The sequence below is a fragment of the Eleutherodactylus coqui genome, chromosome 11 (assembly GCF_035609145.1).
Source record: "Eleutherodactylus coqui strain aEleCoq1 chromosome 11, aEleCoq1.hap1, whole genome shotgun sequence".
In the NCBI taxonomy this organism is placed as follows: domain Eukaryota; kingdom Metazoa; phylum Chordata; class Amphibia; order Anura; family Eleutherodactylidae; genus Eleutherodactylus; species Eleutherodactylus coqui.
Window position 1 is genome coordinate 151,156 of NC_089847.1, and position 288,358 is coordinate 439,513.

At 45.7% G+C, this 288,358-nt stretch overlaps 1 protein-coding gene across 1 annotated transcript; it reads left to right on the forward strand.

Moving 5' to 3' along the window:
• Positions 1-6,618: 6,618 nt before the first annotated feature.
• On the forward strand, positions 6,619-215,418 carry CDH16 (cadherin 16). Its single transcript, XM_066583811.1, has 16 exons — positions 6,619-7,161; positions 21,617-21,757; positions 35,153-35,270; positions 42,544-42,687; positions 45,696-45,892; positions 48,311-48,436; positions 48,787-48,937; positions 51,363-51,593; positions 78,716-78,792; positions 98,927-99,115; positions 140,231-140,481; positions 153,849-153,982; positions 189,543-189,791; positions 192,015-192,131; positions 214,603-214,719; positions 214,861-215,418. Exons 1-16 carry the CDS (start codon positions 6,619-6,621, stop codon positions 214,956-214,958), a joined length of 2,883 nt encoding a protein of 960 aa, XP_066439908.1. The 3' UTR covers positions 214,959-215,418.
• Positions 215,419-288,358: the final 72,940 nt, after the last annotated feature.

Genomic DNA, 288,358 nt, shown 5'->3' on the forward strand with positions numbered 1-288,358 from the left:
CAAGCTGCATGGGTACCCTCTGCAGTGTGGCCAGCTGTCTCTTCCCCCTCCTCCTCCTCCTACTCCCCCTCCTCCTCCAAAACGCACTGAGATATAGACATGAGGGTGGTCTGGCTATCAAGCAACATACTGTCATCCCCCATCTCCAGTTCCAACCGCAAAGCGTCGACCTTCATGCTTAGCAACGAATTTCTCAGCAGGCAAAGCAGCTGCTCATACAGCCTGGCCAACATGTGCAGCGTAGAATTCCAGCGTGTGGGCATGTCGCACAGCAGTCGGTGCTCTGGCAGCTGAAACCAAATTTGCAGGGTCCTCAGGCTAGCAGCGTCTGTGGTGGACTCGCGGAAATGTGCACAGACGCGGTGCACCTTGCCGAGCAGGTCAGACAAGTGGGGGTTGTTTTTCAGAAACCGCTGAACCACCAGATTGAAGACGTGGGCCAGGCATGACATGTGTATAAGGCGGCAGCGCCGCCACTAGGTTATGGACGTTGTCACACACGACCATGCCCGGTTGGAGGCTCAGCGGCAAAAGCCAGAGGTCGGTCTGCTCTGTCCGACCCTGCAACAGCTCTGGGGCCATGTGCCTGTTGTCACCTAAGCTGATTAGTTTCAGCACGGCTTGCTGACGCTTGCCCACCGCTGTGCTGCCACGCCACGCGCTACCGACTGCTGGCGATGTGCTCACACTTCTTAATTGAGAGGTAGATGTGGCGGAGGAAGAGGAGAGGGAGGGTTTGGAGGAGGTGGCATAAAAGGCTGCAGATACCAGCACCGAGGTTGGACCCACTATTCTGGGTGTGGGTAGAACGTGAGCGGTCCCAGGCACTGATTCGATCCCAGCCTCCACCAAGTTCACCCAATGTGCCGTCAGAGAGATATAGTGGCCCTGCCCGCCAGTACTTGTCCACATGTCCATGGTTAAGTGGACCTTCCCAGTAATCGCATTGGTGAGGGCACGATTTATGTTGCGGGAGACGTGCTGGTGTAGGGCAGGGACGGCACACCCAGAAAATAGTGGTGACTGGGGACCGAGTAGCGCGGGACCCCTGCCGTTATCATGTTTTTGAAAGCCTCCGTTTCCACAAGCCTGTACGGCAGCATCTCCAGGCTGATTAATTTGGCAATGTGCACGTTTAAAGCCTGTGCATGCGGGTGGGTGACTGCGTATTTCTGCTTTCGCTCCAACGCTTGTGTTAGCAACAGCTGAACGCTGCGCTGAGAGACATTGTTGGATGCAGTGGAGGACGGTGGAGGTGAGGGTGTGGGTGCAGGCCGGGAGGCGCTCGTGCCTGCGTCCTGGGAGGCGGATTGGATCTGTGTGCCAGGTTGTGGCACAGGGGAAGAGGCAGTGGTGTGACCCGGAGGCAGTGAATGTCCTTCGTCCCACTTGTGGGGTGCTTGGTCATCATATGCCTGCACATGCTGGTGGTGGTGAGGCTGGTAGTGGTGGCTCCCCGGCTGCTCTTGCTGTGACACAGGTTGCACACAACTGTTCGTCGGTCGTCCGCCCTCTCACTAAAAAACATCCACACCTTTGAACACCTAGCCCTCTGCACGGAGGCTTGCCGCGAGAGGGTGCTTCGGGAAACAGTTGGGGGATTCTTTGCTCTGGCCCTGCCTCTACCCCTGGCCACTTCACTGCCTCTTCCAACCTGTCCTGCTGCTGCTGCACTTGCCTCCCCCTCTGAAGCCCTGTCCTCAGTAGGCTTAGCAAACCAGGTGGGGTCAGTCACCTCATCATCCAGCTGCTCTTCCTACGAATCCTCTGTGCGCTCCTCCATCAGACTTACTGCCCTTACTACTACCTCACTGATAAAGAACTGTGTCTCATCATCCTCACCCACTGAAAGCTCTTGAGACAGTTGCCGGAAGTTACCAGCCTCATCACCCGGACTCTGGGAACTTTCCAATGGTTGGGCATCGGTCACGACAAACTCATCAGGTGAGAGAGGAACCGTTTTTTCCCACTCAGGGCAGGGACCCGAGAACAGTTTGTGGGAGTCTGCCTGCTCAGTATATGTCATTTTCATGGAGTGAGGAGGCTGGGAGGAAGGAGGAGCAGCCAGAGGATTCAGAGTTGCAGTCCCTAGGCTGGGAGTAGTGGACTGCGTAGAAGACTGGGTGGTTGATACATTGCTGGATGCGTTTTCTGCCATCCACGACAGGACCTGCTCGTACTTCTCTGTTTGTAATAGAGGTCTACCACGCGGACCCATAAATTGTGATATGAAGCTGGGGAGGCCAGAAACTTGCCTTTCTCCTAATCCCTCAGCAGCCGGCTGTGATTCACCACGCCCAGGAACTCGACCTGTGCCCACACCCTCACTTGGACCTCCGCATCTTCGTCCGCGTCCGCGTCCTTGCCCCCTACCCCTACTCCTCATCATGGCAGATTAAGAATAGAACAGGGCCCAAATAAATTACCCCACTGTACAGCGCTGACAACTGTGGCTAATTCACCGCACACAGAGACTTGTAGATAGCGGAGGCTCTATGCTGTGACTTGAAAAAATTAACCCGCTGTCTTGCGCTGATACCTAGGGGTAATTTACTGCTCGCAGAGACTTGTAGATAATAGAGGCTGTGTGGAGTGGGAGAAGACTCTAAAGCCAGTGGATAGTGCTGGTAACTGCGGCGATCTCAACCCCACCAAGGAAAGGGCATTGTGAGACGCTCTGCACAGCGGCAGAGCTGAAATACTTTGCAGTGGCCCCGGTGATATTACGGTACTGCTTTGTGGTGAGAGCTTGTTGTAAGGCACTGCAGGCTGAAAACGCTATAACTCAAATGCTGGGAACAGGCCTAGATGCGTAATACAAAAGTTGGTGCACTACTGCTCCCAGCCAGCCACAACTGTAATGCACACGGTGAGCTGTAGCCCTAAGAAGGACCGTTGGGATTCTTGCACAGAGGATCAGGAGTCCTGTAAAACCTTCCCTATATAGGCAGCTCTGTCTCTAAACTCTGCATAATGCACTGCAGACTGAGAATGCTATAGCTGAAATGACCTGCATAGCCCGAGATTGGTGCACTACTGCTCCCAGCCAGCCACAACTATAATGCACATGATGAGGAGTAGCCCTAAGAAGGACCGTTGGGGTTCTTGAAGACAGGATCCTACACTAACACTGTCCCAGTATAAGCAGCAGCACTTTCCCTGACCTCTGCCAGCATGCGTCTGAGGCGAGCTGCGGACGGGACCAGTTTAAGTACTCGGCAGTCACCTGATCGGCCCAGCCACTCACTGCTGTTGGCTGGCAGAGGGCTGGCATGTCACAGCAGGAAGTGGTAATGCCTTCCCCGCATGTTTATTGGCTAGAAAATGGCGCTAAACATGCGGGCAAGGAAATGCAATTGACTCGAGTACCGCGTGGTGTTCGTTTCGAGTAACGAGCACCTCGAGTACCCTTATACTCGACCGAGCATCAAGCTCGGACGAGTGTGCTCACTCATCTCTAATGCTTACCTGTCCATGTGTGGTCTGACCAGTGACTTGCAGAGAGGAAGAACAATGTTCTCGTCATGCACCCCTAGACCTCTTCTGATGCCTTCCATTATCCTATTTGCCTTGGCAGCAGCTGCCTGACACTGGTTGCTCCTGTTGAGCTTACGGTTATATTTAGTCCTTTGCCATGTCAGTGTTCCCCAGTGGTTTCCTTTTTAATGTGTAATGGTGACATGTATTTCTCTGCCCGTGTGCAGAACCTTATATTTATCAGTGTTACCCCTCATTTGCCACTTTTCTGCTCCCAGCTTATCCAGAACCTCTTGCAACCATATACACATCTATATATAATCATATATACTGACCTCTCTTGTATAATATCTTTACGTAGTTTTGTATCATCTGCAAATATTGATATGTTACTGTACAACCCTTCTAGCAGGTCATTAATAATATTGCCCCCTGTGGTACCCCAATAGTAACTGTGACCACTCCAATACTGCCATCTGTGGTACCCTGCTAGTAACAGTGATCCCTCCAATACTGCCCACATTAGTACCACACTAGTGACACCTTCAAAGCTGCCCCTGTGGCACTCCACTAGTAGTGGCGACTGCTCCACTAGTGACCCTTGTGGTATCCCACTAGTAATGGTGACCCTTCCAATACTGCCCCCTGTGATACCCCACTACAAATGCTGACCACTTCCTATACTTCTACCTCTGCTACCCCTCCAGTACTGCCCCCTGTTTTACCCTAATAGTAATGGTGACCCCTCCAATACTGCCGCCTGTGATACCCTACTAGTAGACTCTCTAATACTGACTCCTGTGGTTACCCACTAGTAACTCCTCCAATACTAATCCCCATGGTACTCCACTAGTAACTCTCCTATACTAATCCCTGTGGTACCCCACTTGTAACTGTCTCTTGTAACTTTCCCCCTAAACCCCCCCCCCCCAATACTGACTACTGTGGTTCCCCACTAGTAACCGCTTCAATACCGACCCTCATGGTACCTTCCTTGTGTTATGTCCGTGCGCACTAAAGCACCATGCCTCAGCTCGGGTATGTCCTGGTTAAACCACAATAACACTCAATGTATTTGCAAGGATCAATAACACCACTCCAGGCAAAGATGGCAGGAAACCTATCCCTTACTAATCAGGGGAAGTGGGGAATCCCTGTCTAAAGGCAAGCTAGGTGCCCTAATAAAACAATAAAGGTCAGAAGCGGCGCTCCAGTGGAGTATATAGAAAAGAAGAAAGGACTGGTGTGTAGGGGGACTCACCGCAACTGAACCGGTCCTAAGGTTTTAGGCACCGGTGAGTTCGTTAATCCACGTAAGCCTCTTATACCAGAATCTGGTTGCTGACAGGTCAACGGTTTTAAGACATCCCAGAGGGAGAGCAGCAGAATATAACTCCAAACTAGAGATGAGCGAACACGTTCGGCTCCGCCCCTTTTTCGCCCGAACACCGAACTTTGCGAACACTTCAGTGTTCGGGCGAAAAAGTTCGGGGGCCGCCGTGGCAGCGCGGGGGGGTGCGGCGGGGAGTGGGGGGGAGAGGGAGAGAGAGAGGGCTCCCCCCTGTTCCCCGCTACTGCCGCCCGCGCCGCCGCGCATCTCCCCGCCCCCCGGCGGCACCCGGACACTTACGCGCGAACACTGCAGTGTTCGGCAAAGACGGTGTCCGGGTGCGGATGTGTCCGTAACGGACACGTTCGCTCATCCCTACTCCAAACATATACGTTTAAGGAGGAAAGAAATATGCAATCAGGATAGAAGAAAAATACTTCAGCAATTCCATCATTCCCCTAACAAACAAGGGAAAGATCCCATCCAAACAACAAACAAACCCCAAAAACAACAACAGCAAAATCACACATTTCTACAAATCGCCCAACAGGGTTTTAACCCAAAAACTAGAAGAAAAACCTGTAGAAGGGGGAAACGTGCGGGGAGAAAAACCCACACCAACAAGAATCCTATCACTAAACAAGCCAACTCAGAAAGTCCAATCCCCATTACAGAAGCGGTAAAAATGGGTATTTTTAATATTTTTTCCTACTCCTTATCCTATAAAGAAGCTAACATTTTGTCTAGAGGCTTATCCTTTAGTCCCTCTGTAGACCCCAATTTGTTTGATTTATTTATAGATCTCAATTGTTTTGTCCGGAAATTAACGCTCAAACGACACTTTCATATCAAGGAACATAGAACTGTTATACAAAATAAAGATGAATCAGTTGATCCTCAGGTTGAACATTCTCCTGATCTTCAAGAAAATTTTCCAAATATTGAAAACTTTATACCGGCGATAACCCAACCTATATTGTCCAATTTAAAATTACCCAGCATGTTCTACCCTGTTGATTCTAAAGGCCCTTTTATTTCCACCTTTTATAATAAAGTCCTGGAGGACTTTAAAATTTTGACGGCCACTAAGACCACTAACAAGAAGGGAAATTTGAGACCTTTCCAAAGGAAAACCATTCAAAAATTGAAAGAGAATACGAATATTGTAATCAAACGGCCATATAAAGGGGGGGGGGGGGGTTGTCATAATGGACAGAGACTTTTATGACACTGAAGCCTGAAGAATATTGGGGGACACAGACTATTATGAGAAACTACCAGGGGATCCAACATGTAAATTAAAAAATGAACTTTTTGTCTTGATCAATGAGGCATATAACAATAAATGTATCTCTAAAGATGAAGAATTCTTTCTTTTCCCACACCACCCTGAAACAGCATGCTTTTATTTTCTTCCTAAAATACATAAATCACTAAATAATCCACCTGGTAGACCAATAATTTCTGGTATCGATTCTCTCACTAGCCATCTGTCTCAATATATTGACCATCAATTGCAAAGAATAGTCCAAAATTTACCAGCGTATTTAAAGGACACGACCCACCTATTGACCCTACTAGACTCTATACAATGGCAACACACATATATTTGGGTAACCCTGGACGTTTGTGCCTTGTATTCCAACATCCCACACCAGGAGGGTACACAAGCAGTGGCCCATTTCCTTAAAACAGACCACCTTATACCCATAAATCAAAAACAGTTTATATTGGATGGTTTATTGTTCATTTTGCGCAACAATTATTTTAGACATGGCAAACAATACTACATACAGACCCGCGGAACAGCAATGGGCACCAAGTGTGCCCCTTTCTTCGCAAATTTATACACGGGGGCATTCGAAGAAACTATTAAAGATCCACGTATCCGTTTTTATAAACGATTCATTGACGATGTGATATTAATATGGGATGGTACTATGGATGAAGTTGAAAACTTCATCCAACAACTCAATCAAAACGAATGGAATCTTAAATTTACAGGATCATTTAGTCCCACTAACATTACATTTTTAGACCTCGACATAAGCATTATAAAGGGTGCGATCCAGACACAGACCCACTTTAAAGAGCTCGATGCCAATAGTCTATTGGATTTCCAAAGCAACCATGCCAAAACATGGAAAACCAACGTCCCATACGGACAGCTGAAAAGAATCAAACGTAATTGCTCTACCATCGAGACCTTTGAGAAACAAGCCAAACTATTATGTGATAGATTAAGGGACAAAAAATATCCAGCTACATTAATTCACAACTCCTATATAAAAGCTAAGGATGAGAAACGGGTCCTAACAAAGAACAAAATACAAACAGAACCAGAAAATAAAGGAGTAATACGCTTTATTACAAAATATAACAATAAACATAAAGAACTAAAACAGATTATAAGTAAACATTGGGATATACTTAAAGCTGATCCCCACCTATTGCCCGATCTTCCATCAAAACCGAATTTGACGTACCGTAAAAACAAAAATTTTAGTAATATTTTAGCACCTTCTCGCCCCCGAATAACCAATCCCCAATCGATTATAAATACGTTATTTCAAATCCCAGGTTCCTACAGGTGTGGAAAAACCGGCTGTAAATGCTGCAAAAACATCTGCAATAAGAGAAAGTTGGTTGATCTAGGACCAGCCAACCCTCCCCATCAAATAAAACAATTTTTAACATGCAGTACAGAGAACCTCATATATTTAATCGAATGCCCCTGCCTTTTACGGTACATAGGGCGTACTTCACTATGCTGTAGGCTAAATCAACATCGATATAATATCAAAAGGCAATATCTATTACACAGTGTTTCTAAACATTTTTCACTACATCATAAAGCGGACCCTACAGGACTATCTATCACTCCGCTTGAAAAAATCACATTAGGCGAACATTCCAGATTAAAAAGAAAAGAGATGTTCTACATATATAAATTTAATACATTATATCCCACAGGTTTAAATGAAACTCTAGAAAAAATGTATTGAGACCTTTTAATTTAGCTAATTTATATGTGTATAATTTAATGATGTTTATAATATAAGGATAATTTATAAGGATATATATCTGATATTTTATACATTTTCTTTTAGTGTAAAGTTTTATGTTTCCCCGATGAGATTGGCTACTCTGAATAGAACAATCTGGCAAATATCACCCAATAATTGGTGATCCATTACAAATATATTACTTACTATATGAACTTTGTTCTATTCCACAATTTAAACAGTAAGTGTTATATCTCTGTCACAAAAGTCAAGTCTCTTTTAATATTGGACACACCACACATTGTGGTTCTACTATGTTATATACAGGCGATATTCAAGGTCCCTTCTAGATACCCCCTCCTTTTGCGCTTGGGATATTTAAAACATTCTTGTCCCTTTTGAGCAACCATCGCGCGGTCACGTGACCTAGCGCCGCTACTCTATACAGCATCTAATACGGCAGAGATCTAATATCCGCCCTCTCTTCCCCATGTGATCTCGGCCGCACTGTCACGTGATGCCACGCTCCCATCTTGGACGTCATTGCGTCCTCTGCGACATCACGTGACGACGCTGACCTCACTGGGAGTCACTCCCACCAATGACGCCGCGCTATCACGCCTCTAACTTGGACGCTAGCACTCCCCTGGCGGCATGATGTGACTATATCGACGTCACTGGGAACAACCCCCACTGCGACGTCACGTGACGACGCTGACGTCGCTGGGAGTTACTCCCACCAATGGCGCCGCGCTACCATGCCTCCAACTTGGACGCTATTACGTCCCTGGCGGCACCACGTGACTATATCGACGTCACTGGGAACAACCCCCACTAATGGCGCCGCGCTATCACGCGGACGCCATACGGAGCGATTCTATCCACCATCATAACATCCCCGGAGGCCTGTCGGCGCATTACTATGTGACGTATGGCCAGCGTCAGCCCCACATGAGAGGATGCTAAGATTCTAGGGGTAAGATATCATCAGAACTGCACATGTGCTTTATTATATTAATGATTGGAAGTTAACGCCCACTAGGGGTGGGACAGAAGGTTATTGCTTGCTTTCATCCATATGCCTACTATAAATAGAGGTAGATTGTGGTATGTTGCATATGCTTGAGGAAGGCTTAGCACAAGCCGAAACGCGTCGCATGCATTGTAAACTTGTTTTAAATATTAAATTTTGATCTACAAAAGAGCACTCTTTTCTCTACTGGATTTCTGCCTTTCTGCATGCGAGGGGTGCCAGGAGGTCGGGCACCCCCAAACAAGTAAGATCCTGATATTTTATTGACACAGCTTAACGGAGCGCTGAAGTATTTTTCTTCTATCCTGATTGCATAGGCGCCCTAATAAGGATGGCCCCACTGTCTTCATCTGGGATCTGGCTATCCCTGATTAGGACCTGGAGAGATGCACAAAACACAAGACCTGACACTGTTCACACATACAGAACACGACCGTTCATACCTCATGTCTGGCCACCTGCAAAGTCACTCAGAACGCTTTGCTGTTCACACCAACACACCAGGTAATGCATACCACACAGAACAGAAACCCCACTCAGAACTTCAGTACTGCTCCTTGTGGTACCCCTCCAATATTGCCCCCTGTGGTACCTTTCTACTTATGGTGACCGTCTCCAATACTGCTCTCCGTGGTACCCCACTAGTAATGGTGAATCCTCCAATATTGCCCCCTTATGGTATCCCCACTAGTATTGGTCACCCCTCCTATACTGCCCCCTGTGGTACTCCACTATAGACCCCTCCAGTACTGCCCCCTATGGTACCTTACTAGTAACAGTGACCCCCTACAACACTGCCCCCTGTAGTAACCCCATTAGTAATAGTGAATCCTCCAATACTGTTCCTGTGATACCCTCACTAGTATTGGTCACCTCTTGTATACTGCCCCCTGTGGTACTCCACTATTACCCCTCTAGTACTGCCCCCTGTGGTACCTTACTAGTAACAGTGACCCCTTCCAACATTGCCCCCTGTGGTAACCCACTAGTCACTATGACCCCCTTCAATACTACCCCCTGTTGTATTGCACAAGAAACAGTGACCCCCTCCATTACTGCCCCATCTGATACCACACTAGTGACCACTCCAATAGTTCACCTATGGCACCCCACTATTAAACCGTGACCCCTTCAATTCTTTCCCCTGTGATACCACACGACTTACAGTGACCCCCTCCAATACTGCCCTCCATGGTACCCCACTAGCAACAGTGACACCTTCAATACTGACCCCTATGGCACCCCATTAGTAATGGTAACCCCTCCTATTCGGCTCCCTGTGATACTCCATTAGTGGCCCCTCCAAATTTGTCTCCTGCGGTAACCCCCCCAAGTAACCCATCCAATACTACTCCCTGTGGTACCCCACTAGTAGCTGTGACCCCCTCCAGTACTGCCCCCTGTGCTACCCCACTAGCAAGAGTGACCCCTCAGGCACTGCCCTCTGTAGTGCCCCACTAGTGACACCTCCAATACTGCCCTCTGTGGTACACCACTAATGACCCCTCCAATACTACCCTCACTGGTACCCGACTAGTAACAGTGACTCCCTCTAATATTAACCACTTTAGTACCGAACTAGTAATGCTGACCCCTCCAATACTGCCCCTTTTAGTACCATACTATTACCCCTTTCCACTATTGACCCGCGTGGCACCCCACTAGTATTGGTGACCCCTCCAATACTGCCCCTTGTGGTACTCCACTAGTAATGGTGACCCCCTCCAATACTGCCCCCTGCGGTACCCGACTAGTGACCTCTGCAATACTGCCCCCTGTGGTAACCCACTAGTGACCTCTGCAATACTGCCCCCTGTGGTACTCAACTAGTGACCTCTGCAATACTGCCCCTTTTGTACCCTCACTAGCAACAGTGACCCCCTCCAATACTGACCCCTGTGTACCCCACTATTAATGTTGAGTCCGCCAATGCTGCCCATGTGCTACCTTACTAGTAACCCCTCCAATATTAATCTCCGTAGAACCCCACTAGTAACCTCTTCTATTCTGCTCCCTATTGTACCCCACAAGTAACGATGATCCCTCCAATACTGCCCCCTGTGGAGAGATATCATGGAAACCTTTATATATGTTACAGGTATAAATAAGGTTTATGAGGGAAGCCTTTTTATCAAGAAGTTAAACTCGACAACAAGGGACAACAATCTAAGATTATTTGAAGGGTAAGATCAGAAGCAATGTCAGGAAATATAATACTGAAAGAGTAGTAGATGTTTGGAACAAACCTCCAGCCGTTGTCTTGGAAAGTCAACAAAGCATGAATTCAAGTTTCTGGGCTAAGCACAGATCTATCCTAAGAGAGAAATAACCTAAGGGCCGAGTAGATGGATCATGTGATCTTCTGCCATCCGCTTTCTTAGTTTCTACGAGTGCTTTTATAGGGTAGGCCTCTGTTCTAGCTCATAGAGGGGGTCTTGGGCAGATGAATGACCTGTGTATGCCCCAATAGGCTTTACAAGAGAACCCTTTTAGGACCCCTGCACACTTGCGTTTTTTTTAATGCTGCGATATTGCTGCGTTTTTTTAACGCGATTGTCAATGGGACAAGTTTGTGCTTTGCGATTGACAATCACGTTAAAAAAACGCAGCAGTATCGTAGTGTTAAAAAAAACCAAGGGTGCAGGGGCCGTTAAAGGAATTGCATTTCTGTCCCGACTGTGGTATTACTGTCTGGTTATTTTATACCCCCAGGTCACCATTTCCTCCACCTATGTGAAAAGAATTAAAGTTCCAGAAAATTACAGAGGTACCTTTCCCTGGTACTTAACTAAGGTAAGAAAGCAGTGCAGCACATAGGTCTAATAGTCCTGTTCAAAGTTATGCGCCTTTTGATGGATTTGTTAGACTAGATTTAGCCTGGATTTCATGCTCCCTATGCTTCATTCCAATTCATGACAATATGTATGGCACTATTTATGCACATAGTGCTAATGCTTGATTATTCCAGTGTTATAAGGCGTATTCAGAGAAAACCTTTTTGAACCATAATAATCCTGTTCTACACCAAAAACAACTGTGTTAAGGCTGTTTTATTATGGATCTCAATAGTCAACATGAGTTAACCATAACAGTTAGTAGAGGAAGCATTGTGTCCTATCCACCTGCAAATAGCTGAGATGGAATCTGGCTTCTAGACAGTGGCACCCAGTAGCCCAAGGGGTACAAATGAAGACCATAAGCAGGCGGCAGTACTGCAGAACTACATCTGTATCATTGCTGCTAGGAGAAAGACATCACTGTGAGGCGCTATCCTAAATGTAAGTGGTACTCTATCAAGTTCCAGTCTGCGCTGTTGTCTGAAGACAAACACTTTCCAGTGCTAAAATGTAAGAGTTTATTCACACCAAAGTATTTAAAGGGGTTGTCTCGCGAAAGCAAGTGGGGTTCAGCACTTCTGTATGGCCATATTAATGCACTTTATAATATACATCGCGTAGCTCCGCCCCATCATGTGTGCCGATTCCAGCCTCCTGATTGGCTGGAATCGGCACACGTGACGGGGCGGAGCTACGCGATGACGCTTAGAAGGGGGCGGAGCCAGAACACCGTTGCTGCCAAACCGAGCCGAAGGCAGAATACCCTTCTGCGCAAGCGCGTCTAATCGGGCGATTAGACGCTGAAGTTAGACGGAGCCATGGAGACGGGGACGCCAGTGCAGGAAAGGTAAGTGAATAACTTCTGTATGGCTCATATTTAATGCACGATGTATATTACAAAGTGCATTAATATGGCCATACAGAAGTGCTGAACCCCACTTGCTTTGGCGAGACAATCCCTTTAAGCAGCTTATAGCACACGCAAAATTTGCGTAAGCAATATGCAGTGAATAGAATCCATTGATTTAATTGCCATCAATGGGAGCATGGTTGTATGGTTGCATACTCAAATACCCAGTAAAATAGGCAGTGGCATGCACAAAAACGCAAAGCTCATAGCGTAAGTACACGGCCCTTGTGAAGTCAGCCTAAAACTAGAATTAGTTAACCTGATTCTCACCCCCTGATTAGAAAAGTTGTACTTTGCAAGTTTTTGCCATTTATATTTTTATCAAGCGCAGTTCCACGTGAGTTACCAGCACCCAGCAGCACTGCTGATTTACAGCTCTCTTGTAAGAGGTCAGGCGTAGGAAATTCACAAGTTCTTTGTAGCAGACAATTAGCATTGAAGGAAGGTAATGATAACAGAGGACATGTGTGATCAGAGAACTTGACCTTCTTGAGAGCAAAAAAGTTGTGAGAGCAAAAAGTAGTGACACGTGCAAAAGGACAAAAAATTTACAAAATCTTGCTGATCTTATTATGGTGATTAAATTGCAGGAAGTAGCAGCCCGAGAGTTTCACCCTGGAGTCAAGGCTGCCCACCATGTGCCAGGGAGAATAGCACAGATAGCTTTCATAAGCAAAGCTGTAATTTTCCATTTTCTCAACTCTCTTGGTGTAAAGTATTTGTTTATGCAACAAAGCACATGGCAGAGATTTAGGGCTCAGTCACACGGGCGCCGATCCGCCCGTGTTTCAGGAAGGGAAGACGGCCGCACCACGTGCGGACGAATCTTCGCATGACCAGCTCCATTGCCAGCCATATGTTCTTTTTCCGGCAGGTGCCGAGATTCGTTTCACGCTGCCGTCTTCCCGTCCTGAAACACGGGCGGATCGGCGCCCTGTGACTTAGCCCTTAAAGGGGTTCTGTCATTAAAAACAAAAAATTTTATACTTACCTATTGCTCCCCAGGCAGCCTGCTTACCTCTTCTTCTTATCCCAAATCTTCTCCTGGAGCCGCTTGTCAATTCGGTCACGTGACCTCCAGCACCCGATTTTCTTCCATCCGGTCAAAAAGCGTACACTGCCTACCTTCCGCTTCCTTCAGGTCAATGTACGCATACGTCACTAGTGACGTGTGCGTACATTGTCTTGTGAGGAAGCGCGGAATGAAGGTAGCCGCGCGAGACAACGGCACGACTGCGCACGCGCGAGACAGCGGCACACGACTGCGCATGCGCGAGTCTGCGGCGCGCTCGCGCACGCCTGGGAGCACGTTACACGTGCACACTCTCTGCCAATAGAAATGTATCCCTGACACTGTTGTCAGGCAGAATACATTTCTATTAGCCAATGGAAATGCAAGCTTCTGCTGCCTCTCGGCCAATAGAAATGTATCCCTGACACTGTTGTCAGGCAGAATATATTTCTATTAGCCAATGGAAATGCAAGCTTCTGCATATAAGCATATATATATTTTATTTATATAAATATAAATATAAATATATATATATATATATATATAAAAGTATATATATATAAAAAAGCATATATGTGTGTGCATATATAAATATATGCATATATATATATATGTGTGCATATATAAATATATGCATATATATATATATATATATGTGTGCATATATAAATATATGCATATATATATATGTGTGTGTGCATATATAAATATATGCATATATATATGTGTGTGTGCATATATATATATATATATATATATATGCATATATATATATATATGCATGCATATATGTATATATGCATATATGTGTGTGTATATATATATATATATGCATATATATATATATATGTATATATGCATATATATATATATATATATATATGCATATATATATATATATGCATATATATATATGCACACACATATATGCTTTATATATATATATATATATATATATATATATATATATATATATAAAAGTATATAAAAAGCATATATGCATATATATATATATATATATATATATATATTTATATGCATATATATGCTATCTGTATCAGTCTACCCGTCTGTGTCTATCCGTCTGTATTTATCCGTCTATCCGTCTGTATTTATCCGTCTATCCGTCTGTATTTATCCGTCTATCCGTCTGTATTTATCCGTCTATCCGTCTGTATTTATCCGTCTATCCGTCTGTATTTATCCGTCTACATTTATCTCTCTATGCATCTGTATTTATCCATCTATCCATCTGTAACTATCCGTCTGCCCGTCTATCCATCCGCGTCTATTCATCTATATGTTTACGTGTATATACACACATATATCTATCTAGCTTTATTTGTCTGTGTGTGTGTATATGGCGGTTTCAGGCGAATGTAATTTTCTTCCCTTATGCGGCCATGATTGTCACGGCCGTATATTGGGACAAAACTAAGCCTATGATTACTGTGGTTTCTCTCTCGTTAATACTTGACCGAGAAAATATAGGACCTCCCCTATGAATACTATGTGCGTGAAAGATCAGGCGGCCGCCGTATTCCCACCATTTATTTTGTTTCTTACAGTTGCTCCTACAGCAGTGTGTGTGTGTGTTTTTGTTTGTATGTATGTATGTATGTGTATATATATGACACACACATACGCACATCACAAGGCATTGTTCTTACAAGGCGCACTGCACTGGCAGACACACTCGCATATTTGCCATGCGAGATATTGGTTTGAGTTTCTCGTGCTGATATAGTGCTCACTTGTGTAAGATCAGCCACAGAGAATGAATTTAACATCACCAAAGACATAAAGCTATACATTGCCCTCTATTGTCAGCATGCTGTTATCCTGACCCCCAAGTGTCAATGCATAATGCATCCCAAGTGGCAGCTTGCCCACCCATATCACGTCTTGTATCCAAGCTAAAGGCAATACAACAGGGTCCTAGAACGTCCATGCCCGTCCGTTTCGCATTTTGAATCCAAGCTAGAGGTGGTACAACAGGGTACTAGAGCCTCCATGTCCACCCGTATCACATCTTGTATCCAAGCTAGAGGTGGTACAACAGGGTACTAGAGCCTCCATGTCCACCCGTATCACATCTTGTATCCAAGCTAGAGGTGGTACAATGGGATACTAGAGCCTTCATGCCTGCCTGTATCACATCTTGTATCTAAGCTACAGGTGGTACAACGGGATACTAGAGACTTCATGCCCCCCGTATCACATCTTGTATCCAAGCTAGAGGCAGTAGAACAGGGTACTAGAGCTTCCATGCCCCCGTACCACATCTTGTATCCAAGCTAGAGGCGGTACAACAGGACATACATATATACATACAATAGGACAAGCTTTACACAGATGTAAGTGCAGTTGCGCACACTTTTGTGCACTTTTTTGTCTCTCTGAGGGCAGCCGCACATGGGTGTAAGCGTGGAACGTACATGTCCTATGCAGTGTGTAGATATATTACTATACATATTATGTGTGTGTGTGTATGTATGTGTATATATATATATATATATATATATATATATATACACACACACACACACATACATACATATATCTATACACACACATCTTGATACATATACGCATAGATAAATGTATATATACATACGCTCATACAATACATTGCATGGGGAATATTCCTGTTTTTACCATGTGGAGTGACTACTGTGAGTGATTTTTATGAGTGACTGCTTTGAGTGACTGCTTTGAGTGACTGCTTTGAGATTGCAGGGAAGATCTGGAGGCCCTTGGGAAACTCTGGGTGTTCAGAGACCCAGGGAGAAACACTAGCAGATTTTGGTAGACTGCAGGCAGGACTATTCACTGCACTGGATGGGCGGAAGTAGCTTTGTGAGGGCAGAAGTGGTCAGCACAGCAAGGGGTGCTGGGAGATGACCTCCTAGCAGGAGGGGCTGAAGATGTAAACAGAGCATGGAGGTGAAAAATGAAGCCTAGGTAAGTACTACTTCTGAAAAAAACTATTTATATGTGTTATTTACCACAGGTTGTGCCAGCGGGCCAGATTTACTGGAGAAAAAAAATACAGATTGTAATGACAGAACCCCTTTAAGGAGGTAATTCAGCCATAAGTCATCTTTACCCATCCACTGAATAGATAAGTGCTAGTGTAAGGAAAAGGGTCCAGATCTGAGTCCTCAGGTTGTGACTAACTAAGCAGGAACAGTGTCAGGTACGTAGTCAGAGGAAGCTGGGGGTCACAGGAAGCAGTATCAGAAATAAACAGTAGGAAAGCACACACTGTAGTTTTTTTTAAATGCTCTTAAGGTTTATTTGGTAACTCAAGATGTTCACATTAGGCACACAATTTTCGCAACGTTTCGGACTTAACTCCCTTTTATCACGCATATGAAGAAACTTGAAGTATTAAAGGTTATTGACTAAAAAAAAATCGGCTTGGATATGACTGACATCCAAAAGTAGGTCAGACAGTCAAAAAATTCCACTAGAATGGTATGCAGAGGAGATCTCAGTCGCCAGATACCAAACGCAGTTTATTCACGGTGCAGGCATCACAGGAAAGCAGCAGGTACGAACGGGAGCCTGAGTAAAGGCTCGACAATCACGCAAGGGAGGCGTGCCAGGACCAGGTTTAAATAGCCAGACTAATTATTGAAAACTAGGTGGAGCCTCCTCAGGACCAGAAGCCGCAGCAAAGAACCGGGAACAAAGTTCAGCAGAAAGCTGTTAACAGGAGGAATAGCTCACTGGGAAGAGTCCCTGCCTGGGACACAGGAATTTGAGGATTCAAGTCCTTACAGCTAGATTGATGGGTGTCTGAATGCTCAGACTACAATCGCAATGATGAGTGACGCTGGTCCCTCTTCCAGTGCAGGACTGTAGCTAGGAGTAGTTTGAACAGAGCGGTAGTCAAGTATGCATATTATTGCTCTATTCAAAGCCTATGGCAAAGAGCCAAGCGCTCATCTGTTTCTGCCAGTGCTTCAGATTTTGAATGTAATCTACCACTCAAACTCCTCCAAGACATGGCTTTGGGACAGAGTTGCCCCGTTCTGGTGATTGGTGGGGCTCTCAGAAGTCCGACCCCTACAGATCTACTGTAGCATTTATCACCTTTCCAGTGACACAGGTCACAAATTGGAGCTAGATACTCCCTTTAAATTCAATCAATGAAGAATTGTTTCCCTTTGGATTACCACAAGCTGAAGTGTGTAGCATGATGGGATGTGCATGAAGGAAACACTGGCATCAAAAGTAGGAGTTAACAAGTTTTACTTTATATACTACTAGCTGATATACCCGGCTTCGCCCGAGTTAATTTGGTACTGGTGTTTATCTGGTGTTCACACGGAAAATCTTATGAAGTCGTGGTTACTTTAGAGATACTGAGGAAAAACATATGTTCACCATTTTGCATAGTTCTCTGCGTTACCCAGGAAACACCACGGGGAGGTAACCATGCGACGTTTCCTTTATATAAAATGACATCAGGAAGTGAGAGAATTTGATTACGTACATTAAATTTGGACACTAATTCTTTTGCGCTTAGAATTGAATAATCGAGTCGGGAACCATTAACTTTTCATATTTATGACATAATCAATGCCCGTGCCAAATTTCATGTTTCTATGACATTGGGAAGTGAGAGATTTGGATTATGTACGTAAAATTTGGACGCTAATTCTTTTGCGCATAGAATTGAATAATGGAGTTGGGACCCATTAGCTTTTCCTATTTATGACATAATCAATGCTCGTGCCAAATTTCACGTTTCTATGACACCGGAAAGTGAGTAAATTAGATTCCGTACGAAAAATTTGGATGCTAATTCTTTTGCACATAGAATTGAATAATCGAGTTGGGACCTATGAACTTTTCCTATTTATGACATAATCAATGCTCGTGCCAAATTTCACGTTTCTATGACACCGGAAAGTGAGAAAATTAGATTCCGTACGTAAAATTTGGACGCTAATTCTTTTGCGCATAGAATTGAATAATCAAGTTGGGACCCATTAGCTTTTACTATTTATGACATAATCAATGCTCGTGCCAAATTTCCTGTTTCTATGACACCGGAAAGTGAAGAAATTACATTCCGCACGTAAAATTTGGACGCTAATTCTTTTGCGCATAGAATTGAATAATGGAGTTGGGACCCATTAGCTTTACCTATTTATGACATAATCAATGCTCGTGCCAAATTTCATGTTTCTATCACATTGGGAAGTGAGAGATTTAGATTATGTACGTAAAATTTGGATGCTAATTCTTTTGCGCATAGAATTGAATAATGCAGTTGGGACCCATTAGCTTTGGCTATTTATGACATAATCAATGCTCGTGCCAAATTTCCCGTTTCTATGACACCGGAAAGTGAAAAAACTACATTCCGCACGTAAAATTTTGACGCCAATTCTTTTGCGCTAGAATTGAATAATCGAGTTGGGACCTATGAACTTTTCCTATTTATGACATAATCAATGCTCGTGCCAAATTTCACGTTTCTATGACACCGGAAAGTGAGAAAATTAGATTCCGTACGTAAAATTTGGACGCTAATTTTTTTGCGCATAGAATTGAATAATCGAGTTGGGACCCATTAGCTTTTCCTATTTATGACATAATCAATGCTCCTGCCAAATTTCGAGTTTCTATAACACCGGGAAGTGAGAGAATTAGATTCCGTACGTAAAATTTGGACGCTAATTCTTTTGCGCATAGTATTGAATAATCATGTTGGGACCCATTAACTTTTCCTATTTATGACATAATCAATGCTCGTGCCAAATTTTAAGTTTCTATGGCATTGGGAAGTCACAGATTTAGATTACGTACGTAAAATTTCGACGCCAATTCTTTTGCGCTAGAATTGAATAATCGAGTTTGGACCCAATTGCTTTTCCTATTATGAAGATAATCTATGCTTGTGCCAAATTACATATTTCTACGACATCGGGAAGTTGGAGAACTTTTGGCGAGTCAGTCAGTCAGTGAGTCAGTCAGTCAGTCAGTGAGTCAGTCAGTCAGTGATGGCTTTCGTCTTTATATATATAGATTTTAGCAACAGACCTTATTTTTATAGTGCAGCAACCACCTGGCAGAACTTGTGAAGGGTAAAGCACATTGATGATTGGACCATTGAGTTTCGATACCTTGTTGCACAAGTATTTGTATGTACAATTGCAAGAAAAAGTAACTGCTTCCCTTATAATTCTCAGAATTTTTGCATTTATTTCTAATTAAATGTGATTTTATTGTATTCATGTCACAATTATAGAAAAAAACAACAATATGACTAATAATACACAAAGAGTTGTTAGTGTTCATCAACCACAGTGCACAAAGAAAAATTAAGTCATCCCTAGAATTTAATGACCTTTAGATGCCCCTTTAGCAACAATCAGCTCCACAAAATGTTTCCTGAAGCTATAAAAAAACATTGGATGAATTTCGGAACATTCCTCCCTGCAAATTTTCAGTTTATCACTATTTGTTTTATAAATCATCCTTTAGTTGGTTATTTGTGCGCTTTGGGTTTCTGTCTTTTTCCATCACCCAACGTCTCCTCAGCTTGAGGTTCTGGACAATCGCCATTACATTTTTCGGTAAGATTTTCTGATCTACCTTAAAATTTGTTGTTCCCTTAATAATCACAAGGTGTCCAGGCCCCGAGGAGTAAATCAGCCTCAAACCATGATACCCTCTCTACCATAGCCCCAAACTATTGATAATGCCAAAGAGATCTTTACTATTTTCTTGCAATTGTAATAAGGTGTGTATATATATATATATATGATAATCACCAATTGAGGCGCACTATAGCTGAACACTGACACTCTGTTTTAACAATGGAGCAACATGTCTTATTTTGGTATGTATTCTGTTCCAAAATAGAGGATTGATGCTAATGGTAAACCTGCATATTCGCACATCTAAACGATGGGCCTTTTTGCATTTTTTTGCGTGTATAAATACGCTGCGCTCAAAAAAGCCCGTAGAAGGGCCTTAGCACAATGTATCTGCGCTATGAAAAAGTCTTTTTTTGTGCGCGTATTGATGTATTTTACTGTACTTTTTGCGCATGCAGGACATGCTCATTTGTGCGCCGCAGACTAGCACCCCCGATTTAAATGGCTAATTAGTCTAATCCAAATGTGTTCTTTTTCCCATAAAATTGCGCAGTGTGTCACGCATCGCCTTGCATATTGTGTGTGCATTTACTCACCACCATACACCTCTATGGGGACCTTTGGTTTGCAAATATGCAGAAAAATAAAAGGCGTTCTATTTTCTTTCTGTGCAGAATGCACATGTAAAACTGGAGAATGTGGACTAACTCATTGACATCAGTGGGTTCGATTCTTTATGTATTGCGTGTGTAAATTTTAATCCGTGAAAAAACACACCCTTTTCACTGTTTTTGTCTATGCGGTTTTGGTGCATATGTGTATTTTGTATTTCTATGTTTCATCTGTTTCTCATATTCACAAGAAGGTCCAAGTGATCACAAGCCAAAGCAAACCCCCTTCCCCCACAATAAACATGGATGCCAATGTATGTACACTGTGTTATTTTTACGCACATTGTTTTTGGACATGATATGATTTATATTTTAGTCACAAAATTGGTCCACGTAAATAAAACACACCTAAACACACCAATGTAATTCAGTCAATAAAAATTACGGACTGAATACAGACAGCAAATAAGCCTGTAGGAATGAGCCCTTAGAGCGGCATTGCTGGCCAGAAATCCTTTCCAATCAGCCACAGTCAAGATTTACATTGTAAACTTTCCAAGTGTTTATTAATAATCCTGATTTTGCAACATTTGATCGGTTCCCCTGAGTTGGGCCCAGAATTCCTCTCTGTTAAATATATTTGTAGCTACTGTAAATGTATTATCATGCGTTAATGCCACACACTCGCGGACATGTTGTCTTCTCACTAGATGCCTGCCAGTGATCTTGCTCCTTGCCAAACATATTCTTTCAATTAACCTTGCAGTGAATTACCTTTTAGATAGAGCTGGGAGCAGATGTTCCATATACCGCGGAGCTGGCTGGAGACGATGAAGGAATATATCAGTTGGATCGAGACTCAGGATTTTTATGTGCACTCAAACCCTTTGATCGGGAAAACAAGGACTCCTACACTGTGACGGTGAGACAGCGGCCAAAATATAGTCATCAAACAAGTGCAGCCATTTACAGACCCACACAGAAATAAAATACTCTCTACAGACAAAATGGGAAATAAGTGAATGAACAACGGGTCGTCAGTAGAGATGAGCGAGCATACTCAATAAGGCAAACTTCCAGTAGTGCCTTATTCGAGTACCTGCCCGCTCGTCTCTAAAGATTCGGGTGCTGTCAGGGGGCGGGGAGGAACGGAGGGGAGATCTCTCTCTCCCTCTCTTCCCCCCGCTCCCCCTGCTCACTGCCGCAACTCACCTGCCACCCGCACCGGCAACCGAATCTTTAGAGACGAGCGGGCAGCTACTCAAATAAGGCACTATTCACTCAAGCAGTTTGCCTTACCGAGTATGCTCACTCATCTCTAGTCGTCAGATATACAATATTGTATTCAGAAGCCATAATCTCAGCAAGATTTAGAGGCAATATTATAGTAGTTATATTCTTGTACATAGGAGCAGTATTATAGTAGTTATATTCTTGTACATAGAGGGCAGTATTATAGTAGTTATATTCTTGTACATAGGAGCAGTATTATAGTAGTTATATTCTTGTACATAGGGGGCAGTATTATAGTAGTTATATTCTTGTACATAGTAGCAGTATTATAGTAGTTATATTCTTGTACATAGGAGCAGTATTATAGTAGTTATATTCTTGTACATAGGATGCAGTATTATAGTAGTTATATTCTTGTACATAGAGGGCAGTATTATAGTAGTTATATTCTTGTACATAGGGGGCAGTATTATAGTAGTTATATTCTTGTACATAGTAGCAGTATTATAGTAGTTATATTCTTGTACATAGGAGCAGTATTATAGTAGTTATATTCTTGTACATAGCGGGCAGTATTATAGTAGTTATATTCTTGTACATAGTAGCAGTATTATAGTAGTTATATTCTTGTACATAGGAGCAGTATTATAGTAGTTATATTCTTGTACATAGGGGGCAGTATTATAGTAGTTATATTCTTGTACATAGTAGCAGTATTATAGTAGTTATATTCTTGTACATAGGAGCAGTATTATAGTAGTTATATTCTTGTACATAGGGGGCAGTATTATAGTAGTTATATTCTTGTACATAGGGGGCAGTATTATAGTAGTTATATTATTGTACATAGGGGGCAGTATTATAGTAGTTATATTCATGTTCATAGGAGGCAGTATTATAGTAGTTATATTCTTGTACATAGGAGCAGTATTATAGTAAATATATTCTTGTACATAGGGGGCAGTATTATTGTAGTTATATTTTTGTACATAGGGGGCAGTATTATAGTAGTTATATTCTTGTATATAGGAGGCAGTATTATAGTAGTTATATTCTTGTACATAGGAGGCAGTATTATAGTAGTTATATTCTTGTACATAGGGGGCAGTATTATAGTAGTTATATTCTTGTACATAGGAGCAGTATTATAGTAGATATATTCTTGTTTATAGGGGGCAGTATTATAGTAGTTATATTTTTGTACATAGGGGGCAGTATTATAGTAGTTATATTCTTGTACATAGGAGGCAGGATTATAGTAGTTATATTATTGTACATAGGGGGCAGTATTATAGTAGATATATTCTTGTACATACGGGGCAGTATTATAGTAGTTATATTCTTGTACATAGGAGGCAGTATTATAGTAGTTATATTCTTGTACATAGGGGGCAGTATTATAGTAGATATATTCTTGTACATATGGGGCAGTATTATAGTAGTTATATTCTTGTACATAGGAGGCAGTATTATAGTAGTTATATTCTTGTACATAGGAGGCAGTATTATAGTAGTTATATTCTTGTACATAGGGGGCAGTATTATAGTAGATATATTCTTGTACATACGGGGCAGTATAATAGTAGTTATATTCTTGTACATAGGAGGCAGTATTATAGTAGTTATATTCTTGTACATAGGAGGCAGTATTATAGTAGTTATATTCTTGTATATAGGAGGCAGTATAATAGTAGTTATATTCTTGTACATAGGGGGCAGTATTCTAGTAGTTATATTCTTGTACATAGGGGGCAGTATTATAGTAGTTATATTCTTGTACATAGGGGGCAGTATTATAGTAGTTATATTCTTGTATATAGGAGGCATTATTATAGTAGTTATATTCTTATACATAGGGGGCAGTATTATAGTAGTTATATTCTTGTACATAGGGAGCAGTATTATAGTAGTTATATTCTTGTACATAGGAGGCAGTATTATAGTAGTTATATTCTTGTACATAGGGGGCAGTATTATAGTAGTTATATTCTTGTACATAGGGGGCAGTATTATAGTAGTTATATTCTTGTACATAGGGGGCAGTATTATAGTAGTTATATTCTTGTACATAGGGGGCAGTATTATAGTAGTTATATTCTTGTACATATGAGCAGTATTATAGTAGTTATATTCTTGTACATAGGGGGCAGTATTATAGTAGTTATATTCTTGTACATAGGGGGTAGTATTATAGTAGTTATATTCTTGTACATAGGGGGCAGTATTATAGTAGTTATATTCTTGTACATAGGGGGCAGTATTATAGTAGTTATATTCTTGTACATAGGGGGCAGTATTATAATAGTTATATTCTTGTACATAGGGGGCAGTATTATAGTAGTTATATTCTTGTACATAGGAGCAGTATTATAGTAGTTATATTCTTGTACATAGGGGCAGTATTATAGTAGATATATTCTTGTACATAGGAGCAGTATTATAGTAGTTATATTCTTGTACATAGGGGGCAGTATTAAAGTATTTATATTCTTGTACATAGAGGGCAGTATTATAGTAGTTATATTCTTGTACATAGGGGGCAGTATTATAGTAGTTAAATTCTTGTACACGAGGAACAGTATTATAGTAGTTATATTCTTGTACATAGGGGGCAGTATTATAGTAGTTATATTCTTGTATATAGGAGGTAGTATTATAGTAGTTATATTCTTGTACATAGGGGGCATTATTATAGTAGTTAAATTCTTGTACATAGGGGGCAGTATTATAGTAGTTATATTCTTGTACATAAGGGGCAGTATTATAGTAGTTATATTCTTGTACATAGGGGGCAGTATTATAGTAGTTATATTCTTGTACATAGGGGGCAGTATTATAGTAGTTATATTCTTGTATATAGGAGGCAGTATTATAGTAGTTATATTCTTGTACATAGGGGGCAGTATTATAGTAGTTATATTCTTGTACAAAGGAGGCAGTATTATAGTAGTTATATTCTTGTACATAGGGGGCAGTATTATAGTAGATATATTCTTGTACATAGGAGGCAGTATTATAGTAGTTATATTCTTGTACATAGGGGGCAGTATTATAGTAGATATATTCTTGTACATAGGAGCAGTATTATAGTAGTTATATTCTTGTATATACGGGGCAGTATTATAGTAGTTATATTCTTGTATATAGGAGGCAGTAGTATAGTAGTTATATTCTTGTACATAGGGGGCAGTATTACAGTAGTTATATTCTTGTACATAGGGGGCAGTATTATAGTAGTTATATTCTTGTACATAGGGGGCAGTATTATAGTAGTTATATTCTTGTACATAGGGGGCAGTATTATAGTAGTTATATTCTTGTACATATGAGCAGTATTATAGTAGTTATATTCTTGTACATAGGGGGCAGTATTATAGTAGTTATATTCTTGTACATACGGGGCAGTATTATAGTAGTTATATTCTTGTACATAGGAGGCAGTATTATAGTAGTTATATTCTTGTACATAGGGGGCAGTATTATAGTAGATATATTCTTGTACATATGGGGCAGTATTATAGTAGTTATATTCTTGTACATAGGAGGCAGTATTATAGTAGTTATATTCTTGTACATAGGAGGCAGTATTATAGTAGTTATATTCTTGTACATAGGGGGCAGTATTATAGTAGATATATTCTTGTACATACGGGGCAGTATAATAGTAGTTATATTCTTGTACATAGGAGGCAGTATTATAGTAGTTATATTCTTGTACATAGGAGGCAGTATTATAGTAGTTATATTCTTGTATATAGGAGGCAGTATAATAGTAGTTATATTCTTGTACATAGGGGGCAGTATTCTAGTAGTTATATTCTTGTACATAGGGGGCAGTATTATAGTAGTTATATTCTTGTACATAGGGGGCAGTATTATAGTAGTTATATTCTTGTATATAGGAGGCATTATTATAGTAGTTATATTCTTATACATAGGGGGCAGTATTATAGTAGTTATATTCTTGTACATAGGGAGCAGTATTATAGTAGTTATATTCTTGTACATAGGAGGCAGTATTATAGTAGTTATATTCTTGTACATAGGGGGCAGTATTATAGTAGTTATATTCTTGTACATAGGGGGCAGTATTATAGTAGTTATATTCTTGTACATAGGGGGCAGTATTATAGTAGTTATATTCTTGTACATAGGGGGCAGTATTATAGTAGTTATATTCTTGTACATATGAGCAGTATTATAGTAGTTATATTCTTGTACATAGGGGGCAGTATTATAGTAGTTATATTCTTGTACATAGGGGGTAGTATTATAGTAGTTATATTCTTGTACATAGGGGGCAGTATTATAGTAGTTATATTCTTGTACATAGGGGGCAGTATTATAGTAGTTATATTCTTGCACATAGGGGGCAGTATTATAATAGTTATATTCTTGTACATAGGGGGCAGTATTATAGTAGTTATATTCTTGTACATAGGAGCAGTATTATAGTAGTTATATTCTTGTACATAGGGGCAGTATTATAGTAGATATATTCTTGTACATAGGAGCAGTATTATAGTAGTTATATTCTTGTACATAGGGGGCTGTATTAAAGTATTTATATTCTTGTACATAGAGGGCAGTATTATAGTAGTTATATTCTTGTACATAGGGGGCAGTATTATAGTAGTTAAATTCTTGTACATGAGGAACAGTATTATAGTAGTTATATTCTTGTACATAGGGGGCAGTATTATAGTAGTTATATTCTTGTATATAGGAGGTAGTATTATAGTAGTTATATTCTTGTACATAGGGGGCATTATTATAGTAGTTAAATTCTTGTACATAGGGGGCAGTATTATAGTAGTTATATTCTTGTACATAAGGGGCAGTATTATAGTAGTTATATTCTTGTACATAGGGGGCAGTATTATAGTAGTTATATTCTTGTACATAGGGGGCAGTATTATAGTAGTTATATTCTTGTATATAGGAGGCAGTATTATAGTAGTTATATTCTTGTACATAGGGGGCAGTATTATAGTAGTTATATTCTTGTACAAAGGAGGCAGTATTATAGTAGTTATATTCTTGTACATAGGGGGCAGTATTATAGTAGATATATTCTTGTACATAGGAGGCAGTATTATAGTAGTTATATTCTTGTACTTAGGGGGCAGTATTATAGTAGATATATTCTTGTACATAGGAGCAGTATTATAGTAGTTATATTCTTGTATATAGGGGGCAGTATTATAGTAGTTATATTCTTGTATATAGGAGGCAGTAGTATAGTAGTTATATTCTTGTACATAGGGGGCAGTATTACAGTAGTTATATTCTTGTACATAGGGGGCAGTATTATAGTAGTTATATTCTTGTACATAGGGGGCTGTATTATAGTAGTTATATTCTTGTATATAGGAGGCATTAATATAGTAGTTATATTCTTGTATAAAGGAGGCAGTATTATAGAAGTTATATTCTTGTACATAGGTGCAGTATTATAGTAGGTTTATTCTTGTACATAAGAGCAGCATTATAGTAGTTATATTCTTATACATATGCGGCAGTACTATAGTGGTTATATTCTTGAACATAGGAGCAGTATTATAGTAGTTATATTCTTGTACATAGGGGGGCAGTATTATAGTAGTTATATTCTTGTACATAGTGGGCAGTATTATAGTAGTTATATTCTTGTACATAGGGGGCAGTATTATAGTAGTTATATTCTTGTATATAGGAGGCAGTATTATAGTAGTTATATTCTAGTACATAGGGGGCAGTATTATAGTAGTTATATTCTTGTACATAGGGGAAGTATTATAGCAGTTATATTCTTGTACATAGGAGGCAGTATTATAGTAGTTATATTCTTGTACATAGGGAGCAGTATTATAGTAGTTATATTCTTGTACATAGGGGGCAGTATTATAGTAGTTATATTCTTGTACATAGGAGCAGTATTATAGTAGTTATATTCTTGTACATAGGGGGCAGCATTATAGTAGTTATATTCTTGTACATAGGGGGCAGTATTATAGTAGTTATATTCTTGTACATAGGGGGCAGTATTATAATAGTTATATTCTTGTACATAGGGGGCAGTATTATAGTAGTTATATTCTTGTACATAGGAGCAGTATTATAGTAGTTATATTCTTGTACATAGGGGCAGTATTATAGTAGATATATTCTTGTACATAGGAGCAGTATTATAGTAGTTATATTCTTGTACATAGGGGGCAGTATTAAAGTATTTATATTCTTGTACATAGAGGGCAGTATTATAGTAGTTATATTCTTGTACATAGGGGGCAGTATTATAGTAGTTAAATTCTTGTACATGAGGAACAGTATTATAGTAGTTATATTCTTGTACATAGGGGGCAGTATTATAGTAGTTATATTCTTGTATATAGGAGGTAGTATTATAGTAGTTATATTCTTGTACATAGGGGGCATTATTATAGTAGTTAAATTCTTGTACATAGGGGGCAGTATTATAGTAGTTATATTCTTGTACATAAGGGGCAGTATTATAGTAGTTATATTCATGTACATAGGGGGCAGTATTATAGTAGTTATATTCTTGTACATAGGGGGCAGTATTATAGTAGTTATATTCTTGTATATAGGAGGCAGTATTATAGTAGTTATATTCTTGTACATAGGGGGCAGTATTATAGTAGTTATATTCTTGTACAAAGGAGGCAGTATTATAGTAGTTATATTCTTGTACATAGGGGGCAGTATTATAGTAGATATATTCTTGTACATAGGAGGCAGTATTATAGTAGTTATATTCTTGTACATAGGGGGCAGTATTATAGTAGATATATTCTTGTACATAGGAGCAGTATTATAGTAGTTATATTCTTGTATATACGGGGCAGTATTATAGTAGTTATATTCTTGTATATAGGAGGCAGTAGTATAGTAGTTATATTCTTGTACATAGGGGGCAGTATTACAGTAGTTATATTCTTGTACATAGGGGGCAGTATTATAGTAGTTATATTCTTGTACATAGGGGGCAGTATTATAGTAGTTATATTCTTGTACATAGGGGGCAGTATTATAGTAGTTATATTCTTGTACATATGAGCAGTATTATAGTAGTTATATTCTTGTACATAGGGGGCAGTATTATAGTAGTTATATTCTTGTACATACGGGGCAGTATTATAGTAGTTATATTCTTGTACATAGGAGGCAGTATTATAGTAGTTATATTCTTGTACATAGGGGGCAGTATTATAGTAGATATATTCTTGTACATATGGGGCAGTATTATAGTAGTTATATTCTTGTACATAGGAGGCAGTATTATAGTAGTTATATTCTTGTACATAGGAGGCAGTATTATAGTAGTTATATTCTTGTACATAGGGGGCAGTATTATAGTAGATATATTCTTGTACATACGGGGCAGTATAATAGTAGTTATATTCTTGTACATAGGAGGCAGTATTATAGTAGTTATATTCTTGTACATAGGAGGCAGTATTATAGTAGTTATATTCTTGTATATAGGAGGCAGTATAATAGTAGTTATATTCTTGTACATAGGGGGCAGTATTCTAGTAGTTATATTCTTGTACATAGGGGGCAGTATTATAGTAGTTATATTCTTGTACATAGGGGGCAGTATTATAGTAGTTATATTCTTGTATATAGGAGGCATTATTATACTAGTTATATTCTTATACATAGGGGGCAGTATTATAGTAGTTATATTCTTGTACATAGGGAGCAGTATTATAGTAGTTATATTCTTGTACATAGGAGGCAGTATTATAGTAGTTATATTCTTGTACATAGGGGGCAGTATTATAGTAGTTATATTCTTGTACATAGGGGGCAGTATTATAGTAGTTATATTCTTGTACATAGGGGGCAGTATTATAGTAGTTATATTCTTGTACATAGGGGGCAGTATTATAGTAGTTATATTCTTGTACATATGAGCAGTATTATAGTAGTTATATTCTTGTACATAGGGGGCAGTATTATAGTAGTTATATTCTTGTACATAGGGGGTAGTATTATAGTAGTTATATTCTTGTACATAGGGGGCAGTATTATAGTAGTTATATTCTTGTACATAGGGGGCAGTATTATAGTAGTTATATTCTTGTACATAGGGGGCAGTATTATAATAGTTATATTCTTGTACATAGGGGGCAGTATTATAGTAGTTATATTCTTGTACATAGGAGCAGTATTATAGTAGTTATATTCTTGTACATAGGGGCAGTATTATAGTAGATATATTCTTGTACATAGGAGCAGTATTATAGTAGTTATATTCTTGTACATAGGGGGCTGTATTAAAGTATTTATATTCTTGTACATAGAGGGCAGTATTATAGTAGTTATATTCTTGTACATAGGGGGCAGTATTATAGTAGTTAAATTCTTGTACATGAGGAACAGTATTATAGTAGTTATATTCTTGTACATAGGGGGCAGTATTATAGTAGTTATATTCTTGTATATAGGAGGTAGTATTATAGTAGTTATATTCTTGTACATAGGGGGCATTATTATAGTAGTTAAATTCTTGTACATAGGGGGCAGTATTATAGTAGTTATATTCTTGTACATAAGGGGCAGTATTATAGTAGTTATATTCTTGTACATAGGGGGCAGTATTATAGTAGTTATATTCTTGTACATAGGGGGCAGTATTATAGTAGTTATATTCTTGTATATAGGAGGCAGTATTATAGTAGTTATATTCTTGTACATAGGGGGCAGTATTATAGTAGTTATATTCTTGTACAAAGGAGGCAGTATTATAGTAGTTATATTCTTGTACATAGGGGGCAGTATTATAGTAGATATATTCTTGTACATAGGAGGCAGTATTATAGTAGTTATATTCTTGTACTTAGGGGGCAGTATTATAGTAGATATATTCTTGTACATAGGAGCAGTATTATAGTAGTTATATTCTTGTATATAGGGGGCAGTATTATAGTAGTTATATTCTTGTATATAGGAGGCAGTAGTATAGTAGTTATATTCTTGTACATAGGGGGCAGTATTACAGTAGTTATATTCTTGTACATAGGGGGCAGTATTATAGTAGTTATATTCTTGTACATAGGGGGCTGTATTATAGTAGTTATATTCTTGTATATAGGAGGCATTAATATAGTAGTTATATTCTTGTATAAAGGAGGCAGTATTATAGAAGTTATATTCTTGTACATAGGTGCAGTATTATAGTAGGTTTATTCTTGTACATAAGAGCAGCATTATAGTAGTTATATTCTTATACATATGCGGCAGTACTATAGTGGTTATATTCTTGAACATAGGAGCAGTATTATAGTAGTTATATTCTTGTACATAGGGGGGCAGTATTATAGTAGTTATATTCTTGTACATAGTGGGCAGTATTATAGTAGTTATATTCTTGTACATAGGGGGCAGTATTATAGTAGTTATATTCTTGTATATAGGAGGCAGTATTATAGTAGTTATATTCTAGTACATAGGGGGCAGTATTATAGTAGTTATATTCTTGTACATAGGGGAAGTATTATAGCAGTTATATTCTTGTACATAGGAGGCAGTATTATAGTAGTTATATTCTTGTACATAGGGAGCAGTATTATAGTAGTTATATTCTTGTACATAGGGGGCAGTATTATAGTAGTTATATTCTTGTACATAGGAGCAGTATTATAGTAGTTATATTCTTGTACATAGGGGGCAGCATTATAGTAGTTATATTCTTGTACATAGGGGGCAGTATTATAGTAGTTATATTCTTGTATATAGGAGGCAGTATTATAGTAGTTATATTCTAGTACATAGGGGGCAGTATTATAGTAGTTATATTCTTGTATATAGGAGGCAGTATTATAGTAGTTATATTCTTGTACATAGGGGGCAGTATTGTAGTAGTTATATTCTTGTACATAGGAGCAGTATTATAGTAGTTATATTCTTGTACATAGGGAGCAGTATTATAGTAGTTATATTCTTTTACATAGAGGGGAAGTATTACAGTAGTTATATTCTTGTATATAGGAGGCAGTATTATAGTAGTTATATTCTTGTACATAGGGAGCAGTATTATAGTAGTTATATTCTTGTACATAGGAGGCAGTATTATAGTAGTTATATTCTTGTACATAGGGAGCAGTATTATAGTAGTTATATTCTTGTACATAGGGGGCAGTATTATAATAGTTATATTCTTGTACATAGGGGGCAGTATTATAGTAGTTATATTCTTGTACATAGGGGGCAGTATTATAGTAGTTATATTCTTGTACATAGGGAGCAGTATTATAGTAGTTATATTCTTGTACATAGGAGGCAGTATTATAGTAGTTATATTCTTGTATATAGGAGGCAGTATTATAGTAGTTATATTCTTGTACATAGGGAGCAGTATTATAGTAGTTATATTCTTGTACATAGGGGGCAGTATTATAGTAGTTATATTCTTGTATATAGGAGGCAGTATTATAGTAGTTATATTCTTGTACATAGGAGCAGTATTATAGTAGTTATATTCTTGTACATAGGGAGCAGTATTATAGTAGTTATATTCTTGTACAGAGGGGACAGTATTATAGTAGTTATATTTTTGTATATAGGAGGCAGTATTATAGTGGATATATTTTTGTACATAGGGGGCAGTATTATAGTAGTTATATTCTTGTACATAGGGGGCAATATTATAGTAGTTATATTCTTGTACATAGGAGCAGTATTATAGTAGTTATATTCTTGTACATAGGGGGCAGTATTATAGTAGTTATATTCTTGTACAGAGGGGACAGTATTACATTAGTTATATTCTTGTACATAGGGGGCAGTATTATAGTAGCTATATTATTGTACATAGGAGCAGTACTATAGTAGTTATATTCTTGTACATAGAGGGCAGTATTATAGTAGTTATTTTCTTGTATATAGGAGGCAGTATTATAGTGGATATATTTTTGTAGATAGGGGGCAGTATTATAGTAGTTATATTCTTGTACATAGGAGTAGTATTATAGTAGTTATATTCTTTTACATAGGGGCGGTATTATAGTAGTTATATTCTTGTATATAGGAGGCAGTATTGTAGTAGTTACATTCTTGTACATAGGAGGCAGTATTATAGTAGTTATATTCTTGTACATAGGGGGCAGTATTATAGTAGTTATATTCTTGTATATAGGAGGCAGTATTATAGTAGTTATATTCTTGTACATAGGGGGCAATATTATAGTAGTTATATTCTTGTACATAGGAGCAGTATTATAGTAGTTATATTCTTGTACATAGGGGGCAGTATTATAGTAGTTATATTCTTGTACATAGTGGACAGTATTACATTAGTTATATTCTTGTACATAGGGGGCAGTATTATAGTAGCTACATTATTGTACATAGGAGCAGTACTATAGTAGTTATATTCTTGTACATAGAGGGCAGTATTATAGTAGTTATATTCTTGTACATAGGGGACAGTATTATGGTGTTTATATTCTTGTACATAGGAGGCAGTATTACAGTAGTTATATTCTTGTACATAGGAGGCAGTATTGTAGTTGTTGTATACTTGTACATAGTGGGCAGTGTAATAGTAGTTCTATACTTGTACAGAGGAGGCAGTATTATAGTAGTTATATTCTTGTACATAGGGGCAGTATTATAGCAGTTATATTCTTGTGCATAGCGGATAGTATTACATTAGTTATATTCTTGTATATAGGGGGCAGTATTATAGTAGTTATATTCTTGTACATAGGGGGCAGTATTATGGTAGTTATATTCTTGTACATAGGGGGCAGTATTATAGTAGTTATATTGTTGTACATAGTGGATAGTATTACATTAGTTATATTCTTGTATATAGGAGGCAGTATTGTAGCAGTTATATTGTTGTATATAGGGGCAGTATTATAGTAGTTATATACTTGTACAGAGTAGGCAGTATTATAATAGTTATATTCTTGTACATAGGGGGCAATATTATAGTAGTTATATACTTGTACAGAGGAGGCAGTATTATAGTAGTTATATTCTTGTACATAGGGGGCAGTATTCTAGTAGTCATTTTCTTCTACATAGAAGCAGTATTACGCTAGATATAGTCTTGTACATAGGGAGCAGTATTATAATAGTTATATTCTTGTACATAGGAGGCAGTATTATAGTAGTTATATTCTTGTATATAGGGAGCAGTATTATAGTAGTTATATTCTTGTACATAGGAGCAGTATTATAGTACTTAGGGGGCAGTATTATAGTAGTTATATTCTTGTACATAGGAGCAGTATTAGAGTAGATATATTCGTGTACATAGGGGGCAGTATTATTGTAGATATATTCTTGTACATAGGGGGCAGTGTTATAGTAGTTATATTCTTGTACATAGGAGCAGTATTAGAGTAGATATATTCTTGTACATAGGGGGCAATATTATAGTAGATATATTCTTGTACATAGGGGGCAGTATTATAGTAGTTATATTCTTGTATATATGAGGCAGTGTTGTAGTAGTTATATTCTTGTACATAGGGAGCAGTATTATAGTAGTTATATTCTTGTACATAGGGAGCAGTATTATAGTAGTTATATTCTTGTACATAGGGGGCAGTATTATAGTAGTTATATTCTTGTACATAGGAGTAGTATTTTAGTAGTTATATTCTTGTACATAGAGGGCAGTATTATAGTAGTTATATTCTTGTACATAGGGGGGCAGTATTATAGTAGGTTTATTCTTGTACCTAGGAGGCAGTATTATAGTAGTTATATTCTTGTACATATGGGGCAGTATAATAGTAGTTATATTCTTGTACATAGAGGGCAGTATTATAGTAGTTATATTCTTGGACATAGGGGCAGTATTATAGTAGTTATATTCTGGTACATAGGGGGCAGTATTATAGTAGTTATATTCTTGTACCTAGGAGGTAGTATTATAGTAGTTATATTCTTGTACATAGGGGCAGTATTATAGTAGTTATATTCTTGTACATAGGGGGCAGTATTATAGTAGTTATATTCTTGTACATAGAGGGCAGTATTATAGTAGGTCTATTCTTGTACATAGGGGGCAGTATTAATATAATTTTATATTTCTATTATATACCTTCTGCTTTTGTAGATTACTGGAGAACGCAGGGCGGTGATTGTCTACATTGAGGTGACAGACGATAATGACAACATGCCAATTCTGAATCCTAGTACACTGCATGGGATTGTCAACCGGGCAAGCAGAGCTGGTAATTTGGAAACTGTAAAATTGCAGATTTTTCTGTATGAAATAACTTTTAATTTTTTCGTTACATAGTTAGCCACTGGGGTTCCATCAGTTAAACTAGAGAACCATATTTTAGATACAAGGTTCTTGAGTTTGAATATTTGTTTCAAAGTTTTTTTAAATGATTAGGGTATAGTCTGCGTTTGTGGAGATCTTGCTGCGAGTCTCGCCCTTCGCAATGTAAATCTTTTGTACTTGTTGACTAAGGTAGCTGGATCTGCTGCCAGGACACAATGGCTTCTCTGCTGTCAGGAGCTCTCAGGCTGGTATTGTGTGGATGTGTGAGGTTGGATTTACTGACCCTTCAGAGATGACATTCTAGGGATGGGAACAAAAAACGAAACTACAGTAAGCGTGTGACTGATTGTTCCACGTTCTTCTCTTTTGCTGCGGCTCTCATTTTAGATGTCAGTACAAAACTTCCCACACACTAAGGCTTGCTGCTAAAATGTCAGCCCAGATATAGGACCATTATAGCTGCTAATCTCAAAGGCCGGCATGTTTTATCTCTGGGTGACAAAGTGCATTGTGCGTGCTGAGAGGTCCGCAGACCCCACAGGACAAAATGCAACTAAACCGCAGATCCTCATATATTTATTACTAATTTTCTGTTTTAATGAAGGCTTAGCGGTCCGGTATTTTCTTACCTTCGAAATTGTCCATCACTTGCTCTGTAGCAACAGGCCGCAAACTGAAACTTGGTGTCCTTTTACACAGGATGATTGTCAGGGGCTTTTTTCACACCCGCCTCCATTCACAGTAAATGGCCAATCATCATTATCTGATTTTTATGTCTACAGAAACTGAACGACGAACAAATTATCAATTAGAATCTGAATGATTATTGTTCAGTTTCAAAGGGCCCTTAAACAGTGAATGATGACAAAAAAAACCCAGTTTGAAGTCTGTTGTTAAGGAGAAATTGTCAGAACCAGCAATTCTCGCGGCCGCCGTGCCCGCACCACCGGTCATGCCACCCAGCTTACAGGAGTGCGGCGTAGGGGAGCCCCAGTTCTAGTAATCTCCCCGGGCCGCTGTAAGACTGGTCACCACCGGGTTGCTAGGGAGGCAGCAGGTGCTTCTCTAGTCACTTGACTACCTAGCTGGCTTCCCTGGTAACGGTCTGTTCTGCAAGGCTGGGGTCGTGTCCCCAGCACCTCCTTGATGGGCCCTGCTGCTGTTAGGCTCCCCGCCCCAATCAGCTGCTGTCAGGCTCCCCGTCCCAATCAGCTGCTGTCAGGCTCCCCGCCCCAATCAGCTGCTGTCAGGCTCCCCGTCCCAATCAGCTGCTGGGGCGGGAGCTCTGACAGCATTTAAAAGTGTGTGTTTTCCTCCCAGCCCTTGCCAGTGTTAGTTTGGTTCTGCAGCTGCACCCGCGTTTATTCTGACAGCTCTTGTGACCCCGGCTTTCCTGACCTCTGCTTTTGGACCTTGACTACGTTTTTGCCTGACTCCTCTGTACTGCGTACCCTCCTGTTGCCGACCCGGATTGTCTGACCACTCTACCGTTTGTTTGTCTTCAGTGTCTGTTTGTCTTCCCGTGTCCCGCTTCCCTAGTGAGGGTAGGGACCGCCGCCCAGTTGTCGCCCTGGGGGTTAGCCCAGGGGGGCAAGTAGGCAGGGACAGGGGTTGCGGGATATCTCAGGGACCCCCATATCCCGGACACTGTCCTGACAGAAATATGTCTGACGTGACAAGTCTCATAGTGGGTGTCATTCGGCTTTGGTAGACTCCTAGATGACAAATGTCCACCAATTAGTTCTGTTGGACAACGAGGCAGAAGTACCAGTTAGATGTCTTAGAAAGTCATCACCCCGGGTGGGAGCTGCAATATTCGCCATATTGTTTCCAAAATAGGTGTAACTAAAGAACTTGAACACCTTGAAGGAAGAGAATCATTTTCACTGAATGGCCCCTTTATTAGACCCCCGTTTCTCATGATTGGCTCTTCCCTGTACGGTAATTCCCCCCGTGAACCCGAAGTGCGGCATAAAGTCACATGACAAGTTTTCGTGGATCAGTTTTAGTGTGAATCAACATTAGATGGAACTTCCAGTGATTGAAGCGACTTCCAACTAGGCCGGTCATCAGTGCTAGACTAGCCAGGGTCTCACTGCCAACCGCAGGGGGTTGCTCATGTAACGGTGTGGAGAGTATACCGAGAATGGCGCAATTGAGGAAAACATCCAGCGAAAGGGGATCCTGTGGACGGAAACAACTCATCACTGAAAGGGGTCAGAGGAGAATGTCAGGAATCATTTTGACCAACAGGCTACACAGTCAGCTGAATACAACGCTGGAGCTCCAACTAACGTGTCCGAACACACAACTCGCTGTTCCTTAGCAAAGCTATAGCAGCAGACGACCAGTTCCAGCGCCATTGTGTCTAAGCGAAACAGAAAGACCAGACTCTAGCGGGCAAAAGAGCGCAAAACTTGTATCCTCTCTTGCTGACAACTTTATCTTCCAGAAGGCACAAGAGAAAACAAGGGGATCTGCTATCTTGGACCTAAATCTTACCAACAGGGAGGGGATGGTTGAAGAAGTAAGGGTGGCTGGGTCCGTAGGAGGCAATGATCATGATATCCTTGGATGTTGGATAACAAGGGGAGGAAGACCTGAGAAGACTCAGACCTCAAGGTTGGATTTCAGAAAGGCAGATTTCAATGAACTCACAAAGAGGAGAGGAAGAATCCAATGGCTGGATGTTCTTTAGGATAGAAATGTCCAAGAAGGTTGGAAAATATTGTGGAATGAGATTCTCAAAGCACAATCGTGAGGAGGAATATCTAAAGAAGAATATAATGGGGTCTGCAGAAACTGTAGGGCAAGTGGCAGAAAAGCTAAAGCCGATAATGAATTGAGGCTTGCAACAAAGGCCAAAAGCAATAAAAAAGGATTTGGGGGTCAAAAGCAAAAGAAAAGTCAAATATGCTATTGGATGCTTACAGGATGAAAATGGTGAATTGGTTAAGAATGATGTTGGGAAGGTTGAACTTTTGAATTCCTATTTTGTATCTGTTTTCTTTCAGAAAGTAGATGTAACATCAGCTGATCTTCCCTGTGCTATTGGGGGAATACAAGAATGCAAGCTATCTGTAAGCAGAGAGACGGTGAGGGAACACTTAGCTAACTTACATGAATTTAAGTTTCAAGGCCCAGATGAATTACTTCCTAGGATACTAAAGGAAGCAGCGGAGGTAATTGCTGAACCAATTGCCGAAATCTGTGAGAATTCCTGGAGAACAGGAGAAGTCCCAGAAGATTGGAGAAGGGAAATGTTGTCCTTATCTTTAAAAAAGGGAGAAGGTGGATCCATGAAACTACAGGATATTGAGCCTGACTGACTTCTATACTGGGAAAGATCTTTGAACAAATTATTAAACAGCATGTATGCAAGTACTTGGATGAGAATGGAGTAATTAACCAGAGCCAGCATGGGCTTGTAACAAACAAGTCATGCCAGATGAATCATATTTCCTTCTATGACAGAATCACCAACTGGGTTGATCAGGGAAAGGTGGTGGATATATGTTAAGGATTTAATGTGCATCCACTGTGTCGCCCAACCAGTAGATGGATCAGGCCAGCAGGGCAGACAGCCGACTCTGGAAACCCGGATGCTCACCACTGGAGGCATGGCTCCGAATGTAAAGGTGACCAGGAGATCTAACCCTATGCTGGAAGCAGAAAATGGAAAGTCCCTGCCTATCAACAGCAGAGAATTCACTCTGACAAGGGTGGCCCTGCATGGGAACCTAGGCACTGATTAACCCTGTCAGGACTAGTCACCAGGAAGTTAGGTAACACCACGCCATCTGCAGAACCAAGGAGTGAGTCAAGTTCTGGACCAAGCTGGAAGTACTAAGCACACTGAAGACCAAGCACCAACTGCAAACACAGGAGAAGCTGCAACACGTGCATACATGAGAGGACTCCTACACCAACAGTGCAGCAGAGGCTGTCAGGTCTGAGTCCTCTATATAGTGGTGAAGAGATGACAAACAATATGCAGCTGGGTGGAAGAGAGAGAACCAATTTAACCATGGATGTGCTGGAAAAAAGGCAATCACAGATTCAGAGAACGACGCCCACATCTACCAGACCTAACAATATAGTAGATCTTTACTTTAGTAAAGCATTTGACAAAGTATCTCATACCATACTTATTGAAAAAATGACCGAATCTGCGATTGACAAGGCAACTGTTAGGTGGATTCACAACTGGCTGAGTAGTCCTAAATGGCTGCACATCCAAGTGGAAGAATGTATCAAGTGGGGACCACAAGGCTCTGTCCTGGGCTCAGTGATGTATAGGATGGAATTGAGGGGAAACTGATCAGATTTGCTGACAACACAAAGGTATGGGGGAGAGAGAGAGAGTATTCAAAAAGATCTGGACAAACTTGCACAGTGGTCAGCGACTAACAGAATGGTATTTAACAAGGAGAAATGTAAGATCCTACATCTGGGCAAGAAAAATTTAAAAAGCACATACAGAATAGGAGCAGTACATGTGAAAAAGACTTGGGTATATTAATTGATCATAGACTGAACATGAGTCAACAATGTGATGCAGCAGCCAAAAAGGGCAAACACAATTCTGAAATGTATTAAGAAAAGCATAGAGTCTAGATCACGTGAGGTCATTACCCCCTCTACTCTTCCTTAGTCAGACCTCATCTGGAATACTATGTCCAGTTCAGCGCCCCCCACTTTAAAAAAGATTTACAAACTGGAGCAAGTTCAGAGAAGAGTTACCAAGATCGTGAGAGGTCTGCAAATCATGTCCTATGAGGAACGGTTACAAGATCTGGGAATGTTTAGCTTGCAAAGAAAAAGGCTGAGAGGAGACTTAGGCCTCATGTCCACTGCTAAATTGTAATTTAAAATCCGCAGCGTGATCCACGCCCCATAGGGATGCATTGGACACCCGCAGGTAGTTAAATACCTGCGGATGTCATTTTCCCCTGAGGCGCGGATTGCATCTACGGGAAAACACCCGTACCATGCTCCACTTTTAGTGCGGGTCTCCCGCGGGGACGGCTCCCGTAGGCTTCTATTGAAGCCTATGGAAGCCGTCCGGATCCGCGGCACACCCGTACCTGAATTTCTGCTCTCCGGCGCGGTAGTGTGGGAGAGCAGGAGTTAAAAAAAACACTGGAGTGCCCGGCGCATGCGCGCGGCACGCTGCCTGCGTGCCGAGCACATCCGCCGGGCCAAAGAAAGAAGATCCGGCCGCGACAGAATAAAGATCTGCAGCATCCGGACAGGTAAGTTAATCTTCTTTTTAGCCTTATGTTCCCAGGAAAGGAGGGACCTTCTGCATGAAGAATCCGCTGCGGGCCTGATTTTCCCCGTGGACATGAGGCCTTAATAGCTGCCTACAAATATCTGAAGGTCTGTCACAGTGCAGAGGGATCAGCCCTATTCTCATCTGCACAAGGAAAGACTAAAAGCAATGGGATGAAATTGAAAGGGAGGAGACACAGATTAGATATTAGACAGTGAGGGGGATCAATGAGTGGAACAGGTTACCACGGGAAGTGGGGAGTTCTCCTTCAATGGAAATGTTCAAACAGAGGCCGGACAAATATCTGTCGGGGATGATTTAGTTAATTCTGCACTGAGCAGTGGATTGGACCAGATAACCCCTGGAGGACCCTTCCAACTGTACCATTCTAGGATTCTATCACTGAGCAGCAGAAAAACATCATCTGGTCAGATGGGTCCAGATTTTTGCTGCTGATGGAAGGTCAGATTTAGCTCAAGCAGGATGAATCGCTCACCCCTTACTGTCAGCTGCTCAGAACATATCAGTACCCCCATCTATGCAATACAAGAGAGATCCAGCAGCACTCACTTAATATGCAAACGTCAGCAGAGGTATCCAGGCATGCCAAGCCACAATGAGGACCATGGACCTCCAGTCCCTCTAATTGTCAAGAGCATCAATGGTGCATTTAGTAAAAATAAACTTTTATTGCTCCGTGTTTTTTAAAATGTTACAGGCAATGTTTCGACTATTGTAGTCTTTCTCAATCCTGACCGCTCATCATCTTAACACTGTTTAAATAACAGATAACACACAAGACAACACCAATCATAGACGTGTGACCACCCCCACATTGATAAAACATAATGTCCTTCACCTGTAACATACTCCACGGGAAGAGGTGCAGTCCATTGCCCATTAGCCAGTATCCAGTACCCCCATCTAATCTGCAGCAACTACATAAAGTTTCCTGTCCGCAGGTGCCGATATTCCTGCAGAATCATTTCATCACCTTGCGGGATCTACAACACAGTGTATTGCTGCAGATCTGAAGGCCAGAGGAGTCCAACTCTACTAGAAAGGGGTCTCTAATAAAGTGGCCATTCAGTTTACAGTTACTGGGGATTGTTTATTCCAGGGGGTAATACTAATTATACTAAAGATAATATGATCTTGTGTAAGGCTAAGGCCCATGTATGTTCCTCCATGATATAATCATCTGTATATTTCTGCACTAACCCTACCATGAGGCAGGGCGATAACAAGCAAGGAGGGGCTCTACTGAAGCTTGAGGGGTAGATCAGTCATGTGATCTGAATCCTGTCTTATGTACCACAAATACAGCCTAAAATCATTGAATGTAATTGTCAGCACAGTTTATGACAAAAATGTCCCAATTCTGTGCATCTTCATCACTTGCTAACGAAATCAGACTTAGTGCCCATTTAATTCAAATCTCTCATTCCCGCCTCCAAGACTTCTCTAGAGCAGCAACTGTCCTCTGGAACGCGCTACTCAAACTAGCCGGGCAATCTGCGACACACAAAATTTCAGGTGTTCTCTAAAAACAGCCCTCTTCAGGGAGGCATACCACATCCCCTAAACCAAACCCCTCTGTAGCCCCCTGATAACATGTTCCCTGTCCTACTGACTGCAATCCCTGCCAGCCGCCATCAACTGCCCCCTGCAGCCACACCGATTCAGCCACTATACGGCCTGACCACTGTCTGTGTATAGCATCCCTCACTCTCCAGCCCGCCATACTGTGCACATCTCCAGCCCTTTACCTTCTGTATCCCCCCATTATCTGTAGTATGTAAGCTGGTTGGAGCCCCTCACCCCCAGTGTCTCCATCAGCTGATTACTACATGGAACCAGGGTTTTGTATCTGTTCTCTGTCTTGTAAGCGCTGCGGAATATGTTGGCGCTGTATAAAGATTATTATTATTATTACTTGCAGGTATTGCTTTCTTGCATGTTCAAGCAACAGATGCTGATGATCTGGCCTCTGAGAATGCAGATTTACGTTACATAATCCTGGACCACGACCAGAATCTATTCCACATAGACCCAAGGACTGGAGCAGTGTCCCTAACGGCAGAAGGTAACACTTAGAATGGGCTAAACTACAAGGGAATGATGTGGCCCGGTAACATCAATGCAACATCTACCCACTGGGGTAAAATATAAAAAGAATGTAAATATACCCTGGGGTGAGGTACAAATGTTAACTTCATAAGATAAGAAAGTGTTGTCCGATGACGTTTACGGTGTATTATGGGACATTCTGCGACTTTCAAATATACTTTGCATTTCAGTTCCTCAGATTAAGATCTCTAATTGCAGTCAGTGAATGAGGAAATACCACTTTATAATCAGAGTGAAAGCTAATCTCAATACTAAAGGTGAATTCATGCATAATTGAATTGTACAATGAAATTCATCAACAAGGTGCAGATGAATGTAAGTGAATTGGGTTTTAAAGGGCACCGGTCATCAGGATTTTGGACCTTAAACTGGCACCAAAGTGCTTTCAATCACATTTAATCCACTCCAGACCTATTTTTGTATGATACAGAAGACTGCTCGTCAGCCTAAAAACGTACATTTATAATGTGGCGCCTATTAGGCAAATGTCTTTGTTTCGAGTCATAGGAGAGGTCTATCGGAGTCCTGAGTCAGCGTTATTAATTATGTACATCCTCTCCATTGGATGACCACCAAGTCGCAGCGGAAACACAGCAAACCCACAGGTTAGAGTTAGGGCTCATTCTCGCAGGCGGATGCGTGCAATACTGCAGGTCTCCTGCAGCGTTGTAGGCTTTTCAGCCCATACGCTTGGCCAGCAGAGATCGCGTATGGGCTGACATTAGCACTGCGCATGCCCGGGAATCTGACGTCAGGGACATGTGCAGTGGGATTTCATTATTTTTGATTCATATGTAGCCCATTCAAGGTCTCTGTATGTTACGCGGAGAAATAGAGCGTGCTGTGATTTATTTCTGCGTATCGATGCGCAGCGCCCGCACGCCGGTGTGCATGGAGGGGTGAAGGTTCATAAACTTTCATTGCCTCCATTCACCGTGTGTTATGCAGGGCAATACGCAGCCATAATACGTGGTGACAATACACCTGCATGAATGAGCCCTAACAGGTACAGTAAAAAATCCACAGCGTGTTTTTCTCTACATGTGAACAAGATTTAGTAATACACTTTTCTGCAACGCGTCGAGCATCCTTATCGAGCTTTTATTGATTTGTTTGTTATTTTGTGGCCAAATGTTAAAGTACATTTAAAATCTAAATCACATTATATTCAATACACTTTAGTTTGTGCTCTTTGAAGGCCAGTGGAATTTTTCTGGTGTTTTCCAGTTGGCTTTCTTATAGGAGTTGAAAAATGCCAGGAAAAACCACATGTACAATATGAAACAAAATGAAGACTGCTGCCGAAACCATGAAAAATGCATATTATATCTAAAGAGGGTTTCCTGAACTAAAAAAGAGCCAAATGGGCAGGGAATGGTGTAGGATAAAAAAATAGCCGTCTCCCCTCCTTAAATGTCCTCCCCCAGCCCAACAAAGGAGCCTCGACTGCCGCTGCAGCGGCCAAGTGCTGTCTATTGTACATGTGACCGCTCAGCCGATCGCTGGCTTCATGCCGAGACTACTGCTCCTTCCTCCAGGATTGCACTGGATGAGGGGCCATTTAGGAGAGGAGTATGGCTTATTACTTTACACCATTCTCTGCTCATTACAGGTTTTTTTTAAATCTGGAGCCTTATGGCTTTTATAAGAAGATAAATCGGCGTGCTGAATGTGTTCCCATACGATAAACCGCTCGCAACGAGACTTCTCCCCCTAGCAACCTGCAGCCAAAAATAATTTCCAGGTTTTAGGTAAAGGCTGAAGCAAGTAGAAAACCTTATGTTTGGTAATTGTATACAGAAGGCCGCACAGAGCTGCATGTGAACTGATATATTAACGGGCGCAGATTTTTTTTCTGCGTTCTCATTTTGACATGAATAATCGACTGCTGTTGAAAATAGAAGCCACTTCAGCATCCTGATCCACTCAGAACGCAAAGGGCCATTAATTGCCTTCTATGGTGCTTATGACATGTGAAATGTACAATACATTGATTTACTGTAAAGCCTGCGTGTTCCGAATGCCAAGGACACGCATTTCACAGCAGAGGAGCTTTCGCTAATAGTCTGCTCTTTGTGAGGCTTGCCAACGAGTTACGTCTGATGATTTTATGTTCTACTCTTTTCAGTCACAAGGCAATGGCTTTAATGGGTGACGTCAATGCACCGAAAATGAGGTGACTTTTATGGGAAAATGATCTGATTTGCTGTGCTTGGAGCTTCTTGTGTCATCCATTCTGTACATAAAGGCGAGGGGGCTACATGAAGCCCCTCCTGGGACTGGATCAGACACGTACATCAGCTCTGCTACTGCCAGGAAGAAGGGTTTGGCACTTGGGGTCACTCTTAAGAGGACGGTGACTTTCTTACTAACACTGTAAGGTTTGGAGATGTGGAAAGAATCTGCAAAAAAAATAGAAATATAGCAAACCCAAATTCCTTCTCCATCTTAAAGGGTCCAACTGTATAGTCTGCAATACAGCCAGCTATAAACTACTACTATGTCATTGACATGAGTGGCTTCCCTGTCAGGATCTGATTATTGTAACCCTTTATAATGGATTAAGGGCCTTTTACTTGGTCGGATGATCGGACAAACATTGGTAGGAATATTTGCACAATTATCAGGCCATGCAAAGTCGATGAAGCAGAAAACTGTGAGGAAAAACCAATCTATGTACAGAGAGAGTGACAGCATTCCAGGCGCACAAAAATCCAAGTATAAATTTATTCCTCCGTAGACGCGACGTTTCGACCCACTCGGGGTCTTTGTCAAGCAGAATTCTGTGGCTCAGATCCCCATTTGTGACGTGCATTAGGAGACCTGAAAGGCTAAACGTTTGGTTGACAAATCCTGAAAGTATGCTGCGCATTAATTACATTGTATCCAGGAAAAACAAATCTAAAGGAACAATGTGTGTATTTGTCAACATGGCCTTCTCACATGTTTAATGTCATTCCACAGGAGTCGCTGACCTATCACAAGCTGACAAGAGCCGCTTTAAACTTGTCGTTCAGGTGAAAGACATGGGAGATGATCCGAAGGGTTATGTAGCAGCAGGAAGCCTGGAAATTGTCATTGCAGAAAACACTTGGCTTCATCCAAGTCCAGTGTCTATTCCCGAGAACCAGAAAGGAAATTATCCCCTTACAATTTCTAAAGTAAGTGGAAACTAAATTCCTCCAAAAGCATCTAAGTGTTTCCAAAGTTACTCAAAGTCTATAGATGTGAACTGTGAGCTGTTTACGTCAAGTGGCCCTTTAACAACAAACCTAATGCAGTCAAGAAGCAAAACGACTCCTCTATCTTCAGCCCAAATCATTTGGGAGATGCTGTTATATGACACTGAGCACCTCTTTATTACCCCATCTAGTAGCGCATGGGACCTCCTTTATCCTTCAGATCTGCAGAGATTCACTGTGTTGTAGATTCCACTCAGTGATGAAACTGTTCTACAGGAATACCGGCCCCTGTGGACAGGAAGCTTCTTGTAGTTGCTTCAGATTAGATGGCGGTGCTGACATGTTCTGACAGGAATGGGGCAGCAATTCATGCTGCTTGCGCCAAATTCTGACCTCCCATCAGCACATAAACCTGTCTCCATCTGACCAGGAAATGTTATTCCGCTGCTCAGTGATACAAGTTTTGCGTTCTTTTGCCCGCTGGAGTCTTTCTGTTTCTCTTAGGCACAATGGCGGTAGAACTGCCCGTCTGCAGTTATAGCCCATTTGTGCGAAGGAACGGCAAGTTGTGCGTTCGGACACGTTAGTTGGAGCTCCAGCGTTGTATCCGGCTGACCAAGCAGCCTGTTGGTCAGAACGATTCCTGACATCCCCCTCTGACCCCTTTCAGTGATTAGTTCTTTCCGTCCACAGGATCCCCTGTTGCCGGATGCTTTCCTCCATCGCACCATTCTCAGTATACTTTCCACACCGTTGCATGAGAAATCCTTCCGCGGTTGGCAGTGAGACCCCGGCTAGTCTAGCACTGATGACCGGCCTCGTTGGAAGTCACTCCGATCACTAGATTTTCCCATCTAAAGTGGATTCACACTGAAACTGATCCGCAGAAAACTTGTCATGTGATTTTATGCCGCACTCCGGGGTCACGGGGCGAATTACCGTACAGGGGGCGCCAATCGTGAGAGGGCTGGGGGCTGTGATAAAGGGGCCGTTCACATGCTGGAAATATTTAGTTTGTACAGAACAGTTCATGGTACCGTTGGGGAATCCTTCAGCGGCCACGCTGGCAAATAACCTGTCTTTGAGGTTGTAACACAGTAGTATATTAACAGTCGCATCAGTCTGCTGCTACATCTCTACTTAGTGAGATCATTCATATACATGAAGGAGAGCAGGAGTGATCTGGAAAGCCATAAGCCCAAACATAAACCTCGGAGGGGCTCCACAGACAGCAGTATACAGTAGATATCGGATGTCTTCTCATGTTAGGAGCTGCCGCACGGTCTGGGAGGGGGACGCTTCATCCACAAGGTGAGATGGATGAAGACCACCTTTTACATGTGGTTTGTCTGCCATTACTATAGTATCAGTGGAATCACCTTCAGTTGAATACAACATGAGGAAACGATCGTGTAGACGTCAGATATAATGAAAACAAAGGTTTGGTACCGTGTTAGCCAGTAGAGCAAAATGTGATTGTTCCTAGCAGGAGAAACCACGTAATCTTGTAGATATGATACCGTCAGGCCTGACGAAGAGCCCGAGAGTTTTGCAAGCTCGCTATTACATCATGTATTTTTGTTAGCCATTAAAAGTTATCATATCTACAAGATTACATGACTTCAGATATTTAATGTACATCTCAACCCATTGGCTAAATATTCAGACTCTCTGCGGGGTGAGGAGGGGGCCACCAATAACAGAGTAGAAGTGGGCGCACCCTCTTGTGTACATCCCAAAGATATCCTACTACCATTTTATAGTACTTTCCTGGCGTTTAGCTTTAGTAACTGGTTAGTGTCAGACAGACGCCCCCTCCCATCTTGAAGTGGTGGTGTAGCATATTACACAGTCTGGAATGAAGGGCCCAAACCGTATGAGACCTGATAGGAACTGGATTATCAAATGGTCATGGGAAAGTCCGTAGGAACCACTTGTAGCCATTCTTTTCCATGGAAAGTGAGTATCTCGCGCTCGTGTGAACTGGTATTGCAAGAGATGACATTACTATGCACTGGCGCGCGCATCGGCCTGGGTATTGCCGTCTCCAAATCTTCTTCATTCACAAATACATTCTGGTGAGGCAAGCTTAAATGTTCATCTGTCGAAGCCCTCATTCTGTGAATTTTTCTGCAGCGTTGCATGGGATTTCTTGAAGCCGCCAACTCACAATGCCTTTGCTGCAGCCAATTCTATGGTGGAAGACCCGCAGCATTTCCAAAGGGGGTGAACACATTAAGAGGAATTTACTCATTTGTTTACTTCGTCTGGGAGATTTGTGGCTTTAATAGTCGTGAATTAATTGTACATATCCATCTGATGATCCGGTGTTGTCAGGTCCTTCTGATGCTGGATTAAAGTCTGTCTATGAGAAGTCATGTAATGTGGCTCTTGCAGGTGCTGTGGAACAGTACGGAGGTTCAATATCGCCTCTCAGGGAACTTTGCGGGGGATTTGTTCACAGTTGATGAGTCTGGAAATATTTACGTGACAGAAGAGCTGGACCGGGAGCGACAATCACAGGTGATCCCCAGAATATCATATACAACCAATGACGCCATGGCTACTAGGCTTACATGTCCCTCTTTTTGTGTTCATACATCAGGCCGGATGTTTCTGCTGGTTATTTCCTGCGTCTTCTCATTAAGTGACTTCTTTACATGTTTGATAAGGTGTAAATATTTACACTATTCCCTCCAAATGTATATAGTAAGTGATATCTAACATATGGTGTGTTATGTGGGACAGACGCAACTATGGATATCCTGGATCTGTAGACTTCAGTTTGCAGGAATAACCCTCTTAAGGATTTACTATGATGTAAATTGTTTTCTCCTAATTTGTTACTCATTTGTTGTTCACTTGCACCACAGTATCGGATCCAAATATTGGCTCTAAACGTAGATGATGTCTTGTATAGTGACCCCTTGGAGTTAACGGTTACGGTGATGGATGAGAATGACAATGGACCTGTATTCCCTCAAGAGACCTATCATGTGGAAATTACCGAGGAAACCACAAAAGGTCGGTACCGCTAGGAGATCAGCTTCAGTGAGCTCCCACGTAAAATGTAGAGCTGCACTCACATCTAGACATGTAAGGTATGGTCCCCATAATGGCAGCAAAAATGAGCCACCCACCAGGTGCTGGTTCATACCATCATGCCACCGCACACGCACCCATCTGGGCAGAGAAGGGCCCAGCACTTGTTTGCCCCTCTTCCCTTTTGTAATGATGCTGGCTGGACACAAATGGCAGAACTTGAATTCACCTACAGCATTCTCCTTTTACTAACATTGTCTCCCAATACTCAGATACCCCAAGGACTTGCGGTAGAGGTAGGGCTACAGTAGGGAAGAAAAGTATTACAACCGAATCATCACAAAAAGAAATTTATGAAGCGTGTATAAACACAAATGGGTAACACAAAATGCAAGATTAGGAACTTGTCAATAGATGACGGGAAGAGAATGGCGATGGTAATGGAATGTAGATGATGAGGATAATGATGCAGATCATTGATGAAAATAAAAATAACAGGACAATAGTTAACTCTAATACTAGCTCTCCCTGACACTGACCCTAACACCATACGGTGCTACCCCAAATGACCCTCAGTTATCTGTAATGGCAAACTATTTTTGTGGCACTATTGCTAGAAAACCAATGAGAGGACACCTACGGTAGGACCCTGAGAAAAGAAAACCAAAGTTACAAGAAGTAGACAGGACAAATACAAACTACGAAGAGGCAAAGACTTGGCTAGAAATAACCACAAGGACTAGACTACACTGGTGAAGACAAGACTAGATTAAGAACAAGAAACTAGAAACTACAATTAATACTGGATTCAAACACACAGCTCACACTACAACCAGCAACACACTGCAGAAACCAGAAAGATAGGCTAACGGGACACACTTCTCCATACAAGGCTGAGCTGAAGCAGTGTTGTCAGCTGACCCACTCTAATTCATGAGATGTGTGCAGTTGCATAGCAACTGCCCCAACAACTAGTAGATCAGAGATGACAGAGCAGCAGGAAAAATCCATGTTATTCATAAGACTGTCCAGCAATTGTAGGATAAAGAGCAGCATGACCCTCTGGCTGACTCTTCCGCTAGTCTAATAATATTGCAATACCTTGTAGAGACATGCAAACCCACTGAGGCTCTTACCGTTCAACAAAAGGGGCAACAATGGGTAAACTGAACTGAGGCCCCATAGAAACAGCATGTTGCTTTTACAGTAGAATGTTACAAAACCGCCTTTATCCTTATTGCAAAATGTTAATGTTTTCCCCAAACAAATACTGCTGAAACTCCTCTTACCGCGGGGATTACTTCATGGCATAATTCTCACCTTGGAAGAATCTGTGAGTTGGAACACCCCGGATTTCTCTAGCGCACCCAAAGCCCTTGTGTGCTGCTCTGAGATTGCTTCTCTGACATGTCATGCAGCGTGACTCCATGACATGCCAAAACGTAAATGAAAGGGAAGCTCAGTATGTCCGATTGTAAATGCCGTTGGGAAGGGGTCTTTCAGACTCCACAATGAATGTCTGGCTTTTTTCTCAGCAGTGCTTGAATACATTTAGTTTCAGCTATTTTTATTAATGATTTCTATACATAAAATCCTGGTGGACAACATTTGTAAGTCCTCGCGCAGGGGGCCATTTGTATCTGACTTGAAGTACTTTGCTTGAATACATTTAACATCTAACTAGCCAGCAGTAAAGGTTGTGTAGATTCACTTTCATTCAGCAACGGTGCTGGTGGCATTGGCTGAAGTACCCATATATAAGGATTCTCATAGGAAAGGATGGGATGTTCTCCTTCCTCTGTCCTCCTTAAAGGGGTTGTCCCGCGCCAAAATGGGGTTTTTTTTTTCAATAGCCCCCCCGTTCGGCGCGAGACAAACCCGATGCAGGGTTTTAAAAAAAAAAAACGGATAGTACTTACCCGAATCCCCGCGCTCCGGTGACTTCTTACTTACCTTGAGAAGATGGCCGCCGGGATCTTCACCCTCGGTGGACCGCAGGTCTTCTGTGCAGTCCATTGCCGATTCCAGCCTCCTGATTGGCTGGAATCGGCACATGTGACGGGGCGGAGCTACGAGGAGCAGCTCTCTGACACGAGCGGCCCCATTCAGAAGGGAGAAGACCGGACTGCGCAAGCGCGTCTAATCGGGCGATTAGACGCTGAAAATTAGACGGCACCATGGAGACGGGGACGCTAGCAACGGAACAGGTAAGTGAATAACTTCTGTATGGCTCATAATTAATGCACAATGTACATTACAAAGTGCATTAATATGGCCATACAGAAGTGTATACCCCAACTTTGTTTCGCGGGACAACCCCTTTAATGCTTATTCACTTACAGTCTGCAGCCTCCTGGATATTGTAATTTCTTTGCAGTATTTGTAATTAATATCATTTATTTTACAGGTACCCTTTTTATTGCACTTAAGGCTGAAGATGCAGATGACCCAACATCCAGGAATGCACAGATCAGGTATAGGATTGTGAGTCAGGAGCCTCCACTACCAAGGGATAATGTATTCGACATTGGGAACAGCACAGGGCACATAATATTACGGGATGACAGTCTGAAGGCTGAGGCTACAAAGAGATACACCCTTGAAGTGTTGGCCACTGATCTTAATGGAGCAGATGGAGGTAAGCGGCACATAAGATTTACAACATGCGCTTGAGTCTATAACTCTTCCTTTGATGATCATTCTCTAGGGTCGATATTAGCCCACATTTATTGAATGGCCACTTAATTAGAAACACCCATCTAGTAGCACACTGGATTTTCTTTGGCCTTCAAAACCGCAACAATTCATCACGGTATCAGGGAACCCGGTGCACCAAGAAAACACTCCTCACACCATTACTGCACCTCCACCAGCTGACAGGAAGGGGTCAGCGATTCATGCTGCTTGCGCCAAATTCTGACCTCCCACCAGCAACATAAATCTGGCTCCTTCTGACCAGGAGATGTTTTTTTGCTGTTCTGTGATACAAGTTTTGCGCTCTTTTGCCCGCTGGAGTCTTTCCGTTTCTCCTAGCCGCAATGGCGCTGGAACTGGTCATCTGCTGTTATACCATCTGTGCGGAGGAACGGCGAGTTGTACGTTCGGAGCTTAAGCGTTCATGTAGCTGTAGTTTCACCTTTTTGTCACAGAGATTCCGTTTAACCCATTTAGGACCAGAGATTTTTTTTTTGCCTTCTTGTCTCTGCCTTTCAAGAGTCATAACCGTTTTATTTCTCCATGGCTGTATTTAACGTACCATACAATGTATGGATAAACTGTAGAGATGAGCGAGCACCAAAATGCTCGGGTGCTCGTTACTCGAGTCGAACTTTTCGCGATGCTCGAGGGTTCGTTTCGAGTAACGAACCCCATTGAAGTCAATGTGCGACCCGAGCATTTTTGTATATCGCCGATGCTCGCTAAGGTTTTCATTTGTGAAAATCTGCAAAACCCAAGAAAGTGCTGGAAACGACACAGAAACGGATAGGGCAGGCGAGGGGCTACATGTTGGGCTGCATCTCAGGTTCCCAAGTCCCACTATTAAGCCACAATAGCGGCAAGAGTCTGCCCCCCCCCCTACCAATTTTTACTTCGGACAAACCCTCATTAGCAAGGCATACCTTAGCTAAGCACCACACTACCTCCAACAAAGCACAATCACTGCCTGCATGACACTCTGCTGCCACATCTCCTGGGTTACATGCTGCCCAACGCCCCCACATGACCCAGTGTCCACAGCGCACACCAAAGTGTCCCTGCGCAGCCTTCAGCTGCCCTCATGCCACACGCTGGCCTCACAGCCACACCACCCTCATGTCTATTTATAAGTGCGTCTGCCATGAGGAGGAACCGCAGGCACACACTGCAGAGGGTTGGCAGGGCCAGGCAGCGACCCTCTTTAAAAGGGGCGGGGCGATAGCCCACAATGCTGTACAGAAGCAATGAGAACTCCAATCCTGTGCCACCTCCATCAGGAGCTGCAAATGTGGGCATAGCAATGGGGAATCCATGTGCCACACAGTATTCATTCTGTCAAGGTGTCGCATAGCTCAATCCACACTGCAAGGGGAAAGCCGTCAGCGCTCTGCCCTCTACCCAAGTCAGTCAGTGTCTTTGTGCCAGACAGGTCAAACACCGCGATGGGAACTAAGTTTGCACCAACAGCATAGGGGGGTCCTATGAAGCCCAAGACATGAACAAAAAATAGATCTGAGCGGCCAAACATGGCAGACTTGCACCGCGCCCACGACATAGGCCTCGGCCCACAGCTTCAGCAATCCTAGGCAGGAAGCGGACTTTCACTGCACCCAGGACATAGGCCTCTGCACAAAACCTCAGCAATCGCGGGCCTACAGCGGACTCCTATGCTAGCGTAGCTGTGCACGTCTCATTAGCGCTGTATTGCTCCTGTAGTTTGTCCCAATGCAGTGCCCCGGATAGTAGAGCTAACGTCAGATTAAATACAGGTGGTCTTCGGCCCACACTGCATGCCCAAGTCAGACTAGGGTTTTTTATAAGTAGACACAGGCAGGTACAACTCCGTGTGGACCGACAGCATGGGTGGGTCCCAGGAAGCCACCGGCGGTACAAAAATAAACCCCATTGCAGTGCCCAGCACAGCTGAGGTAACGTGAGGTTTAATGCAGGTGGGCTTCGGCCCACACTGCATGCCCCAGTCAGACTGGGGTTCCTTATAAGTAGACACATGCAGTTACAACTCCGTGTGGACCGACAGCATAGGTGGGTCCCAGGAAGCCACCTGCGTTACATAAATATATCCCATTGCATTGCCCAGCACAGCTGAGGTTACGTCCGATGAAATACAGGTGGGCTTCGGCCCACACTGCATGCCCCAGTCAGACTGGAGTTTTTAAATACATAGACACAGGCAGGTACAACTCACTAATGTGAAGTCCGTGTGGACCCACAGCATGGGTGGCTCCCTGAAACCCACTGGAGGTACAAAAATAATAATAATAATAATAATAATAATCTTTATTTGTATAGCGCCAACATATTCCGCAGCGCTTACATAGACAGGGGAAATACAGAAAGACAAAAGTACAAAAAATTACAGAACCACGGTTACAATCGTAATCAGCTGATGGAAACAATAGGGGTGAGGGTCCTGCTCCAACGAGCTTACATACTACAGGTAATGGGGTGATACAGAAGGTAAAATGGCTGGAGGTGTGCACAGTATCGCGTGCTGGAGAGTGAGGGATGCTATATACAGACAACAGTCAGACATTTAGCTATGCGACGGCAGGATCAATATGACTACAGGAGCAGTTTATGACGGCTAGCAGGGATTGCAGTCAGTAGGTCAGGGAGCATGTTATCAGGCGGTGTACAGAAGGGTTTGTTTAGGGAATGCGGTATGCATCCCTGAAGAGGTGCGTCTTTAGAGCACGCCTGAAGTTTTTCGAGTCCTGGATTGCCCGGATGTTCTTTGGTAGTGCGTTCCAGAGGACCGGTGCTGCTCTGGAGAAGTCTTGGAGGCGGGAGTGAGAAGTTCGAATTAGAGGGGTGTGCAGTCTAGTTTCGTTTGCCGAGCGGAGAGCCCGGGCTGGGTGATGGATTGAGATGAGGGAGGCGATATAGGGGGGCGCTACACTGTGGAGGGCTTTGTGGATGAAGGTAATAAGTTTAAATTGAATTCTGTAGTTAACAGGCAGCCAGTGCAGTGACTGGCACAGGGCAGAGGCGTCCGAGTAGCGGCTGGACAGTAATATGAGCCTGGCTGCCGCATTCAGGATGGATTGGAGAGGGTAGAGTCTGGTGCAGGGGAGGCCGACCAGCAAGGAGTTGCAATAGTCGAGCCGTGAGTGGATGAGGGCAACAACAAGCGTTTTCAGCGTGTCTATGGTGAGAAAGGAGCGGATTCTTGAGATGTTCTTTAGGTGCAGCCGACATGTTCGGGCCACTGACTGGATGTAGGGAGTAAATGAGAGATCTGAGTCGAATATGAAATATATCCCATTGCACTGCCCAGCACAGCTGAGGTAACGTCAGGTTTAATGTAGGTGGGCTTCGGCCCACAGTGCATGCCCCAGTCAGACTGGGGTTCTTTATAAGTAGACACATGCAGTTACAACTCCGTGTGGACCGACAGCATAGGTGGGTCCCAGGAAGCCACCGGCGGTACATAAATATATCCCATTGCATTGCCCAGCACAGCTGAGGTTACGTCCGATTAAATGCTGGTGGTCTTTGGCCCACACTGCATGCCCCAGTCTGACTGGGGTTTTTAATACATAGACACTGGAAGATACAAATCCCTAATGTGAAGTCCCTGTGGACCCACAGCATGGGTGGCTCCCTGGAACCCACCAGCGGTACATAAATGTATCCCATTGCAGTGCCCTGCTCAGCAGAGCTAACGTCACATACAATACAGGTGGGCTTCGACCCACAGTGCATGCCCCAGTCAGACTGGTAATATGTACCTTAACAGTAACCGCGTTGGTGGGAATGTGGTGGCGACTGCGGACCTAGTAGCATGGTTTTATTTAGTTGGTTTTCGGAATGTGGCCATGATTAAGTGGGCCGTGGCGGGGGGATGGTGGGGGGGGGGGGCGCTCTCTTGTTGTGTCGGTAAAGGTGAAATTCTTGGACTGCCACCAGACGGAGCAATGGAAAGGTATTTGCCAAGAATGTTTTCATTGTTGGAGGAGGAGGGGGATTTTTTTGAGGCACTACGTGTCCTCTCCACGTGTCCGTGGTTATATGCACCTTAACAGTAACCGCATTGGTGGGAAATGGCCTCGCCACCATCATGTCTTTGGGAAGCCTCCGTTTCCACACCCCAATGACATAGCAGTAGCAGCGGTATAGGCAGAGCCCAGAATTAGTAACATTTCAGCGGTAGCATTAGGGACAGGCCCCAGTAACATATCACTAGCAGCATTATAGGAGGAGCACGGTATTAGTTCCATTTCAGTAGTAGTAGCAGTCCAGACAGGCTCCAGTAACAATTCCGAAGCAGCAGTATAGGGGGAGCACAGTCTTAGTTCCATTTCAGTAATAGTAGAGGTCAAGACAGGCCACAGTAACATTCCCGTTGCAGCAGTTTAGGGAGATAACAGTCTCTTTCACATTTCAGTAGTTGCAGTATAGACAAGGCCCCAGTTACATTTATGTAGCAAAAGTGTAGGCCAACCCCACACACCTTGCTGTACCATGAGTGCAAGCGAAGCCCATAAAAATTACTAGGATTACACTGTAGGCGAGGGCCCAAAAAAATTGGTGTACCAAGAGTACTAATGTACCTCAGGAAAATTGCCCATGCCCAACCAAGAGGGCAGGTGAAACCCATTAATCGCTTTGGTTAATGTGACTTAATTTGTACCTAGGCCTGGAGGCAGCCCAGTTAAAATAAAAATTGGTTCAGGTGCAAGTTTCAACACTTTAATGAGAATTGAAACGTATAAACATTGTTTACAAAAGTCATATGACTGAGCCTTGTGGGCCTAAGAAAAATTGCCCGTTCGGCGTGATTACGTGAGGTTTCAGGAGGAGGAGCAGGAGGAGGAGGATGAATATAATACACAGATTGATGAAGCTAAAAGGTCCCCATTTTTGATGGTGATAGAGAACGATGCTTCCATCCGCAGGTGCAGCCTACGTATTGTTTAGGTACCGCTGCTGTCCGCTGGTGGAGAAGAGAAGTCTGGGGAAATCCAGGCTTTGTTCATCTTGATGAGTGTAAGCCTGTCGGCACTGTCGGTTGACAGGCGGGTACGCTTATCCGTGATGATTCCCCCAGCCTCACTAAACACCCTCTCTGACAAGACGCTAGCCGCAGGACAAGCAAGCACCTCCAGGGCATACAGCGCGAGTTCAGGCCACGTGTCCAGCTTCGACACCCAGTAGTTGTAGGGGGCAGAGGCGTCACGGAGGACGGTCGTGCGATCGGCTATGTACTCCCTCACCATCCTTTTACAGTGCTCCCGCCGACTCAGCCTTGACTCGGGAGCGGTGACACAGTCTTGCTGGGGAGCCAGAAAGCTGGCAAAGGCCTTGGAGAGTTTTCCCCTGCCTGCGCTGTACATGCTGCCTGATCTCCGCGCCTCCCCTGCTACCTGGCCCTCGGAACTGCGCCTTCTGCCACTAGCGCTGTCGGATGGGAATTTTACCATCAGTTTGTCCGCCAGGGTCCTGTGGTATAGCATCACTCTCGAATCCCTTTCCTCTTCGGGTATGAGAGTGGAAAGGTTCTCCTTATACCGTGGGTCGAGCAGTGTGTACACCCAGTAATCCGTAGTGGCCAGAATGCGTGTAACGTGAGGGTCACGAGAAAGGCATCCTAACATGAAGTCCGCCATGTGTGCCAGGGTACCTGTACGCAACACATGACTGTCCTCACTAGGAAGATCACTTTCAGGATCCTCCTCCTCCTCAGGCCATACACGCTGAAAGGATGACAGGCAAGCAGCATGGGTACCCTCAGCAGTGGGCCAAGCTGTCTGTCCCCCCTCCTCCTCATGCTCCTCCCCCTCCTCCTCCTCCTCCTCAACGCGCTGAGATATAGACATGAGGGTGCTCTGACTATCCAGCGACATACTGTCTTCCCCCGCCTCCGTTTCTGAGCGCAAAGCGTCTGCCTTTATGCTTTGCAGGGAACTTCTCAAGAGGCATAGCAGAGGAATGGTGACACTAATGATTGCAGCATCGCCGCTCACCATCTGGGTAGACTCCTCAAAGTTTCTAAGGACCTGGCAGATGTCTGCCAACCAGGCCCACTCTTCTGTAAAGAATTGAGGAGGCTGACTCCCACTACGCCGCCCATGTTGGAGTTGGTATTCCACTATAGCTCTACGCTGCTCATAGAGCCTGGCCAACATGTGGAGCATAGAGTTCCACCATGTGGGCACGTCGCACAGCAGTCAGTGCACTGGCAGATTAAACCGATGTTGCAGGGTCCGCAGGGTGGCAGCGTCCGTGTTGGACTTGCGGAAATGTGCGCTGAGCCGGCGCACCATTCCGAGCAGGTCTGACAAGCGTGGGTAGCTTTTCAGAAACCGCTGAACCACCAAATTAAAGACGTGGTCCAGGCATGGCACGTGCGTGAGGCTGCCGAGCTGCAGAGCCGCCACCAGGTTACGGCCGATGTCACACACGACCATGCCCGGTTGGAGGCTCAGCGGCGAAAGCCAGCGGTCGGTCTGCTCTGTCAGACCCTGCAGCAGTTCGGGGGCCATGTGCCTCTTCTCTCCTAAGCTGAGTAGTTTCAGCACGGCCTGCTGGCGCTTGCCTACCGCTGTGCTGCCACCCCGCGCGACACCGACTGGTGGCGACGTGCTGCTGCTGACACATCTTCATTGCGAGACAGAGGTTGCGTAGGAGGAGGAGGAGGGTGGTTTAGTGGAGGAAGCATACACCGCCGCAGATACCAGCACCGAGCTGGGGCCCGCAATTCGGGGGGTGGGTAGGACGTGAGCGGTCCCCGGCTCTGACTCGGTCCCAGCCTCCACTAAATTCACCCAATGTGCCGTCAGGGAGATATAGTGGCCCTGCCCGCCTGTGCTTGTCCACGTGTCCGTTGTTAAGTGGACCTTGGCAGTAACCGCGTTGGTGAGGGAGCGTACAATGTTGCGGGAGACGTGGTCGTGCAGGGCTGGGACGGCACATCTGGAAAAGTAGTGGTGACTGGGAACCGAGTAGCGCGGGGCCGCCGCCGCCATCATGTTTTTGAAAGCCTCTGTTTTCACAAGCCTATACGGCAGCATCTCTAGGCTGATCAATTTGGCTATGTGCACGTTTAACGCTTGAGCGTGCGGGTGTGTGGCGGCGAACTTGCGCTTGCGCTCAAACAGTTGCGCTAGCAATGGCTGGACGCTGCGCTGAGAGACATTGCTGGATGGGGCCGAGGACAGCGGAGGCTGGGTATTAATTCACCAACTACTACCCCCAGCAGAGACGCAGTAAACTGAAGGCAGTGACAGGCAGGCCAAATACAATATTTTTTTGAAGTTTTTGGGAACAACCACACTGCCTGTGATATACACTGTATTTTGATTTCCCTGTGGGAGGCTGACTTCGCGTACGTAACGCACTGCAGAGGCAGGCAACAATTATGCGCAAGGCTGGGTATTAATTCACCAACTACTACCCCCAGCAGAGACGCAGTAAACTGAAAGCAGTGACAGGCAGGCCAAATACAGTATTTTTTTGAACTTTTTGGGAAAAAGCCCACTGCCTATATAGCCAGTATATCTCTTTCACCTTTCCCACTGTCCCTGCCTCACCAGTACTGCCCCTATACTCTGTAAAATGACTGCAGACTGAGGACGCTATGGTCTGCACGTCCGATATACAAAAAAAACAAATTGTGCAACACTGCTCCCAGCAGCCTCAACAGTACTGCACACGGTCAGATGTGGCCCTAAGAAGGACCTTGGGGTTCTTGAAGACTAAAATAACACCTAACGCTCTCCCTATAGCAGCAGCAGCATCAGCAGCACTTTCCCTGATCTATGTCAGCATGCATCTGTGGCGAGCCGCGGGCGGGGCAGATTTAAGTACTCGGGTGTCATCTGATCTCCCCAGCCACTCACTGAAGGGGGGTGGTATAGGGCTGGAACGTCACAGGAGGAAGTTGTAATGCCTTCCCTGTCTTTCTATTGGCCAGAAAAGCGCGCTAACGTCTCAGAGATGAAAGTGAAAGTAACTCGAACATCGCGTGGTACTCGTTACGAGTAACGAGCATCTCGAACACCCTAATACTCGAACGAGCATCAAGCTCGGACGAGTATGCTCGCTCATCCCTAATAAACTGTAAAAAATATATATATTAAAAGGGGAGAAATTTAAAAAAATGCGATTGCACCATTTTTGGAGGTTTATTTTTTACAGAGTTCATGATGCAGTAAAAATGACTTTTGATCTTTGTTGTATGCATCAATATGATTACAGTGATACCAAATAATAAGGTCTTTTATAACATTTTTCTATTTTTTAAAAAGCAAATATATATTTTTTTCTGAAACAAAATTTTTTCTATTGCCATATTCTGAGACTCGTAACATTTTCATCAATTGGGCTGTCTGAGGGCTAATTTTTTCCTGTAATTTTTATTCGTATCCTTTTGGGAAGCATGTGTCTTTTTGTTTACTTATTATTCAAATTTTTGGGGGAGCTGAGATCAGATAGCAAATCCACAATTCTGGTATTTTTGCACTTTTTTTTTACAGACTTCACCATGCATTATAAATATTATGATATTTTAATAGTTCAGACTTTTATGCATAAAGTAATTCTAAATATATGTGTTTTGTTTTGTTTTTTTTTACTCAGTTTTTTTTAATGGTAAAGCTGGGTAAAGAGTTTTATTTCTTAATATTTTTTAACAGCAGCCCCAGAAGCCTTCAGTGGACTCTGAGCTGCCATGCTAACCCACCAGCAACCCCCAATCACATTGCTGACACCCCCTTCCCCACCACCACCACCCCTCCACTGACTGTATAGACGTATGGTTAGATTTGACTGCAGGATCTAAACAGTTAACTGCTAGTTTTGCTCCTCTTGGCCAGGCGATTAAAATTGCTCTTTTTTAGCTAAATAAAATTTCATAATTCCAAACCGAGTTTTGGCAAAAATCAAGGGAAATTTGAATTTCCTGTAGTGCATGCTGCAGAGGTCAGTGTTCAGCCAATCAGCAGCTAGGGCGCCTTGATGATGTTATGAAAAGTATCATCCATCTCCCATATGGGTAACAGTTTCATTGGATGCTTGCATCACGTGACCTAGCCATGTATAACATAGGTACAGTGTAACCAGTGGCCATTTTACATTTGAGCACAGGACATAGAAGATGCATTACCACTTGTATGCCTACATGATATGTGGTCAATACATTGCCACAGATGGCATTATTACTATTTTGCGTACTATAGAGGGGCAGTTTGTGTAAAGGTGTAGATAATCTAGGTGATGGAAAAGTAAGGAGCTAAAAATGTCTGTGTGTGAAACTGAGCAGAGGCAAGTTGTGGACAGGAGAAGTTGTCATGCGGGTCTGGGCCAGATCCAGAAGAAAAGGGGAACAGAAAAATTTCAGTTAGAAAGTGCGTCACCTGTGATCACTATATATAATCACATCACATTCATAGTCTGCAAAACACTAGAGCCGGTATCTACAGTTATATGGCCACTGTATGTGCTGCGAGAGATTTACTGCCGCATGTGCGTTACACATGTCAAAGGGGCCCGCTGAGACTAAGGCTGGAGCCAGCACTAGTCAGCGGTCTCAGATGTCATTCAAAGTCACCAGTGTGGCTACTACGAATTATTTGCAGTTATTATGCATCTAGCAGTGGGATTTGGGGAATTCAATTATGCTATGCCAAAGAGGGACAGTTCACAAAGATACAAGGTATACTCTGTGGACTTCTGTTCTCACTTATCCTGCCTCCCAGGAATGCAGTTGGCGGTGTTTTTTTTTTTTTTTGTTAATCTAAAGTGAAAAGTAACTCAAACAAGAAAACATAGTCCATGTTAAGGCCCATTTACACAAAGTGATGATCACTCAAAGATCGCTCAAACGACAGTGATGGCTTTGAGCCATCATTTTGCATAAAATTTTAAGTAGCTACTCAGCTACTTAAGAGCAATTAAGTGTGCAAATGAAGCCTTTAGCTGAAAGCAGTTAACAGTCCAAGGGCTCTTATCTGCTTTCAGTTCTTTTGTTCTCCAGCGGGAAACAATGCTATCAGCACTCCTCCCCGTGTAGAACTGCTGATAAGACTGAATGATGATTTTTAGGTTGGACTGAATTTAACGATCAGCTGGCAGTGCACAAAAAGTACAGGATGGCCGTGCATTTAGACGCAATGATTATCGCTCAAACGATCGATTTTTAGCAATTTTTGAGCGATCATCACTCCGTGTAAATGGGCCTTTAGTGGTTTCAGATGTTATTCAAAGTTGCGAGTCTGGCCACTATGAATTATTTGCAGGCTTTACGCCGCTAGCAGTAGTTTTTTGTAAACTACAAAGTTAGCTGATAAGTTATATAAAACTACTCTAAAATGTAACCAACAAAACTAAATAAAAATAAATAAAAATGAATCCTGAAGAAAGCAAGGGGTACGGGACATATCAGTGGTGGTAGAGGACGGGCCAAGTAGGCACTTTAAGCGGCTCCCACGGAAGCAACAGCTCCCTGCTTTGCAGGAGGCAAGGTAAGCCCACTGCCATTCTTTGGAAGGGGTTCTACCTGAGCGTTATATCCACAGTACACAGAACAGGTCGTAGAGTGGATGACACAGCATGCCTCAAGTACCACCACCTCCTCTTCCTCCCAGTTGCAGGCACACAGCAGTCAGTCTGCACCAGTTGGGCATGACCATTCCCCCTGTACTTTACCCCATGTCAAATCCCTGCACCCTCCGAAGCAGTCCACTTGGATCAGTCTAAGGAGCTGTTTGATCATTCAGTGTCATGGATGTCAACAGGGCACTTCAACGTCAAGCAACTAGAGAGAGAAGACCAAGAGATTGAATGCACTGATACCCAACCCTTTTTATCCTCCACAGGCAATGTGTACTCAGGGAAATGTGGAAACAGAGGTGCAAGCTCCTGGTGCTCACTGTAATATAGAGTCCAGGAGGAGAAGCACATCAAACAAAGAGAGGAAGAGGAGGTGGAAGATAAGGTGCTTGACCCATCATGGACAAACCGGGAGAGTCATGATAGCAGCTTGCAGGGGAAGGTTTCAGAGGTGGACGTTGCGGAATAGCACTATGCTAAGACAAAAAGAAGGATATTGCAGACAAACACAAGGGCTGTACCGTTACTATTAGCTACTACTAGTCGCAGCTGCACTGTCATCAGCCCTACAGCTAGGTCGCTGACAGGACTTGTGCAGCCTGGACATTCTTTGAAACCACAGATGATGACTGAAGAGTGGTCGTCTGAAAGATCTGCCGGAAGGCTTTCAAAGGCAGCAAGAATGTAGACCGCTATTAAGTTTCCTCTCATTCTTCTCTTCTGCAAGCTAAAGATTCCCAGATCCTTTAACCGTTCCTCATAGGACATGGTTTGCAGACAGCTCAACGTCCTGGTTGCCTTGTCAATCTCATATTTGGTCATTTTTTTTCAACAAGGATGGTATGAGATACTTTGTCAAATGCTTTAATAAAGTCAAGATATACTATGTCCACCACATTTCCCTGATCAGCCCAGTCAGTCATTCTGTCATAGAAGGAATTTAGATTTGTCTGGCATGACTTGTTTGTTACAAACCCATGCTGGCTCTGGTTAATTACTCCATCCTTAACCAAGTACTTGCATACCTGCTGTTTAAGAAGATCTTTCCCATTATAGAAGTCAGGATTACAGGCCTGTAGTTTCCTGGATCCAACTTCTTCCCTTTTTCGAAGCTAGGGACAACATTCTGCTTTCTCCAATCATCTGGGACTTCTGATCTCCAGGAAATTTTACAGATTCCAGCAAGTGGTTCAGCAATTACCTCTGCTGCTTAATAGCATCCTAGGATGTAATTCATCTGGACCTTAAGACTTTGATTCATGTAAGTTAGCTAAGTGTTCCTTCACCATCGCTCTGCTTATAGATAGCCTATATTTTTGTTTTACCCAATAGCACAGGGAAGATCAGCTGATGTTACATCTGCTTTCTCAGAGAAAACAGATACAAAATAGGAATTTAAAAGTTCGTCCTTCTCAACATCATTTTTAACCAATTCACCATTTTCATCCTGTAAACATTCTATAGCATCTTTGGCTCTTCTTTTGACCCTCAAAATCCCTTTTTATTGCTTTTGCTCACTCATGCAAGCCTCAATTCATTATCAGCTTTAGCTTTTCTGACACTTGCCCTAGAGTTTCTGCAGACGCATTATATTCTTCTTTAGATATTCCCCCTCTTTCCATTTGATAAACATATTTTTCTTCCTTTTTAACACATGTGCAAGTTCTGTGTTCATCCATCCGGGTTTTTTTAAATGCTTCCCATTCTTCCTTCTTTTAGGGATTGGTAACGATTGTGCTTTGAGAATCTCATTTCACAATATTTCCCAACCTTCTTGGACATTTCTGTCCTTAAGAATATCCAGCCATTGGATTCCTCCTATCCTTTCTCTGAGTTCATTAAAATCTGCCTTTCTGAAATCCAGCCTTGAGGTCTGGGTCTCCTCAGCTCTTGCTCCCCTTATCCAAAATTCAATGATCGCATGATCGCTGCCTCCTAAAGTCCCAGTCTTCCCTGTTGGTAAGAATTAGGTCCAAGATTGCAGATCCCCTTGTTTCCTCTTCTACTTTTTGGAAGATAAATCAGCAAGAGCGAATAAGAATTTGTTGGATCCATTACTTTTACCTGAGACATTCCCAACAAATGTCTGGATAGGTAAATGTCCCAGAATCACTGTCGTACTTTTTATGAGAACTTGGCCATCTGATGTAGAAAGAGTTTATCCATATCTTCTGCTTATCCAGGTGACTCATTCATCCTTGTCTCTCCTCTTCCTCCTCTTCCTTCTTTTCCTCTACCTCTTTGTACCACCTCCACATTGGCATAGATATCTATATGTGACAAAATCCAGTGCACATGGTAAGCACCAAAATGTTGTCCTAAAACTCATATGTCTAGGGGAGGGCAGAGACATGGGAGTAGAACTGTTGATGCCTCTGCAGGCCCAGGCTGACACATGGTTGAACCCGCACAATCTAAAGGCAAGGCTAACTTGTTGGTTGCGATATGCCATGGCAGTCTCATGCACGTACCTTACCTGGTGCATGTGACAAACATGGTAGTGCAGCACTTCCTAAACAATTGCTCAGGTTTACATCTAGTGCTGGAAAAAGCCAGGAAACTGTTTTTGCACTTCCGGCGTTAACACCCAGCTGCCTCGTCTGGCGGAGGTGGAGTGACAGTTCGGGCAACCACCTAACCATTTCATCTGTGACGTGCCTACATGGTGGGATTCCGTGTTGCATATGTTGCAAAGGCTAAGCCAGTGGCAGAGAGTGATTATGGAATACCAGATGTATGCTATTAGCAGGCGCAACAGGGAGATCGATTACTTGATGCCTATGGTGTGGCTGCACATCAAAGACGTGCCTTTCAGGAAGGGACCAAAATGGTCAGTCATGATGACACAATGATCTATATGAAAATATGCCCCTGTTTTCTGCCTGCAGGGACAATGACTGGCTGTTGTCACAGGAGGAGGAAGGTATACCAGCCTTCCAACTATCTGGCCAGTCTGCCATTAATCAACACCATAGGGAGGGTGGCTTTTCCAACACATTTCTCCACCTATGGGAAAACTTTAGTTAAGGAAGAAGAGGAGGAGGATAATATTGAACCAGAGGCAGGGGAGGGGGCCATGTAAGTTTCCTTCCACCTATCACTATTCCCATCTATTCTATGTGGATGGCAAAACCAGCCAAAGGACAAGTGTACGCTATATACCCGTGTGTGGGTGCTGTCAATCTGGGCTATCTAAGAACAGTATACACTGTTTTAAATTTGTATTTTTGGGGTTCAAAGCATACATTATATACCCGTGTGTGGGTGCTGTCAATCCACGCTATCCAACAGTATACACTGTTTAAATTTGTAGTTTTGGGGTTCAAAGCATACGCTGTATGTGTGTGGGTGCTGTCAATCTGCGGTATCTAAGAACAGTATACACTGTTTAAATTTGTTTTTTGAGGGCTCAAAGCATACGCTATATACCTGTGTGTGGGTGTGGTCAATCCACGCTATCTAACAATAGTATACAGTGTTTATTGTGTCTATTTTGGCCTATAAGCGTATGCAAAATAACTCGCATTTTCCGTAGCATTTTGTCCAAGTGCATTATCCAACCTGATATAGACTAGGGGTAAGGGTCGAGGTCGTGGACATGGGCGTCTGAATGAGGGTGTGGGCAGAGGCCAAGGTCCTGGGTGGGGTGAAACAGTGCCTGCTGCTGAGGGATTAGTAGAGCGCCGTGTATCTATGCTCCCTAGCTTCATCTCACATTTTGCAGGTCCACGTGGTAGACCGTTATTAAAAGCACAACAGTGCGATCAGGTGGTGATGTGGATAGCGGATAACGCATCCAGTAATTTATCCAACACGCAGTCCACTCACGCTAGCCAAGGCACTGGACCTCTGAATCCTCAGGCTGCTCCTCCTTCCTCCCAGCCTGGTCACTCCAGGAGAAGGAGAGATGCAGAACAGGCATACTCCCAGGAACCGATCCAGAAGGAACGACCTACGGTGACGCGGAGCTCCCGTTGGTGAAGTAGGCGAAGGGGGTGTGCCTTACCCCATCTGGGATGGGGACAGCTGGATGCTGTGCTGGGAACAATTTTCAGTACGTTGTGGACGCAGGCTTGTGCGGGAGATTGTACTGCAATGCCAGCATGTAACACAGGAGAAGAGGCAGCGGTGTCACCCGCAGGCGGTGATTGGCCTTTGTTGCACGTAGTGTGGTGCTTAGCTAAGATGTGCCAGAGCGTGTGCTTTGCTGATTATGGTCTGTTCCAACTAAATTGTTAGGGGGCTGACTGTCAGGCTCTTGCCCACAATTTGGCTTAATAGTGTGACCTGGGAGCCTCAGATACATCCATGCAAGCTGCGCCTGCTGTTCCCTATCAGTTTCTGTGGTGTTTTCATCACTTTCTGATATTTTAACACAACCTCCCCTATGCAGAGCATGGGTCACCTTGAAAAATGCTCGAGTCTCCCATTGACTTCAATGGGGTTCGATACTTGAAACAAGCTCTCGAGTATTACAAAAAGTGTGACTCGAGTAACGAGCACCTGAGCATTTTGGTGCTCGGTCATCTCTAATCACTTCCCTATAGCTGCGGGGATGCATCCACAATGGATCATGGCTCTGCAGCTCATGGCGGATAATTGTCAGGAAAATATGAACGATAGTTAGCGCTCGTGTAATAGCGCCCTTACAGTAACTTTGCTCATAGCCTGTACTACGCAGTTATTCTGGTCTTGATGTAAATCACATCCTGCTGAACCCCCAAACTGCTCTTTGCTGTAAAGAATTAGGGAAGATTTACTGTTTACACCTGGAATTGTACAGTCCATTATTCTGTGACTACAGACGGCACTGAAACATTGTAGCAAACTTTCAGCATAGAAAAGAGATTTGTGCTGCTTACCTCATAGATCAGGGGTAGTTGTAAGACTGTATAGTGATAGTGACCCCCATAGTGGCTCCAGTAGTAATATTGCCCCTACAGTGGCCCCAATAATAATGGGGTCCCCATAGTGGCCTGGTAGTAATAGGAGAGATAATTTTAAGGTGCTGTCCTTTTTCACTTAACAAAACAAAACGATATATAAAAACAATAAAAGTAAAGGAAGACTCACCTGGCGTCAAAAGCGGTCTAAAAACAGGCCAGCTGTCACACCTGTAGTCCCCGTTAGCTGACAATGGATGTAATCCTGAGACCTTAAACATCCACAGGTCGGGAGAGCCTCAGGGAGAGTCCAAAACTCTCAAGGAAATTTCAGAGCGAAAGAAACAAAAAAAGGAATAGTAAAAATATCACCCCACTCAGGAAGGTCCATAGGAGAGCGATCACATTAATAAGTAAGAGAAAGAATAAATAAAGTACAATAGACCGCCCTCATAGGATTCCCAGAGATGGACAAATAACCAGTTGAATAGGCGAATTCCAATAGAAATGATGTAATGATGCCAAATAAGGTGAGACAACCAAATAAAACCATATGCAAAGCGTTTCGGGCTCCGCACCCTTTCTCAGGCATAAATAAAACATACCTGATCAGTGGGGAAATACTTAAGAAAAAAGACAGGAATAAGTCCTCCTGCTTGAAAAGCGTGTAAGCCTCTCAGAATGGAAGAATGCCACGCCTCACAAACAAGCAGCACCCAGAGTGAAGGAAGTCATGATGACGGACGACAAGGTCGCATACTGGCACAAAGCGGCACGTGCACACCACCTAGGGAGCAGGCGTGGGACTAGGAAAGGAAAACTTTATTAACAAACGACAAAGAAACAAAAGTTATAGTAATCAAGGGGGCATCAAAACAAGACTAATGCAACAATTAAGGAAATTAAATATAATTAACATATTAATGATAAAAGTACTTAAAGGAAATCCTAAATGAACAGTGTGGTTATTGACCTAGATCAGATTGCAAGGAGTAACTAACTCGCACATAAAATAATATAATAAAATAATACCTTAAAAAAATATATAAGATACGTAAATAGCCACGAAAGGACTAGGAAGCAATATAAAATGAGTAAAATAAATGAAATATAAAAATGGGGGAATTTTAATATGAATGTAAATATTAAAGGGGACATTACAAATCTTTGCCAAATGGGAAGGCAATTAAAAGGAAAAAAACAAAAAAACAAAGTAGGTTATAAAAGAAAGAAATAGTACATAAGAATAAAATCAAACTTTCTCTAGAATCTCATTCAAACCATTGGGTGGAAGTGCCTTTAGGCAAAATATCCAATACATTTTTTTTTGCTTTCAGACGTAAAGAAGGCCTGGTCTTCCTTTTTCTGGAGGTTTAATTTTCATTTCAGAAGCATCTTTATTATGAAACTGTAAAAAATGCCTAGATACGCTATGTTTCACCTAACAGTCAGGTATATCTGAGCGATGCTTACACATAGAGATGAGTGAACGTACTCGTTCGAGTATTAGGGTGTTCGAGATGCTCGTTACTCGTGACGAGTACCACGCGATGTTCGAGTTACTTTCACTTTCATCTCTGAGACGTTAGCACGCTTTTCTGGCCAATAGAAAGACAGGGAAGGCATTACAACTTCCCCCTGCGACGTTCAAGCCCTATACCACCCCCCTGCAGTGAGTGGCTGGCGAGATCAGGTGTCACCCGAGTATATAAATCGGCCCCTCCCGCGGCTCGCCACAGATGCATTCTGACAGAGATCAGGGAAAGTGCTGCTGGTGCCGGAGCTGATATAGGGAGAGCGTTAGGAGTCATTTTAGGCTTCAAGAACCCCAACGGTCCTTCTTAGGGCCACATCTAACCGTGTGCAGTAGTCTGGAGGCTGCTTTTTGCAGTGTTGCACTTTTTTTTTTTTTTGTATATCGGCCGTGCAGAGCATTGCGTCCTGCAGTAATTTTACATTGTCCAGGGCCAGTAGTGGTGAGGCAGGGACAGAAGACATATTTAGTGTATATGGGCAGTGGGCCTTTCCAAAAACATTTGGGAAAAAAAATCTATTTGGGCTGCCTGTGACCATCCTCAGTGTACTGGGTCTCTGCTGGGGGTAGTTGTCCTAATTAATACGCAGCCAGCTAAGTGTTACAGCAGGCTTGCGCAAAATTCTTTTCTGCCTCTGTGTTGCCTCTTACATCACCGCTGTATTCCTGTCCACAAGTGTACTGGGTCTCTGCTGGGGGTAGTTGTCCTAATTCATACGCAGCCAGCTAAGTGTTACAGCAGGCTTGCGCAAAATTCTTTTCTGCCTCTGTGTTGCCTCTTACATCACCGCTGTATTCCTGTCCACAAGTGTACTGGGTCTCTGCTAGGGGTAGTTGTCCTAATTCATACGCAGCCAGCTAAGTGTTACAGCAGGCTTGCGCAAAATTCTTTTCTGCCTCTGTGTTGCCTCTTACATCACCGCTGTATTCCTGTCCACAAGTGTACTGGGTCTCTGCTGGGGGTAGTTGTCCTAATTCATACGCAGCCAGCTAAGTGTTACAGCAGGTTTGCGCAAAATTCTTTTCTGCCTCTGTGTTGCCTCTTACATCACCCCTGTATTCCTGTCCACAAGTGTACTGGGTCTCTGCTGGGGGTAGTTGTCCTAATTCATATGCAGCCAGCTAAGTGTTACAGCAGGCTTGCGCAAAATTCTTTTCTGCCTCTGTGTTGCCTCTTACATCACCGCTGTATTCCTGTCCACAAGTGTACTGGGTCTCTGCTGGGGGTAGTTGTCCTAATTCATACGCAGCCAGCTAAGTGTTACAGCAGGCTTGCGCAAAATTCTTTCCTGCCTCTGCTGTGCGTTCCGTAAGCGAAGTCAGCCTCCAACCACAGGCCAATAAGCGGCACATTTAATTACAGCGTTCTGTTTCTGCACTACTGGTAATACACCATGCTGAGGGGTAGGGGTAGGCCTAGAGGACGTGGACGCGGCCGAGGACGCGGAGGCCCAAGTCAGGGTGTGGGCACAGGCCGAGCTCCTGATCCAGGTGTATCGCAGCCGACTGCTGCGGGATTAGGAGAGAGGCACGTTTCTGGCGTCCCCACATTCATCTCACAATTAATGGGTCCACGCGGTAGACCTTTATTAGAAAATGAGCAGTGTGAGCAGGTCCTGTCGTGGATGGCAGAAAGTGCATCCAGCAATCTATCGACCACCCAGTCTTCTACGCCGTCCACAGCTGCAACTCTGAATCCTCTGGCTGCTGCTCCTCCTTCCTCCCAGCCTCCTCACTCCATGAAAATGACACATTCTGAGGAGCAGGCAGACTCCCAGGAACTGTTCTCGGGCCCCTGCCCAGAATGGCCAGCAATGGTTCCTCTCCCACCGGAGGAGTTTGTCGTGACCGATGCCCAACCTTTGGAAAGTTCCCGGGGTCCGGGGGAGGAGGCTGGGGACTTCCGGCAACTGTCACAAGAGCTTTCAGTGGGTGAGGAGGACGATGACGGTGAGACACAGTTGTCTATCAGTGAGGTAGTAGTAAGGGCAGTAAGTCCGAGAGGGGAGCGCACAGAGGATTCAGAGGAAGAGCAGCAGGACGATGAGGTGACTGACCCCACCTGGTTTGCTACGCCTACTGAGGACTGGTCTTCAGAGGGGGAGGCAAGGGCAGCAGCAGGGCAGGTTGGAAGAGGTAGTGCGGTGGCCAGGGGTAGAGGCAGGGCCAGACCGAATAATCCACCAACTGTTTCCCAAAGCGCCCCCTCGCGCCATGCCACCCTGCAGAGGCCGAGGTGCTCAAAGGTCTGGCAGTTTTTCACTGAGAGTGCAGACGACCGACGAACAGTGGTGTGCAACCTGTGTCGCGCCAAGATCAGCCGGGGAGCCACCACCCCCAGCCTCACCACCACCAGCATGCGCAGACATATGATGGCCAAGCACCCCACAAGGTGGGACGAAGGCCGTTCACCGCCTCCGGTTTGCACCGCTGCCTCTCCCCCTGTGCCCCAACCTGCCACTGAGATCCAACCCCCCTCTCAGGACACAGGCACTACCGTCTCCTGGCCTGCACCCACACCCTCACCTCCGCTGTGCTCGGCCCCATCCACCAATGTCTCTCAGCGCACCGTCCAGCCGTCGCTAGCGCAAGTGTTGGAGCGCAAGTACGCCGCCACGCGCCCGCACGCTCAAGCATTAAACGTGCACATAGCCAAATTTATCAGCCTGGAGATGCTGCCGTATAGGGTTGTGGAAACAGAGGCTTTCAAAGGTATGATGGCGGCGGCGGCCCCGCGCTACCCAGTTCCCAGTCGCCACTACTTTTCCCGATGTGCCGTCCCAGCCCTGCATGACCACGTCTCCCGCAACATTGTACGCGCCCTCACCAACGCGGTTACTGCCAAGGTCCACTTAACAACGGACACATGGACAAGCACAGGCGGGCAGGGCCACTATATCTCCCTGACGGCACATTGGGTGAATTTAGTGGAGGCTGGGACCGAGTCAGAGCCTGGGACCGCTCACGTCCTACCCACCCCCAGAATTGCGGGCCCCAGCTCGGTGGTGGTATCTGCGGCGGTGTATGCTTCCTCCACTCAACCACCCTCCTCCTCCTCCTCCTACGCAACCTCTGTCTCGCAATCAAGATATGTCAGCAGCAGCACGTCGTCACCAGTCGGTGTCGCGCGGCGTGGCAGCACAGCGGTGGGCAAGCGCCAGCAGGCCGTGCTGAAACTATTCAGCTTAGGAGAGAAGAGGCACATGGCCCACGAACTGCTGCAGGGTCTGACAGAGCAGACCGACGGCTGGCTTGCGCCGCTGAGCCTCCAACCGGGCATGGTCGTGTGTGACAACGGCCGTAACCTGGTGGCGGCTCTGCAGCTCGGCAGCCTCACGCACGTGCCATGCCTGGCCCACGTCTTTAATTTGGTGGTTCAGCGCTTTCTGAAAAGCTACCCACGCTTGTCAGACCTGCTCGGAAAGGTGCGCCGGCTCTGCGCACATTTCTGCAAGTCCCACACGGACGCTGCCACCCTGCGCACCCTGCAACATCGGTTTCATCTGCCAGTGCACCGACTGCTGTGTGACGTGCCCACACGGTGGAACTCTACGCTCCACATGTTGGCCAGGCTCTATGAGCAGCGTAGAGCTATAGTGGAATACCAACTCCAACATGGGCGGCGCAGTGGGAGTCAGCCTCCTCAATTCTTTACAGAAGAGTGGGTCTGGTTGGCAGACATCTGCCAGGTCCTTGGAAACTTTGAGGAGTCTACCCAGATGGTGAGCGGCGATGCTGCAATCATTAGCGTCACCATTCCTCTGCTATGCCTCTTGAGAAGTTCCCTGCAAAGCATAAAGGCAGACGCTTTGCGCTCGGAAACAGAGGCGGGGGAAGACAGTATGTCGCTGGATAGTCAGAGCACCCTCCTGTCTATATCTCAGCGCGTTGAGGAGGAGGAGGAGCATGAGGAGGAGGAGGGGGAAGAGACAGCTTGGCCCACTGCTGAGGGTACCCATGCTGCTTGCCTGTCATCCTTTCAGCGTGTATGGCCTGAGGAGGAGGAGGAGGAGGATCCTGAAAGTGATCCTCCTAGTGAGGACAGCCATGTGTTGCGTACAGGTACCCTGGCACACATGGCTGACTTCATGTTAGGATGCCTTTCTCGTGACCCTCGCGTTACACGCATTCTGGTCACTACGGATTACTGGGTGTACACACTGCTCGACCCACGGTATAAGGAGAACCTTTCCACTCTCATACCCAAAGAGGAAAGGGGTTCGAGAGTGATGCTATACCACAGGACCCTGGCGGACAAACTGATGGTAAAATTCCCATCCGACAGCGCTAGTGACCGAAGGTGCAGTTCCGAGGGCCAGGTAGCAGGGGAGGCGCGGAGATCAGGCAGCATGTACAGCGCAGGCAGGGGAACACTCTCTAAGGCCTTTGACAGCTTTCTGGCTCCCCAGCAAGACTGTGTCACCGCTCCCCAGTCAAGGCTGAGTCGGCGGGAGCACTGTAAAAGGATGGTGAGGGAGTACGTAGCCGATCGCACGACCGTCCTCGGTGACGCCTCTGCCCCCTACAACTACTGGGTGTCGAAGCTGGACACGTGGCCTGAACTCGCGCTGTATGCCCTGGAGGTGCTTGCTTGTCCTGCGGCTAGCGTCTTGTCAGAGAGGGTGTTTAGTGTGGCTGGGGGAATCATCACGGATAAGCGTACCCGCCTGTCAACCGACAGTTCCGACAGGCTTACACTCATAAAGATGAACAAAGCCTGGATGTCCCCAGACTTCTCTTCTCCACCAGCGGACAGCAGCGATACATAAACAATACATAGGCTGCACCCGCGGATGGAAGCATTGTTCTCTATCACCATCAAAAACGTGGACCTTTTAGCTTCATCAATCTGTGTATAATATTTATCCTCCTCCTCCTGCTCCTCCTCCTGAAACCTGACGTAATCACGCCGAACAGGCATTTTTTCTTAGGCCCACAAGGCTCAGTCATATAATTTTTGTAAACAATGTTTATACGTTTCAATTCTCATTAAAGCGTTGAAACTTTCACCTCAACCAATTTTTATTTTAACTGGGCTGCCTCCAGGCCTAGTTACAAATTAAGCCACATTAACCAAAGCGATTAATGGGTTTCACCTGCCCTCTTGGTTGGGCATGGGCAATGTTTCTGATGTACATTAGTACTGTTGGTACACCAATTTTTTGGGGCCCTCGCCTACAGTGTAATCCAATTAATTTTTTGCCCACCTGCATTAAAGCTGACGTTACATCAGCTGTGTTGGGCACTGCAATGGGATATATTTATGTACCGCCGGTGGGTTCCAGGGAGCCACCCATGCTGTCGGTCCACACGGAGTTGTAACTGCATGTGTCCACTTCTAAAGAACCCCAGTCTGACTGGGGCATGCAGTGTGGGCCGAAGCCCACCTGCATTAAACATGACATTACCTCAGCTGTGCTGGGCACTGCAATGGGATATATTTATGTACCGCCGGTGGCTTCCTGGCACCCACCCATGCTGTGGGTCCACAGGGACTTCACAATAGGGAGTTGTACCTGCCTGTGTCTATGAATTAAAAACCCCGGTCAGGTTGGGGCATGCAGTGTGGGCCGAAGCCCACCTGCATTTAATCTGACGTTAGCTCTGCTGTCCAGGGCACTGCAATGGGATACATTTATGTACAGCCGGTGGGTTCCAGGGAGCCACCCATGCTGTGGGTGCACACCGAATTCCCATTGCGGAGTTGTACCTGCCTGTGACTATTTATAAAAAACCGCGGTCTGACTGGGGCATGCAGACACCTTGACAGAATGAATAGTGTGTGGCACATAGGTTCCCCATTGCTATGCCCACGTGTGCAGCTCCTGATGGAGGTGGCACAGGATTATATTTCTCATTGCTTCTGTACAGCATTGTGGGCTATCACCCGGCCCCTTTTAAAGAGGGTCGCTGCCTAGCCGTGCCAACCCTCTGCAGTGTGTGCCTGCGGTTCCTCCTTATGGCAGACGCACTTATAAATAGACATGAGGGTGGTGTGGCATGAGGGCAGCTGAAGGCTGCGCAGGGACACTTTGGTGTGCGCTGTGGACACTGGGTCGTGCGGGGGGGTTGGGCAGCATGTAACCCAGGAGAAGTGGCAGCGGAGTGTCATGCAGGCAGTGATTGTGCTTTGTTGGAGGTAGTGTGGTGCTTAGCTAAGGTATGCATTGCTAATGAGGGCTTTTCAGAAGTAAAAGTTGTTGGGGGGAGGCCCCCTCTTGCCGCTATTGTGGCTTAATAGTGGGACCTGGGAACTTGAGATGCAGCCCAACATGTAGCCCCTCGCCTGCCCTATCCGTTGCTGTGTCGTTCCCATCACTTTCTTGAATTGCCCAGATTTTCACAAATGGAAACCTTAGCGAGCATCGGCGAAAAATGCTCGGGTCGCCCATTGACTTCAATGGGGTTCGTTACTCGAAACGAACCCTCGAGCATCGCAATAATTTCGTCCCGAGTAACGAGCACCCGAGCATTTTGGTGCTCGCTCATCTCTACTTACACACTCTGGTCCTCAAGGTATTATTCATTCTTCCAATGTATTGGAGGCCACAAGGGCACTCTATTAAATAAATAACATTAAATTACAGTTTCATTTGATTGGATATATTTCCTCATCAATGGCGATTTCTTTCCCCTCATGTTCAATATTGGAACATTTACAATTCTTTAGGCCGCATTTAAAAACTCCCTTTATTTTGTCTAGACATAGTATTTTTTTTTTTTAGAGGGGTAAATGTTGTAAAACGGGACATGAAGGGACAGCAAATGGCCCTAAATCCTTCTGGGATTGCACTACCTAACGAAGGATCACCTTGCCAAAATTGCCATCCAGTGTACAGGTTGTAAGTGAAAAGGGTCTTAAAAGTAGAGTCATTTTTTCCATTTTCTTTTTTTTTATGGAATCCATTTGACGATCCTCATTTAAAACTTTCCCATGGGATGACTCAATCAATTCAACAGGGTAGCCCTTTGCTCTAAAGCATTTTTTTTATTTTGATTGTTCATTGTAAGCTTGAATCGAGGAACAATTTCTTCTTATCCATTTAATTTGCCCATATGGGATGTTTGTTTTCTAGTAACAACTGGAGCGGTCTAGGTAACTATTGGAATCCACTGGTGTGAAGTATGTCCTGGTTTGTATGGTACCTCCAGGATATACAATTCTAAATCTAAAAACACAATATTCTTTGTATCACAAGTAGCAGTGAATTGCAAAAAAGATTTCCAAATCCGCCAAATCACTGTCCCAAATGAATAGAATATGATCAATAAATCTTCTATAGAAAATTATTCAAGGGTCAATAATTCTTTTTTCAAATGCCTGAATAAAAAAGGTTTGCATGTAGATGGGTGCAAACTTGGTCCCCAAGCAGTTCCTCTAGTTTGTAAATAAAACTGATTACTTAAAACAAAATAATCGTCATGTAGGATAAAATTAATGGAGTCTAAAATAAACAGCCTTTGTTAAGTCATTAAAGGGTCCTGATCAATAAAATGTTTAATGGCTGGAGATCTATAAGATGAGGAATATGTGAGTACGGAGCCTTAACATTAAGTTGTCACCAAATATAGGATTCTGTCGCGTCCACACAGGACATGCTGGCTCTGTAACTCGCAGATCTCACACAAATGCCCACCAACTGTGTCAAAACAATAATAAACCAAAACATGGGAACTCTATCCCTATCTAAATAAACTCAGAGATGGGGACCTGTCTAAACACAGCAATTCACCCTGACAAGAACATACCTGGCCTCATACCTCGGCCATTAGTTAACCCTACACGGGAACGGGGAATAACATAAGAAGCACTATAGAAAAGAAACACAAACTCTACATACTCAGGCCACAGGTAGTAGAACCGACACCAGATATTACAGGCCAACCTGGGTGATTTGAGGCAATTTTCTGCATCTTGAGAAGAAAATAGAATTCAGGGAGCTCTGGGTTACATATACAAATAAAATTCCTTTCCTTTTTGGATAAACAATTATGGGACAAAGCACAATCAAGCAAAATGTGGAGGAATTTAGTAATATCACTTGCAGCATTACAATTCAACCCCAATTCATACAATATCAAAATTGTATGAAATGATCAGGTATGTTTTATGCTATATTTATGCTTAAGGAAGGTTGCGAACCCTGAAACATGTTGCATTTGGTTCAAAAAAATGTATTTGGTTGTCCCACTGTATGGTATTTGGCATTATTTCTATTGGAATTCACCTGTTCAACTGGTTGTTTGTGAATCTCTGGGAATCCTATTAATGGGGTCTATTGTACCATTAGATTTCCCCTCAAGTAAGTGAAAATTTCCCTTACTTATTCTTGTGATCGCTCTCCTATGGACCTTCCTGAGTGTGGTGATATTTTTACTATTTGTTGTTTGTTTCTGGCCCCAGTAGTAATAGGGTCCCCATAGTGAGTGGGTAGTAAAAGAGTCCTCCATAGTCACCCCAGTAATAATAATGACAAGCATAGCAAACCCAGGAGTAATAGTGTGTTCCTCCCATTGAGACCACAGTAGTAATAGTGACCCTCATAGTGGCCGCAGAAGTAATAGTGCTTCCACAGTAGCACTGATTTGTAATAGAGTCCTTCATAGGGACCCCAGTAATAATAGTGACACGCATAATGGCCCCAGGAGTAATAGTGTCCCCCATGGAGCTCCCAGTAGCTGTAGGGTCACCATAGTGCCTGCAGTAGTTATAGGGCCCCATAGTGGCTCCAGTAGTAATAGGGTCCTCCTTAGGGACCCCAGTAATAGTGACCCTCATAGTGGCCCCCAGTAGTAGCAGTGTCCCCCATAGTAGCCTCAGTAGTAATAGTGTCCTGCACATTGGCTCCAGTAGTAATAGTGTCCTCCACATTAGCCCCAGTAGTAATATTGCCCCCCACATTGGCCCCAGTAGTAATACTGCCCCCCACATTGGCCCCAGTAGTAATAGTGTCCCCCATATTGACCCCACTAGTACTAGTGTCCCCCATAGTGGCCACAGTAGTAATAGTGTCCCCTATAGTGGCTGCAGTAATATTAGGGTCCCCCATAGTGGCCCCAGTAGTAAGTGTGCCTTTTGTTCATCGTTCAGTTTCAGCCGGTATAAAAACTAACCCCTTGTTCACTTGTTGGGCAGTTTATACACAAATTGTTCAGTGTTTCACATTTGAATGAGAAATGCTTAACAACAAGTGAGCGAGAGCTGCATGATCCTCAACGATAATAGTGTTGTCTAAACACGCTGCCCGAACATCACCAGCTTGCTTGCTTGGGCAAACAAGACTTGTCACGTGTAAAACAGGTAAAAGTGCCTCCCCTGTATTGACCACAGTAGTAATAGGTGGGCCCCATATTAGTCCCAGTCGCAATAGCAACATCTATTGGCCCCGGGCTGTGCGACATCCCTACAGGCATTCCGCTCAACAAGCCAGCACTATCAGTCTGGTGGCAGCAGCCGCTGCTGAGTCTTGGACCGCTGACCACTCCCATCGGCATTTGTGGTGCGTACAGGACAGTGCATGCAGAAACAGGGGAGGGGGCGATCAGCTGTCACAGAACCGCTGCTGCAGGCTGGGTGAATGCTAGGTGTTAGGATGTTGTACGGCCTGTGAGCTACAGCTAATAAGCGGGCTGAAATTGGCCTGCGGGCCTTGTGTTTCACATGTTTGTCATAGATGATTGTCTACACTGGACACAACTGGAACAAACCCTCAGCTATGAGACGTATTAAGCACAGCAGCACTGTATGTGGGTGGCATAAAAGCACAAGGAGTACAGGATTGCATTGTCCATAGATGCTGAGGCGTAACTATAGTGGGTGCAATCACACCCAGCCAGTACTATGAAAAAAGCTTTATCGTTGGGAAGCCCTGTTACAGATTTTCCACTGTAGCTCAGAAGCTTCAAGTTACACCTCCACATAGGTGTAGTCCCATATGGCAGAAAGAAAAGTCATCACCTGAGTGAGTTCAGGTATTACTTTTATGCTGGAACCCCAAAGCTGCTCGAGCCACACCTGCGACATTATTTTATGTGACTGTATTGCTTCTAACGCTTTATATATTCCCTTCCCAGGATTAAGCAGCAGCTGTACGGTGATAATTGATGTGCAGGATATAAACAACAACCCTCCAGTGTTTGTGAAGAATCAGGTAAGGGAGAATTCCTTCCTAGTGTTTCTACTGATAAAACCCTGTTGAAAATGTGTTTTTCAATGTATTTTGTTAGAAAAATGATAAATGAAGTATTATGAATTTTGTCTCAAGTTGCATTATTATTATTTATGCCTTAAAGATATATACATACATACACACACATACACACACACATACATACACACTCATATGAGAAACAGTTGGAACGCTATACTAAAAATATCTACATCAGACACAAGACCTGTTAATAAGAATGCAGATTTTTCTTAAAGATAAAAGAAAGAAGTTAACATAAAATAAGAAATACTGGATCTTGAAAAGAGGGTTTTCTCTATAGAACATGACTTCTCTTCAGCATGTGTTCTTACTGCAGCTTACATAGTGATTATAAAAAAATCAAACATTCTATGCTCATCGGGAACCATACAAAGTTCAGTCTAGCATGTAAAACATACAGAAAGAATTAGCCGGAAAAGAAACTTACTTTGGAGAAGGGGGAATGTGATAACAGAAGCCCCTCCTAGTGATGGTACACCGTGCGTGAAATATCCATTCAGTGAAAAGAGTCCCACAGGCAATATCCAGGGTTGGAGGTAACGTTATTAATTTTCAATATTCAGTAGTAACAGGTAGCAGCTAGAGATGAGCGAGCACCAAAATGCTCGGGTGTTCATTGCTCGAGTCGAACTTTCCACGATGCTCGAGGGTTCGTTTCGAGTAACGAACCCCATTGAAGTCAATAGGCGACCCGAGCATTTTTGTATATGACCGATGCTCGCTAAGGTTTTCATTTGTGAAAATCTGCAAAACCCAAGAAAGTGCTGGAAACGACACAGAAACGGATAGGGCAGGCGAGGGGCTACATGTTGGGCTGCATCTCAGGTTCCCAGGTCCCACTATTAAGCCACAATAGCGGCAAGAGTCTGCCCCCCCTACCAATTTTTACTTTGGACAAACCCTCATTAGCAAGGCATACCTTAGCTAAGCACCACACTACCTCCAACAAAGCACAATCACTGCCTGCATGACACTCTGCTGCCACTTCTCCTGAGTTACATGCTGCCCAACGCCCCCACATGACCCAGTGTCCACAGCGCACACCAAAGTGTCCCTGCGCAGCCTTCAGCTGCCCTCATGCCACACGCTGGCCTCACAGCCACACCACCCTCATGTCTATTTATAAGTGCATCTGCCATGAGGAGGAACCGCAGGCACACACTGCAGAGGGTTGGCAGGGCCAGGCAGCGACCCTCTTTAAAAGGGGCGGGGCGATAGCCCACCATGCTGTACAGAAGCAATGAGAACTCCAATCCTGTGCCACCTCCATCAGGAGCTGCAAACGTGGGCATAGCAATGGGGAATCCATGTGCCACACAGTATTCATTCTGTCAAGGTGTCGCATAGCTCAATCCACACTGCAAGGGGAAAGCCGTCTGCGCTCTGCCCTCTACCCAAGTCAGTCAGTGCCTTTGTGCCAGACAGGTCAAACACCGCGATGGGAACTAAGTTTGCACCAACAGCATAGGTGGGTCCTAGGAAGCCCAAGACATGAACAAAAAATAGATCTGAGCGGCCAAACATGGCAGACTTGCACCGCGCCCACGACATAGGCCTCGGCCCACAGCTTCAGCAATCCTAGGCAGGAAGCGGACTTTCACTGCACCCAGGACATAGGCCTCTGCACAAACCCTCAGCAATCGCGTGTCTACAGCGGACTCCAATGCTAGCGTAGCTGTGCACGTCTCATTAGCGCTGTATTGCTCCTGTAGTTTGTCCCAATGCAGTGCCCCGGATAGTAGAGCTAACATCAGATTAAATACAGGTGGGCTTCGGCCCACACTGCATGCCCCAGTCAGACTGGGGTTCTTTATAAGTAGACACAGGCAGGTACAACTCCGTGTGGACCGACAACATGGGTGGGTCCCAGGAAGCCACCTGCGTTACATAAATAAATCCCATTGCATTGCCCAGCACAGCTGAGGTTACGTCCGATTAAATGCAGGTGGGCTTCGGCCCACACTGCATACCCCAGTCTGACCGGGGTTTTTAATACATAGACACAGGCAGGTACAAATCCCTAATGTGAAGTCCGTGTGGACCCAAAGCATGGGTGGCTCCCTGGAACCCATCGGCGTTACATAAATAAATCCCATTGCATTGCCCAGCACAGCTGAGGTAACGTCCGATTAAATGCAGGTGGGCTTCGGCCCACAGTGCATGCCCCAGTCAGACTGGTAATATGTACCTTAACAGTAACCGCGTTGGTGGGAATGTGGTGGCAACTGCGGACCTAGTAGCGTTGGTTTTCGGAATGTGGCCAGGATTAAGTGGGCCGTGGCGGGGGGATGGTGGGGGGGCTATCTTGTTGTGTCGGTAAAGGTGAAATTCTTGGACTGCCACCAGACGGAGCAATGCAAAGGTATTTGCCAAGAATGTTTTCATTGTTGGAGGAGGAGGGGGATTTTTTTGAGGCACTACGTGTCCTCTCCACGTGTCCGTGGTTATATGCACCTTAACAGTAACCGCATTGGTGGGAAATGGCCTCGCCACCATCATGTCTTTGGGAAGCCTCCGTTTCCACACCCCAATGACATAGCAGTAGCAGCGGTATAGGCAGAGCCCAGAATTAGTAACATTTCAGCGGTAGCATTAGGGACAGGCCCCAGTAACATATCACTAGCAGCAATATAGGGGGAGCACAGTATTAGTTCCATTTCAGTAGTAGTAGCAGTCAAGACAGGCCCCAGTAACAATTCCGAAGCAGCAGTATAGGGGGAGCACAGTCTTAGTTCCATTTCAGTAGTAGCAGTCAAGACAGGCCACAGTAACATTCCCGTTGCAGCAGTTTAGGGAGATAACAGTCTCTTGCACATTTCAGTAGTTGCAGTATAGACAAGGCCCCAGTTACATTTATGTAGCAAAAGTGAAGGCCAACCCCACACACCTTGCTGTACCATGATTGCAGGCGAAGCCCATAAAAATTACTAGGATTACACTGTAGGCGAGGGCCCAAAAAAATTGGTGTACCAACAGTACTAATGTACCTCAGAAAAATTGCCCATGCCCAACCAAGAGGGCAGGTGAAACCCATTAATCGCTTTGGTTACTGTGGCATAATTTGTAACTAGGCCTGGAGGCAGCCCAGTTAAAATAAAAAAAGGTTCAGGTGCAAGTTTCAACGCTTTAATGAGAATTGAAACGTATAAACATTGTTTACAAAAGTCATATGACTGAGCCTTGTGGGCCTAAGAAAAATTGCCCGTTCGGCGTGATTACATGAGGGTTCAGGAGCAGGAGCAGGAGGAGGAGGATGAATAGAATACACAGATTGATGAAGCTAAAAGGTCCCCGTTTTTGATGGTGATAGAGAATAGAGATGAGCGAACACCAAAATGTTCGGGTGTTCGTTATTCGGAACGAACTTCCCGTGATGCTCGAGGGTTCGTTTCGAACAACGAACCCCATTGAAGTCAATGGGCGACCAGAACATTTTTGTATTTCGCCGATGCTCGCTAAGGTTTTCATGTGTGAAAATCTGGGCAATTCAGGAAAGTGATGGGAATGACACAGCAACGGATAGGGCAGGCGAGGGGCTACGTGTTGGGCTGCATCTCAAGTTCACAGGTCCCACTATTAAGCCACAATACCGGCAAGAGTGGGCCCCCCCCCCTCCCAACAACTTTTACTTCTGAAAAGCCCTCATTAGCATGGCATACCTTTGCTAAGCACCACACTACCTCCAACAAAGCACAATCACTGCCTGCATGACACTCCACTGACACTTCTCCTGGGTTACATGCTGCCCAACCGCCCCCCCTCCCCCCCCACAGCGCACACCAAAGTGTCCCTGCGCAGCCTTCAGCTGCCCTCATGCCACACCACGCTCATGTCTCTTTAGAATTGCGTCTGCCATGACGAGGGACCGCAGGCACACACTGCAGAGGTTGGCACGGCTAGGCAGCGACCCTCTTTAAAAGTGGCGGAGCGATAGCCCACAATGCTGTACAGAAGCAATGAGAAATAGAATCCTGTGCCACCGCCATCAGGAGCTGCACACGTGGGCATAGCAATGGGGAACCTATGTGCCACACACTATTCATTCTGTCAAGGTGTCTGCATGCCCCAGTCAGACCGGGCTTTTTAATTCATAGACACAGGCAGGTACAACTCCCTATTGTGAAGTCCCTGTCGACCCACAGCATGGGTGGCTCCCTGGAACCCACCGGCGGTACACAGAAATATCCCATTGCATTGCCCAACACAGCTGAGGTAGTAATGTCGTGCCTAATGCAGGTGGGCTTCGGCCCACACTGCATGCCCCAGTCTGACTGGGGTTCTTTATAAGTGTACAGATGTAGTAAAAACTCCGTGTGCACCTACAGCATGGGTGGGTGCCAGGAAGCCACCGGCGGTACATAGAAATATCCCATTGCATTGCCCAACACAGCTGAGGTAGTAATGTTGTGCTTAACCCTTTCCAATCCAATTTGTATATGGTTTTCCTAGGGGGCTTACTCTTTTTCTGCTGTTATACAACGGCGCTATATGCTGGCTAAAGCCAGTACTGCATGAGCTGACACGTAGGATAGGCTCCGACAGCAGAGAGGCTGGCAATATACAGTAAGAGAACCCCGACGGACGTCTACCAACAACGGAGCTGTACAGCCTTAAACCCTAATGTCTTCACAGGTCACACAGTGGACTGGAAAGGGTTAATGCAGGTGGGCTTCGGCCCACACTGCATGCCCCAGTCAGACTGGGGTTCTTTACAAGTGGACACATGTAGGTTAAACTCCCTGTGGACCCACTGCCTGGGTGGGTGCCAGGAAGCCACCGGCGGTACATAGAAATATCCCATTGCATTGCCCAACACAGCTGAGGTAGTAATGTCGTGCGTAATACAGGTGGGCTTCGGCCCACACTGCATGCCCCAGTCAGACGGGTTCTTTAGAAGTGTACAGATGTATTAAAAACTCAGTGTGCACCTACAGCATGGGTGGCTCCCTGGAACCCACCGGCGGTACACAAAAATATCCCATTGCATTGCCCAACACAGCTGAGGTAGTAATGTCGTGCTTAATGCAGGTGGGCTTCGGCCCACACTGCATGCCCCAGTCAGACTGGGGTTCTTTACAAGTGGACACATGTAGGTTAAACTCCCTGTGGACCCACTGCCTGGGTGGGTGCCAGGAAGCCACCGGCGGTACATAGAAATATCCCATTGCATTGCCCAACACAGCTGAGGTAGTAATGTCGTGCGTAATACAGGTGGGCTTCGGCCCACACTGCATGCCCCAGTCAGACGGGTTCTTTAGAAGTGTACAGATGTATTAAAAACTCAGTGTTCACCTACAGCATGGGTGGCTCCCTGGAACCCACCGGCGGTACATAAAAATATCCCATTGCATTGCCCAACACAGCTGATGTAACGTCAGCTGTAATGCAGGTGGGCTAAAAATTAATTTGATTACACTGTAGGCGAGGGCCCACAAAAATTGCTGTATCAACAGTACTAATGTACATCCCAAAAATTGGCCATGGCCAGCCAAGAGGGCAGGTGAAACCCATTAATCGCTTTGGTTAATGTGGCTTAAGTGGTAACTAGGCCTGGAGGCAGCCCAGTGTAACGAAAAATTGGTTCAAGTTAAAGTTCCAATGCTTTTAAGCGCATTGAAACTTATAAAAATTGTTCTGAAAAATTATTTGAGTGAGCCTTGTGGCCCTAAGAAAAATTGCCCGTTCAGCGTGATTACGTGAGGTTTCAGGAGGAGGAGCAGGAGGAGGAGGAGGAGGAATATTAGACACAGATTGATGAAGCAGAAATGTCCCCGTTTTGGATGGTGAGAGAGAACGTAGCTTCCATCCGCGGGTGCAGCCTACGTATTGCTTACGTATCGCTGCTGTCCGCTGGTGGAGAAGAGAAGTCTGGGGAAATCCAGCCTTTGTTCATCTTGATGAGTGTTAGCCTGTCGGCACTGTCGGTTGACAAGCGGCTACGCTTATCTGTGATGATTCCCCCAGCCGCACTAAACACCCTCTCCGACAACACGCTAGCCGCAGGACAAGCAAGCACCTCCAGGGCATACAGCGCTAGTTCAGGCCACATGTCCAGCTTCGACACCCAGTAGTTGTAGGGGGCAGAGGCGTCACCAAGGATGGTCGTGCGATCCGCTACGTACTCCCTCACCATCCTTTTACAGTGCTCCCGCCGACTCAGCCGTGACTGGGGAGCGGTGACACAGTCTTGGTGGGGAGCCATAAAGCTGGCCAGGCCCTTAAAGACTGTTGCACTGCCTGGGATGTACATGCTGCTCGATCTACGCACATCCCCTGCTACCTTGCCCTCGGTACTGCGCCTTCTGCCACTAGCGCTGTCGGCTGGGAATTTTACCATCAGCTTGTCCGCAAGGGTCCTGTGGTATAGCAACACTCTCGAACCCCTTTCCTCTTCGGGAATCAGAGTGGGCAGGTTCTCCTTATACCGTGGATCGAGCAGTGTGTACACCCAGTAATCCGTAGTGGCCAGAATGCGTGCAACGCGAGGGTCACGAGAAAGGCATCCTAACATGAAGTCAGCCATGTGTGCCAGGGTACCTGTACGCAACACATGGCTGTCTTCACTAGGAAGATCACTTTCAGGATCCTCCTCCTCCTCCTCAGGCCATACACGCTGAAAGGATGACAGGCAATCAGCCGGTGTACCGTCAGCAGCGGCCCAAGCTGTCTCTTCCCCCTCCTCCTCATCCTCCTCATGCTCCTCCTCCTCCTCCTGTACGCGCTGAGAAATAGACAGGAGGGTGCCCTGACTATCCAGCGGCATACTGTCTTCCCCCGCCCCCGTTTCCGAGCGCAAAGCAGCTGCCTTTATGGTTTGCAGGGAATTTCTCAAGATGCATAGCAGAGGAATGGTGACGCTAATGATTGTAGCATCGCCGCTCACCACCTGGGTAGACTCCTCAAAATTACCAAGGACATGGCAGATGTCTGCCAACCAGGCCCACTCTTCTGAAAGGAATTGAGGAGGCTGACTCCCACTGCGCCGCCCATGTTGGAGTTGGTATTCGACTATAGCTCTACGTTGTTCATAGAGCCTGGCCAACATGTGGAGCGTAGAGTTCCACCGTGTGGGCACGTCGCACAGCAGTCGGTGCACTGGCAGCTTAAAGTGATGTTGCAGGGTGCGCAGGGTGGCAGCGTCCGTGTGGGACTTGCGGAAATGTGCGCAGAGCCGGCGCGCCTTTACGAGCAGGTCTGACAAGCGTGGGTAGCTTTTCAGAAAGCGCTGAACCACCAAATTAAAGACGTGGGCCAGGCATGGCACGTGCGTGAGGCTGCCAAGCTGCAGAGCCGCCACCAGGTTACGCCCGTTGTCACACACGACCATGCCCAGTTGGAGGCTCAGCGGCGCAAGCCAGCGGTCGGTCTGCTCTGTCAGACCCTGCAGCAGTTCGTGGGCCGTGTGCCTCTTCTCTCCTAAGCTGAGTAGTTTCAGCACGGCCTGCTGACGCTTGCCCACCGCTGTGCTGCCACACCGCGCGACACCGACTGCTGGCGACATGCTGCTGCTAACACATCTTGATTGCGAGACAGAGGAGGAGGAGGAGGAGGAGGGTGCTTTAGTGGAGGAAGCATACACCTCCGCAGATACCAGCACCGAGCTGGGGCCCGCAATTCTGGGGGTGGGTAGGACGTGAGCGGTCCCAGGCTCTGACTCTGTCCCAGCCTCCACTAAATTCACCCAATGTGCCGTCAGGGAGATGTAGTGGCCCTGCCCGCCTGTGCTTGTCCACGTGTCCGTAGTTAAGTGGACCGTGGCAGTAACCGCGTTGGTGAGGGCGCGCACAATGTTGCGGGAGACGTGGTCGTGCAGGGCTGGGACGGCACATCGGGAAAAGTAGTGGCGACTGGGAACTGAGTAGCGCGGGGCCGCCGCCTCCATGATACTTTTGAAGGACTCAGTTTCCACAACCCTATACGGCAGCATCTCAAGGCTGATGAATTTTGCTATGCGGACGGTTAACGTTTGAGCGTGCGGGTGCGTGGCGGCGTACTTGCGCTTGCGCTCGAATACTTGCGCAAGCGACGGCTGAACGGTGCGCTGAACTACACTGCTGGATGGGGCCGAGGACAGCGGAGATGAGGGTGTGGGTGCAGGCCATGAGGCGGTAGTGCCTGTGTCCTGAGAGGGGGGTTGCATCTCAGTGGCAGGTTGGGGCACAGGGGGAGAGGCAGGGGTGCAAACCGGAGGCGGTGAACGGCCTTCGTCCCACCTTGTGGGGTGCTTGGCCATCATATGTCTGCGCATGGTGGTTGTGGTGAGGCTGTTGGTGTTGGCTCCCCGGCTGAGCTTTGCGCAACAAAGGTTGCACACCACTGTTCGTCGGTCGTCAGGCGTCTCTGTGAAAAACTGCCAGACCTTAGAGCACCTCGGCCTCTGCAGGGTGGCATGGCGCGAGGGGGCGCTTTGGGAAACACTTGGTGGATTATTCGGTCTGGCCCTGCCTCTACCCCTGGCCCTGGCCACCGCACTGCCTCTTGCAACCTGCCCTGCTGATGCCCTTGACTCCCCCTCTGAAGACCTGTCCTCCTGAGTAAGCGTTGCACACCAGGTGGGGTCAGTCACCTCATCGTCCTGCTGCTCTTCCTCCGAATCCTCTGTGCGCTGCTCCCTTGGACTTACTGCCCTTACTACTACCTCACTGCAAGACAACTGTGTCTGATCGTCATCGTCCTCCTCACCCACAGAAAGTTGTTGAGACAGTTGGCGGAAGTCCCCAGCCTCTTCCCTCGGACCCCGGGAACTTTCGAATGGTTGGGCATCAGTGACGATAAACTCCTCTGGTGGGAGAGGAACCGCTGCTGCCCAATCTAAGCAGGGGCCCGAGAACAGTTCCTGGGAGTGTTCCCGCTCCTGAGCAGGTGTCATTGTAGTGGAGTGAGGAGGCTGGGAGGAAGGAGAAGCAGCAGACAGAGGATTCGGATTTGCAGCAGTGGACGGCGCAGAACTGCGTGTTGACGATAGGTTGCTCGAAGCACTTTCTGCCATCCAGGACAGGACCTGCTCACACTGCTCATTTTCTAATAACCGTCTCCCGCGTGGACCCATTAATTGGGCGATGAATGTGGGGACGCCAGAAACGTGCCTCTCTCCTAATCGCGCAGCAGTCGGCTGCGACACACCGGGATCAGGAGCTCGGGCTGTGCCCACACCCTGACTTGGCCCTCCGCGTCCTCGGCCGCGTCCACGTCCTCTAGGCCTACCCCTACCCCTCAGCATGCTGTATTACCAGTGATTTGATTTCACAGGCAGGAAATAAATTGGCGCAAGACTGCAGGCCAAATATAATTTTTTCCCTTTTTGGAAAACGAAAGGCCCCACTGCCTCTAGTGAATGAATAATCTAAGTTTAATAACTGTGCTGTGTCCCTGCTAATGTGTCACAGAACGTGAGGGTAGCAGAGTTATTATAACTCTGGCAGAGCAGGTATTTTTTTTCCCAATTAAGGAAAGCAAATGGCGAAGCCAGCAGTAAAGCGTAGCTGGGTGCGTATGATTTAGCAATGTTTTTCACGCAGCTCACACGTGTCCACCGCCCGTAAGGACGGACAGAGGCTGGACAAATAGATTTGTTTTCACTTGTTTTTCCACCAAAAGGCAGCACTGCGTATATTCAATGAACATGAGAAGTTTAATAACTGTGCTGTGTCCCTGCTAATGTGTCACAGAACGTGAGGGTAGCAGAGTTATTATAACTCTGGCAGAGCAGGTATTTTTTTTCCCAATTAAGGAAAGCAAATGGCGAAGCCAGCAGTAAAGCGTAGCTGGGTGCGTATGATTTAGCAATGTTTTTCACGCAGCTCACACGTCTCCACCGCCCGTAAGGACGGACAGAGGCTGGACAAATAGATTTGTTTTCACTTGTTTTTCCACCAAAAGGCAGCACTGCGTATATTCTATGAATAATAACTGTGTTGTGGCCCTGCCTATACAATTCTTTCCCTGCAGTATCAATGGAGGGTGGAATGCTCTGCAGAGGCGATTTTGAGAAGGCCAAAAAAAATGCAGCACAGCTAACAGCAGCCTGGACAGTACTGCACACGGATAAATATGGCCCTAGAAAGGACCGTTGAGGTTCTTGAAGGCTACACTCACTCCTAACACTCTCCCTGCCTATGCAGCACTTCTGTCCCTAATGCCAGGTGCAACGGTCTGCAGAGGCGATTTTGAGAAAAAAAAAATGCCACTGCTAACAGCAGCCAACACACAGCTATCAGTGGCCCTAATAAGGACCTTTGGGGGGTCTTGAAGCCTACACTAACTACCAATTCTTTCCCTACAGCAGCTCCGGTATAAACAGCACTGTCCCTCATCTAACTCACCAGGCATCTGAGGCGAGCCGCGGGAGGGGCCGACTTTTATATTAGGCGAACACCTGATCTCGCCAGCCACTCACAGCAGGGGGGTGGTATAGGGCTTAAACGTTGCAGGGGGAAGTTGTAATGCCTTCCCTGTCTTTCAATTGGCCAGAAAAGCGCGCTAACGTCTCAGGGAAGGAAGTGAAAGTAACCAGAACACCGCATGGTGTTCGTTACGAATAACGAACATCCCGAACACCCTAATATTCGCACGAATATCAAGCTCGGACGAACGCGTTCGCTCATCTCTAATAGAGAACGATGCTTCCATCCGCGGGTGCAGCCTACGTATTGCTTAGGTACCGCTGCTGTCCGCTGGTGGAGAAGAGAAGTCTGGGGAAATCCAGGCTTTGTTCATCTTGATGAGTGTTAGCCTGTCGGCACTGTCGGTTGACAGGCGTGTACGCTTATCCGTGATGATTCCCCCAGCCGCACTAAACACCCTCTCTGACAAGACACTAGCCGCAGGACAAGCAAGCACCTCCAGGGCATACAGCGCGAGTTCAGGCCACGTGTCCAGCTTCGACACACAGTAGTTGTAGGGAGCAAAGGCGTCACCGAGGACGGTCGTGCGATCGGCTACGTACTCCCTCACCATCCTTTTACAGTGCTCCCGCCGACTCAGCCTTGACTGGGGAGCGGTGACACAGTTTTGCTGGGGAGCCATAAAGCTGTCAAAGGCCTTGGAGAGTGTTCCCCTGCCTGCGCTGTACATGCTGCCTGATCTCCGCGCCTCCCCTGCTACCTGGCCCTCGGAACTGCGCCTTCGGCCACTAGCGCTGTCGGATGGGAATTTTACCATCAGTTTGTCCGCCAGGGTCCTGTGGTATAGCATCACTCTCGAACCCCTTTCCTCTTTGGGTATGAGAGTGGAAAGGTTCTCCTTATACCGTGGGTCGAGCAGTGTGTACACCCAGTAATCCGTAGTGGCCAGAATGCGTGTAACGCGAGGGTCACGAGAAAGGCATCCTAACATGAAGTCAGCCATGTGTGCCAGGGTACCTGTACGCAACACATGGCTGTCCTCACTAGGAAGATCACTTTCAGGATCCTCCTCTTCCTCAGGCCATACACGCTGAAAGGATGACAGGCAAGCAGCATGTGTACCCTCAGCAGTGGGCCAAGCTGTCTCTTCCCCCTCCTCCTCATGCTCCTCCCCCTCCTCCTCAATGCACTGAGATATAGACATGAGGGTGCTCTGACTATCCAGCGACATACTGTCTTCCCCCGCCTCCAATTCCGAGCGCAAAGCATCTGCCTTTATGCTTTGCAGGGAACTTCTCAAGAGGCATAGCAGAGGAATGGTGACGCTAATGATTGCAGCATCGCCGCTCACTATCTGGGTAGACTCCTCAAAGTTTCCAAGGACCTGGCAGATGTCTGCCAACCAGGCCCACTCTTCTGTAAAGAATTGAGGAGGCTGACTCCCACTGCGCCGCCCATGTTGGAGTTGGTATTCCACTATAGCTCTACGCTGCTCATAGAGCCTGGCCAACATGTGGAGCGTAGAGTTCCACCGTGTGGGCACGTCGCACAGCAGTCGGTGCACTGGCAGATGAAACCGATGTTGCAGGGTGCGCAGGGTGGCAGCGTCCATGTGGGACTTGCAGAAATGTGCGCAGAGCCGGCGCACCTTTCCGAGCAGGTCTGACAAGCGTGGGTAGCTTTTCAGAAAGTGCTGAACCACCAAATTAAAGACGTGGGCCAGGCATGGCACGTGCGTGAGGCTGCAGAGCCGCCACAAGGTTACGGCCGTTGTCACACATGACCATGCCTGGTTGGAGGCTCAGAGGCGAAAGCCAGCGGTCGGTCTGCTCTGTCAGACCATGCAGCAGTTCGTGGGCCATGTGCCTCTTCACTCGGTCCCAGCCTCCACTAAATTCACCCAATGTGCCGTCAGGGAGATATAGTGGCCCTGCCCGCCTGTGCTTGTCCACGTGTCTGTTTTTAAGTGGACCTTGGCAGTAACCGCGTTGGTGAGGGCACGTACAATGTTGCGGGAGACGTGGTCGTGCAGGGCTGGGACGGCCGAGTAGCGCGGGGCCGCCGCCGCCATCATGTTTTTGAAAGCCTCCGTTTCCACAAGCCTATATGGCAGCATCTCCAGGCTGATCAATTTGGCTATGTGCACTTTTAACGCTTGAGCGTGCGGGTGCGTGGCGGCGTACTTGCGCTTGCACTCAAACAGTTGCGCTAGCGCCAGCTGGACGCTGCGCTGAAAGACATTGCTGGATGGGGCCGAGGACAGCGGAGGTGAGGGTGTGGGTGCAGGCCGGGAAACGGTCGTGCCTGTGTCCTGAGAGGGGGGTTGGATCTCAGTGGCAGGTTGGGGCACAGGGGGAGAGGCAGTGGTGCAAACCGGAGATAGTGAACGGCCTTTGTCCCACCTTGTGGGGTGCTTGGCCATCATATGCCTGCGCATGCTGGTGGTGGTGGCTCCCCGGCTGATCTTGGCGCGACAAACCTTGCACACCACAGTTCGTCGGTCGTCTGCACTCTCAGTGAAAAACTGCCAGACCTTTGAGCACCTCGGCCTCTGCAGGGTGGCATGGCGCGAGGGGGCGCTTTTGGGAAACAATTGGTGGATTATTTGGTCTGGCCCTGCCTCTAACCCTGGCCACCGCACTGCCTCTTCCAACCTGCCCTGCTGCTGCACTTGCCTCCCCCTCTGAAGACCTGTCCTCAGTAGGCTTAGCAAACCAGGTGGGGTCAGTCACCTCATCGTCCAGCTGCTCTTCCTCCGAATCCTCTGTGCGCTCCTCCCTCGGACTTACTGCCCTTACTACTACCTCACTGATAGACAACTGTGTCTCATCGTCATCGTCCTCCTCACCCACTGAAAGCTCTTGAGACAGTTGCCGGAAGTCCCCAGCCTCATCCCCCGGACCCCGGGAACTTTCCAAAGGTTGGGCATCGGTCACGACAAACTCCTCCGGTGGGAGAGGAACCATTGCTGCCCAATCTGGGCAGGGGCCCGAGAACAGTTCCTGGGAGTCTGCCTGCTCCTCAGAATGTGTCATTTTCATGGAGTGAGGAGGCTGGGAGGAAGGAGGAGCAGCAGCCAGAGGATTCAGAGTTGCAGCTGTGGACGGCGTAGAAGACTGGGTGGTCGATAGATTGCTGGATGCACTTTCTGCTATCCACGACAGGACCTGCTCACACTGCTCAGTTTCTAATAAAGGTCTACCGCGTGGACCCATTAATTGTGATATGAATCTCGGGACCCCAGAAACTTGCCTCTCTCCTAATCCCGCAGCAGTCGGCTGCGATACACCTGGACCAGGAGCTCGGCCTGTGCCCACACCCTGACTTGGGCCTCCGCGTCCTCGCCCCCGTCCACGTCCTCTAGGCCTACCCCTACCCCTCAGCATGGTGTATTACGAGTAGAGCAGAAACAGAATGCTGTAATTAAATGTGTCGCTTATTGGCCTGTGGTTGGAGGCTGACTTCGCTTACGGAACGCACAGCAGAGCCAGGAAACAATTATGCGCAAGCCTGTAGTGAGACCTAGGTGCGTATGACTGAGCTACTGAAATTCACAGCGCAGAACCAGTCAAGTGGCCAAAGGCCAGTGGTAGGTCTTAAGTATTTTGCTTCTATTTTTTTAAATGGTGAGGTGAAAAACCAGACAGACACTGTATGCAGCGTATATTATGTATACTATTTCCCTCTGGCGGGATGACGGCGGTCATGTAACGGGCACAGCAGAGCCAGGAAACAATTATGCGCAAGCCTGTAGTGAGACCTAGGTGCGTATGACTAAGCTACTGGAATTCACAGCGCAGAATTAGTCAAGTGGCCAAAGGCCAGTGGTAGGCCTTAAGTATTTTGCTTCTATTTTTTTAAATGGTGAGGTAAAAAACCAGAGAGACCAGACCGTATATTATGTATACTGTTTCCCTCTGGCGGGATGAGGGCGGTCATGTAACGGGCACAGCAGAGCCAGGAAACAATTATGCGCAAGCCTGCTGTAACGCTTAGCTGGGTATTAATTAGCGACTACTACCCCCAGCAGACACGCAGTAAACTGAAGACTGTCACAGGCAGCCCAAATATAGTATTTTTCCCCCATTTTTTTGAAAAAGCCCACTGCCTATATAGCCAGTATATCTCTTTCACCTTTCCCACTGTCCCTGCCTCACCAGTACTGCCCCTATACTCTGTAAAATGACTGCAGACTGAGGACTCTATGGTCTGTACGCCCGATATACAAAAAAATAAATAAATTGTGCAACACTGCTAAAAGCAGCCTCAACAGTACTGCACACGGTCAGATGTGGCCCTAAGAAGGACCGTTGGGGTTCTTGAAGACAAATATAACACCTAACACTCTCCCTATAGCAGCTACAGCAAGACAGCACTTTCCCTGATCTCTGTCAGAATGCATCTGTGGCGAGCCGCGGGAGGGGCAGATTTTAATACTCGGGTGTCACCTGATCTCCCCAGCCACTCACTGCAGAGGGGTGGTATAGGGCTGGAACGTCACAGGAGGAAGTTGTAATGCCTTCCATGTCTTTCTATTGGCCAGAAAAGCGCGCTAATGTCTCAGAGATTAAAGTGAAAGTATCTCGAACATCGCGTGGTGCTCGTCTCGAGTAACGAGCATCTCGAACACCCTAATACTCGAACGAGTGCGCTCGCTCATCTCTAGTCGTAGCAATGCATTTCAGTGCACCAAGGCACCTTTATCAAGCTTGATAAGATGGAGTCTTAGATCCCAGCTAGCTATGGGGTCGTTACATAATCTTTCTCCCCACAGTCTAAATTTTTTTTTTTTTTTTAAATGTACTGTGATGCAGGTAACCTGGAAGGAAAGAATTCAAAAGTTAGCAGTAGTCAGAGATTATGAGCCATAAGTCTTGTAAAGTCCACATCAATGAGAACCTGAAAAAGAAAGCCTATAAACTGTAACTGTGAAGTCCAGTTTTCAAAGTCTGTGAGGTATTCACTTTACCAAATAGCAGAAGAGACTGTGTTATTACTGTTGCCTTTATCAATAAACAGGAAACAAACCAAAACGTCACCAAGTAGTCTCTTGGGGCCAATTCTTGAACGTTGCCATTTCTTTGAGTAGTCTCTGAGGGCACAAACCTTAATAATTGTTTTCCAGAGGGCAAAGCAAATAAAAACATGTCGACCATAAAACACAGACGAAAAAATAAAAACAAAACCCCGTTTTGCAAACAAAAATATAAAGAAGTAAATAATTAATCCGGATAGCGAGCTAGAAACTGGTTTCTGTTGCTTCTTGTAGAGCATCTGAGGGTCAACAACGAGATCACTGGAATTCTTCTCCATGGAGGAGATGGGGGGTTATCAGGAACTTGTGATAGGTTCTGTTTCCAAGTCTGCTGTAGCATTGTGGTACTGAAGATTGCAAGTTCATCAATGGATGCTGATACCAAGCCCATAGGTTATTTAAATGAAGGGGCGATGGGCATGCAGTGTCCGGTACCTTTGTTGGTTCAGCTTCTGACTCTGATACCAGGAAAACAGATTCCGAGTCTGTTAATTCCGGTAATAATGTGGAGGGTGTGCATAACTTGAGTCTATTACGATGTACGATCTGAGATTTTCTGTTAGGCTGAGTGATGCAATATAATCCTTTCACTACAGAGGATATAGAGGAGATGTCGTACGGTTGTAGCTCCCAGCAGGAATCAAGTTTGCCCGTGCGTTCTTTACAGAGCCATATATCTCCAATCTGTAGCATTGTTGCATGTGCTTGTTTGTCAAAATCAGCTTGCTGTTTCTGCCGTACTCCTTCCAGACGGGGATCCACAATGAGTTGGGCCTCTTTAAGTCGACTTTGATCCTGTATCCATTCAGTTGTTGGTAATGGATTGATTTAGTCAGGAACCTAATTTCCCAACGCCAAGTCTGAAGGTAATTTTCTTTGTCTGACGAACATCAGGTAATAAGGGGTAAACTTGGTGGAACAGTGAGGTGTGTTATATGTATAGATGAGTTCTGGAAGGATGTCAGGCCAATGAGCTTTTCTTTTTGAAGTGATGGTCCAAATAGCCCATTATCCTGTAGGTGATAAGCGGTGGTTTAAAGTTTCCAGCAGTGTGTCACCACACAGTTCTTAAAACAACTGAGATTCAAAGACAGACCCCCTATCTGAGAGAATTTTCTTCGGACATCGATAGTATAGGATGAAGTGTTTCCTTACGGCAGCAGCAGTGGTTTTGGCAGTTAGGTCTTTAACAGGGATAGCCACAGTGAATTTGGTATAGTGATTTATCATAGTCCGTACGTAGCTATATCCCAACAAGCTAGGCTCAATCTTCAAGTGATCTATGGCTTGCGAGTTCCAATGGTTTACTTGTAATGATGGGGTAAAGAGCATTTTTCTGATCAGATCTAGTTTTTCATCGGGCCTCACAGGTGGCACACTCTTGGCACCACTTCTCTATGTTGACCCTCATTCCTATCCAATAGAACAGACGGCGGATAGTGGCTTCAGTCGTATGTACCCTGAAATGTCCAAACTGATCATAAGCAGCCAGAACCTGACTAGCATCCTGACGGGAAATCAGTATCAGATGCACACAATGACCAGAGGTAGGATCTATGGAGTTCCTTAGCATGAGACCTTTTTGTTAGCACAGCCTTTTTCTCTTTCTCCAGAGATGTTGGAGCTCTGGGTCTATGGTTTTTTGGACAATCTCTTTTGGAATTGTTCCTGACAAAGTTCAGCTGTCTTGCTGTAGTTGGAGCCATTTTTGATGTACATTTTGAAAGTCTGGGGATTTGCTGGATAAATCCATGGCAGATAAGTAGCTTTTCTGAGCTGGCCGAATTCCAAAATCATGCATTTCTACCTCTTCCCATTGATCTTCTTCTGGGGAGTAGTAAATAGTTTTAGGTAGTCTAGACAGCGTATCGGCATTGGTGTTAGCTTTCCCAGCTCGTTATTTCACACTAAAGTCGAAATTCGCTAGCCTGGAGAGCCATCTCCTGTCTTTGCGGAATTTAAATGGGCAACGGGATTGTTGCCAGTATAGGCCATGAAATTTGTGGCTGCTAAATAGTCTCTGAATTTCTCTGTAACGGCTCACACAAGCGCTAGCAGTTCCAATTTAAAGGAGCTATAATTTTGATCATTTTGCTCCGAGCTTTTCAGGGAACGGCTGGCATAAACAATCACTCTCTTTCCCTTCTTGCACCTGTCTCAGGAGTGTGCATAATCCCTTGAAGCTAGCGTTGGTGTAAATATTAAAAGACTGAGTATAGTCGTGATATGCTAAAATTGGAGGTGTAATTAGTTTTTCCTTGAGAACTTGAAAAGCGTGCACTTGCTCTTCTCCCCAGTTGATGGGAATAGGTTTTGATGGGGTTCTTTAGAATGTCCTCTCAATACTTCTTGCAGTGGTGCAGCAATAAGAGCAATGTTTGGTATAAAGTGCCTGTAGTAGCCTACCAACCCTAGGAAACTGCGAACATCTTTCAAAGTCTTTGGGGTAAGCCAGTTTTTAATGGCTTCTGTTTTCTTGGGATCTGGATATACTCCATTGGCGCTGGCAATGTGATCCAGGTACTTGACTTCTGTTTGCAGTAGGTGACATTTGGATGTTTCACCTTGAGTCCATGAGTAATAAGGATCTAAAATACTTCTCTTAGGTGTTGTAGATGATCCTTGTAGGTTTTGGCATATATAATGACATCATCTAGGTACAGAAAAACAGTTTCAAAGTTCTTATGACCCAGACAATGCTCCATAAGTCTTTGAAAAGTGCCTGGGGCATTTCACAATCCAAAGGGCATACAGTTAAACTTGAACAGACCCATAGGAGTAGTGAAGGCTGTTTTCTCACGATCGAGCTTGTACATGGGGACCTGCCAATAATCACTGGTGAGATCTAACATGGAGAAATAGGCAGGTTCAGATGAATTACATCCTAGGATACTAAAGGAAGCAGCGGAGGTAATTGCTGAACCACTAGCCATAATTTTTGAAAATTCCTGGAGAACAGGAGAAGTCCCAGAAGATTGGAAAAGGGCAAATGTTGTCATTATCTTCAAAAAAAGGGAAGAAGGTGGATCCAGGAAACTATAGGCCTGTGAGCCTGACTTCTATACCCGAAAAGATCTTTCAACAAATTATTAAACAGCATGTATGCAAGTACTTGGATGAAAATGGAGTAATTAACCAGAGCCAGCATGGGTTTATAACAAACAAGTCATGCCAGACAAATCTAATTTCTTTCTATGATAGTATCACTGACTGTGTTGATCAGAGAAATGCGGTGGATATAGTTTTTCTTGACCTTAGTAAAGCATTTGACAAAGTATCTCATACTATACTTATTGAAAAAAATGACCAAATCTGGGATCGACAAGGCAACTGTTACGTGGATTTAGAGCTGGCTGAGTGATCGTACTCAAAGAGTGGTCATAAATGGCTGCACATGCAAGTGGAAGAATGTATCAAGTGGGGTACCACAAGGCTCTGTCCTAGGCTCAGTGTTGTTCAACATTTTTATAAATGATTTGGAGAAAGGAATTGATGGGAAACTGATCAAATTTGCTGATGACACAAAGCTAGGAGGGATAGCTAACACTAGGGAAGAGAGGGAGAGTATTCAAAAAGATCTAGAAAAGCTTGCACAGTGTGCAGCGACTAACAGAATGGTATTTAACAAGGAGAAATGCAAAGTCCTACATCTGGGCGAGAAAAATGAAGAAAACACATACAGAATGGGAGGAATTGGGCTAAGCAGCAGCACATGTAAAAAAGACTTGGGTATACTAATAGATCATAGACTGAACATGAGTCAGCAATGTGATGCAGCAGCCAAAAAGGCAAACACAATTCTGGGATATATTAAGAGAAGCATAGAGTCTAGATCATCTGGAATACTGTGTCTAGTTCTGGGCGCCCCACTTTAAAAAAAGACATCGACAAACCGGAGCAAGTTCAGAGAAGAGTTACCAAGATGGTAAGCAGTCTGCAAATCATGTCCTATGAAGGACGGTTAAAGGATCTGGGAATGTTTAGCTTGGAAAAAGGAAGGCTGAGAGGAGACTTAATAGCGGTCTACAATTATCTGAAGGGTTGTCACACTGCAGAGGGATCAGCCCTATTCTCATCTGCACAAGGAAAGACTAGAAGCAATGGGATGAAACTGAAAGGGAGGAGACAAATTAGATATTAGAAAAAAAACTTTCTGACAGTGAGGGTGATCAATAAGTGGAACAGGTTACCACGCGAGGTGGTGAGTTCTCCTTCAATGGAAATATTCAAACAAAGGCTGGACAAATATCTGTCTGGGATGATTTAGTAAATCCTGCACTGAGCAGGGGGTTGGACTCGATGACCCTGGAGGTCCCTTCCAACTCTACCATTCTATGAACATGTGAACTCACTCTATAGGTGTTTCCCAGGATTTAAAATTGCATCATAACCAATTTTTCCTTCCTGGTTGCTGCTGACCACATCATGTGACTGCTGCAACCAGTCACCTGCTATAGAAGGTCAGTGCTGTGGTTGGTGATTGGCTGCGGCAGTCACATGATCTGGTCAGCAGCAACCAGGAATGACAGAGCAGTTGTGAAGCAATTTTAAGTCCTGGGAAACCCCTTTTGATGTATTTTGTTCTATTGAGCAGTCAAAAAAAGAGATGGAACTTTATATCGGTCTGACACATACAGATCTCAGTCTCCAGAGAAGCCTGACTGTCTAGTACTTAAACTGATGTCTTTCTGCGCAGTTTCCACCCTTCGTTGTGCCCGAGGATTTGAATATAGGAGAAGAGATCACAACACTCAATGTAACTGATCAGGATGAGGACCTAGAAAATAAACTTACAGACTTTTCCATATTGTCTGGGAATGAAAACCAAACCTTTGGCCTTAGTGCTGCTGGGGAATATAACGTGGTGTCCATCATTCTGGAACAAGTAAGTCACAACTTGGAAACTTTTGTTATGGCTTTTAGGGCTCCCACCCACTGGCAATATTTTCTTTCTTGCGCTGCGAGAGCATGAGAAAAATCTCACATCGCAGCGCAAGAAAGAGGCCGGTATAGAACCGGCGTATCGCAAGTGCTTTCAATGGGGCTAGCGACAGCAGCGCTAGCCCCATTGAAAGCATAGGGAGAATGCCGCGGACTTCTGCCACAGCTGTGACAGCTGTGGCAGGAGTTTACTTCATCTCCGTGGGGACCGAGGGGATGAAGGAATCCTCTGCCACAGCTGTCACAGCTGTGGCAGAAGTCCGCGGCATTCTATTCTATTGCTTTCAATGGGATCGGCCAAGCCCCGCAGAAGGATTATCGGGGAAGGGCTTGAAATATAAGCCCTTCCCCGATAATCATCAATAAGTGTGAAAAAAATCTAAAAAAAAATCATACTCACCTCTCCTGCGCTCAGCCGCGTCCTCCTGCTGGCTCCCCGGCTCTGCTATGAAGCTCTTTCAGCAGTCGGGGATTTAAAAATCCCCGCCTCCTGAAAGAGCTGTGCAGATTGGCTGAGGGCTCAGCCAATAGCAGCTAGCTAAGCTAGAATAGCTAAGATATAGCTATTCATGAATGAATAGCTAAGGGCTATGTGTGATTGGCTGAGCGCTCAGCCAATAGCTAAGCAGTAGCTGCTATTGGCTGAGCCCTCAGCCAATCTGCACGGCCCTTTCAGGAGGCGGGGATTTTTAAATCCCCGACTGCTGAAAGAGCTATATAGCAGTGCCGGGGAGCCAGCAGGAGGACGCGGCTGAGCGCAGGAGAGGTGAGTATGATTTTTTATTTTTTTTTACACTTATTGGTGATTATCGGGGGAGGGCTTATATTTCAAGCCCTTCCCAATAATCATTCCGCATGGCTTGCAGAAAGCAGTGCTTTCAATGAGATCGGCAGCAGTGCCGATCCCATTGAAAGCAATGCAATAGAATGCCAGGGAATTCTGCCACAGCTGTCACAGCTGTGGCAGAGGACTCCTTCATCCCCGCGGTCCCCACGTGCATGAAGGAAACTCCTGCCACAACTGTCACAGCTGTTACAGCTGTGGCAGTAGTCCCCGTTATTCTCCATCTCTTTTCAATGGGGCTAGTGCTGCTATATGTCGGCGTGATGCTGATTTTTTTCTCGCACTGCGATGCGAGACTTTAACTTTAGAATCGCATCGCAGTGGAGAAAATATTACCAGTGGGTGGGAGCCCTTAATTTGATAAAGTGCGACGATGAAGACAACTAAGGAGCCTGTCCCATACGTTAAAATAGGTTTGGCTAAATGCTTAAAGGGGTTTTCAATGACATTACTATTGACAGTTGATCAGTAGGGGTCTGCTGCTCAAGACTTCAATCAGCTCTAATGTTGCCTATAGTCAGTGAGGATGGAGCCGGAAGCGGATAGCTCTGCATTGAATTCACTGGGATCTGTGCCTGGAATTACTAACCTGGGCCGGTACAAAACAAAGTGAGCTGTCAGCTTCCAGCTCCGTCCGCACTGATAGTTGACCCAATATCAGCTGATCGCCGGCGTCTCGAGAGGCAGACTCCTGCCAATCAACTATTGATAACCTATCCTGAGGAGAGGTGATTATTAGTATAGTCCTGAAAAAGGCCTTTAAAACTGTGGTCTTCATCACTGGGGAAACAAGCTGTAATTTGATTGCATGAAGTGTGCATGCTCCTGCTGGCTCCCAAAATCGACTTATGTAATACCCCAGTACACTTACTGTGCGTATGGCCGGAGGCCTAGTCCTTATTATGGTGACACCACACTCTAATTAGACTCTACGCATGATATGCCGCAGAAATAACAGAAACGAGTCCAGTTATTTAGCAATCCGAGAATGAGCAGACTTACTAACTGGAGTTATTTGCAGTGAACAGTGGAGGTATTATTGTATCTTGATGCCACCAGGAAGTCCTGGTGGAGTCAAGATTGACAGTGGGGGGTGACGCCTCCTGATGCTGATTGGCTGCACAGCAGGCTGGCAAATAGCTCCTGGAAGGGCACTAAACGTTGCTGGAAAATACATCCAGCGGGCCCTGGTGCAAACGTACAGCCAGAGCTCCAAGGCCCTTCCTGGCCACTGAGGCACAAGGCGCAACCCGACTCAGTGTTGTAGCACTGAGCCAAAAGCATCCTCAAGCGTCTTTTTCTGCACGACCTGCGGCGCTCCACAAGAGGCACACCCACACAATGTAAATTTCAGATAGCGGCGGCTGCAGGGAGGCGACAGGGCCGGGGGGAGAGTCGTATGCAGCAGCTGCACACCACAGGAGCACACGCTCGTTGCTGATCTGGTGCAGCTTTGCCAGCGGCGGTGAAGAAACGCTTGGGGAGTTAGCTGTCAGCAGGGGAGGGGCCGGCATGGATCTCACAGTCCTGGCAGTAGAGAAAAAGCGGCAAGGGCAGCATCTGTCAGCAGGGGAGCGACTTCCACGGATCTGACAGTCCCAATGGCGGAGCACATCCGCTGAGGGCAGCAGCTGTGAGCGGGGGAGTGGCCGACAAGGAGCTGACAGTCCAGGCAGTGGACGACAAGCCGTGAGGGCGGCATCTGTGAGCAGGGGACCTTAGGGTGAGGGTAACACTTATTTTTAGGCATAGATTATTAGATGTTAAAGGAGATGTCCCGAGGCAGCAAGTGGGTCTATACACTTCTGTATGGCCATAATAATGCACTTTGTAATGTACATTGTGCATTAATTATGAGCCATACAGAAGTTATAAAAAGTTTTTTACTTACCTGCTCCGTTGCTGGCGTCCTCGTCTCCATGGAGCCGACTAATTTTTGGCCTCCGATGGCCAAATTAGCCGCGCTTGCGCAGTCCGGGTCTTCTGCAGTCTTCTATGGGGCTCCGTGTAGCTCCGTGTAGCTCCGCCCCGTCACGTGCCGATTCCAGCCAATCAGGAGGCTGGAATCGGCAGTGGACCGCACAGAAGAGCTGCGGTCCACGGAGGAAGAGGCCATCTTCAGCGGTGAGTAGAGAAGTCACCGGAGCGCGGGGATTAAGGTAAGCGCTCCGGTGAGCTTTCTTTACCTCCCTGCATCGGGGTTGTCTCGCGCCGAACGGGGGGGGGGGTTGAAAAAAAAAAAAACCCGTTTCGGCGCGGGACAACCCCTTTAATGCTGCCATGTTACTGCGCTAACATGCCAGCATTTACAGCTCATTATGTAAGCCTATGGCAAAATGTTACCCTGAGCTTAAGCCTGCAGAGAACACACTAATTTTTGCACACTCTGCTACTAGGACCTTCCAGCCTTGGTCCTATCGGGAGCTAGGGGTGTGACAGGGGCGCTCCTCCTGTCAAACAACTAGCTTCCGGTAGTATCAAGATAAAATAATACCCACAGTGGATTACAGTACTTGGTGAAAATGCAGTTCAACACGAATACAGGTGCAGCAGTAGGCAAAGTACAGTTGTAAAGATGACACTTGAACTTCAACGCTCTCTCTATTATATTTACAGTAGATTGAAAAACTAGACAATTTCCCCACTAGTAGATTTGACTGAAAAAATTATTTAGATGAACTGAAAGATAATTCACTAGAAGGCTTTGACTTCACCGGAAAGTTATGACTCACTATTTTTGTAGAAGTGGATCTCGGAAAGATGCTTCTCTTCCTCTGCTGTGGGATGCCAAGGGAACGGTTGTTAACTGCGTTCGACCTTGGAGCAAAACGTGCTGCACTGCTTCCTTTTCTGTCTGACGTCCACCTTCTTTCTGACTCTGATGATGACTGACTAACTGCTCTGTCTACCTTCTGTTACGGTACTAGTGACTAGTGGGGTGCCTAAGTACGCACGTCGCTCGGCTCCCTGATCTTCACCTACGCTCTTGTGCCTTCCTGGAGATAGCCCTGATGTTGGACACATACAGGACGCAAACTCTGACCCTACGCTTCCTAGGGGAGGACAGGCAGGGACCGCCGTACCTATGCAAGAGACTACTTCCCACTAGCACCGACAGGAAAGGCAGATGACAAAACCAACACGAACAGTACAAACAGGACAGAGGCAGATAGTAAGCCTGGCTGATAACAGTGAGGTCTAGCGGACAAGCTGACAGAAGCAGGATACAAACAGTGGCAGACTGGAAACCCCTGGCTGATAACAGTGAGGTCTAGTGGACAAGCTGACAGAAGAAGGATACCAAACAAGGCAGACAAGCTAGCAGACTGAGGGAATGGCACAAAGTACAAGGGCCAGATTACCAGCAGGTCAGAGTAGCTGGACTACTCAGAGGACACTGAACAATAAACACAAAGTACAAGACACAGAAAACACCACAAAGTACAAGAAACTGAAAACTGAACACAAAGTAGCAAGGCCAGACTACCAGCAGGTGAGAGCAGCAGGAACACTCAGCAGACTGGCTAGCAAGCTGAAGAATGAACAATAATCGGCAACTCCCAGGCAGCCAGAGCTGGATCTTATAGGGAGGCGGGAGGAGCCGATAGGTAGATATACCTGTCAATCACCAGCACACCACTCAGACACATAGCCGGGTAATTAACCTGACTGAAAGGCACAGGAGCTGTTAACCCTGGCTGGTCTGGACAGAACAAGGTGTGCTGGCAAAGTTAACCATGAGCTGACAGGCGTAACACCTTCTATTTATCACCTCCCTCTTTCCTTCCTGCACTTTCTAAACTCCTCCTCCTGCATAGGGACTAATAGAGCTGCCTTCTTGCCCTTGGGCTCTGCACCAGTAAGATTAAACCTGACTGTCAGCCAATGAGGAGCCAGCTGACATCAAGGATGAGCTCATTCCTTAGAGCAGAAGGGGGGACACAGGGTCTCTCCCACAGATGGCACCTTCTGCATCCAAGGATAGCATACAGACAGGTAAGACAGGATTGTGTGCTGTGTGTGTTTTGTAGTGCCCGCTGGCACACTACAACTCTCCTCTACCTAAAAACACAGATGCCCTCAGCGGTATTAAGCTGCGAGGGGTGTAAAGGTGTGCCTACCAGGTATGTGTGACAGTACAGAAGTATTTTTGAGAGTTTGAGTGGTTTGGTTGGGTTAGGATTAGAGATGAGCGAGCACCAAAATGCTCGGGTGCTCGTTACTCGGGACGAACTTTTCGCGATGCTCGAGGGTTCGTTTCGAGTAACGAACCCCATTGAAGTCAATGGGCGACCCGAGCATTTTTGTATTTCGCCGATGCTCGCTAAGGTTTCCTTGTGTGAAAATCTGGGCAATTCAAGAAAGTGATGGGAACGACACAGCAACGGATAGGGCAGGCGAGGGGCTACATGTTGGGCTGCATCTCAAGTTCACAGGTCCCACTATTAAGCCACAATAGTGGCAAGAGTGGGCCCCCCCCCCTACCAACAACTTTTACTTCTGAAAAGCCCTCATTAGCAATGCATACCTTAGCTAAGCACCACACTACCTCCAACAAAGCACAATCACTGCCTGCATGACACTCCGCTGCCACTTCTCCTGGGTTACATGCTGCCCAACCGCCCCCCCTCCCCCCCACAGCACACACCAAAGTATCCCTGCGCAGCCTTCAGCTGCCCTCATGCCACACCGCCCTCATGTCTATTTAGAAGTGCGTCTGCCATGAGGAGGAACCGCAGGCACACACTGCAGAGGGTTGGCACGGCTAGGCAGCGACCCTCTTTAAAAGGGGCGGGGCGATAGCCCACAATGCTGTACAGAAGCAATGAGAAATAGAATCCTGTGCCACCGCCATCAGGAGCTGCACACGTGGGCATAGCAATGGGGAACCTATGTGCCACACACTATTCATTCTGTCAAGGTGTCTCTGCATGCCCCAGTCAGACCGGGCTTTTTAATTCATAGACACAGGCAGGTACAACTCCCTATTGTGAAGTCCCTGTCGACCGACAGCATGGGTGGCTCCCTGGAACCCACCGGCGATACACAAAAATATCGCATTGCATTGGCCAACACAGCTGAGGTAGTAATGTCGTGCTTAATGCAGGTGGGCTTCGGCCCACACTGCATGCCCCAGTCAGACTGGGGCTCTTTAGAAGTGGACACATGTAGTTACAACTCCGTGTGGACCCACGGCATGGGTGGCTCCCTGGAACCCACCGGCGGTACATAAATATATCCCATTGCAGTGCCCAACACAGCTGATGTAACGTCAGCTGTAATGCAGGTGGGCAAAAAATTAATTGGATTACACTGTAGGCGAGGGCCCACAAAAATTGGTGTACCAACAGTACTAATGTACCTCAGAAAAATTGCCCATGCCCAACCAAGAGGGCAGGTGAAACCCATTAATCGCTTTGGTTAATGTGGCTTAATTGGTAACTAGGCCTGGAGGCAGCCCAGTTTAACGAAAAATTGGTTCAAGTTAAAGTTTCAACGCTTTTAAGAGCATTGAAACGTATAAAAATTGTTTTGAAAAATTATATGAGTGAGCCTTGTGGCCCTAAGAAAAATTGCCCGTTCGGCGTGATTACGTGAGGTTTCAGGAGGAGGAGCAGGAGGAGGAGGAGGAGGAATATTAGACACAGATTGATGAAGCAGAAATGTCCCCGTTTTGGATGGTGAGAGAGAACGATGCTTCCATCCGCGGGTGCAGCCTACGTATTGCTTAGGTATCGCTGCTGTCCGCTGGTGGAGAAGAGAAGTCTGGGGAAATCCAGGCTTTGTTCATCTTGATGAGTGTAAGCCTGTCGGCACTGTCGGTTGACAGGTGGGTACGCTTATCCGTGATGATTCCCCCAGCCACACTAAACACACTCTCTGACAAGACGCTAGCCGCAGGACAAGCAAGCACCTCCAGGGCATACAGCGCGAGTTCAGGCCACGTGTCCAGCTTCGACACCCAGTAGTTATAGGGGGCAGAGGCGTCACGGAGGACGGTCGTGCGATCGGCTACGTACTCCCTCACCATCCTTTTACAGTGCTCCCGCCGACTCAACCATGACTGGGGACCGGTGACACAGTCTTGCTGGGGAGCCATAAAGCTGGCAAAGGCCTTGGAGAATGTTCCCCTGCCTGCGCTGTACATGCTGCATGATCTCTGCGCCTCCCCTGCTACCTGGCCCTCGGAACTGCGCCTTCGGCCACTAGCACTGTCGGATGGGAAGTTTACCATCAGTTTGTCCACCAGCGCCCTGTGGTATTGCATCATTCTCGAACCCCTTTCCTCTTCGGGAATGAGAGTGCAAAGGCTCTCCTTATACCGTGGGTCGAGCAGTGTGTACACCCAGTAATCCGTAGTGGCCAGAATGCGTGTAACGCGAGGGTCACGAGAAAGGCATCCTAACATGAAGTCAGCCATGTGTGCCAGGGTACCTGTACGCAACACATGGCTGTCCTCACTAGGAAGATCACTTTCAGGATCCTCCTCCTCCTCCTCTTCCTCCTCCTCAGCCCATACACGCTGAAAGGATGACAGGCAAGCAGCATGGGTACCGTCAGCAGTGGGCCAAGCTGTCTCTTCCCCCTCCTCCTCATCCTCCTCATGCTCCTCCTCCTCCTCCTGAACACGCTGAGATATAGACAGGAGGGTGCTCTGACTAGCCAGCGACATACTGTCTTCCCCCGGCTCTGTTTCCGAGCGCAAAGCGTCTGCCTTTATGCTTTGCAGGGAACTTCTCAAGATGCATAGCAGAGGAATGGTGATGCTAATGATTGCAGCATCACCGCTCACCACCTGGGTAGACTCCTCAAATTTTCCAAGGACCTGGCAGATGGCTGCCAACCAGGGCCACTCTTCTGTAAATAATTGAGGAGGCTGACTCACACTGCGCCGCGCAAGTTGGAGTTGGTATTCCACTATAGCTCTACGCTGCTCATAGAGTCTGGCCAACATGTGGAGCGTAGAGTTCCACTGTGTGGGCACGTCGCACAGCAGTCGGTGCACTGGCAGATTAAACCGATGTTGCAGTGTCCGCAGGGTGGCAGCGTGCGTGTGGGATTTGCGGAAATGTGCGCAGAGCTGGCGCACCTTTCCGAGCAGGTATGACAAGTGGGGGTAGCTTTTCAGAAAGCGCTGAACCACCAAATTAAACACATGGGCCAGGCATGGCACGTGCGTGAGGCTGCCGAGCTGCAGAGCCGCCACCAGCTTACGGCCGTTGTCACACACGACCATGCCCGGTTGGAGGCTCAGCCGCGCAAGCCAGCGGTCGGTCTGCTCTGTCAGACCCTGCAGCAGTTCGTGGGCCGTGTGCCTCTTCTCTCCTAAGCTGAGTAGTTTCAGCACGGCCTGCTGACGCTTGGCCACCGCTGTGCTGCCACGCCGCGTTACACCGACTGCTGGCGACGTGCTGCTGACACATCTTGATTGCGAGACAGAGGTTGCGTTGGAGGAGGAGGAGGAGGAAGGTGCTTTAGTGGAGGAAGCATACACCGCCGCAGATACCACCACCGAGCTGTGGCCCGCAATTCTGGGGGTGGGTAAGACGTGAGCGGTCCCAGGCTCTGACTCTGTCCCAGCCTCCACTAAATTCACCCAATGTGCCGTCAGGGAGATATAGTGGCCCTGCCCGCCTGTGCTTGTCCACATGTCTGTTGTTAAGTGGACCTTGGCAGTAACCGCGTTGGTGAGGGCGCGTACAATGTTGCGGGAGACGTGGTCGTGCAGGGCTGGGACGGCACATCGGGAAAAGTAGTGGCGACTGGGAACTGAGTAGCGCGGGGCCGCCACCGCCATCATGCTTTTGAAAGCCTCCGTTTCCACAAGCCTATACGGCAGCATCTCTAGGCTGATCAATTTTGCAATGTGCACGTTTAGCGCTTGAGCGTGCGGGTGCGTGGCGGCGTACTTGCGCTTGCGCTCAAACTGTGGCGCTAGTGACGTCTGGACGCTACGCTGAGAGACATTGCTGGATGGGGCCGAGGACAGCGGAGGTGAGGGTGTGGGTGCAGGCCAGGAGACGGTAGTGCCTGTGTCCTCAGAGGGGGTTTGGATCTCAGTGGCAGGTTGGGGCACAGGGGGAGAGGCAGTGGTGCAAACCGGAGGCGGTGAACGGGCATCGTCCCACCTTGTGGGGTGCTTGGCCATCATATGCCTGCGCATGCTGTTGGTGGTGCCTCCCCAGCTGATCTTGGCGCGACAAAGGTTGCACACCACTGTTCGTCGGTCGTCAGGCGTCTCTGTGAAAAACTGCCACACCGTAGAGCACCTTGGCCTCTGCAGGGTGGCATGGCGCGAGGGGGCGCTTTGGGAAACAGTTGGTGGATTATTCGGTCTGGCCCTGCCTCTACCCCTGGCCACCACACTGGCTCGGCCTGTGCCCACACCCTGACTTGGGCCTCCGCGTCCTCGCCCGCGTCCACGTCCTATAGGCCTACCCCTACCCCTCAGCATGGTGTATTACCAGTGATTTGATTTCCCAGGCAGGAAAGAAAGTGGCGCAAGCCTGCAGCCAAAATACAATTTTTTCCCTTGTTTTTCAAAGGACAAGCCACACTGCGTGTATTCAATGAATACTACTAAGTTTAATAACTGTGTTGCGGCCCTGCAAAAGTGTCACAGAACTTTACTGTTGCAGAGTTATTAACTGTGGCAGAGCAGGTATTTCCCAGGCAGGAAAGAAATTGGCGCAAGGCTGCACTCAACCGTAGCTGGTTGCGTCTGATTTTTTTACGTTCTCCACGCAGCACACACGTACCCAGAGCCCTTAGGACTGACAGAGGCAGGGCAAATATACTTTTTTCCCTTTTGTTTAAAAGGAAAGGCCCACTGTGCCTATTCAATGACTAATATAACTGTGTTGCGGCCCTGCAAAAGTGTCACAGAACTTTACTGTTGCAGAGTTATTAACTGTGGCAGAGCAGGTATTTCCCAGGCAGGAAAGAAATTGGCGCAAGGCTGCACTCAACCGTAGCTGGTTGCGTCTGATTTTTTTACGTTCTCCACGCAGCACACACGTACCCAGAGCCCTTAGGACTGACAGAGGCAGGGCAAATATAATTTTTTCCCTTTTGTTTAAAAGGAAAGGCCCACTGTGCCTATTCAATGACTAATAACTGTGTTGTGGCCCTGCCTACACAATTCTGTGCCTGTAGTATCAATGCAGGGTGCAATGCTCTGCACCGCCGATTTTGAGAAAAAAAAAAAAAAGCAACACAGCTAACAGCAGCCTGCACAGTACTCCACACAGTTAAATGTGGCCCTAGAAAGGACCGTTGAGGTTCTTGAAGGCTACACTCACTCCTAACACTCTCCCTGCCTAAGCACCACTTCTGTCCCTAATGCCGGGTGCAATGCTCTGCACTGCCGATTTTGAGAAGAAAAAAAAATTTCTCCACTGCTAACAGCAGCCTGCACACACGTAGATGTGGCCCTAAGAAGGACCGTTGGGGTTCTTGAAGCCTACACTCACTACAAACACTCTCCCTACAGCAACTCCAATAGAACAGCACTTTCCCTCAGCTAACTCACAAGGCATGTGTGACGAGCCGCGGGAGGGGCCGACTTTTATACTCGGGTGACACCTGATCTTCCCAGCCACTCACAGCAGGGGGGTGGTATAGGGCTTGAACGTCACAGGGGGAAGTTGTAATGCCTTCCCTGTCTTTCAATTGGCCAGAAAAGCGCGCTAACGTCTCAGAGAGGAAACTGAAAGTAACCGGAACACCGCGTGGTACTCGTTACGAGTAACGAGCATCCCGAACACCCTAATATTCGTACGAATATCAAGCTCGGACGAGTACGTTTGCTCATCTCTAGTTAGGATGGAATCCTAGCTCCCAGCTTGCTATAGAGCACTTACATAACTCTGCTTCCCAAGGACACAAAGAAAATGCATAAACATTTGATGCAATAAATGACTTCAGAGAAATGTACTGTACGGTAGACAACCTGTAAGGAAGGGAGTTTGAAGTTAGGCAGAAATCACGGCATGACATTATTTTAGAGTTCTGTCAAGGTTTAGAAAGAAACATGCAGGAACAACAACAGCTTGATTCTTGCAAACCTGTTGATGGCATAACAGCCGCTAGTATGTGTGAGAGTCCCTGGGAAGCATAATAAGTCCACAGGGAGGTAGTATGGTGCACTAATACAAGTGTCTCTGGAAAGAGGGTGGAAGAAATGTGAGCAACAAAAAACAACAATAAAACTGGTAGCAAACTTCAAGTAGTCTCTTGAGGCACATATCTTAAATGTTGCAAAACTGTTAAACTTAGAGTTTGTAGGACACTGAGCTTGGTTGCGGCAAATGTTGCAATAAATACATACAGGTATTTCCAAATCCATAGGATTGATAAAAAGAAAATGGTATTGATATGTACAAAGTTTAATCCAGGAATCTGGACGGTAGCTGTGCACGTGTGGACCCGGTGGATCTCCTGAGGTCTGTGGGCAACGCTGGTAATCTTCTTCATCTGGAAGTTGGTGATACTGTGGGAGAAGCTGGTGTGGAGTTGGATGAATTGGATAAACTTGCAGAATTTTAACAGAATTTGGTAAAGGGGGTAAAACTGAAGGAGATGGTGAAGTCTCCACAGAATTGGGCGATGGTGCTTGGTACACAAAACGGGGGTAATGATTCAAATACCATAGCACTAGATTCTCTAGACTGAAAGGAGATAGACATTCTTGGATAGACTGGGGAGTAGGTTGGATGGCTTCCTCTTCGGTGTCGGAATCTTGAGGTGAAACAGGTTGGGCTAGGCAAATCTTGAGGCGGTTGCGGTGGATGACTTGGATTTTTCCATCTGGGTGAGCTATGCGGTAGAGTCCTTTTTCAGGGGCTATAGCTGTAAAGATTGTGTAAGGGGTAAGTTCCCAATGGGTATCTAATTTTCCTGCATGGTCTTCCTTTTTCAACCAGACCTGGTCTCCAACTTGCAGGTCTGTTGCATGGGCATGTTTGTCAAACTCACAAACTTGTTTTTCTCCATGGAGAATTCGTAGCAGGCCTGATTTTCCCCATGGACATGAGGCCTTACTGTGCGTACGGCCAAAGGCCTAGTCTTTGTCACGATGATGCCACACTCTAATTAGACTCTCCGAATGATATGCGCAAAAATAACGGAGATGAGTCCAGTAATTTAGTAATCCGAGAGTGAGCAGATTTACTAACTGGAGTTACCTGCAATGAACACTTTGGATTACAGTACTTGGTGAAAATGCAGTTGAACAGGAATACAGGTGCAGCAAGCAGGCAAAGTACAGTTGTAATGATGACGCTTCAACTCCAATGCTCTTACTGTAGATTGATGAAACTAGACAATTTCCCCACTAGCAGATTTGACTGAAGAAATGATTTAGGTAAACTGAGGAATAACTGAAGCAGAAGGATAAGTGGCTAGAAGAATGATCACGGCTTCCACTTCATCGGAAAGTTATGACTCACTATTTTTGTAGAAGTGGATCTCGGAAAGACGCTTCTCTTCCTCTGCTGTGGGATGCCAAGGGAACAGGTGTTAACCGCATTTGACCTTAGGGCAAAACGTGCTGCACTGCTTGCTCTTACTGTCTGATGTCCTCCTCCTTCCTGACTCTGACGACAATTGACTAACTGCTCTGTCTACCTTCTATTTATCACCTCTCTCTTTCCTTCCCCCACTTTCTAAACTCCTACTCCTGCATTGGGACTAATAGAGATGCTTCCTTGTCCTTAGGCTCTGCACCAGTAAGATTAAACCTGACTGTCAGCCAATTGGGAACCAGCTGACATCAGGGATGGGCTCATTGCGTAGAGCAGAAGGGGGAGACACAAGGTCTCTCCCACAGACGGCACCTTCTGTATCTAAGGATGGCATACAGACAGGTAAGACAGGACTGTGTACTGTGTGTGTTTTGTAGTGCCCGCTGGGACACTACATTTACATTTCCTACCACACAAAATACAAAGACAACCCTTTTTGAACACTGCTGCAATAAACTAATCAGCATGTCTGGCATTCTCCTCCTCTGGCAGCTGATTTTACTATAGATAGCTATTGGCAATATATTCCCCCTATGGCAGTCACTGCGGGAAAAACGTATCCTTAAATATCAACCGTGAGTGGACAGATCAAGTCTGCCAGACTCATCTAAAGGGGATGTGAGTGTCTATATGGCCAACAGAGCATATGAACAGGGTACAACGTCTTTAAGTGGCTTTCTTTAAACTTCTTGATAATGTTTGTGTCCAGCTTTTTGTGTGTACATCACCATTAAAAAGGATTAGTTAGAGATTCCACATTTTGACAGATCATTCCCCAATATAGGTCTTTGTCCTGTGTCACAATGTAATCTGTACAATTACATACATGAAATGGCCTTTTTATTAGAGCTTCCGGCCCTCTCATGCTTTCTACTTCCCTGTATAGAAATTAAACACATGATGACAGAGTGCAACATAAAATCACATGACAAGTTTTCCGCAGATCAATTTCAGTGTGAATCCACATGAGGTGGGAAAATCCAGCAATAGGAGTGGCTTGCAACGAGGCCGGTCATCGGTGCTAGACTAGCCAACCATGGAGGGGGGATGGAGGGGGTTCTCATGTAATGGTTTGGAGAGTATACCAAGAATGGCGCGATCTAGGAAAACATCCAGGGAAAGGGGATCCTGTGGACAGAAACAACTCATCACTGAAAGGGGTCGGAGGAGGATGTCAGGAATCGTTCTGACTAATAGGCGCTGTACAGTCAGCTGAATACAACGCTGAAGTTCCAACTAACGTGTCTGAACGCACAACTCGCTGTTCCTCCGCACGGATGGTATAACAGCGGGCGACCAGTTCCAGCGCCATTGTGTCTAAGAGAAACAAAGACTCCAGCGGGCAAAAGAGCGCAAAATGTGTATCACTGAGCAGCAGAAAAACATCTCCTGGTCGGCTTTAGATGCTGGCCTGCAGAACACTTGGGTACATGGTGATTCCCTGAATCTTCTTCTCAGACACATCTGGTAGAACTAGGAACACCGTGTGGTGATGAAATGGCCTGTTTTGAGCTGCATTCATCATGACATGAAACTGGGGAGGATCTCAGCGTGAAGTTTCAAAAGGATCTTAATTAAATGATAAGTTTTCACTTTAGCTTTCTGAGAAGAGGCTGCAAATTGATCTCGGCAGGGAATAAGATCCCTCGCAAGCTACATCACAGTGAGTCAGCCCCATCACAGGAACCAGACGTCATCGGGTATGACGAGTGTCCCCAAGACACGGTAATAATGTTTCCTCCGGGGAACATTGCATGTCTCAGCATTGGTACATAATGAAAAGTCATAGCATAATCAAACCCTTACTGTGTGTATGAGGCAAGGAAATGCGGAAACAAGTGACACGTAATATTGACGTTTATAAAAAGAGGTTTCAAACGTAGTTATTAAATAAAACATTGGTCAATATAATACTTCAAAAATGTAGTGATTGGCATCAGTGAGCAGCTACAAAAGCCAGTAAAATACAACGATAGAGGTTGCGTCAGTCCTGGTGTATCTTGTCTCCACCGGAAGAATAGGTGGAGACATGGTTTGGCCTGCTTTAATTGTAGGGGAGGGCTTGTTGACGCCCACAACAGTGCTCTCATATTCCCTGCCGAAGATGCTGGTGTCAGTGTTTCAGCTCCCATCTGCCATGCCGACCCCGCATCACCCCGCTGCTGCTATGAGTCTCCCATGCCAAACCCGCTGCCATTTCTCCCTGGGTCGCTGTGACTGTCACTTGCCGTAGGCTGTCTTTCGGCTCCGTCTGCCCTGGCGTCCCTGCTCCCATCTCCGCTGTCACTTTGCTCCTCCACCCCACCCCCGCCATCCTCCGCTTACGGCCCCACTATCACTGTGTCCCCCGTGCCGTGGCATGTGACGGAGCTGCGCTCCCTCACTCTCCCCTGGTGCGGTCCTCCCCTCTGTGCTTCCGGCTGCGCTGTCATTGTCCTCCCCGGCTGCTGTCAGTCTCCTCTCCAGGCGCCCCTGCTCCCTCACTCTTCCCTGGCGCTCTGTGCTCCCGGCTGCTGACCACTGTCGGTCTACTCTCTGGCAACTGTGCTAACACAGAGAGCGGGGCCGGCATGCCATATTGCAGGGAGGCCAGCCAGGAACACAAATTACATCAAGGGCCATTGCAGAGAGCCCGGCAGGGAAGCCGCTTGAACCTGAGACAGCCCAGCCAATCAGCAGCTGTGGCATACCCTATACCTCCCACAGCACAATCCCAGATCTCCACCTATCAGGAGGCTGGAACCGGCACACGTCATGGGGCGGAGCTACGCGATGATGCGTACAAGGGGGCCGAGCCAAAACGCTGATGCTTCCAAGACCAGCCGAAGGGAGAAGATGCATCTGCGCAAGCGCGTCTAAAAAAGCAAGAAGACACCGAAGTTAGACGGAACCATGGCAACGGGGACGCTAGCAACAGAGCAGGTAAGTGAATAACTTCTGTATGGCTCATATTTAATGCACGATGTATATTACAAAGTGCATTAATATGGCCATACAGAAGTGTATAACCCCACTTGCTGCCGCGAGACAACCCCTTTAATCATTCCTCCAACTCCTCCATACAAATGAATAATCAGCGTGTCCCAGTGATCCCGTGTTTCACATGAGGACAGTGGAGAGAACAGCAGCCAGAAGCTCCGGTGGCGCATTACCTCTGGGGAACACAAAAAGTGCAGGCATTCCAAGTGCCCTATCCTTCATTCCTCTGACATCATCTCCATGAATTCCAATCATCCTGGATTCAGTGGAACAGTTCCGAATTTCAGGCACAGTCCCACCGTCCCAGAAAGCATGTCACATCCCAATATCCACTCGATCTGTGTCTTCAGGATGCAGGTGAATAGTCAGTGGACACTTGGGGTTCCAGGATGGAAAAATCAGCCCCCAAAACCCTACCTCCATGCCCACCCCCAAGATAGGATCAGCCCCAAGCACCTTGCCCCGCTGCCGCTCCAAAGTTGTGATCAGCCCCAAGCACCTTGCCTCCCCGATATGTGATCAGCCTCAGCTGTTTCCTCTCTGCTCGTCTGGGAAGACGGATCTGGGCTGGGGAATTAATACTATGAGGTGGTCACTAACAGGCACTATTACTGGAGCACGATTACTGTGAATAGACACAAAGAGCGCAGCTTAACTTATATTTGCCAGGTTTGGACGACTGTAGTCTAAAGTTTGTGGGTCTTTACATCCAGCATACAAGATGAGGGACGTGGTACTGGGTTCATGTGTTAAGAAATCTGTTGAACCCAAAACCCCTTCACAGCACAACACCATTATGAAATAAAATTATTGATTAGCCAACTGACAACAATGAAAATGCCATCAACAGCAACTTGTTGATGGTTTCCATGTAGCAATAGGATAGCTTGCACATATATACTCATTGACAGTAATATTACTCCCCTAGGAGAAGTATATACGTATGTATACTAGCTGATATACGCAGCTTCACCCGAGTTATTTTGGTACAGGTGTTTACCTGTTGTTCACATGAAAAAGGTTATGAAGTGGTGGTTACTTCAGAGGAGTCGAGAAATAAAATATGTCTACACATAGAGGAGCTTTAGATTCCTGCTGCAGTTAGAGGTGAAGTGGGCTGCAAGCCAAAGACAGGTCCAGTGAGAGGGACCTGAGTTGTGAGGCAGAGACAGGTCAAGTGAGAGGGACCTGGGCTGTGGGAGCCTGAGACAGATCCAGGGGGAGACCTGGACTGGGAGCAAGAGGTCTGGAGAGAGACCTGGATGCTGGAGAGACTATTCATGTGCCTCAGGAAAGTGGAGTGAAACCTTCCTGAGGAAAGCAGAGTGAGTCCTGAGCTGAAGACAACTGTATGAAGCTGCCCTGGAGAGTGGGTGAGAACCGCAGTTGGACTGTTTATTGAACTTTATAAAACAAAAGGACATTTAAGTTTATTTACTGAAGTGCTGTGCTGAAGCAAGATGACATTGCTGAGGAAGGTGGAAGTAAATAGAAATTTGGAGTTTAACCCATTGGTGTCTACCTGTGATGTGAGCGAATGATCCCCGGTTTGCTACATATGGTGGAGGATGCGGGCATAAGTGGTGAATGTCCCAGCTCAAAACGGCAGTGAAAATGCAGCAACAGGAGACCATGGCTCAGCAGCAAAAAGCCCAGGTGGAGGCTATGCAGGTGCAGTTGGAAGAAAGGCAACTCCTAATGAAGAAGTTGGCTGCACTGACAGAGTCAGTCAGGGCTACAGAGAAGATAGCACCTCCAGCACAAGGTGAGACAAGTTAAGTTGTCAGGGCAGATCCTGAGGTCCAGGGTGAGACAGCAAGAGAACACTTTTTTTAAATTCCAGGAGAGATTTGCACCAATGCAAGCTTATATAAAGTCTCTGGGGGAAGCATTGCAAACTGCTAATAAAAGGTATGACCCGCAGTTGGAGAAAGAAAGGGCCAACTTGTGTCTGCTTGGAGAAGAGGCCAAAAGGCCAAGGCTGTTAACAGAGGAGCAGACAGAAAGAATCCTAAAAGAAAAGGAAAGTATTCCCCAGAAAGCTGAGCAGCTGAAAGCAGAGAATGCAGTTCTCTTAAAGGAGAATGAGCACCTTGGGAGATTGGCTAAGGAGGAAGCTAAACACAGAGTGGTGCTGGAACAGAAGAATGTTCAATGGGAACAGAGCTTAGAAGAGATGAGAAGTGAGAAAAAGAAGTATGAGGGATATCGTTCAACAGCCCATGAAGAGATACAAGACCTCAGATGTAGCCAGAGATGAGGCTGATCGCAGAGTATGTCTGGAGGCACAATCTGTGCAGTATGAACAGGACTGTAAGAAACTGCAAATGAAAACACAAGAGTTGGAGGTGACGTGTTGCAAGTTAGAAAGAGCTTCTACAGATGCACAGAATCAAACGACAGGTTTGCAGAATCAAGTTGCAGAGTTGAAAATGCAGTCAGCAAAGAAAAATGGTGAATTGGAGTTCCAGATAAGTCAACTTAGGAAAATCTGGAAATAGAAAAAGCTACTTGCAGTCAGGCAGAGAAGCAAGCAGAGATCTTGAAAGACATACTGGGTCACAAGGAAAACCAGTAAGCACTCATGAGAGACAGCTGTCCCAGCTACAGATGTGTTTGGATGAAGAAGATGAAGAATATGAACCTCAAATCCAGGAGCTTAATTAGAACCATGCGCTAGCTATGAGGGAACTGTCCCAACCGTTAGAGCAAGCTGAAAACATTAAAGAAATCTTGGAAGAGGTCAAACAGGCTGTGGAAAGCACACGACTGAGCTACAAATAAAAATCGCTGAAGGTGACAGTGTGCAGGCAGCACTGTCTGAGCAGGTGAGCAGACTGCAAGTAGAGCTGGAAGCTCAGACTGAAGAGTCCCGGAAGCTGCTGTAAGAAGAGACGCAGCAGAAGCTTGGTCTTAGTGCACACCTGAAGACATTACCTGCTTGAGGAATCCACTTCTCTCCTCTTGCAGAGGAAGATGCAGAAGCTAAGAGAAACCTGTCAGAGCAGGTTGCAACACTTCAGGCTGAGGTGGCTGATCTAGAATATAGACTGGAGAAGAGTGCTGTGTGCTTGGATTCTGTGGAAGAGCAGAAAAAAGAAATACAAGGGGAATTAGAAGCCACAAGGCATCAGTATGAAGAGAAAACAGCCGCGTATGACAAACTTGAGAAGGTTAAAGTAAGTCTTCAGCAAGAGTTAGAAGATGTTACTGTGAAGCTTGGTCACCAACAGGAGCTTGTGTCCAAACTGAGGAAGATGCAGAAAATATGTGAACAGCAGCTTACTGAGGAGAAAATCAGGTCTGCAAGATATGTCACTGAATGTGAGTGTGCTGAAGAAAGGGTCTGTATGGAAAAGACTGAAGTGTTAACTTTGACACGTTGCTGAAAAGAGGGTTCAGAGACTAGTGCGGTCTAGGAGCCAGTTCAGACAGCAAGTAAAAGAGAAGAAGACTCTTGTTGAAGAGTCCCGATAATGATGCTGGAAAGTGAACTCTGGCACAAAGAAAACGCAAAGGTGTGGTCCAACAACTGGTGGCAGGAATGAAGAATTGTAAAAATAAGACACACGTGGTGAAGCATACCAAATTATGTGAAGGTGACCTGGGCACTTCAGGTGAACAATTTGTAAAGACTGGGGCAGTCTGGAGGAAATAAATCACTTCTGTAAACCAAAGAAAAGTAATTAGGGGTGAGAGCTGAGCAAAAGATGCAGACTGAACAGACCTCTGAAGTACAAGAGGCCAAGGAGAAGCCAGAAAGTGAGGCTACTGAAGCTGAAAAGGTCTCAGAAGTGGCAGCAGAAATCTTGGAAGAACTGCAGCAAGAGGATAATGACCTCAAAAAGCAAACCCAGAAAGTGAAGAGACAGTTTGTCCAAGTGGTAGAAGCCTATTACGGGGATGCTGGCTCCAAGGATCAACTCAGCAGTGAACTGGATACTACCAAGCAAAAGTTAGATTCAGAGGTAAAGGAACTTCAAAGAATGCTAATGGGTCTAACCGATGATAACACTTTACTAAGAGAAGAAATAGAATTGGTACAAAGTGAGGAAAAGATAATTATAAAGCTAGATGGATTAAAAAGTGAATTAGAGACTGTAATCCATAGCAAGGCCATGCTGGAGCATGAGCTACAAGAGGAACTGGAAGAGTACTGAGACAAGGTTCGTAAGCTAGAAGAGACCTTCAAAATAAAGGCTCAGTTTGAAAAACTTAACAAGCCATTGTGCACTGAAATGAAGTACTTAGCTTCAAGGAGGATGTTGGGAAGAGTGTACATGAACTAGAAAAGTCTACTAAAGCCTTGGAAGAGCAAGAAGAAGAAATTAAGATTTAGGTAGAGAAACTTGACAATAACTTACAAGCCACAGAGGATACAAAGTTGCACTTGGAAGTCAACTTGCAAGCTGTGAGAGCACAGTCTGACAGAGATCTGCAAGGATGTGATGAGCCGAGTGAAGAGAAGAAGAAAAAACTTGTCAGACAAGTGAAAATAGAAAAAGACCCCTGAGGCTGGAGTATTGACCCTGGAGGGCCTAAAGAGAAAAAGTGTGATACGGTCTACGGCCTTTATCAAGGGGGAGGGATATTTAGAGGTGCCCTACAGAGAATGGCCTGTAGGGGGCAACAGACAGGCAGTCTGCTGCCTGAGACAAGGGAAAACACCCACAGGTGTGGTCAGGAAGTAGGATATAGGTGTGCATTCCTGCTGCAGTTAGAGGTGAAGTGGGCTGCAAGCCAGAGACAGGTCCAGTGAGAGGGACATTGGTTATGAGGCAGAGACAGGTCCAGTGAGAGGGACCTGGGCTGTGGGAGCCCGGGACAGATCCAGGGGGAGACCTGGACTGGGAGCAAGAGGTCTGGAGAGAGAACAGGATGCTGGAAAGACTATTCATGTGCCTCAGGAAAGTGGGGTGAAACCTTCCTGAGGAAAGCAGAGTGAGTCCTGAGCTGAAGACAACAGTATGAAGCTGCCCTGGAGAGTGGGTGAGAACCGCAGTTGGACTGTTTATTAAACTTTATGAAACAAAAGGACATTTAAGTTTATTTACTGAAGTAAATAAATGTCATCTTGCTGAAGCAAGATGACATTGCTGAGGAAGGTGGAAGTAAATAGAAATTTGAAGTTTAACCCATTAGTGTCTACCTGTGATGTGAGCGAATGATCCCCGGGTTGCTACAATGTACACACAGAGGTGAATTAGATTCTCCTCAGTATATACACACAGAGGGGATGTAGATTTTCCTCAGTGTATACACAGAGATCAGTTTTATTCTACTCAGTGTATACACAGAGGTCAGTTATAATCTCCTCAGTATATACACATACAGGTGAGGTGGATTCTCCTCAGTATATACACATAGAGGGGAGGTAGATTCTCCTCAGTATATACACATAGAGGTGAGGTAGATTCTCCTCAGTATATACACATAGAGGTGAGGTAGATTCTCCTCAGTAAATACGCATAGAGGGGAGGTAGATTCTCCTCAGTATATACACATAGAGGGGAGGTAGATTCTCCTCAGTATATACACATAGAGGGGAGGTAGATTCTCCTCAGTATATACACATAGAGGGGAGGTAGATTCTCCTCAGTATATACACATAGAGGGGAGGTAGATTCTCCTCGGTATATACACATAGAGGGGAGGTAGATTCACCTCAGTATATACACATAGAGGGGAGGTAGATTCTCCTCAGTATATGCATATAGAGGGGAGGTAGATTCTCCTCAGTATATACACTTTGAGGTGAGGTAGATTTTCTTCAGTATATGCACACATAGGTGAGGTAGATTCTCCTCAGTATATACACACAGAGGTGAGGTAGATTCTCCTCAGTATACACACATAGAGGTGAGGTAGATTCTCCTCAGTATATACACATACAGGTGAGGTAGATTCTCTTCAATAATATACACATAGAGGGGAGGTAGATTCTCAATAATATACACATACAGATCCTCTACAGTATATACACACAGAGAGGAGGTAGATTCTCCTCTTTATATACACACAGAGGGGAGGTAGATTCTCCTCAGTAATATACACATACAGATGAGGTAGATTCTCCTCAGTATATACACAGAGGTGAGGTAGATTCTCCTCAGTATATACACATACAGGGGAGGTAGATTCTCCTCAGTAATATACACATAGAGGTGAGGCAGATTCTCCTCAGTATATACACATAGAGGTAAGGTAAATTCTCCTCAGTATATACACATAGAGGTGAGGTAGATTCTCCTCAGTGTATACACATAGAGGGGAGGTAGATTTTCCTCAGTATATACACACAGAGGTAAGGTAGATTCTCCTTAGTATATACACATAGAGGAGAGGTAGATTCTCTTCAGTAATATACACATACAGGTGAGGTAGATTCTCCTCAGTATACACATGGAGGAGAGGTAGATTCTCCTTAGTATATACTCATAGAGGGGATGTAGATTCTCCTCTGTATATACACACAGAGGGGAGGTAGATTCTCCTCAGTATATACACATAGAGGTGAGGTAGATTCTCCTCAGTATATACACACAGAGGTGAGGTAGATTCTCTTTAGTATATACACACAGAGGTGAGGTAGATTCTCTTCAGTATATACACATAGAGGTGAGGTAGATTCTCCTCAGTATATACACGTAGAGGTGAGGTAGATTCTCCTCAGTATATACACGTAGAGGTGAGGTAGATTCTCCTCAGTATATACACATAGAGGGGAGGTAGATTCTCTTCAGTATATACACATAGAGGTGAGGTAGATTCTCCTCAGTATATACACATAGAGGTGAGGTAGATTCTCCTCAGTATATACACGTAGAGGTGAGGTAGATTCTCCTCAGTATATACACGTAGAGGTGAGGCAGATTTTCCTCAGTATATACACGTAGAGGTGAGGTAGATTCTCCTCAGTATATACACAGAGGTGAGGTAGATTCTGCTCAGTATATACACATAGAGGGGGGGGGGGTTCTCCTCAGTATATACACATAGAGGTGAGGTAGATTCTCCTCAGTATATACACAGAGGTGAGGTAGATTCTCCTCAGTATATACACATACAGATGAGGTAGATTCTCCTCAGTAATATACACATACAGATGAGGTAGATTCTCCTCAGTATATACACATAGAGGTGAGGCAGATTCTCCTCAGTATATACACATAGAGGTAAGGTAAATTCTCCTCAGTATATACACATAGAGGTGAGGTAAATTCTCCTCAGTATATACACATAGAGGTGAGGTAGATTCTCCTCAGTATATACACATAGAGGTGAGGTAGATTCTCCTCAGTGTATACACATAGAGGGGAGGTAGATTTTCCTCAGTATATACACACAGAGGTGAGGTAGATTCTCCTTAGTATATACACATAGAGGTGAGGTAGATTCTCTTCAGTAATATACACATACAGGTGAGGTAGATTCTCCTCAGTATACACATGGAGGGGAGGTAGATTCTCCTTAGTATATACTCATAGAGGGGATGTAGATTCTCCTCAGTATATACACATAGAGGTGAGGTGGATTCTCATCAGTATATACACATAGAGGTGAGGTGGATTCTCCTCAGTATATACACACAGAGGTGAGGTAGATTCTCCTCAGTATATACACACAGAGGGGAGGTAGATTCTCCTCAGTATATACACACAGAGGGGAGGTAGATTCTCCTCGGTATATACACATAGAGGTGAGGTAGATTCTCTTCAGTACAAACACATAGAGGTGAGGTAGATTATCCCCAGTATATACACACAGAGGTGAGGTAGATTCTCTTTAGTATATACACACAGAGGTGAGGTGGATTCTCTTCAGTATATACACATAGAGGTGAGGTAGATTCTCCTCAGTATATACACATAGAGGTGAGGTAGATTCTCCTCAGTATATACACATAGAGGTGAGGTAGATTCTCCTCAGTATATACACACAGAGAGGAGGTAGATTCTCCTCTTTATATACACACAGAGGGGAGGTAGATTCTCCTCAGTAATATACACATACAGGTGAGGTAGATTCTCCTCAGTATATACACATAGAGGTGAGGTAGATTCTCCTCAGTATATACACAGAGGTGAGGTAGATTCTCCTCAGTATATACACATACAGGGGAGGTAGATTCTCCTCAGTAATATACACATAGAGGTGAGGCAGATTCTCCTCAGTATATACACATAGAGGTAAGGTAAATTCTCCTCAGTATATACACATAGAGGTGAGGTAGATTTTCCTCAGTGTATACACATAGAGGGGAGGTAGATTTTCCTCAGTATTCATACACAGAGGTGAGGTAGATTCTCCTCAGTATATACACACAGAGGTGAGGTAGATTCTCCTCAGTATATACACATAGAGGTGAGGTAGATTCTCTTCAGTGCAAACACATAGAGGTGAGGTAGATTATCCCCAGTATATACACACAGAGGTGAGGTAGATTCTCTTCAGTATATACACATAGAGGTGAGGTAGATTCTCCTCAGTATATACACGTAGAGGTGAGGTAGATTCTCCTCAGTATATACACGTAGAGGTGAGGTAGATTCTCCTCAGTATATACACATAGAGGGGAGGTAGATTCTCTTCAGTATATACACATAGAGAGGAGGTAGATTCTCCTCAGTATATACACATAGAGGTGAGGTAGATTCTCCTCAGTATATACATGTAGAGGTGAGGTAGATTCTCCTCAGTATATACACACAGAGGTGAGGTAGATTCTGCTCAGTATATACACACAGAGGTGAGGTAGATTCTGCTCAGTATATACACATAGAGGGGAGGTAGATTCTTCTCAGTATATACACGTAGAGGTGAGCTAGATTCTCCTCAGTATATACACAAATAGGTGAGCTAGATTCTCCTCAGTATATACACAGAGGTGAGGTAGATTCTCCTCAGTATATACACAGAGGTGAGGTAGATTCTCCTCAGTATATACACACAGAGGTGAGGTAGATTCTGCTCAGTATATACACATAGAGGGGAGGTAGATTCTTCTCAGTATATACACGTAGAGGTGAGGTAGATTCTCCTCAGTATATTACCCCAGAGCCATGTATGGATGTGAGAGCGGGACTGTGAGGGAAGCTGGGAGGATTGATGCGTTGGAGCTGCTGACGAAAGCTGCTGTATATGTCCTGGACGGCGAGAGTAACAAACAGAAGTCCTGAATCATATAATGCCAGGGTGACAAGGTGGTTCTTAACGTTACAAGAATTTGACTTTGAAGTGTAACAGAGGCCGGGAAAATTACATGGTAATGCAGATGCCCTGTCTAGGATTTACTGTGCAGTTGCAGTTGGTGCCCAGTCGGACGGCTTGGGGCAGAGGGGGGAGGTATGTAACAAGGTGAGAGGAATGGTCTGGAGTGAAAGGTATGTGTCACAGAGGTTATTAGCCTCTGTGAGGTAGTCCGGTCTTCTTTCACTCCAGGCCAGATTTTACAACCTGTCCAGCATGCCATTTAAGGAGACAGGTGGAAGGTAGAGGGAGGTGTGTGCCTAGGAGATTCAGGCTGCAGTTAACCGGTGACTCCTGTTGTATACAGTAGAGAGGCGCTGTGGATGAGGCACTGCATGGTTCCAGTTGGACCCCTGGGGGATATGCCTGCCCTTGGACTAGAGCCTGAGAGATTGAAGGCATAAGGACCAGCTGTGCTCTGGACATCCACAGGTCTGTGCAACTCTAGGGACTTGTATGGTCTCCTTAGCTGAGGATTTACCTGCTTCACCTCCGGACTGTGGAGGGCTAAACTTGAACAGAGACTTTTGATGTTGCTATAATTTATTATTTCTCTGGAGACCCAGTCATTTATGTTTCTGTTAAAGACTGTATAAAATAAACCAAACAAGAAGAAAAGTGACCGTTTGGTGTGCTCTTTAACCCCCGCTGTGCTACAATACATACTCCGAAGCTGCAGGACGTTACTGTACGCCCTGCAGTGTTAAGGGGTTAATATCTGTACTGCAGGTCTATTTCTGCAGCGCGTGGATGAGGTTTTGAAAATGGCCTTAACCCATTAAGGACTAAGCACCATAAATTTATGGCACCTGGTCCTGGACTTTAATCCCAGCTGATAGTAAAATCATGGGCATGGAGATTAAAGCTCCTTCAATGAAGAAGGAGCAGGTAAGGTGAGTGACAGCCGAAGAACCGCTTCTGCCTTCTTTCTTGCAGGATACATAGGGCACAATGAGTACTATGTAGTCAATAAAAAAAGCGGAAGTGTTATTTACGCTATTCGACTCTCTGATCACATGACCACCGGGTGCCCCCTGCCACGGCAGAGCTGCAGGGTCTTAGCAGCCACTAATCAGCTCTGTCAGTGACTACTGTCATTATTGGGGCATGTTTTCCCCTGTAAGGCCACTCTCATGCATGCATTCACTTAAATGCCGCTCGGAACCCTGGCATTTTACAGTGATTTCGAGCTTAGTTTTTGAACGCATGTCACAGGGTTTGCCAGTGCTTGTGACTGTGAGTAACTCGTCTGGGCTCCATTAGAAGTGCAGGGGGGTCAGGGTTGCAAAAAATTTTCTCGCATCGGGTACCACCTGACCTTGCTACGCCACTTTAGCGGAGGATTAATTACATATTTTTATAAATGCCAGTCTATCTAATCAGAGAGTACGCATGTACTGGAGTCCACATCTAAAATGATGGACCAACCTAGTGGCCTGAGCGGGTCTTTGTGCAACTTCGGGAGAAAATAGAAGTATGGCACCTCAGGATTTAAAATGCAAATAAAATTTTGCTCTTTTTTTTTGTAAGGCAATTTCATGATAGAGCGTGATCAAGGCGAAAAGGGATGTAGAGATTTGTTTCGTAGGATTTTTATGAAGTTTTTTATAATATTCTTTATCACTCAGGATTCTCAGTGCTTCATTCTTGCAGTACTCTTTGTCCTTTATTACAACGTCTCCACCTTTGTCAGCATTTGTAATACCCAACTCATCTGTAGAGGCCAGTCTTCTTGGACTGGGTTCACACGGGGCGGTTTTTGGGCTAAGGTTTTGCCGCAGAAGAACTGCTTCTGCAGAAAAACCACTTCAAATATTATTTTTGTCTTCTGTATTTTCTGCGCTTTTTTGGCACGGAAAATCTGCAAGCATTTTTTAATGAAGCGCTTTTTTACTTTTGCAGCGTATTTTGGTGCGAATTTTGCTGCGTCCATAGAGGTCTATGGACAAAAAAACACTGTGAAAAAGTCAAAAGAATTGACATGCTGCTCTTGAAAAACCGCGCTGCAACTGCATTTCCACACTACGGCAGTGCGGAAAAAATCTGTCCTGCCAGAACAGCTTTTTGCCCAAACACATTTGCACTGCAAACGCAGCAGTTTTGCTGCAGTGCGGATATGCAACAGCAAACCGCGGCAAAACCGCAGCAAATCTGCCCCGTGCGAACCCAGGCTTACAGTAAGCTGTTGATTTAATGTTTCATTCTTTTCTTCTGTTTCTACATCTTAGAAAATTTGTCTAAAACAGTCTGATAAAAGTGATCTATAAAATTTCCCTGACTTTCAATAGAGTAAAACTTACTCTCTGGCTTAAGATCGGTTGTCAGAAGGTCCTCTAATATGGTAAAAGGTGAGACCGTATGGTTTAATAAAAGAGGGGTAGAGGCACTAAAAAGATTCATAGAAAAGAGACGGTTGATAGTCAGCTTCTTGATAAATTTGTTAAGTTCCATTAAAAAGAGTAAAAGGTTCAGGAAAGTGGGAAGGGCTAAAAGACAGGCCTTTGGCTAAAACCTCAGCTTTATTCTTTCTTCAGGGACTAATTAGATATGTTGAAGAAACCCATCTTCTGGCTTAATTCAGGGGTTATTTCTTCATTATGGTTGTGATTTTAGGTCTTTTTAAAGACACATTTCCTTGCCCTCTTGCCTCTTCTCTTATGGACCTTTTACGAATATTGGGGACTGGTCGGACAGATGGGTAAAATTGTGTGATTTTTGAATCGTACTACAGGAAGATGGATTTTAGGCTTCAAATTTGTGACTGGCATTCTTGTGTTGAGATTCAAAGTGGGGACATTAGGAAGGATGGACGGTGGTGGTGGTGGTGGTGGTGGGGGCGGGTTTCCAGGTTCTAACTCTAAAAAAGAGGGTAGAAATGTACCTGTAGGGGATTTCAAAAGTTCAACTTCAGCTGAATGTGGACCAAGGTGAGTGATAGGAGAATGAACTTAAAGGGGTTGTCTCACGAAAGCAAGTGGGTCTATGCACTTCTGTATGGCCATATTAATGCACTTTGTAATATACATCGTGCATTAAATATGAGCCATACAGAAGTTATTCACTTACCTGCTCCGTTGCTAGCGTCCCCGTTGCCATGGTTCCGTCTAACTTCGGTGTCTTCTTGCTTTTTTAGACGCGCTTGCGCAGATGGATCTTCTCCCTTCGGCTGGTCTTGGAAGCATCGGCGTTTTGGCTCCGCCCCCTTGTACGCGTCGTCGCGTAGCTCCGCCCCATGACGTGTGCCGGTTCCAGCCTCCTGATTGGCTGGAATCGGCATGTGACGGGGGCGGAGCTACGCGATGACGCGTACAAGGGGGCGGAGCCAAAACGCCGATGCTTCCAAGACCAGCCGAAGGGAGAAGATCCATCTGCGCAAGCGCGTCTAAAAAAGCAAGAAGACACCGAAGTTAGACGGAACCATGGCAACGGGGACGCTAGCAACGGAGCAGGTAAGTGAATAACTTCTGTATGGCTCATATTTAATGCACGATGTATATTACAAAGTGCATTAATATGGCCATACAGAAGTGTATAGACCCACTTGCTTTCGTGAGACCACCCCTTTAAGGAAGATTTTCTGATATCATACGGAAATGAGAGAAGGCAGTCCCCCAGTGGGCTTATGAAGCCCTTCTGAAACAGGAGGAAGGGAAGAAGCGAGGAAGGACGGAAGGAGAACAAGACTTGGACCGTGGGAGGACCAGGAATGAAACTTGATTGTAACCTTGATATACGTAAGTGATTACAATATCAGTGCAAAAGGATCATTTACTGCTGAAACCTAACCACTTTAAGGGAGGCTCTCGTACACTGTTGTACCCCCTCTAGCTTGCATACAAGATGTGATACGGGTGGGCATGGAAGCATACAGGTTCTGTATGGTATTCTGTGGCATATCGGTCCAAATTTGCTGTAACTGAGCATTGAGATTGTGAAAACTCATAGCCTGTGGAAGTTCGTGTCTCAGATGGTCCCATACATGTTCACTTGGTGATAAATCTGCCGACACAGCAGAAAACAAGATGTGCTATCTTGGCAAAGGACGCGGCGAATGAAAAAAGCAAGAACAAGGCATTCAGCTGCACGTAAAGCAGGACAGAAAAGATGCTCCCTACGTACAAGAATATAACTACTATAATACTGCCTCCTATGTACAAGAATATAACTACTATAATACTGCCCCTAATATACAAGAATATAACTACTATAATACTGCCTCCTATGTACAAGAATATAATTACTATAATACTGCCCCCTATGTACAAGAATATAACTACTATTATACTGCTCCTATGTACGAGAATATACCTACTATAATACCGCTCCCTTTGTACATGAATATAACTACTATAATACTGCCTACTCTGTACAAATATATAAGTACTATAATACTGACTCCTATGTACAAGAATATAACTACTATAATGCTGCCCTCTATATACAAGAATATAACTACTATAGTACTGCTCCTATGTACAAGAATATACCTACTATAATACTGCCCCCTATGTACAAGAATATAACTACTATAATACTGTCCCCTACATACAAGAATATAACTACTATAATACTGCCCCTATGTACAAGAATATAACTACTATAATACTGCCCCCTATGTACAAGAATATAACTACTATAATACTGCTCCTGTGTACGAGAATATAACTACTATAATACTGCCCCCTATGTACAAGTATATAACTACTATAATACTGCCCCCTATCTACATGAATATAACTACTATAATACTGCCTCCTATGTAAAAAGAATATAACTACTCTAATACTGCTCCTATGTACAAGAATATAACTACTATAATACTGCCCCCTATGTACAAGAATATAACTAATATAATACTGCCCCCTATGTACAAGAATATAACTACTATAATACTGCCTCCTATGTACAAGAATATAACTACTATAATACTGCCCCAATGTACCAGAATATAACTACTATAATACTGCCTCCTATGTACAAGAATATACCTACTATAATACTGCCCCCTATGTACCAGAATATAACTACTATAATACTGCCCCCTATGTACAAGAATATAACTACTATAATACTGTCCCCTATATACAAGAATATAACTACTATAATACTGCCCCCCTATGTACAAGAATATAACTACTATAATACTGCTCCTATGTACAAGAATATAACTACTATAATACTGCCTCCTATGTACAAGAATATAACTACTATAATACTGCCCCCTATGTACAAGTATATAACTACTATAATACTGCCCCCTATGTACAAGTATATAACTACTATAATACTGCCTCCTATGTAAAAAGAATATAACTACTCTAATACTGCTCCTATGTACAAGAATATAACTACTATAATACTGCCCCCTATGTACAAGAATATAACTACTATAATACTGCCCCCGATGTACAAGAATATAACTACTATAATACTGCCTCCTATGTACAAGAATATAACTACTATAATACTGCCCCTATGTACAAGAATATAACTACTATAATACTGCCTCCTATGTACAAGAATATACCTACTATAATACTGCCCCCTATGTACCAGAATATAACTACTATAATACTGCCCCCTATGTACAAGAATAAAACTACTATAATACTGTCCCCTATATACAAGAATATTACTACTATAATACTGCCCCCTATGTACAAGAATAAAACTACTATAATACTGCCCGCTATGTACAAGAATATAACTACTATAATACTGCTCCTATGTACAAGAATATAACTACTATAATATTGCTCCTATGTACAAGAATATCACTACTATAATACTGCCCCCTGTGTACAAGAATATAACTACTATAATACTGCTCCTGTGTACAAGAATATAACTACTATAATACTGCCCCCTATGTACAAGAATATAACTACTATAATACTACCTCCTATGTACAAGAATATAACTACTATAATACTGCCCCCTATGTACAAGAATATAACTACTATAATATTGCTCCTATGTACAAGAATATAACTACTATAATACTGCCCCCTGTGTACAAGAATATAACTACTATAATACTGCTCCTGTGTACAAGAATATAACTACTATAATACTGCCCCCTATGTACAAGAATATAACTACTATAATACTGCCCCCTATGTACAAGAATATTACTACTATAATATTGCTCCTATGTACAAGAATATAACTACTATAATACTGCCCCCGATGTACAAGAATATAACTACTATAATGATCTTTTTATTTAAAAACTTGCAACAAAATTATTACAATATATTTACAATATAAACATAAGATTCAACAACGAAAACAGAAAAATAGAACAAAATAAACTTCAGCACACCCGCACAGACGTTGGTACCCGGATCCTCCTCCAGTTTATACTATGTACATTGTTTTCTAGGTCTTTCTTATATACGGTTTTCAGACTTTCAATGATGTTCTTCATGACATTTTTACAGGAGTTGACTTCCTTATTGATGACCAGACAGCATCTTGCACCCCACAGATGGTACACGGTCACCACATTTATCACATATAGAGTACTTCTGTTATATTCACTAAGCTGAGGCAGGAAGTCTCCATACACTACTTGGCAATATGGCTGCCTTCTCAGTTGGGGTAACTGCAGGGCCAGAGACACCGCCTCCCATAACTGTATACTAAATGGACAGTCTAAAAGAAGATGCTCCATTGTCTCTACACACTGACCACACTCTTCTCTAGGACAAGATCTATTTGTTACATTGCGACATTTCAAATTGTCTCTGACATACATCTTCCCATGAAATGCCAGCCATGCCACATCCCTCATGTGTGTCGGCACTCTAGAATCCTGTAAGATTTGTGCAGTCTGTTTCACATCTAAATGTGGCGCCCCCCTCAGCTGTATCTGGACACTGAAATGAGATCTCAACAATCTGTCATAGATCTCCTTCCTACTGGACAATCTGACCTCATCATACAAAATCCTCCACTTAATGATCTTACTGATGACATGTACTCCATACCAAGACACGTTGTTCTTAATACGTCCTGAGATCCTCTTAATGGCATCACCTACCGACCATACAGATACAAATTGCTGGATCTGGCTCCTGAACAGATCGCACCAAGGTTTCTGCACCGAATTTTTACAGAATGAGAAATTTCGCATCAAAAACATCAAGTTTAAGAATAATTCTGGACAAGGCATGGAGAGTCCTCCCTCCCTATGGGGGAGATAGGCAATGTTCCTCTTCACTATGCTCACCCTACTACCATACAAGAAGTTGAAGAAGACATTGGTTAGTCTGGGCCGCAGACTATCTGGCACTGGAAACACCACTGAGATATACAAAAAGAGTGGAAGCAGGAATCTTCTCATAAGGCCGACCTTCTCCTGGTATGTCAGCCTCCAATGCTTCCAGCTCCGCTCCTTCTGCTCACACACCGCCAGCCTCTCCTCCCAATTCACCTTCCCTTCATCTACTTTTCCAAACTCAACTCCCAAAATTTTAATTTTATCCTGAACTTGCCTGAAGGGCACCGAAAAGACTTCGCTATCTCTCCCTAACCACAATGCCTCGCTCTTCTCCATATTCACCACTGAATTTGAGACTCTGGAAAATTCTGCTATGTCCTGCTCAAGTGCTGCACAATCATCTGCAGACGTCACCAGAAGTGTCACATCATCCGCATAAGCACTAAACTTTATAACTTCCACTTTCCCATGAAGATGACACCTCAACCCCTGTAAATCCCCATCAGCATGTAGCTTCCTCAGGAAAGGGTCCAGACTAAAGACATATAATAGTGGGCTGAGAGGACAACCCTGCCTCACCCCTGACATAATCCTGAAGGGATCTCCTAGGTGACCATTAATCAGAGGTTGGCTTACCGCTCCCTTATAGAGAACCTGCAGCCATTGTACAAAGCGTACCGGAAGGCCGTACTCCAACAACACCTGATACAAGTATCCATGATGAACTCTATCAAAGGCCTTACTCTGGTCTAAGCCAACCACATATGCCCCTTCACCATGCAGTTTCATATAGGTTATGGCTTCTCTCACCAGTAGTAGTGAGTCCTCTATTGTTCGGCCTTTTACGCCACATGTCTGATTAGCAATAATTAATTCATCCGCCACATCACTTAGTCTATAATACAAGATCTTGGCCAAGATTTTATAATCCGTATTTAGCAGAGACAGTGGGCGCCAATTTTTAATATCTTTTAAATTTCCCTTTTTTGCCAAAAGAACCAACACAGATTTCCAGTGAGAGTCCAGCATCTTCCCTGCAGAGAGGCAATCATTATAAACCTGCACCAAGTCTGGAGCTAGTAAGTCTCTGAACTCTTTATAGAACTCGCTGGTCAGGCCATCCAGCCCCGGACTCTTCTTGGGCTTTAAGGAGTCAATGCTTCTTTTCACTTCCTCCTCAGTTATGGACACAATCATGCATTCTGCTTGCACTGGGTCTAATTTGGGCGGAGTCGCACTCTTCAGATAGCATTTAATGTCATCCTCCCTGATCTGCCCCCCTTGGAAAAGATTCCCATAGTAATCTCCAATGATCTGTTGGAGTTTCTTCTGCTCTGACTGCTCTGTACCGTTCTCATCTAATAGCCCAGTCATAAGCTTCTTACTAACCCTATTCTTACAGGCAATAAAAGGGTCCGGGGTGTAAACCCTCCAATTATCAAACTGTCCCTCAGCTTTAAGAGACTTGAAGCGATCATACTGCAGTTCTTTCATCTTCTGCTTTATCTGGCTGATGCTCGCTCCATCCACCTTCTCCCCACCATTCATCCGACCATACAAGTGGCTCAGCTGTCGTCTCAGCATAGAATACCTCATATACTCCACATTACTGCGTCTCCTGGCAGCTCTAATCATAAACTGCTTGATGTCCCCTTTCATGCACTCCCACCACTCTGCCGTATCATCACACATACATTGGGTAGTCCTCCGCTCAGTATAGAAGGTAGTGAAGGCCTCAATAAACTGTGGATCCTGCAGCAGGGAACTGTTCATCTTCCAGTATCCCCGACCGCAGACCCCGGTCCCATCCTGACCCAGCGTGACACTGACTATACAATGATCAGAGAACTCTATGGGGCTGATCCTATACTTGGTGCACTTCATGCCTTTCTTAATATAGATACGATCTATTCTGCTGGCATTACCTCCCTTATGATAGGTGTAAGATCTCTTAGCATATTGTAAGCGATAGGGGTCAACTAAATGAGCCTGCTGGACCAGATTATTGAGGAAGTTCTCATCATACCTCAGTTGTTTGTGACTACTGGTTCTATCTACATTACTGGAGACACTATTAAAATCCCCGCACATTATGAACACCCGAGATGTAAAACAATACGGCTTCATCAGTTGGAACAACTCCCTCCTCTCCTTTCTAGTCTGAGGAGCATAGATATTAATAACTCTATAATATATAGTGTCCAATATAAAGTCCAGCATCAGGCACCGGCCTGGACTGATCTCCAGGACCCTTTCCACCTCTACGTCCTTATTGAAGAGAATTCCCACACCATCATTTCTCTCCAATCCAAAGGACCAGAATGATGCTCCATGTCTCCAGTCCCTCCTGGCTGCATACACATCAGCATTACTCTTCAGGTAGGTCTCCTGTAAGCAGAAGACATCAGATCTCTCCTCTGACAGCCGCTGGTAGATCGCCTGCCTCCTGTTCTTAGTCTTTACACTGTTCACATTTATAGAGCAGACTCTCAAACTCATTTAAGTCACTGGTCTTTCTTGCTTTTCCTCCTCCGTCCGCTGCTGTCACCTGCAGAGCCCCATCTTTTGGTGGACACTGATGGTTGAGGTTCCTCTTCCTGAAGGTCATCATCAGAGTTATTTAAAGAGACACATTCTTTCTCTGACTTCTCCTCTGATTCTTCTCCCAGCACTCCATACTGTCCGGAGGTTATGGCCGGCACCGGCTGATCCGGGGTTTTCTTTGCTGCGGTGACTTTTCTAGCAGGATCTGCAGTTTTATTCTTTCTTTTAACCGCCTGGAACCCCTCTTCATCCACAGAGGGGCGTCTGGGCCTTGTGGCTCGGTCGGAGGGTTCTGCAGCCTTACATGACTTCTGTTCAGGTGATTTAGCAACTGATTTATTGCATACTTTCTTATTTTCATGAGGTTTCTCTTCAATAGCTGGTGCTTGTAGTACAACAGGGGATTTTTCACTTCTTACAGCAAGGATTTTTCTTTTTCCATCAGATGCATTCTCGGTGGCTGGTACTTGTACTGTAGTGGGAGGACAATCCATCTCTCCCTCTGCTGGTACTTGTAGTGCAGCGGGTGAGTTATCAGTCTCTAAAGCAGGGTCACTGGTACTTTGCACTACATTAGTATTAGGACTGTTGGATTCTGGGGCTGTATTTGCTCTTGCGGCGACGTCCTCTTTACCTTCCTCCATGGGCTCTATGCCGATATCATCACCTCCTTTATTATGCTCTGCATGTGGACACTCCCGGAATGTATGACCTGCTCCTAAGCACAGGTTACAGATGACGGGACCTCTACAATCGCTTTTTGAATGTCCAAACTGTCCACATAATGAACACTTGACTCGAGAGCAGTTGAAAGCGAGGTGTCTGCCCCCACACCTATGACACAGACGAGGCTGACCAGGGTAATAGCATATTCCTCTCTCTGAGCCTAGATAGAAGGAGTGCGGTAGATGTCTGGTCACACCATTGGCTCGCTCTAATTGGATCTTTACAGTGTATCCACCATTCCAGATTCCCTCCTCATCATAGATTTTTTCTGGATAGTTCATGATCATACATTGCCTACTCAGCCAGTGCTCCAGATCTGCCAGCGCCACCACCTCAGACTGGAACAATATGGTGGCCCTCACCACCTGAGGCTTGGACAGCTGGATCACCTGGAGATACTCCCAGATTGACTGTCCCCTTGTGTCATTATATATACTCCAGAATGCATCCAAGTCATATTGCAGCTTAAAGCTGATGTCGTAGATTCTGCTGGAGGGGATATGGATCAGAGCGTACACCTCAGAGGCTTTGAACTTCATAAAGTCTTTTAGGAGACTTTTCCCAATGTACAGTCTGGAGGGAATGTTCTCCTCTGGCCCCGTGTACTTAATCCTGACAGCGTTTCTCCTCTGTGGTGGAGGGGTAGCTGACTTTGTAACATTGGAGAATAGTCTGTTGAATTGTGGACGGTCAGCAGAGGGATGAGTGCCTGACCTTTCCTCATCAGCAGGCTTACTGACTCCTGATTGATCTGCAGACACACCTGCGGTGGTTTCACACTGTCCTGCAGACACACCTGCGGTGGTATGAGACTGTCCTGCAGACACACCTGTGGTGGTTTCACACTGTCCTGCAGACACACCTGCGGTGGTTTCACACTGTCCTGTAGACACACCTGCGGTGGTATGAGACTGTCCTGCAGATTGCTGTATACACTCCTCTGCAGATGGCTGAGAGCCTTCACTAATCTCCACCATATCTGCTCCAGTCCATGTAGTTGTCTCTTCACTCATTACACTGCACGGTGTTTCATTTACAATGTCAGTACCTGAAGCATACGCAAGATTACTACTTGCATTCATTTCATCAGCACAGCAAACAGAGTCCTTTGCAATTAACCCCTCATTGACTGTCACATTTTGCTCCTCAGTATTAGCAGCATTTTCAGAGTCTGATAGCTCAGCTCCCATACTCAATGACCCTGAAAGAAGTGACCCTCCAGGTGCTGCACCCACACATCTCAGAGGGGTTCCCTGCTCCACCATACTATACACAGCATTATAATCAGTACCTTTTTTCTCAATGGCTTCTTTAATCTTCATGTTTTGCACTCTGGCCTCCCTCTTCATGTTTTGCACTCTGGCCTCCTTCTTTTTCTCCATTACCCAGTTTTCTACTTTAGGTATTGCATTTGCTTCTTTGTCTAGTCGCTCCTTTAATATAGCAAGCTCACGTGTGCAATTATCCAGGCATTCACACTTCATCAGCTTTGTCTTCGGATCCATCTCTATCTTAATCTCTTCTCTTAACTTCAAAATTTGTCTTTCCAGTTTAAATAAACTTTTCTTAGTCACTTTCATACTCAATCCAAATGCTTTACATGATTCAGTAATCTCACCAGCCACCATTTCCTGGTTACCACTTTCTTGATCTCCATGCTGCAAGCCACACTCCAGGCTCTGGGCTCTCCCAGGATCGTCAGCCCAGCTGCACTCACTTCCTCCTGGGTCAGAGGCCATGCCTCCTCCCTACTGGGAGCTCACAAGCACACGTCTATCCTCTCCTATGGACAAGAATAGAACTACTATAATACTGCCCCCTATGTACAAGAATATAACTACTATTATACTGCCCTCTATGTACAAGAATATAACTACTATAATACTGCCCCTATGTACAAGTATATAACTACTATAATACTGCCCCCTACATACAAGAATATAACTACTATAATACTGCCTCCTATGTACAAGAATATAACTACTATAATACTGCCTCCTATGTACAAGAATATAACTACTATAATACTGTCCCCTATATACAAGAATATAACTACTATAATACTGCCCCCTATGCACAAGTATATAACTACTATAATACTGCCCCCTATGTACAAGAATATAACTACTATAATATTGCTCCTATGTACAAGAATATAACTACTATAATACTGCCCCTGTGTACAAGAATATAACTACTATAATACTGTTCCTGTGTACAAGAATATAACTACTATAATACTGCCCCCTATGTACAAGAATATAACTACTATAATACTGCCCCCTATGTACAAGAATATTACTACTATAATATTGCTCCTATGTACAAGAATATAACTACTATAATACTGCCCCCGATGTACAAGAATATAACTACTATAATACTGCCCCCTATGTACAAGAATATAACTACTATTATACTGCCCTCTATGTACAAGAATATAACTACTATAATACTGCCCCTATGTACAAGTATATAACTACTATAATACTGCCCCCTACATACAAGAATATAAATACTATAATACTGCCTCCTATGTACAAGAATATAACTACTATAATACTGCCTCCTATGTACAAGAATATAACTACTATAATACTGCCCCCTATGTACAAGAATATAATTACTATAATACTGTCCCCTATATACAAGAATATAACTACTTAAATACTGCCCCCTATGTACAAGAATATAACTACTATAATATTGCTCCTATGTACAAGAATATAACTACTATAATACTGCCCCCTGTGTACAAGAATATAACTACTATAATACTGCCCCCTATGTACAAGAATATAACTACTATAATACTGCTCCTGTGTACGAGAATATAACTACTATAATACTGCCCCCTATGTACAAGTATATAACTACTATAATACTGCCCCCTATGTACATGAATATAACTACTATAATACTGCCTCCTATGAAAAAAGAATATAACTACTCTAATACTGCTCCTATGTACAAGAATATAACTACTATAATACTGCCCCCTATGTACAAGAATATAACTACTATAATACTGCCTCCTATGTACAAGAATATAACTACTATAATACTGCCCCTATGTACCAGAATATAACTACTATAATACTGCCGCCTATGTACAAGAATATACCTACTATAATACTGCCCCCTATGTACCAGAATATAACTACTATAATACTGCCCCCTATGTACAAGAATATAACTACTATAATACTGTCCCCTATATACAAGAATATTACTACTATAATACTGCCCCCTATGTACAAGAATAAAACTACTATAATACTGCCGCCTATGTACAAGAATATAACTACTATAATACTGCCCCCTATGTACAAGAATATAACTACTATAATACTGCCCGCTATGTACAAGAATATAACTACTATAATACTGCTCCTATGTACAAGAATATAACTACTATAATATTGCTCCTATGTACAAGAATATAACTACTATAATACTGCCCCCTGTGTACAAGAATATAACTACTATAATACTGCTCCTGTGTACAAGAATATAACTACTATAATACTGCCCCCTATGTACAAGAATATAACTACTATAATACTACCTCCTATGTACAAGAATATAACTACTATAATACTGCCCCCTATGTACAAGAATATAACTACTATAATACTGCCCCCTATGTACAAGAATATAACTACTATAATACTGCCCCCGATACACAAGAATATAACTACTATAATACTGCCCCCTATGTACAAGAATATAACTACTATAATACTGCCTCCTATGTACAAGAATATAACTACTATAATACTGCCCCCGATACACAAGAATATAACTACTATAATACTGCCCCCTATGTACAAGAATATAACTACTATAATACTGCCCCCTATGTACAAGAATATAACTACTATAATACTGCCCCCTATGTACAAGAATATAACTACTATAATACTGCCCCCTATGTACAAGAATATAACTACTATAATACTGCCTCCTATGTACAAGAATTTAACTACTATAATACTGCCCCCGATACACAAGAATATAACTACTATAATACTGCCCCCTATGTACAAGAATATAACTACTATAATACTGCGCCCTATGTACAAGAATATAACTACTATAATACTGCCCCCTATGTACAAGAATATAACTACTATAATACTGCTCCTATGTACAAGAATATAACTACTATAATACTGCCCCCTATGTACAATAATATAACTACTATAATACTGCTTCCTATGTACAAGAATATAACTACTATAATACTGCTCCCTATGTACAAGGATATAACTACTATAATACTGCCTCCGATGTACAAGAGTAAGAGTACAATAATACTGCTTCTTTGTGGACCGATCTAGTTCAGCTAACATCCATCTTTTATAGTCCCCTTTATGTAGCACTATATTAGTTCACAATTATCCCTATTATTTTTCGGATCCCGCGTGTTCAGTAAATGATGGGGAGGCCGGTCTCCTCCTGGCAGACATGTTCGCTTGACGCCTTGGTGTTCAGGTTCACGCTGCCCAGTTTTCAGGATCATTATATTACTCCGCTTTGGCAAACCTCTAACATTTTACATTTTATTTCTTTCCTTGAGTTGCCAGTGACTGACTGTGTTATTATGTCTTTCTAAGCCTGCTTACACGATGGCTTTCTTTTCCTTCCACCTTTCTTCTGCGCACTCCACGCTCCGCACTTCCTGCCGTTCTATGAAAGTTACGTGAATTTTGAAATGTTTTTTAAATGCTTCCATCCTATTAGGACTCCTGTCAGTTCAGCTTCCCTGCTGCCCTAAATTGGCACTTTGGAGTGATGAGGGGGTGGATGGATCAAGCCTCTGTGTAATGAGGAGGCGTTTAGGGAAAGTGCTGTACTTACTGATATTTACCGCATGTGAAGAGAGTCTGTCATATAGACATATTGAACGCTGGCCAAAAGTAATGTACCTGTTAGTTAGGAAGGAGACGGCTTGATCGTTCTGTGTCACAGTGGGTTAAAATATCAGTCTCCCTCTTTGCGCAGTCAGAAATAGGGAGATTGAAATTCTGACATTTTTCCCCCGCAAAAGAGGCAAAGCACAAAGGCGACATTTCTGTACGCAGATTTTTTAACCAGTTGTTATGCCAATAGCGACTCCCCAATATCCACATTGCAGGATCTGCACAATTACTTGTTGCAAACTGTATATTGTCAATGTTTTAGTTTGGTCCTCAGGTAACTCTACTGGAAAGGGAGGGAAAGTAGGACTATAAATGGTTTTGCTTATTTATCATCTTAAGTGTTTTTTATGTAAGCTCCATGAAGGAGAGACTGTACATGATGGCACAGACTGTAGATTTTGGCGGCAGGTAAGTGGATCCAAGTGTAGGATGAAGCTGTACAGCAATGTATGAACAGGGAACAGGGTCAATCTTGCGTGTGCAATGGTGTGTGAAGAGCAATTGTGCTACCACAATCAGGTTTTGCGCAGGCTACTTTACTTGGCAGATCCTGGAGACTGCAGGTCTTTACCCTTTAACCCCTGTATGGGGATCTGGTCCTCACTACTATGAATCCCAGTGATTGTTACAAAGCTTGTACAAAGAGTCTACCATTGACTAGCAGAAATGCTGCCTTCCAATAGGTCCACAGGAAAGTTGATGCACAATATGCACAAAAATGAGTTCCTTGGCGCTCTTGCAGGACTGTTCAAAAGACTCTCATTAAAAGTCGAATAAAGGCAAACCAGTAATCGCCAAATATAAAGCAAAGTTCTCTCTTTTTTATTAAATGATAAATAACAAAAAAGGACTGCAGAGGTATTGTTCCATCTCCCTTATTTACATATTACCCAGAGGAGCATGAATGGTGTTATAAGTCTCCTCACGCACCTTTAGATGCTCTCCCTAAGGAGAAAAGATAGTGTTCCTGTATAATACATTCACTAGCAATACTTTAGCATTTTTGTAAATGCCATTTTCTGAATTGACTTATTGCTTCCAGGATCTGGATTACGAGCAAGTTAAGGATTACACCCTGATCATTGTGGCCAGGAACAGGGCTGAGCTTTCAGGAGCCGAGTACAGCAATAACTCTACCGCTACTATTTTTATCAGTGTTGGAGATGTAAATGAAGCTCCAGTATTTAGAGTGAATCAATATGAGGTCCAAGTACCTGAAAATGTCCCGATTGGATCAATAATTCTAAAAGTGGAGGCCTCCGATCCAGATGTCTCTGACCAGAACAACCTTCGGTAAGTGACAAAGGTCCTCAAAGTACAAAGTCCTAAATATAAAATAGGATTTACAACTATGTGACATATTTATACTAACGTGCCAAAACATTTGACTGTTGGGTAAAGGGGTGTGCATAGAACTCATGTGGTATAGAGAAAATGTGTATGGAGAGCAGCATCAAGTAGAAGCTATTTCAGAAAGACATCCTGGAATCTTCAGGGAATCCAAATCCAATTATCATCTTTATTGAGTTGGATTTGGATTCCCTGAAGATTCCAGGATGTCTTTCTGAAATAGCTTCTACTTGATGCTGCTCTCCATACACATTTTCTCTATGCTGCATTGGGATCTTTGAAGTGAGGATCCCCTAGGTGAGCGCACATCTATTGGCTTGACGCCATATTCTATCCTTCTCTCCCTATTTGTGAGCCTATTGGGCTGAAGGTGTGCTGCTGAGATCTTTTGTTTTCCCTAGAACTCATGTGGTTCAATAGCAAAACTCAGAAATGGAATTCTATATTCTATACACACGCATATATACATCTATAGCTGACAGCATACTTATCAGGGTTGCTTCACAGAACCGTGTTGGGAAATGCGTATTCCATGCAGAAAATTCTGTCCCAAGCTGCCATAGGCTTCCCTGCTGCCAATCACACATATTACATGAAATATATGTGCAATAAATATCGCTGCATGTTCTATCTTGGCACGTACTATGCCTGCATACATGCCAAGATAGTGTATGGCAGTCAGCGGCCCGAAACAAGTATGCAATGTTGTACTTGCTGCGTGTTGCACGACTGTCATGTGGGCAGCAAGCAGTGAATTACGCTCATATGCAGCCCTTCTAAGGCATCCTTTATAATACGGCAGGCTAAGATATATCAGCTCAGCTCTAAATAACATTCCTGTTTCTGGGCTGGTGGGGGGAGCTTATCGTATTTTCTGATACTTACGCCACCTTTACATCTAAAGTATTACTATGGGTGAGATACATTGATGATGTCCTCATTCTCTGGACTGGATCCGTAGCCAATTTCCATCTATTTGTATCCAGACTTAATATTAACAATATTAACCTTAAAATCACATCCGAAATTCAGGAGAGTACAATCTCCTTTTTGGACATCTGCATTTTCAAGATGTCTACTGGCTCTCTCTCCACGACATTGCACAGGAAGGAGACTGCCACAAACAGTCTCCTTTCCTGGGAGAGCTCTCACCCCTATTCTTTACGTACAGGTATTCCAAAGGGGCAATTCCTGCGTCTTAGAAGGAATTGCTCCTCAGATAATGATTTCTTGGCAGAAAGTGTCAAACTCAGAAATAGATTTATTCCAAGAGGTTATCCACCTGAACTTCTAGATCAAGCCCAGGCCCATGCATTCTGTCAACAGAGATCTAACCTACTAGTGACACGTCCTAAAGTGACAGATGAGACTGTTCGAATCATCAGTACATATGATGGGGGGTACCGCACATGCGGCAGCTTCTAAACAAATTTTTTCACATACTCCAGGAAGACAGCGTTCTGAGGCATATACTCCCTGAGGTCCGCCTTCTAACTTTTCGGCATGGTCGCAACATAAGGGACAGAGTGGTGAAGAGCCATCTAGCACCTTCTGTATTATCTCAAACTTGGCAGGGTTCTAACCACCCTTGTGGCACTTTTCCATGTGGAGCCTGTCTAGCCTGCCCCTTTATTCTTAAGGGAGCTAGCTTTACCTGCGCGAAAACCAAAGACACCTATGATATTAGAGAGTTTATAAACTGCAGATCCAAAAATGTGGGTTATTTGGTTTCATGTCCTTGCCTACTCAATTATGTGGGCAAGACGATACAGGAATTTCGCAGAAGGATCTTGTCTCACGTGGGGAATATTAGGAGAGGTGACAGCACTCCTTTGGCCAATCATGTTCGTCAGTTTCATGCGAATGATGTGAATGTGATTAAGTTCCAGGGATTGGAATCCATCAGAGCCTTTGATAGGAGACGTAATATCAACCAGAGATTACTTCAGAAAGAGTCCCAATGGATTTATAGGATGGACTGCGTCCAACCAGGTGGCCTGAACGAGACCCTGCCCTTCAACTGCTTTATCTGAGTCAAAATACTGGTCTTGGTGTTTACTGATGCTCCATGCCCCATACCTGACAGTGGGGAGGGGTCATACTGGCCTAAAAGAAGGCACACTAGGTCGGTCTCATTAGATGCCTCCAGCCTACCACTAGGGCCGGAGGTTATGCTGCCTGTCCTCTTTGTTATTTTGGTCTCATAGTAGTATTATTATTACACCTATTAGGGAGTCATCTATATACTTAGATAGCGTAGTTGCTCGCTTAGACTATATTAGGCAGGTGTTCTGGCTTTATAAATACTAACCAAGGATGAATTGTCGTCTCACTAGGGATTGATCCTAGCTTTATCCTTATCAGGGTTAGTTTTTTGATTACACCTAGCCTCTTTTCTTTGAGGCCAGGCCCTGTACACCTCCTTTATTTCATCTTACAGGAGGCTTATTGGTCAGTTACGGGTATGGTGTATGGTGTATACCATGTTCTAACATCTACACGGCTACCCTACAGTTCTTCGTATTTGAGTATAATAGTTGGTTCATGATAGGTTCCTGATGAGCTGTTTACACGGCTGAAACGCGTCGAACCAAGAACATAAAAAGATTCCAAGTTATTGATTACCGTTTGTTTTTTATTGATATAGACACAACATCACCCTTTCCTTGAAGTAAGTCTGCATTATACAGGCTGATTTATTCGTATCTACTACAAGCAGCCTAAGTATTCCCTGTTCTGCGGTTGCCCGAGGCTATCATAAGCCAGGTCACTTATACTTAGGGGTGACTACTGTCTATACTACATCACGCACTTTGTGTTTGTTTGTCTTTGTGGCCATTTATATATTTTTAACCTATCAATTAACAGTTATATTTTAGAATCATACCTGTGAAGGCCAGCTCTAAATAACGCACTCACCATAAAATAGTCAGATACCAGCTCTACACAGTGATAGTGATTACAGTGCAGTTACCTGTAGTGATGACAGGTGACGTTTTCTCTGACTGCAGTCATTCATTTTCATCTTTCTTCTCTATCTGGAACTACACTGCCATGAAAACTTCTTCTAGCCATGATTTATCTCTACATGCACCTTTCCTCTCATTGCTACTTCTGATGTCACCCATAGTAATAGTACTCCCTCTGTGGCCCCACAAAGTAATTATCAAGGATCGAACTTGGGATCTCCTGTGCTACAGTAGGCAGCTCTCCCTGCTGAGCCACCCAGCCTTCTGGACAGCTCCTCTGCTATAGCCTAGCAATGATCCTGTGTTTCCTGATCTGTTCCCCTGTCCTGACCCTGCTTCTAATTAGGTTCACTATTAAAGCTTACCACTGCCTCAGTGTGTGATTATTGCGCTCCACAGCCCTAGTTTAGCTCTGCTACCAGCCTGCTCTTCTACAAACAACTGAGACCTCCTGTTACCGACGTCTGGCATTCCTCCTGACAACACTACCTGCCTCCTATTTTGTGCCGCGAAATGAGACATATCGTTGCTGACTCCTGGCTCTTCCCTGACTACTCTCTAGATCTTAAACACAAAAAAGGGGAAACAACCCTAATCGCAAATAAAGTCTATCTGTATAAATATAAACTACACCAAACCACTAAGTCCAACACACGAGACACAGGAGCATAAGAAATAGAATTTTATTAGATCTCAAGACTACTAAAACATGGTATGCAGTGTCCATATCAACAGGTTGACACAAATTGGTAATATTACATATAGACAAACCAATACATTGGTCTAAAAAATATAGAAGTAGTCAGCCCTTATGCAAGTAATAATTCAATCCAATATGCATAAAGAAAAAGGAGGACTACATATATACCAGTAGTGTGTTCCTGCACCCCGGCGCGTGTTTCCCCACCTGCTTTCTCAAGGACCCCTTACCCCTTATTGGATTGAATTACTACTTGTAAAAGGACTGACTACTTCTATATAGTTTGTATGAACTTGTTATATGGACACTGCATACCATGTTTTTTAAAAAGTTTTTTTTAGTAATCTTGAGACCTAATAAAATTCTCTTTCTTATGCTCCTGTGTCCTGTGTGTTGGATTTAGTGGTTTGGTGGAGTCTCTAGCTCCAACCTAGTGCTTGAAACGCGTACAGTAATAATGTCCCTCAACCCCCCCCCCCTCCCTCCATGGCAGTAGTTCCTCCTCTGTGGCTCCTCAAATAATGTTCCCCACTTTGTTCCACCCCCTGCTTTGACCAGCAGCCGCTGAACTCTCTGACCCACATTAATATTGGATGTTAGTGCAGTATATAGCCGAACTTTCCCTGTCTCTCAGTCTCAATACAGCAAAGTGACGAGTGAGCAGTTGGATTGTCTACTACAAAATATAAGTAGTTTTAGTTCAAATCTTTTAACTCTACTCAAAACTCTAGCAAAATTGAAACATGCGACTTCATGTGACTTTGTTGCTGATCCTTTATGAGACTTTTCTCCAAATATTATCCAATGGAAACAACAGAGGTGTCAAGTATGAAATACAATGCTAAGCGCATGCAACTTCCTTATATTCTGTTGCACCTATTGCATGGTTATATGAATTTGTACTGCTACGTAAAGATGCAAGAATCACAGTTTAAAGTTTTATGTTCTGTAAGGACCGCCTGCCAAAGTCCCAAAACTGACATATACAGTAGTAATTGGATAATATGGCTTCGGTTGGCACTACAGGAATATTAGAATAAGTAAAAGCCTCATGAGTAGGACAACTAAATCAGGATATCTGAAAGCAAATTCATTGAGAACATTTCATTTCTTGCCCTGAATGTTTAAAAATAAACCTGCCATATTGCAGAACTCAACACATTCACAATGTCTTTAGAGGTACCTGGCGCAGGGCCAAACCGCAGGCAGAAGAAGAACACTGATCAATAATGATACCAGGGGGCGCATTGGAGATTTTGTGTCTGCAAAATGGAAAAATCAATGCATTCTCTTATCACAGCTCAGATAAGGCCTAGAGATAACTGAAATCTTATTTAATGTCTGCTCTACTCTATTAGTCTTACTATAACTGTGGACACAGTTGATCTTATTATTCGTACAAAGATTAGTTTCAGGTATTAATCACTGATTAAGATATCACCGTGTATCCAGGTGGTGGTAATTGCAGTCTGCAGTGATCTACAAGCCATTTCCAGGCTACTTTGTAAGGATAAAGAAAGTTATATATAGCAGAGATGCTAGAAGGGGGAGCAGGAACACCGTGTTCTCAAAGGCTTCACTCAATGGTGTCTCAACCTTACAAAATACAAGAATATGACTACTATAATACTGTTCCAATGGGCAAGAATATAACAACTATAATACTGCCCCCTATGAACAAGAACATAACTACTATAATACTGCTCCTATGTACAAGAATATAACTACTATAATACTGCCCCCTATGTACAAGAATATAACTACTATAATACTGCCCCCTATGTACAAGAATAACTACTATAATACTGCTCCCTATGTACAATATAACTACTATAATACTGCCTCTATGTACAAGAATATAACTACTATAATACTGCTCCTATGTACAAGGATATAACTACTATAATACTGTCCGCGATGTACAAGAATATAACTAGTATAATACTGCCTCCTATGTACAAGAATATAACTACTATAATACTGCCCCCTATGTACAAGAATATAACTACTATAATACTGCCCCCTATGTACAAGAATATAACTACTATAATACTGCCCCTATGTACAAGAATATAACTAATATAATACTGTCCCCTATGTACAAGAATATAACTACTATAATACTGCTCCCTATGTACAAGGATATAACTACTATAATACTGCCCCCTATGTACAAGAATATAACTACTATAATACTGCCCCTATGTACAAGGATATAACTACTATAATACTGCCCCTATGTACAAGAATATAACTACTATAATACTGCCCCCTATGTACAAGAATGTAACTACTATAATACTGCCCCCTATGTACAAGAATATAACTACTATAATACTGCCCCCTATGTACAAAAAATATAACTACTATAATACTTCCCCCTATGTACAAGAATATAACTACTATAATACTGCCGCCTATGTACAAGAATATAACTACTATAATAATGTCCCGTATGTACAAGAATATAACTACTTTAATACTGCCCCCTATGTACAAGAATATAACTACTATAATACTGCCCCCTATGTACAAGAATATAACTACTATAATACTGTTCCCTATGTACAAGAATATAACTACTATAATACTGCCCCCTATGTACAAGAATATAACTACTATAATACTGCCCCCTATGTACAAGAATATAACTACTATAATACTGCCCCTATGTACAAGGATATAACTACTATAATACTGCCCCCTATGTACAAGAATATAACTACTATAATACTGCCCCTATGTACAAGAATATAACTACTATAATACTGCCCCTATGTACAAGGATATAACTACTATAATACTGCCCCTATGTACAAGAATATAACTACTATAATACTGCCCCCTATGTACAAGAATGTAACTACTATAATACTGCCCCCTATGTACAAGAATATAACTACTATAATACTTCCCCCTATGTACAAGAATATAACTACTATAATACTGCCGCCTATGTACAAGAATATAACTACTATAATAATGTCCCGTATGTACAAGAATATAACTACTTTAATACTGCCCCCTATGTACAAGAATATAACTACTATAATACTGCCCCCTATGTACAAAAATATAACTACTATAATACTTCCCCCTATGTACAAGAATATAACTACTATAATACTGCCGCCTATGTACAAGAATATAACTACTATAATACTGCCTCCTATATACAAGAATATATCTACTATAATACTGCCCTCTATGTACAAGCATATAACTACTATAGTACTGCTCCTATGTACAAGAATATAACTACTATAATACTGCCCTCTATGTGCAAGAATATAACTACTATAATACTGCCCCCTATGTACAAGAATATAACTACTATAATACTGCCCCCTATGTACAAGAATATAACTACTATAATACTGCCCCTATGTACAAGAATATAACTACTATAATACTGCCTCCTATGTACAAGAATTTAACTACTATAATACTGCTCCCTATGTACAGGAATATACCTTCTATAATACTGCTCCCTATGTACAAGAATATAACTACCATAATACTGCCCCCTATGTACAAGAATATAACTACTATAATACTGCCCCCTATGTGCAAGAATATAACTACTATAATACTGCCCCCTATGTACAAGAATATAACTACTATAATACTGCCCCCTATGTACAAGAATATAACTACTATAATACTGCCCCTATGTACAAGAATATAACTACTATAATACTGCCTCCTATGTACAAGAATTTAACTACTATAATACTGCTCCCTATGTACAGGAATATACCTTCTATAATACTGCTCCCTATGTACAAGAATATAACTAGCATAATACTGCCCCCTATGTACAAGAATATAACTACTATAATACTGCCCCCTATGTACAAGAATATAACTACTATACTACTGCCCCCTATGTACAAGAATAAAACCTCTAAAAAACTGCCCCCTATGTACAAGAATATAACTACTATAATACTGCCCCCTATGTACAAGAATATAACTACTATAATAGTGCTCCCTATGTACAAGAATATAACTACTATAATACTGCCCCCTATGTACAAGAATATAACTACTATAATACTGCACCCTATGTACAAGAATATAACTACTATAATACTGCTCCTATGTACAAGAATATAACTACTATAATACTGCTCCCCTATGTACAAGAATATAACTACTATAATACTGCCTCCTATGTACAAGAATATAATTACTATAATACTGCCCTCTATGTACAAGAATATAACTACTATAATACTGCTCCCTATGTACAAGAATATAACTACTATAATACTGCCCCCTATGTACAAGAATATAACTACTATACTACTGCCCCCTATGTACAAGAATATAACCTCTAAAATACTGCCCCCTATGTACAAGAATATAACTACTATAATACTGCCCCCTATGTACAAGAATATAACTACTATAATAGTGCTCCTTATGTACAAGAATATAACTACTATAATACTGCCCCCTATGTACAAGAATATAACTACAATAATACTGCACCCTATGTACAAGAATATAACTACTATAATACTGCTCCTATGTACAAGAATATAACTACTATAATACTGCTCCCCTATGTACAAGAATATAAATACTATAATACTGCCTCCTATGTTCAAGAATATAATTACTATAATACTGCCCCCTATGTACAAGAATATAACTACTATAATACTGCCCCCTATGTACAAGAATATAACTACTATAATAGTGCTCCCTATGTACAAAAATATAACTACTATAATACTGCCTCCTATATACAAGAATATATCTACTATAATACTGCCCTCTATGTACAAGCATATAACTACTATAGTACTGCTCCTATGTACAAGAATATAACTACTATAATACTGCCCTCTATGTGCAAGAATATAACTACTATAATACTGCCCCCTATGTACAAGAATATAACTACTATAATGCTGCCCCTATGTACAAGAATATAACTACTATAATACTGCCCCTATGTACAAGAATATAACTACTATAATACTGCCCCCTATGTACAAGAATATAACTACTATAATACTGCCCCCTATGTACTAGAATATGACTACTATAATACTGCTCCTATGTACAAGAATATAACTACTATAATACTGCTTCCTATGTACAAGAATATAACTACTATAATACCGCCCCCTATGTACAAGAATATAACTACTATAATACTGCTCCCTATGTACAAGAATATAACTACTATAATACTGCCCCCTATGTACAAGAATATAACTACTATAATACTGCCCTCTATGTACAAGAATATTACTACTATAATACTTCCCCCTATGTACAAGAATATAACTACTATAATACTTCCTCCTGTGTACAAGAATATAACTACTATAATACTGCCTTCTATATACAAGAATATAACTACTATAATACTGCACCCTGTGTACAAGAATATAACTACTATAATACTGCTCCTGTGTACAATAATATAACTACTATAATACTGCCCCCTATGTACAAGAATATAACTACTATAATACTGCTCCTATGTACAAGAATATAACTACTATAATACTGCCCCCTATGTACAGGAGTATAACTACCATAATACTGCCCCCTATGTACAGGAATATAACTACTATAATACTACTCCCTATGTACAAGAATATAACTACTATAATACTGCCCCCTATGTACAAGAATATAACTACTATAATACTGCCCCCTATGTACTAGAATATGACTACTATAATACTGCTTCCTATGTACAAGAATATAACTACTATAATAGTGCTCCTATGTACAAGAATATAACTACTATAATACTGCCCCCTATGTACAAGAATATAACTACTATAATACTGCCCCCTATGTACAAGAATATAACTACTATAATACTGCTCCCTATGTACAAGAATATAACTACTATAATACTGCTCCCTATGTACAAGAATATAACTACTATAATACTGCTCCGATATACAAGAATATAACTACTATAATACTGCCCCCTATGTACAAGAATATAACTACTATAATACTGCCCCTATGTACAAGAATATAACTACTATAATACTGCCCCCTATGTACAAGAATATAACTACTATAATACTGCCCCCTATGTACAAGAATATAACTACTATAATACTGCCCCCTATGTGCAAGAATATAACTACTATAATACTGCCCCCTATGTACAAGAATATAACTACTATAATACTGCCCCCTATGTACAAGAATATAACTACTATAATACTGCCCCTATGTACAAGAATATAACTACTATAATACTGCCTCCTATGTACAAGAATTTAACTACTATAATACTGCTCCCTATGTACAGGAATATACCTTCTATAATACTGCTCCCTATGTACAAGAATATAACTAGCATAATACTGCCCCCTATGTACAAGAATATAACTACTATAATACTGCCCCCTATGTACAAGAATATAACTACTATACTACTGCCCCCTATGTACAAGAATAAAACCTCTAAAAAACTGCCCCCTATGTACAAGAATATAACTACTATAATACTGCTCCCCTATGTACAAGAATATAACTACTATAATACTGCCTCCTATGTACAAGAATATAATTACTATAATACTGCCCTCTATGTACAAGAATATAACTACTATAATACTGCTCCCTATGTACAAGAATATAACTACTATAATACTGCCCCCTATGTACAAGAATATAACTACTATACTACTGCCCCCTATGTACAAGAATATAACCTCTAAAATACTGCCCCCTATGTACAAGAATATAACTACTATAATACTGCCCCCTATGTACAAGAATATAACTACTATAATAGTGCTCCTTATGTACAAGAATATAACTACTATAATACTGCCCCCTATGTACAAGAATATAACTACAATAATACTGCACCCTATGTACAAGAATATAACTACTATAATACTGCTCCTATGTACAAGAATATAACTACTATAATACTGCTCCCCTATGTACAAGAATATAAATACTATAATACTGCCTCCTATGTTCAAGAATATAATTACTATAATACTGCCCCCTATGTACAAGAATATAACTACTATAATACTGCCCCCTATGTACAAGAATATAACTACTATAATAGTGCTCCCTATGTACAAAAATATAACTACTATAATACTGCCTCCTATATACAAGAATATATCTACTATAATACTGCCCTCTATGTACAAGCATATAACTACTATAGTACTGCTCCTATGTACAAGAATATAACTACTATAATACTGCCCTCTATGTGCAAGAATATAACTACTATAATACTGCCCCCTATGTACAAGAATATAACTACTATAATGCTGCCCCTATGTACAAGAATATAACTACTATAATACTGCCCCTATGTACAAGAATATAACTACTATAATACTGCCCCCTATGTACAAGAATATAACTACTATAATACTGCCCCCTATGTACTAGAATATGACTACTATAATACTGCTCCTATGTACAAGAATATAACTACTATAATACTGCTTCCTATGTACAAGAATATAACTACTATAATACCGCCCCCTATGTACAAGAATATAACTACTATAATACTGCTCCCTATGTACAAGAATATAACTACTATAATACTGCCCCCTATGTACAAGAATATAACTACTATAATACTGCCCTCTATGTACAAGAATATTACTACTATAATACTTCCCCCTATGTACAAGAATATAACTACTATAATACTTCCTCCTGTGTACAAGAATATAACTACTATAATACTGCCTTCTATATACAAGAATATAACTACTATAATACTGCACCCTGTGTACAAGAATATAACTACTATAATACTGCTCCTGTGTACAATAATATAACTACTATAATACTGCCCCCTATGTACAAGAATATAACTACTATAATACTGCTCCTATGTACAAGAATATAACTACTATAATACTGCCCCCTATGTACAGGAGTATAACTACCATAATACTGCCCCCTATGTACAGGAATATAACTACTATAATACTACTCCCTATGTACAAGAATATAACTACTATAATACTGCCCCCTATGTACAAGAATATAACTACTATAATACTGCCCCCTATGTACTAGAATATGACTACTATAATACTGCTTCCTATGTACAAGAATATAACTACTATAATAGTGCTCCTATGTACAAGAATATAACTACTATAATACTGCCCCCTATGTACAAGAATATAACTACTATAATACTGCCCCCTATGTACAAGAATATAACTACTATAATACTGCTCCCTATGTACAAGAATATAACTACTATAATACTGCTCCCTATGTACAAGAATATAACTACTATAATACTGCCTCTATATACAACAATATAACTACTATAATACTGCCCCCTATGTACAAGAATATAACTACTATAATACTGCTCCGATATACAAGAATATAACTACTATAATACTGCCCCCTATGTACAAGAATATAACTACTATAATACTGCCCCTATGTACAAGAATATAACTACTATAATACTGCCCCCTATGTACAAAAATATAACTACTATAATACTGCCCCCTATGTACAAGAATATAACTACTATAATACTGCCCCCTATGTACAAGAATATAACTACTATAATACTGCCCCCTATGTACAAGAATATAACTACTATAATACTGCCCCCTATGTACAAGAATATAACTACTATAATACTGCCCCCTATGTACAAGAATATAACTACTATAATACTGCCCCCTATGTACAAGAATATAACTACTATAATACTGCCCCCTATGTACAAGAATATAACTACTATAATACTGCCCCCTGTGTACAAGACTATAACTACTATAATACTGCTCCCTATGTACAAGACTATAACTACTATAATACTGCCCCCTATGTACAAGAATATAACTACTATAATACTGCCCCCTATGTACAAGAATATAACTACTATAATACTGCCCCCTATATACAAGAATATAACTACTATAATACTGCCCCTTATGTACAAGAATATAACTACTATAATACTGCCTCCTATATACAAGAATATAACTAATATAATACTGCCCCCTATGTACAAGAATATAACTACTATAATACTGCCCCCTATGTACAAGAATATAACTACTATAATACTGCCCCCTATGTACAAGAATATAACTACTGTAATACTGCCCCCTATGTACAAGAATATAACTAATATAATACTGCCCCTATATACAAGAATATAACTACTATAATACTGCCCCCTTATGTACAAGAATATAACTACTATAATACTGCCTCCTATATACAAGAATATAACTAATATAATACTGCCCCCTATGTACAAGAATATAACTACTATAATACTGCCCCTTATGTACAAGAATAGAACTACTATAATACTGCCCCCTATGTACAAGAATATAACTACTGTAATACTGCCCCCTATGTACAAGAATATAACTAATATAATACTGCCCCTTATGTACAAGAATATAACTACTAATGCTTCCTGTATTTCTGGCTCGCCCTGATAAAACCCGTCATAGAAATAACTACAAGATTTTTTAGATCTAGTCCTTTTAGTTTCTGTGACTTCTCGAGGTTATTTTAGAGAACTTATCTAGTATTTACATTTTCTCTTGACCTCGTTTTGATCTTGAAGTGTTCTTTGGTGATGTCTTATCTCTATGTTAATGTCTTCTGAACAGCTACAGTATCAATAATGATTCCAGAGAATGGTTTTCCATCCTGGAGGATTCTGGTCAGATCAAGCTGTTGCATTCATTGGAGTGGGAGAAGTTTGGAGACTCTCTTCACCTGCAGGTCATCGCATGGGACAGAGGTCAGAACTTAGAATGTGCTGCTTTTTGTTTAGTAGGATTTCATTTGATTTTAACAAAATGTGACATGTCTATTAACCTTTTACTTACAGAGCCTGGGGAGGGGGGGGGGGGGGCAGCCTTGTCCTGCCAGCAGCAACTATTTGTCTGCCCTTGTGTGACAAGGTTGCAGTTGTCAGAGTTGTCGCTAACTGCCGGTGATGTTTATTCCCATCTTCCTGCGGTCAGGATGTTTTAGCCCAGCACCAGCAGTTAATTGTTAGTTTATTCCCATATAGATTGCGGTCTCCTTCTTACAGAGTTGACAGTTATGGGGTCTTTAACCCCTTCATCATCAAGACCTAAATGTCTGCTTCAAAATTTCGTATTTCAAAACAATACATTATAAGTAGAGATGAGCGAGCACCAAAATGCTCGGGTGCTCGTTACTCGAGACGAACTTTTCGCGATGCTCGAGGGTACGTTTCGAGTAACGAACCCCATTGAAGTCAATGGGCGACCCGAGCATTTTTGTATATCGCCGATGCTCGCTAAGGTTTTCATTTGTGAAAATCTGGGCAATTCAAGAAAGTGATGGGAACGACACAGAAACGGATAGGGCAGGCGAGGGGCTACATGTTGGGCTGCATCTCAAGTTCCCAGGTCCCACTATTAAGCCACAATAGCGGCAAGAGTGCCCCCCCCCCCCCCCAACAACTTTTACTTCTGAAAAGCCCTCATTAGCAATGGATACCTTAGCTAAGCACCACACTACCTCCAACAAAGCACAATCACTGCCTGCATGACACTCCGCTGCCACTTCTCCTGGGTTACATGCTGCCCAACCCCCCCCCCCCCCCTGCACGACCCAGTGTCCACAGCGCACACCAAATTGTCCCTGCACAGCCTTCAGCTGCCCTCATGCCACACTCATGTCTATTTATAAGTGCGTCTGCCAGAGGAACCGCAGGCACACACTGCAGAGGGTTGGCACGGCTAGGCAGCGACCCTCTTTAAAAGAGGCGGGGCGATAGCCCACAATGCTGTACAGAAGCAATAAGAAATCCAATCCTGAGCCACCTCCATCTGGAGCTGCACACGTGGGCATAGCAATGGGGAACCTATGTGCCACACACTATTCATTCTGTCAAGGTGTCTGCATGCCCCAGTCAGACCGCGTTTTTTTATAAATAGTCACAGGCAGGTACAACTGGGAATCCCCAACTCCGCAATGGGAATTCCGTGTGCACCCACAGCATGGGTGGCTCCCTGGAACCCACCGGCGGTGCATAAAAATATCCCATTGCATTGCCCATCACAGCTGAGGTAATAATGTCATGTTTAATGCAGGTGGGCTTCGGCCCACACTGCATGCCCCAGTCAGACTGGGGTTCTTTAGAAGTGGAAACAGATGCATTTACAACTCCCTGTGGACCCACAGCATGGGTGGGTGCCAGGAAGCCATCGGCGGTACATAAAAATATCCCATTGCATTGCCCAACACAGCTGAGGTAATAATGTCATGTTTAATGCAGGTGGGCAAAAAATTAATTGGATTACACTGTAGGCGAGGGCCCACAAAAATTGGTGTACCAACAGTACTAATGTACCTGAGAAAAATTGCCCATGCCCAACTGAGAGGGCAGGTGAAACCCATTAATCGCTTTGGTTAATGTGGCTTAAGTGGTAACTAGGCCTGGAGGCAGCCCAGTTAAAATAAAAATTGGTTGAGGTGAAAGTTTCAACGCTTTAATGAGCATTGAAACGTATAAAAATTGTTTAGAAAAATTATATGACTGAGCCTTGTGGGCCTAAGAAAAATTGCCCGTTCGGCGTGATTATGTGAGGTTTCAGGAGGGGGAGCAGGAGGAGGAGGATGAATATTATACACAGATTGATGAAGCAAAAAGGTCCCCGTTTTGGATGGTGATAGAGAACGATGCTTCCATCCGCGGGTGCAGCCTACGTATTGCTTAGGTATCGCTGCTGTCCGCTGGTGGAGAAGAGAAGTCTGGGGAAATCCAGGCTTTGTTCATCTTGATGAGTGTAAGCCTGTCGGCACTGTCGGTTGACAGGTGGGTACGCTTATCCGTGATTATTCCCCCAGCCACACTAAACACACTCTCTGACAAGACGCTAGCCGCAGGACAAGCAAGCACCTCCAGGGCATACAGCGCGAGTTCAGGCCACGTGTCCAGCTTCAAGACCCAGTAGTTGTAGGGGGCAGAGGCGTCACCGAGGACGGTCGTGCAATCGGCTATGTACTCCCTCACCATCCTTTTACAGTGCTCCCGCCAACTCAGCCTTGACTGGGGACCGGTGACACAGTCTTGCTGGGGAGCCATAAAGTTGTCAAAGGCCTTAGAGAGTGTTCCCCTGCCTGCGCTGTACATGCTGCCTGATCTCTGCGCCTCCCCTGCTACCTGGGCCGCGGAAATGCGCCTTCGGCCACTAGCGCTGTCGGATGGGAAGTTTACCATCAGTTTCTCCACCAGCGCCCTGTGGTATAGCATCATTCTCGAACCCCTTTCCTCTTCGGGAGTGAGAGTGGAAAGGCTCTCCTTATACCGTGGGTCGAGCAGTGTGTACACCCAGTAATCCGTAGTGGCCAGAATGCGTGTAATGCGAGGGTCACGAGAAAGGCATCCTAACAGGAAGTCAGCCATGTGTGCCAGGGTACCTGTACGCAACACATGGCTGTCCTCACTAGGAAGATCACTTTCAGGCTCCTCCTCTGGCCATACACGCTGAAAGGATGACAGGCAAGCTGCATCTGTACCCTCAGCAGTGGGCCAAGCTGTCTCTTCCCCTTCCTCCTCATGCTCCTCACCCTCCTCCTCCTCCTCCTCTGGCCATACACGCTGAAAGGATGACAGGCAAGCAGCATCTGTCCCCTCAGCAGTGGGCCAAGCTGTCTCTTCCCCCTCCTCCTCATGCTCCTCCTCAACGCGCTGAGATATAGACATGAGGGTGCTCTGACTAGCCAGCGACATACTGTCTTCCCCCGTCTCCGTTTCTGATTCCAAAGCGTCTGCCTTTATGCTTTGCAGGGAACTTCTCAAGAGGCATACCAGAGGAATGGTGACGCTAATGATTGCAGCATCCCCGCTCACCATCTGGGTAGACTCCTCAAAGTTTCCAAGGACCTGGCAGATGGCTGCCAACCAGGCCCACTCTTCAGTAAATAATTGAGGAGGCTGACTCCCACTGCGCCGCCCATGTTGGAGTTGGTATTCCACTATAGCTCTACGCTGCTCATAGAGTCTGGCCAACATGTGGAGCGTAGAGTTCCACTGTGTGGGCACGTCGCACAGCAGTCGGTGCACTGGCAGATTAAACCGATGTTGCAGTGTCCGCAGGGTGGCAGCGTGCGTGTGGGATTTGCGGAAATGTGCGCAGAGCTGGCGCACCTTTCCGAGCAGGTATGACAAGTGGGGGTAGCTTTTCAGAAAGCGCTGAACCACCAAATTAAAGACATGGGCCAGGCATGGCACGTGTGAGGCTGCCGAGCTGCAGAGCCGCCACCAGGTTACGGCAATTGTCACACACGACCATGCCCGGTTGGAGGCTCAGCGGCGCAAGCCAGTGGTCGGTCTGCTCTGTCAGACCCTGCAGCAGTTCGTGGGCCGTGTGGCTCTTCTCTCCTAAGCTGAGTAGTTTCAGCACGGCCTGCTGACGCTTGCCCACCGCTATGCTGCCACGCCGCGCGGCACCGACTGCTGGCAACGTGCTGCTGCTGACACATCTTGATTGCGAGACAGAGGTTGCGTAGGAGGAGGAGGAGGGTGGTTTAGTGGAGGAAGCATACACCTGCGCAGATACCACCACCGAGCTGGGCCCGCAATTCTGGGGGTGGGTAGGACGTGAGCGGTCCCAGGCTCTGACTCGGTCCCAGCCTCCACTAAATTCACCCAATGTGCCGTCAAGGAGATATAGTGGCCCTGCCCGCCTGTGCTTGTCCACGTGTCTGTTGTTAAGTGGACCTTGGCAGTAAACGCGTTGGTGAGTGCGCGTACAATGTTGCGGGAGACGTGGTAGTGCACGGCTGGGACGGCACATCGGGAAAAGTAGTGCCGACTGGGAACCGAGTAGCGCGGGGCCGCCGCCGCCATCATGCTTTTGAAAGCCTCCGTTTCCACAAGCCTATACGGCAGCATCTCTAGGCTGATCAATTTTGCAATGTGCACGTTTAACGCTTGAGCGTGCGGGTGCGTGGCGTCGTACTTGCGCTCAAACAGTGGCGCTAGCGACGTCTGGACGCTACGCTGAGAGACATTGCTGGATGGGGCCGAGGACAGCGGAGGTAAGGGTGTGGGTGCAGGCCAGGAGACGGTAGTGCCTGTGTCCTCAGAGGGGGGTTGGATCTCAGTGGCAGGTTGGGGCACAGGGGGAGAGGCAGTGGTGGAAACCGGAGGCGGTGAACGGCCTTCGTCCCACCTTGTGGGGTGCTTGGCCATCATATGCCTGCGCATGCTGGTGGTGGTACCTCCCCAGCTGATCTTGGCGCGACAAAGGTTGCACACCACTGTTCGTCGGTGGTCAGGCGTCTCTGTGAAAAACTGCCACACTGTAGAGCACCTTGACCTCTGCAGGGTGGCATGGCGCGAGGGGGCGCTTTGGGAACCAGTTGGTGGATTATTCGGTCTGGCCCTGCCTCTACCCCTGGCCACCGCACTGGCTCGGCCTGTGCCCACACCCTGACTTGGGCCTCCGCGTCCTCGCCCGCGTCCACGTCCCAAAGGCCTACCCCTACCCCTCAGCATGGTGTATTAGCAGTAGTGCAGAAACAGAACGCTGTAATTAAATGTGCCGCTTATTGGCCTGTGGTTGGAGGCTGACTTCGTTTACGGAACGCCAGGAAATAATTTGGCGCAAGCCTGCTGTAACATTTAGCTGGCTGCGTATTTATTTGTAGAACTACTACACCCAGCACACACAGACCCAGAACACTGAGCACAGTGACAGGCAGGCCAAATAGATTTTTTGCCCAATATTTTTTTGAAAAGGACCACTGCGTATATTCAATCAATAATATATGTCTTCTGTCCCTGCCTACACAATTCTGTCCCTGGAGTATTACTGCAGGGCGCAATGCTCTGCACGGCCGATATAACAAAAAAAAAAAAAGTGCAACACTGCTAACAGCAGCCTCCACACTACTGCACACGGTTAGATGTGGCTCTAAGAAGGACCGTTGGGGTTCTTGAAGCCTAAAATAACACCTAACGCTCTCCCTGCCTCCACACTTCTGTCCCTGTAGTATTACTGCAGGGCGCAATGCTCTGCACGGCCGATATACCAAAAAAAAAAAAAATGTGCAACACTGCAAAAAGCAGCCTCCACACTACTGCACACTACTGCACACTACTGCACACTGCATGTGGCCCTAAGAAGGACTGTTGGGGTTCTTGAAGCCTACACTAACTCCTAACGCTCTCCCTATAGCAGCTCCAACACGATAGCACTGTCCCTCAGCTATCTCACAACGCATCTGAGGCGAGCCGCGGGAGGGGCCGATTTTTATACTCGGGTGACACCTGATCTCGCCAGCCACTCACTGCAGGGGGGTGGTATAGGGCTTGAAGGACGCAGGGGGAAGTTGTAATGCCTTCCATGTCTTTCAATTGGCCAGAAAAGCACGCTAACGTCTCAGAGATGAAAGTGAAAGTAACTTGAACATCGCGTGGTACTCGTTACGAACGAGTATCAAGCTCGGACGAGTACGTTCGCTCATCTCTAATTATAAGCCTCATTTCCTTAGATTTGACGCCTGTTTTATTTTTGTAGTAATGATTGTGTATTTCAGGGTCCCAGGGCAGAGCAGGTATCTTTACATTTTGCTATTTGTATAGAGAAGAATGAGCAGGAATATTATAAAATTCCTTTTTTTCCCCTTTTTCTAATTCAACATAGTAAATGTGAAAAAACAAATTCATACAAAAAAAAAATCTTCTTACACCCCTGTATGTAATAACACTGAATATGTGCCCTCTGATTAACCCATCATTGATGGAAGACCCGGGAATAAAGGTTCCCATTTTTATTTTTTTGCTTTGCCTGTAATTAGCTGGGAATTCGTCTCACTTTGGGGTAGAACTGCCAAAGTGTCGGCCCAATCTTTTTACTGTCAGAAAGCTATATAATAAGATATATATATTACATCCTACCTGCACGGTGCATCAACAATTAGGACATATATGCAGATGGTGAACGTGAAGGGGTTAATAGTCCTGTTTAGTGGGTGGATTCTGACTGGTAAAATAATCAAAAACCATAATGTATCTGTTCTCATGTGGTAGTTAGTGCTCGATCCTTAGCAAGAGGGGTTGTGGGGATAAATGTTAGAAAATGTTTTTTGCTGGGATGCAAATCACTTTGATATTTGTCAGAACCTTTTTTATGTGTCTTTTTGGTGAGAAAGTTCAAAAACGCAGGTCTGCATGTCTGGCAGCTACTGCTGAAGGGATCCTCCTCTCTGGGTGCAGCAGTCTATGAATACGCTTCCTCTACTCACTGAGGGTTTACTGGCTGGTGGCTCGTAGTCACTTTGTCTTTGATGCCCATAAGCTATCCATGCACCCACTTGCTGTGGAGCTTGTGCTTTTGCATAGCAGCCAATCTGAACAAGCAGAGCAACAATTTCAAAGTATGAAGCAGAAGAGCGGACTAAGCGCCAAAGATCAACTTTGGCTGATAATTTCTTTTACTTCTGTCAGAGCTATATGATAGAAATATATCTCCTGACATATACCCCAGTGTAATGACACCAGCTGAACTGAAGACAAAAGAACTCTACTTCATCTGTAGCGGTCACCCTTCTTGGGCACTAACAATGTCTCCCAGTATTCAGATACCCCCAGGACTTAAAGTAGGGCCAAATAATGTAATAACTCATCCGTTGCATGAGCAATAATAAGAAAAATGTAGGTAACACAGATACAAGGATAAGAACTTCCCAACAGATGGCAGGAACCGAATGGTGATGATCCAATGATGTCTCAAATAGATGATGCTGATGGTTGATAGATAATGGATGATGGATGATAAATAATTAACTGACAGTAACTGATCCTAACACTAGCTTCCCCCAAATCTTCACTTATTCCAACGCTGATGCTGACCCTGACATCAGACACCACTGTCCCCCAAGTATCTCTAAAGCCTGTGTCAAAAGCTGAAAGATAAACACAAGCCAAAAACTTTCTCTCAAAGACAAGTGAACCAGAGCACCACCAGAAAGGCAAGTTCCAGTTCAAATGCACCTCCAAGACCACAGATGGGTCTTGATGACAGACAGCCCAAGTATCCAATCACCAAACCTGCAGGAGAAAAAAAACTGCAGAGCCAAGACAGCTGAAGAAGCAATCTGCACCCATGCACAGCAGGATCCCAGACACAAGTGAAAATAACAGTAACAAGGAAAAAGATCCTGGAAGCATACAAGTAATACTGAATTTAAATGTACAGTGCTTACTCTGTAACCAGCAACATGCTATGGAAGCCAGGAATATTTAAAGAGCAGCTAACTAATAAAGAACAGCTCTCCAAATAAGGCTGAGCTGCAGCATGTGGTCAGCTGACCTACTCCAATCAAAGCACCTGCCCTAACAACAAACTAGCAGATAGGAGATGATGAGATAGCAGGAGCACTCCGACTGATTGTAAACGTTGTCATCTACATTAGATAGAAATAGATTGGTTGTTGAACAACTGCTAAACAAGCAATTGTCTGGTGGCTGATTGCTTTGCAGATGCAACCACACACAATTTAGTCAACATACTGCCCATTACAATCGTTCATACTGACCATACATGTTCAATGACACGGTGGCAGACGAATGATCTCTCTAGAAACATCCTTTCAAAGAAAGATTGCTCGTGAATGAAAGAAGTTTAAATGCGACCGACTGCAGATGGTGGCAGCCTGTCATCAGTTGGCTAAAAACAACAAATGTTCATTTTAGTTGAAATCATCTATTTTCATCACTTAGTCTGTGTATGGGCACCTTAACAGTAATCACCTTTAAAAGGTCTACAAACTGCATTCCCCAACAATAATCCCTTTCTAATAATATGAACACCTTTTTATGAGTGCACTGGGCCTAAATGTACAGGATTGTAGGGCAGATCAGGGAGCCAACACACAGCCGAAGAGCAAACTCTGCAGATGTCTCTCTGGTGGAGTATGATCTCATGACTGCACTGATAGAAGTACCAACCATTGTGCCTCCAACATGCGGCCTATAGAGAAGAGGACGTAGCGAATACCCTGAACATTGCTGGGCATACGATGCAGACATCTTCATTACTGACCGCAGCTGTTCCGTTAAACCAAGGTTTCTCAGCCATAAGACCCACATTGCTCTTGCATCACCCTCTGACCCCTTTGGGGATTGAGGGTTAACCATTCTATAAAGAAGTACTGAATGTTTTTAGCAATTATTCATTAATAAAATCCTCTGTGTAGTAAGTCTATTATTCATCACATTTGCAGTTCTGCCATTGCCTGAACGCGGATGGGACCACCTGCTCGTCCCCCTACAGATGAGAACGGGAGCGGCTTGTTGGGTGACAGCTTTTTTTCTGTGAAGTCTTTTCTTCCTGCCCCCAGAGTTGGCAGACAGCTGGGTATAAAAGCCATGCGCTAGAATTCTCCAGGATTGCTATATTGTTCCATTCTGAATTGAAATGATTATTGCTTGTAGAGTATTTAATGTACAAAGTCAATAAGAGGCGTTCACAGAGGATTAGAGAGGAACAGAAAGCTGTTACAGAAAAACATCAGAGGTTTTACATCTACGACTCCTTCAGTGCAAAAACATTGCCAAGTTCCTTACTGCAAGCAGCCAAGATGTCTATACAGGGAATGTCTGTTTAATATTTAGGCATTTTAATGAGGCCCTTGTACACCTCTAAGGGCTCCTTTCCACTGGCGAGAGCGATATCTCTGCGAGAAAATCGCAATGTCAAAATCGCATCGCACGCTGCAAAATCGCAAGAATGCGAGAATCTGTTTTGTCATTGCACTGTATGGGCGACAGAAAAATGCAAAACGCTGAAACAATCCTCCTGCTGCGATTGTTAATCCTCGCATCGCAGCTTGCCCTTAAACATCGCTAGTGGAAAGGTTGTCATAGAACAACATGTGTGGGACTTTCTTGCAAGAGCGCGCACTGAACACGTGCGATTACCTCGCCAGTGGAAAGGAGCCCTTAGATGGGGAGCAAAACTCTTCCCCCTTGGCAGCTCTGAGTCGCTGTACCATGCGAAATCTCCCAACCAGATTTAGGACTAGCAGAGCTGTAAGGGCTAGAATAAGCCCTGAGCCCGAATATCATCGGCGTTCTGCAGGCGCTATTTACAAAGAAATTTTGAGCTGTGCCATGGGGTCTCTAACATCTTGTCCATGTAATGCCAGAGGTCTCAATAAACTAGAAAAACACAAATTTTATACAGATTCCATAAAAAAAAATCATGACAGTCCTATTTCAAGAAACTCATTTTATGGCTTCTGGGATCCCCCAATGTAACAATAAGTATTCTACTACTTGGCATCATGTGCCGCACCCAAGTCGAAAAGCGTACGGAGTATCAGCATTTTACTGTTACCATACAGCGCGGCGCGTCGCTCCGGCGTCGGCTCCGACGGCCTGGAGCACTGTGTCGAGGTTGTCCCAGCAGCTGTGGGCGGCGGCATGGGCGTGTCCGCCTGTAGGGTGCCGCCCGCCCTCCTCTGTTCTTCTTATACAGCAGTGGGCGGAGTTGCCTCCTCCCACTCTCCGCCCCTGGGCGGAACCTTGTGGTTAAAAGACGGGCAGTGAGGTGAGCTCACTGCCAGTTATTGGTTCTGCATGCACCTAGCCAGTCTGTCTGCGGTTCTCCTCAGCCAGTCCCTAGTTGTCGGTCAGCTCCCTCCGGTCCCCTATTACTCAGTCTGTTTTTGTTGGTTCTGTTTGCCTCTAATCTAGTCTGGCCCAGTCAGCACTAGTTGCTATCCAGCACCCTGCCAGTTTGCCTGTGAGTCCCATCTCCAGCCTTGTAAGTTTTGTTGGTCTGATTCATCTGCCTCCTCTGTCGGCACTCTGTTCCCCCCATTAGGTAGGTTCCTGCTTGTCAGTCGCCAGGTCCCTAGCCAGGGCAGGGACCGCCGTCCAGTTGTCCGCCTGGGGTTAGCCAGGGCCGAGGCAAGTAGGCAGGGACAGTGGGGGTGCGGGAGATCAGGGCACCCCGACTGGCGCTCGGGGGGCAGAGTGCCGTAACATAATAACTGGCCCTTAAAATACTGTTTTTCTTTTCATGGCGGCGATCAGCGCCCTTGCAAACCAGCTGCAAGACCTGGTGCCGGTGATCCGGGATTTGTCAGCCCGCATGGTGGCCCAGGAGCAGTGGGCGTTGTCGCAGGGGCAGAACGCCTCTACCTGTCCCGAACCCAAATGCCCTCTTCCTGAGGTGTTCTCTGGGGAGAGGAACAAGTTTTTTGTTTTTCAACAGGCGTGTCGCCTGTTTTTTCGGATGCGTTCCGGCTCGGAGGTCCAGAGGGTCGGGCTCATAATGTCCCTGCTGCGGGGCTCTGCCCAGACTTGGGCCTTTTCCATTCCCGAGGGTTCCCCCTCCCTGCATTCGGTGGACTCCTTTTTTCAGGAACTCGGGGGTATCTTCGATGAACCGGACCGAGTGGGGTTGGCGGTTTCACGGTTGCTGGCGCTGCATCAGGGGTCGCTTTGTGTGGAGGATTATTGCTCCAGTTTCAGACGCTATGCGGGTGATACTGCATGGAACGATAGCGCCCTGAAAGACGTTTTTATGCAAGGTCTCTCGGACGCGGTCAAAGAACTGTTGATCTCCCATCCCGTTCTCGGGTCCTTAAAGGAGGCTATGGAGTTAGCAGTGAAGGCAGATAGGAGGCTCAGGGCTGGGAAGCAAGATAGACCGACCCATAGAGTCAGGGAGGTCATTTGTCCTGTTCCCTCCCCGTCCGTACCAGTCTCTGTTCCCGAACCTATGGAACTGGACCTGCTGGACCCCGAGGAGCGACGCCGGATTCGGTTATTACATCATCTCTGTCTCTACTGCGGGAAAGCTGGACATCGGGTGATAACTTGCCCCCGGAGGCCTCAGCGTCCACAGTCTGAATCGGCAGAAAGACTTCCAGTCCTAGGCGATTGCAGGGAGGGTCGCCTAGGACCTCAGGTACGTCCTAGACTTCTGATACCCTGCCAGGATAGATTCCGGAACTTCCCCCGCCTAGGGCAGGCGTTTATTGATTCCGGAGCAGCTGCTAACCTGATAAGCATGCGTCTCGTTGAGCCCCTGAGGGCTGAATTTGTGGCGCTAAAGACGCCAATTCGTTTTGCTAGCATTGATGCTACTCCTCTTGCTTCGGGCTTGGTACGATGGAGGACCCCAGTGTTACAACTCACGGTGGGGGGTCGCCATTCGGAAGGTCTATCGTTCCTGGTAATGGAGAAAATGTCGGTAGACATGATACTAGGGATGCCGTGGCTGGCGTTGCACAACCCCCAATTCGATTGGGCCACTGGGGAGCTAACCCAGTGGGGGCCGTCCTGCCATAGCCATCACGCTTCCCTTCCTCCCTGCCCAGTCGATACCGCACTCAGTCCCCGAGGTCTCACTTACCTTCAAACCCCGTCCGCCTGCCCTGCTGCTGATGTCGCCACCGATGCCCTGCATAGGGGACGGAAGAAAGGGGTGGGGTCTCGTACGCTGTTGCGTTGTGAGGAGAGTCTGTCGGTATTTGAGCCGTACAGGGTGGGACAGAAGGGGTACCGGTCCTCTGGAAATCGCAAAAGGGCATTGACTCGGAAGACGACCTGAAACACGACGATATGTCAACGGTTGGTCCCGAAGAAGATGTAGAAAGGAGAGCCCCTGAAGGAAATGGGGCAGCCACAGGCTACCAAAGTCATGGACCTGAGGATCAGTCCATGGTGACCGCTCGGGAGGGTCACATTCTCGGGTTGGTACAGCGTTTTCATAGCCGTTTTTTGGATAAGCCTGGTCGAGTTTCCGGGGGCCCGGAGGTCCCCCGTCAGAGGGGGGGTAATGTTACCATACAGCACGGCGCGTCGCTCCGGCGTCGGCTCCGGCGGCCTGGAGCACTGTGTCGAGGTTGTCCCAGCAGCTGTGGGCGGCGGCATGGGCGTGTCCGCCCGTAGGGTGCCGCCCGCCCTCCTCCGTTCTTCTTATACAGCAGTGGGCGGAGTTGCCTCCTCCCACTCTCCGCCCCTGGGCGGAACCTTGTGGTTAAAAGACGGGCAGTGAGGTGAGCTCACTGCCAGTTATTGGTTCTGCATGCACCTAGCCAGTCTGTCTGCGGTTCTCCTCAGCCAGTCCCTAGTTGTCGGTCAGCTCCTTCTGGTCCCCTATTACTCTGTCTGTTTGTGTTGGTTCTGTTTGCCTCTAATCTAGTCTGGCCCAGTCAGCACTAGTTGCTATCCAGCACCCTGCCAGTTTGCCTGTGAGTCCCATCTCCAGCCTTGTAAGTTTTGTTGGTCTGATTCATCTGCCTCCTCTGTCGGCACTCTGTTCCCCCCATTAGGTAGGTTCCTGCTTGTCAGTCGCCAGGTCCCTAGCCAGGGCAGGGACCGCCGTCCAGTTGTCCGCCTGGGGTTAGCCAGGGCCGAGGCAAGTAGGCAGGGACAGTGGGGGTGCGGGAGATCAGGGCACCCCGACTGGCGCTCGGGGGGCAGAGTGCCGTAACATTTACAAATCCTTTAAGGGCGCCTACCCACTTGCGTTGCCGATTTTCGCGCGTGAAAAAAGCGGCGTTTTCTGCGCGTTTTTCGCGGCGTTTTCTGCGCGTGTTTCGCGGCGTTTTTTGCACGTTTTTTGCAGCCCTCCATTGACAATCATGGGTGCATTAAGAGAAAAATAAGGAGACATATGCAACTGACAGTTCCTATGTGAAAAAACCCACGAAACGGAAAAAAAAAAACCAGATGGACAAGGAACACATTCTATACTAATTGCTCTTGAGAAAAAACACAAAACATCACAGGAAAAAAAATCGCAAGTGGGTAGGCGCCCTTAACCCTAAAGTTATAGCTGTGAGGGGAGATCAGTTGTTTTTTAAAGGATTATGATATCTGGATCTCGATACTAACCTCTACTTACCTTACCAGGAGCAGATCACTTTAAGGACCAGGGTTCTTCAGAAATTGGAAAAATTTGTGGAAGGACCTAGTGTCATGGTAGCCGGAGATTTTAATCTTATTTGATCCCTTGTTGCTTATGTCCACAGGCCGATACGGTCTGTAGGCTGAGGAAAGCCTAATAGACGTGGCGGATACTACACTAACACTATGGATTTTAGTTTCCATTCCTTAGCACATAATTCATATAGATTAGTTTACCTTTTCATATGACATAACCTCCTAGATGGGGCTCCTGGGTATTCCCAGATATGTTCCTATGGTTCATACACTGGTATATGGATCGTGGAAGTCAAAGAAATAAAGCCCTAATTGGCCCTTTAATGATAAACCTATTGAAAGAGGCAACTTGTATGTCAGATATCAAAAAAGATTAGTCATTAAAAATTTGTATATTCGCAATGGATCACCAATCAGATTCCACATCTGCTCTTATTCAATGGGAGGCATTAAAATTAGAGATGAGCGAGCATGCTCTTCTGAGCTTGCTACTTGGTCGAGTATAAGGGTACTCGAGATGCTCGTTACTCGAGACGAACACCACGCGGTACTCAAGTCGATTGCATTTCCCTTCCCCGCATGTTTAGCACCAATAGACATGCGGGGAAGGTATTACCACTTTCTGCTGTGACGTGCCAGCCCTCTGCCCGCCAACAGTTGTGAGTGGCTGGGCCGATCAGGTGACCGCCGAGTACTTAAACTGGGGCCGCCTATGGCTCCCCTCAGACACATGCTGGCAGAGGTTAGGGATAGTGCTGCTGCTGATATAGGGACAGTGTTAGAGTAGGATTCTGTCTTCAAGAACCCCAACAGTCCTTCTTAGGGCTACTCCTCATCGTGTGCATTACTGTTGTGGCTGGCTGGGAGCAGTAGTGCACCTTCTTTTTTTGTTTTAAGCATCTAGGGCTGTGCAGGCCATTTCAGCTATACTGTTCTGTGTGTGCAGTGCCGTAGGCAGAGTTTAGGGACAGAGCTCCTGAGATAGGGAAAATTTTACCGTAGAGATCCTCTCTACAAGAACCCCAACGGTCCTTTTTAGGGCTACTTCTCACCGTGTGCATTATAGTTGAGGCTGGCTGAGAACAGTAGTGCACCTTTTTTTTTATTACGCATCTAGGCCTGTTCCCAGCCTTTCCCTTATAGCGTTCTCAGTCTGCAGTGCATTACACTGAGGTCTCACCATGAAACAAAAATCTAATGTTTCCTAGGCTACTGCAAACCATTTCAGTTATACCATTCTCAGTCTGCAGTGCATTACGCAGGTCCTGTCGTGGATGGCAGAAAACGCGTCCAGAAATGTATTGACCACCCAGTCTTCTACGCAGTCCACTGCTACAACTCTGAATCCTCTGGCTGCTGCTCCTCCTTCCTCCCAGCCTCCTCACTCCATGAAAAAGACATATTCTGATGGGCAGGCAGACTCCCAGGAAGTGTTCTCGGGTCCCTGCCTTGAGTGGGAAAAAACGGTTCCTCTCTCACCTGTGGAGTTTGTCGTGACCGATGCCCAACCTTTGGAAAGTTCCCGGGGTCTGGGTGATGAGGCTGGGGACTTCCGGCAACTGTCTCAAGAGCTTTCAGTGGGTGAGGAGGATGATGATGATGAGACACAGTTGTCTATCAGTGAGGTGGTAGTAAGGGCAGTAAGTCCGAGGGAGGAGCGCAGATTCGGAGGAAGAGCCGCTGGACGATGAGGTGACTGACCCCACCTGGTTTGCTAAGCCTACTGAGGAAAGGTCTTCAGAGGGGGAGGCAAGTGCAGCAGCAGGACAGGTTGGAAGAGGCAGTGGGGTGGCCAGGGGTAGAGGCAGGGCCAGAGTGAAGAAACCCCCAACTGTTTCCCAAAGCACACCCTCGCGCCAAGCCTCCGTGCAAAGGGCTAGGTGTTCAAAGGTGTGGATGTTTTTCAGTGAGAGTGCGGACGACCGACGAACAGTGGTGTGCAACCTGTGTTGCACCAAGATCAGCCAGGGAGCCACCACTACCAGCCTCACCACCACCAGCATGCGCAGGCATATGATGGCCAAGCACCCCACAAGGTGGGACGAAGGCCGTTCACCGCCTCCAGCTTGCACCACTGCCTCTTCCCCTGTGCCAGAACCTGCCACTCTGATCCAACCCCCCTCTCAGGACACAGGCACGAGCGCCTCCCGGCCTGCACCGACACCCTCACCTCCACTGTCCTCGACCCCATCCAGCAATGTCTCTCAGCGCAGCATTCAGCTGTCGCTAGCGCAAGCGTTGGAGTGAGCGCAAATACGCCATACAGGCTTGTGGAAATGGAGGCTTTCAAAAACATGATGGCAGCGGCAGTCCCGCGCTACTCAGTCCCCAGTCGCCACTATTTTTCCCGGTGTGCCGTCCTAGCCCTACACTAGCATGTCTCCCGCAACATAAATCGTGCCCTTAACAACGTGGTTACTGGGAAGGTCCACTTAACCACGGAAATGTGGACAAGTACTGGCGGGCAGGGCCACTATATCTCCCTGACGGCACATTGGATAAACTTGGTGAAGGCTGAGACCGAGTCAGGACCTGGGACCGCTCATGTCCTACCCACCCCCAGAATAGCGGGTCCTACCTCGGTGCTGGTATCTGCAGAGTTTTATGCCACCTCCTGCAAACCTTACCCCTCCTCCTCCGCCACGTCTACCTCTCAATTATGCACAGCGGCAGCACAGCGGTGGGCAAGCGTCAGCAGGCCGTGCTGAAGCTACTCAGCTTAGGTGACAAGAGGCTCACGGCCCCTAAACTGTTGCAGGGTCTGACCGAGCAGACCGACCTCTGGCTTTCGCCGCTGAGCCTCCAACAGGGCATGGTTGTGTGTGACAATGGCTGTAACCTGGTGGCGGCTCTGCAGCTCGGCAGCCTCACACACGTGTCATGCCTGGCCCACGTCTTCAATCTGGTGGTTCAGCGGTTTCATAAAAACTACCCTCACTTGTCTGACCTGCTCGGCAAGGTGCGCCGCGTCTGCGCACATTTACGCAAGTCCACCACGGACGCTGCCACCCTGAGGACCCTGCAACATCGGTTTAATCTGCCAGAGCAACGACTGCTGTGCGACATGCCCACATGGTGGAATTCTACGCTGCACATGTTGGCCAGGCTCTATGAGCAGCGTAGAGCAATAGTGGAATACCAACTCCAACATGGGCGGCATAGTGGTAGTCAGCCTCCCCAATTCTTTACCGAGGAGTGGGCCTGGATGGCAGACATCTGCCACGTCCTCGGAAACTTTGAGGAGTCTACCCAGATGGTGCAATCATTAGCGTTACCATCCCGCTGCTATGCCTGCTGAGAAGTTCGCTGCAAGGCATAAAGGCCGATGCTTTGCGGTTGGAACAGTAGATGGGGGATGACAGTATGTCGCTTGATAGCCAGACCACCATCATGTCTATATCTCAGCGTGTTTTGGAGAAAGAGGAGGCGGAGGGGGAAGAGACAGCTGGGCCCACTGCAGAGGGTACCCATGCTGCTTGCCTCTCATCTGTTCAGCGTGTATGGGCTGTGGAGGAGGAGGAGGATCCTGTAAGTCATCTTCCTAGTGAGGACAGCCATGTCTTGCGTACTGGCACCCTGGCATACATGGCTGACTTCATGTTAGGCTGCCTTTCTCGTGACCCTCGCGTTAGACGCATTCTGGCCAACACGGATTACTGGGTGTACACCCTTCTCAACCCATGGTACAAGGAGAACCTTTCCACTCTCATTCCCGAAGAGGAAAGGGGTACGAGAGTGATGCAATACCACAGGGCCCTGGTGGACAAAGTGATGCTAAACTTCCCATCTGACAGCGCTAGCAGCAGAAGGCGCAGTTCCGAGGGCCAAGTAGCAGGGGAGGCACGGAGATCAGGCAGCATGTTCAGCGCAGGCAGGGGAACACTCTCTAAGGCCTTTGCCAGCTTTATGGCTCCCCAGCAAGACTGCATCACCACTCCCCAGTCAAGGCTGAGTCGGAGGGAGCACTGTAAAAAGATAGTGAGGGAGTACGTAGCCAATCGTACCACCATCCTCCGTGATGCCTCTGCTCCATACAACTATTGGGTGTCAAAGCTGGACACGTGGCATGACCTTGCGCTGTATGCCCTGAAGGTGCTGTCTTGCCCTGCCGCTAGCGTCTTGTCAGAGAGGGTGTTTAGTGCAGCTGGGGGAATCATCACGGATAAGCGTACCCGCCTGTCAACTGCCAGTGCCGACAGGCTTACACTCATAAAGATAAACAAAGCCTGGATTCCCCAGACTTCTCTTCTCCACGGGCGGAGAGCAGCAGAACCTAAAGATTCTTTTTACTGCAACCGCAGATAAAAGCATTCTTCTCTATCACCGGAAAAACGGGGGAATTTAGCTTTGTCAATCTGTCTCTGATATTAGTCCTCCTCCTCCTACTCCTCCTGAAACATCATGTCATCGCGCTGAACTGCCAATTTTTCTGCGGCCCAAAAGGCTCATCTAACAATTTTTTTCCAGTTTTTCAATTTTTCAAAAGCTTTGATACTTTAACATGAACCAATTTTTTGAACAGGGCTGCCTCCAGGCTGTGTTACAAATTTAAGCAACAGTGAGCTGTATCTTTAAAAAAATATTTATGGGTTTCACCTGCCCTCTCGGTTGAGCAATTTTTCAGGGGTGCATTTGTACTCTTGGTACACTATTTTTTCAGGCCCTCGCCTATACTCTTAACTAACTAATTTGTCTGGTCTTCGCCTACAGTCATGGTACCCCAATTTTCAGGGGTTCGCCTATACTTTTGCTGCAGAAATTTTACTGGGGTCTGACTATACTTCTGCTACAGACATGTTAGTGGGGTCTGCCTATACTTCTGCCACATAAATGTTACAGGGGTCTGCCTATACTCCTGCTACAGAAATGTTTCAGGGGTCTGCCTATATTTCTGCTATAGAAATGTTACAGGGGTCTGCCTATACTGCTGCTACAGAAATGTTACTGGGGTCTGCCTATACTTCTGCTACAGAAATGGTACTGGGGTCTGTCTATACTGTTACTACAGAAATGTCACAGGGGTCTGCCTATACGTCTGCAACAAAAATGTTACAGGGGTCGGCCTATACTTCTGCCACATAAATGTTACAGGGCTCTGCCTATACTTCTGCTACAGAAATGTTACTGGGGTCTGTCTATGCTGTTACTACAGAAATGTTACTGGGGTCTGCCTATACTTCTGCTACAAAAACATTACAGGGGTCTGCCTATACTGCTGAAACATAAATGTTAAAGGGGTCTGCCTATACTCCTGCTACAGAAATGTTTCAGGGGTCTGCCTATACTTCAGCTACGTAAGTGTTACAGGGGTCTGCCTATACTTCTGCCACATAAATGTTACAGGGGTCTGCCTATACTTCTGCTACAGAAATGTTACTGGGGTCTGTCTATACTGTTACTACAGAAATGATACTGGGGTCTGCCTCCTCTTCTGCTACAGAAATGTTACAGGGGTCTGCCTATACTTCTACTACAGAAATGGTACTGGGGTCTGCCTATACTGCTGCTACAGAAATGTTACTGGGGTCTGCTTATACCTTTGCAACTGGAATGTTACAGGGTTCTGTTTATACTATGGGTGCACACAGACTTCCCATCGCGGTGTTTTACCTATCTGGGCCAAAAACACTGACTGACTAGGGCATGAATTGTGGGCCGAGGCCAATATGTATTTTCTCTCGCGTTACCACAGTTATCCGGGGCACTGGTTTGGGCCAAAGAAGAGGAGCGATACTGCACAAATGAGACGTTCACAGCTGCACTAGCATCGGAGTCCGCTCTATGCCCACGATTGCTGAAGGTTTGTGCAGAGGCCTATGTCCTCGGCGCAGTGAAAGTCTGCCATGTTTGGGTACTCTGATTTCTTCATGGTTCATGTCTTGGGTTTCCTAGGACCCAGCTATGCTGTGGGTGCACACAGACTTCCCATTGCGGTGTTTTACCTGCCTGGCACAAAGACACTGACTGACTTGGGTAGGCTGCAGAGTGCAGATGGCTTTCCCTTTGCGTTGTCGATGAGGTATCCGACACCCAAACAGAATGAGTAGTGTGTGGACACATGGATTCCCCATTGCTATGTGACTCGCGGCACCTTGGGTCACACAAAATGGAGGCTGGGACCGAGCCTGACCCTGGGCCCGCTCACGTGCTTCCCACACAGAGCATTGCTGCATTGTGGAGATCTGTAGAAGTGCTGGGCTGGCACCTGAGTCCCCTTTATGCCCACATTTGCAGCTCCTGACAATTTTGCGACGGAGGTGCCATGGGATTGGAATGATGATCGTTCGTCAATTTATCATCGATTCTCAACAGCATTGTGGGCTATTGCCCACCCCTTTCGAAGAGGGTCGCTGCCTGGCCCTGCCCACCCTCTGCAGTGTGTGCCTCCGGTTTCTCCTCATCGCAGACACACTTGGAAATAGACATGAGGGTGGTGTAGCTATGAAGCGAGCGTGTGGCATGAGGGCAGCTGAAGGCTGCGCAGGGAAACTTTTGTGTGCGCTGTGGACGCAGGGTCATGCGGGGGGTTGGGCAGCATGTAACCCAGGAGAAGAGGCAGCGGTGTGTCTCGCAGGCAGTGCTTGTGCTTGGTTGGAGGTAGTGTGGTGCTTAGTTAAGGTGTGCCTTGCTAATGAGGGTTTGTCCGAAGTAAAAATTGTTGGGGGTGGGGAGCAGACTCTAGCCCGTATTGTGGCTTAATAGTGGGACCTGGGAGCCTGAGATGCAGCCCTGCATGCTGCCCCTGCCCTATCCATTTCTGTGGTGTTTCCATAACTTTCTGATGTTTTCCAGAGTTTCACAAGTGAAGACCTAAGCGGAACATCGGCGATATACAAAAATGCTCGAGTCGCAAATTTGACTTCAATGGGGTTCGTTACTCGAAACGATCTCTCGAGCATCGCGGAAAGTTCGACTCTAGCAACGAGCACCCGAGCATTTTGGTGCTCGCTCATCTCTAGTAAGAAACATACACTTATTGCATCCTGAAACTTAACCCTTTATATTCCATGACATTTCCCCCTTTTGTTTCTTATCTTGTCCCAGAACAACAGTAAATATTTGAAGTCCTTCAGTCCATCCCAGCGATGTCTGCCAGCCTTTATATTACATTTCACTATTGTTCTGAGCAATACAAGAATGATCATAGCCGGGTGAACATAAGAGCTGGGCATAGATACCATTTTGTGCCATCATAGTGGGTATCACCTTTTTAGCAGATTTAGCTAATATGCGGCGTATACAAGATACTACACATAAACCTACTACTACAAAAGCAATTACTATAATAGTCAAAGTGGTAAGAAGAGACGCAACCCAAGCACTCCATTGTCCAAAAATGTCCTCCAACCATGATGCAATTGGATCAGAAACACCAGAATTTTCTGCAAGTTCTATAGATAGACTTAGTAGTCCGTGCAAAGCTTTAGTCACTGATCCGTCCGGAGCCGTGTTATTGGGGATGTAGGTGCAGCATGAATCTCCAATCATCTTGCAGACTCCTCCTTTTTCTGCTATTGGCATGTCCAAAGCAAGACGGTTCTGGAAGGCCATAGAAGATGTTGGTCCTAGTTGTTCCTCTAGTCCTTGTATGGCATCTCTGGGATAGTTTACAAATCTCTGTTGATTATAATATATATAATTAATCCAATCACTATTTTTATTAATTGTGCACCAAGGACAAAATAATGATTCGATTCCTCCTGTAATCTGGTTTCTGGCTTTAAACTCATTCTGCATTCCCCTGGGTACCCCTATTTCATCAATATAAATACCTGCATCACAAGATCCACCTGGTAGATTACATGGCAGTCCACGCAGAGATTGTCTATGTCCTGGTGGGGGGGTGATTGTGTGTCCTATCCACCCAGCTGCGAACAGCTGAAAGAGGAGGAGCACCTTTGTAGGTGCGCACTTACCTTTCCACAATCTGAGCAGGGTTGCAGGCATCCTACCATCACCACAAATCCACCAGACATCCTGCAATGGAGGTAACATATCTTCAGATTGAACCTGTAATAGCTGAGGAAAGTATAGGCCTAGACGAGGGGCCAGACCAAACAGAATCTCATAAGGACTGAGACCTGTCTGTTTGATAGGTGTATGTCTTATTGACAAGAGAGACAAGGAAAGACACTCAGCCAAGGTTTATTCAACTCGGTAATTGCTTTTAAAATTTTATCATAATTTTTTTTTTAGTCCCATTTAGCCTCTCTACTCTCCCACTGCTTTGAGGATGGTAGGGTGTGTAGAATGCCTGTTCTTTGCCTAACATCCCTGCCATCTCAGTAAAGGGAGCACCACGGTCACTCTCAATGGTTTCTGGGACACCAAACCTACAGACCACTTCAGAAAGAAGCTTTTTGGCTGTATTTTTGACATTAGCCGCAGAAATGGGGTAAGTCCCCAGCCAGAGAAGAGAGCAATACATACAAGGAAGTATTGAAACGGTCCAGATTTGAGGAAATTGTATGTAGTTAATCTGCAACCTCTAGAAGGGGTACAAGGGCCTAGGAGTGTGTTTAGAAGGGGTTTTCACAATTTACCTGGGTTGGACAATGCACAAGTCATACATCCCTGAGTATAAGAGACAGCAATTACCGAAAAACGGGGCGCATACCAATACCTGGAAACAAGATCACACATTGCAGTTTTAGAGGCATGCGTGAGGTCATGTGTTATGGAGGCTAGCACTGGAAACAAGGCTCTTGGAAGACAAGGCTTCCCGTGAAGTGTCCACATGCCACTGGCATCTGAAGTGGCTCCTTTTGCTTACCAACCCGACACTTCATGGGAAGATGCTTGTTTCTGAAAAGACAAAAGAAGATGTTGTGAGACATTTAGTGACGGTGACATGTTGTCTTCTTCTTGGCAGGTGGCCAGAACTGCCGGTGTGAGGGCCAGCAGGGCTGCTTCTTTGGCTGCTTGGTCTGCCAAGGCATATTGAGTCCATGTAAATGTTAAAGGGGTTGTCTCGCGGCGAAAGCGATTTTTTTTTTTTTTTTTTTTTTTTTTTTTTTTTTTTTTTTTAAATGGACCCCTGCATTATGCCCTGTGAAAAAGAAAGCATGTGTTAGTTTTTAACAAGCACATTGCACTTACCTGCATCAGCATTCTGCAGCTTCTTCATTTCTTCTTTTAAAGATGGCGCCGCTGGTCTTCTCCCACGGTGCACTGTGGAGTTTCTTCTTCTGTCTTCCGCGTTCCACTGCCGATACAGCCACCTCATTGGCTGATCGGCACCACGTCACGGAGGCGGAGCTACGATGACGACGCGGTGACCAGCTCTCCAGCACGAGCGGCCCCATTCACCAGGCAGAAGACCGCACAGCGCAAGCGCGTCTAAAAAAGCAAGAAGCCAGCGAAATTAGACGGAGCCATGGCGACGGGGACGCTAGCAACGGAGCAGGTAAGTGAATAACTTCTGTATGGCTCATATTTAATGCACGATGTACATTACAAAGTGCATTAATATGGCCATACAGAAGTGTATACCCCAACTTTGTTTCGCGGGACAACCCCTTTAACTGTCTTGTGCCAGCATACAGGCATGTGTAAGGGCCTGCAGTTCAGCTTTTTGGGCTGAGACGTGTGCAAGTAATGACTGTTGATGAAGGACAGGGATCTGTGTGGTGACCGCACATCCAGTGTGAAATTGTCCATCTACAACATACCTGGAGCCATCAATAAACAAGGTTAAGTCAGGACTAAGTAGTGGAGTGTCCTTGATGGAATAAAACCCACAAGTTTCCATCTGCATGAGCTGGGCAGAGTCATGAGGTTCTTCTTGAGTCGCTTGCTCAGTGTCATCCTGTTCCGGTAAAAGAGTAGCAGGATTCAAAGTCTGACAGCGGGTGATGGTAACGTTGGCAGGCATCAGGAGGGCACATTGGAGTCTCAGCGATGGGCTGCAGACAAGTACTTGGTCTGAACCTGTGTTAGAATGGCAGAGATATCATGTGGTGCTAACACTTGTACCTCATGATCCAGAACTAGGTCTGCTGACTTGTCCAACATCCTGGAGACTGTCGCTACTACTTGTAGACAGGAAGGTGATTGTCTGATGACGGGGTCTAACCTGCTGGAGTAGTAGGCCCTTCGTGCTGCTGTGTAAGGACTGCTGCTGCGTGTCCATGGTTCTCATTGCAGTAGAGCCTGAAGGGTTTGTCGTAGTTGGGCAAGCCCAGGGCTGGGGCTGCCAAGATGGCTACTTCTGTAAGTTGGAAGGGTTCTTTCTTGAGACAGTCACACAGCAGCTACATCAGCTGCAAAGCATTCACAGTCCATGGTCTACAATAAGAAACAAGTCCTAGAAAGGTACGTAATTTAGAGACAGAAGCGGGTACCTTATGTCCATAACAGCAGATTTATGATCCTGGGTGAGATGACGAGCTCCTGACATGAGACAATGTCCAAGAGAAGTCACAGATGAACAACAAACCTGGAGCTTCTTCTTTGACACCTTACATCCGTTCTTTACCAGGAATTGAAGAGAAAATGTAGCTTTGTCTGGAGCACAGAGCAAAATGTCATCAACGTATTGTAACAAAACAGCCTGTGATTCAGGATGCCGGCCTTCCAACACTTGACCCATGAGCTGTGAGAACAGGGAGGGTGATATCTGAGCTCCCTGCAGGGTCACAGCCCAGGTATATTGTTTGCCTATGTGTGTGAAAGCAAACAAATACCTACTGTCTTTTATACAGAGGGATAGAGAGATACATGGCAATGGGACTCTTGGTTCCAACCTAACCTGAACTGGTGGTACTGCTAGTCTGCCTATATCCGCTGCTCCCTCACTCCAAAGGCGGGGCTGGAACTTGTTGTAAGCATTGTTCCAGCTCCTCCTCTGACAACAAAGGTGTGCATATGGCTATAGGGGTTTGTGAGGACTGACAACATGCAGCTAGTATACAGATTTCTTTCTCTGCTAACTGACCCGTGATTTTAACCGACCCATCCTCCCTGGACTCTAAGAGGTGTGGATTTTCTGCAGCAAATCCACTCCCAATAGGTTGAGAGGAGGGGTTTCACCAACCAACAATCGAGTAGTCAGAGAATAATTGGTTGTGAACTTCACTTCCATTGGGTTAGACAAAGGAGTATCTTTTGGTGTTCCATCTACTACACATAAAAGATTTTGTTTACTGACGTCACTCTCTTTGACATGTCTGCTATGTATTACACTAGTGGCTGCTCCAGTGTCTACCAGAAAGGGGAGAGGACCTTCTAAACCTACAGTCAGAGACAATAGGTACTGAACCCTTTCTGGATTTGCTAACTTGCAATGGGCAGACATCATCAATGAGTACAGACACCGGATTGCCTGTTTCCTAATGGTCAGGGGAGGACGGTCTAGTTTTGCACTGTCCATTCTGAGCCTTAGGAGGTGCCCTACATTGTCTATGCATGTGTCCCTGTTTGCCACAGTTGTAGCAAGTGATAGGTTTTCGTGATTCATTATTGTCCAGGTTTCCAAGTACCGTGGTACAGGAGCCTAGCCCCAAACTGCTGACAACTTGAAGAAAGCCTGAGCCTCTAGAGTACACCATTCAGGACGGCCGGCTTCTAATTTGTCCTTCAGGGTCTTTATGAAACCTCCCACAAAGGCTTGCGTAAGAAGTTGGGCATGTGCAGGGACATTAGGACTGCATCCCAAGTCCCTCCATGCTACCAGAATCGTTGACAAACATTTTTTTCTGCTGATTGTCTTCTCCTGCCCAACATCATGCAGGGTAATTCCTAACTCTGTCATACGCTTTGAAGCCCAGCCTTTCAGATGATGTTGGAAAGTAGCCCCCGAACCTGACATCTTAGGATCAGGTGGTGGATTAAATTCCTCCATCATCAAGGGGAAGAAGAATCGATCTGCCTTATGTCTGGCCACTTCTTCTAGGTCTTTATAACAGCAGTCATAAACTCCTGCTAACTGTAGACAACCTCTGTTTCTCAGGATCTGGCATTCTTATTCTGTACTTACTGACACCATCATTTTCAATTCTTTCTTCTAACTTCCCTTTAGCAACCAGGCGGGCCCATCTGCCCCAGCCTTCAGCTGCCTCCAGTATTTTAGCATCTTTTACTTACCTTTATATTCTATCATTGCATTTGACCACAGACGGGGACTAAGGGTCCCATGTCTGGTGTCTCGTTTCATGATAGACATCAAAGCCTTACATTCTTTAGCGATCTCTTTACCTTCCATATTCCTTACTATGTTTTTGTCCATTATCCATTCTGACTCATCCAAGGTGGCTTTCTTAGACCATCCGTTACCCATGTTTCACTGGTAATCTATATGGGTTTTTAATAACCTTTTCCCTCCTTATTTGAGGAGAGGGTGACCCCGTCTGGGGATATCCTGTCGATTATGGCAACAAATCAGTCACAAATCAGACACTTTTCCTACACACAACATACAGTACAAGTGTTTCCGCTGCGGGACTCTAAAAACTCAGACTTCACAGTGCAGGACCCACTTAAACCATGTACACAGGTGCTCCCGCTGCATGACCCTAAAAACTCAGGCTTCAAAGTGCAGGACCCACCTAAACCATCGGTCCCTCGTCAGGGATCCAGAACACATTACCAGTAGATTAGGGAACTTAGATCATAGAATAGCCACACTAGGACAATTATTCAACCTATTGATACTATTATGGCTTCTACACATTCATTCCAACCTAGACAATGAGACAGCATATTTGACAGGGTTCTTTGTCATAAAATAGACCGAGTTTAGACCTTAAATGAACCACTCAATATAAAGGAACACACTTACCCAACTTTGACCAGACAGAATCAGAGACACAATGAGGGATACGAATAACAGTTTCTTACCAGCCGGCTTTGTCCTGATTATGGGTCAGTGCATTCTGTCCGTTCGAGAGTAAGTCGGGTCAGAGGTTCTGGTCACTCGGTCCCTGTTCGGGCGCCAGCTGTTATCGGACCACACCGGTACCGATCTGATGACCTCGTTGCCAGGTGCCAAATTGGTAGATATGGAAGCCTGTGATGAGAAGATTTGCTAGCAATTATCTATCAATAGCATGAAATTACTCCATGTTATGTCAAGACACTTCTGCATGAGAACTCAATGAATTCTACTTTATTATCAACATTACCAACTCTTATACAAAAAGAAGAAGGTGGATTCAAGAGTTACTTGGTACAAAGATTAGTGTTAGATAGGTGACAAAACTTATTGATCATAAGGCTTATTGACATCTACCAAATAATCTCAAAGCTCTTACGGCCCGTCTCAGACACAGAAATTACTGCAGTCAGGATATTGCTGTTGCGTTAGACACTATTTCTGTAATAGCTGTGTGTCTTCTCTGTTAACATAGCTTAGCCTTATTTAATTTGTCAGTTGACTTCTTATCTTAAAATCCCAGTTACTGACACTACAAAGCATAAGTTTTAGTTTTCTATTTAAGGGTCAATAGTCCAATACAAGGTAAGAAACATACACTTATTGCATTCTGAAACTTACCACTTTATATTCCATGACACCCAGGAGAAGAGGCAGCGGTGTCACCCGCAGGCAGTGATTGTCCTTGGTTGGAGCTAGTGTGGTGCTTGACTAAGATGTGCCAGCGCATGTGCCTTGCTAATGAGGGTCTGTCCCAAGTAAATAGTTAGGGGGGTGACCTCCAGGCTCTTGCCCCCATTTTGGCTTAATAGTGGGACCTGGGAGCCTCAGATGCAGCCATGCATGCTGCCCCTGCCCTTCCCTATCCGTTTCTGTGGTGTTTCTATCACTTTCTGATGTTTTCAGGTGTTTCACAAATCATCCCCCTACGAAAAGTTCAACTCGAGTACTGAGCACCCAAACATTTTGGTGCTCACTCATCTCTAATTAAAATGCTTCTTAAGAGGAATCTCACAGTTCAAGACTGAGATTGCTGCAGACATTAGGGAGCCGGGAGGAGGCTAATAAAACACATTCCTGTGATGTCGTGGCAGCATTTTACTTCTAGATCAAAAGACCTTATGCCTCAGAGATAAATTGAGAGCAGGATATTATGAATAGGGAGCCAAATGTAGTAGAGCACTACACCCTCGCGCTTCCCAATCTCAAATCATGCTCGTCAGGAGATTCTGGAGGAGTTTTGATCATATTATGCTAAATAATAGAATATATCGAACTCCCCTAGCTCTTCCAAATAGTCGTTACAAAATGATATAGCACAATATTTGAAGCTTAATTCTCCCGGATATCTCCCAGATACAGAAGCATATAATCTGGAACTGGGGTTTAGCTTTGATGAACTGGACCAGGTCTTGTGGATTTTAAAGGCTGGAAAGAGTCCAGAACCAGATGGATTCACACCCAGATTTTATTAACTATATGGTAGCTTGATATAATTTCCTTTCTTCAAGGTGTTTAATTCTGTTTCCTGAGGTTGTCCCTTTCCTCCCCAGGCCCTACATACCACTGTAACTGTTATCCCTAAACCCAGTAAGGACCTCTAAGCTTGTAGTAATTTCTACCCCATTTCTTTACCCTTTGGAATCGAATTTTGGATTCAGGGGTTTCTAGGGGGTTTTCTCTTTCTGTCATTATACAATGGTGCCATCTGCTGGCTAGAGCCAGTACTGTGGGACATGCTGGAGAGGCCCCCTCAACAACAGAGTGGCCAGTAATGTACCGTAAGAATACCCTGCCGGAAGTCTTCAGACATTGGAGCTGTACAGCCAATGAGAATGTCTGAAGAAGTCAGACAGTGGATTGGAAAGGGTTAATAAACAATGATGTTAAAATATACTCCAAAATGATTGCTCTTAGATGAAACCCCTTTAAAGCACAGCTTATATGTAGGGAACAGGTTGGTTTGTTCCAGGACAAGAAGCCTGTGATGATACCAATAAAGCTTTATTGCTGATCTCTAGAGTTCATAGATTAGGGACTCCGTTATGTCTTCTATTTATCAATGCAGAAAAAAAACATATGATAGGGTCCGCTGGTAACCCTTAAACACAACACTTAAGAAAATAGACATTGGCCCAAGAATTCTATAGGATTGTCTCTTTATCATAACCCTTCAGCTCAGGTATGAGTAAATAGACACCTGTAGACCCCCTTCCTGATTAGGAATGGTACGAGACAGGATTGCCCCCTCTCACCCTATTTATCCATATTGGTTATGGAGTACTCGGCCAATGCTCTAAGATATAAAGAACACATTTTCTCTCTATGCAGACAATTTTAATTTTTAAGTAAATACACAAAATTTGGAAATTCTGAATATTACTATTTCCCCCAAAGAAAGTTAAGCATCTTCAAGAACTATTGCCCTTTTGTTGGAAAGAGTTGTCAATCAAATATCTAGAAAAGATAAATAATGGATAGCGCTCCAAGAAATGGATGAAGAATGATTGTGAAAAAAGTGCCGAGAATGTATATAGAAAGGAGAGTAGAGAGATCACTCACCCCGTGACGCCGGGCCCGTGTCCTGGGCTACCGTGCGTCAAAATCCAAGATGGCATATCAATCCACAATGAGGATAGAGCTTCCTTGCACCAGTCACAGAGGACATCTTGAAGAGAGCATCTTGGTTGCTCCCAGAGATGAAAAATGCACCACGGGATAAAGAACAAACCAATGAAGAACAGAAAATAAACCAGCGCTGCGACGCGTTTCGACCGTAATCCCGGCCTTTTTCAAGCTTGAAAAAGGCCGGGATTACGGTCGAAACGTGTCGCAATAAAGGAATTTTCATATACTCCGTTTGAATTCTGCCTGCTACCTTGGACTCGGGTGCTTAATCGTAAGCACCCCTGTAAAGTAAGTAATATTTATCACTATACTACTACCACCACAACACCAACCTCTGCAAATCTTGAGTGTGGTCATCCGAAACACCGGAGCGCTGGTTTATTTTCTGTTCTTCATTGGTTCAATCAAATATCTAGGGATTCAGCTTCCAGCTAACCCAGATTGAAGTAAATGTTTGAAGTAAATTATGAAACTTTTATTCCGATTCTTCCACTGTCATGGCTTGGCAGAATTAACGCACTAAAGATGGATATTCTCCCTAGAATATTATATATTTTTCAAGCTATCCCCTGGAATATACCCAAACAGTACTTTGTGAAGCTTAGAAGGATGATCACCAGATTTGTATGGCAAACTTTTTCGCTATGTCTTAGTTATACTGAAGGGTAAATACCCTGAAACAGCTGAATGTGCATGGAGTCTGGCTTTGCTTTTAATTCTCAGTCATTGTAACAAGGTTTATATAAATATTCTGACTTTGGCTTCAAGAAATGCTGCCTTCCAATAGCTGGTACTATGGAGGTATTATTTCATCTCCCTTATTTGCATATTACCCAGAGGAACATGAGTGGCCTTTTGAGTCTCCTCACTCACCATCTAGATGCTCTCCCTAAGGAGAAAAGATAGCGTTTCTGACTGTAGTTATAAGACATGGACACAGTCTAAATAAAGAGGGGACATAGGACTACCTGCACTATAAATCTTGACCTGCACTATAAATCAACCATCTAACTGTGTCCTGGGCTTTTTCTACCATGCCAAAACCAAACTTTGGCTAGCAATAGAACAAGCTTCAAACCTTTTTTAAAATCAGAGATCATTCTGGATTCCCCATGGGTTGGATTGGGAGAAACTCCGAGCTTTGGCTCTTGTATTGATCTTACTACGGACTTATAAGAGAATTACTAAACAGGGTAGTTTAATAACCATTCCCAGTCCCCTGACTCCCTTGTGGGTAACCCTGGGTTCCCATCTACATTTACACACATTTATTATTCCTTCCAACGGTGTCGCTCCCTCAGATCCAAGATGTGATGGGACCACTTGGGCTAAGAACTATCTCCGAACTGGGAGGGGGACTCTGGCATTCCAGCAGGTTCCTGGTTACAGTATTTTCAATCACAAAGTTATATTAATACCCTCATACCTCTATCTAATGTGAACCAAGAGCTTATAACTTTTGATAAATTGGGTCTTTCCTCAGAGACTCCTAAACACATGGTTTCCTTGGCCTATGGATTCCTTCTAAATAGGCAGATGAGAAAAAAGAGGGAGCGGAGCAAATCCTATATACCGATGTTTTAGTTTGAATTTTTTTGTTTTGTTTTTCTCCTCCCTTATTCTATATATGGGAGTGAAATTGATCGATTCTTGACGAGTCTGAAAGGGGGCAGCCGGACAACGAAACATCACACCTTTCAAGGGGGACATGCAAAGTACATAAGATAAATGTAGGAAAAACATGTAGTGCAGTCCCATTTAACTCAAAGAGGCACAAGACATGTTTTTGAGCTTGACTCCTCTGTTTTTAATAAAAATTAATTCAGCATATGGGGGAATTGTTATGTGTATAGCGCCAACTTATTCCGCAGCGCTTTCAGGTAATTTGGTTATTACCCCCACTTACCCCAGCAAGCTGGGTACTCATTTTACCGACCTTGCAAGGATGGAAGGCTGAGTCAACCTGGAGCCAGCTACCTGAACCATGCAGGGATTGAACCCACAATCTTCAGGTCATGAGTGAGAGTTTAGGATTGCATTCTGCTGCCTTAACACTCTGCGCTACACGAGGCCCAACACATAATAATAGACCTGTTTTGGGGCCATTGCGCCTCTTCTTTAGTATTTTAGCTGCGAATACACAGCCAGCATTGCAGAGGAGTGGAATAGTAGAGTTAGAAGGAACCTCCAATGTCATCAGGTTCAATCTCCTGCTCAATGCAGGATCACTAAATCATCCCTAGAGTTGGGGTGCCTAAACAACATAGTCTCATCCTGACATTTGTGGAAAAACCCTCATTTGTGTTCCTGGTTCTGACCTTCTGCCTGTATTTGACCTCTGTCCTTGACTTTGGTTCTGTATCCTAGATTCTATCTTGTCTGCTGCCTTGCCATGACTAATAGCCTGGACCTCAGTTATACACTTGACCCAAGCCTGTTTATCTACTACATGTCAGTTCAGACCTTCAGGTACCGTGCCTTGACCCAATGCAGTGTCAGTAACCACATGTTAGGACTATCTGTGCATGTAATGGCTTGCAGACCCCACAGAAAAGCCGGTTTTCCACTTGGAGGGGTTAAGCATGAAAACTGGGGTTCCTCAGGTGCTGCTACCTCAGTTATCCCACAGCCAAGCAGGAATGGGACAAGGCATATTGACGTCTGCCTGTCTGACAGATTGTCATAAGAGGAGGCCATTCATGAAATGTATTAATTACTGCAGACTTGTCAACTCTTTTCTTTCATATTACTGTGCAATTAATAAGGTGTTATCAAATTTCCCATCAAGACAACCCTCTTTGGACAAACCAAACTAAGTGGTTGCCATGTGCCTTTTGTATAATCTCTGGTCAAATAAGATGCTTTGTGATTCAGTGTGGACAATAATATAGATGTGTGGTGAATCCAGAATGTCTCCGAAAAAACAGAAACCCATCTGACAAGTCCTGCAAAAGCAAAAGCTAGAACATTAAGGGCAGCAAGGCATTCTAATTTGTTGCTGGAAGGTCTTCAATAGGATCCTCACAAGGACTACCATCAACATCCGAATGTTATTATGGGACTAATGGACCAGATATGTAGCTACTGTCACTCCACGAAACGTAAAACAAAATCTCCTGGCATTGCAGACCCAGAAACGCTGGCTGTGTAAACTACCGGTAGATGAAATATAAGGCTACGTTCACATGGGGCATTTTTGCTGTGGTTTTCAAGCGCAATGACAAAACACATTAAACTGCATGTGGATTCTGAAGAACAATGACAATACATGAAAACTGCAACAGAGAGTCAGGGGAGCTGTGTGCTCGGCCTCATAAGGAAGGGGTGCTGGGACCCCCAACTACTCACCACTCTCCATTCATACTAAAACAATTGAGATCGTTCTGCAGTAGAAATGTAGATTATTAATCTACCAAATAGGAAAGGCGCGCAGTCACCAGGCTGCAACATCTGCTGGGCACACATCTTCAAACAGCCCAGCGCAGGCCGCAGCAGGTTGGATCAGCTCCAAGGATACTACTTATTTTCCTACAGTACAAATAAAAAAAAAGGATTTAAAGGGGATGTTTGAGACCCCAAATCAGTCTATTCCTCTATTTATGCTATACTGAGTAATGTTTTAATTGACTTACTGTTATAGCTGTGCGCCGCTTTGCTGAGCCAGACCATAGTTATGTGGCTGCGTTGATGTCACATATACAATCCCATGAGCCTTTGCAGCTCAGTTTACAGATAAGTTAATAAGTCATCAGTAGCTATGTCACTAGTGGCAAGCTGTCCTTGCATTTGGATGAACTGCACGAGGGTATATTGGCACTTGTGCTGTTCATCCAAATGCGAGGACCGTCCACTGCCAGTGACCTGGACGCTGATAATGTTCACCAGGCCACAAAGGCTCATAGGTTTGTGTATATGAGGTCAAGGTGCAGTAACGCATTTGACAGCGGGGCTCGAGACCATATTATTCATCGTTGAAGCAGTGCATATTTTTAAAATCAAATCAGTTACAAAGTTACTCAATGTAATAATAATAATAATAATACTCTTTATTTATATACATATAGAAATAAGAAAAATGCCTCCTGCGCTCAGGGTAACCCCTGAGGTGCCGACCGTGACTGTCTAAAAGGGTGAGCGTGTGGATGTGTGGACCAAGGAGGTCCGTAGAGTAGAAGAAAAACAAAAGGGGCTCTCTGTGGTGGAATAAAAGGTGTTTATTGTACGGAGCTCCAGACGTGAATATGGTGCAACGCGTTTCGGAGCTGGCACGCTCCTTTCTGAAGCACAAACAGACTAGTGTAGAGATAATGCAAAAGGCATGCAGAATACATACAATGACAGAACGAAAAAAAGGGGAGGAGAAAGAATAAAATATAGAAAATACATAAGCTTACTTAAAAATGAATAAAAATTCATATGGGATAAAATCAATATATATAAATATTTCAAAACATTTATGAAGATGTGTCGTAATAGGCTAAAGGACAATGGTATAGTATATATCTATGGGAAGGACCCATACAACACTGAATAGAATTACGAGACGTACAATAATTCGCATAAACATAAAACACGCATGTTAGCGGTAAATAAAAGCAGCAACACTGGGCTAAGTGATATAATATGATGTAGAGTGCAGGCATGACCCGCTGTGAAATGACTTGCACGATGAAAGGAAGCATATGTTGCCTATCTCTAGCGGGGTAGCATATACATAGTATTTAGCCAGGAAATATGTTGTAATGTAAAGTGCAGGCTAAGCATCGGCATAAAGGCAAACCTGTTGTAAAGATGGAATACATAGCAGAAAAAGGCATATGAACATGCAGCACTAAGTTGGTAGAATGCAGACTGCTGACAGGCTATACAGGTAGGTTACATGACAAGAGCAAGTGCATATCGCCTAGGGTGGGCGCAACGCTAGATTGCTGGGGTTACTTACCGGGCTCCGTGTCACTCTGGTGTACAGAATGCACTGCTCAGATCCTTTATGTATGTTTATCAGAGGGCAAGATGGCGACAGGACGCCGGTCTAGGCCGTGATATCGCGGGGCTGGAAAGGCAGAGCGTCACCAGAAGTGACATGTGGTCCAAACGCTTTGGCTGTGCATTCCAAGTACAAGAAGTGGCCGGGACCGGCTGCTGGGAGGCGTTAGACTCTCTAGAAGTGGAGAATCATCGCAATATATATACATAAAAGGACAATCTAGGGCTGCTATTGGATATTAGTAGACCTAATACAATATAGGTGTACATATATGCTCTAAACCTCTTTTTATGTACCATTTGTTAGTGACAAGGTGGTCAGAGGCCAATAGGGAGGTATAGAGTAAATGATTAGCCAAACGGAGATAAGAGACCTTTCAGGGTATGGTTACTATATGAATTGTCACTGTTTGGGGTTTTTTTGCTCTCATGTGTTTCGTCAGATTTGCTACTATCATATTTTTCTAGAATTTCTTTTACCTGGTTTCAGGGTATTCAAGCGAAAAATCCAAAACATCTCTTTCATTTTGAGTTTTGAGAAGTTTCCTGGTGGGATTTTGTCAAGTGGGGTTATGCGCATCCCCGTTATATCTTTATCATGGTGATGGAGAAAGGGTTTAGATACACGATGTAGAAGGTAACCCCTTTTTACATTTGATCTCTGCTGATTTGCCCGAATGCGGAGGGCATTGGTTGTCCGACCGATATACTTGAGGTCACATGGGCATTCTATCAAGTAGATAAGGTACGCCCTACCACAATTCAAGAAGTGATTGATGCGAAATCTATTCCCTTTTCCTAGATCTATGTCTTTTTCGCCAGATTGAATATTTAGGCAGCACTTCCCTTTATTAATCCCACATTTATAGACTCCCCTAGGGGTGAGTATGTGGGGGGTGACTGGAATGGTTGGGGTTTGGCATCTGGGACGTGAAGGGGCTAGGATATTTTTCAGGTTCCGGCCTTTATGAAAAATAATTGTAAGCTTGCTGGTAATGACTTCTGTAAGGAATGGATCTCCCTTCAGAAGGCTCCAGTGTTCATTTACAATCCTTTTTATCAAGCTTTATTTATATTCAGTCAGAAGAGGTTTGGTGAATCGAACGTCTTCTTAGGTATCTCTTGTGAATTGATGTCTCGCGGTTTATTGAGCAGCTTCTCCTAAGCTGATTCAACCAGTGTCTTGGGATTCCCTTTGGTTTGAGAGCGAGCGCTCAGTATTTTCGATTGTTCTTTGTAATCCTCCATATTACTGCAGTTCCTCCTAATCCTGGTGGATTGCCCCGGGGAATATTCACTTTCCATTCTTTCGCATGACAACTTCTGAAGTTTAAGTAGCTGTTTGAATCCACCTTCCTAAAGAAGGTTCTTGTCTGTATTGTGTTTTTCTCAATGAATAGTCCCAGGTCTCGGAAAACAGTTTCTTCTTTACTGAAGTTTGTGGTAAACTTTAATCCCCAGTGGTTTTTATTAGGATAATAATTATGTTATTTATATACATATATATACATATTCCACAGCACTTACAAGACGCGGGAACGGATACAAAACCCCGCTGACGTGTAGTAATGGAAACAGCTGGGGAGCGGGGCTCCAACGAGCTTACATACTACAGATAATGGGGGATACAGAAGGTAAAGGGGCAGAAATAGAGGAATAAATACTTGTTCTTGGTGTCGAGGAACGCCTTTAGATGGCTGGAAGTGATCTTTACTTACTATTGGAGTGTAAAGAGCAATTGGTGTAGTATGTGAGAGGAAGCAATTCTCAAGTTAGGGTTGGCATGAAAAACCGTGAGTCCAGGGGTACTAAAGAAGGAATAAAAAGCTGGATTTAAACCTCGGTGACTCCTCGCCTTGTATAAGGAAGGTAAAGAAAGAAAATATAAAATGAAGTGTTAATACAAAGGTTTCTGGTGTTTAACAGGTGATGCTGGTCTATCCGCAACCGCAGATGTGACAATACGAATTCTAGAAGTCAAGAAAGACAATCCCAGCAAGGACGGTCCCATCAGCGACAAGACAGATGAGCATCTCTGTACACCAAGGAGAGAGGGGCAAAGACTGCTTATTCCAGCTTGGGACAGAAAGCTGGCAGGAAACAGCATCGCCTTCGTATTTGGTTTTCCTAATGACGCTACGCTTCTTGGACAGTGGAAGGTGACTGCTCTAAATGGTATGTATTGGAACAGACAACTACCGATATCTGCTACTTCTACATACAGCTTGGCATGGCTTTATAGAACATTTTGCCCTTTTTATACTAATCTTCTTTCCTATTAATTGTCTTTAGGGCACATCCTCTGCCATATTGCACTATAAGAGATACATTTTTTACATTGCACGGCTTAAGGCTGTCGCTGTCAAATTTCAGAAGAGTGCTGCATTAATCCCTTAAAACTCCCAAATAGCCCTGAGATTGTTTCAGTACTGCATCACTCTTCCGATGCACCAGCAAGTGCCGGCTTTACATTCTTGCATTTCTCCAAGCCTTCTGCTACATTTTAAACACACGCTAGTAAAAGTCTGCCAGCTAGAGATGCACACGTGTCTATGATGCAGCGTGCTGGAGGGCACTGCGGATGGTGAGAGTGGCAGGGGCGAACTTGGATCATGGTTGTTATCACCAACACTTCCCTCCCCCAATAGCGCCTGCAGCGGGTGTAACGGGGGTTTATGCTTATTACTATATGTGATAACGGTGCTGCCGCCACGGTGTAGCTCAATGATGGAATTAACAGGAAGAATGCAGAAGCAGAGAGGAAGGAGGGATCAGTAGGGTCACTTTTACCAACACTTGTAGATATCCACTGATTTATAACGTTCATAAAAGCCCATTAGCATGGCGACTAGTAAACAGTATATTTGTGTACTTGCAGCAGTGGCAGAGACGGCAGACTGTGGAGGGATTTAGTATTAAACCACTGAACTCACTGTGAGCCCAACGGGATTTCTCAGACAGGGGAGAACAGTGTTTGCAAACATGGTCTCAGCCCAGGGGCGACCCGTGAGAGGGGCTCCAGCCCTGTTATTTGGGTACAGTGACTAACCTCACTTTCCTAGACTCCGGTGTTAAGTAGCCCTTTCACTCACGGTCCTGGATTTGGTTGCTCCAGGGCTGGAGGATTGGCTAAGGTATCCGGAAACCTTCCGATCCACTTTACACGCTTCTCCTCAACTTCTCCCACTCTATTCTGATATTGTGTTGTTTCCTGCCGCAACTCTCAAATAATGAGATGGCTTGTGGGATCTTCTCTCGTTTCTCACACTCTGCCAGTAGCGGCGTCTCGGCAATCACCTGCTTGTAGCTGAGGCTGCAGGATTCGCTATAAGTCTCTGTGCTCAGCCGTAACCATGTCCAAAACCTTCACACACGTCATCCCCGTGCGGGTCTCTCAGCAGCTCCCGCAGACCCCTCACACATGTTCTACCCGTGCGAGTCCCTCAGCAGTTCCCGCAGACCCCTCACACACGTCTTACCCGTGCAAGTCCCTCAGCAGTTCCCGCAGACCCCTCACACACCTCCTACCTGTGCGGGTCTCTCAGCAGCTCCCACAGACCCCTCACACACGTCCTACCTGTGCGGGTCTCTCAGCAGCTCCCACAGACCCCTCACACACGTCCTACCTGTGCGGGTCTCTCAGCAGGACCTCCCACAGACCCTTCACACATGTCCCACCCATGCGGTTGTCTGAGCAGGACCTCCCACAGAGCAATAGCAAGAGTATATCATAACCTGAGCCTCGTGTGGTGCAGAGTGTAAGCTCTCGCCTACGACCTGAAGGTTTGCAAGTTCGATCCCCGCATGAATCAGGTAGCCGGCTCAAGGTTGACTCAGCCTTTCATCCTTCCGAGGTTGGTAAAATGAGAACCCAGCTTGGTGGGGGGTAATAAATAATAATTACCTGAAAGCGCTGCAGAATAAGTTGGTGCTATACAAATACCATGATTTGATTTTTTGATTTTGATAACCTGTTGCTAGCAGACTTCCCTACTCATTAGGGGCACTGCTTTAACCCACTCCTGGACCTCGGGTAAGTGCCAAAACTACCTGAGTTTCTCATAGAGATTTGTAGTACCCTCCTGAGTCATTACAATGAGAACAGATGACAAGAATGTCCCGCTCTTCTTCCTTGCTAATGGGCCGTTCCCAGCCATGTAATCTTAATGTAATGGCATGTCATTGGAAGAAGTAGATTCAAGGGAGGCAGGATCACATGACCGGCCGCCTGAACAGAAAAAGCATCAACTTTTCAAAGGGCAAGTATATTGAGATTTTGCGCAAGTGGGAGATAATGCATGTAGGTGGTTCTACAACTGGAGAACCCCTTTAACCCTTGAAGACATCATTCATAAATGATTATTTTGGAGCTGAGACTCTTGTTCTATTATTCCCTAGGTACCCATGCTTACCTATCCATGGCAGTTCGATATATAGAGCCTGCGGTTCATCATGTGCCGATCGTCATTACTGGTAATGGAACAGATCCACTGAGTAGATCTTTGCAACTAAGAGGTAACGTCACGTAAAACAAAAAATAGCAGCATTAGCAAAAAAAATGTTGACATTCAATAAATGATGTAAATCGCTGCAGCAGCCAAAATGCAGAAAAGCCCCTACATGTTCACGTCAACTTCTACCTGTTCATATGCTTTTATTTAGCCACAACTTCTCTGCCTAGCTCTGCTTCCTAAAGGTCACGATGTAGAAGGATGGCCGGCGCGGCGCTGGGGTAATTCCTGCTTGTGGAGTTAGGGAGAAGGATGAAGCAAACCCCTGGAGCACTAGGGCTTTCAGGGTAACCAGGGTCTGCATATACAGTTGGAGGGCCAGAAGGTCTTCATGGCCAGGATTGGGCCATGCAAGCCCTGGTTGCTTCCTGGCAGTAACGGAGCAGGTATCTGCCTCTGAGTACTCGTCTTATGTACGCCGTTGACGCTTAAAAACGTTTACTGAACTAGAACAACAGGAGGTTCCAATACAACAAACCGGTTTTCAGAAAACCAAAAGACCTCCGTGGTTCGGTAATCAGATGCCCATTGGGCAATTCTAAAGTCCTTCAGCAGGCCCAGTTTGCCGGGTCCAAATATTCACTGTCCATGGCGGATCCTGCCAATAATGTCTAGAAAATGGCAGGAGTGCGCAGGGCAGACCGTGCGTGATGAAACCTCTGCTGGCTAAACTTCCTCTTATTCCAAACAATGCAGAGCCACATATGCCCATAGGGCTGTAATCCTTCCCTCAGATCCCACAGGGGAGTATCCCGAACCCTGCTCTCGCAGCATAGCTCACCAACTCCCTGACTTCCTGTTTCACCCAGCAGCCACTTCCCCGGACCACCGTACTCCCGCCCCCACTTAAAGCCACAGATGCTCATATGTAATGAAACACAAAACTAAAAACAGGACCATACAGGAAAAAGCACAATGCTCTACCCCGTTACAAAGGTATAAAAGAAGTTGCAGATAATGCTATTTGCTAATACACAGGCTTGTGTTCTCCAGTATTTTAAGCTTTGCAGTAGTATATGTGCTTTCTCGGCTATCGTGCGCTTGTGATGTAGAAAAATTGTCTCTCTAGCCCAATAAACATTCCTTTTGGCAAGGCAGAATCTCTGTTACCATTGACCCGTGCTGGCGGTGCCTCCGGGCCAACACTGTTCTATTTTAAGTGTGTTTTCAGTGCTAAATCACATAAATCTGCAGGAGATCTACGGTGTGAAGGATGGTGCTGAGTTCCAGACACATACAGTCTGCAGCCACACATCTCGTGGGACTCGCAGGGCTAATTTTAGTAGTCCTATGGGCGTCGGGGACTAAATGGCATCAGAGGATTGGTAAACTGTACTAAAGGGAAATGTTTACCAACCTTCTCTTGTGTCATATCGCCAACTTTCCAGCAGTTTCCAGGACATCAAGGCTGTGACTTCTAGGTCTTCAGCCTAAATTCTAAGATTTAAACAATGAGGCCGTATGCTTAGTATGTGACATCAAAGTTTAAGTCCTGGAAAACCTCTTTTGCGGGAGGAAATGCCTGGTAGAAAGAGAGAGCCTGTTACATAGATTGCATGACATCACTACTCTCATATGGTGATGTCATCCAGCAATCATCAGTGCTTTAAGGCTGTATGACTTCACTCCCCTCATTCTGAGATGCAACCTCCTGCAGCGTCCCGTAGGGTGACCCCAGACACAAGGCGTACATTGAGGATCTGGGATGGCAAGATGCTGGCTTGTCACGGTGGCACTTACCACGCTCCCTCTCGGAGGGACGCATGTGGGCTCAGCCAGTGCAGCGCTGGGCCTTTTCTGGACACCCCTAGAGATTTCCAGTAAACAGGAGAACAGGGATAGCAGATGTCACAAGTGACACCACCATTCTGTTACCCACCGGTATGACCCTTGGCGGTAAATAAATGGAGCTGTAGACAGAATTAATATACCTCAGGCCCCTGGGAATGGTCAGGGCCTGGAAGAACTTTACTTGAATAACTTCAGAATAACACAAGGCATAATTGACAGTTCTTAAAGTGCTGGTATTAAACAGACTTGAGTAATAGTACCTTCACATGGTGATCCAAGACTTCAGGATGGCCGTGTGTGAACAACAGACTTAGGAGATCCCAGACTTCAGGATGGCCAGGTCTGACGAATGACAAAGAGTATAACTCCAATAACTCTGGATGGTTGTGTAGAAAAAGACGTCAGAACCTCTGCACTAGGCCTTGAAAATTGCACTTACTTCTGGCTCATGCTCTCTCTCTCTCTCGCGGCTCACTTTTTTCTCATCACAGATACACGCACGCTAGGGAACCTCTCTTCCTCTTCCATTTTCACCACATGAGAGTTGAAAGTACCCCCATGCGGCTGGCACTCCGAAGCCTCAGGAACCCAGAAGCAATGGACTCCCTTACTCTGAAGAATGGAGTCTCTTTCCTGCTCTCACACACTCACATTTATAGCTTCACTCATACCATGTGACAGGACATAAATTGATACATTTACAAGCAAGCTTCAGGCTCTTGCAAACACTTAAAGGGGTTGTCCCGCGGCAGCAAGTGGGTCTATACACTTCTGCATGGCCATAATAATGCACTTTGTAATGTACATTGTGCATTAATTATGAGCCATACAGAAGTTATAAAAAGTTTTATACTTACCTGCTCCGTTGCTAGCGTCCTCGTCTCCATGGTGCCGACTAATTTTCGCCCTCCGATGGCCAAATTAGCCGCGCTTGCGCAGTCCAGGTCTTCTCCTGTTCTCTATGGGGCTCCGTGTAGCTCCGTGTAGCTCCGCCCCGTCACGTGCCGATTCCAGCCAATCAGGAGGCTGGAATCGGCAGTGGACCGCACAGAAGAGCTGCGGTCCACGGAGGCAGAGGATCCCGGCGGCCATCTTCACAGGTAAGTATAGAAGTCACCGGAGCGCGGGGATTAAGGTAAGCGCTCCGGTGAGCTTTCTGTACGTCCCTGCATCGGGGTTGTCTCGCGCCGAACGGGGGGGGGGGTTGAAAAAAAAAAAAAACCCGTTTCGGCGCGGGACAACCCCTTTAACCCATCACACACTGCAGCTGTGCAATACATATAACAGAATGACTAGACAGATTTGCACAGCGCACTAACATAGAACATGACATGTATGACATTATGGAGGGGGCCAGGAAAGTATGCACTGAGCCACTACACCTCTAATCACAGACTGACCCACTACATAGATTGTGTCAGCTCATTGCACTAACTGTGACATCACCATTTAATCCCAGACCAACCAGCTAAGACTAACTCCTTTTGGGGGTTCCATCACAGATCCAGCACAAAATACCAGAAATAATAGCACTGCATGCTGGGCAGCTGACCAGAAACCGAATGGACCCCATTATAGTCATTGGGGTCTGTCTGGTGCTGTTCGGTTCCATCCTACACTCACCCTGACTAAAGTGTCAAACGACCTCCTGACTGCCAAATCGAGAGGCGACTACTCCCTACTGATCCTCCTCAACCTCTCTGCAGCATTCGACACTGTCAACCACAAATTTCTCCTCACTATGCTTCACTCCATTGGACTAAAAGACACTGCTCTCTCCTGGTTCTCCTCCTACCTATCCAACCGCTCATTCAGTGTCTGCTTTGCTGGCTCTACCTCCCCTCCTCTTCCCCTTGCTGTTGGGGTCCCCCAGGGCTCGGTCCTCGCCCCCCTCCCCCCTCTTTTCCATATCCACTGCCCCCATTGGACCATCAGGAGATTTGGTTTCCAGTACCATCTCTATGCTGATGATACCCAGCTATACACCTCTTCCCGGAACATCACAGCAACATTCCTCCAGATCGCCACCGACTGTCTATCTGCTGTCTTTAACACTATTTCCTCTCTCTACCTAAAACTGAACCTCTCAAAAACTGACCTACTGGCGTTCTCGCCCTCTACTAACCGAGCTTATCCTGACATCTCCATCTCAGTGTGTGGCACCACCATAACTCCCAGACAACACGGCCGCTGCCTTGGGGTCATATTCGACTCCGAACTCTCCTTCACCCCCTACATCCAAGCTCTCGCCTGAACCTGCCAGCTGCACCTCAAGAACATTGCTAGAATACGCACTTTTCTTACCGTGGACGCGCTAAAAACACTCACTGTCGCCCTCATCCGCTCCCGCCTCGATTATTACAACTCGTTGCTGATCGGCCTCCCCTGCACCAGACTCTACCCTCTCCAATCCATCCTGAATGCGGCAGCCAGGCTCATCTTCCTGTCCAGCCGCTACTCGGACGCCTCTGCCCTGTGCCAGCCACTGCCAGGCTGCCCATCAAATACAGAATACAATTCACACTCACCACCCTCATTCATAAAGCCTCCACAGTGCACTTTGTGAATGACGGTAGTGAGTTTAAATTGTATTCTACAATTACACCCTACATTGTATCCCTCATCTCAATTCACCACCCAGCCCGCGCCCTCCGCTCTGCTAATGAAATCAGACTGAGTGCCCCTGTAATTTGAACCTCCCATTCCCGCCTCCAAGACTTCTCAAGAGCAGCACCGATCCTCTGAAATGCGCTACTAAAAAATATCCGGGCAATCACTAACACATTAAACTTCAGGCGTTCTCTAAAAACGCCCCTCTTCAGGGAAGCATACCATATTCCCTAAACCAAACCCCTCGGTATTCTGCCTGACAACATGCTCCATGTCCCACAGACTGCAATCCCTACTAGCCGTAATCAACCGGCACCTGCAGTCATCCTGATTCCGCCACTATATGGCCTGACCATTGTCTGTGTGTATAGAATCGCTCACTCTCCACCCCGCCATACCGTGCACATCTCCACCCCGCCATACTGTGCCCATCTCCAGCCTCTTTACCTTCTGTACCACTCCATTAGTTGTAGTGTGTAAGCTCGTTGGAGCAGGACCCTCACCCCTATTGTTTCCACCAGCTGATTACTTCATGTAACCGTTGTCTTGTGTTATTTCCCCTGTATTGTAAGCGCTGCGGAATATGTTGGCGCTATATAAATAAAGATTATTATTATTATCATAAGACAGACCCGTTTGGCCAGGGAATTCCCCTTTCCTGTTCCACGAACATAGCAGGAAAATGGAACTCCGATGCAGATGTGAAAGCGACCTAAATAGGATGCAGGATTTGATTCTCCTCACCCTGTGATGTCGTCAACCAATCACAAACTGACCTGCTAAAAAGATTGTGTGACTTCATTGCGCACACAGTGACATCATCACTGACTGCTCTGTCACATAGATTGTGTGAGCCCTGAAACCCCTTTGTGGGCAGTGAATTTACATCTATTTGGCGTTTCTTCATTGTGACTTATTATTTTCTTTGCCCAATAACAGTGTGTAATAGGATTTTAATGATGGATGGTAATTAGCACAGTTGATTAATCATTTGTACGACCGTCCTTTAAGAGTGCTTCTACAAGAGTGCCAGCAGCAGCACTAGGGATCACATTTTGCCGACAACTACCAGACTAACCCAGCAATTGGTGCTTTAACATGAGGATTTCTCCCCTGCAAAATGCAGATAAAGCTACATTGATTGTGGCCAGAACCTGGATTAGTTGGTCCCATTACTATGAGGAGTCCTGGCTGTAGTAGCACCCCAATACATCTATGCAGCAGTCACAATTGGCCTACAGAAGTCATTACCTGGTGTGAATGAACCTTCTCATTGTAAATAAGAGTAGGCTTATAGTCAAATACTGCGACATATATAGGAACTGTAGTGGCCCAGAGTTAGTGGGGCCCCTCCATAATGTTTTATGTCTGTTTCATGTCAGTGTCTTATGTGTAGAATGCATTAGATTTATGTGTATTGCACTTCTGCAGTACTGAATGGGTTAATGTTTGGTATGTGATGTCTTGTCTGGAAAATGTAACATTTTGTGAATCATATGTTTTATACATATGTTTGCAAGAATGCAAGAAGGAACAGTCAGACAGTTCGTTAGTGAGAGGAGTCTGACACCCACACACCAGACGAGTCAGTCTGTGTGTGGAGCATGGAGGAGGCCGAGCGATGGCCTAGAGCTCAGCCTGGGCCTAACCAACCCAGGAATCCTGAACGCTTATGGTGAGTGCTGGGAGTAAGGGTGCGGGCAGACGAGCGTAGGCGTATTTACGTTCACACGAGCGCAACGTATAATCACCCGAGCGATCGTTTTTCACCGATCACGACCAGAGCTAGAAAGCGTATTTTCGTTTGTTCCTACTTTGCAAACGGTCTTTTCGGCGATCGAATATGCGTTGGCGCGTATTTCGGTCGCATATGTTCCGGTTTTTTTTCGGGTTGCCGTTTTTACGCGCCGTAAAATCGCCCATGGGAACGAATACATTCGAAACCATTGCCTCAGATGGTCACGTATATACGTTTGGTCGCAAAAACGCGCCGTTTATGCGCTCGTCTGCCCGCACCCTTAATGCAACCGCTCCACAGTGAAAGAACAAGGAAGCAGCAGAGTGAGTGTTGATCGGTAGATAGTTTGCCGAAGTGGGAATCACACAGATAACTTGGACTGTGGATTGTCCTCCCTGTTACACCACTTTAGCTTGTTGTACCTGTACTAGAACTGTTTATTTGAATTGAAGTTTGGAAAGTTACAGTAAATGGACAGAACTGACCGTTCCCGGTTCTTGTTCAGAAAGAACTCTTCTGTATGGACTACATTCATTATTCAATGGAAACGCATTGGAAGAGGGTACGGTGGCGTCACGTGTGACAACTCAACCTAAGGTAACCGCTTGTTACTATCCCTGTGATCTTCCCCAGCAGTAACTTGTTCTGGTCCTGAGCTACCCCCAGGGAAGGAAATGTTAGAGCCCTGTGACAAGGACTTTTTCTACCCCACTGTCTCCTCGGCTGCAGAACCACCTAGAATCTAATTTACTGTCCTCTATATAATGCTCACAGGAGCAGACAATATTAAGAGAGGTGGAGAGCAGCACAACCTTTAACCAAAGGAAAAGTGGAAAGACGCCTGGTGCACGGTCCCTCAATGGATCTGGACTCGTAGATCCTCACCACGATAGAAGAACTTCAATTGAAAAATAGAACCAGCACTCTGGAATTTTTATACAAAAAGAATCCTCCTTTTTATTCCCCGGTCCAATGCATAAATGCGGGCTGACCCCATAAGCTGACAATCCAAGCAATGAACACAATCATATACAGAGAGAGATTATGGTGTTCTGATTCTAGAGGCATCAGGATCAATCGTAATTATCATATGATGCAGAATGAAGTCTCCTTTTGTATGACGTACAATTTTACTCCTCTCAGTTGCCACAGTAACCAATGAGTGATTATTATATTCAGTCTTCTATTACCAAATGTCTGACAGATACATCACTCAGTCCTTTATTAGACCCCACGGGCCCCTCATGATTGGCGCCCCCTGTACGGTAATTCGCCCCGTGACCCCGGAGTGCGGCATAAAGCAACGTGACAAGTTTTCCGCGGATTAGTTTCAGTGTGACTCCACATTAGATGGAAGATGCAGTGATCGGAGCGACTTCCAACGAGGCCGGTCACCCGGTGCTAGACTAGCCGGGGTCTCACCGCCGACCGCGGGGGTTTTCTCATGTAACGGTGTGGAGAGTATACAGAGAATGGCGCAATCGAGGGAAAACATCCAGGGAAAGGGGATCCTGCGGACGGAAACAACTCATCCCTGAAAGGGGTCGGAGGAGGATGTCAGGAATCATTCTGACCAACAGACTGCACAGTCAGCGGAATACAAAGCTGGAGCTCCAACTAACGTGTCCGAACGCACAACTCGCCGTTCCTCCACATGGATGGTATAACAGCAGATGACCAGTTCCAGCGCCATTGTGTGTAAGAGAAGCAGACTCCAGCGGGCAAAAGAGCGCAAAACTTGTATCACTGAGCAGCAGGAAAACATCTCCTGGTCAGATGGAGCCAGATTTATGTGCTGATGGGAGGGCAGAATTTGGCACAAGCAGCATGAATCGCTGCCCCCTTCCTGTCAGCTGGTGGAGGTGCAGTAATGGTGGGGGAAGGTTTTGACACCTTCTGGGTCCTCTGGTACTTGTGGATGGATGCCATGACTACTTGCTGCGGTTCTGCGGTCCTAATAAAGTCTAGACTCATCTAGCAACAGAGTAATAGTTTAATTTTCCATGATATCTAGCGGCTTCTATTCTTTTGGAGTTTATTGGTGTGTTCATATGTTGCTGATGTTCTGTGGATTTTGTTGAAGATCTGAGGCATATTTCACCTTTCTCAATTTAATTCAACATGAAGAGGTGAAATCAGCTGCAGTTCTGCAACAAAATCCACAGAAAATCAGCAACGTGTGAGCGCCCCCTATGGGTGTATCTTCCGGTAGCCATACACCTTAAGTAACTGTCAGACACACACTGATTCAGCTAAGGCCACTGGGACACACATCCAAATTATGGAGGCAAAAATGCAGCCATGTTGCATCACGTGAAACTGGCCTAACAGCTATTCTCACCCAGCTATACCCCTCCTCCCGTGACATCTCTGCACCTTTCCTCCTTTCTGACACTGTGTCCTCTCTCTACCTAAAACTAAACCTCTCTAAAACTGACCTGCTGGTGTTTCCACCCTCCACTAACCGACCTCCTCCTGACATCTCCATCTCAGTGTGTGGCACCATAACTCCCAGCGCGCCCCCCTATATCCAATCTCTGGCCCGAACACGTCAGCTGCACAAGAACATCACAAGAATCTGCCCCTCTCTCACCGCAGACGCGCTAAAAACGCTTACTGTCGCCCTCATCCACTCCCGCCTCGATTATTACAACTCGTTGCTGATCAGCCTCCCCTGCACCAGACTCTACCCTCTCCAATCCACCCTGAATGCGGCAGCCAGGCTCATCTTCCTGTCCAGCCGCTACTCAGACGCCTCTGCCCTGTGCCGGTTACTGCACTGGCTGCCCATCAAATACAGAATTCAATTTAAATTCACTACCTTCATCCACAAAGCCCTCCACAGCGCTGCGCCCCCCTATATTGCTTCTCTCATCTCAATCCATCACCCAGCCCGGGCTCTCCGCTCTGCTAACGAAACTAGACTGCGCGCCCCTCTAATTCGAACTTTTCATTCCCGCCTCCAAGACTTCTCCAGAGCAGCACCGGTCCTCTGGAACGCACTACCAAAGGCTACCCGAGCAATCCAGGACTCGCAGAACTTCAGGCGTGCTCTAAAAACGCACCTCTTCAAGGAGGCATACCGAATTCCCTAAACAACCCCTCTCTCTGTACTCTGCCTGATAACATGATCCCTGACCTACTGACTGCAATCCCTGCTAGCCATCATAAACCGGTCCTGCAGGCATACCGATCCTGCCGTCACACGGCTAAATGTCTGACCATTGTCTATGTGTATAGAATCCCTCACTCTCCACCCCGCCATACCGCGCACATCTCCACCCCACTGTACTGTGCACATCTCCACCCCGCCATTCCGTGCACATCTCCATCCCGCCATACCGTGCACATCTCCACCCCACTATACCATGCACATCTCCACCCCACTATACCGTGCACATCTCCACCCCGCCATACCGTGCACATCTCCACCTCGCCATACTGTGCACATCTCCACCTTGCCATACAATTCACATTTCCACCTCGCCATACCGTGCACATCTCCACCTCGCCATATCATGCACATCACCACCTCGCCATACCGTGCACATCTCCACCCCACTATACCGTGTACATCTCCACCTCGCCATACTGTGCACATCTCCACCTCGCCATACTGTGCACATCTCCACCTTGCCATACAATTCACATTTCCACCTCGCCATATCGTGCACATCACCACCTCGCCATACCGTGCACATCTCCACCTCGCCATATCATGCACATCACCACCTCGCCATACCGTGCACATCTCCACCCCACTATACCGTGTACATCTCCACCTCACCATACCGTGCACATCTCCACCCCGCCATTCCGTGCACATCTCCACCCTGCCATACCGTGCACATCTCCACCCCACTATACCATGCACATATTCACCCCACTATACCGTGCACATCTCCACCCCGCCATACCGTGCACATCTCCACCCCGCCATACCGTGCACATCTCCACCCCGCCATACCGTGCACATCTCCACCTCGCCATACTGTGCACATCTCCACCTTGCCATACCGTGCACATCTCCACCTCGCCATATCGTGCACATCACCACCTCGCCATACCGCGCACATCTCCACCTCGCCATACTGTGCACATCTCCACCTTGCCATACCATGCACATCTCCACCTCGCCATATCGTGCACATCATCACCTCGCCATACCGTGCACATCTCCACCCCACTATACCGTGCACATCTCCACCTCACCATACCGTGCACATCTCCACCCCGCCATTCCGTGCACATCTCCACCCTGCCATACCGTGCACATCTCCACCCCACTATACCATGCACATCTTCACCCCACTATACCGTGCACATCTTCACCTCGCCATATCGTGCACATCACCACCTCGCCATACCGTGCACATCTCCACCTCGCCATACTGTGCACATCTCCACCTTGCCATACCGTGCACATCTCCACCTCGCCATATCGTGCACATCATCACCTCGCCATACCGTGCACATCTCCACCCCACTATACCGTGCACATCTCCACCTCGCCATACCGTGCACATCTCCACCCCACCATACTGTGCACATCACCACCTCGCCATATCGTGCACATCACCAGCCCCTTTACCTTCTGTATCACCCCATTACTTGTAGTATGTAAGCTGGTTGGAGCAGGACACTCACCCCTATTGTCTCCATCAGCTGATTACTATGTAACCGTGGTTCTGTAATGTTTGTACTTTTGTCTCTCTGTATTCCCCCGTCTATGTAAGCGCTACAGAATATGATGGCGCTATACACATACAGATTATTATTATTATATTAGTATCTTCCTGACTCCGCCCATGCAGAAGTAAGCAGAGGCCGGCTGAGTGTGCATGTGTGGTGAATGAGAAGGGGAGGCGCCTCTAGCAGCTGCTTATCTCCTATATATATCTCCCCCGACTACTATCACTGCAAGAGACCCAGAAACATAAGATGGGAATTGTCAGGTGAAGTTCCTTTACACCATTCTGAATAAAAGCAATATGCTCCAAATTCCCTTTATTTCATGTAAAACTACCGTAGATGTACGAGTTGTTGCTTCGCAGTGACACCCGTGGATGGAGCACATTACTTCCCAGCTGAAGGCCAAGTGTAATTACATAATAAGTAAGTGCACATCAGCGCTTCATTGCTGCAAGGATACTTTTGTTTAACTCCTTGGCATTCAGTGTTTCTTAGCTGCGGAGGTTCTAATAACAAAGCTTTCGTCTCTTCCCTGACAGCCGCTGTAACCCTCCGGGCCGCTGAAGGATGGGGCTTTTACAACTCCTAAATCAAATCAGCCATACAAAGACACCCGACTCCACCGGGCTGCTTCTCAGTTGGGTTGCATGGGTCATTTGTCTGTGCGATTTTTGGGCTAAAATAGCATGGAAATAGGACAGATTTGAATAGGGATATTTACATGGGCTTTAAAAAAAAAAAAAAAAGCAACATGTCTAGAGATGAGCGAGCATACTCGCTGAGGGCAATGCTCACTCGAGCAATTGCCCTTAGCGAGTATGCTCGCTCATCACTAAACATGTCCTATTTTTGTCTGATGAAAATCGCCCATCCGTATCAATGGGTGCGTTAAAAAATATATTGCACTTACACGATGCAAGTCTGATCTGTTTTCAACACACGTAACCATGGGGATCATAAAAAAAGTGAAGAGAAGCAGCGAGTGCTGAGCCGTACATTCGGGGATTTTTTTATGCACATGAAAGACAGAGAAATCAAGTGTGAAAATCACAAAAATGCTTGAAAATCTCCGAAAGAAATTGGACTGTTTTTGCGGATTGCAATCGACTGTGTACGTACAGCCTCAATGTAAACCATTGGAGAAAGTGCTCCTACTGTGCATACGTAATTCCAGGTTTTGTCTGACCAAAGTCACTGTCCAATGATTAGGAACGTGTTAATTATATGAAATCATAAATGGTGCGTCCGTAATGGGCCAATCAATATGTGAGGTGGATGTTGTGGGCAGTTAGCCTGAATCCTGCCTTAGGGCGGTTTAACACAGCCGAGAATCCTGTGTGAGTTTGGTGTGTTACTTAAGACTCGCGTGAATATGAAACCCGTTCTTTTTGGAACATACATGAGCGATGCTTTCCCCCGCGCTCCGGAGGATCCTACGTCACACGAAGCATGGGAGGCATTTTTGCCAAAAAAAAAACGCCTCGTACCTGTGTGAAAATGCATGTTGGCAAGTGGGATATCGGGCTGAGAGCGCGCTCGCCCGTGTGAAGGTAGCCTTAGGCCCTAGGGTATTTTTCCGCAGTGGAAAATTCCACTGCTAAATCCACAACATTTCCACAAAAGACACAAAGCCACAGTTTGCACCATCTGTGCCGAATGGGACTAGAAATCAGCTGCGTTTCCGGAAAACCACAGCGCTTTTGTGGAGATGCTGTGGATTTTGCCGCTGAGTTTTCTGCAGCATCTCCGCTACACAGAAAGAAGGCCAGTAGTCCTACTATCTCTGGGCTCGTGTTCTCATTTCTGACTATGTTTTCCTCTTTTAAATCTGAAGGGCCGCTTCCACATGGGCGGTTTTCTTGTGGGGATATCGTGTCGCCTCTGTGGAAGCGGCCTTATACTTATTTCTTAATTCTAAATCCACTTTTCTTTCCTATAATTTACGCCATGCACCCGGGTGACTTTGGCGCCTTTCCACATCATTCTGGGTGACCCGATAGACAACCTTCCTACCCACCGTTAGAGGAGCATGATGATGCGACACAAGAAGGGCAGGTCTGGAGAAGATGTTACTGTTGGGCTCACGGTCGCTTCCCCCAGAGTAGACTGAGCATTCTGTTTCCTCACATCTACAGTGGCGTCTCCTCATCATCTCCGGGTGACTCAGTCCTCTTTGTAACACGTTGTTATTGTCAGATGCAATTATGTTCTCTTCACCCACGTGGGTTCAGCTGCTGCTGGACGTCTTACTGCCGACACGAGGACATTAGCTGGGAAAACGTGGCTGAGGGATACTTGCCTCCTCGGTGACACATTTTACACTTCTCTTTGCATCCTGTAATAGGATTTGCTACTGTAAAAAAACACATTAAAACTTCTGGTTTCAAGATGTTCTCAACCCAAATTGATTTTCACTAAACCTTATTCATGAAAGAGAAGATGTGATGTGACTGCGTCCGTCAGCAAGAGAAGGTGCAAATCACTTCTAGTCCCTAAAATAACATTTTTGTGCCAAAGAATCACTAAGATCCCGTTTATATCTGCTCTGGAAGCTGTAAGTGGAGCAGAACCGGAACAAACTCTAGGGGAGATAGCACCGCATGATGCACTATTCATCTGGGCAAGTGGTGGGACCGGACCCCATTATAGTCAATTCAGTCTGTTTGGCGCTTCTGGCTTTCTCCTTGCTCAGTTTCCGGTGACACAAATGACAACAGAAAGGTTAAAGGAAATCTGTTGTTGTGCATGTGTAGTGGCCCAGAGTTAACGCCCCCCCCCATAAGTGTGCATGTGTTTGTCTTGTGCCTTTGTATTGTCAGTGTCTTCTATGTGTGTGCATTTGTGATGTATATTGCACATTTACAGCACTGAATGGGTTAACGTCTGGGTTACGTCTGGAAAATGTATCTTGTGTGTCACGTGATCACGTTTCATATAGGTGTATACATCGTGTAATGTCAGTCTAAGCCTAAGCCTGAGCATGAAAGTTAGTAGAGTGAGAACCTCTTAGTGAGTAGGAGAAACTATGCCTCATCCTACAAGGATACCCTTGATGGAAGAGGCTGAGCAATGGCCTGATGTGTGCCCTGGGTCCTATTCACCCAGGCCTCCTTGCTGTTAACATGGAGGACTGAGAAAGTGAGTAAGAGGAGCTACCAGGCAGCACTGAGTGCTATTTCAAAAATGTGAGTGCTGACCAGTAGAGAGCTGGAGAGAGAAAGGGAGTGGCCGGGAACAGAATCTCACAGATAACTAGGACTGTGGACTCGTCTGTCATCCTGTGAATCCATCCTGTCACACCACTATTCTGTCTGCTAGCGCATGTAATGTTTTGGACTGTATTTTATTTTATCCACTTTATTTGGAGTAAACGAGCTCTACCGACCATTCCTGGTTTTTGCTCATAAAATTATCCCTGTGTGTGGATCTTATTTCCAACTTCTGGATTCACCACAGAGGATGGAACAGTGGCGTCATGAGTGACAAAAGAACATAAGGTAAACCGCATACTGGGTTTACCCTGTGAAACTCCCCAGCAGTAACTTGGTTGGGTCCTGCGCTACCCCCAGGTGAGGAGATGGTAAAGCCCTGTGACAAGGCCTTACTCTAACCCAGCTATCTCCTCGGCTGTGGGCCCGCTCCTCGGCAGAGCTTATGGCGTCACGCACAGAATAATTTCTCCGCACCTGTTCCTAAATACAGAAAAGTGCCTCCACCATTTTTCCCAGACCCGGGGAAAAGTTGTGTACCTGCGTTTGAGTTTCTACGGATTACTGAGCTGTTTTCTGGTCTTCCATCCCTCTGAGAAAGTCACTGGAGAGACAATGCTGAGCTGCCTGCAGAAAAATGCAGCGAGAAGATAGCAACTATTCGTTTAAATCTCATTCATATGTTTCCAGGATGCATTATACTCTGAGACACGGATGTGTTGAACTGTTGAACAAGGTTGAGTTGCTTGATTTGCATTTTATGACAATCAATGAAGAAGACAATATGGGCCCTCCAAGCTTCATCATCCTCTACTTTGGAACCCTTGAAAACTTCCCACCACCAGTTTCCTGCCATGGCTGAGGAATAAGTAGGGGTGGGTCGACCCTACTGCGGAACAGCAACAGAGTGCAGAGGACTGCCCAGGGGAGGAGTCACCACTGCTGGTGAGTGAGCCGCTTGATCTTTCCCAACAGACGAACCAGCGTGAGCACCCCTCCAGAGGAAATAGGGCCCAGAGTACTACAGGGAGTTCCAGCTGGATACCCTCCATCCAGACTCAGCTTTTACTGGGGCAATGAGCCCAAACTAGAGGGGTTAGTATCCCTACCATCAACTGCTTCACCACTTCCTGAGAATCGCCTTAAAGGGGTTGTCCCGCGCCGAAACGGGTTTTTTTTTTTTTTTAACCCCCCCCCCGTTCGGCGCGAGACAACCCCGATGCAGGGGTTAAAAAAACAACCCGCACAGCGCTTACCTGAATCCCGGCGGTCCGGCGTCTTCATACTTACCTGCTGAAGATGGCCGCCGGGATCCTCGGTCTCCGTGGACCGCAGGGCTTTTGTGCGGTCCATTGCCGATTCCAGCCTCCTGATTGGCTGGAATCGGCACGTGACGGGGCGGAGCTACACGGAGCCGGCATTCTACACGAGCGGCCCCATAGAAGACTGCAGAAGACCCGGACTGCGCAAGCGCGGCTAATTTGGCCATCGGAGGGCGAAAATTAGTCGGCTCCATGGGAACGAGGACGCCAGCAACGGAGCAGGTAAGTATAAAACTTTTTATAACTTCTGTATGGCTCATAATTAATGCACAATGTACATTACAAAGTGCATTAATATGGCCATACAGAAGTGTATACCCCCACTTGCTGCCGCGGGACAACCCCTTTAAGTAACCCTCCAGATGGGACCCTATCCTTCCTGAGAGTGCTCCTTCCTCACACACCCCTCCAGCAAAGGAGAGGCTCCAGAGGCCACAGAGATACTATGCTGGAAATGGTTTTTGGGGAGAGCCGGTACCCCCCATGGATCCTGATCTACCGAGACAACAAGACATCCTACCCACACAACTTTGGCCCTTCATCCGGGAGTATGAGGATGCCAATTTCCCTTTTACCTTTGTTGAGGAGTAGGTGGAGCGGCCAAGAGGACCCCAATATGTTGTACCTGCTTCCCTACCCAGAGGATGGACTTTTAGCTACCGCCACATGGCAGTGATAACCATGGAGAGGTATGCCAGTCCAGAGGACGTATTTGTATCACTGCGGCATCCTCTTTCATTGCCTCAGGTTCCTTCTGTGGAGAACATTGATAGGCCTGACAGTGCATCTGCAGCAAAGCGGCAGTCGGACCATGACTGTTCTGAGCTGGCAGTGGACCCAGAGGACAGTGAGGACTCTGAGGTAAGAGCCTTACTGTATAAAAGTCCTTCCCTGTGCTCATCTACCAGCATAGAGTCCTGGAGTACCAATCCTACCTCCACAGGATTCAGTACTGGATCAGAGGCAGAGAAGCCCACCGTCCCTTACACCAAGGTGACATGTTGTTAAAAGAATTCCCAAAATAGCAACAGCACGCAAAATAAATTTACATAGCTATAATCAAGGGGTGAGATTATGCCACCTGGTATTAGCGTTAGGACCCATCTGAGCTCGGTCACCTGGACGTTGGTAGATGGGCCAATGTAATTTGATCAAATTATATACCAAGAACCTCGCATTATTTAATGTGGATAGAGTATTGATTGATGTTCTATGCAATGTTATACAATGTTCAAGTAATGTGCAGGAGAGTGACCGGAGTTTAAAGTAAAAGTTTGCATTTCTACTGACTGTGTGCATGTTTGAGTGATACGGGTGTAAATGAGTTAGGAGGTCTGTATGCTGCATCCCCAATATTCCACTTAACGTGTGCCAGTGCCTGTCTGTTATCTCGACTGTCTCAGGAGATGCAGCCTCATTATCATTTTTCTAGTCAACTCGATTGGGGGGTATTGACGTCTAGCTACCACCCTTCACATAGTTTTTTCAGGAGTAGTGATGGTAATTCAACATATCTCTTGCTTCTCTAAACCTGCCAGTCACCCTCTTCTATTCTTTTGTCTAGCTATAGTGATGTATTCTCATTTTTGTCTTCTTAAGTCTGTGGGGAAAAGAATTATGTAGGTGCCCCATAACAATGTTAGTGAATCCTAGATTCTATCCAGCCTAAAAGTATTCTCCGGTGGTTACGGCCATACCACTTTTCACATACACGCTGAATATGTCTTATGGCTTTTTAAGGAAAGTGACAAGGGTAGTCTGTGTACACCGGGATGGATAAGCTCCGAGTAGTAACTAGAGGGTGAGTAAGTGTTAAGGTTTCGCCTTGAACCCTCCATGACTGAGCAGATGGTTCTTCAAGATGATTTATATCTGAGTAGAACACTGAGACTGACCAACTCTGGACCTATACTTTGTTTTAAAGAGGGGCCGGAGTCGGCATGCTCTGAGTAGGGGGGGCTGTAGTGGGCCAGAATTAATAGGGTCCGTCCCTAAGTATGCATTTGTTTGTCTTGTGCAGTTGTATTGTCAGTGTCTTCTATGTGTGTGCATTTGTGATGTGTATTGCACCCCTGCAGCACTGAATGGGTTAACATTTGGGTTATGTCTGGAAAATGTATCTTGTTGTGTGTCACGTAACCATGTTTCATATATGTGTATGCAAGGTGCAATGTAAGTCAGTCTAGGTCTAAGCCTGAGTCTCAGTCTGTAAGTTAGTTGGAGTGAGAACCTCTTAGTGAGTAGGAGAAACTGCACCTCGTCCTACGAGGATCCCCATGATGGAAGAGGCTGAGCGATGGCCTTATGTGTGCCCTAGGCCCTATTCATCCAGGCCTCCTTCCTGTTAACGTGGAGGACTGAGAGAGTGAGTAAGAGGAGCTTCCAGGCAGTGCTGAGTGCTATTTCCAAAATGTAAGTGCTGACCGGTAGAGAGCTGGAAAGAGAGAGAGCGGCCAGGAACAGAACCCCACAGATAACTGGAACTGTGGACTCGTCTGTCATCCTGTGAATCCTCTGTCACACCACTATTGAGAGGTTAAGTTTGAGGAAGAGAGAGGACATGGTGTTAGAGACAGTGGTCAGACAGTCAGTGATATTTTGGAGGAATGGTTCAGAGATGTCATGGGAGGAGGTGTATAGCTGGGTGTTGTCAGCATAGAGGTGGTATTTGAGGCCAAAACTCTGGATGGTTTGTCTGATTGGGGCTGTGTAGATAGAGAAAAGGAGGGGGACCAAGGACTGAGCCCTGGGGAACCCCAACAGCGAGAGGGGACGGAGAGGAGAGGGCCGAGCCCTGGGGGACCCCAACAGCAAGGGGAAGAGAAAAGGAGGGGTCCGAGGACCAAGTCCTGGAGGACCCCAACAGCAAGGGGAAGAGGAAAGGAGGGGGTCAAGGACCGAGCCATGGAGGACCCTAACAGCAAGGGGGAGAGAAGAGGGCCGAGGACCGAGCCCTGGTCGACTCCAACAGTGAGGGGAAGCGGGAAGAAGGTAGAGCCAGCAAAGGAGATGCTGAAAGTGTGGTTTGTTACAGCCAGCAGGGGCAGATGGACAGGGGATTCCTACACCAGCCCTCTCCCATGTCCCTACCTACTTGCCCCCCTGGGCTAGGCCCCAGGGCGACAACTGGGCGACGGTCCCTGCGCTGCACTAGTGTCAGGGACCCCAAGAAGAAGGAACTCAGAGACCGACAGGTGGAGGGACGTACCTCTTGAGGAGCGATTTGTGGAAAACTCTGTGGATTCTCCACATGTCCGGTAGTGCCAGCTCATATGCCATAGGACTAATCACTTTAGTGACAGGAAAAGGGCCCACAAATCGGGGAGCCAGCTTCAACGAAGGCACTTTTAACTTCAGGTTCTTGGAAGACAAGTACACCAACTGGCCCACAGACAAAGGTTCAGAGATAGTATGTGTACCTCTATTCCTCCTAAGCACCGCATCCCTGGACTGCTCCAAGTTGCCATGCACCTTCTCCCACACCTCCTGCGGGTCCTGAACCTGAGCATATGCAGATTGATTGTTAGAGGAGGAGGGGAAGGACACCGTGAACCTGGGATTAAATTCAAAATTGCAGAAGAAAGGAGACATGGCCAGACGCCGAATGTGTATGATTATTGATAGCAAATTCAGCCAACGCTAGATAATTGACCCAGAGACTCTGACAATCACTCACATACATTCTGAGGAACTGAAACAGTTCCTGGTTCCTACGTTCCGTCTGCCCATTAGATTCTGGGTGGAAGGCAGAGGAAAGCGACAACCCAATATCGATATTCTTACAAAAAGCCCTCCAAAACCGGGCAACAAATTAGACTCCCTGGTCAGAAAGAATATCCTCAGGAACCCCATGCAGGAAGAATGAACCTCCTCCAGTATGAGGAGCCGCAAGGCACAGGGAACAAATAGCCTCCCCTCCCAGAGGCCTTGGAGATGAAGGCATTGAAATAGACTTGTTTGGTGTGGTGGAGGACGAGGTTGTAAGTTTTAAGCATAAATTTCAAGTGGAGGAAGTCTGCGGGATGCCTAGTCTTTCTCCACAACCATTCACCACATCTACAGTACCGCCGGATGAAGCAAGTTTGGGCTGTGAGCCAAGGTTGCCGCGGTCTGCAGCGGAAGGCTCGGGTCATGGTGGGGGTGTCGCTTCATCCAGGGCATGTCTAAGAGTGGTGGAGTATTGAGCGTCAGCTAGATTGTGGCATGAGAGGAGAGATGGGGAACAGGGAAGACTGTAAGGTCTCGGCGACCTGTTGGGTATAGACGGTCTAGAGGTTCCTGTAGGTGCGATAGGTGGGGGGTCTGGAGAGATGCTGGGGTGCCTGATGGAGAAGGAGATGAGGTTGTGATCCGAGAATGGGAAAGGGGAGTTGGTGAAATGGGAAGCAGAGCAGAAGTGGAGGAAAATTAGGTCGAGAGTTTTTCCATCTCTGTGGGGGGGGGGGGGGGGGAATCTGAGAGTTGAGACAGGTCAAGGGAGGAGGTGAGGGTTAGAAGTTGTGGGGCAGGTGGGAAGATGGGGTCATTAGTAGGGATGTTGAAGTCGCCTAGGATGATGGTTGGGATTTCACAGGACAGGAAGTGGAGAAGCCAGGCAGCAAAGTGATCCAGGAATATGCGGATGGGACCCAAATACCGGTGGAAGACTTGTCACTATTGTTATATGCTGCCGTACACACAAGGACTCAATAAAGTGTTGAAAGATGATTGAGCCATACGTTTGTTAAATATCATGAAGTACTTGTAGCATTTGATGATGCAGAAAAAAACTGAAAATTGTTGAATGTGTACTCATGCCCCTACAGCATTCTGTATACCCTTTATGGCTATACCACTCATTGTGGAGGACATCACGTCATGGTTAAATAAAAGTCTTGGTACCACTGTGTTGTCACAAACACACCAGAGCACAACTGCTGCAGTAATTGTTGGAGCATAGCTCGGTAACACCTGGTTGGCTTTTAATTGTTCCTGAACTGGGGTTCATCATGCCATCCCATTTGCCCAGGAAAATGTTGTTATAGACTGTTATCCCTTCTGGGAGTGCAGTGAGTTACCTAATAAATGTGTACACTGTGTGGGACTGTAGTGGTCCAGCGGGTCCTACAGAACACTCATAGCAACACCTGTCCTGTCACACCTGGCTATGTGCCATCCTTGGACATAGACAGGTGCCATCCATAGGAGAGACCCTGCTTCTCCCCTAAGCCTAGAGCTTAATTCTGATGTCAGTTGATGCCCTTTTGGCTGATAGTCAGCTTCAAACTCACTGGTGCAGAGTACAAGGGTGAGAAAACAGCAACACAGGTTCCTATACAGAGTGCAAGGAGTAGAGAAAGTGCGGGAGGAAAACAGGAGATAAAAGAAGGAGGCAGTGAGCAATTAGGGGTGGTTGTAGTCAGGTATTGGAGGAGAGAGGTCATGTCAGAGAAGGAGGAGATACTCATGCAAGAGAGAAAGCAGTTATCTACACGTTCTTCCTGAAGTTGAGCGAGATCTCATTCCGCTCCCTTGGTGTTCCACAGCAGAGAAGTGGAGAACGTTTCCCAGGTCCTTCTTCGACTGAAATAGTGAGTCTAAAAATTACCCGATGAACTCAAAGCCAGGATCAGTCTAGTGACCACCTTACATACTGCTTCATCTACACTTCGTTAAATTCACTCATCCCTTCAGCTAGAGTAACTAGTGGGGAAATTGTCCTGCAAATCATTTTCAGAGAAAGGAAAGAACAGAGCGTTGAAGTCAGTTTCTATTCAAGTCTACATTGCTGTATTCTTCATCGTGTTCAATTCACTGCAAACTGCTGTATCTACTTGTACCATTACCAAGTACCACATTGGAGATTCTGTATTGTTAACTGTTACAAACTTCAGCATACTCCCAGATTACTACCACAAGTTACCAGACTCATCTCAGTTATTTCCTCGGCATTCCATCCCGAGGGTCCCAGTTGGAGTACTGGCATCACCCGTGACAAAACAGGCCTTCCTGTTAAGCATGCCACGGTACTTTCTTTGGGCCACTGCACAGCCCCCGAGCAGAGCACCCTTAGCGCCACTGTCGGGAGGGACCACAGAGCCACCCGTGACAACCCTTCTGCAAACCGCGTGGTCTCCCTCACTTTAGCACACTTGGCTCGACCGTTGCAGGACCCCAAACCTTGGCATCACAAACAGGATAGTTCCTTCTGTGCCATATATTTACAAATTCTGCCTTTATTTCAGAATGTCAGTTGTCAGAGACAATCCCGCTGGCGACCGACCAGCCCCTGCAGTAGTTTTTGTGCCAGTCGTTGTCACTGATACAGCCCCCGTAACTACCAGCACTTTTAGCTTTGTGCCGCTAACCATGCCATATTGTCTAGGAGCGCCATGGCTGCCCTAGTGTAATGGAGAGCGCCATACCCTTAGAGAGTTTAGAAGGAAGATGGGAGCCGCGTTCCGTTTAGGCCTTGTTCACACGGGCGACAAAGCCATGTGATTCTGTAGCTTTGCTACAATGCTACAAATCGCATGTATGAGAAGCCCATGCTTTCCTATGGGTTATGCGATATTTTGTAGCATGTGACAACCTGACACAAAAACCTTGCAGGTCCTGTGATATGCACGCGACTCGTGAGGTTTTGTAGCCCATATTTCCCTATGAAACCTTCCTCTCTGTTGCATCGCATCGCACAAAAACGAGGTTTTCGTGTGGTGGGATGCAACTTTGACAGTAGGAAATCCTACTGTCAAAGCCTACACTAAAAGCCCTAGCTGCAGGGAAAAATTAAAAATACACATACATCACCTTAGACGCGCTGTCAGCCCGGCCGTATCTTCTCCCCGGGTCCTGGCACTGATTTTCTGTTCTGGCTGGGGATTGAAAACTCCCTGCCTTCTGCAAGCGCTGGCTGTGATTGGCTGAAGCTTAGCCAATCAAAGCCAGCGCTTGATGAATGGCTGTGATTGAACGCGCTTGGCTCGTCCGTTGCAGGACAACATAATACGGCTTTGTGTTGCAGCCTATATTATAGTAAGACTTATTATGTGCTGCATGCCTTATATATGCAAGACTTAGATTAGTCAGGACCTCCTAATGAACGTGAACAAGATTCTCTTTTTATCTCCTCAGTTACAGTGTGTCGCTGTAATACTCATGGCGACTGCAAGATAGATGTGGACAGGATGGACGGCATGCCCACACTTTCCTCAGCCTTGGGCATCATCTTAGGTACTTTAGCAGCTATAGGTAAGTATGCCATTTGAGGCCTCATCATCATCCCATTCTGTACTTTTCAGTACTATATGTATACTGTAACCAAATGTTACAGCAGTTTTCAAACTGAGACATATTGAGATAAGACATTGCTGTTCTACTGCTCTCTTTCAGGTCTTATTCTTATCATTATCTTCTGTCACTTGGCCCATTCACCCACAATTAAGAAGACAGAGGCACCAGAAGCCTTTCCACTACGGAGCACTGCGTGAATAAGGGACTGTTGTGTGGAACACGCCGTCATAGCATTGACATCCGTTTGTATCAATCAGCACTTTGCACCTTCTATTCTTGTGCTAGTCTTTCTTCTTTTAAACTTCTGCGCCACTATCACTTGTATCCACTATATCTGCTGGAATATATCTCACAATATCTATCCTTCCTATGTCTTGTTTTCATTAGTTCTGTTAGTTCTATGTTGCAAAAGGTTCCAGATTAAAAAATACTTTTAGATTCAGATTATGTGGATTCTGAGGATGAAAAATGTATCCCAAAAAGTCTGTAGCAAACAACAGCAGCTGTCCGGAGTCCCGTCTAGCCTCTGGCATCTCCATAACGGATCACTAACAAAAGTGTAATACATTGCCTGTAATCAAGGATTGGGACCCCCTCATTCTCTTTGGAGTGACTTATGTTTTCTTCTCTGTATTTACCAATAAACATTGAAATGCGTTTTCTTTTGTTTTATATAATATGAAGATAAAGTGACTCTAAGGTCGCCTGCAGACGGCCGGGTCAGAACCTGCTGTGAGAATTCTTGCAGAGGGATCCGACCCGTGCCCCTGCAGTGAGCAGTGCGGCTCACCTTATTCCGCATCTGCTCTGCTCTGTGATGTGCCAACTGCCACCTAGATCCGTACAGACCCGCTTTTGAATGACAGCTGAGAGCTGCCTCTGATTGGTCACAGTGCTCAGCCAATCAGAGGCAGCCCATTCAGTAGGCCGGGATTTAAAATCCCCGCCTGCTGAATACTCCTCAGAGCAGTGCAGGAGAAGATGAATGCTGCTGAGCCCCGGCAGCTGCAGAGAGGTGAGTATAGATTTTTATTTTATTTTTACACATTATTGGATTGATTTTCAGGGAAGGGCTTATATTTTAAGCCCTTTCCCGAAAATCACTGCAGGGCTGGCCAGCAGCCCATTGCTTTCAGTGGAGCCAGCTGTATTGCCTCTTCCATTGAATTCAATGGGAGAACATCGCTCTTCTCTGCCACAGCTGTGACAGAGGATCGCGATTTTCAGTATATGTTCTCAATGGGGTCGGCGCTGCTGCCGCCGGTCTCATTGAGCGCAAGGTGAAACCCCTGAATGTGACAGCATCCAGGGATTTCACAAACACAGAACACCAGTTTGCTGCAGTTGCATGCGTTCTGCGAACCGGTGTCCTATAATTTTCACCGCAGGCGTTTTTCCGCATGTACAATTTGCACATGTGACCGCTGCCTTTGAAAAGCATTGGTTCTATCTAGTGCGAATATTTTAACGTGCGGAAAAACGCACGATAAAACGCCAGTGTGACTGAGCCCTAAAGGGGTTTTCTGACATTTGTAAAGAAATGGCTGGGGGCTTGGGAGACACAAAATAACAAACTGACCAATGCTCACCAGTCAGACCACCCCCCGGGTGCAGTACAGCCGCTCTGGTGCATGATATTGCTCCAGCAGTTACGTGCCGTTCATTCTAATATGTGATTGTTCAGCCAATCACGGGCTTCAGTAATCATGTGCTACCCATGGCAAGATGACTACTGAAGAGTGTAATTTGCTGAGCAGTCACATGTACAACGAATGGCATAGACGCTGCAGCAGCTTCGTGGACCAGAGCGGCTACGTTGGCCCCCGGGGCCACCTGACTGGTGTGTATTGCTTAGTTTGTTATTCTGTGCACTCCCTCGCTGTTCACCAATTATTTCCTGGTGGCAGAAAATCCTTTTACTCTGAAATCCTGAAGACATAAAAATCTTTAAGGGAGTTGTCTACAACCTGATGTAGTGAACTTACAAGTCCAAGCACACCATGGCAGTTTGCATCTTCTATAGCATGCTGGAACTCAAAACCATTGCAGAGCCAAGGTTGTTTTAGGGAAAAATGCATACATATTTGTGCTTGCAAGTTTGCGTGTTGGATGATCATGGTGGTCATTAAAGTGGTTGGTCCCTAATAGAGATGAGCGAGCACCAAAATGCTCGGGTGCTCGTTGCTCGAGTCGAACTTTCCGCGATGCTCGAGGAATCGTTTCGAGTAACGAACCCCATTGAAGTCAATGGGCGACCCGAGCATTTTTGTATATCGCTGATGCTCGCTAAGGTTTTCATTTGTGAAAATCTGGGAAATTCAAGAAAGTGATGGGAACGACACAGAAACGGATAGGGCAGGCGAGGGGCTACATGTTGGGCTGCATCTCAAGTTCCCTGGTCCCACTATTAAGCCACAATAGCGGCAAGAGTGCCCCCCCAACAATTTTTACTTCTGAAAAGCCCTCATTAGCAAGGCATACCTTAGCTAAGCACCACACTACCTCCAACAAAGCACAATCACTGCCTGCATGACACTCCGCTGCCACTTCTCCTGGGTTACATGCTGCCCAACCCCCCCCCCCCCCCGCGCGCACGATCCAGTGTCCACAGCGTACACCAAAGTGTCCCTGCGCAGCCTTCAGCTGCCCTCATGCCACACGCTGGCCTCATATTTTTATAAATAGTCACAGGCAGGTACAACTCCGCAATGGGAATTCCGTGTGCACCCACAGCATGGGTGGCTCCCTGGAACCCACCGGCAGTACATAAACAAATCCTATTGCAGTGCCCAGCACAGCTGAGGTAACGTCACATTAAATGCAGGTGGGCTTCGGCCCACACTGCATGCCCCAGTCAGACTGGGGTTCTTTATAAGTAGACACATACAGTTACAACTCCGTGTGGACCGACAGCATAGGTGGGTCCCAGGAAGCCACCGGCGGTACATAAATAATTCCCATTGCATTGCCCAGCACAGCTGAGGTAACGTCAGATGAAATGCAGGTGGGCTTCGGCCCACACTGCATGCCCCAGTCTGACCGGGGGTTTTTAATACATAGACACAGGCAGGTACAACTCCCTAATGTGAAGTCCGTGTGGACCCAAAGCATGGGTGGCTCCCTGGAACCCACCAGCGGTACATAAACAAATCCCATTGCAGTGCCCTGGACAGCAGAGCTAACGTCAGATTAAATACAGGTGGGCTTCGGCCCACACTGCATGCCCCAGTCAGACTGGGGTTCTTTATAAGTAGACACAGGCAGGTACAACTCCGTGTGGACCGACAGCATGGGTGGGTCCCAGGAAGCCACCGGCGTTACATAAATAAATCCCATTGCATTGCCCAGCACAGCTGAGGTAGCGTCAGATTAAATGCAGGTGGGCTTGGGCCCACACTGCATGCCCCAGTCTGACCAGGGTTTTTAATACATAGACACTGGCAGGTGCAAATCACTAATGTGAAGTCCCTGTGGACCCACAGCATGGGTGGCTCCCTGGAACCCATCGGTGGTACATAAATGTATCCCATTGCAGTGCCCTGCTCAGCAGAGCTAATGTCACATACAATACAGGTGGGCTTCGGCCCACAGTGCATGCCCCAGTCAGACTGGTAATATGTACCTTAACAGTAACCGCGTTGGTGGGAAATGGCCTCGCCACCATCATGTCTTTGGGAAGCCTCCGTTTCCACACCACAGTGACATAGCATTAGCAGCGGTATAGTCAGAGCCCAGAATTAGTAACATTTCAGCGGTAGCATTAGGGACAGGCCCCAGTAACATATCACTAGCAGCAGTATAGGGGGAGCACAGTCTTAGTTCCATTTCAGTAGTAGTAGCAGTCAAGACAGGCCACAGTAACATACGTTGCAGCAGTTTAGGGAGATAACAGTCTCTTGCACATTTCAGTAGTTGCAGTATAGACAAGGCCCCAGTTACATTTATGTAGCAAAAGTGTGGGCCAACCCCACACACCTTGCTGTACCATGAGTGCAGGCGAAGCCCATAAAAATTACTAGGATTACACTGTAGGCGAGGGCCCCCAAAAAAATTGGTGTACCAACAGTACTAATGTACCTCAGAAAAATTGCCCATGCCCAACCAAGAGGGCAGGTGAAACCCATTAATCGCTTTGGTTAATGTGGCTTAATTTGTAACTAGGCCTGGAGGCAGCCCAGTTAAAATACAAAATTGGTTCAGGTGCAAGTTTCAACGCTTTAATGAGAATTGAAACGTATAAACATTGTTTACAAAAGTCATATGACTGAGCCTTGTGGGCCTAAGAAAAATTGCCCGTTCGGCGTGATTACGTGAGGTTTCAGGAGGAGGAGCAGGAGGAGGAGGATGAATATAATACACAGATTGATGAAGCTAAAAGGTCCCCGTTTTTTATGGTGATAGAGAACGATGCTTCCATCCGCGGGTGCAGCCTACGTATTGTTTAGGTACCGCTGCTGTCCGCTGGTGAAGAAGAGAAGTCTGGGGAAATCCAGGCTTTGTTCATCTTGATGAGTGTAAGCCTGTCGGCACTGTCGGTTGAGAGGCGGCTACGCTTATGCGTGATGATTCCCCCAGTCGCACTAAACGTACTCCCTCACCATCCTTTTACAGTGCTCCCGCCGACTCAGCCTTGACTCGGGAGCGGTGACAGAGTCTTGCTGGGGAGCCATAAAACTGGCAAAGGCCTTGGAGAGTGTTCCCCTGCCTGCGCTGTACATGCTGCCTGATCTCCGCGCCTCCCCTGCTACCTGGCCCTCGGAACTGCGCCTTCTGCCACCAGCGCTGTCGGATGGGAATTTTACCATCAGTTTGTCCACCAGGGTCCTGTGGTATAGCATCACTCTCGAACCCCTTTCCTCTTCGGGTATGGGAGTGGAAAGGTTCTCCTTATACCGTGGGTCGAGCAGTGTGTACACCCAGTAATCCGTAGTGGCCAGAATGCGTGTAACGCGAGGGTCACGAGAAAGGCATCCTAACATGAAGTCCGCCATGTGTGCCAGGGTACCTGTACGCAACACATGGCTGTCCTCACTAAGAAGATCACTTTCAGGATCCTCCTCCTCCTCCTCAGGCCATACACGCTGAAAGGATGACAGGCAAGCAGCATGGGTACCCTCAGCAGTGGGCCAAGCTGTCTCTTCCCCCTCCTCCTCATGCTCCTCCCCCTCCTCCTCATGCTCCTCCCCCTCCTCAACGCGCAGAGATATAGACATGAGGGTGCTCTGACTATCCAGCGACATACTGTCTTCCCCCGCCTCCGTTTCCGAGCGCAAAGCGTCTGCCTTTATGCTTTGCAGGGAACTTCTCAAGAGGCATAGCAGAGGAATGGTGACGCTAATGATTGCAGCATTGCCGCTCACTATCTGGGTAGACTCCTCAAAGTTTCCAAGGACCTGGCAGATGTCTGCCAACCAGGCCCACTCTTCTGTAAAGAATTGAGGAGGCTGACTCCCACTACGCTGCCCATGTTGGAGTTGGTATTCCACTATAGCTCTACGCTGCTCATAGAGCCTGGCCAACATGTGGAACGTAGAGTTCCACCGTGTGGGCACGTCGCACAGCAGTCGGTGCACTGGCAGATTAAACCGATGTTGCAGGGTCCGCAGGGTGGCAGCGTCAGTGTTGGACTTGCGGAAATGTGCGCTGACCCGGCGCACCTTTCCGAGCAGGTCTGACAAGCGTGGGTAGCTTTTCAGAAACCGCTGAACCACCAAATTAAAGACGTGGGCCAGGCATGGCACGTGCGTGAGGCTGCCGAGCTGCAGAGCCGCCACCAGGTTACGGCCGTTGTCACACACGACCATGCCTGGTTGGAGGCTCAGCGGCGAACGCCAGCGGTCGGTCTGCTCTGTCAGACCCTGCAGCAGTTCGTGGGCCATGTGCCTCTTCTCTCCTAAGCTGAGTAGTTTCAGCACGGCCTGCTGACGCTTGCCCACCGCTGTGCTGACACGCCGCGCGGCACCGACTGCTGGCGACGTGCTGCTGCTGACACATCTTCATTGCGAGACAGAGGTTGCGTAGGAGGAGGAGGGTGGTTTAGTGGAGGAAGCATACACCGCCGCAGATACCACCACCGACCTGGGGCACGCAATTCTGGGGGTGGGTAGGATGTGAGCGGTCCCAGGCTCTGACTCTGTCCCAGCCTCCACTAAATTCACCCAATGTGCCGTCAGGGAGATATAGTGGCCCTGCCCGCCTGTGCTTGTCCACGTGTCTGTTGTTAAGTGGACCTTGGCAGTAACCGCGTTGGTGAGGGCGCGTACAATGTTGCGGGAGACGTGGTCGTGCAGGGCTGGGACGGCACATCGGGAAAAGTAGGGGAGACTGGGAACCGAGTAGCGCGGGGCTGCCGCCGCCATCATGTTTTTGAAAGCCTCCGTTTCTACAAGCCTATACGGCAGCATCTCCAGGTTGATCAATTTGGCTATGTTCACATTTAACTCTTGAGCGTGCGGATGTGTGGTGGCGTACTTGCGCTTGCCCTCAAACAGTTGTGCTAGCGATGGCTGGACGCTGCGCTGAGAGACATTGCTGGATGGGGCCGAGGACAGCGGAGGTGAGCGTGTGGGTGCAGGCCGGGAGACGGTCATGCCTGTGTCCTGAGAGGGGGTTTGGATCTCAGTGGCAGGTTGGGGCACAGGGGGAGAGGCAGTGGTGCAAACCGGAGGCGGTGAACGGCCTTCGACCCACCTTGTGGGGTGCTTGGCCATCATATGCCTGCGCATGCTGGTGGTGGTGGTGGTGGCTCCCCGGCTGATCTTGGCGCGACAAACCTTGCACACCACAGTTCGTCGGTCGTCTGCACTCTCAGTGAAAAACTGCCAAACCTTTGAGCACCTCGGCCTCTGCAGGGTGGCATCGCGCGAGGGGGCGCTTTGGGAAACAGTTGGTGGATTATTCGGTCTGGCTTTGCCTCTACCCCTGGCCACCCCACTGCCTCTTCCAACCTGTCCTGCGGCTGCAATTGCCTCCCCCTCTGAAGACCTGTCCTCAGTTGGCTTATCACACCAGGTGGGGTCAGTCACCTCATCGTCCAGCGGCTCTTCCTCCAAATCCCCTGTGCGTGCCTCCCTGGGACTTACTGCCCTTACTACTACCTCACTGATAGACAACTGTGTCTCATCGTCATCGTCCTCCTCACCCACTGAAAGCTCTTGAGACAGTTGCCGGAAGTCCCCAGCCTCATCCCCCGGACCTCGGGAACTTTCCAAAGGTTGGGCATCGGTCACGACAAACTCCTCCAGTGGAAGAGGAACCATTGCTGCCCAATCTGGGCAGGGGCCCGAGAACAGTTCCTGGGAGTCTGCCTGCTCCTCAGAATGTGTCATTTTCATGGAGTGAGGAGGCTGGGAGGAAGGAGGAGCAGCAGCCAGAGGATTCAGAGTTGCAGCTGTGGACGGCGTAGAAGACTGGGTGGTCGAAAGATTGCTGGATGCACTTTCTGCCATCCACGACAGGACCTGCTCACACCGCTCAGTTTCTAATAAAGGTCTACCGCGTGGACCCATTTATTGTGAGATTAATCTGGGGACCCCAGAAACTTGCCTCTCTCCTAATCCCACAGCAGTAGGCTGCGATACACCTGGACCAGGACCTCGGCCTGTGCCCACACCCTCACTTGGGCCTCCGCATCCACGTCCTCTAGGCCTACCCCTACCCCTCAGCATGGTGTATTACGAGTAGAGCATAAACAGAACACTGTAATTAAATGTGCCGCTTATTGGCCTGTGGTTGGAGGCTGACTTCGCTTACGGAACGCACAGCAGAGCCAGGAAACAATTATGCGCAAGCCTGTAGTGAGACCTAGGTGCGTATGACTGAGCTGCTACAATTCACAGCGCAGAACCAGTGAAGTGGCCAAAGGCCAGTGGTAAGCCTTACGTATTTTGCCTCAATTTTTTAAAATGGTGAGGTGAAAAACCAGAGACACCGCATGCAGCAGATATAATGTATACTGTTTCCCTCTGGCGGGATGACGGCGGTCATGTAACGGGCGCAGCAGAGCCAGGAAACAATTATGCGCAAGCCTGTAGTGAGACCTAGGTGCGTATGACTGAGCTGCTGCAATTCACAGCGCAGAACCAGTGAAGTGGCCAAAGGCCAGTGGTAGGCCTTAAGTATTTTGCCTCAATTTTTTAAAATGGTGAGGTGAAAAACCAGAGACATCGCATGCAGCGGATATAATGTATACTGTTTCCCTGTGGCGGGATGACGGCGGTCATGTAACGGGCGCAGCAGAGCCAGGAAAGAATTATGCGCAAGCCTGCTGTAACGCTTAGCTGGGTATTAATTAGCAACTACTACCCCCAGCAGACACGCAGTAAACTGAAGACAGTCACAGGCAGCCCAAATATAGTATTTTTCCCCAATTTTTTGGAAAAAGCTCACTGCCTATATAGCCAGTATACCTCTTTCCCTGCCTCACCACTACTGCCCCTATACTGAGTAAAATGACTGCAGACTGAGGACGCAATGGTCTGCACACCCAATATACAAAAAAAAAAAAAAAGTGCAACACTGCTCCCAGCAGCCTCAACAGTACTGCACATGGTCAGATGTGGCCCTAAGAAGGACCGTTGGGGTTCTTGAAGACGAATATAACACCTAACGCTCTCCCTATAGCAGCTACAGCAAGACAGCACTTTCCCTGATCTCTGTCACCATGCATCTGTGCGGAGCCGCGGGCGGGGCAGATTTAAATACTCGGGTGTCACCTGATCTCCCCAGCCACTCACTGCAGGGGGGTGGGATAGGGCTGGAACATCACAGGAGGAAGTTGTAATGCCTTCCCTGTCTTTCTATTGGCCAGAAAAGCGCGCTAATTTCTCAGGGAAGGAAATGTAATGGAGTCGAGCACCGCGTGCCAATCACAGAGTGTACTATTTTTCTTGTTATAAGATGTTTCCACCAAAAAAGTGTAAATTATTTTCTAGTCTTAGCCCTGACTGCGTTGAGACACTGGTTTAACTACCGTCTACATCTTAGGCGTCTTTACTAATGATCATCTGCTGCGAAATGCTTCTACCACTAGATTTTCAAGCTGAATTATATATCTATGTCCAAGGGCTTGCATACCATACAGATAGACCATGTGGTTGTTATGGGGCTCTTCACAGAGAGGAAACGCCACCCCAATTGGTCCCATACCCTTTTCTACTAGGTAGTGAGAACTTGGTACGACTCCTCTCTCCAGAAATGAAAGTGGCATGGAAGTGTCAGCAAAGACTGGGCCTTTCTCTCCTGTGTGATAGAATCCAGCACCTTAATGTGGGGCTCATACAAATCTTCCTTCAGGGGTCCCGTCTCTTTTATATACACAGTCTGCATCTATAGCAGCGAGCGAGCTCACTGGTCCGAGCTTGATGCTCGTTCGAGTATTAGGGTACTCGAGATGCTCATTACTTGAGTCGAACACCACGTGGTACTCGAGTCAATTGCATTTCCTTCCCCGCATGTTTAGCGCCATTTTCTAGCCAATAGACATGTGGGGAAGGCATTACCACTTCCTGCTGTGGTGTGCCAGCCCCCCCCCCCCTCCCACAGTAGTGAGTGGCTGGGCCAATCAGGTGACCGCCGAGTATTTAAAGTGGTCCCGCCCACGGCTCGACTCAGACGCATGCTGGCAGAGGTTAGGGATAGTGCTGCTGCTGATATAGGGACAGTGTTAGAGTAGGATCCTGTCTTCAAGAACCCCAACGGTCCTTCTTAGGGCTACTCTTCATAGTGTGCATTACTGTTGTGGCTGGCTGGGAGCAGTAGTGCAACAATTTTTTTTTAAGCATCTCGGGCTGTGCAGGCCATTTTAGCTATAGCGTTCTCAGTCTGCAGTGTATTATGCAGAGTTTAGGGACAGAGCTGCTTCTATAGGGAAAGTTATACAGTCCTGATCCTCCGTGCAAGAACCCCAACGGTTCTTCTTAGGGCTACATCTGACCGTGTGCTTTACAGTTGTGGCTGGCTGGGAGCAGTAGTGCATCAACTTTTGTATTACGCATCTAGGCCTGTTCCCAGCCTTTCAGTAATAGCGTTCTCAGCCTGCAGTGCCGTACAACCAGCTCTCACCGTGAAACTGCACTCAAATATTTCCTAGCCTTTCCAAACGACTTTAGTTATACCGTTCTGTGTCTGCAGTGCATTAGACAGAGGTCTCACCGCTAAACAGTACTGTAATATTTCCTGGGCCACTGCAGACTATTTCAGCTCTGCCGCTGTGCAGAGCGTCTCACAATACCCTTTCCTTGGTGGGGTTGAGATCGCCGCAGTTACCAGCACTATCCACTGGCTTTAGAGTCTTCTCCCACTTCACACAGCCTCTCTTATCTACAAGTCTCTGCGAGCAGTAAATTACACCTAGGTATCAGAGCAAGACAGCGGGTTACTTATTTCAAGTCACAGCATAGAGCCTCCGCTATCTACAAGTCTATGTGTGCGGGGAATTAGCCCCAGTTATCAGTGCTGTACAGTGGGGTAATTTATTTGGGCCCTGCTCTATTCTTAATCCGCCATCATGAGGAGTAGGGGTAAGGGTCAAGGACGCGAAAGGCGTCCAAGTGAGGGTGTGGGCACAGGCCGAGTTCCAGGGCGTGGTGAATCACAGCCGGCTGCTGCGGGATTAGGAGAGAGGCAAGTTTCTGGGGTCCCCAGCTTCATATCACAATTTGCGGGTCCACGTGGTAGACCTTTATTGCAAGCAGAGCAGTGTGAGCAGGTCCTGTCGTGGATGGCAGAAAATGCGTCCAGCAATGTATCGACCACCCAGTCTTCTACACAGTCCACTACTCCCGGCCTAGGGACTGCAACTCTGAATCCTCTGGCTGTTCCTCCCTCCTCCCAGCCTCCTCACTCAATGAAAAAGGGGTAGGGGTAGAGGACGTGGACGCGGTCGAGGACGCGGAGTTCCAAGTGAGGGTGTGGGCATAGGCCGAGTTCCTGGTCTAGGTGAATCGCAGCTGGCTGCTGCGGGAGTAGGAGAGAGGCAAGTTTCTGGGGTCCCCAGCTTCATATCACAATTTCTGGGTCCACGTCGTAGACCTTTATTAAAAACCGAGCAGTGTGAGCAGGTCCTGTCGTGGATGGCAGAAAGTGCATCCAGCAATCTATCGACCACCCAGTCTTCTACGCCGTCCACTACTGCAACTCTGAATCCTCTGGCTGCTGCTCCTCCTTCCTCCCAGCCTCCTCACTCCATGAAAATGACAAATTCTGAGCAGGCAGACTCCAAGGAACTGTTCTTGGGTCCCTGCTGAAGTGGGAAAAACGGTTCCTCTATCACCTGAGGAGTTTGTTGTGACCGATGCCCAACCTTTGGAAAGTTCCCGAAGTCCGGGTGATGAGGCTGGGGACTTCCAGCAACTGTCCCAAAAGCTTTTTGTGGATGAGGATGATGAGACACAGTTGTCTGTCAGTGAGGTAGTAGTAAGGGCAGTAAGTCCGAGGGAGGAGTGCACAGAGGATTCGGAGGAAGAGCCGCTGGACGATGAGGAGACTGACCCCACCTGGTTTGCTAAGCCTACTGAGGACAGGGTTTCAGAGGGGAAGGCAAGTGCAGCAACAGGACAGGTTGGAAGAGGCAGTGGAGTGGCCAGGGGTAGAGGCAGGGCCAGAGCCAAGAATCCCCCAACTGTTTCCCAAATCACCCCCTCGCGGTAAGCCTCCGTGCAGAGGGCTAGGTGTTCAAAGGTGTGGATGTTTTTTAGTGAGAGAGCGGACGATTGACAAACAGTGGTGTGCAACCTGTGTCGCACCAAGATCAGCCGGGGAGCCACCACTACCAGCCTCACCACCACTAGCATGCGCAGGCATATGATGGCATAAGGTGGGACGAAGGCCATTCACCGCCTTCGGGTCACACCACTGCTTCTTCCCCTGTGCCCCAACCTGCCACATAGATCCAATCCCCCTCCCAGGACACAGGCACGAGCACCTCCTAGCCTGCACCCACACCCTCACCTCCACCGTCCTCCACTCCATCCAGCAATATCTCTCAGCGCAGCGTTCAGCTGTCGCTAACACAAGCGTTGGAGTGAAAGCGGAAATACGCCGCCACCCACCCGCATGCACAAGCTTTAAACTTGCACATTGCCAAATTAATCAGCCTGGAAAAATTTTACCGTACAGGCTTGTGGAAATGGAGGTTTTCAAAAACATGATGGCTGCGGTGGTCCCGCGCTACTCGGTCCCCAGTCGCCACTATTTTTCCCGGTGTGCCATCCCAGCTCTACACAAGCACGTCTCCCGCAACATAAATCGTGCCCTCACCAATGCGGTTACTGGGAAGGTCCACTTAACCACGGACACGTGGACAAGTACTGGCGGGCAGAGCCACTATATCTCCCTGACGGCACATTCGGTAAACTTGGTGGAGGCTGGGACCGCTCACGTCCTACCCACACCCAAAATAGCGGGTCCTACCTCGGTGATGGTATCTGCTGTGTTTTATGCCACCTCCTCCAAACCCTACCCCTCCTCCGCCATGTCTGCCTCTCAATTAAGTGTGAGCACGTGACCAGCAGTGGGTAGTGCGCGGCAGCATGGCGGTGGGAAAGCGTCAGCAAGCCGTGCTGAAACTAATCAGCTTAGGTGACAAGAGGCACACGGCCCGCAAGCTGCAGCAGGGTCTGACGGAGTAGACCAACCTCCGGCTTTCGTCGCTGAGCCTCCAACCGCGCATGGTCATGTGTGACAATGGCCGTAACCTGGTGGCGGCTCGGCAGCCTCACACACGTGCCATGCCTGGCCCACATCTTCAATCTGGTGGTTCAGCGGTTTCTGAAAAACTACCCCCACTTGTCTGACCTGCTCGGCAAGGTGCGCCGCGTCTGCGCACATTTCCGCAAGTCCACCACGGACGCTGCCACCCTGAGGACCCTGCAACGTCGGTTTCAGCTGCCAGAGCACCGACTGCTGTGCGACATGCCCACACGCTGGAATTCTACGCTGCACATGTTGGCCAGGCTGTACCAGCAGCGTAGAGCAACAGTGGAATACCAGCTACAACATGGGCGGCGGAGTGGTAGTCAGCCTCTGCAATTCTTTACTGAGGAGTGGGCCTGGATGGCAGATATCTGCCAGGTCCTCGGAAACTTTGAGGAGTCTACCCAAACTAAGAAGGTATATCAGCAGCACTCAAAACACCAGGTGCACAAGGCCGACTGGTGGAGGAAAAATCTATTTCCTTACGTCAAAGGAACTTTAAAGGATGCCAAGCCAACCTCAAGGTTGTAGACCTTCAACCCAAGTTCATGCAGATATATAGAAAGGAGGTGGCAGCATAAACGGTGCTTTCACAGATGTTTCTTAAAAAAACTCAATTTTTTATTGTTCCATCATAAAAGAGGCAACGTTTCGACCTGTTACGGTCTTTATCAAGCCGCAAAAACTGTGAAACAAAGTAGAAAGTCCATGTTCCAGGATGGAAAGTCCTGGAACATGGACTTTCTACTTTGTTTCACAGTTTTTTCACCGATCAACTGCCAGCGCCGACATGCTTACACTCATAAAGATGAACAAAGGCTCAAAAGGCTCTATTTAAAAGTTTTTTACAATTTTTCAAAGTTTCAAAAGTATTAAAACTTTAACAGAAACCATTTTTTTCCCCCAGGGCTGCCTCCAGGCTTTATTACAAATTAAGCAACCGCAAGCTGTAGCTTTAAAAAATGTTTCTGGGTTTCACCTGTCCTCGCGGTTTACCAATTTTTAAGGAGTGCACTTGTACTCTTGGTACAACAAATTTTTCTTGCCCTCGCCTATACTGTTATCTAACTAGTTTTTCCGGCCTTCGCCTACACCCTTGGTAACCAAATTTTATCAGGTGTTCGCCTATACTCTTGGTACACCAATGTTTAAGGGGTTCGCCTACACTCTTGCTACAGAAATGTTACAGGGGACTGCCTATACTTTTGCTCTTGTTACCACAGTTATCTGAGACAGTGGTTTGGGTCAAACAAAAGGAGCGTTACTGCATAAATGAGATGTTTACAGCTGCACTAGCATCTGAGTCCGCTTTATGCCCATGATTAATGAGGGTGTGAGCCAAGGCCTAGGTCCTTGGCAGGGTGAAACTGTCATGTTTGGGCACTCTGATTTCTTTATGTGTAATACTTTCCTTGGGTTCCAGGGGCTCGCCTATGCTGTGGGTGCACAAAGACTTCCCATTGCGGTGTCTTACCTGTCTGGCACAAATACACTGACTGACTAGAGTAGAAATGTGGGCTGAGGTCCTTCGCGGGGTGAAACTCTGCCATGTTTGGGCACTCTGATTTCCTCATGTGTAATACCATGTTTGAGTTCCTTGGGCTCACCTATGCTGTTGGTGCACAATGACTTCCCATTGCGGTGTTTTACCTGTCCGGCACAAGTACACTGACTGACTAGGGTAGAAATGTGGGCCGAGGTCCATGGCAAGTTGAAACTCTGGCATGTTTGGGCGCTCTGATTTCTTCTTGTGTAATACCATCTTTGTGCACCGACAGCATAGGCGAACCCAAAGAACTCAAAGACTTTTCATTACGGTGTTGAGCTATCTAACACCTACACAGTATGAATTGTGTGGGGACACACGGATTTCCCATTGCTATGTAACTCGCGGCACCTTGGGTCACACAAGGTGGAGGCTGGGACCGAGCCTGACCTTGGCCCCGCTAACGTGCTTCCCACACAGAGTATTGCTGCATTGTGGAGATGTGTAGAAGTGCTGGCACCTGAATCCCCTTTATGCCCACATTTGCGGCTCCTGACAATTTTGTGACGGAGGTGGCACGGGATTGGAATGATGATCGTACGTCAATTTATCATCAATTCTCAACAGCATTGTGGGCTATTGTCCACAATTTCAAAGAGGGTCGCTGCCTGGCCCTGCCAACCCTCTGCAGTGTGTGCCTCCGGTTTCTCCTCATGGCAGATGCACTTATAAATAGACATGAGGATGGTGTGGCTATGAAACGAGCGTGTGGCATGAGGGCAGCTGAACGCTGCGCATGGAAACTTTTGTGTGCGCTGTGGACGCAGGGTCGTGCGGAGGGTTGGACAGCAATGCCAGCATGTAACCCAGGAGAAAAGGCAGCAGTGTCACCCGCAGGCAGTGATTGTCCTTGGTCGCAGGTAGTGTGGTGCTTAGCTAAGATATGTCAGCGCATCTGCCTTGCTAATGAGGGTATGTCCCAAGTAAATTGTTAGGGGGGTGACGCCAGAATCTTGCCCCCATTTTGGCTTAATAGTGGGACTTGGGAGCCTCAGATGCAGCCATGCATGCTGCCCCTGCCCTTCCCTATCCATTTCTGTGGTGTTTCCATGACTTTCTGATGTTTCCTGGTGTTTCACAAGTCATCAGCTATGCGGAGCATCGGCGATATACAAAAATGCTCGAGTCCCCCATTGACTTCAATGGGGTTCTTTACTTGAAACGAGCTCTCGAGCATTACGAAAAGTTTGACTCTAGCAACGAGCACCCGAGCATTTTAGTGCTCGCTCATCTCTATTAGTTATCTAACCTTTAAAGGGGTCCAACTGTTAGGATCCCCAGTGATCCCAAGAACTGCATCCCCAAATGCCCCAGTGAATGGAGTGGCAGCATACATGCAATTCACTTGGACAGGAAGAGATCGGTGGACTTGGCAATTTCTCCTCCTCTGGATTGGAGATCTTTAGTGGTAAAATACCTATTGACTATATAGCCAGATTCAGATTTTTCATTATTGGCCAACAGTGAGAGCAGTTTTGCTGCACAGCTACTGGCCAATAAGGCTTGATATGAATGAAGAGGCGATTTTGCTGTGGAGACAGTTTCTTTGATATTAATCTAATTCAAGTCCCTACAACGAATGACCATTGCCGAAGTTTTCTCATATTGAACTATATACGATCAGCCCCAGGGTGCAGCATTAATCACAGATGATGGTTTAATGAATGACCTTTACAAAGAAATTTACTTCTAGTTTTTCATCTTCTAAAACATCAGAAACTCATTTACTACCTTCAGCCGAGTGAAGCCTCTGCAGCCGCCGGTCTGCCTGACAAGTCATCAAATAAACCACAGAAAAACCCTACATTGTTCTTTCCATTTTGCTTTTAAGGAAGTTTCCACTTCTTAGCGCAGCACTTTACAGAAACATTTGTCCGTGGTTAAATCACTCCAGGAAAGTCTGTTTATCCTGAGCCGCCCAGTCAGCCGGGTGTTACCGTACAAGACGGGCAAGTGATAGGCAGAGTGCCCGCGTTAAAGTCATGACTACTTAGAGACGCACAGAGGTAATTCATGCTATATGGTAACGGACCTTTATACAGAGAGATCCATTTATCGTGTAATAGATTCATCTCCAGCTTATATATCCAACCAATTGTCACGGAAGGCAGTTTATGGGTCTGTCAGTCACCAACAGGGCAGACCTGCAAGGTTGACTAAGCTCCAGCTCCCCACTTCCTGCGTTACTGTAAGATGGAGCCCAAATCGCACCCTGTAAGGCGTAACACACCCCTCACTGCCACCACTGACCGTTTCCGACAGGTAGCTCAGCCACCTCACACAATCACCACACAGAACTGAGTTCTGGATCCCTTAAAGACTAATAAAGTTTTAAATCTTTATTCTACAAAAAGAGGGAGCAGTACTTAAATGAGAAGATGCCAAAAGGCGGCTCGTACTTATATTGCTCAAAAATAGCAAAAACCACAACTATTCTCCAACCCACTGATTGCCCGAATTAACAGGACACTTCTGAATGAGAAAGTAATCCCCATTGACAGGACAAGATAGCCCAATACGAGTCCCTTTGGGAAGCGTGGATCACCTTTGTCAATATATACGCCCTCCAACTCTAACCCCTTCAAAATACAGTAAGCGGTGTAGAGCCCGAAGATATTAGCAGCCACACCCTCCCTCTCAACAAAAACATTCACTGGCCAATGGAACCTAAAGCGTGACAACAAAGAGAATAGTAAAGAAAAAACAAAAATACCCCGACCTTCTCTAAAATGCCAACCAAGCGCCTGTATTGTATTGTACTACCCACAGTTTTGTATTTGTATATGTTCATAATTGTCTTTAAAGTTAATCGATTTTATCGATGCTAAGGGTGGCTGCACACAAGCGTGTTTTTGTGCGTACATAGGTGAGTACACAAGTGCGCACCCATGTACGTACAAAAACACGTGTGAATGCAGGTCCGTGCATCGCATCAATGGAGCCGCGGCTGCCGCTGGCGGCTCCATCGCAGGCAATGGCCTGCCGGCACCCCTGAAAGAACAGAATTTTTGTGTAAAAAAAAAAAAATTTAATAATGCATGCATTGTCTTCAATGGAGCCGCCGCTGCTGCCGGCGGCTCCATTGAAAACAATGGTCTGCGGGCACCCCATAATTGTTTTTCAGGGAAGAGCTTTATATAGAATTTTAGTGAAAAAAAACCCAAAAAACGTACCTGTCCGCCGCTGCCGTGTCCCCGCGGGGATAAAGAACACATCTGCCACATGCAGCAGATGTTTCCTTCCTCCCCGCCAGGAAAAAGAATTCCCTGCTGCATCTGCCGCATCTGTGACAGATGCAGCAAAGGAATTCTTCATCCCTGCGGGAAATAAAGAATTCCCTACCATAGCTGTCACAGATGACAGCTGCGGTAGGGGATCCAGCTGCCGGCATCCTGTAATTGTTTTTCAGAGAAGGGCTTTAAATATAAGTCCTTTCCTGAAAAATATGAAAAAATGGTGATAAAAATTTAAAAAAACATACTCACCTTTCTTCAGCTGCCGGGGCTCAGCCGCGTCCAGCCGGCACTTCTCCCTGCACTGCTTTGAGGAGTATTCATCAGGCAGGGATTTTAAATCTGAATGGGCTGCCTCTGATTGGCTGAGCACTGTGACCAATCAGAGGCAGCTCTCAGCTATTGAATGACAGCTGAGAGCTGCCTCTGATTGGTCCCTGCGCTCAGCCAATCAGAGACAGCACTCACTCACCCATTCATGAATTCAGTAGGTCAATAGATTTGATTTTAACGAGGTTTTGGTGCTGCTGAGTTATTAATTTCCACATAGGCTCTTGGAATTTGGCCATCCAGGCCTTTGTGTTAGTGTATCTGCACAATTACACACATGATACTGGTTGATGACTGCTGGTCACATCTCGATGCCGCCACCATTTGCCCCTTTATTTTAAATATCATTGGATGTTGTCTTTGTCTCTTTTGAATAATAAAGTATTTAGATTATATTTTAGGGGATAGTACCTGGGGGTATTTTTTGCCTTTGGCAATTAGAATTGTGTCTATATAACCCAGAGTATTCCTAGGGCAATTGTATAATGTATTCCTAAAGTCTATGTTATTTCCAATAGTCCTGATACGCAAGGAGCCAACGGGGAAAGGGGATGGACAAACTGCAGCTAGATGCCACTCCTGGGGTCTCGGACCTCGCAGGGAGCGGACCCATTTGGTTTAAAAGCCTCTGCAGAACCACACCTCTCACCGGTCTTCTTCTGATGTCATCAAGGGATAGGGTGAGTATCTGCATGGATCATCTGAATGAAACCCTAATTTAATATTTCTGCCATATTTCCAGTAGGGAAGATATGACTGCCATGTTTAATATCTGAAATTCGTCTACCAGGTGATACCAGACCTGATATTCAACCGATGATCGGCTATGCATATAGGCAATTCTCTAGATCCTGTGGGTCACACAGCGACAGGCATAACTGCACCCGGTGCGGAGGTATAAATGCTGTGGTGCTAGGACCTTTGGATGACTCATAATTCCCATTATAAATCTCAACCTTGTTAAATACACTACCAAGGCACAGCGCCGAAATGTCCCTTTGGAATACAAGACGGGACAGATACTTGGTGGGGAGGGGGTGATTAGCATCCCCTTGTCACCATCAGAACAAAAGACTTCCTGGCTGCTTCTAGAGACACATAAACATCAAAGGCCTCTGCAGATGTAATGGAGGGAAAATGAATATTGAGGTTTTCAACCCAGCTATCCCCTAGTCCAGAATGATGGCAAATTGACAAGCAAAGCTGGATGACAATTTACCAATATCATCATACCAAAAAGGGTATCTTCGGTATGTACAGCTGGTATGAGTTATACATCTCCTGTATATGGTGATATGGAGAATGCTGGTATAACCTGGGGATCTCCTGTATATAATTATATATGTACGGCTGGTATAAGTTATACATCTCCTGTATATAGTGATATGGAGCATGCTGGTATAACCTGGGTATCTCCTGTATATAATTATATATGTACAGCTGGTATAAGTTATACATCTCCTGTATATAGTGATATGGAGCATGCTGGTATAACCTCGGTATCTCCTGTATATAATTGTATATATGCAGCTGGTATAAGTTATACATCTCCTGTATATAGTGATATGGAGCATGCTGGTATAACCTGGGTATCTCCTGTATATAATTATATATGTACAGCTGGTATAAGTTATACATCTCCTGTATATAGTGATATGGAGCATGCTGGTATAACCTGGGTATCTCCTGTATATAATTATATATGTACAGCTGGTATGAGTTATACATCTCCTGTATATAGTGATATGGAGAATGCTGGTATAACCTGGGTATCTCCTGTACATAATTATATATGTACAGCTGGTATAAGTTATACATCCCCTGTATATAGTGATATGGAGCATGCTGGTATAACCTGGGTATCTCCTGTATATAATTATATATGTACAGCTGGTATAAGTTATACATCCCCTGTATATAGTGATATGGAGCATGCTGGTATAACCTGGGGATCTCATGTATATAATTATATATGTACAGCTGGTATAAGTTATACATCCCCTGTATATAGTGATATGGAGCATGCTGGTATAACCAGGGTATCTCCTGTATATAATTATATATATACAGCTGGTATAAGTTATACATCTCCTGTATATAGTGATATGGAGCATGCTGGTATAACCTGGGTATCTCCTGTATATTATTATATAATTATATATGTACAGCTAGTATATGTTATACATCTCCTGTATATAGTGATATGGAGCATGCTGGTATAACTTGGGGATCTCCTGTATATAATTATATATGTACAGCTGGTATAACCTCGGTATCGCCTGTATATAGTGATATGGAGCATGCTGGTATAACCTGGGGATGTCCTCTATATAATTATATATGTACAGCTGGTATAAGTTATACATCTCCTGTATATAGTGATATGGAACATGCTGGTATAACCTGGGTATCTCCTGTATATAATTATATATGTACAGCTGGTATAAGTTATACATCCTGTATATAGTGATATGGAACATGCTGGTATAATCTGGGGATCTCCTGTATATAATTATATATGTACAGCTGGTATAAGTTATACATCCTGTATATAGTGATATGGAGCATGCTGGTATAACCTGGGGATTTCCTGTATGTTATATATGTACAGCTGGTATGAGTTATACATCTCCTGTATATAGTGATATGGAGCATGCTGGTATAACCTGGGGATCTCCTGTATATAATGATGTATGTACAGCTGGTATAAGTAATACATCTCCTGTATATAGTGATATAGAGCATGCTGGTATAACCTGGGGATCTCCTGTATATAATTATATATGTACAGCTGGTATAAGTTATACATCTCCTGTATATAGTGATATGGAGCATGCTGGTATAACCTGGGGATCTCCTGTATATAATTATATATGTACAGCTGGTATAAGTTATACATCCTGTATATAGTGATATAGAGCATGCTGGTATAACCTGGGGATCTCATGTATATAATTATATATGTACAGCTGGTATAAGTTATACATCTCCTGTATATAGTGATATGGAGAATGCTGGTATAACCTGGGGATCTCCTGTATATAATTATATATGTACAGCTGGTATAAGTTATACATCCTGTATGTAGTGATATGGAACATGTTGGTATAACCTGGGGATCTCCTGTATATAATTATACATGTACAGCTGGTATAAGTTATACATCCTGTATATAGTGATATGGAGCACGCTGGTATAACCTGGGGATCTCCTGTATATAATTATGTATGTACAGCTGGTATAAGTTATACATCTCCTGTATATAGTGATATGGAGCATGCTGGTATAACTTGGGGATCTCCTGTATATAATTATATATGTACAGCTGGTATAACCTCGGTATCCCCTGTATATAGTGATATGGAGCATGCTGGTATAACCTGGGGATCTCCTGTATATAATTATATATGTACAGCTGGTATAAGTTATACATCTCCTGTATATAGTGATATGGAGCATGCTGGTATAACTTGGGTATCCCCTGTATATAATTATATATGTACAGCTGGTATAAGTTATACATCTCCTGTATATAGTGATATGGAGCATGCTGGTATAACCTGGGGATCTCCTGTATATAATTATGTATGTACAGCTGGTATAAGTAATACATCTCCTGTATATAGTGATATGGAACATGTTGGTATAGCCTGGGTTTATGTTGTATATATGTATATAACTACAGGCGGCACATAATTAATAGATAGCCTGCACAAATCATGCTTTTATGCGCTTTATGTTACAAGGGTTGCTCCCACAGTCCATCATTTTCTCCTTTTTACAATAAAGCATTTCTATGCCTCGTTTCCTATGGTGACAGTAATCGGACTGGCAGCACCCTAGTGACAATTCTACAAAAAACTATTCTGAATATTAGGGTCACATCCTTAATACGAGTCGCTCCACCCTTCTCTTCTCTTGACGTCTATAAGTAAGACATCAACAGGATAGCCCCCTATCGATGAATATGTCACATGCTGCATCAAGGGAGAGACTGGCGCACTGTCCATGGTGCGTCGGGAGAAATCTCCCCCAGCAGTTCACGCGCCTGACATATCAGATAGAACAACATTTGCCATTACATGTTCAACTCTGAGTTATTATTACAAATAGCACTCTTAACTCAAGAGATGATCAATCTCCTCTCTTAATTATATGGTCCCAGCAGGACTTGTGGCTCAATCACATAAGAGCTGCACTTCTTGCCGCACTAATTCTCACCACAAACTGAATGCAGAACAGAACTTAAAGGAAAATATCATTAATTAGAGGACTAAGCAGAAACTATGGACAAACGTGATCTAAATGAGAAGCGTACGTCATTCACCCCATGCAGCAATACGATCTGCTGCATGTGTGTCTACTGTACCTACACTCCATGGCCACTTTATTAGAGGCTCCAACCCAGCAGCATGCCAGGAATCCATTGGCCTTCAGAACTGCAGCAATTTTTTTGTGGCGCAGATTCCACCAGGTGATGAGACTGTTCTTCAGGAATATCGGCCCCTGTGGACAGGAGAGCATTTTATTTAAAGTTTTGGTGATTGTTCCTCATTTACACAAGAAAATCAAAAGTAATTCTAAAGTTGCAAAGTGGCTGCTTAATCTTCAATGAGATCATTTGTACAAATTATGCAACAAGCAATGAGAGCCAGATTGGAAAAAAATGACTGAATGTATTCAAATTAGCAAATGATCAGTGAATCCATGCTGTACGCATAGTAACATAGTGTTTTAGGCTGAATGAAGACAATGTCCATATAGTTCAGCCTGTTTACACCCCTCCCCTTGTTGGTCCAGAGCAAGGCAAAAAAAAAAACAACAAGCCAATTTAGCTCATTTGGAGGAAAAAAATTCCTTCCTGACTCCCTAATGGCAACCAGAGTAATACCTGGATCAAAATTTGAGGTGAACAACCCGCTGGTCACCTAATGTCTGTATCCTGTAATATCATAGAAAGACATCTAGTCCCTCTTACACTCCTCTATGGATCCTGCCATCACCACGTCCTCAGGCAGAGAGTTCCACAGTCTCACTGCTCTTACAGTAAAGAATCCCCTTCTGTGTTGGTGATGAAACCTGCTTTCCTCTAGACGTAGCGGATGCCCTCTTGTTACCGTCACAGTCCTGGGTATAAACAGATCCTGGCGGAGATCCTTGTATCGCCCCCTCATGTATTTATACATAGTTATTTGATCGCCCCTTAGCCCTCTTTTTTCCGGGGTGAATAATCCCAGTTTCGACTGCCTCTCTGGGTATTCCAGTCCTCTCATCCCGTTTATTAACTGAGTCACCCTTCTGTGAACTCCCTCAAGCGCTGCAACCTCTTTCCTGAGCACCGGTGACCAGAATTGTACACAGTATTCCATGTGGGGCCTGACAAGTGCCTTATATAGTGGGAGGATAATGTTCTCGCCCCTATACCTCTTTTAATGCACCCCAAGACTTTATTAGCTTTTGCAGCAGCTGACTGGCATTGATTGCTACAGTTAAGTCTGCAGCCCACTAGTACCCCAGCTCTTTTCCCTAGCAGTACCCCATTTAGTGTATATTGGTGACATCCGTTTCTCCTGCCCATGTGCAGAACCTTACATTTATCAATATTGACCTTCATCCCCCCCCCCCCCCCCCCCCCCCCAAGCCCCCGGCTTATCTCGGTCCGTTTGTAGCCACACATTGTCCTCCGTTGTATTAATTACCTTGTATAATTTTGTATCAGCTGCAAATATTGATATTTTATTGTGCAGCCCCTCTATCAGGCGTGGGTAAATATATTGAACAGAATGGGGCCCAATATTGAGCCCTGTGGCCCCCCACTAGCAACGGGGGCCAAATCAGAGTACGAACCATTTATTACCGCCCTCTGCTTTCTATCTCTGAGCCAGTTCTTTACCCAGATACACACGTTTTCACCCAATCCCAGCTTCTCATTTTATACATCAGCCTATTATGTGGCACGGTGTCAGATCCTTTAGAGAAGTCCAGATATACGAGATCAATATACTCTCCCAGGTCCAGCCTAGAGCTTACTTCATGGTAGAAGCTGATCAGATTGGTCTGACATGATCAACCCGTCATGAATCCATGCTGGTGAGGAGTTATACTGTTATTTTCCTTGAGGTATTCTATGATGGCGTCTCTCAGAACCCCCTTGAATATTTTTCAAGTTATTGAAGTGAGACTTACTGGCCTGTAGTTAGCAGGCTCTTTTCTTGACCCCTTTTTGTAGATTGGAACCACGTTGGGAATATGCCAATCCAATGGTACAACCCTGGTCTTGATAGTGTCCATAAATATAAGAAATAGCGGTCTAGCTATCACATCACTTAGTTCCCTTAGTATCCTTGGGTGTATTTCATACGGGCCTGGTGATTCATCGATTTTAATCCTCTTTAACTGGCTCTGCACGTCCTCCTGAGTTAGGCATGCAATATTTAGTGGGGGATTCGTTTTATTCCCCTGCATCTCGTGTGACATTTCTTTTTAATTCGTGAATACACTTGAAAAGAAACCATTTAATAGATTTGCCTTCCCCCATCGTCTTCTATGATCTCTCCTGCATTATTTGTTAAAGGGCCAGTGCACACGGTGCAAATCCTTTTGCTGTTAATATAGTTGAAGAATAGTTTGGAGTTATTTTTGCCCTCTTTGGCGATCAGTCTTTCTGCCTCCTCCTTGGCAGTTTTGATCTTATCTTTGCATATTTTGTTTTTTTCCCTGTATGATTTCAGCACTTCTTCGCTGCCTTCTTGCTTTAGTAGTTTGAACGCTTTCATTTTTTCGTTTATTGCCCCCTCTTACCATCTTGTCGAGCCACATTGGTTTCCTTTTACTCGAAGTTCTTTTATTTTTAAAGGGAATGAACTGCTCACATGAGGTGATTAGGATCCTTTTAAACTCCTCCCATTTGTCCTCTGTACTGATATTTTTGAGGATGTTGTCCCAATTAATGTTACCAATAGCAGTTCTGAGCTGATCAAATTTTGCTTTACTAAAGTTTAGTTTCTTTGTCGCTCCCTGATAAGGCTTCCTATTGATTGACAGCTGGAAGTTGATTATATTGTGGTCACTGTTCCCCAAGTGCCCCTCAACCTGCACCCCCATTATTCGGTCCAGTTTGTTAGTACTAGGTCCAGAGTGGCCCTCCCTCTAGTTGGTTCCTGCACAAGTTGGTTCAGGTAATTATCTTTAATTGTTCTCAAAAACTAATCACCCCCTATGAGATTTTCAGGTTTCGTTCTCCCATGTTATATCTGGGTAATTAAAGTCCCCCATGATAATTACTTTGTTGCGCTTTGACACCTCTTCTATCTGCCTTAGTAGTAAGTTTTCAGTTTCTTCTGTTGCTTTTGGTGGTCTATAGAAGACCCCTATCAGGATTTTGTTATTTGTTTCTCCCTGTATTTCTACCCACAGAGATTCCACAAGTTCATCTCCTACAGCTATATATTCTTGTAGCCTCGGCATTAAGTACGATTTAACATACACACATTTACCTCCCCCTTTCTGTTTCTCAGGCTCTCCTGAAAAGATTGTACCCCTGTAAATTTGCCACCCAATTGCACTTATCATCCAGCCATGTTTCTGTTATTCCCACTATATCATAATTTTCATCAGTCATTCTCGCTTCAAGCTCACCCACTTTACCAATCAGACTTCTTGCATTCATAGCCATACAATTTATACGGTTGTTGATCTTTATATTCATTGTACTACTAATGGTACTATTGGCTGTTCTCTCAGTCCTAACTGTACGAACCCCACCCCTATTCCCATTACTTGGCCCCAGGTCGCTATCTACACGGTCTACCCCATTGTTTCTCTTTTTGCCCTCTTTGGCTGACCATTAATCAAATTTTTCATCCAAACAGATCCCATTTTTGGCAGACACAAATCTGCAGTTGGCCGTCGTGAATAAGCGCTAGCAGAACATTTACAGATAATGGTCATTTAAAATTGACCATTTCAGCTGACCTCTATCTTGTATGTATTAGTAGCTAAAAAGAGAACTTTAGGGAGTAAACATTAAATTGAAATATTCAGAGACTTATGTAAAAACAGTCATACCTCTCCCGATCCCCCACAGTTTCCGTTTTAACGGTACTCAGTCCCCCTTTGCGCTCATCTTCTGGCCCCAGCAATGACGTTCGGTGACAGGGACATTGACATCGGGCAACGCCCAACCTTCTCTGAAAATACTCTATCCGCATGCAGATGTGTGTCCCCACAAGTACTGAGGAGGACACTTCTATATGCTGTTTTTTCAAATAAACAGACATTTGGCAACCATCAATCTCATGTGGTTATATATGTCTATAGCATATATAGAGGAAGGATCAGCGCACAGGAAGTCTGCTTCTGAATTATGATAAATCCCATCCTTTATTCCTCTACTGAATACATGCTGCAATGTTACGGCCTGTAATAGGTCTTTATCAAGCATATATATGTCTATAGGTCTTGCCTTGGACCCAATTTTTTAATCATTGTTATGACGGTACTCAGGGTCGGCTGTACCTACTGTAAGTAGGGATTATCTCTATCCAAAAATATATATCTACCCATCACTCTTCATAGTCTTCAATTTCGTCTTCTATTTTCCACTGGGGTCGCTCCGCCATTATTTTACTATCTTGCTCACCTTATACTTTAAACAACTATTGGACAAATGATCATTCATCCGACAGTTGTTTTCCCAGCTGCCCCAAACATATCAACATTCAACTCGGCTGTGCATTCGTGTGTTTAGGGAGATAAGCTGCTTATTGCCTGGGAACAAAAAGGATTGGGCGTTGAAATTAGACATCCTCGATCCTTCTACCCCATACTCCTCAGAGAAGGATCTGGCGGTGCCTTTATCGGTGGGTTCGGAAGGCTAAAGTCTAGAGTGCTTACGGGGGCCTTTACATAGAGCAGGTAACCGGCTATAGTGGCCTCACATAGGTGTGACGGAACGCCATCGCTCCAGCTAAAAGAAGCGTGCAGCAGGGGAGCGGCACTTTGTTTTTATACAGCCCTGAGATTATTTCCATTTCATTTTTGCCCCCCAGAGCCCCCTGAAGAGGAGGGAACATTTACATTTCATTTCAACGGGAACTCAAAAGAGAAAAACGTTTCAGGATTTATTTAGCGTAATTTGCGTTAAGTTCTGTACATTTCTCTCCTAGCCGAGGATTTTCTAATTCTGTCAAGACAGCTCCAAAAAAACAGCCTTCTCTAATCTTCCACCAGTAATTAAAAACATGGGCCGACAAAGCAACCAAATTTATAATTAAAGTCTGTGTAATTCTGATGCTGCCGTCGCACCCACTCGTTCCCGCGCTGTCATTAGTGTTCCAGCACTGCACTTTGGGACAAAAAGTGTCCTGAACTATACGTGTGTATCATCCCACCAACATTACTTTCATTTTTCAACATTTTTTTTTTATCAAAGAATCAGATTGTCTTCTCATTAGAGCATTGCAAGCTATTAATAACAATGTTTGATGGCTTGCTAATGGTTAATTGCTGTTGCGCATAGGCAGCAGCGTGTGAGCGGTTGCGCATAGGCGGCGGCGAGGAGCGGCGGCGTGTGAGCGGTTGCGCATAGGCGGCGGCGAGGAGCGGCAGCGTGTGAGCGGTTGCGCATAGGCGGCGGCGAGGAGCGGCAGCGTGTGAGCGGTTGCGCATAGGCGGAGGCGAGCGAGGAGGTCGCGCGCGGAGGCGAGCGAGGAGGTCGCGCGCGGAGGCGAGCGAGGAGGTCGCGCGCGGAGGCGAGCGAGGAGGTCGCGCGCGGAGGCGAGCAGAGTGTGAGCAAGTCTATCTTCACTACTTCCACAAGTAAATTGTAGATCCCCATTAGGATGAGCTCCATGCCTGGCAATGTCGTCCAGTGTGCTACTTGTGCAATGTATGCGGTCCTTTATCAGCCGATCGAGGGTGCAGACTGTTGTACAAGATGCGTGCACGTCGCACATTTAGAAGCCCAAATCCTGGATCTAAATGGGCAACTGGCAACACTGAGAGCCATTGACATCATGGAAAGGAGTTTGGTGCTCACTGAGCAGGCACTCGCTGGAGTAGAGGCGAGGGCGGATGGTAGTACGGAAGAGCAGGGGGAGCAGGCAGTCAGCTGGGTGACAGATAGAAGGAGGCGTAGAGGGAAGAGAACCAGGGAGGCTGGTCCTGAACTGGCACAACCCAACAAGGCTGCAACGTTGGCAGATGAGGGTGATGCCATTACAGAGCCAGCACCGCTGCGGCACGACATGCCCTCTGAACGCCAGGGGGATGACTGCTCCAGTGAGATGGGGATGGGAAGCACAGGGCAGGTTAGACAGGTTCTAGTGGTGGGGGACTCAATTATTAGGGGGACAGAGAGGGCAATCTGCCATAAAGACCGGGATCATCGAACAGTGTGTTGTCTTCCTGGCGCTCAAGTTCGACACATCGCGGATCGGATTGACAGATTACTGGGAGGGGCTGGTGAGGATCCAGCAGTCATGGTGCACGTTGGCACCAATGAACAAATTAGAGGTCAATGGAGGGCCCTCAAAAATGATTTCAGGGACCTAGGGTCCAAGCTTAGGGCGAGGACCTCTAGGGTAGTTTTCTCGGAAATACTACCTGCACCCAAAGCCACACTAGAAAGGCAGCAGGATCTTGGGGAGGTAAACAAGGCAACCAGAAAGGGGGAGAGGTATGTCTGTACGTTAAATCGTATTTAATGCCGAGGCTACGGGAAGATATAGGTGCAGGAGATGAACATGTGGAATCTCTGTGGGTAGAAATACAGGGAAAAAGAAGTAACAAAATCCTGATAGGGGTCTTTTATAGACCACCAAAAGCAACAGAAGGAACTGAAACCTTACTACTAAGGCAGATAGAAGAGGTGTCAAACCGCAACGAACTAATTATCATGGGGGACTTTAATTATCCGGATATAATATGGGATAACGAGACCTACAAATCTCATAGGGGTGATAAGTTCTGGAGAACAATTAAAGATAATTACCTTACCCAACTTGTGCAGCAGGCCAACTAAAGGGAGGGCTACTCTGGACTTAGTACTAACTAACAAACCAGACAGAATCATGGGGTTGCAGGTTGAGGGGCACTTAGGGAACAGTGACCACAATATAATCAACTCCCAGCTGTCAATCAATAGGAAGCCTTATCAGGGAGCGACAAACAAACTAAACTTTAGTAAAGCAAAATTTGATCAGCTTAGAGCTACTATCGGTAACATTAATTGGGACAACATCCTCAAAAATATCAGTACAGAGGACAAATGGGAGGAGTTTAAAAGGATCCTAATCACCTCATGTGAGCAGTTCATTCCCTTTAAAAATAAAAGAAATTAGAGTAAAAGGAAACCAATGTGGCTCGACAAGACGGTAAGGGGGGCAATAAACGAAAAAAAGAAAGCGTTCAAACTACTAAAGCACGAAGGCAGCGAAGAAGCGCTAAAATCGTACAGGGAAAAAAACAAAATATGTAAAGATAGGATCAAAATTGCTAAGGAGGAGGCAGGAAGACTGATCGCCAAAGAGAGCAAAAACAACCCCAAACTATGTTTCAACTATATTAACAGCAAAGGATTTGCACCGAGAGCACTGGCCCTTTAACAAATAATGCAGGAGAAATCATTGAAGATGGAGGGAAGGCAAATCTATTAAATGGTTTCTTTTCAAGCGTATTCACAAACCAAAAGGAAATGCCACAAGAGATGCAGGGGAATAAAATGAACCCCTCACAAAATATCTCATACCTAACGCAGGAGGAAGTGCGGAACAGGTTAAAGAAGATTAAAATCGATAAATTGCCAGGCCCAGATGGAATACACCCAAGGGTACTGAAGGAACTAAGTGATGTGATAGCTAGGCTGCTATATCTAATATTTATGGATACTATCAAGACCGGGGTTGTACCACTGGATTGGCGCAATGCCAACGTGGTTTCAATTTACAAAATAGGGACCAAAAGAGAGCCTGGTAACTATAGACTAGTAAGTCTCACTTCAGTAACGGGAAAAATATTTGAGGGGTTTCTGAGAGACGCCATTGAAGTGTACCTCAAGGAGAATAAGGGAATAACTCCTCACCAGCACGGATTCATGAAGGGTCGATCATGTCAGACCAATCTGATCAGCTTCTATGATGAAGTAAGCTCTAGGCTGGACCTGGGGGGAGTTTATTGGTCTCGTATATCTGGACTTCTCTAAAGCATTTGACACCGTGCCACATAACAGGCTGATATATAAAATGAGAAGCTCGGATTGGGTGAAAACGTGTGTATCAGGGTAAAGAATAGGCTCAAAGATAGAAAGCAGATGGGGGGGTAATAAATGGTCCATACTCTGATTTGGCCCCGTCACTAGCGGGGGCCACAGGGCTCAGTACTAGGCCCCATTCTGTTCAATATATTTACCCACGCCTGATAGAGGGGCTGCACAGTAAAATATCAGTATTTGTAGATGATACAAAATTATACAATATAATTAATGCAACGGAGGACAATGTACGGCTACAAACGGACCGAGATAAGCCGGGGGCTTGGGGGGGGGGGGGGGGGGGAATGGGGAATGGAGGTCAGTGCTGATAAATATAAGGTTCTGCACATGGGCAGGAGAAACGGATGTCACCAATATACACTAAATGGGATACTGCTAGAGAAAAGAGCTGGGGTACTAGTGGACTGTAGACTTAACTGGAGCAACCAATGCCAGTCAGCTGCTGCAAAAGCTAATAGAGTCTTGGGGTGCAGTAAAAGAGGTATAGGGGCGAGGGGCGAGAACATTATCCTCCCACTATATAAGGCACTTGTCAGGCCTCACATGGAATACTGCGCACAGTTCTGGTCACCGGTGCTCAGGAAAGATGTTACAGTGCTGGAGGGGGTTCAAAGAAGGGCAACTAAACTAATACATGGAATGACGGGACTGGAATACCCAGAGAGGCACCAAAACTGGGATTATTCACCCCGGAAAACAGACGGCTAAGGGGTGATCAAATAACTCTGTATAAATCCATGAGGGGACGATACAAGGATCTCTGCCATGATCTGTTTATACCCCGGACTGCGACGGGAACAAGAGGGCATCCGCTACGTCAAGAGGAAAGCAGGTTTCATCACCAACACAGGAGGGGGTTCTTTACTGTAAGAGCAGTGAGACTGTGGAACTCTCTGCCTGAGGACGTGGTGACGGCAAAATCCATAGAGGAGTTTAAAAGGGACTTGATGTCTTTCTGGAGAGGAAGGATATTACAGGATATAAATCTTAGGTTATTTGTTAATCCGGGTATATAGGCAGGTAGGAACTATTAGGGGTTGGTCCAGGGAACAGTCTGATTGCCATTAGGGAGTCTTGCCCTATTGTCAGGACAGTGTCCGGGATATGGGGGTCCCTGAGATATCCCGCAACCCCTGTCCCTGCCTACTTGCCCCCCTGGGCTAACCCCCAGGGCGACAACTGGGCGGCGGTCCCTACCCTCACTGGGGAAGCGGGACACGGGAAGACAAACAGACACTGAAGACAAACAAACGGTAGAGTGGTCAGACAATCCGGGTCGGCAACAGGAGGGTACGCAGTACAGAGGAGTCAGGCAAAAACGTAGTCAAGTCCAAAAGCAGAAGTCAGGAAAGCCGGGGTCACAAAGAGCAGTCAGAATAAACGCGGGTGCAGCTGGAGAACCAAACTAACACTGGCAAGGGCTGGGAGGAAAACACACACTTTTAAATGCTGTCAGAGCACCCGCCCCAGCAGCTGATTGGGACGGGGAGCCTGACAGCAGCTGATTGGGACGGGGAGCCTGACAGCAGCTGATTGGGACGGGGAGCCTGACAGCAGCTGATTGGGGCGGGGAGCCTAACAGCAGCAGGGCCCATCAAGGAGGTGCTGGGGACACGCCCCCAGCCTTGCAGAACAGACCGTTACCGGGGAAGCCAGCTAGGTAGTCAAGTGACTAGAGAAGCACCTGCTGCCTCCCTAGCAACCCGGTGGTGACCAGTCTTACAGCGGCCCGGGGAGATTACTAGAACCGGGGCTCCCCTACGCCGCACTCCTGTAAGCTGGGTGGCAGGACCGGTGGTGTGGGCACGGCGGCCCCGAGAGTTGCTGTTCTGACACCTATCTTTCGGCTGCGACCAGCCGGCAGCTCCTATAGATGCTTATGGGAGCTGCTGGCAAAGGGAGGGGGAGGGAGTTTAGCAGATTTCTCGCTGGACGATGGAATTCTGGGCGGTGGCGTATATACACTGTTTCTGGCCGTGTGAATAGGCGAGAAAACACAAGATTTAGCCATGACTTGGTCGCGGCTTGTGTGTCTTTCAGCTGCGACCGGACAAATAGCGCATCGTCTATGTGAATGAGGCCTCAGGGGGTTTTCACTCGCCTAAGGGAGATTTCACACTGGCTAGAAAATTGTGTGATTTTCGCGCAATTTTCTGCCTGATACGAGAGTCAGTAAAAAGGCAGATTTATAAATCCAATGATTTGCAATGCTTTTTTCCCATTAGCGATGTTTTCACTTTTGCGCGGCATGCTCTATCTTTCTACATTTTGCTTTTTTATCACCCCGATTTTAACATTAGACGCGCTATTGACTTTCACGATAAACAACTGCCTGTTTTTATCGCATGATTTTATCGCAGTAACGCCATGCGAGATTAGTCGAAAAGTCTGACTCCCAAAAACTGCGGGAACAAAGACACAATTTTGCTACAATTTTCTAGCGGCAAAATCGTGATCGCCCATGTGAACCTAGCCTGACTCATACAAAGTTAAGGGGAAATTGTATTGTCCTGCCTGGAACGGGAGAACCATCAAGGCAAAGACAGTTCTGATCATTTATTTGCTGAATTACATAATTAAACGATTCTTGAGCTCCTTTATGAAGAAGGCTTACTCCTTTAACATAACCCTTGCCGATCTGGGGTACGCCACTGCCTTACACTGGTACTTTACACAGCCTGCACTCACCCAGGATGACATCAGCTCCGTGCGCCATCGGGTGGCCCAATGATCAGCTGTGCCCACGGGTCCTGAGCTGTGACCTGCACCCATCAGCCAATGATGACGCATTCCGTGGATAGTCCATGATCAGATCAGTCCTGCAAACCCCTCTGCCGGCTTTATCTGTAATTGTGTACCATCTGGCATTGAGCTCAGACACAGGATTGCAATGAATTACATTCCAGCAGATTACACATACTTGGCTCCATTACCAACGTCAAAGCCCTCGTTGCTAATGGCGATGATTGACAATGTTAAGATAATTAAACTCAACATCTGCATGCAGTCTGATTGCAATTGGTAAATCCAATACTATCCATAGCGAAAAGTAGGTCAGTAATGCCAAGGTCTGATGGACGGCGCCCCGTGGCATATCATTGGCGAGAATAGCCACGATTGTACAATCTCAGGTCCAGGAGGATGACGCTTTACATTACGCTTCCCTTAATACGCCATTTACCTTTCTTCAGCTCCTCGCCATTACTCTTTACATTACATTTAGGCCTCGTTCACATGAGCGCGGTTTTAGCGCAGTTTAGGCGTGTAAAAAAATTTGTGCCTATACTGCAGTAAAAATCGCGTGGATGGACGGTTCTTCATTGACAGAAATCCTCCTAATGACTTGGCATCTTCCTTTCCTGCACAGGAGTTTACATATACCCCAGCTATCATGGAAGTCAATGGAGGTCAATGGAAACTCCTGCGCAGCTCGCACCAAAGATGGCCTGCTCCTATCTTCTCTCGCAGCTTGGACCTTAGGGTTTATTCAGACGGGCGTATATCTGTGAGGTTTTCACGCCCGGCCAATATATGCTGCCCCTCTCTGCAAGGGGAGGAGGAGGGATGGGCTGGGAGCAGTGCACTGAGCTCCCGCCTCCTCTCCACCCCTCGCCATTGTTTGCAATGGGGCGGGACGGGACTTAGCTCCGCCCCCATTCTGCCCCTCCCATTGGCCCAGCTCGCCTCCTTCCCCTGCAGATGGGGACAGCGTATATCGTCCGGGCGTGAAAACCCTGCCGATATACGCATGTTTGAATAAGCCCTGAGGTGCGTGTTTTTAGCGCCGCTAAAATTCCTTTGTTTGAACATTTCCCGGGGAATCCATTGGTTCGAATAGTCGCGGGTTTTTGTGTGTAAGTTAGCTGCGCCAATTCCCTCCTGTGAATGAGCCCTCATGCAGTGTTTCACACATCTCCTAGCATATCGCGTGCAGGAGAATAGACCTTGCGCAACTGAAATATACAGGAAAAACACGTGCATGTTACCGATCCCACTGTAATGCAAGCTTTTTTCCCCTTAAATGGGGAAAATTGGCTTTTAGTTCATTGGGTTTTTCTGCCTTCCTCTGGATCAACATTGGGGGTAATGGAGCGAACTGTTACTATGAATTCGGGTGTGTTGCCCGCACAACAATGCACACAAGCCGGCCTTCCGCGGATTCACACAGGGGGGTTTGGTGCATAAAATGCAGTAGATAGAATACACTCATTTCAATGGGTTCGTTCGCAAGCGCATATTTTGGGTGCGCAATAGTGAATGCAAAAAAAAGCAACATACTCTATTTGTCTTCAATTTTGTGCAGGAAAAGGAGGCATCTAGCACCCATTGAAGAATATGGCCATTTCAACCGCTGGGACCATGGGGCGTATTTTTTTACGTGCGAATGACTTGTACAGGTAAAGACCGCAGTAAAAAACGCAATACCACAAAAACACGCCAGTATGGCACACGCTTGTTTCAATCCAGCTTTAGTTTTGCAAAAGCCATTTAAGCTTTACTGCCATAAAAGCCCCATATCACTTGAGGCAACCGAACGGTGACACTTCGCTCGTCTGCAGTCTTCGCGCTGCGCCAGTTTAATGTGTGAAGATTGTTTAAAATACATCAGAAGTGAAGCAAAGTGGATGGAAAATGCCTGAAGCAAACAAGAGGCTCCTCCTGACTCAAAGCAAGGCCATCAATCAGGCGGCGGCAACGGCTCACGCGTCCCAGGGAATGTGAGCCGACCAGAGAACCAGCAGAGGATCATATGGAAGAGAAGGGATCAGTGTAGTGGCCCGGTACACCATCCCGGGCCCCTCCAGAAATGCCATCCATGTCTGTCCTATGTAGATGCACTGTGCAAGCTGTCCTGTCATATCCAGTGTGTGCGTTGCACAGCTGCGGCGCTTGAGAGGTTAACTGTAATAAAGTCATTGCCTGCATGTAAATGTATTAGTCTGTCATGTGGTACAAGTGAGGGTATAAATGTGAGTGTCTGAGAGCGGGAAGAGGTCTTCCATCTTGTCTACCGGAGTGAGTGCTAACACAGAGACACAAGATGGAGAAAAGGGGAGCGTCTGTAGTGTGGATGTGAGAGGAGTGAATCCCGTCGTTAGAGAGCGCCCTACCAAAGTTCTAAACCAGGTACCAGTTGACACTTTCTCCTCCGGAGTGCTCCCAGTCCAGGACCGGTGACATACAGATAACGGGGCCTGTAGGACCGATCTCATCCTGTGTAGCCTCACTACCTCTGAGCTATCGCCTGCTAATGTTTTTACAGTGAATTGTACCTGCATTACCTGTTGTAAGAAGTTTGTTATCTAATTAAAAGTTATACCAGGCGCTAACCATTCCTGGTGCCCAGGGTTGCCCCTCTGGGGTGTTGCAGCGTCCGCTTGTTCTGGCGTCACTTGGCACAGGATCTAATCTGTTTTTGAATCCAAAACTCCGGCAACTGCAGAGTAACACACTCGGAACCTCCCGCACATGCGCGGTGATAGGAGGGAATCCTATGGTATCGGCTTCTCCTTTATGAAGATCGCCATGCGCTTTGTAAATCTCGCGCATGCGCAGTGGCTAGAAGGGTATCCCGGGACTCCAGGAACAGACGAGTACGTATCACGAGACAGCTGAATTCCCGCGCATGCGCGGTAGACCAGTAAGAACACTAGATGAAAGAGTGCTTATGGCTGCTGTCATCCCTCCAGGACCAGAGCCTGGTAAGTGCCGCCGTGACAAGCCAGCACTTATCCCTCCCAGCTCTTCATGTTAGCCGGGTGCTCAGGGTCACCCCTCTGGGGTGTTGCATCAGCAAAGAGTCAAATAGTAAATTATATGCTTCTTAGGGCAAAAACACGTGAGTGCGGTCTTCTCCACTTATGTGGTGGCGATAGTCATGGGCGTATAACGGGGCAAAACAAAACCACTGATTTCAATAGGATTTCAGTGGTTTTGTTTTCCCTATTGTAATTGTCGCCCATTAATTGTACAGCCAAGAACAGATTGGACGCGCCCTGCAGTGAATACATCGTGCGGGAGGATCGGGCGGCACTAAATTCCCCTCGTTCAGGAGCAGCCACGCTCCGTACCAGCAAGCATATAAGCCTACAGCAGTGCGTTCGGGTCCTTGTGTGTAACCGATCAGATCTACAAACCTATTAATGATTCAAAATAGATGAAGCAAATGGGAACTAAGGTTTTCGTTTTTTATTGATTTGTCCAAAAGCGGTTAAATTGCACTTCGTTTGCATCCGTTTAGCATCCATTATAACAGATCCGTTTTGTGGCGTAAATAATCTTTTCTGTTTCCATCCGTTCTCCACTGACAACAACGTCAGGATACTTTCCTGTTAGGTTTCCATTTTTTGGACAGTTAAAAACATAACCCAGCAGACTACGCAATTGTTCCCACGAAAAAAAGCGCAACCTGATGGAGTCGACGCGAACTGCGACAAACCGAGAGCCGTAAAAACGCCACTGAAATCAATGGAGAAGAAAACTGAAAAACCTGTTCCTGTTTTTCTGGCCTTATGACGGAACAGAAGAACAAAAACTCCAGAAGTAGATGTGAACAGTGTCCTACTTTGATATGTCTCCAAGTTGCTGAATCTGTTTCTTAGGCCACATTCACATCTGCGCTTGGTTTTCATTCAACGATTCCATTTTTCTGGTTTGTTATGGGGTCAGGAAAACAGAATCCCAGCCGAACTGATCCATCCTGTAATGGAATCAAGCAGACCTGATTACGTATAATGGGGTCTGTCCGGCTTCCATTATGCCCATCATGCATTTTTCCTTCCACAATGACATCAGATTAAAGGGAGTGCTGGCTGCAAACGTCCCTCAATCCACTTCATTGACAGTAATAGCTGAACACTTCGTACTTGGCTATCTCTGCAGTCTCACTGAAAACTAATGGAGCAGCACTGCACATAAGTGATCGCCACTCCATATAGTCCCCTCCTCACTGCAGCAAGCCTCTAATGAGGAGCAATGAGCCCCGTTGTAGGGATCGACGGAGCGATCAATGGTCAGACCCCCACTGATCTGTCAGTCTTCACCTATTCAGTCTCCGGAACAACCCTTCACGCTGAAGAAATATTCTGTTACATCCAAGTGACCAAAACAAAAGAAAGCACAAACACCCATCAGTCCTGATGGACATCCAGTAAGAGGAATTGTACTGTTAATCTAAATCAATTCTCGGCAGGGTCCCGTGTCTTCCTGGTCTCTTCTGGGGACCCTGGCAGTGCAGATTAGCTATGTTTGTTTGCGTATCCAAGGAGCTTTTGCTACTATCACTTCAGCCCATGTGCCACTCCAAATATAGGACTGTGTACATGGGTTCTAACAAGAGCACCTCTACGAGAAGAGTAATTATAGCAGGCGTGAAGTCGCCTGTTTTTAGCTATCTGCATTAAAGTTAGAATGGTTTCTATTTCTGCTCGACTAAAACTTCTTCCCACACGCGAGGTCAGTATCTTCTGCAAGTCTTATCACTTACATTCCCTGGAAACTTGGCACAGCGTGAACATCATAATAGGCTTTCAGAAGTTCATCTATCTTTCATGGTGGGATTGTAGAAAAGACCCCGCGCCGGTGTAATGTTCTCGTCGGTTATGAATAGTCAAGTGAAACTTATCTGACCGAGGTCTTTGTATTTACATTTCCAAACACTGGATTTTCCATGAAGAGCAGTCAGGTATGAAGGACACCTGATCTGCGGCGCCCAACAATGGCCGCTATCAATGTTACTGGAAACAATGAAGCGCTTGGATAACGATCTCTCCCATCATAACCTGTTCATTGCCTGTCTGTTCCGGGAGACCTCATGGGAAGCTTAGAACAAACAGATCTAATAGGTTGTTGTAGTAATTCTAAGCATGAAGCACAACAACCGAGTGCATTGATACTATCCCATAGAGGAACATGGGGCATTAACCACAAGCCAATAAAGCTGAGGTGATTAGGGGTCCCTTGCCCCAGACTGGATGACTGACTTTATACCAAAATATTGTGGTTATCACAAACCAAAAGGCAACGGAGAAAACAATGAGATATGGTGAATCACCAAGATATACAGTGTAGCTATCAGCTCTTCGGGAGCCTTTGTGGTGGTGGGTCCCATGCTGAGGATTGTGGCAATGTCATCATTTATTAAATGACCAGCCTTATCTTGAGCACGCTTTCAGTACTCTTCATTAAGACTGGTAAAGCGGGCAGATATGTTTATTCCTGGTCTTTGAAACATCACCAACATATCGCTGTTATCCCTCCCTGTCAATAGGGGGCGCTCACAATCTAATCTCTAAAGTCATTTCCTAGAAATCCCATCAACCTACTAGGCAAGATTTACAACTGCCTCAGAAGCAACAGCAGCGATCTGGCCTACAATCCCAGAAGCCTGATGGACCCCATTATAATCAGTGGGGTCTGTTAGGGAAGGGATTCCATTTTCTTGCTCCAATAACAGACCAGGAACATGGAAACCTCAGCAGAATCCTTAAAGGGGTATTTTGCTTACAAAACAATTTTTCAAGACTTCACCCACCCATGGAAAACAGATGGATCAGTGGGGGTCCAAACGCTGAGACCCCCACTGATCCCAGGAACATGGAGGTCCTATTTTCCTCACTGCCATTCACTGGAGGAGCGCAGCTCCTATCCAATCTGAGCTGAGGAAGGTTTTCGTTCAATGGAGCTCTGACACTGCATGCGTGGTGGCGTAGGCGCTGCATTCATTTCAATGAGGCTGAAGGAAATACCCACTGTGCATGTGTGGTCAGCACTCCATTGGATGCAACCTTTCAGGTCTTCAGTGACCTGAAGTGGGGCGAACAGGACCCCCGTGTTCTCAGGATCGGTAGGGCTCACGGCAGTCACAATTCCACTGATCCATCAATTTTCACCCATCCAGTACCAGAATGCTCCTTTAATGCAGGTGTGAACCGAGTTTTTGGTGTATGGAGGAAAACTGGAGTCTTCAAGAGATACCCCATAAAGAAAAGAAGAACATATAACCTCCAGGCAGATGTTACCGATGTTGATTACTAGCCCAGTAGGCCTGTGCTGATCAGCAAGGTAGGGCCACACATAGAGGCCACTGGGAAGGCGAGACGTGGCTGAGTCTTACCGCAATACGGTTTTACAGCAAATCAGTGCAATTTCAAACTGATTGTTAACAACCGCATGATTTTGCATGAAAATAGCAACTTCATCCTAAAAACTATGTAGCTATTAAAAGTCAATTTGAAAATCACACCAATTTCTGGCAAAACTGGTTGACGGCACAGAGTATCAGTGACAGAAGGAACAGTCAGTTAGACGTGTTGGTCAGCTGGCAGCACTAGACAGTGGAAGCACATAAAGAAGCAACAAATGGTGGCAGGACCCCACGCGACTGTTTTAGGGGTTTTATGTGGTTTTAAACGCACATCAACTGTTCCATCTCAATATTCCTTAAAGGGGTTGTCCGGACTACCCCGCTTCAATAGGACTCCTCGTATTAAAATAATAAAGCCAACTATACTAACCTCTCAGCAGCCACCGCGGGGAACCTGCGCTGCAATCCCGGTGATTGTTGTGACAGATGATGTCACAGGAAATCATGTGACCCTGGCAACATCACAGCTTGTTCTCCTGGTATCGGTACTCAAAGCCGGTATCACCATGATGCCAGGAGTTCAGGAATGTGACGCTGCAGTGCTCCCCTGGTTTCCTGTGACATCATCTGTCACAACAATCACCGGGATCACAGTGGGGCTGCAGCACTGGAGAGGTAAGTATAGTTCAGTTTATTATTTGAATACAGGGAGCCCTATTGAAGTGGGATTGTTTAGTAATTGGATAACCCCCTTAAAGATGCATGTGGTAAATTGCACAATGTTTATGGTCAACCAGTGTCACCCATGCCCAATAATGAAGCCGTCCAGCCACAATGTACATTCACCTCCAACTATATTAAAACCAATTAATAAACAAGTGGATTAGATATCCAAATACAAAAGGTGCACGGCTGCACGCACATCATCTAAGACCCCCGCCAAGCTCTGCGGAAGCAGGATGCGTTCTGTGCTGGATGTGGGCTTTGGGAGGGCTTGCAATCATGTATGCAGCCCCTGCAATGTGCATCACAAGCCCCGAAGTCAATCTGCTTGTGAAGTTCTCTTTCTTACCCTTCCACAAGTTCTGGTTGTATCTTGGAGATTATTAGGTTAAGTGGTCACTACTATGTGCACCAAAGCAAAAGTGTAAAACTTTGTGAAGAAGTTTAAATATAATCTTGTAAATCCCGCCAGACTGTGAAGCGCTCTCTGCGGCCCCCTGACAGATTAAACTTTACAAATATTTAAACAAGGGCCTTTCACAAGGGCTCGAGTAACGCACTTATCGCTGGCGGTGAGAGCAAGCGGGGATTACTGGGCTATATTTATTACTGGAGATACAAAACTCTATTCTGAGGCTTCACAGCTGAGCTTTATGTGCTGCTCGTGGCGCTCACACCCCTCACCGCTCCTCGTAGAGACCGAGTTATATCTGGGAGGCCAACAGGCTGCATCTCTCTGTAGCCCCCAGAGTCCTCTCATTCATGGCAGAAGAGCTGACAGTCTGCAAAGCTCAATTCCTTTAAGATTCGATTCATACATTCACGTCTCAGCATCACAAATGTATTTATTCCAGTACAATGAATTATGTTACATGTGGAACAGGTCGCCACGGGAGGTGTATCAGAATCATTTTGCTTTAATTAACCCTTTATGGACATGGCCTATTTTGGGCTTAAGGACGCAATGATTTTTTGCAGAATTTCATCTCCATTTTCCAAAAGCCATATCTTTTTTATTTTTCCGTTGACACGGTCATATAAGGGCTCGTTTTTTTGCGCGGCGAACTGTAGTTTTTATTGGTGCCATTTTTTGGGTACACAGACTATATTGTAAACCTTTTATTAATCTTTGGATGATATCAGGGAGAGAAAACACATAAATTTAGCCATAGATTTATTTTTTTACAGTGTTAATCATGCAGCATAAATGGCACAATACATTTTATCTGCAGGTCGGTACGATTACAACGATACCAAAGTTCTTTTAGATTTTTTATGGTTTTTCCAATTTTCCGCAATAAAACCCCTTTTTTTGGAAATTATTATTTTTTTGTAACGACGCATACAATAAATTAAACACGCTTTTTATCCTGCACGGCAAAAAGTGTAAAAAAAACCCTAAGAAACAAAGGGTAAATGGTTATTTTTTTCATTTTGCATCCCAAAAAAATGCAATAAGGGCTCAGTCAGACAGGCATTGTAATGTGCGAATTTTTTGTGCGCAGAATGCAAACGCACAAAACTTTGCATGACCAAAGCGGGCGGCATGCAGAAAAAAATGCACTTGGCCGCGTTTTTCCGCGCATAAAGTGTGCTGCCCACTATCTCCTGCTGCAGCTGTAACAGCTGCAGCAGGGGATTCCTTGGATGTGAAACTCCTGGATGCTGTCACATCCAGGGGGTTCGCCTTTGGTCAGTGGGGCCAGCAGCCATATTGACATACAGAGAACATCGTGATCCTCTGCCACAACTGTGGCAGAGGATTTCTTCATCTCCGCGGGGAGTTACTGAACACTGCGACAGAATTGTCACAGTGTCCAGTGACAACGGGACAGCTGTAGCAGAGGATCGCGATGTTCTCCCATTGAAAGCAATGGGCTGCAGTGATTTTCAGGGAAGGGCTTTAAATATATATTTTTTAAAGTGTAAAAAATAAAAAATATATATATATATAAAACTCACCTCTCTGCAGCTGCCGGGGCTCAGGTGCGTCCGACTGGGTCTTCTCCTGCACTGCTCTGAAGTGCTTTCAGCAGGTGGGGATTTAAAATCCCTGCCTGCTAAATGGACTGCATCTGATTGGCTGAGCACTGTGACCAATCAGAGGCAGCTCTCAGCTATTGAATGACAGCTGAAAGCTGTCTGTGATTGGTCCCTGCGCTCAGCCAATCAGAGGCAGCACTCACGCATTTATTAAATTCAGCCATTGATTGAATGGGGTTAAAATTGTTCAGTCTATACTGGATATGTGCCAAATTTACACAAATGAGGCACTTACAGGGGCAGCCCAGTGTGGGGGCTCTTGAATGACAACAATGGGTCCCTGTCTGCTCAACCACTGGCTTGAGCATATTTAACCAGATTTCCAGGGTAATCCAAGCAAGGTTGGCCATGCCATCCGCTCAGATTTTCCTGGTTCTGATGGTGGCCTTTGCAAATATGTACTACATACTGGTGTCCAAGCACCAAAACAGAAATACTACAATGTGCACCTCTAAGCCAGTGCTGCCTAACTAACTAGTTGTCGTTTTAAGTATAATTTGCTGCATGCATGACAAGATTGCGGCATGCGCCGAATAAATGTAGTGGCATGCGGCACTACGGCTCCTGTCAAAAATGACCTAAAGGAGACTTGGACATGGATGTGAGCATAGCCTTACTGTGCCAGTTGTTATAGAGATGGCCAGCTGCCCCTCTGCTTGCTGTCCTTGGGTCACTTTCAAACGGCCGAGAAAATCAGGTGAGATTTGTGTGTTGCGAGATGCACAAATCTCGCACGAATATAAACCCCATTCTTTTGAATGGGATCCACAGAGGCCGCAGTCTATTTTTAATGTAATAGCCCTTCACAGAGTAGACTAAAATGATTAAAATCTAATTTTATTCAATATACTTAAAGTATATTAAATAAATATACATAGGGCACGCCAAACAAAACAACTATATATATATGAGCCGTGTACCGGACTAGGTAATCACCCCAATTGTGGGATGTCTATGGAATAACTGACAACCACAAGGCCTGTATAATTGGCCTTAGTGTACCTAGTGGTATATAGCGTGACAACGCTGGGTATTACCATGGAGAGCAAAAGGGAAACTTTGTCACCGGAATGAGATTAGAGCACACCCCTCCGTAGTTTCGCTAAAAAAGAGACCGAGTGCAATTTTGCTAGATGACTAATGTCAATCGCACCTCGCATCTATAGCGATTTATGTGCTCAATTTGTTTCAACTTCAACGCGTTTCACCGTTGGTAATATGGATCATCAGGAACTAAAGGAAGCCCCTTTAATTGGCTCTAATCAAGTTCTTTGAATATTTTATATTTTTGTCACTGCCAGCTTACACATGAGAATGGATCCATAATGCATCGAGGCTCTCATAGTGTGAACTGGCAGGGCTTAGCGCACTCAGTCCGATACTCTGGGAGCTACTACAGCGTACCAACAAGTTTGGGGAGGAGCTATAAAACGTGCCAGAAGGTGTATACTAGGTCATGCCACGCTAGTTTCATAAGGGCGCCTGTCTTGCCCGCCACAAATTGGGTAACTGGGTACAATGCGGCCTTTATTCCTTCTAACTGATCCACGATTCTAGATCAGAGAAAGAGGATTTTTCAATCAAGGCTCGCTACCAGCTGGCAGGCTTTATAGCTCCTCTCCTCAGAGAGTCGGTGCGCTGTAGGCTCCGTACCAGAGAGAGAAATAACATCAGTATCGGACCGAGGGAACTATAAGACAAATATAAAAGTCAGCATGAAATAACAATGTCTGCGGAAAGCATAAAAGCATGCAGAGGATCTCCAGTAACTTGTGTCCCTTTAGGAAAAATGTGGATTTTCAGATTTAGTTTTTTGGGGAGGGATTTGCACATGACATTTTTTTATTATTTACTGGTTTCACCACATACATTCCTTCCCAAGGAGACTTGAACATGTCATCGTTTGAGCGCTAAGAAAATGCAATGCAGTAACCTATTTCTGTAGCGCAGTGTGCAACGTGTGACAAGCGGGAAGAGGCCTGAACTCTCTGAGCGGAGGGAGTTGTGTCACACTAACATAGTAACATAGTATGTGAGGCTGAATGAAGACAATGTCCGTCTAGTCCAGCCTGCCCCCCCCCCCCCCCCCCCCACCACCACCACCACCTTCCTTCCCGGTTGATCCAAAGGAAAGCGAAAAAACCCCAATGAGGCAGAAGCCAATTAGCCCATTTTGAGGGGAAAAAATTCCTCATTTCAACAACCCTGCTGGTTATTTAATGTCTATATCCTGTAATATCACAGCATTCTAGAAAGACATCTAGTCCCTCTTAAACTCCTCTATGGATCCTGCCATCACCGCATCCTCAGGCAGAGAGTTCCACAGTCTCACTGCTCTTACAGTAAAGAACCTTCTGTGTTGGTGATGAAACCTTCTTTGCTCTAGTCTTAGCTTGTCTTGTCACAAGTCAGCAGCTACGTGAATTAGAATGGTGCCTAAACAACCTTAACTCTTTAGTTTCCTGACTCCTTTTTCTTATTAAATGAAGTCCAGCATAACTTTTCTTTGTTAACTGAGCTGGTAGTTAGAACAGTTGGTCTTACCTTGCAGGTAAAGTACTTCTATTCTGCAGTGCCAGTCCAGGTCACTACACGGTGTATTATTTGAAACCGTCACTTTCATCAGTGACACCAGGGGCATAACTATAGAGGGTGCAGGGGATGCGGTTGCACTAGGGCCCAGGAGCCTTAGGGGGCCCCTAAGGCCTCTCCTCCATATTGGGAGCCCAGTACTATGAAAAAAGCATTATAGTTGGGGGCCCTATTACAGATTTTGCATTGGGGCCCAGAAGCTTCAAGTTACGCCTCTGAGTGACAGTAAAGCCTATCACTGTCAGTGATAAAACTGATAACACTGGGCCGCCATACATAGCAGACCTGGAGGCCATTGTTTGGCTTCTGGCTGCCATGGCAACCAACAACACCCCTTGATCAAATTGGGCAGGTAGCAATAGGGTGTAAGATAATGCACAGGTAGAAGGAAAAACACACTTGCTGTGTGTGAAAAGTCACTGAGCTGATATTGTCCTTCGTACCCCTACTAGAGGTGACCGACTGTTGTATGCGATGACCCCCCCAGACCATCGCGCCAGCAGGGGGCAGGATTGAGGCGATCACCCCAAGGTCTCCAGACACGAACATGGCTGTCATCAGCGCCCAAACTAAACCAGGATTCATCACTGAAGACAACCCGGTTTCACTCCGTAGCGTCCAGTTTAGTCGTTCACGACACCTTGCAAACGGAGGTGATAGTGAGGGTCAGAGGTTGTACACATAAGGGGAGGCATGAGACTAAATGTCCTTCAGCCAAGCACCAGGAAATGGTTCAGACAAACACTCGGGTGTAAAGATGGCGCCCCCTGTCTCTGGACGGCAGACAGTGGAACAGTTGGAGCTGCTGTTGCTTGTTGGACGATCAGATGCTCCTTTCTACTAGTGATCTGTAGGGGGCATCCTGAGCCCCAACACCTCCTAACAGTCTGATCAGATGCTCCTCTCTACTGGTGGTCTGTAGGGGTTGTCCTGAGCCCGGTCACCTTGTGTGCCCCCATCCACAGGTCCCAACACCTCCTAACAGTCTGATTAGATGCTCCTCTCTACTGGGGGTCTGTCGGGGGGTCCTGAGCCCGGTCACCTTGTGTGCCCCCATCAACTGCTCCCAACACCTCCTAACAGTCTGGTCAGGTGCTCCTCTCTACTGGTGGTCTGTAGGGGGCGTCCTCAGCTCGGTCACCTTGTGTGCCCCCATCCACTGGTCCCAACACCCCCTAACAGTCTGATCAGATGCTCCTCTCTACTGGTGGTCTATAGGGGGTTCCTGAGCCCGGTCACCTTGTGTGCCCCCATCCACTGGCCCCAACACCTCCTAACAGTCTGATCAGATGCTCCTCTCTACTGGGGGTCTGTCAGGGGGTCCTGAGCCCGGTCACCTTGTGTGCCCCCATCAACTGCTCCCAACACCTCCTAACAGTCTGGTCAGATGCTCCTCTCTACTGGTGGTCTGTAGGGAGCGTCCTGAGCTCGGTGACCTTGTGTGCCCCCATCCATTGGTCCCAACACCCCCTAACAGTCTGGTCAGACACTCCTCTCTACTGGTGGTCTGTAGGGGGCATCCTGAGCCCAGTCACCTTGTGTGCCCCCATCCACTGGCCCCAACACCTCCTAACAGTCTGGTCAGACGCTCCTCTCTACTGGTGGTCTGTAGGGGGCGTCCTGAGCCCAGTCACCTTGTGTGCCCCCATCCACTGGCCCCAACACACCCTAACAGTCTGGTCAGACGCTCCTCTCTACTGGTGGTCTGCAGGGGGTGTCCTGAGCCCGGTCACCTTGTGTTCCCCAATCTACTGGTTCTGTCTCAACACCTCCTAACAGTCTGGTCAGAACGGCCCAGTGGGTGACAATTCATTGATACAACCATCCAGCTTCTCACATCCCAATAATGCGCCCCCCTCTGGTAATGGGGTGAAATCTCTGCGTCGTTTTATGGCCTTTGGTGACAAGACTGTTTATCTAATAACCACAACTCTCATCCTTTACAGATCTGCCTGAGATGGAACTGCATGCCGGGGTCTGCGCAAAACAACAACTTCTTCTGGGGGCAATGAGTATATTTGAAACCAGCAATAAAACATGTTTCAGGAAAGATCCCTTCATCAGTTAAACTGGGATGGGTACAGAGATACCATGCATTGACAGCGGCATCTAAGGAGTTAGCTTCCCAGCAGACTCCTGTTCATGACACTGTGGGCTTCGCTCCTCGGCCTGCGTAGCGCCAGCACCGCACATGGAAGCAGCTAATATCGAGTCTATTTAAATTTTGACTTTTCCGTTTTTATCCACATAGTTTAGACTGTAAACGCTGCAGATTCTCCATCCTGTGTGAACCCACCGTAAATATACCCCGCTACTCAGTAATATTTTCGAAGATGAATTAATAACTTGAAGGGGAAAACAGGAGTAAAATATTGTGGCTTCGGCTTTTGCTGCAGTTCGCCGTCTGTTTTCCAGCAGCTGCAGCCTGTATGTTGTATTGATTGAGTTACACTTCGTTTGGACTTCGGCAGATTTGACACTCAGCTTTCATTGGAACAACAAAGCCGCCTGTCGATCTGCGGGCCTGGGGTATAAGTGGCGGCAGTCAACACCTTGCGCAATAAAACAAAAAATGGAGCGAACAATGCGAATACTCGGCAGGCTAAGTAGGGCCTGTGAAGAGCTGCTCGGCCATTGAGAGGTATTGAACTGCGGCTATTCTTGGACGTTCAATGAGCAGCGGCGCTGAGATCAGGAAGGCGGACTGTTTGTAGCAGGCGATATGCTGCAGGCTAAATATAATAGAAGCTTTGTGCACAGCCAAACGACATGGAAAATATGTGGCCACGCTACTCACTGTCACATCTCGTTATCTGCGCACACAGCAAGGGCCGCTCCAATGTGGAACATCAACACTTGGGCTTGGAAAGGGGAACTACAAATATATCAAAGTAAGGAATTTCCTCCGTCTAGACCAGTGCAACCCGCGGCTGTCAGAGAGTAGCGGCTCGGCATTCTGCAAATCCATGAAACAAGTGCATGCTCATCTGCTGCATTCAGAGTTGCAGCAAACATTTTACCGTTTTGCATGATTGCGGTCAGAGCTTCTATTTTTGTAAGGCAATAAAATTGATATTTTCCTGTAATCCTTACAAAAAAAACGAAGTAACTACTGTAGGCCTCGTGTCCACCAGCAAAATTGAATTGCGGATTCCGCGGGTGACATTTTGCCCATAGGAAATCATTGGCCATCTGCAGTCAATTAAATTGAATTTTGCACCCGCGGATGGCATTTTAATCAATTTGCGTTTTTCACACGCGGAAAAAAAACCCGCAGCTCGCTCCATTTTAGTGCGGATTCCGCGCAGATCGGCCAAATTGCTGTCTACAGGTGGGGATATCTGCATGCAAGAAAAAATACCATTTAAAGCAAATCGGCGCGGAATCTGCTGCAGATTGTGAAGGGATTGTATTTTTCTAGTGGACATGATGCCCAAGGCCTCCCTCACACAGACGTTTTTTTCAGTGCAGCACTAAACGCTGTCAGAGGCTCTCATTGTTTTCAATGGAATCTCCCACAGCCTCAGGCAGCTGCTCAGTCGAAGTCTGTTCTATTTTTCAGCATTTAGAGTTCCTCATTAATAGTAAACAATAGTAAAATGCAGCAAAGCGATGCAATTTAAATTGAGGAGCTTTGCTGCATTCATGTGTGAGGGATGCCTAAAAGAAACATGGCAGAAGCAAAACTGCAGCAGAAGGCCGTCTGCAGACGGCCGGGTCGGATCCGGCTGCAAGAATTCTCGCAGGGGGACCCGCCCCGAGCGTCTGCAGAGAGCAGCGCATCACTCACCTGCTCCCGCGGCCCTGGCTCTTTCATGTGCCGTCTGCCCGGCTGCCGGCGCATGCGCAAAGCGGGACTGTGGCCAGGGAGTGACTTTTCGGTGAAATAGTGCATGCCGCGATTTGTTTGCTGCGCGAGATTTCGCACGGCCAAATCGCGGCCGTCTGTTTAGGATTGTGTTTGTTAACGCAATCCTATGGCAGCTTCCAAGGGTGGAAATTCCGCAGGAAATCCCGCCGCGGAATTTCCACCCATCTGCAGGCGGCCGAAAGGTGAGGCTTACAGTAACCCTCTGGTTTTCGGAGAAAAATTCTCTCCTGGGACCAGAGGTGGAGGGAGGTACATTTGCAGTGTCCAAGGAGCAGGTCCACAGCTGAGGAGATAGCAGGGTAGATAAAAGCCCCCTAGGGCTCTACCATCTTCTCCCCTGGGGGCAGCTCGGGACCAGACCAGATTACTGCACAAGGAAAAGCCAATCCGCGGTTTACCTTACAGTTCTTTGTCACTCGTGACGGCATTATTCCGTCCTCTGAGGTGAATCCAGAAGTTGGAATAAATAGTCCACACACAGAGGTAACTTTCTGAGCAAAACCGTGAACGGCCGGTAGAGCTCATTTACATTAATAAAATGTTAACAGTCCATAAACGTTACATCAGCCAGCATAACACCGGTGCCACACAGGATAGTGGTGTGACAGGGAGGATTCTCAGGGTGGCAGAAGAAGCCACAGTCCCAGTTATCTGTGGGGTTCTGCTCCCGGCGACTCTCTTCACTCTCTCTCCAGCTCTCTACCAGTACACACTCACATTTGAAGTTGCACTCAGCATTGCGTGGCGGCTCCTCTCTCTCTCAGTACTCCATATTAGCACCTAGGAGGCCTGGGTAAATTAGGCCCATGGCAGACATCAGGCTATCGCTCAGCCTCTTCCATCTTGGGGATCTTCCTAAGATGAGGAATGTTTTCTCCAACTTACTGAAAGTCTCTCACCCCTCAAGACAGGCTCAATTACTCGCACTCTTGCAGACTTCTCGCCTAGACTTTCTTTTGCCACCAAAAACCAACCTTGCACTACACATATATATGGCACGATCACATGACACACAACAAGATACATTTCTCAGACATAACCCAGACATTAACCCCTTACCTAAAGATGTTTTTCTATGTTGTCCCTACGATCTACCATTTCCAGGTCCTGTTTTCAGTCATCCAATATGGCTGACACAATCTTTGAACTACCTAATGCCCACAGTGTATTAACCTACCAATGTGCTATACCTGCTCTCTGATTGGCCAGAGCTACTCAGTTGATCAACACTGGCCAATCATAGCACTGCAAAGTGAGCATTAGGTAGTTGCAGAAATGTCTGTAGCCATGTTGAACAGCCGAAAATAGGACAAGAAACTGGTGAATCGGAGGAGTGGGATACTGGCAGACATGGAGGCTCTAGTACCCTGTTGTATCACCTCTAGTTTGGATACAAGATGTGATACAGGCAGGCATGGAGGCTCTAGTACCCTGTTGTGTCGCCTCTAGCTTGGATACAAGATGGGATACGGACAGGCATGGAAGCTCTAGTACCCTGTTGTGTCGCCTCTAGCTTGGATACAAGATGTGAAGACTGTCACCTAGTGTCGAGCCCCCTCCAGAAGATGACGCCATTCCTTAAATGCCCACTTTATTGCAAACAGTTCCGTGTTCCTAACATCGTAGTTGTGCTCGGCGCTACTGAATTTACAGGAAAAGAAGGCACGTTGACCATACCCTGAATGGCCCCCCAATTCCTGGGAGAGGACTGCCCCCACCCATAGCTCCGAAGCGTCTACCTCTACGAAAAAAGGGCTTCTGAGGGTGCGGCTGGGCAAGCACCGGCGTGGTGGAAAAGCCCTCTTAAGTTGCTCAGACGCCTCTGAAGCTTCCGGAGACCACGACGTCATGTACACTCCTTTTTTCGTGAGATCAGTCAGCAGTTGTGCAATCACTGAAAAATTTTTGATAAATTTTCTGTAAAAGTTGTCAAACCCAAGAAAGCGCTGAAGAGCCTTCAAAATATCTGGTTTAGCCCATTGTGCGATTGCTGCAACCTTGTCTGACTCCATACACACATCAGTTGGAGTGATGATATACCCAAGGAATGACACGCATTTGACCCCAAATGCACATTTCTCCAACTTAACATACAATTGGTACTCCCGTAGCCACTCTAACACTAAATGGAGATGTCTGACATGCGTGTCCCAATCCGACGAGTATACCAAAGTGTCGTCCAGATAGACAACCGTAAGAACCCCTAGATAATCGTGGAAGACCGCGTTTATAAACCCCTGAAAAACAGCAGGGGCATTGCATAACCCGAAGGGCATAACCAGACACTCGAAGTGCCCCAACGGGGTGTTGAACGCAGTCTTCCACTCTTCACCAGACTTAATATGTATAAGCTTATAAGCCCCCCGAAGGTCAAGCTTAGAGAACCAGCGTGCTCCCACTACCTGATTCAACAGATCAGGGATCAGAGGGAGCGAGCACTGACTCTTTATGGTGATCTTGTTGCCGATAGTCCACACAAGGCCACAAAGACCCATCTTTCTTTTCAACAAAAAATAGGCCTGCTCCAACTCGTGACTTTGATGGTCTGATATGTTCCTTGGCTAAAGCCTCTGACATATAGGATTTAGGAGACTCATGCTCCCCACCCGACAGATTAAATATGCCCCCCTTAGGGATGGATCTATCCAGGACAAGATCAATCCTACAATCCCATTCGCGGTGTGGGGGTAATACCTCAGAAAGCTTCTTAGAGAACACATCTTAAAAATTCATAAATAGTCCAGAATACTAATAGTATCGGTGGAGCACAAAGTAACAGGCGCTAGATGATCCTGACAGAACCCTCCCCACCAAACTAGCTCCAGAGTAGTCCAATCGAACTGAGGATTGTGTGTCCTCACCCATGGCAATCCCAGAATGATATCCACGGACATCTTCTCCATGACCAGAAATGAAATAACCTCCGAATGTAATGCACCCACCATGAACCGAAGTTCTGGTGTCCTCCAATGCACTACCCCAGAGGACAGAGGGATAGCATCGATACTGGTAAAGTGGATCGGCAAACCTAACGCAATAAAACTTGATAACAGTGGTCTTATGAACTGCAAATAGATAAGGTTCACGGCCGACCCAGAATCAATAAAGCCTGTCCCACCCGGTGAAAAGCCCTGTAAAACACACTACAAGGCACCAATAATTTAGGGAGTACCTGACCTCCTAGATGACCCTCCCGACAGTCACCTAGGAGCTTATGTTTTCCTGCTGCTTCCGTATCCTCCTTTCCTGGCAGGACGAGATGCGATGACCAGCCTTGCCGCAGTAGAAACAGAGTTGGTTTGAAACCCGGGACTGCCTCCGTTCTTCAGGACTCAACCGGTCCACTTCTATACCATCAGCTCCGAGGATTGACAATGGGGTACAGGCTGTAGAAGTCACCAGAAACTTAGCACCATGTTCTTGATGATACTCTAGCTGAGCTTCCCTTCTAGACCTGAGTCTATGATCCGCTCTAACTGCCAATTTCATAGCCTGATTCAAGGTGGATGGTGACGGATGGGACAGCAATAGATCTTTTATTGCGTCAGACAGGCCTACCAAAAACAAATCTCTGAGCGCACAGTCGTTCCATGCAGATTCACCTGAATACTGCCTGAAACTAGAACAATATTCTTCTGCCGACTGGCGTCCCTGGCGTAGGGCCAACAACTTACTGACTGCGTAACCCGCATGATCGGGTTCATCAAAAATATTCAATGAAAAAAAGAGTCTATCGACTACAGACAAGCGGAATCAGCCGGTAAAGAATAGGCCCATGACTGAGGTCCTTCTCTGAGCAAAGACATAACAATCCCCACCCATTGGAACAAGGCCACAAGTGAAAAAACAACTTACAAGCCTCCCGGAAGACAAAGAATTTTTTCCGGTCCCCCAAGTACACCTCGGGTAATGGACATTTAGGTTAAGCTACTGGATCAGCGGGCACAACCAACCACTGCTCATGATGGCTGAGATACCCCGACAGGTCCTGAACCATCTCGGCCAGGTCACGAATCTGACCGGTAATCGTGTTGTAGGACTCCATTCACACCGTGAATCCCACCTCAAAAACCGCAGGAAAATATTTTCTGGGCATGTTATTATGTTACAGTACTAGTAGGGTGCACAGGTATGCACGGCACGGGACTCCCTGATCCTCACCCCAAAGGTGGACAGGTCCAGGCCGCCAACACTGACCCTACGCTGTCTGGTGGCAGGACAGGGAGGAGCTATGCAGATGACAACTTACTAGTACTGACAGGCTAGGCCGACAGAATAAACCAACATGACAGGAAAACCACAGCACACAGGCAGAGCTGGATCGAGACAAGGTCACTTTCACTGGAGCAGGACCGAAGTCAGACACACAGAGAACGGAACTAATAACTGGCAACTGCTATCAGCAGCTGCCAGACTGCCAGACTATATTCAGGAGTCCCCACCCCTTGGGTGGAGACCAATCAAGCTGGCTGATCGGAGCTCCCAGCTAGCCACTATAACTCGCAGAGGTAGAGCGTATGCGCCTCTCATAGCAGGCACACGCGCACCACACACCGCACCTGCACATCGGAGCATGGCGTCGCCGCTCGCCGACCCGAACATGGGCACAACACCATCCCAGAACGCCGCGGCGAACTGCGCAACTGCCACCCGTGGTCCCTGACCGGCCTCATGGTAACATTCAGCTTGTGATCTATTAGTATGTCTTTTTCACATGTGCTGCTGCTTAGCCCAATTCCTCCCATTCTGTATGTGCTTTCCTCATTTTTCTTGCCCAGATGTAGGACTTTGCATTTCTCCTTGTTAAATACCATTCTGTTAGTGCAAGCTTTTCTAGATCTTTTTGAATCCTCTCTCTCTCTTTTCCCTCCTAGCTTTGTGTCGTTGGCTAATTTGATCAGTTTCCCATCAATTCCCTTATGTCTCCATATTCCCAAGAATATGGATACATAAATAGTCATTGAGTCATTGCAATATCCTTCATGGTCAGCAACGCATATACACTTAGTATCCCTGTTATCTTTGCATGTGGAACAGCAGAGCTCATGAGAAGGATTGGGTGGAAAGTAATTGGTCTCCAAGATCTGACCTCAAAGCTGGTGATCCAAACATTCTACATGAGATGCTTGTTGGAACAACATTATATTCCCACCTCTGCACATAAAACTGGGTCTCATTTAACAATTCCTTAAAGCCTGGCCTACTGAATGAGACAGTTTCAAGTACCTCATCTTGGCATTTCCTAGCCTGTCATTTGAAAAAATAAAAGCCTGTGTGTTTGATGGTCCACAAATCTGGCAACTCATCAAAGGTGAGCATTTCAGTGGGACAATATTGGAACTCCAAAAGAATGCTTGGCTATCATATGGAGACATTGTCAAGGACTTTCTTGGAAATATGCGAACAAAGAACTTGTTGAGAAACTCTTGGAGAGCTACAAAATGTTTGGTTCCAACATCAGCATCAAGGGGCATTTTCTGCATAACCATCTTGGTAACTTCCCAGAAAACCTTGGTGCAGTCAGTGATGAACAAGGTGAACAGTTCCACCAAGATGTGAAGGTCATGGAGGAACGATATGCGAGTAGATGGGATGTATGTATAATGGCCGACTATTGTTGGTGTATCAAGTGAGGTTGAACGCTCCCAGGTAAATTAGGAGCGTACATTTTTACCTTAACTGCTACTACTTTTGATGTACAAAAGCAAAATATCCTTTGTATGGACAAGATAACTTTAAATAAACATCACATTCAGGTACTTTTTCATTTTCCATTGTATGTACATTTTGTATGGTTTTTGAGAAAAAAACAGGGTATCCTGTACCTACAAAAGCTGATATGATAGAGAAAAACTGGGGTCATTTTTAAATTCAGAAGCCAAAAGTTAGTAAAAAAAACAGGTGTAAGATCTAAGTAAACGAAAATTGCGGACGTGGCAGAAGGGACTGAAAAGTCCAAAAGTATTTCTGCCAGTTGTGGACTCGCAGAAGATAATAAATATCCTGCCCGTTGCGGACGTGGCAGAAGGGACTGAAAAGTCCAAAAGTATTTCTGACAGTTGCGGACTTGCAGAAGAAGAAATATCCTGCCAATACTTGGCAGGAGGGCCCTCAAATATCCTGCCCCGTTGCGGACATAGGCAGAAGGGACTTAAAAGTCCATAGTATCCTGCCAGTTGCGGACTCGGCAGTAGGGACAATAGTGGTAAATCGAGAAGTAAGTCCATAGCTAGAATGGGGTCTCAGACTTTCCTGACACCCATTGAGATAATAAGATTGGGGAAGGGAAGGACATCTGTAGGCAAGCCTATGAAATATATAAACAGACAGGTAAAACGGCGGGAATCTTTAACTATGAGTTCTGGCAATAGTATGGGAAAAAGCATGAAAGATATCAGAGACGCTGGTTTAGAAAAAGGAACAGACAATATGGAAACAGCTAGAGAAATAGCAAAGGTCAGACAAAGCAAGTTAGCCGTGGGGAAAGAATGTAGCGAATTGTTGAGAAAAGCAGGTTAGAATTTTGGGAATCTTAGACCAACAAGTTTCGAAAAGATTCAGAGATAAGCAAAGGTTGGATAAAGTATGTTAGATAAATGGATTGAGGCACGTGTAGATACGGCAGTTATCAGAGAAAGGGAATCCTTTATAGTTTGTGTTCCTTTGGGACATAAAGCAAGTTCATGCAGAATCTGTGAATAATTATGTGACAAATAACCAATATTGTTTGTCTTCATGTAATGTAATCTAATCTTTGTTATACGTCTTGTGTTATAATGTCCTTTTTTTATGTGTTTAACTATTCCTCTGCCGTCCGGGTTTGATAGTCTGTGCAGAGAAATATACCTCTTGTTGTTGCTAATGATTGGTGTTGTTTGTAGAGATGAGCGAACACGTTCGGCTCCGCCCCTTTTTCGCCCGAACACCGAACTTTGCGAACACTTCAGTGTTCGGGCGAAAAAGTTCGGGGGCCGCCGTGGCAGCGCGGGGGGGTGCGGCGGGGAGTGGGGGGGAGAGGGAGAGAGAGAGGGCTCCCCCCTGTTCCCCGCTACTGCCGCCCGCGCCGCCGCGCATCTCCCCGCCCCCCGGCGGCACCCGGACACTTACGCGCGAACACTGCAGTGTTCGGCAAAGCCGGTGTCCGGGTGCGGATGTGTCCGTAACGGACACGTTCGCTCATCCCTAGTTGTTTGGAGTCTGGATGTTCTGGCTGTTTTCCAAAAATCTTAGTTATTGTTCTGTTCCATAGAGATATAAAAAATTCAAAGTCGGGGCGTGGCTTGAAGAGGCACCGAGACGGATGCTGAAGTTTAGCCTCCGCTCGGGAAGGGCACTCTAAAGCACTATAAAGCAGCAGCAGGGGATATAAAAGTACCCCAAGAGAGGCTAACAACGTACCTGAAATGAAAGATGTCTAGGAGGAGAGCTTCCAAGTCCGTTCCGACCAGGCTGGAGACGTTCTTCCCCGCGCGCGGGACTGCCGTTGCCATGGCTGCGGAGGAGACTGCTTCTCCCGACACTCAGGAGGGAGAGAAAGACGGCGGAGACACTGTTCCACCGGAGGAAGAGAGCCACCGGGAAGATGCCGAAGAGACCACCACGGCTGACAGCGCTTCAAAACAGCAGGTGAGGAAACCAGACTGGGAGAGGGTAGTGAAGAAGGGGGGTGCGGGTGCAGTTCCTTCTCCCTCAAAGATGGCACCGGCCACGTTATCACAGGGAACCCCAGCTCCCTCCCCCACTGGTAGCCCAGAAAAGCAGAGACAAAAAATGTCACATGCAGAAGAAAAGAGTGACAGCTCTGCGGTGCCTCTTGACAGTGCTGGAGGGAAAGATATCAAAAGCCTCTCAGCGCTGGACAGACCTGTCACAGAGCTGTACATTAAAGAAATCGTTATGGCTCTTAGAGACACTATACAATCTGATATTAGAAGCCTGACCACTGATATGAAAGCGTCAGTTCTTGAAGTTAATAACAGAGTTGAAAAAACAGAAAGCAAAATGGAGGAAATAGTTAAATCTCACAACTCCCTTATTGACGCGCACTATGACTTGGAAGAAAAAGTATCTAAACTTCAAAGCAAACTAACAGACCTTGAAGATAGGAATAGGCGCAACAACGTGAGAATTAGAGGAGTACCCAAAAAAGTCACTAACGCAGAAATTTATAACTACGTTACATGTCTTATGAAAAAATTCCTCCCTAACATCCCCGACCAAAAACTGATAATAGATAGAGCACACCGCCTGCCGCGTCCGAAATTCCTAAAAGAAGACAGTCCCAGAGATATTATTGTACGTATTGATTATTTCCGTACCAAAGAAGCCCCGATGAACGTGGCTAGGAAGTCGCCTACACTCCCGAAACCTTATGATAAAATCCGCCTTTTCATCGACCTCTCGCAGGGAACAATGGAGGCGAGAAGGAGTTTTGCGTCTGTTACTATGGCTATGAGATACGCCGGCATCATATACAGATGGGGCTTCCCCACCAAACTAATAACAACCAAGGACAATGAAACACACATATTTCATGACCCCGAAGAAGCTATCCCAACTCTAAAATCCTGGGGAATATCGCCACAGGCTATCGAGCGCCCCACTGCTTCTGCAGGCCCAAAGAGAAGCCGCCAACCTACCACGAAGGGCACTTTAAGCCCAAAATGAATCCACCAGGTTACTACATCGCCCTGCTGCCAAATCATATATTATTATGAGTGCCCACCTGCCAATGCCGAACTTTTCACCCCAAATGTACATACAAGCTTTGGCTTGCTATGCGATCCGTGTGAACTTTGATGTGTCCTCTCTCCAAAAGCCACCTACCTACTCTGGCTACCGCTCTCCTGGGGAGAGACACCCAAAGAAATGTTATGTTTGGTACTGTTGTCGTTGTTTAATTTCAGGCATCCTTGATTTCCACAAGATCCCGGACATCCAAGAACAAGCACCACCATCCTCGACATGGCTCTGAAAATCTTCCCTTTGAATGCCAACGGCCTCAACTCCCCATGCAAGAGGCGCGCCGTTTGGAAGGACTCACTTTCTAAGGACGTGGACATAGTATGTATACAAGAGACTCATTTACTGGAGAAAGACACAAACCACATGATACACAAAAGATTCCAACAGAGGGTCTTCGCCTGTGCTCCCAAAAAGCACACTGGGGTTATGATCGCCTTTAAGGATAACACATTTGTTATAGACAAACAAGTATGTGACATCAAAGGCCGCTTCATAATCTTCGTGGGCTCCCTAAATAACACCTCAATCACATTAGTTAACGTCTATGTCCCAAATATGAGACAAATTAGCTTTCTCAACAAACTTATCAAAAAAATAAACAAGATAGCTAAGGGTTCAATTCTTATGTGTGGAGATTTTAACCTAGTACCTGACGGAACAGCTGACACCACTAACCCAAAACAAAAAAAAGGCCCCGCCCTTGGTAATTGGCTACATAGCTCAGCATTATATGACACCTTCCGATGCGTCAATGCCTCCGCTAGGGAATACTCCTACTTCTCCCGCAGACATGGAACCTTTTCCCGCATTGATCTGTGCCTGGTGGACAAAAGTCTCCTTACAACGATATCCGCATCCGAAATAGGCACGGCCACCTGGTCCGATCACGCCCCCACCCTGACACATCTAAACTTTGGGAAAAATCGTCAAACAAACAGGTTATGGAGGAACAATACATACTTAATGCAACTGTCTAGCCAAAAGGAAGAAATTCACAAAGCCCTAGAAGAATTTTTTACATTGAACAACACTCCAGACATAGACCCAATGACCTTGTAGAATGCCCATAAGGCATACATGAGAGGCATTTTAATAAAAATGGGAGCTAAATTCAAAAGAGACAAACAAAAAAAGACTGAAGAACTTATAAACCAAATCTCATTAAAAGAAAAAGAAGTCCAGCGGTCCCCCGCCCCCCAAAAATTTGACGAAATACGCAAATTAAGATTAGATCTCCACAAGATATTGCTGGGAGATTTGGATAGAGAGGTGAATTCCAATAGAGCAAACATATATTCGTCTCTAAACAAGCCTTCAAGATGGATGGCACAATTACTTAAAAGAAAATCAATAAAAGCTAACATCCCTTTTGTATGGAACTCAAAAAAAAGGAATATAAAATAACCCACCCTAAACACATAGCAGAAGCCTTCCGTACTTTCTATAATAATCTATACAATATAAAAGACAATCCATTAGTTACCCAACCAAATAGCACCAGTATAGCTGACTTCTTAAAAAGGGCTAATCTACCAACAATTAACGCCATGCAAGCAACCTCACTAGACCAACAATTCGACATTTCTGAAATATCCGAAACAGTCTCGTCCCTAAAGAAACATAAAGCGCCAGGCCCTGACGGGTACTCAGCAGAGTACTACCAAACCTTTTGGAATATTTTATCCCCATTTGCAACAAAAACATTTAATACTGCTATGCAAAGGGGAAAATTTCCAGAAGAAATGCTCCAAGCAACGATAGTAGTTCTGCCTAAACCTGGCAAGGACCCAAATGACCCAGCCAATTTTCGGCCTATATCGTTGCTCAACACAGATGTAAAAATTTATGCAAAGACCCTAGCAAATAGATTGTTAAAAATACTCCCAAACCTAATCCTTACAGACCAGCTAGGTTTTGTCAAGGGTAGACAGGCGCCAGACGGCATGCGGAGAATCTTAAATCTACTTCACAAAACAGACTCGTCTAAAACACCAGTAATTCTATTAGCCTTAGATGCCGAAAAGGCTTTTGATCGGGTTCACTGGGGTTTTGCTTTCGAGACCTTGAGATGCTTCGGTATGAGTGAAGGCACAATACGGGCTATTCAAGCCCTGTATACGTCTCCGTCAGCCAGGGTACTAGTGGACGGGACCTTGTCGGACCCCCTGCATATAACAAATGGGACGAGACAGGGGTGCCCGCTCTCCCCTATATTATATGTCCTCACAATCGAACCACTAGCAGAAACAATCCGCCTATCTCCAGAAGTATGCGGTATCCCAATGAGTTTAAGGCAACATAAAATCGGCCTATTTGGAGATGATGTTATCTTAACCATGTCACGCCCCTTGGAATCTTTGAGAGCTGCATATGCAATTCTAAAGAGTTTCAGCGAAGCATCCTTATATAAATTAAATATAGATAAATCCCTTATCTTAGGCATACATATACCTAGGTGTCTGAAAATAGCTATACAATCTGAGTTCTGCTTTGAGTGGAGGGAGAAATCCATACCCTACCTAGGAGTGGAACTGACGGCCTCACTCAAAGATCTGGAAAATGTGAACATTCCCACTCTGCTAAACTCTACACAGAAAGAAATAGATCACTTGTCCAAACTAAACTTGACGTGATATGGAAGGATCATGTCATATAAGATGAAGATCCTTCCTAAAATTATGTATTACTTCAGGGTTCTCCCAATTCCATTTTCGAACACCTCCATATCTAATTTACAGTGCCAATTAAATAAATACATATAGGGAGGGAAAAAACCTTGCATAGCCTTGTCGGTCCTCACACTACATCGTAGACACGGAGGAGCAGACATACCAAACCTAATGATATATCAACGAGCAACTGTGTTAGACCAAATCAAAGGTTGGGTGGCTGATGATGGGTCTATGGGGTGGATGGGAATGGAAAAGGGCCTCATGGGGGGTGTCTCACCTCAAGCACTCCTATTTGCAACGTCATTGTCAGTCATGTCTAAACCATTGGATGTAACATTACAAACACCGGGAATGTCTCCTTCCATGCTGGCGACAAAAGAGGCATGGAGAGACCTCTCACAGAAATTGGCTCTAAATGACAAGGCTAAAAGACCTTCTCTGCCTCTCGATATTTTGTGCCTTTTCTTGCCTGACCTCAAGATAGGGGAGTGGACAACAAGGGGTATACAGACGATAGATGATTTGATAACTGCGAATAGACTGGACTCCTTTTCAGATCTCAGCTTAAAACACCACCTACCACAAAAAGAATTCTTCACATACTGTAGAATTATCCCATTTTTGCAAAAAACCTCTTTACATAACATACGCCTTCCCATCACAATTATCAATATAATCACCTCAAGGAAAAATAAAGACAAATCAGATATTAAGTTGTTCTACGACATACTGTCAGATAATACATGCCCAAGGAAAAAATCCCATATGCTCAATTGGGAAAAAGAACTGGGGGAAATAATAACCAATGACTCATGGGAAAGAGCTTACAAAACCTCTTTAAAATCCACTAAGGGAATGGGAATACTAGAAACTCAAACAAAGATATACTTGAGATGGTATCTCTCGCCCTCACTAATGGCAAATAGATTCAAAATAGGAACAGGCTTATGCTGGAGGGAGTGTGGACAAAAAGGCTCACTGTCCCACATCTTTTGGTCCTGTCCCAAACTAGTCAACTTCTGGAAAGGAGTCCTTGGCAAAATGACCACCATCCTAAACTGTTCTATTCCTAGAAAAGCTAAATTAATCCTACTCTTGATAGGCCTTGAAGAATTCCCTCCAAATAAAAGATACCTACTAGGTCATTCTCTTATGACAGCAAAAACCATTGTTGCTAAGCATTGGAAGGAGAGATCCCCCCCAACAAAGGAAGAGTTCATGGGTCGGATGGCAGAACAATGCATGTTTGAAGGATGGTTAGCATGTGGAAACAACACAAGTGGAAAATACGAGGAGGTCTGGGAAAAATGGAAATCTAAATATTAACATGCTGCGCAAAGGAAAGTATATGATGCCAAAAAGTTGTTGATTACGTTTAATGTTTCTTATAAAAAGTTGGAAATACTAGAAACTAGTTAGACAAATGTATGTAAAAATCTATGGAATAGAAGAGTTTTGTTAGAGTAAATATGTGAGTATATAAAAAATTGACACTGTAAACACACTTATGTTCAATATGCAATACTATTCTATGCATGTCAATTTATCAATGTTCCTCTAATGGTTTTTATAATAAAAAAAACAAAATGGTAAAAATTCAAAGTCATAGAAGAAAGACAGACGTTGAATGAATTATGTGAATTATGTGGTTTTAAAAAAAAAAATAGAATATATATATAGGGATTTTAAGATATATTTTTGCTTTTTATGTAAATGTCAGTTCCGTGATTGGTTGGACGTGTGCATGATTGCTAAATGTGTGTTCCTTTTTTTTTTTTTGGAAAATATTACAGTAGTTGTTGTGGAATCTGGTATACTTCTCTAGGGTTACAAACAGTTAAAGTTTGACTGATTCCAGGGGGAGGTGGGAGTGATTGAATGCATTTGTTTGCAAGATGAGGACAGTTGCATCATACGCGTTACGTCCTGTGTGAACTCTTACTAACATTTGAATGAGACTTGACCATATGAACGGATGAGAGTTAATGACCCATATTCAGACTGTAATGAATGTAAAATGTGTGATGTAGGTGTTGTGTGCTGATGAGGTGTCAGTCAGCCACCCACCGCATGTAGGCGCTGTGTGCTGATAATTTGGAAGCCTGCCAACAAGCCACAATTATACTGTCTGAGAGAATGTTCTGTAGAAGAAACGCGCAAACAGCCATACCTGTACTTACACCTGCTGCCAAACTCCGCACCTTTCTGGGCCTTGTTTCATACTGCCGCCCATGGGTCCACTCTGTTTCCGCTCTTATGCAACTACTCTAGGACTGCCTTTCAATCATTCCTCTCTCTCTCTCTCACCCCTGAAGCTCATTTCTCACCCTTTTACACTTTATCCTTTATTCTTTTCTGTACTGAATTTTCTGGCCATATGACGACAGTCTTGACACAAAGGCACGGAGGACAACCACGGCCACCTGGATACTACTCCATGAAGCTGTATCCAGTGGCTCGAAGAGCTCCCTCATGTGTTTGTGCGGTGGCAGCGGTACAGGCAATGGTTAACAAATCTTCGGAGTTGGTCTTGAACCAACTCCCCCTAGTGGTCCTCACCCCCCATGACACCCAGAGCATATACACGCAAGTGCAACCCAAGCACTTATTTCTGGCCCGTCAAATCCAGCTACAATGTGCTCTTGTCATTCTTCTTACTGTTGCTACTACCTTGAACTCGGTTACTCTTCCAATTAAGTACCCTAGTTCAAAGGGGGGGGGGGAGGGAAGATATAGGTGATCTAGGTATTGCAGGTCAGCTATTTTTAAATTTTTTTTTTTCCTTTTTGCAACAAGGTTATGATCTATTTGAAATAGAATACCAGCCTGATTGTCTAGCGGTAATCGGTGCAAGGGGTTTCAGAAGTGCCAATTCAGTTGGCAGAAACTGAACCGCTTGAGGTAATGTTTAAAGGGCCACGATGCCTCATGCACTTCCTTGTGCTGGAAGGTCCTGAAAGCATATTGGGAACTGACGTGATGGGACCCTTGGGATGTTGTATCAAACTTCACCCGTCCGGTGAGGCTTGTATACACCCCGGGTCTGACCGACCTTCTGTCGGATGGCAGCAGACCAAGCGACACCTCTCCCTGTCCTCACTCTTACGCACGCAGAGGAACAAGCTCTTAGCCCCCTTGGTCCGTCAGTACCCCCTGGCACATGTCCAGGAAGATGCAATTGCAGACACTGTCTCTTCTTTATGTTAACTGAAAGCCCTTGTTAATAATGCATATTTTGAGTTGTTTTTTTATATATAGATGGTACCAGGGGTGATTGACGACTCCACACTAGATATACAGTGGTCACACAACAAGATGTCCTAAAAGTAGAAGCTCTGCCTCCGCATGTTTCAGGACAAGAAGCGGAATGGAAGGCCCTCACTGAGGCGTGTAGAGTGGCAGAAGGTAAGACGGTAACATTTACACTGACTCCCGGTATGTATTTGGCATAGCTCATGATTACGGCCCAACATGGACAGCTTGTTATCTCAGTAGGACAGCCAATTAAGAATGGTGCAGCGGTACAGAGTCTCATGGAAACCCTACTACTACTACCTGGCAATGGAGAGTTCACACCGATTTCTACAATTGAGAAGCGAGAGACGACGCCATCACAGACCACACAGCAAAGGCAGCGGCCCTCAAGCCATGGAAGAAAAGAAGAAAAGAAGAATTTAACAATAACTTTGGACTTTGACTAAACCTTGGACTTTGATATGAACTTGGACTTTGATAAAAAACCTGGACTTTGATATGCTAAAGACTTTACAGTTACAAGCCAGCAAGAAAGAAAAAGACAAATGGACTAAATATGGGAGCAGCAGAAATGGGACGGCGTATGGCGAACAGTCAGCAGAACTGCCTACAGAGGTCCCTGTCCCCCATGATGGCCCAGCTGATGCACGGAAAGACACACCTATCAAAGCAACAATGATGTCGACGCTTGAACGAGGACGGGTGGCTCCTGGGTTTTCTGTAGCTGCTGCATCATCATTTGTCCAATTTTGCATGATCTTTGCCGTAAGCAACAGGGCAGAAGTAAATTTGCCACATAACACTTGCCTAGACCACTCTACCCATTTCAGGGATTGCAAATTGACTACACTCAACTCCCACTTGTTGGGAAGTATGAATATGTGCTTGTTGTTGTTGATTTCTTTTCAGGTCGGAGACCTACCCTGTTACCAAAGTAAATAAGCAGGTAATCGCACAGGAGCTGACGAATGAGGTAACCTGCAGATATGGGGCACCGGAAGTGATTGACTCAAACAAAGGTACACACTTCACACCTGCAGAGTTTAGGCAAAGTTAAAAGACTAAATGGTACACTTAAGTTAAAAGAAGTGTTGTTTGGCTTTATGCCAAGATTGGGGCTGTATCATCCACAGGCCCTACAGCAGGGCTATGACATAGTAGCCGGATATGTAAAGCACCTGTGTGACCAACTAATGGTAACCCAGAATCTAGTCTTTTTCTCCCATTCCAGACCCAGACAACCTAGAGGGATCTCACTCCCTACAACCTGGAGACTGGGTGGTCGTAAAGAGGCGTGTCCGGAAATCCCTAGGGCCCAGATTCAAGGGGCCCTATCAAGTCCTGCTGACCACACCTACTTCAGTAAAATTGAAGGAACTGTTGCTTGTCTTGAGACTAATGAGACTTTTCACGCCCTACTTTGCCCCCCCCCCCCCCATGAGAAGGAAAACTAAGGACATTTAGTTTATTGATGGACTTTTTGGACTCCTCACTCCATGCTTCGCCCTTGTGAGAGGGTGCAAAGGACAATGCCCAGAACCACCTTGTTAGACACCACCAAATACTGGTAGATGGACTGAACACCTCACAGGTGAAAGACTGTTGGACTTGTACACACACACCTGGTGCCACTAGTTTTCCTTTCTTGGCTGTTCCTGTTCCATCGAAAGAACTGCTTGCATGGACAAATGAAAACTCAGAAACCAGAGATAGCTGGTGGGGTAACACATTTAGTTCTTTGAACCCTGCCAATTGGTTCTCTGGTTTAGGAGGGTGGTTCACGGGAATATTACAAAGTATGCTTTAAGTAGTGATGATTTTGTTCGTTTTATATATATATATATATATTGCTTTAAAGTTAATCATGTCTTGTACCACACGTTGTAGTGAAAAGGCTTTTGCTAAACTTCAACCCAGATGGACTTTGGGACCACCACATGACTCTAGGGAATCGGTTGTATTACCTAGCATGATGGTGGACCCTATGTCCAAACGGGAGGATGTGGGGGGTTAATTCAGGTTTATGCCTTTAAATAGAGAATGATAAGTGTATTTCACAGAATACCTATGTGTTTATAATTTGCGTCTTCTTCTGCTAAAGGTTTAAGCTTATACATGTAAGGGCTGACGCTTTAAAAATAGACTACAGAGACTCCATTTTGTCTCTTTGCTTGTCTGCTATAATACACATATATATCTGTATGGTTTTCAACTTTCACCTAGAAATATGTTAGATCTCAGCCTGAATAATCCACCTGGAAATATTAATTGGATAAACACTGGGTTTACGTCCTGTTCTCATCCCTAAGCAATTTTAGTTGAAGCTCACAGGAATGTACCTCCCGGTCACATCTACACAGAGGAGGACATACTGATAAGAGGCCGAGATGTTTTAAATCAATATATGTGCTTATTAATTTTAATTGTATCTGGCATAAAGCCACTCGCTTCGTAGAACTGTATAAAGATTGAATACATTGTGCATTAAACAGGCATTTCTTTGGTTAGCACATACGGTGTGGTGTCCATTGATCTCCTCCGAGTATACTCGCATGTTCAACTGATTGGGAAGCAGACAGCATCAGCTGACGGGTCCCCTTGTGACCCCCCTAACACAGGCTTGGTCCACGTCCCTGAGCCACAACATTGATTGGCCAATTCTTAAATCCCGCCTCCACAACACAATGGTTGTGATTGGTTTTTCAAGCGCTGCTCAGCCAATCATAGCCATCATATTAGTTCATGCAGCACTGCATTAATTCGTTCTCGAGCACTGCTCAGTCAATCAGTTGGGATATCATTAAAATGTAGCAGAAGGACTGCAAGTGATTCAGGAAGGACAAAGTCGGTAAATTTAGATGTAATACGCCAAACCTCCATCCAAAAACCTGCCAACACTGGACACTCCCAAAATATACGCATAAGGTACCCTGCTCCAGCATAGTGAAGATATGGAAGGTGTCACGTCTCTGTCAGCACATGGTTAACCCTTTCCAATCCAATTTGTTTTCAGATTTTCCTAGGGGGCTTACTCTTTTTCTGCTGTTACAACGGGGCTACGGTAAATGCTGGCTAAAGCCAGTAATGCATGCGGTGACACGTTGGATAGGCTCCGACAGCAGAGAGGCTAGCAATATACAGTAAGAGAACCCCGACAGATGTCTTCCAACATCAGAGCTGTGCAGCCTTAAATCATAATGTCTTTAGACGGCAGACAGTGGATTGGAAAGGGTTAATATTTGCCAGCACACCTAGTTTCTGTAGGTTCTATCCAGACTAGGCAGGTTTAACAGCTCCTGTGCTTTCTAGTCCAGATTAATTGGTCCTGCTAGTGTCTGAGAGGTGTAGCTGGTGATTGACATGTCTGTCAGCCAATCAGCTTCTCCTTCCTCCCTATAAGATCAGCCTTTGCTGTCTGGGAGTTGCTGATTAATTTCCAGTGATCCCTGAGCAGTCCTCCTGCTCAGACCTGCTGTGTGTCTGACTCCGATGTTTTTGTTTGTTTCCTGTTTGTGTCTGTTGTTTGTCTGTTCTAGTTCTGTTCATTTCCATGCACTGTACCCCATGTGTTCAGACTCCCTGGTAGGGACTTGTAGTGGCCCAGGTATGAGTGTGGGTCCGCACCTGTCGGAAATGATTGGCCCGCCGATTAGGCAGGGCTCCCTCCCAGGGTAGGGGTTTGCAGGGAAAGGATTTCCCTTAGTTTATTTTACATTTCTGTTGCACGGTTGAGATATACAGACCTTCACCCTTCTGCAGAGGTGCTCTCTGTCTATTCTGCATTTAGCCACCTGTACCAGCACTTTCTCACGTCCGTCTTGGCTGCCCCACGTACCCTGTTCATGTTGGCAGTCCAGGACGAACGTGACAGAGGGTATCATTTTATGTAAGTGGGAGGGCATCCTGTAGCATTGGGAAAGGAGCTTGAAACCTGTCTCCTGAAACCTACTACAGATGGAAGATGTGTGAATGAGGTTGCATATTTTATCTTTCTGTTCTAATGTGAATGGCCGTAACAGGTCTTTTTCCCAGCTCTGAATGTAGATGGGATCTGATGCTTCACACTCTAAGATCAAAATTTTGTAGATACGTGAGAAGGTGTCTTGGGAGGGGCTCTCAGAACTGCATATATTCAAAAGGCGTTTTTGACATGTAAAGGTCCATTTAGACGGGATGAGTATCAGGCAAACGATGCCCGACGCTCTTCCCCGCACATACTGGCTGCGGTGCTGCTGCACGGGAGCTAGTATCACTGAGTTCTCTCCTCACTCCCCCATTCGGTACTGACAGGCTGCTATTTACACTGAGCAATTAGCTCATCATCCATCGTTTATGCAGCATATGGATCTTGACGAGGAGCTGATCGATGATCGTTCAGTGTAAATAGCAGCCGTTCAATACTGCACTATGTTAAGTCAATGGAGAGGGGCAGGGAGAGTGAGAGGATAATCCCCTGTAGCCTCCCCACCCCATTGCTGGCCGCTCTGAGTGAGCCAACGATATTAGCTCCCGTGCAACAGCACCACAGCGAGTATGTGCAGGGACGAGTATTGGGCATCGTTTGCCTGACATTCGTCCTGTCTAAATGGACCTGTAGGTAGGGATGTAAGGAAGTGTCTGAGTTGGAAGATGTGCCAGGTGGACAGCGGGTCAGGTCAGTTATTCCTGCCAATATGTCTGCTGAGAGCCAACATTTCTCCCAAAGGAAATGTACTCTGAATCTGTTGCTATTGAGCATTAGCAGAATGCTCTGCTCTCCAAGCCGGGTGGGAAGGCTGGGTTACCCAGGATAGGGAATGTGGGAGAGGATTTGGGGGAAACATCTAGTTTGGGGAAGACCTGGGTAATAACCTTCAGTGTTGTTCACCTCATTTCCAAGAAAAAATGTAACAAAAAGCAATCAAAAAGTCATATCTACCCTAAAATGGTCCCAATAGAAACTACAGGATGTCCAGCAAAAAATGAGCCTCACACAACTATGTCAACAGAAAAACAAAAAAGTTATGGTGTAGCACAGTAAAACAAAAAGAAAACTATGTAAATTTGATATCGTAGTAATCGTACCGACCCACAGAATAAAGTTATCAGGTCATTTCTCGGTGTGCTGAACGGCTGTGGAGAAAGTTAAAACAGCCCGTAGACTTACTCCACTGCAAAAAAAACCTACAACCTATGCTCAAAACCTACAACCTCGCCCCCCGCCATGCTAAACAAGTCTATTTCACCTCGTCTCCTAACTGTCCCACAACCCAATACAACTTTTTGACATCTTCCATTCCCACCTCAACCCCAAAGAACAGGCCCCGTAATGAATCTCAGTGTTGGAGAGCTAGCCGCCCATTTCAAAGAAAAAATTGAAAACATCTGAAAAGAAATCTCCGAACATTACATGACCAGCCCTGATCCTGATCTCTTCAGTACTCCATCTATCACTCACTCTGTATCTGTACTAGAACCAACGACAGAGGAAGAAGTCTCCAGCCTGCTCTCCACACCATCTGTGCCAGTGACCCTCTCCCCTCACACCTGCTTTGATCCCTCCCCCCAGCTGTTATTATCCACCTCACCACCATCTTCAACCTCTCCCTAACCTCTGGCATTTTCCCTTCCTCATTTAAACACTCCATCATATCCCCGCTGCTAAAGAAATCAACCCTCTACCCAACTAATGCTAACAAATACCAACCAGTCGCAAACCTTCCCTTTATCTCCAAACCTTAAGGACTCCTAGTTTATTCCCAACTCACACACTTTCTCAGTGAAAACTCTCGTCTGGACCCCCCCACCACCACCACCTCCAGTCCGGCTTCCATTTTCTACATTCGACCAAAAGCACCCTTACAAAAGTATCAAATGACCTCTTGACGGCCAAATCGAGAGGTGACTACTCCCTGCTAATCCTGCTTGACTTCTCCACAGTGTTTGACAAAGTCCTCCTCACAATGCTTCACTCCATTGGACTAAAGAACACTGCTCTCTATTAGTTCTCCTCCTACCTCTCTGACTGCTCATTCAACGTTTCCTTCGCTGGCTCCACTTCCTCCCCATTCCCCTCACTGTTGGGGCCCCCCAGGGCTTGGTTCTCAGTCCCCTCCTCTTCTCTTTCCCTCGCTGTTGGGGTCCCCCAGGGCTCAGTCCTTGGTCCCCTCCTCTTCTCTATCTACACAGCCCCTATTGATCGAACCATCCGCAGATTCAGCCTTCAACACCATCTGTACACAGATGACAATCAAATATACACCTCTTCCCATGACCTCTCTGCACTGTTCCTCCGAAACCTCACCAACTGTCTGTCTGCTGTCTCTAACACCATGTCCTCCTTCTTTCTCAAACTCAACCTCTCAAAAACTGACCTTCTCATCGCTTTGCCCTCAACCAGCCGACCTCCCCTCTCCAATCCATACTAAATTCGGCAGCTAGACTCATTCACTACAGAACTCAATTCACACTTCTAACCCACAAAGCTCCCCATGGCGCCATACCACCTTACATCGCTTCCCTCCTGTCCATATACCACCCAGCCCTCACATTCCACACCACCGTACATCACCTACCTCCTGTCCGTATACCACCCAGCCCACACACTCAGACTGAACACCCATCTAATATGAACCACACACGCTCACCTCCAGGACTTCACCAGAGCAGCACTGGTCCTCTGGAATGCTCTACCCCAGGACATCTGGACAATCCCCATCACGGAACTTCAGATGCACCTTAAAAACGCACATTTTCAAAGAAGCATACCAATTCTCCTGAACTAACCCCCACCTCACCCCCTACAACACTTCCTACCTCTCCCACTGCATGTCTGGACTATGATCTACGTATGGAGCCAGAAGCGAAACTTGAAGCTTCTGGGCCCCAGTGTAAAATCTGTAACAGGGCCCCCAACTATAACGCTTTATTCATAGTACTAGGCTATGTATTTGGAGAACAGAGGCCTTATGGGTCCCCTAAGGCTCCTGTGCATTCCCTATAGTTACGCCCCTGTACGGCACCCCACGCTTCTGCACTTTGCCTACCATGTACACCTCCCACCCCTGTACCTCTTGCATCACCTTCTCCATGTTGTATGCAAGCTTGTTGGAGCAAGCCCCCTCCTCCTAATAATTGATCACTACTAGAGATGAGCTAGCACTCTCGGATAAAGCAGTTACTCGAGCGAGCATCGCTCTTCTCGAGTAACTGCTTACTGGCCCGAGCATGCTCGGAGGGGGGGGTGAGCGAGGGGGGAGAGAGATCTCTCTCACTCTCCCCACCGCTACCGCCCGCTGCTCACTGCCCCCCCCCCCCCCCAGCACGCTTACTGCTTACTGGCCCGAGCGTGCTCGGGGTGGCGGGGGTGAGCGAGGGGGGAGAGAGATCTCTCTCACTCTCCCCACCACTACCGCCCGCTGCTCACTGCCCCCCCCCCCCAGCACGCTTGGACCAGTAAGCAGTTACTCGAGAGGAGCGATGCTTGCTCAAGTAACTGCTTTATCTGAGCATGCTCGCTCATCTCTAGTCACTACCTATTATTGTTGTATCGTCTATGTTCCCCTATGTTTTGAAAGCCCTGTGGAATAAGTTGGCACTATTATTGTTACGATCGTGTGGGCAAACTAAGCACGTGGCCCACATGATCGTACCCAAAAAGGGAGTGGAATAGATGCACGCACACAGGTTGCACACGGTATTCACACAGGTTTCAGGCAACTGACCTTGTGCTACCGGAAGGTTGAACTGGCCCTACGTAAGCGAGGACATTGCCCCAATAAGGGCAGCCCAGCAGTCTTCGGATCTAGGCCCTAGCTGATCCTAGGAGCCACGCACCAGAACAGGACGCATTCACATGCCACATGACAGGGACTGAACAACAGGACACACAGAGCATACAGCAGCCAGAATGCAACAACTTGTAACAGATAGGAAGCTGAATATAAATACCAGGTATTAGTTGACATTTTTTAGAAAACGTGAAAGCTAGCGGGCCACTTCACGGCTCTTGGTTATACAGCTAGTCCCTACACTAACCAGGTGTTACGTGTGCTCCCAGGATCTGTAGTTCTAGGCTTCCTAGCAGCACAGCTCCACAGGAGGTGGAGGGTTAATTGATTGAGCTGGCTGGGTGTGGTACTTCCTGTTAGCCAATCTCCTGGGTCTGTGCTCACATATAAACCCAGCTCTTGGTCAGTCTGTGTCTGGAGTTCGAGGTGAGCAGGAGTGAAAGTGTCATTAATCCTTGTCTGGTGAAGTTTGCAGTGTGACTTGGTTCATGTCCGTTTGTACGTTTAAATTCTGTCAGTTTTGTTTTAGCTTGCTGTGTGTCCTGCTATCTGTGTCCTGTCCTGTTGCAGCGTGCGGTGAACTGTGTCCGGTTCTGCTGGACTCCTGGTTAGTGTAGGGACTAGCTGTATAACCAGGAGCTGTGAAGTGGCCTGCTAGCTTCCACATATTGTACAACATGTCAACTAATACCTGGTATTAATATTCAGCTTCCAATCTGTTACTATAGGTTGCATTTCGTATTCGGTGGAGTATGTTGTATGTTATGGTATTATGTTGTGCAACATCTATGTTAGTATGGTGGCATGCAATATCTTGTTATGTTGTGCTCAGGTGTGGATAGTCCTGTTCTGAGGATGTTGTATGTGAACAGTGACTAGTCCAGTGTCTGTGCAGGTAGCCGGACATCAGGTGTGGATAGTCCTGTTCTGAGTATGTTGGTGTTCATATGTATGGTAGACACACTGTGTTGTAGTGTCTGTTGCATGCGGTTGTTGGAGCACGTTTCCCTGTACTTCCCCGCAGATGGTTTGGACACCTGCTGTTCCTTCCCTTCCTGGCATTCTGGGGTGGTGCACTCAGTAGGTGCGGTACGGTGACGGCGCAAGTGTAGCCACTCGCAGGTTTCTCCTTTCCCTTGGCAGGTGCGGCCTCCGAACATCTGATTTTGTGTGCGTGGTGCGAGCTGGTGACGCTGGCCACGATTTTCCTTATAGCCAGATAGGCGTTCTGGTGGTCCTTCCCCTTGTACGGTGGGTGTGGTGGCTCCATACAGCTTTGGTCGCATGTATGTTGTGTCTGAGTTCCATCTCAGTCTGTTATCCGTACTGTGGCGAGGTGCGCCCAGTGGACGTGATTTGCTGTAGACCCCTGTTTGGTATGTACCTGAGCCTTTTCCCTTCTCCTGTTGACTAGCTGGCGTCCGCACTAGGCCCTTATGGATAAACCCTGTGCACGCTATGTCAGTAGGGTGGGTTGCCTTACTCTCTCCCATTTTGCCATCTTTGCCTTGGTGTCAGGTCCTTTTTAGACAAATCCTGTACACGTGTGTGGTTTGGAGGAATTGCATAATTTGTTTTTTTGATGTTATGCTTAAAGGGTCCAGGGGCCCCTTTTTTAAAGGGGAGGTACTGTTACGTGTGCTGCTAGGATCTGTAGTTCTAGGCTTCCTAGTAGCACAGCTCCACAGGAGGTGGAGGGTTAATTGATTGAGCTGGCTGGGTGTGGTACTTCCTGTTAGCCAATCTCCTGGGTCTGTGCTCACATATAAACCCAGCTCTTGGTCAGTCTGTGTCTGGAGTTCAAGGTGAGCAGGAGTGAAAGTGTCATGAATCCTTGTCTGGTGAAGTTTGCAGTGTGATCTGGTTCATGTCCATTTGTACATTTAAATTCTGTCAGTTTTGTGTTAGCTTGCTGTGTGTCCTGCTATCTGTGTCCTGTCCTGTTGCAGCGTGCGGTGTGAACGGTGTCCGGTTCTGCTGGACTCCTGGTTAGTGTAGGGACTAGCAGTATAACCAGGAGCCGTGAAGTGGCCTGCTAGCTTTCACATATTGTACAACATGTCAACTAATACCTGGTATTTATATTCAGCTTCCAATCTGTTACTAGAGGTTGCATTTCGTATGCGGTGTATCCTGTTGTACAGTCCCTGTTATGTGTCATGTGTATGTATCCTGTTCTGGTGCGTGGCTCCTAGGATCAGCTAGGGCCCAGATCTGAAGACCGCTGGGCTGCCCTTATTGGGGCAATGTCCCCGCTTAGGTAGGGCCACGCCAACCTCCCAGTAGCACAGGGCTAGTAGCGTGAAACCTGTATGCATATTGAGTCCCTTTGGTCACGATCGTAACACCAGGAGTCCAGCAGAACCGGACACAGTTCACACAGCACGCTGCAACAGGACAGGTATAGAACACAGGTCACACAGCAAGCCAACACAAAACTGACAGAATATAAACGTATAAACAGACATGAACCAGCAAGACACAGATCACACAGCAAACTTCAACAGACAAGGATTTATGTCCAAAATCAGAACATCATTGTATTCATCTGAACGCCCCTGCAAGAACAAAGAAACTGTGTTACCATGCAGGGCGGCGCTGGGTCTCGCGGTCAGTGCAGCACTCCGATGTCGGCTCCGGCGTCCCGGAGCTCTGTTGTCGGGGCTCTCCCGGCAGCGTGGAGCAGCCAGCGCGCAGCGGCGTGGGTGTGTCCGCCCATAGGGTGCCGCCCGCTCTCCTCCACTTTCCATATGCAACAGTGGGAGAGTC

Excerpts from the sequence above, each read along its gene's own strand:
- CDH16 (XM_066583811.1), top strand. The coding sequence starts at position 6,619 with ATGGGCACCAAGTGTGCCCCTTTCTTCGCAAATTTATACACGGGGGCA. Across the intron at positions 42,688-45,695 it reads AGTGTCCCTAACGGCAGAAG|GAGTCGCTGACCTATCACAA; the intron begins GTAACACTTAGA and ends GTCATTCCACAG. Across the intron at positions 192,132-214,602 it reads TAGATCTTTGCAACTAAGAG|TTACAGTGTGTCGCTGTAAT; the intron begins GTAACGTCACGT and ends TTATCTCCTCAG.